The 288,358-nt window shown below is 43.1% G+C and overlaps 4 protein-coding genes and 1 long non-coding RNA gene across 11 annotated transcripts in view; 3 read left to right on the top strand and 2 right to left on the bottom strand.

Annotated features, from left to right (window-relative positions):
* LOC130362689 (heme-binding protein 2-like) overlaps positions 1-2,143 on the top strand; it is a 16,571-nt gene extending 14,428 nt beyond the window's left edge. Inside the window, exons 4-5 of one of the 2 annotated variants that reach the window (XM_056567586.1) lie at positions 565-648; positions 1,583-2,134. In XM_056567586.1, the coding sequence (XP_056423561.1) occupies positions 565-648; positions 1,583-1,757 (259 nt within the window). In that variant the 3' untranslated portion in view covers positions 1,758-2,134. Of the gene's footprint in view, positions 1-564; positions 649-1,582 lie in introns of both variants that reach the window. The other variant, XM_056567587.1, reaches the window with a different exon arrangement.
* Positions 2,144-13,981: 11,838 nt separating this feature from the next.
* On the top strand, positions 13,982-50,096 carry LOC130362687 (heme-binding protein 1-like). 5 transcript variants are annotated; one of them, XM_056567582.1, is made up of 6 exons: positions 13,983-13,999; positions 33,378-33,516; positions 34,378-34,575; positions 36,361-36,484; positions 46,458-46,629; positions 49,013-50,096. In XM_056567582.1, exons 2-6 carry the CDS (start codon positions 33,514-33,516, stop codon positions 49,185-49,187), a joined length of 672 nt encoding a protein of 223 aa, XP_056423557.1. In that variant the 5' UTR covers positions 13,983-13,999; positions 33,378-33,513; the 3' UTR covers positions 49,188-50,096. The 5 variants fall into 5 exon arrangements, with proteins under 5 accessions (XP_056423560.1, XP_056423557.1, XP_056423556.1 ...); XM_056567581.1 differs by lacking the exon at positions 13,983-13,999 and adding an exon at positions 14,931-15,060; XM_056567583.1 differs by lacking the exon at positions 13,983-13,999 and adding an exon at positions 14,931-15,060 and having other exon boundaries at positions 34,237-34,575.
* Positions 50,097-66,189: 16,093 nt separating this feature from the next.
* ACSS1 (acyl-CoA synthetase short chain family member 1) lies at positions 66,190-167,401 on the bottom strand. The gene is made up of 14 exons (XM_056567580.1): positions 166,633-167,401; positions 145,966-146,062; positions 113,913-114,112; positions 107,829-108,004; positions 105,961-106,113; positions 105,700-105,847; positions 104,061-104,198; positions 101,620-101,712; positions 93,771-93,883; positions 93,297-93,423; positions 90,419-90,546; positions 85,572-85,635; positions 72,612-72,733; positions 66,190-70,158 (listed from the first exon to the last, which is right to left on the bottom strand). The coding sequence occupies exons 1-14, from the start codon at positions 166,997-166,999 to the stop codon at positions 69,982-69,984; spliced, it is 2,103 nt and encodes a 700-aa protein (XP_056423555.1). The 5' UTR covers positions 167,000-167,401; the 3' UTR covers positions 66,190-69,981.
* Positions 167,402-213,045: 45,644 nt separating this feature from the next.
* On the bottom strand, positions 213,046-217,291 carry VSX1 (visual system homeobox 1). The gene is made up of 5 exons (XM_056563378.1): positions 216,910-217,291; positions 216,192-216,270; positions 215,608-215,731; positions 215,302-215,482; positions 213,046-214,784 (listed from the first exon to the last, which is right to left on the bottom strand). The coding sequence occupies exons 1-5, from the start codon at positions 217,289-217,291 to the stop codon at positions 214,516-214,518; spliced, it is 1,035 nt and encodes a 344-aa protein (XP_056419353.1). The 3' UTR covers positions 213,046-214,515.
* Positions 217,292-245,045: 27,754 nt separating this feature from the next.
* LOC130360814 (uncharacterized) lies at positions 245,046-262,820 on the top strand. Of its 2 annotated transcripts, XR_008890808.1 has the most exons (4): positions 245,046-245,221; positions 252,886-253,000; positions 260,419-260,637; positions 262,008-262,820. It is a non-coding gene; the product is annotated as an uncharacterized LOC130360814 (long non-coding RNA). The 2 variants fall into 2 exon arrangements; XR_008890807.1 differs by having other exon boundaries at positions 260,419-262,820.
* Positions 262,821-288,358: the final 25,538 nt, after the last annotated feature.

Genomic DNA, 288,358 nt, shown 5'->3' with positions numbered 1-288,358 from the left:
TGAGGGCACATAGGTAGAAGGAAATGGCAGGACCTACCGGTAACTACAGTGTCATGGCATATACTGTTGAGGGGTCCTATCTTTAATGTGGAGGCACAATGCTGGGGCAACATAAAAATGACCTTACTACAGTATGGGGACACATAAGGGGGTCTAATTGAAATGTGGGCGCTCACAGGGAGATTAATTACAGTATAGGGACACATAGGGGGATTAAACTACAATGTGAGGCATATTGAAAAGATCAAACTATGGTGCTGGGACACATAGTTTAACTAAAGTGTTGGGCACATGGGGGGGGGGGGGGTCCTCCTACTCTGTGAGAGTACATAGGGACATAACAACAACACTGGGGCACCTGGGGGGACTGTTACTGTATGGGGCCTTAATGTTGCACTTTGAATATTTGGTGGGCACTATTACTGTGTAGGGCACAATAACAGGTACTATTATTGTGTGGGACATTTTTACCATTTGGGGCACTATAGAATGGGAGGTTCTCCAGAGCTGAGATAGGTGCTGAAAAACCAAGAAGACTAAAATGTATATCTGTTAATTCTGCAGAGATGAAACATGGGTAGAGGAAGTCATGGGACGCTTTGTTAAAGGAAGAGGAAGGACAGACGTCGATCAGATGCGACTTCGCCTGTGAGTAACTAGATGTAACTGTACGGTAATCACAGTGTGCAGAGCGTCTGTGTAGAACTTTGTATAGTGATTTTTATTCAGTAACAATTTGGTAGCTTTATTCCGTCATTATGGGGATAATATCTGTTCCTTCTATGGTGTTATTATTTGGTTACTGGATGACTAGTATATAAAGCTATACAGTATTAACATACATTAAAATTGTCTTATACATTGTGTTATATGTTACGTTGAGATATATTTATTTTATTAGTGTGGGAGGGAAATGCAATACACATCTATACATTAAAAGGCACTTAAAGGAAAAGTCGGGGGCAGTACCGCTACTACATGTGCAAGCATAGATATAACGATTGCCATAATGGGAGTGATAGTCTGGTTTGCATGTGGGGTGCACAAAGAAATTCACTGTCCAATAAATAAATTATAAATATAGAAAATGTTTGGCATTCACCATAAAATATATCACGTTGTTACAAGCCTTGTTTCATGGTCTTTCTCTGGCCAGAGGAAGCGGGAGACCACAAAACATGGCTTGTAGCTTCGACTGTTGCGTTTCTTTTTTCCCTCCTTGCCGGTGGCCAGCGGTTTTTTAATGATGACAAAATAAAAGTTATATTTTATGGTGAGTATCAAATAATTTTCTATATTCATCCCATATCTATACATATTGTAGTAATGCTGTCATGGGACAATGGGAATCTCCCAGCCCTGTTAGGTAAAATGTAGTATATGCCAAAAATAAATGGCTACCCATGTATTAAGGGCAGCTTGTGTCCACTAGACTAATGTGGATGTCATAAAGGAGGGAGGAGGTGGGATTTAGAGAGAAAGGAATCCAAAGCAAAGTTAAAGCTCTGTAACAGTATACTGTATATGTATGTTTTCGTCTTTTGCTTGTTGTTGATTGTTGTATAATTTTTTAATTTTTTAGGGCTTTTGGAGGATATGCCATAAACAATATATATGCCAATAAGGCTAGGAAACTAGCAGAAAAGCTGAGGGCCCTTGGTCTTCAGTTCGATGATACATATTACGTACGTGCCGGCTACAACGATCTTTTTGCATTATTCAACCGCCACGGTGAAGTGTGGTACATGGCAAAGTAAACTCATTTCAGCAGTGGGGACTCTTTTTGCCGCCTCTTTTTGCCGCCTCTTTTTGGCCCATGCCTTCTGTTGTAATATTTACTAGCGAGGTAGATCCCATGATTTTTTTTCTGCTCAGAAACTAACTGGGGAAAAAGTTCTCTTTTGGCTCCTGGAGAACACCTTTCGGTGAGGGCCAAAGATTGCCATGTCTTATAGGGGTGTGAATCGCCAAGAATTTGGCGATTCGATTCGAATCGCGATACCAGTGTGGCGATTCAATATATCCCGATATATCGCGATACCGTCTAGGCGACGATACATCGCGATATATCCCGATACATCGCCCATCTGGGAGCATTCATAGATCCCAATAGATCTAGTAGTCCGGTGCTCACTTTTCTCATTTTATCCCGTGCGGGCTGCAAAATAAAAGAAAACGCACTTCCTCTTACCTGCCAACGAGCCCCCGGAGCTCCGGTACAGGTGTTCGGTCCCCGGGCTGTATTGTTCTTACTTCCTGTTAGCCCGGCACGTCACATGGAGCTTCAGCCTATCACCAGCAGAGGCGGGACATCGCTGCGGCCAGTGATAGGCTGAAGCTCCGTGTGACGTGCCGGGCTAACAGTAATTAAGAAGAATACAGCCCGGGGACCGAACACCTGTACCGGAGCTTCGGGGGCTCGTTGGCAGGTAAGATAAAGTGCGTTTTCTTTTATTTTGCATAACATGAGAAAAGTGTGCACCGGAGTACTCCTTTAATAGCCAGCCGCGGCGATCGCCGCATGCTGGCTATTAGCGGCGGCCCCCGGCTACTGAAATCAGCCGGGGGTCGCATAGTACGGAGCGGGCACGAGTCGGAGCCCGCTCCATACACCCAGAGCGACGCCGTGTCAGATCCGGCCTGCCCGGCTCCACAAATGTGGAACTTTTATCTCCTGATGCCCAGGACATGCTGTTCCAGGCGTCAGGAGATAAAAATTCCACATCCCTAAAAGAATCGATTCAAAAATATTTTGAATCGATTCAGTATCGGCAAATGAAAAAATCGCGATTATCGCGAGAATCAATTTTTTCTTACATCCCTAGTGTCTTACTGAAGAGTTTGGGCTGCATGGCAGCTAATGTAAGCTGATGAGGTGGCGACCACAACACGAGAGTCACATGAAATCCATTTCTGATCAAGTTTATATGACTGTCAGAGCGCAGTAGTGGCCACTTGTGGGTTGCAACAAGACCCCATTAACTTACATTAGCTGTCATGCAGTGCGATCTCTTCAATGCAATCTTTGGCCTAAGTTGCTATATAGCCCTTGGCTTAAATCTCTGGCACTGTAAGTAGCACACTTTGTAACTAACTGACTTGATAGCATTAAAATTCAATTTGTGTGGATATTTTGGGTCTAAATACCTGACTATATTTTATATTCTGTTAACACTGATCAGCCTAAACATTAAAACCAATGAAGTGACAAACATCTATTTTCTTGTGGCAGTGGCATTTGTTAATAGGTGGGAAATAATAGGCAGCATTTAAATATATGTGGTAAATAAGGTGCAGTTCTTGATGTATAGCTGAGAATTACATATAAATATGCTCATAAAAACAATTAAAAACATAATAATAATTTAAAAAAATTAAGAAATGTTAACTCCACAACCTGGGGTGGGGGTGTTAGGGGGGCATGGACTTCTCCCAAGTGACATTTATCCATTATAATTATAATATATAAACCATCAGTCCTAGGCATATATATGAAATTATCAGGAATATAGTGTAGCAATAATATCAAACCCACGTTTGTACAATAAAATTATTCCTTATCCAAAAATTGCATAAATCAAATAAGGATAATAAAAGATACATACAGTCTCTACCGTCTCTCAGAATTGGCAACTGGTACGCCTTGTGGACAAACGACTAGAAAGAGGAATCAAAGATTGTATACGTGCTAGATGAGTGTCCACTGGAAACCCCATGCGTTACAAGGGCTCCAGAGTGTTTTATCTCTAAATACAGTTCAAGCCTCATAGTTGTGCTGAAGCACAAAGAGAAGGAAAACAGGAGTTCCACAGCGCTGCCGTTGAATGGCAGGACATCACAGGATTTCTCCTTCAGGGAAAACTTTATTAAATGAACCACATGCAGGCCTGATAAAAAAAGTTTTGAAACGCGTTGCATGTGGTTCATTTAATAAAGTTTTCCCTAAAGGAGAAATCCTGTAAAGTCCTATCATTGAACAGCAGCGCAGTGGAACTCCAGTTTTCCTTCTCTTTGTCCTTCAGTTCTACTATTCTACTACACGCTTGCTGGCTGGCGTGAGGAGTCGCAGCAGCCACTGATATCATAAATATGCTACTACTGAGTGTTGTGCCTCTACATTGCACAACCCTATCAGGTGAGTGGATTCTTGTTCTGTGTGAGACCACCATCTGTATTTGGATTACACACAGGGGAGTGCTCCGTGTTTGCTTTATATCAAGCCTCATAGTTGGACTAGTTCTTGTGAGCTTTTCTCCCCAGAGAAAATTCTAGGATAACACAGAAGGCAACAAGTGCCGTCCCCCCGTATGTGCTGGTGTCACAAGAAAGCAGCTACTATGCTCCATGATAGGGGTGAGTGCCCCAGCCAGATCCTAGTTCCTGATACTAATGACATCACTACAGCAGGAACAGAGGACCAAAAAATACAGCACAGGTTGGTGACAAGTTTACAGTTTTTTGCCTTTAGTGTGTAAGGTGTGGGTAACAAGCCCCATAGAAGCTTAGTACAAATATACAGTGATTTTCTAGTAACACTTGAAGCACTTTAGCTGTTGCTTTAGGATACACAGTCCATTTATCTAAACTCTACTAAGAGGGGTGGAAGTTGTGGTTAGTTGCATTGCAATTCCCTATTGCAGGGCATAAGGTGAAAAGGTAGTGGCTTGTAAGACACATGGCACTGACTTTCGGCCCTGACGGCCAGAAGTCCAGTGGTAGCAGAAGAGCCCTTGTACAGCTTTTATCTCTTCTGGCTTAGATAAGATTCTCCCTTTTGGAATAGAAATATGAATGTAGAAGTAGACACCCCTCCAGCATGGACTGGGCACACTTCTTGGGTGTTACAACTCCTTAGCCCCTCATAGTGCCATGGTTTACCAGGAGTGACGCAGAGCTGACTCACGTTGGAATTAACAACTGTAAACATTATTGAAGTTTTCTGGCAGAACCAAGATTTGGGGACTCCTTCCTCAGAACTTTGAAGAGGCTTCTAAGCAGAAGCCTGTCAGTGGGAAGGTCATGTGATGCAATTCTCATACACTTTTACAATATACACTAATGGTGTATTGCACGACTTAATACTTTAGAGCATTCACATGTTAGGCAGTGTGAAAGCAATAAGCAAGAGTATATTAGACATGGTTAACTCCCAATACCCAAACAGGATTAAACTGACAGGAGAAAGTCTACAGTCTACATTCTTTAGCAGCTTGTAGACGGGTACCGGGATACTGCATATCTATCTATCTATCTATCTATCTATCTATTTAGTATCCAAGGAGCAGCAGCACACAAGGAGTAGTGAAAAAATGGTGAAGGTTTATTCCATTAGTCCAGTGTAATACAGAACAACATTTCTGCAACCTCATGTCGCCATTCTCAAGCTCAGCTTGAAATTTATATATCTAGAGGAAGCCCGCACCCTGGTGTCATGACAATCAAGGGTTAATGCTACACCCTGCAACACTACTCTGCAACACCCCTGTTCACCCTACATTCCCCCAAGCTCACCACATAGCTTTTTGGTGTCACGAACAGGATACGGGAGTGTGCCTACAGCTGTTGCCACCATTAAAAAGAACTCCCCCATTAAGAACTGTGATTAATGAACTCTGCAAAGATTTCGCAAGCTGCAAATAATTGTGCGCACACATGTGTAAGGGACTGTGCTTATAATACTGTGTGTGAGAAGTGCGCACGAAAAGTAACATGGGAGGCAAAGATTTATTTGCTGCAAGGATGTGTAAAGTGCGTAGCGAAGACATGTTACAATACTCTGGGCCATTTATCCCTGAAGGGGTTAATTACTCGCCCAAAAAGCGCGCAAAGAAAGCCCGCGCTGCTCCACCCCCCCCCCCCCCCGGGCATGGACATCAAGTGCACGTGTCGCAGTCGAAATGGAACTTAAAGGACAACTGTAGTGGAACACTTTTATATATTCCTGTGCCCAGGCCTCAGAAATAAACAAAATAAACTTATACATACCTTCCTACGAGCCCCCGTTGGTCCGGCACAGGCCGCACAGTCCTGCAGTGCTAACCTCATTCCACTTCCTGGGGACGGGGACGCCGCAGAGCTGTCGGCGTATCACCGGCCGCAGCAATGTCCCACCCCGGCCGGTGATAGGCTGAGCCCACTGTCATGTAGGGAGCTCTGGCCGGCTTCTTACATGACAGTGGGCTCAGCCTATCACCGGCCGGGGCGGGAGATCACTGTGGCCGGTGATACGCCAACCGTTTGCGGCGTCCCGTCCCCAGGAAGTGTTCTGGTGTTCGGGGACCAACCGGAGCTGATCCAATTCATGTGGGACACTGTTCTACCTCTATTTAAGTGATCTTTACGTGTGACATACTGTTCATAATTTAGAACACATGTTTGGTCCATCTGTTTGGTTAACCCCCCTTGATTTTCTTCAAAGGGGTTAATATACTAGGTTTCCATCCTTGTCAATCTAACAGGATATATCCAATTTAGGATATATTTCTTATTTTTCTTTACCCTGGTCTACCACCAGGACTTTATATATCCCTAGGTCCTGTATTGCCATTCATCAAGTTATTGATTATCTGATATTATCAGGTAAAGCTTCATGGATAGTATAATTTCTAATTTATCTCTTCTTTATCAAATAAATCTATACTCTGCCTAAATGTGAGGATTACACTAAGTACACCAATTATCAAGCACATCATTCATTTACCTATTTGAGGCCATTCTGTAATAATACTGTTGCTATTGCCGTCTCTTTTTTCATTTGAAACGCACTTTTGCGTTCCATCATGTATACAATACAGGAACTTTGCGTTCCACAATACTGGATATGAGAGCTCTATGCGCTCCATTGCCCGGAAATCAGTTGCATGTAGGCTGGGTTATAATGTTTACGCAGGCCGGCTCATAATGCAGGATATGCGTTCCAACTCCCGGATGTAGATGGGCGCTTGCGTTCCACTCACCTGAAATGCGCCTTCATCATGCGCCTCTCCGGGCTATTTAAACACCGGAGCGGCGGCACTGACACAGCGGCCTCCATCGGGTCCAGCAGCCACTATTGAGGGCACTACAGTACCATAGGTAAGGCCTTATTGCATCACAGGTGCATTATTTCATCTGTTCTTTGTTGGGGGGCGGCCTTTTCATTATCGCCTCAATTAATTTTACAGCATAAGGTCCACCTGCTTTCAGGGTTCCCTCTATCTACTGGGATTTCCCTCCATTGCGACTGATGCATTGACAGGTCAGTTCTGGTTGTTCCGTTCATGTGTGTATATAGATACCACTTGTGACAATTTCTATCTAAGTTTGGTATATTATTATTCCAGTGTACATCCTCCTTTTTGGACAACTAACTGTTGTAACTTGGTGGCTTATATATCTTGGTTCTTGGACCTCCATCTTCAGTTCACTCTGTACCCATGAATTGGGGTAAGTGGACATGGATACCTTGTATTTAGGTTTTCATGGTTTACATCTTGAGGCATCAGGTCTAAGCCAAGCTTCTAAAAGCCAAGCTTCAGTTCGCACGACATGGATCTTCTGCATAAACCAGGGTCCTACCATGATGTCTTATTAACTTTCCATGTCTGCAAATGTGCCCAGGCCTACTCCCACTGAGGAGGTTTGGCCTAAACTACGGGCACCGACCACTGTGTCTAGGCCTACTCCGTGCCCGGAGGTTTGGCCTGACCACCAGGCACCTACAAAAGTGCCGTGGCCTATTCTGACCAGGGAGGTGAGGCCGGATCAACCGGCACCAACCATTGTTCCAGTGGCCCCAGCAGCGGCTGTTAACTTCATGGTTGATGTGAACCCATCTGTATCCCAGCCAGGCTCACGAATGTTGCTTGGGATACAAACCTTAACCCTGTAAAGGGGTCCTCACCTCGCTCTGAGTCCCAAAGTGGTAAAAATCCAATCAGGCGAGGGTGGGGCATCCGAAGAGATTTCAAGTAGAGCCTTATTAACTTTCTTGGTTTTGTATCTACAGACTGTTATGGATGCAACATGTTCAAGAAAGTGCCTGGCAGGACTGTGCCACAAAATGTTACTGTTATGTAACGTAACCATCCATCTTTTGTCCGGCCCATGGCCAAGAGACTCCTAGTGGTGGTAGATTCGTAAGTGTGTGCCCGGCGTATATGGTAGCCGTGTTTTTCCATGGACTCTTAGCACAGGTGGACTGTAGATCCTTGTGTGACTGTTCTATTGTATATACCTCTAGAGTAATATATTTTCCTTTTAGTGCAGAAAATCTGCACTTACATCAGGTGAATACACCTAAAAATTTCCGTGTCTAAAATAAAATTTATGGTAAAAAATGGTTAAGACCATGTAAATGGATATTGTACAGGGATTTCAATTTCTGTACACAAGTACACAATTTTCTTGTAGGTGTTACAGTAGCTGTCTCTAGGTGGCTCTCCCAGCTCCTCTGGGAGTAACATTTGTGTCACCACTCACTAGCACCTTAAAAAAAAAAAAAACATTCCCTTAAGATACCAAGACTAATCTCATGTAGTTTCATGTACACATAGTACATCTCATAATTCTACTAGTGTACCTACCTCGTGCTAAATTTCAATACACATAACACAAATATCTCACACTTCCTAAATTCAAGCTTTAGGGACTGTAACAATCCATTTTTAAGTTCCATACCACTGTTTGTATACTACGTGTTCTGATCTTCCTGGCCAGAAGATGCTCCGTAAGTAATAGCACGTAACCAGAAAGGTAACCCTCAGTAAGTGTTATCTAGGAAGAGTTCTAGGGATAAGAGCGTATAGCCAATAGACCCTAGTAGCTAGGAATTGGTCAGAGAGCCACAGGCAAGCCAATACAAAACCAGTGTATAAAACAGGTAATCAAATGTGGTATAAATAAAATAAAAGTGAGATTATTGTTGTTCTTGTATGTAGAAGCATTCAATTCATTATACATACTTCTGGTGATAGTCAATTGTCAGTGAAAAAAAATATCATAATAAATAAATAAACAATACAGTGTTAATCAGCATTCAAACTCATGCATAGACAATAGATGCATAATAAGATAAATAGTGATAATAAAAGTAAAGGGATTTCTAAAAACAGTCTAGAGTTATCCTGCTAGGAAAATCCAGGTGGGGATTGAGAATTCATCATTATCTTGGTTATCCTATTCAAGAATTCATAGTCTCATATTATCCTGGTCATGAATTCATGGTCATAGACTATCTTGTTTGAGTATTCATAACCCTCTACAATCCTGTTCATGGAATCCTGTTTGTGAATTCATGGGTACTACAACCCTACTCGTGAGTTCACTAGTACTTCCAATCCTGTTAATTAATGTAATATAATTCTGTTGTTATATCTATATATAGAAAGAAAATTTTGGAGCTTGCAAGGACATTTTATTATGCGCAAGGACTCTTTGCTATTGTGTGTTTTCTACAGCCTGACTAAAGGACATTATAATTATGCTCAGGACTGTTCATGGACTCTCAGCATTTCATCCCTGTCTTTGGGGACCATCATCGAGGCCGACTCATGTTAATTAAGGAGGTTTGTGGTGTCCCTATACTGGACTTGGTCCCGTACCTTTGTCGTAAGTCCCCACAGTCAGAGTTCCTCCATGCTGGTGGAGCTTTCCTGATAGGTTAACCCCTTGTAACCTCATAGTGCTATTTTAAAGTGTATACATTTAATATATTTTATTATAATGTAACTTATGTACAGGACCTTTGGTCTCGTGATTTATGGAGAATTGTGTTATGCTAAGGTTCAAGGATCTTTAGGTCATGTGATGTAACCATAATGCCTTGGTTTAGAACTGACAGGTCTGGGAACCAATAAACTTTGATCCTGCCCCTTCAGTATATAAGGGCGCTGTATCCAATAATCTTTCTCTTTCCCTTGGGATCTCAGAGAAAGCAGATATGTGATCACAGCTACAAGACAAGCTAGGCCTGAAGCCTTCCCCTTCAGCACATTCTAAACCGTGAGTTAATCCGACTCAAATCTCACCAATCCTACGTGACTACTGAACCTAAACATACCCCTAAATTCAGTGGAACAGCGTACAGCAAAAATCAAAGCTTATTTTACCTCAAAGTCCCAGTCAACCCGTGAGGAGCCTAAGTCCCGGTCCTCTTGCAAAAGACTGTTTGTTATCATCATCTGCATAAAATCTGCAGTAAAGTTATTTCCAGTTTATTACTACTTCTGCTGTGGACAATCCTTTATTCCTCCCTATCGTTCTTGGGATGGGTGGTGGTAGGACATTTATATATCTAGAGGAAGCCCGCACCCTGGCGTCACGACAATCAAGGGTTAATGCTACCCCCTGCAACACTACTCTGCAACACCCCTGTTCACCCTACATCCCGCCCAAGCTCACCACACATGTTTTTATGACAGTAACATTTTACAAGAATGGGAAATTTAACTTCACTAACAATAAAAGATGTATGTCTATTTGAATTCACATTGTGTTTTCTATCTCTCTTTTTTGTTTTGTTTTTACTTGGTCAGCACTCTGCTCCTCCCCCTCAGCCCAGCACTTATATAAATTAGCAGGAAGCTGCATAGGGCCCCTTTCTTTCTGTCAGCCTCCCAGTCTCTGACTGGGAGCACATGGTAAGTAAACTTTTACACCTGTTCACACTGGTGTGGTGCTGTGCGGCGTCCATTGTTGCCCCGGCGCCGTGTCTGTGGGTAGGCGCGGCCCTGGGACTAGTTTGAATGGCATTGGGGCTGCTCTGCCAGCGGGTTGTTCCACCTGTGGGCACTGGTGTTGCAGCAGTGGTGGTCGCTGCTCAGTGCTACGCCATTTTATGCTAGGGATGTTAGGGAACTGGTACTTACAGGCGGCCGTGACGTGGCTAGCGGGCTTGCACTTCATAATCATGTCACATGTGGGTGTTTTTTTTTTTTGTGTTTATGTCAGAACCGCTGTAAAGATCAGCCACCTCTGTGCAAATCACCTCAAATGGTGCACTCTCACTCCTGAGCCTTGTTGTGCGCCCGCAGAGCATTTTTTTTTAATTACCTTTCACCTTTTGTGAAAATAAAAAGTATGGGGCAACACAAGTTAGTGTTAAAAATTTCAAATTTTTACAATAACATGCTGGAGTAGACCCCAACTTTACCTTTTCATAAGGGGTAAAAGCCTCCCAAAATTTGTTAGGCAATTTCTCCCGAGTACGGAAATGCCCCATATGCACCCTAAACTGTTGCCTTGAAATACAACAGGACTCCAAAGTGAGAGAGCACCATGCATATTTGAGGCCTAAATTAGGGATTTGCATGGGGTGGACATAGGGGTATTCTACACCAGTGATTCCCAAACAGGGTGCCTCCAGCTGTTGCAAAACTCCCAGCATGCCTGGACAGTCAATGGCTGTACTGGGAGTTGTTGTTTTGCAACAGCTGGAGGCTCCGTTTTGGAAACAGTGCCGTACCTGATGTTTTTCATTTTTATTGGGGGAGGGGGGGAACTGTGTAGGGGTATGTGCATATGTAGTGTTTTAGTCTTTATTTTGTGTTAGCGTAGTGTAGTGTTTTTAGGGTACAGTCACAGGGGCGGGGGCTGACAGTGAGTTTCCCACTGGGAGTTTGAGCTGCAGCAGAAAATTTGCTGCATCTCAAACTTGCAGTGAGAAACTTGCTGTAAACCCCTGCCCATGTGAATGTACCCTGTACATTGACATGGGGGGGGGCGGCAAACCTTCAGCTTTTGCAAAACAAAAAAATCCTAGCATGTCCTTTGGCTGTCCGTGCATGCTGGGGGTTGTAGTTATGCAACAGCTGGAGGCACACTGGTTGCAAAACAGTGAGAGTTTGTTACTTAACTCAGAGTTTCCCAAACCTTGTGCCTCCACCTGTGGCAAAACTCCAACTCCCAGCATGCATGGTCTGTCAGTGCATGCTGGGAGTTATAGTTTTGCAACAGCTGGAGGCACACGGGTTGGGAAACACTGAGTTAGGAAGCAGACAATGTTTCCACACCAGTGTGCCTCCAGTTGTTGCAAAACTACAACTCCCAGTATGTCCAGACAGCCAAAGGGCATGCTGGGAGTTGTAGTTTTGCAACATCTGAAGGGCCAGATGTTACAGAACTACAACTCCCAGAATGCCTGGACTGTCTGGGCATGCTGAGAGTTGTAGTTTTGCAACATCTGGAACAGCACAGATTGGAGACCACTGCACGGTGATCTCCAAACTATGGCCCTCATGATGTTGCAAAACTACAACTCCCAGCATGCCTGGACAGCCAAAGGCTGTCTGGGCATGTTTGGAGCTGTAGTTTTGAAACTCCTAGAAGCAGCAGTGAAGATCACTTTACAGCAATCTTTACTGCTGCCTCTAATGCCAACGCCATCTCCACTTGCCTTCCGCTGCTGCCTCTTACACTTCTGCCTGCCGCCGATCCCCGGTTCCCACTGCTGCGCCAGTCCCAGGTATGTGCCACAGCCACCCCTACAGCTCTCGGGATCCTCTTCCCCCACTCTGCCTGACTTCTAGAGGCGGGAAGAGCGGGGGAAATGAACTTTAACCCCCCAGTCAGCTGAGACACTGTGATTGGTCCACAAGGACCAATCACAGTGATCGCTGACCAGGACCATCAACAGATGGTCCTGGGGGGCTTGCAGAAGTTGTCTCCTGCTGGTAACAGCTGGACTTCTGCAAGTTAACCTGTGAGATGCCGCACATCGCCGGGTTAACTGAATAACTTATATAAACGTCATGATGCGCAAACTACCAGCATAACATGACATTCATATAAGTAATTTTGCAGGAAGGGGTTAATAAATGTTGTGAATTCGAGTAGAATACAGACATAGCGCACATCTACAATCTTGTATAATGATCTGATTGCTTCTCAGCATAATATCAAAAACTAACAGGTTGTTAGTATACATTTTTGATCAAAAAGTACAAGCCCACTCGCCACGTCAAGGCCACCTATTCAGAGTGGGTCCCTAACGTCCCTAGCATAAAATGGCGCAGCAGCGGGCGGCGACCACCACCGCTGCGATACCAATGCCCACAGGGGGGAACGACCCACCGGCAGAGCAGCCCCAATGCCTCTCAAACCAGTCTATGGGCCGCACCCCCCCGCAGACACGGACACCACACAGCACCACACCAGTGTGAACAAGGTGTAATGGCTCACTTACCATGCTCTCCCAGTCAGACTGGGAGGCTGCTAGGAAAGAAATGGCCCTTATGTAGCTAATTACTACTTATATAGGGTTGGGCTGAGGGGGTGGGGAAGAGTGCAGCACATGTTCAAAAAAAAAAAAAAAAAGAGGGGATAGAAATCACAGTGTGAATTCGGGTAGAAAACAGACATGGTGCACATCTACAATCTTGTATAATGATCTGATTGCTTCTCAGCATAATACAGTGGTCCCTCAACATATGATATTAATTGGTTCCAGGAGAACCATCATATGTTGAAACCATCATATGTCGAGTACATATGTCTATGTAAAAATGTTAATTGGTTCTGGGGCCTCGGAACCATTGTATGTTGAATACATATCTCTATGGGAAACTGCTAATTGGTTCTGGGATGACCATTGTTTGTGGAGTGTATGGGGAGTGTTTAACAAACCAGGGTGCCTCCAGCTGTTGCACAACTACAACTCCCAGCATGCATGTACAGCCATTGACTGTCTGGGCATACTGGGAGTTATAGTTTGGCAACAGCTGGAGGCACACTGATAGGGAAACATTGATGTATGGGGTGTATTGTGTGTCTATGTATTGTATGTGATGTGTGACATTGCATACAGTACTGTACAGTTCTTTAAATACCTTCAGGGGGGGACAGAATGTCCTCCATTACGATCCTGCCGACTACAGCTCTATAGGAAAGGAAGGGGAGGGCAGCCAGCAGCTCATTGGATGCCTGCAGCAAGATGCTGCAGGCTATTGGCTATGGCTGCACTGGGGGGTGGGGCTTACACGGAGCTCACAGTGGAAGCCTGTATGAGTTAGCAGGACAGCATGTGAGTAACAGGAGGCAGAACGGGGCACACGGGGCACATTAAACAACTATCTGTCAGTTGCTGAAGTTGTCAGCGCTGTCAGATAGCAGTTTATGCGATGGCCCCGACACACAGCAGCATCATATGTCGATGCTGCCTTCAACATACGATGGGCTCTGAGAGGCCATCATATGTTGAAATGATCATATGTCGGGGCCATCATAAGTCGGGGGATCACTGTATCAAAAACTAACAGGTTGTTAGTATACATTTTTGATCAAAAAGTACAAGCCCACTCGCCACGTCAAGGCCACCTATTTAGAGTGGGTCCCTAACGTCCCTAGCATAAAACCCCCCAACCCTTGTGCCTCCACCTGTGGCAAAACTCCAACTCCCAGCATGCATGTTCTGTCAGTGCATGCTGGGAGTTATAGTTTTGCAACAGCTGGAGGCACACGGGCTGGGAAACACTGAGTTAGGAAGCAGACAATGTTTCCCAACCAGTGTGTCTCCAGTTGTTGAAAAACTACAACTCCCAGTATACCCAGACAGCCAAAGGGCATGCTGGGAGTTGTAGTTTTGCAACAAATGGAGTAGAACAGTTTGGAGATCACTGTGTAGTGGTGTCCAAACTGTACCCCTCCAGATGTTGCAAAACTTCAACTCCAAGCATGTCCAGACTGCCCAGGCATGCTGGGAATTGTAGTTTGGCAACATCTGAAGGGCCAGATGTTACAGAACTACAACTCCCAGAATGCCTGGACTGTCTGGGCATGCTGAGAGTTGTAGTTTTGCAACATCTGGAAGAGCACAGATTGGAGACCACTGCACGGTGATCTCCAAACTATGGCCCTCATGATGTTGCAAAACTACAACTCCCAGCATGCCTGGACAGCCAAAGGCTGTCTGGGCATGTTTGGAGCTGTAGTTTTGAAACTCCTAGAAGCAGCAGTGAAGATCACTTTACAGCAATCTTTACTGCTGCCTCTAATGCCAACGCCATCTCCACTTGCCTTCCGCTGCTGCCTCTTACACTTCTGCCTGCCGCCGATCCCCGGTTCCCACTGCTGCGCCAGTCCCAGGTATGTGCCACAGCCACCCCTACAGCTCTCGGGATCCTCTTCCCCCACTCTGCCTGACTTCTAGAGGCGGGAAGAGCGGGGGAAATTAGCTTTAACCCCCCAGTCAGCTGAGACACTGTGATTGGTCCACAAGGACCAATCACAGTGATCGCTGACCAGGACCATCAACAGATGGTCCTGGGGGGCTTGCAGAAGTTGTCTCCTGCTGGTAACAGCTGGACTTCTGCAAGTTAACCTGTGAGATGCCGCACATCGCCGGGTTAACTGAATAACTTATATAAACGTCATGATGCGCAAACTACCAGCATAACATGACGTTCATATAAGTAATTTTGCAGGAAGGGGTTAATAAATGTTGCTGAGAAGCCTTAGATCATTGTGCATGTTGTGGATGTGCGACCATGTCTGTTTTCTCTATTTGAATTCACATTAGGGGAGATTTATCAAAACCTGTGCAAAGGAAAAGTTGCCCAGTTGCCCATAGCAACCAATCAGATTGCTTGTTTCATTTTGCAGAGGCCCTGTTAAAAATGAAAGAAGCAAGATGATTGGTTGCTATGGGCAACTGGACAACTTTTCCTCTGCACATGTTTTGATAAATCTCTCCCATTGTGTTTTCTCTCCCCCTCTTTTTTTTTTTTACTTGGTCAGCACTCTGCTCCTCCCCCTCAGCCCAGGCCTATATAAATTAGCAGGAAGCTGCATAGGGCCCCTTTCTTTCTGGCAGCCTCCCAGTCTATGACTGGTAGCACATGGGAAGTGAACTTTTACACCTGTTTATACTGGTGTGGTGCTGTGCGGCATCCATTTCTGCCATGGCGCTGTGTCTGTGGAGAGGCGCTGCCCCGGGACTGGTTTGAGTGGCATTGGGGCTGCTCTGACAGTGGCTCATTCCCCCTGTGGTCACTGGTGTTAGGGCGGTGGTGGCCGCCGCTCAGTGCTACGCCATTTTATGCTAGGGATCCACTACTTACAGGTGGCCGTGACATGGCTAGTGGGCTTGCACTTCATGATCATAAAGTACACTAAGGACTGACGACCTGTTAGTTTAATAAATGTTGCTGAGAAGCATTAGATCATTGTGCATGTTGTGGATGTGCGACCGTGTCTGTTTTGTCTATTGAATTAACATTCACTGAAAGACTCATTTAAGTGGTACTGTCATTATAAAAAATTTTACATGTCATGCAGACATGTGAGAAATTTTTACCGGTCGGGGTCTTAGTGCTGAGAACCCCGACAGCTAAATACAGACGAGTGACGCAGCATGCTTTACTTCTCGACTCTGTAGTCATTGCAGAAGAAGGCCTTTATTATAGTCTATGAAGCCGATCACTTGCAACATGACTGACTTTAGCTGCCAGTGTGTTAACCTCCTGCGCGGTAATCCCGAGCGTGACTCGGGGGTTAATTTTCCCTGCCAGGATCGGTAACCCTGAGTCACGCTCGGGGTAGAATTGCAGAGTTCCCGGCCGGGCTGCACGATATATATCGCAAAAGCAATGCGATATAGCCATGCGGCCCCCGGGAAAACATGCGATTATCTGCTCGGGTCGGCTCCTGTTGCGGGGGCCGGCCAGAGCAGGTAAAGAAAAATACTAAAAGTCAGTGTTTCCCTACCAGGGGGCCTCCAGCTGTTGCAAAACTACAACTCTCAGCATGCCCGAACAGCCAAAGGCTGTCTGGGCATGCTGGGAGTCGTAGTTTCACTGGTCTATTGCATTGAAAGGATCACGGGTGTGTTTCAATGGGGGAGGTGGCTTATGTGTGGGAGGGAGGAAAGTGACCTCACACTTACAAACATGGAATCATGGGATTTGTAGTTTAAGGGAACGAACTCCAACAGGAAATAGCCAGTTCACAAAAAGATAGCCCCTGTGTTACGGTTGACTTAAAGCATAGCCACTTAGCTCCAAGACAAGCACGTGTCCTTCCTAAGCATGTCCATTACTGTCTGGCACATACGTACTAAAATCACCTTAAATCACTATAAAGTTGCTATAGGTGTAGTAAAGTGTAAATCCTTTTATCCCTTTATGCATTGCCTGTGCAAATTAAAGGTATAGCACCCATGCAGTGCAAGTGTATGGGAGGGGGCATAACGGGACCCGGTGGACTGGCAACGCTCAGTGCAGCTCCCACAGGCGGGTGCTGCATGCGAGATTACGGGGGTCCCCAGCGGCGGGACCCCTGCGATCAGACATCTTATCCCCTATTTGATAGGGGAGAAGATGTCTTAGGGCCGTAGTACCCCTTTATGGGACATATGTTTTTTTTGTAATGTATTGCATTTTCTCATATTGACAGAAATTTTGATAACTGGAAAATGTAAATAAAGCTCTCTCTCCCTCCCTCTCTCTCTCTCTCTCTCTCTCTCTCTATATATATACGTATGCAAAAGTATAGTGTTACAGCATAAAACCTTTTACATTGTAAGTTCTCTAAGCAATAGAAGGTCAGCTCCATTACAAGATCCATTTACCACCATTTTTTTTTCAACCCACCAATAAAGAAGAAAAGGTTAACCTTTCCCAAGTAATGATTATACAGTGATATAGAATTGCATTCCTCCTTCCGGTAAAAATACATAATTACACAATGAAAATATTTTTTTGTGATATTATGATTTATATTTTGGATTACTAACTCTTCATTGGACAAGAAATAAATTAAATTTCATTGGTGACTTTCCTTGTCATTAAAAAATTTGCCATTTATACTTTTTATACATTTATAATAAATAAATAAAACAAGGGTAGACAATTTTCTATGTTACATAATATTATATAACTGTATAATAGTCATACAGTAACAGTTATAACAATCATACAGTTACCATATTATGCCACTATACAAGGAAAATACATAATCACCATACATATTGCCATCATACTGTTACTGACCAAATTCAGCATACTTAGACCAACTTGATCAAGATACAAGGGAAAAATAATGCCGCCAAACAACGATCACATATCACTACCACATAATGACTGAATAATAAATTGTTACCATTGTTAGCCAAGTTGGTGGCTGGAGGTCCCCTTGCCCGTCTTCTGCCGTCATCATGGGGTCTTCCTCTCTGGTCTGACTTTAAGCAGACCAGAGAAGAAGAATGCAGGTAACACTGATCAGTGCTATGCATATACTGATCAATCTAAAGTTTTATCTGGGGACTAAAAAAAAGTATAAAAAAAAAGTTATAATAAAAGTGAATAAGCCCCTCCCCCCAAAAAATGTAATTCCCCTCTTTTCCCATATAAGAAAAAAATAAATTAAAAAATCAACATATTTGGTTGCCACATGCAGAAATGTCCGATATATTAAAATATTATGTTAAAGGGGTGTTCCGGGGAACTTAAGAAAAATAAAAATGCCTCAAAGCCACCACAATACCTGTTCTACGTCAACTGGAGTTATCCATGTGATTTTACCAACTCCCGGACTACAACTTCCAGCAGTCAGTGTGGCTCTGTGTAATGGCTGCCAGCCAATAGCTTTTACTATGTGCATGCTGTGTTGTTGTAAGTGAGCAGCACATACTGTACATGTCTTTTCTTTCAAACTATCCCTCCTCAGTAATAAATCATGCTCTGAATGGCAGCATTCAGTGATTAGATCTACAGCAGGCATAGAGCAGCTTTATGTGCTGAGTTGTGACTGAGAATCTTCACAGGAGACTCTGTGCTGTTTCTCTGCTGACAAGATCCTCACACAGGGAAGGGAGGGAGAGGGGAGGTGTGGCTGTGAACCAGACCCCTAAACAGAACAGAAATCACGTGGTCTTTGTCTTCCAGGAGGTTAGGGGCTACTCTCAATGAGGGCTTTGCACGAAGACAGGGTGGATCTGATAATTACGTCTTTCTCTCACTTCCTGCATGTATGTGAAAGCTGAAAGAAGGTATCTGCTCTATATAGCTAATGAATGATATTTAGACAAACAAATAGGTTAATAAGAGGGAAAGGCTGGGCTATGGTTTTAGTTCCCCAGAGTACCCTTTTAATGATCCCATATGGTAAATGGTGTAAACAAAAAAAAAAAAAAAAAAAAAAATATATATATATATATATATATATATATATATATTGAGATCATATCACATACCAGAAAAAAAATAATAAAAAGTTATCAAAAAGTCACATATACACAAAAGTCGTACCGATGAAAACTAAAGATCACTGTGCTAAAAATGAACCCTCATATAGCCCCGTATCCAGAAAAATAAAAAGTTATAGGGGTCAGAATAGGATAATCTTAAACGTACTCATTTTTTTAAAGTTTTTTTTAGCAGTACAATAATAGAAAAGTGTGTAAAGTCCTATTGACTCACAGAATAAAGGGAACATGTCAGTTTTACTATAAAGTGCACTGCGTACAAACAAAACAGAACTCCGTCTGTTAACCTCTTGGGGACGCAGGGCATATGGTATATTTACTTCCTGCGCCGGCCCCCGCGATATGAAGCGGGGTCGCGCTGCGACCCCGCATCACATCGCATCAGTCACGGCGCTCATCAACGGCCGGGACCCGTGGCTAATACCACACATCGCCGATCGCGGCAATGTGCGGGATTAACCCTTTAAAAGCGGCGATCAAAGCTGACCGCCGCTTCTAAAGTGAAAGTGAAACTATCCCGGCTAGTCATTTCACCGCGGCGTCCTGAACAGCTTACAGGACCCCGGGAGGGCCCTTACCTGCCTCCTTGGTGTCCGACGAATGACTGCTCCGTGCCTGAGATCCAGACAGGAGCAGTCAAGCGCCGATAACACTGATCACAGGCATGTTAATATACGCCAGTGATCAGCATGAGAGATCAGTGTGTGCAGTGTTATAAGTCCCTATGGGACCTATAACACTGCAAAAAAAAAAAGTTAAAAAAAAGTGTTAATAAAGGTCATTTAACCCCTTCCCTAATAAAAGTTTGAATCACCCCCCTTTTCCCATAAAAAAAATTAAACAGTGTAAATAAAAAAACAAAAAAACATATGTGGTATCGCCGCGTGCGTAAATGTCCGAACTATAAAAATATATCATTAATTAAACCGCACGGTCAATAGCGTACACGCAAAAAAAATCCAAATTACAAAAAAGTGTATTTTTGGTCACTTTTTATACCATTAAAAAATGAATAAAAAATGATCAAAAAGTCCGATCAAAACAAAAATCATACCGATAAAAACTTCAGATCACGGCACAAAAAATGAGCCCTCATACCGCCGTCTACATGGAAAAATAAAAAAGTTATAGGGGTCAGAAAATGACATTTTTAAACGTATACATTTTCCTGCATGTAGTTATGATTTTTTCCAGAAGTACGACAAAATCAAACCTATATGAGTAGGGGATCATTTTAACCGTATGGACCTACAGAATAAAGATAAGGTGTCATTTTTACCGAAATATGCACTGCGTAGAAACGGAAGCCCCCAAAATTACAAAATGGGTTTTTTTCTTCGATTTTGTCGCACAATGATTTTTTTCCCATTTCGCCGTGAGTTTTTGGGTAAAGTGACTAATTTCACTGCAAAGTAGAATTGGTGACACAAAAATAAGCCATAATATGGATTTTTAGGTGGAAAATTGAAAGGGTTATGATTTTTAAAAGGTAAGGAGGAAAAAACGAAAGTGCAAAAACTGAAAAACCCTGAGTCCTTAAGGGGTTAAGGACCTAGGGCGTACCTGTACGCCCGTGGGAATTCCAGTGCCCGGGGACATCATCGAGGCGATCATCGGCGATCAATTCAGACCAGCGATTTGTGGCCATTTCGGGTCATACGGGTCTCTGGTGACCCGGAAAATAAGGGGGATCGGGGCTGTCCGACACAGCCCCGGTCCCCCTGAAGGGATAGGAGTGAGGTGGTAGGGGTGCCAATACTCCTATCCCTGCGATTGATCGGTCAGAAGCGACCAACCAATCGCAGAATGGGGCAGGGGGGGATAAAGTTCAGCTCCCCCGCTCTGCCCACCCATGGGTGTCTGGGCATAGCGGGGGAACGGGGAAGCTCACCCCATCAAGGTCCAGGTGGCGGCAACAATGACGGGATCCGGCAGCGGCGATCCTGATGTCATATCGACGGCGGCGCAGAACTTCAGCGGCTGCGATCTGGGTAAGTGGCAGATCTAGCAAAACTACAAATCCCAGCATGCCCAGACAGCAAATGACTGTGTGGGCATGCTGGGATTTGTAGTTTTGCAACATCTGGAGGGCCACAGTTTGGAGATCACTATGCAGTGCTCTCTAAACTATGGCCCTTCAGATGTTGCAAAACTATAACTCCCAGCATCCCCACACAGTCATTTGCTGTCTTGGCATACTGGGATTTGTAGTTTTGCAACAACTGGAGGGCCACAGTTTTGAGATCACTGTGCAGTGGTCTCTAAACTGTGGCCCTTCAGATGTTGCATAGCTACAACTCCAAGCATGCACGGTCTTTCACTGCATGCTGGGAGTTGTAGTTTTGCCACAGCTGGAGGCACACTGGTGAGGAAACACAGTGTTAGGTAACAGAACCTAATTCAGTGTTTCCCCACCAGTGTGCCTCCAGCTGTTGCAAAACTACAACTCCCAGCATTCTCTGACAGACCATGCATGCTGGGAGTTGTAGTTTTGTAACAGCTGGAGGCACACTGGCAGGGAAGCACTGAGTTTGTCTGCTACCTAACTTGGTGTTTCCTCACCAGTGTGCCTCCAGCTGTGATGCATGGTCTGTCTATGCTGAGAGTTATAGTTTTGCAGTTCTGTGCACCAGCTTTTGCAAAACAACAACTCCCAGCATTGCCGGACAGCCATTGAGTGGAGGCACCCTGTTTGGGAAACACTGCTGTAGGGTATTTGTGGTGGCAGAGGCAATTGTAAGGCTTGCATCTGGGTCCACCCCTGTGCAAATCCCTAATCCAGGCCTTAAATGCACATGGTGCTCTCTCACTTCAGAGAGAACAGTTTAGGGCCACATATGGGGTATTTCTGTACTCAGGAGAACTTGTGTTACAAATTTTGGGGGACTTTTTCTCCTTTTACCCCTTATGAAAAGGTAAAGTTGGGGTCTACACCAGACTGTTAGTGTAAACAAATAAAACATTTTACCCTGACATGCTGGTGTTGCCCCATACTTTTCATTTTCACAAGAGATAAAACTAAAAAAATACCCCCAAAATTTGTAACGCAATTTCTCCTGAGTACGGAAATACCCCATGAGTGGGTGTAAAGTGATCTGCGAAAGCACAACAAGGCTCAGGAGTGAGAGCGCACCATGTACATTTGAGGCCTAAATTGGTGATTTGCACAGAGGTGGCTGATAGTTGCAACGGTTCTGACATAAACACCCCCCAAAAAAAAAAAATTCACATGTGACCCAATTTTGAAAACAACGCGTTTCTAGCTCGGACTGAGCTCTTTATCAAGACAGGCATGCCCAGTCCCAGCTAGAAATGTGTTGAAAGTGCTTTTTATACCAACTTTTTATGTCTTTCCTGACGGAATAAAGATAACTTTTTATTGGGAGAAGCGCCTGGCTTTGGAGAAAATTTCTTCCTTTTTAATTGTCTATTTTACAAGTGCATTTACAAAGCCCCCATGGTGCCAGAACAGTGGACCCCCCTACATGTGACCCCATTTTGGAAACTACACCCCTCATGTAATGTATTAAGGGGTGCAGTGAGCATTTACGCCCCACAGGTGTCTGACAGATTTTTGGAACAGTGGTCCATGAAAATTTTTATTTTTCATTTGCACAGCCCACTGTTCCAAAGATCTGTCAAATGCCAGTGTGGTGTAAATACTCACTGCACCCCTTATTAAATTCGGTGAGGGGTGTAGTTTCGGAAATAGGGTCACATGTGGGGGGGGGGGGGGTCCACTGTTCTGGCAGAGGGGGAAAGAAACGCAAGAGGAACAAAAACAGGGACCAAAAGGAAAACAGTAACTTGGAGAACAAAGACAACAACACAGTTATCAACCTGGCCAATATTCCTCTAGACGAGTCTGGGGGCTCTGTAAACGCATATGGCCCCCGACTTCTATTCCAACCAAATCTCTCTCCAAAAGCTGCAAATCTGTCAAACATCTGTGAGGTGGTAAAGCTCACTATACCCGTTGTTACATTCCTTGAGGGATGTAGTTTCCCAAATAGTATGCCACGTGTTTTTTTTAATTTTTATTATTTGCTGTTCTGGCACCATGGGGTGGTCCATTTGGGGGTCCATTTTCTCCTATTATGCCTTGTGAAAATGAAAAATTTGGAGTAACACCATCATTTTAGTGTTAAAAATCACATTTTTCATTTTCACGTCCAACTTCAAAACAAAGTCGTCAAACACCTGTGTTTAGGTGTTAAGGTTCACCATAACTCTTGTTACCTTCCTTGAGGGGTGTCGTTTCCCAAATAGTGTGCCATGTGTTTTTTTTTTTTTTTTTTTGCTGTTCTGGCACTATGGGGGCTTCCTAAATGCAACATGGCCCCCAAAAACCATTACAGCAAAATTTGCCCTCCAAAATCCCACAGTTGCTCTTTCCCTCTTGAGCAATGTTTACGTCAACATATGAGGTATTTCCTTACTTGAGAGAAATTGGGCTACAAATTTTGTGGGACTTTTTCTCCTTATAACCCTTGTTAAAATGAAAAAAAAAATTGGGCTACATGAACATGTTAGTGTAAAAAATGGAGATTTTTTTTTCCTCCACTTTGCTGCTGTTCCTGTGAAACACCTAAGGGGTTAACAAACTTTCTGAATGTCATTTTGAATATTTTGAGGGGTGCAGTTTATATAATGGGGTTATTTATGGGGTATTTCTCACAGAAAGGCCCCTCAAATCCACTTCAAACTTAACTGGTCCTTGAAAAATTCAGATTTTGAATTTTTCGCAAACATTTCGAAAATTGCTGCTATACTTTGAAGCCCTCTAATGAAATGGAAATTTTGGGATTTTTCACAAAGAAAGGATGCAAGTAACGACAGAAATTTACCACTATGTTAAAGTAGAATATGTCGGGAAAAAACATTCTCGGAATCAGGATGAAAGTTAAAAGCATCCCAGAGTTATTAATGCATAAAGTGACAGTGGTCAGAATTCCAAAAAAGGGCATGGTCATTAAGGTGAAAATGGGCTGTGTCCCTAAGGGGTTAAGAATCCAGCTTGTGTCAGTCATCTGCTGTCATCTCCTGTCAAGTATCACCAGTCAGTGTAAAGTCCTGAGCCAAGTCAGTCAAGATCAGTGTTTCCCAACCTTTTTCGGGTCGGGGCACACCTCGGAAATTTTTTTTTCCACAGGGCACCGCTACCGAGGTTGACGAGCAAGAAAAAAAAATAAAAAAGGAAAAACGGTAAAAAATGCAATGTTTTAAGTGCTGCTTTATACAGTAACTCACCAATGACGTATTCTCTAATTTGCATCATTGCCTTCTCTTCTCCATCTGGTCCGGGCCATCATTACGATTTCTTCCACACAGAATTCTTTACCGTTAAACCTGCAAAACAAACCTATTAGGCGCCGAACTTTTTTTTCTTTTTTTTTACATGGGTGACAGAGGGGTGTAGGAGGGGTGTAGAGGGGTGGACATGGGTACCAGAGGGGTTTAGAGGGGTGTAGAGGAGTGTACAGAGGGGTGTAGAGGAGTGCACAGAGGGGTGTAGAGGAGCGTACATGGGTGACAGAGGGGTGCAGAAGAGCGTACATGGGTGACAGGGGTGTAGAAGAGTGCACATGGGTGACAGAGGGGTGTAGAGGAGCGTACATGGGTGACAGGGGTGTAGAGGAGCGTACATGGGTGACAGGGGTATAGAGGAGCGTACATGGGTGAGAGGGGTGTAGAGGAGCGCACATGGGGGACAGGGGTGTAGAGGAGCGTACATGGGTGACAGGGGTGTAGAGGAGCGTACATGGGTGACAGGGGTATAGAGGAGCGTACATGGGTGACAGGGGTATAGAGGAGCGTACATGGGTGACAGGGGTGTAGAGGGGCGTACATGGGTGACAGGGGTGTAGAGGAGCGTACATGGGTGACAGGGGTGTAGAGGAGCGTATATAGGTGACAGGGGTATAGAGGAGCGTACATGGGTGACAGGGGTAAAGAGGAGCGTACAGAGGGGTTTAGAGGAGTGTACATGAGTGACAGAGGGGTATAGAGGAGTGTACACGGGTGACAGATGGGTGTACATGGGTGACAGAGGGGTGTAGAGGAGTGTACATAGGTGACAGATGGGTGTACATGGGTGACAGAGGGGTATAGAGGAGTGTACATGGGTGACAGAGGGGTGTAGAGGAGTGTACATTGGTGACAGAGGGGTGTAGATGAGTGTACATGGGTGACAGAAGGGTAGAGAGGAGTGTACATGGGTGACAGAGGGGTGTTGAGGAGTGTACATGGGTGACAGAGGAGTGTTGAGGAGTGTACTTGGGTGACAGAGGGGTGTAGAGGAGTGTACATGGGTGATACAGGGGTGTAGAGGAGTGTACATGGGTGACAGAGGGGTATAGAGGAGTGTACATGGGTGACAGATGGGTGTACATGGGTGACAGAGGGGTGTAGAGGAGTGTACATGGGTGACAGATGGGTGTACATGGGTGACAGGAGTGTAGAAGAGTGTACAAAGGGGTGTAGAGGAGTGTACATGGGTGACAGAGGGGTATAGAGGAGTGTACATGGGTGACAGAGGGATGTAGAGGAGTGTACATGGGTGACAGAGGGGTAGAGAGGAGTGTACATGGCTGACAGAGGGGTGTTAAGGAATGTACATGGGTGACAGAGGGTTGTTGAGGAGTGTACTTGGGTGACAGAGGGGTGTAGAGGAGTGTACATGGGTGACAGAGGGGTGTAGAGAAGTGTACATGGGTGACAGATGGGTGTACATGGGTGACAGAGGGGTGTAGAGGAGTGTACATGGGTGACAGATGGGTGTACATGGGTGACAGGGGTGTAGAGGAGTGTACAGAGGGGTGTAGAGGAGTGTACATGGGTGACAGAGGGGTAGAGAGGAGTGTACATGGGTGACAGAGGGGTGTTGAGGAGTGTACATGGGTGACAGATGGGTGTACATGGGTGACAGAGGGGTGTAGAGGAGTGTACATGGGTGACAGATGGGTGTACATGGGTGACAGAGGGGTGTAGAGGAGTGTACATGGGTGACAGAGGGGTATAGAGGAGTGTACATGGGTGACAGATGGGTGTACATGGGTGACAGAGGGGTGCAGAGGACTGTACATGGGTGACAGAGGGGTACAGAGGAGTGTACATGGGTGACAGAGGGCTGTAGAGGAGTGTATATGTGTGACAGAGGGGTATAGAGGAGTGTACATGGGTGAAAGATGGGTGACAGAGGGGTGTAGAGGAGTGTACATGGGTGACAGAGGGGTATAGAGGAGTGTACATGGGTGACAGAGGGGTGTGGAGGAGTGTACATGTGTGACAGATGGGTGTACATGGGTGACAAAGGGGTGTAGAGAAGTGTACATGGGTGACAGAGGGGTGTAGAGAAGTGTACATGGATGACAGAGGGTTGTAGAGGAGTGTACAGAGGGGTGTAGGGAGGTGTACAAGGGTGATAGATGGGTGTAGAAGAGTGAACATGGGTGACGGGGGCATAGAGGTGACAGAGGGGTGGACATGGGTGACAGGAGGGTGGACAGGGGAGACAGGGGGTCAGAGGGGTGGACAAGGGGGTAAAAGAGGGACAGGAGTGACAGAGAGGGGTGGACTGGGGTGACAAAGGGACAGATGGGTGAACAGGAGGGTGGACATGGGTGACAGAGTAGACTACGGGGGTAGAAAGGGGGGTAAACATGAGTGACAGAGATGGACAGGGGAGTGGACAAGGCAGACATGGATGACAGGAGGGTGGATATGGGTGAGGGGGGGGGGTTGGACATGGGTGACGGGGATGATAGGTGGGGGGACATGTGTGAGTGCAGGTGGACATGAGTGATGGGGGGGTGGACATGGGTGACAGGAAGGCGAACATGGGTGACATGGGTGACAGGGGGGGTTGACATGGGTGACAGGGAAGGGTGGACATGAGTGACAGGGAGGGTGGACATGGGTGACAGGGAGGGTGGACATGGGTGACAGGGAGGGTGGACATGGGTGACAGGGGGGTTGGACATGGGTGACAGGGAAGGGTGGACATGAGTGACAGGGAGGGTGGACATGAGTGACAGGGAAGGGTGGACATGAGTGACAGGGAGGGTGGACATGGGTGACAGGGAGGGTGGACATGGGATACAGGGAAGGGTGGACATGAGTGACAGGGAAGGGTGGACATGAGTGACAGGGAGGGTGGACGTGGGTGACAGGGAGGGTGGACATGGGTGACAGGGAGGGTGGACATGGGTGACAGGGAAGGGTGGACATGAGTGACAGGGAAGGGTGGACATGGGTGACAGGGGGGGTGGACATGGGTGACACGGGGGGTGGACATGGGTGACGGGGGGTGGACATGGGTGACAGGGGGGTGCACATGGGTGACAGGGGGGTGGACATGGCTAACGGGGGGGTGGACATGGTTGACAGGGGGTGGAAATGGGTGACAGAGGGGTGAATAGGGGGTGGACATGAGTGACAAGGATGTGGTCAGAGGGGTGGACAATGGAGGGTGTACATGGGTGACAGGGATGGGCAGGGGTGACAGAGGGTTGGATGGGGGGTGGACATGGATGACAGGAGAGTGGACATGGGAGACAGGGGGTCAGAGGGGTGGACAAGGGGGTAAAAGAGGGACAGGAGTGACAGAGGGGTGGACTGGGGTGACAAAGGGACAAATGGGTGAACAGGAGGGTGGACATGGGTGACAGGGTAGACTACGGGGGTAGACGGGGGGGTAAACATGAGTGACAGGGATGGACAGGGGAGTGGACAAGGCAGACATGGATGACAGGAGGGTGGACATGGGTGAGAGGGGGGTGGACATGGGTGACGGGGATGATAGGTGGGGGAACATGTGTGAGAGGGGGTGGACATGAGTGACGGGGGGGTGGACATGGGTGACAGGAAGGTGAACATGGGTGACGGGGGGGTTTTGGACATGAGTGACAGGGAGGGTGGACATGGGTGACAGGGAGGGTGGACATGGGTGACAGGGGAGGGTGGACATGGGTGACAGGGGAGGGTGGACATTGGTGACAGGGAGGGTGGACATGGGTGACAGGGGGGGTGGACATGGGTGACGGGGGGTGGACATGGGTGACGGGGGGGGTGGACATGGGTGACGGGGCGGTGGACATGGGTGACAGGGGGGGTGGACATGGGTGACAGGGGGGGTGGACATGGGTGACAGAGGTGTGGACATGGGTGACAGGGAGGCAGGGAGGGTGGACATGGATGACAGGGGGAGGGTGGACATGGGTGACAGGGAGGGTGGACATGGGTGACAGGGGGGGTGGACATGGGTGACAGGGGGTCAGAGGGGTGGACAAGGGGGCAAAAGAGGGACAGGAGTGACTGAGTGGGGTGGACTGGGGTGACAAAGGGACAGATGGGTGAACAGGAGGGTGGACATGGGTGGCAGGGTAGACTACGGGGGTAGACGGGGGGGGGGTAAACATGAGTGACAGGGATGGACAGGGGAGTGGACAAGGCAGACATGGATGACAGGAGGGTGGACATGGGTGACGGGGATGATAGGTGGGGGGACATGTGTGACAGGGGGGGGGCATGGGTGACAGGAAGGTGAACATGGGTGACATGGGTGACAAGGGGTGTGGACATGGGTGACAGGGAAGGGTAGACATGAGTGACAGGGAGGGTGGACATGGGTGACAGGGAGGGTGGACATGGGTGACAGGGAGGGTTGACATGGGTGACTGGGGGGGTGGACATGGGTGACAGGGGGGACTGGCAGGGTGGACATGGGTGACAGGGGGGGTGGACATGGGTGATAGGGGGGGTGGACATGGGTGACAAGGGGGGTGGACATGGGTGACAGGGAGGGTTGACATGGGTGACTGGGGGTGGACATGGGTGACTGGGGAGGTGGACATGGGTGACATGGGGGGGGGGGTGGACATGGGTGACAGGGAGGGTGGACATGGGTGACATAGTTACATAGTTAGTACGGTCGAAAAAAGACATATGTCCCTCAAGTTCAACCAGGGAATTGAAGGGTAGGGCTGTGGCACGATATTGGGGAAGGGATGGGATTTTATATTTCTTCATAAGCATTAATGTTATTTTGTTCCAGGAATGTATCTAATCCTGTTTTAAAGCTGTAAATTTTTCCTGCTGTGACCAGTTCCTGAGGTAGACTGTTCCATAAGTTCACAGTTCTCATGGTAAAGAAGGCGTGTCGCCCCTTGAGACTAAACTTTTTCTTCTCCAGACGGAGGGAGTGCCCCCTCGTCCTTTGGGGGGGTTTAACCTGGAACAGTCTTTCTCCATATTTTTTGTATGGGCCATTAATATACTTACCGTATTTATCGGGGTATACCACGCACCGGCCTATAACACGCACCCTCATTTTACCAAGGATATTTGGGTAAAAAAAGGTTTTTACCCAAATATCCATGGTAAAATGAGGGTGCGTGTGTGCGCGTGTATTCCCCGATACATCCACAGGAAAGGCAGGGGGAGAGAGGCCGTTGCTGCCGGCTTCTCTCCCCCTGTCTTTCCTGGGGTCTAGAGCCGTGCTGCCGGCCCTTCTCTCCCCCTGGCTATCGGCGCCGCTGCCCGTTCTGTCCCCCTGACTATCGGTACCGGCGCCCCATTGCCGGCGCCGATAGTCAGGGGGAGAGAAGCGGCGCCGACAGCCAGGGGGAGAGAAGGGGCAGCGGCACCCATTGCCGGCGCCGCTGCCCCGTTGCCTCCCCCATCACCGGTGGCATAATTACCTGGGTCGGGTCCGCGCTGCTGCATGCCTCCGGCGTGCGTCCCCTGCGTCGTTGCTATGCACGGCGCGGCGCACTGACATCATGCGCCGCGCCGTGCAGCGCATAGCAACGACGAAGGGGACGCACGCCGGAGGCCTGCAGCAGCACGGACCCTACCCAGGTAATTATGCCACCGGGGATGGGGGGAGGCAACGGGGCAGCCGGTACCGATAGTCAGGGGGACAGAACGGGCAGCGGCGCCGATAGCCAGGGGGTGAGAAGGGCCGGCAGCAGGGCTCTAGACCCCAGGAAAGGCAGGGGGAGAGAAGCAGGCAGCGACGGCCTCTCTCCCCCTGCCTTTCCTGGGGTGTATCGGCATATAACACGCACATAGACTTTAGGATAAAAATTTTAGCCTAAAAAGTGCGTGTTATACACCGATAAATACGGTATATACGTTTATCATATCCCCCCTTAAACGTCTCTTCTCAAGACTAAACAATTGTAACTCCTTTAATCGCTCCTCATAGCTAAGATGTTCCATGCCCCATATTAGTTTAGTCGCACGTCTCTGCACCCTTTCCAGCTCCACAGTGTCCCTTTTATGTACAGGCGAACAAAACTGAACAGCATATTCCAGGTGAGGCCGTACCAATGCTTTATAAAGGGGGAGTATTATGTCCCTGTCCCTTGAGTCCATGCCTCTTTTTATACATGACAATATCCTGCCGGCTTTGGAAGCAGCAGCCTGACATTGCATGCTATTCTGTAGTCTGTGATCTACAAGTACACCCAGATCCTTCTCTACCAGTGACTCTGACAGTTTAATCCCCCCCTAAGACATACGATGCATGCAGGTTATTAGTACCCAGATGCATAACTTTACATTTATCCACATTGAACCTCATTTGCCAAGTGGATGCCCAGACACTTAGTCTATCCAAGTCATCTTGTAACTTATGCACATCCTCTATAGACTGTACTGTGCTACAAAGCTTGGTGTCATCTGCAAAGATAGAAACAGAGCTGTTAATACCATCCTCTATATCATTGATAAATAAATTAAACAGCAGCGGGCCCAGTACTGAACCTTGGGGTACACCACTAATAACCGGGGACCAATCAGAGTACGAATCATTTACCACCACTCTCTGGGTACGATCCATGAGCCAGTGTTCAATCCAGTTACAAACTAAAATTTCCAAACCCAAAGACCTTAACTTACCTGTCAGACGTCTATGAGGGACAGTATCAAATGCTTTAGCAAAATCCAGAAACACTATATCCACAGCCATTCCTCTGTCAAGGCTTCTACTCACCTCTTCATAAAAGCAAATTAGATTGGTTTGACAATTTCTATCCTTAGTAAACCCATGCTGGCTATCACTTATAATACAATTATCCCCTATGTATTGCTGTATGTAATCCCCTATAAGTCCTTCAAACAATTTACCCACAATGCACGTTAGACTTACCGGTGTATAATTGCCTGGCGAAGACCTAGAGCCCTTCTTATAGATTAGCACCACATTAGCCTTGCGCCAGTCCCTTGGCACAATACCAGACACCAGAGAATCTCTAAATATCATGAACAGGGGTACAGATATTACTGAACTTACCTCTCTAAGAACTCTTGGGTGTAGTCCATCCGGCCCTGGAGATTTACTTACATTTACTTTACTTAACTTACCTTGTACCATCTCTACATTAAGCCAGTTCAGTACATTACATGATGTGTTACCAGCACTGACCTGGCCAATGTCAGCTCCTTTTTCCATAGTGTATACAGAACTAAAGAACCCATTCAGTAGCTCCGCCTTCTCTTGATCGCCCGTGACAACCTCCCCATTATCATTATTAAGGGGTCCTACATGCTCTGTCCTTGGTTTTTTTGTATTTATATATCTAAAAAAATATTTAACAAAAAGTCTTCAAACACCAGTGGGGTGTTAAGGCTCACTGTACCCCTTGTTGCGTTCCTTGAGGGGTGTAGTTTCCAAAATAGTATGCCATGTGTTTTTTTTTGCTGTCCTGGCACCATAGGGGCTTCGTAAATGCGACATGCCCCCCAAAAACCATTTTAGCAAAATTCGCTTTTCAAAAGCAAAATGTGACTCCTTCTCTTCTGAGCATTGTAGTGCGCCAGCAGAGCACTTGACGTCCACACATGGTGTATTTCTATACTCAGAAGAGATGGGGTTACAAATTTTGGGGGGCATTTTGTCCAATTATCCCTTGTAAAAATTTAAAATTTGGGGGAAAGGCTAGCATTTTAGTGATAAAAAACAATAAAATCATTTACACATCCAACTTTAATGAAAAGTCGTCAAACACCTGTGGGGTGTTAAGGTTCAGCGGACCCCTTGTTACGTGCATTGAGGGGTGTAGTTTCCAAAATAGTGTGCCATGTGGGATTTTTTTTGCTGTTCTGGCACCATAGGGGCTTCCTAAATGCGACATGCCCCACAAACACCATTTCAGAAAAACCCACTCTCCAAAATCCCACTGTCGCTCCTTCCCTTCTGAGCCCTCTAGTGAACCCGCCGAACACTTGACATACACATATGAGGTATTTCCTTACTCGAGAGAAATTGGGTTACACATTTTAGGAAGATTTATCTCCTTTTACCCCTTTTAAAAATTCAAAAACTGGGTCTACAAGAACATTCCAGTGTAAAAAATGAAGGTTTTGAATTTTCTCCATCAATTTGCTGCTATTCCTGTAAAACACCTAAAGGGTTAACAAACCTTTTGAATGTCATTTTGAAACTTTGAGGGGTGCAGTTTTTATAATGGGGTCATTTATGGGGTATTTCTAATATGAAGGCCCTCCAAATCCACTTCAAAACAGAACTGGTCCCTTAAAAAGTTTCAATTTTGAAAATTTTGTGAAAAATTGGAAAATTTCTGCTATACTTTGAAGCCCTCTGATGTTTTCCAGAAGTAAAAACATGTCAACTTCATGATGCAATCATAAAGTAGACATGTTGCATATGTGAAACAATGTATGATTTATTTGGAATATTCATTTTCCTTATAAGCAGAGAGCTTGAAAGTAAAAAAAAATCTAAATTTTAAATTTTTTCATGAAATTTTGGAATTTTTCACCAAGAAATGATGCAAGTATCGACAAATTTTACCACTAACATAAAGTAGAATATGTCACGAAAAAACAATCTAGGAATCAGAATGAAAGGTAAAAGCATCCCAGAGTTATTAATGCTTAAAGTGACAGTGGTCAGAATTGCAAAAAATGGCCGTGTCCTACACTGAAAATTGGCTGGGTCCTTAAGCGGTTAATCACCATGACCATCTGCTATTACCACCTCCATGGGCCTATTCCTGCCAAGTTCCTGGTTGGCACATGGTCTTTCAGACCAGAGTATCCATAAAAATTCATAATAATGATCCAGTCTCTTGTTTTGTAAAAATGTAAAAGCAAAGGATTCCAATTATATAGGAGGAACACTGCTTCCCATTACTGTGTATGACCAAACTTTTCCATATTTCCTTATTCTTAGATATGAGACAACATATTGATGGTTGAGGGAGCAGCTGCGCATGTACAGTCCATGCGTCACCGAATACTGGCAAAACTGTGCAAAGTATGGGGAAAGAACAACTGCTTATGCATGGCCCCCATAATGGAACCAGAACATGGTAGTTAGATCACATTTGATAGAAGCAGCTTCTCTAATGGATTGTAATTAAAGAACTATAGAACATTTGTTGTGAATTGCATTTAGATACCATCTCTGTGAGACTACCCTTTTAATTTTAAAGGGGTACTCCGGCCCTAAGACATCTTATCCCCTATCCAAAGCATGCCGCACTGCCAGCTCACAAACTGCCGGGTGCCAACCACAGTGCGGAGCGTGACGTCACAATACTCCAGCCCCCTGGTTGGCACCCGGCAGTTTGTGAGCTGGCAGCGTGGCGTGCAGCTCAAAGAGGTGGGTGCCGAATGCAAGATTGCGGGGGTCCCCAGTGGTCAGACATCTTATCCCCTATCCTTTGGATAGAGGTTAAGACGTCTTAGGGCCGGAGTACCCCTTTAAGAACTATTTTTAATTCCCATTTTTTTCCCCCATGTGTTTTACCAGTAACTATTTTACAAAACCTACTGCATAGGACAGAATACCTATGGCAATGGCATTAGTAGACATGCTACGTGGATAAAATGTTGACCTTTCATTCACAGCTATAAACAATGGCGAAGTGAGATTTATTTTAATCCTACTATGAATAGTCAACATTATGTGCAGACGATAAGTCTGTTGTGTATTGTTTACACTAGAAAACTGACTTCTTAGAGAACAAGTACTTAACGTATAATTTTCTCTTGCCATTCCAATATTTTTTGGTCAACCTTCCTTTCAGTATTCTACGTACAAGCTGGTGCGAACGGCTCTACAAAGAAGCAATCATTAAAAAAATGGGCTGTACTTTGTAATATTCTCTCTCTATATATATGAGGAAACAAATGTTCAGTCCCAGCCATACCTTTTCTTGTTATACAAGATGAAGTTTTCTCGATGCGTCATACTGCTGAGCCTCATCGTGGCATATGGGACGGCAAAACCCTCAAAAGTCAATGAGAATCTAGGAAAGGATCAATACCTTGCCAAAGCCAAGCAGCAAATTACCGAGAAGTTCCAGTTTCCATCCTTCTGCAATGGTGTGGAATGTCCTAAATATCATCTGGTGAAAAAATATTCTGTACGACATGGTTTATGTTATTAATATAGTTTACTGTATTCTATTGCATGCTCAATAGATGACTGTTCAGTCAGAAAGTGTCTTAAAGGGGTACGCCGGTGGAAAACTATTTTTTTAAAATCAACTGGTGCCAAAAAGTTAAACAGATTTGTAAGTTACCTCTATTTAAAAATCTTAATTCTTCCAGTAAGTATCAGCTGCTGTATGCTCCAGAGTAAGTTCTTTTCTTTTTTGATTAATTTTCTGTCTGACCACAGTGCTCTCTGCTGACACCTCTGTCCATGTCAGGAACTGTCCAGAGCAGGAAAAAATCCCCATAGCAAACCCATCCTGCTTGGGACAGTTCCTGACATGGGCAGAGAACACTGTGGTCAGACAGAAAATTTATGAAAAAAGAAAATAACTTCCTGTGGGGCATACAGCAGCTGATAAGTACTGGAAGGATTACGATTTTTAAACAGAAGTAATTTACAAATCTGTTTAACTTTTTGGCACCAGTTGATTTAAAAAAAAATGTTTTCCACAGGAGTACCCCTTTAATGCCTAAGATATTGTAAAGTTTGGTTAAGACTCTGTCACTAGGTTTATGCTGCCCTATCTGAGGACCCTGAAGAGAACAGTGTAGTATAGCATAAACCTAGAAACAGATTTCCTTTAAAGTGAACGGATCGACTAGTTTTTCTATTTAGAGCCAGATACTGAAACATATTCTTTTTTTTTCTCACCTGTTTCTTTTTTTGTGATTTTAATTGTTTTTATTTTGTTTTTAGTATGGGAGCAACCTGAGCTTTTTTTTTACAACAAAGCTTTACAACAAGCCCTATGGGTATAGACACAAAAAACTTCCTCAGGCCCTATTTTTTGTATAGAGGGGGTTTGTAAGCATGCTGTGTGACCTATGTGTCCTGTGCGGAGGTCATTCTACAGAGAGGGGGATCTGACCTCCTATTGTCTTATTTTAGGGTGCCATCTTTTACTATTATGCTTTACCGATCACAGACAGAACTGGAAATGTCAGCTAAGTGTTAGGCTTAGAATGATGTGTGCAAGATTTTAGGATTATTTTGCCAAAAATTCTTTAAAACAATATGTTTTACATTTAAAAAAAAAACTTATGACACATTCCCTTTAAAATGTTCTCTTAAAAAAAGTTTAAAAACCAATCTGACATGTTGTTAGGGAAGCACTGAAGGGCGTCTTTTCACCCTATATTAAGAGCAAAGAAGAACCTGCACTTATTTCAATTGAGAACTATGTACGATAAGTTGAGGAAGATGAGTTGTGTTGCTTTACCTTAATGCCAGTTGCCTTTTTTTCTCCTGAATCCTAGATTTACTTTTGTTGTGCCTATCATTTGTTGCCTATTGGAATTCTGATTCCCTCCCCCCCCCCCCCCCCCCCCCGATCTCCCTGCGGTACCCGCATTCTATGTGGGAGCTGCGTCTCTAGATTCGGAAACCTCCGGGTTTCCGGGACTGGGGATGTGACGTCACGCGACGCCCCCTCCATTCATGTCTATGGGAGGGGGCGTGACGGCCGTCACGCCCCCTCCCATAGACATGAATGGAGGGGGCGTCGCGTGACGTTACGTCCTCAGTCCCAGAAACCTGGAGGGCCCCCTGCTATCAGACATCTTATCCCCTATCCTTTGGATAGGGGATAAAATGTTTTTGCCCAGAATACCCCTTTAACTTTTATTTAGGGTCAGGTTACGCAACTAGCCTCCAGACATTGATGCCTCTAAGATGACCGCTTGCTCTGCTTAACCTTTCTCTTGTCCTCCAGGGCTTTGAACATAGACAATATGATGCAACTCAATGGATATCAACTCCAGTGACCTTGGATGGTGAGGGAATAAGTATCCACTATAAACATTTATTACAGTATATCAGTGGATTTAACTCAGCAGGTAAGCTGTGTCCCATTCAGCTCTTTTTTTAATTAAAAACAGATAATGGCCCTGATTTACCATTGTAAACCTGACATGCATTGTCGGGTTTTGCACCAGATTCTGGCGCATTGTGCCAGAAATGCTGTCTGCTCCAAAATTGGAAAAAACCTGACCAACTCTCCGTTTTACCAAGAAAACTCGAAAAAGGGGCGTGGCCATCGGGAAATAGAGGGCATGGTTACCAAAAAGTGGGCGTGTCCCCAACATTTTCACAAAAACCCAACATATTTACTAAGGTTTCCACAGAGAAGGTGGTAAAAAACCCAACAGCTCAGAGCAGGTGTAAAATAAATAAATAAATAAATAAATATATAAAATAAAAAATAAAAAAAATAATAAAAAAAAATTAAAAAAGGGAAAAGTGCAAAATGTAGGGAAACCTCAGTAAATACCGTGAAAAAAAATTGTAGGGAATTGAGACCCACAAGGAAAATGACACTCCACTCTTATGAAATCAGAGCCAATGTTCTTCAGTCTGTTGTTATAAAATTATGATATCATTTGGCATACTGCAATCATTTTTTTTATTTTTAAATAAATCTTTTTGACATTTTAAATGCTAGAATAACATAGACGCTACTTGTCTATAGATTGCATATTGGCAGGAACAAACACTCCAATGTGGTGGGGGCATTGTGAGCATAAATCTTGTCAGCATTATACTCAGGGGTCAAGTCCTGGGAGATTTCAACTTAAGGACTGGTCCTGCAGGACTCTTGATAATGGGAACAGGGTTCCTGTTGTGGAAAAAGTGCAGGAACTCCGTTCCCATGCATTCCTGCAGTACTTGAGCCCTGATTACCTATAGATATAAAACTCAACGTGTGTGTGTGTGTGTGTATGTGTGTGTATGTGTGTATGTTCCAGCATCACGTCCAAACGACTAAAGATATTAATGGGAAACTTGGCACACATGTTACTTATATGTCAACAACAAACATAGGATAGGTGATTTAACCCTTTCCCACCCCCATTTGCCAGAGGCGGGGTTTATGTTTAAAGTCCCATACAAGTCAACGGGAAATATATGTTACTGCATAACTTCCAAACGGCTGGAGATATTTCTATAATACTTGGTCACATGTTACTTATATGTCCACTTAAAATATAGGATAGTTAACTACCCCCATTTGTAAGGGTCGGGGTTTTTGTTTAAAGTCCCATGCAAATCAATGGGAAATGTATATTCTCACATAACTTCCCTACGGCTGGAGATATTTCAATAACTGGTACTAGAGATGAGCCAACTTACAGTAAATTTGATTCATCACAAACTTCTCGGCTCGGCAGTTGATGTCTTTAGTCTGCATAAATTAGTTCAGCTTTCAGGTGCTCCTGTGGGCTGGAAAAGGTGTATACAGTCCTAGGAGACTCTTTCCTAGGAATGTATCCACCTTTTCCAGCCCACCGGAGCACCTGAAAGCTGAACTAATTTATGCAGGATAAGTCAGCAACTGCCAAGTTGAGAAGTTCGTGACGAATCGAATTTACTGTAAGTTCGCTCATCTCTACCTGGTACACATATTACGAGTTGGAATAGGAGGACGGGATAAGAGGACGGGATATGAGGACGGGATAGGAGGTCGTGATAGGAGGACAGGATACGAGGATGGGATATGAGGACGGGATTATGAGGACGGGATAGGAGGACGAGATAGGAGGATGGGATAGGAGGTTGAGATAGGAGGTCAGGATAGGAGGTCGAGATAGGAGGACGAGATAGGAGGTCGGGATAAGAGGTCGAGATAGGAGGTCGGGATAGGAGGTTGAGATAGGAGGTCGAGATAGGAGGATGGGATAGGAGGACAGGATAGGAGGTCGGGATAGGAGGTCGGGATAGGAGGTCAAGATAGGAGGAAGGGATAGGAGGTCGGGATAGGAGGTCAGGATAGATGGACTGGATAGGAGGACAGGATAGGAGGTCGGGATAGGAGGTCGAGATAGGAGGTCGAGATAGGAGGTCATGATAGGAGGACGAGATAGGAGGACGGGATAGGAGGTTGAGATAGGAGGTCGAGATAGGAGGATGGGATAGGAGGACAGGATAGGAGGTCGGGATAGGAGGTCAAGATAGGAGGAAGGGATAGGAGGTCGGGATAGGAGGTCAGGATAGATGGACTGGATAGGAGGACAGGATAGGAGGTCGGGATAGGAGGTCGAGATAGGAGGTCATGATAGGAGGACGAGATAGGAGGATGGGATAGGAGGTTGAAATAGGAGGTCAGGATAGGAGGTCGAGATAGGAGGACGAGATAGGAGGTCGGGATAAGAGGTCGAGATAGGAGGTCGGGATAGATGGACTGGATAGGAGGACGGGATAGGAGGTCGAGATAGGAGGACGGGATAGGAGGTTGAGATAGGAGGTCGAGATAGGAGGATGGGATAGGAGGACAGGATAGGAGGTCGGGATAGGAGGTCAGGATAGGAGGTCAAGATAGGAGGAAGGGATAGGAGGTCGGGATAGGAGGTCAGGATAGATGGACTAGATAGGAGGACAGGATAGGAGGTCGGGATAGGAGGTCGAGATAGGAGGTCGAGATAGGAGCTCAATATAGGAGGACGGGATAGGAGGACAGGATAGGAGGACGGGATAGGAGGTCGAGATAGGAGGTCAAGATAGGAGGTCGAGATAGGAGGTCGGGATAGGAGGACGGGATAGGAGGACGGGCTATGAGGATGGGATAAGAGGTCGGGATATGAGGACAAGATGTGAGGATGGCATATGAGGTCGAGATAGGATGACGGGATAGGAGGTCGGGATAGGAGGTCGGGATATGAGGTTGGGATATGACAACAATATGAAGGACGGGATGTGAAGTCAAAAGCTTCCTCCTTTGTTTATTTTCCTCCTCAACAAGGATTAAGAAGGAAAAACCGGGCAACGCCGGGTATTCAGCTAGTACTCCAATAAAAACGGAACTGCATGGTCTGATATTTATATCATCAACATTAAGGTAGTATTCAGATTTCATTAAAAAGCAAACTGCTATGGCTATAAAATAAAAAATGACACTGTACTCACCCCGCTTGCTCCAACACCAGTGCTCCATGGAGAGCATGTCAACAGGGTAAAGTCAATGGGGGCAGAATAAAGAACAGGTGTTGGAGTGGGCAAGGTGAGTATATCTTTCTTTCATAAAATACACATACCCCTTTTAAGATGTTATAGGAAACGTCCAAATTAGTGTATCTTCTACATGTCACATGAAGAAGACATTAGAAGCCTCTAGTGGCGGTTGGGTAATTTTACTACAGTCTTCCTGAACCTCCACCATTGAAAAAGGGGACGCAGCTCCCTGAAACGCGTCTGATGTTAAGACAACCCTGCACATCATCTGAGACAATCGTCACCGCATTGTCAGTCCTCACCTACCCTCTCACCTGCTCCCCGTGCCGTCGGAGTAGAGAGGATACCTCCAGCGTTGCCATACACTGCTACGACCGCTAGGCTTCACAGCGCTGCCACACGCTGCTTTCCAGCCATCATCTCCGACCCCCAGCATCGGATCCTATCACCCCTCCTACATTTCTCCCGTGCAGCCGGGACAGAGGGACGTGTATCCGGATCGCAAGCACAGCTGCACACATCTGACTGTGCACACTGTAGCCGGTAAGAGGTATAAAGTGCCTGAACTGTATAGCGATTGCCCTCTTGCATTCAGTCCCCGTGCCGCCAGGGTAGAGGGGGCATCGCCTGTATCTCTGCACTTAAAAATGTTTATAGTGGGCCCTAATCTGGGAGGCTCCAGCCCTACTGAAAATTGCCCTATTGGATTATTAACTTTTTGCTATGTACTTTCATCTGGATTAATCCTGGCTCTTATAATATGACTTTACAGTATAACTAAACAGATACTGTTTGCACTGTCCCATTGCCCCACTTTCATTGTCTCATTGCAATATCACTGTTTATATTTTATATTTTTAGCATTTTATACCATTGTAACCATTTTATCTAGTGACCAGTCTGTGACAAGGGCCCTGTCACAGACCTTTACATCATTTCCTAAATAAATGTCATTATTTTATGCTATTTTAGACACATTTTCTCTTTCTCTTCTTTCTTATTTTTGACCATATATCTTTTACCCTACCTAGCCTAGCAGGACTGCCTCCCTTTTTATACTATTAGTAGGTCTGGATACACCCAGCCACGTCAATGCCCATTACTGCTGAAAGGGTAAAGTCTTTTATCTGTCGCCATTGCTGAAAACAACAGCAGTGTTATTGCACTTTAATGAAATCCCATCCTGTAATTACAGTTATGGATGTTGTTAGTTGACAGTGACTTCCCTCTAGGATATGTTCACACGTTGCACATACATTGCAGATTTTATGCAAAGAAATCCTCAGGTAAACTTTATGGCATGTTATCAGTGAGTTTTTTCACTCAATGGGCACAGGATAAAATCTGCATGAAATCAATAGCATTGGGTGCAGATTTTATACAAAGAAATTTACTGATTACTCTGGACTTGCTTTAAAGGGGTACTCCGGTGCTTACACATCTTATCTCCTATCCAAAGGATAGGAGATAAGATGCCTGATCGCGGGAGTCCCGCAGCTGGGGACGCCCGTGATCATGCACGCGGCACCCCGTTTATAATCAGTCCCCGGAGCGTGTTCGCTCCGGGTCTGATTACGGTCGACCGCAGGGCCGGCGGCGTGTGACGTCACGCCTCCGCCCCCCATGTGATGTCACGCTCCACCCCTCAATGCAAGCCTACGGGAGGGGGCGTGATAGCCGGCCCTGCGGGGACTGATTACAAACGGGGTGCCGCGTGCATGATCCCGGGCATCCCCAACTGCGGGACTCCCGTGTTCAGGCAGCTTATCCCCTATCCTTTGGATAGGGGATAAGATGTGTAAGCACCGGAGTACCCCTTTAAATTTGCATCCTTCACGCTATAGTGAATACACTATGGAAAGTACGTCTAAATCTTTCTAGGGTCACTTATATGTTTAAACCATTATTGCCACTGCTATACTCTGTTGTCAGCATTACTGGGGTTTCTGTCTCTTTAAATTTAAATGGGGATGTGTTTCTGCAGGTTTCTACATTAAAGGGGAAATCCGGTACTTTAGTACTTATCCCCTATCCACAGAATACCGTGGATAGGGGATAACTGCGATCAAACAATTTTCTACCTATCAACAGGATTCTGTGGATAGGGGATAAGTACTCATGTGCCAGAGTTCCCCTTTAAAGGGGTATTCCAGTGGAAATCAACTGGTGCCAGAAAGTTAAACAGATTTGTAAATCTCCAAAATGGAGAGGCTCCTGTGGAAAGTGGCACCTGTACCTTAGGTGTCTGCAAAAGGCTACTAAATAGTGAAAATGATTGAGGCTCAAGGTTACATAGTTAGTATGGTTGAAAAAAGACATACGTCCATCAAGTTCAACCAGGGGATTGAAGGGAAGGGTGTAAGGGGATAAGGGAAAGGGATGTAGTTTTATAATTCTGCATAAGCATTAATGTTATTTTGTTCCAGGAATGTATCTAACCCTGTTTTAAAGCTGTTAATTGTTCCTTCTGTGACCAGTTCCTGAGGTAGACCGTTCCATAAATTCACAGTCCTCACGGTAAAGATGGCGTGCCGCCCCTTTAGACTAAACCTTTTCTTCTCCAGACGGAGGGAGTGCCCCCTCGTTCTTTGGGGGGGTTTAACCTGGAACAGTTTTTCTCCATATTTTTTGTATGGGCCATTTATATACTTATATACGTTTATCATATCCCCCCTTAAACGTCTCTTCTCAAGACTAAACTATTGTAACTCCTTTAATCGCTCCTCATAGCTAAGATGATCCATGCCCCATATTAGTTTAGTCGCGCGTCTCTGCACCCTTTCCAACTCCACAGTGTCCCTTTTATGTACAGGCGACCAAAACTGAACAGCATATTCCAGGTGAGGCCGTACCAATGCTTTATAAAGGTGGAGTATTATGTCCCTGTCCCTGTAGATAAAGTACACACTTGTTTATTGATAAATAATGAAAAATGGGATATCAAACTGACACTCCGGGATAACAGGGCCCTTGTGTATCCTCAGAGTCAGAGATATTAAATTAGTATAAAATCAATAAAATTAATAAAATGTATAAGACCACTATAAAATGTAATAAATGATATATCATCAATAGCAGCTTCTTCAGATTGGCAAAATATCAATCAATGTGCCATAAAGCTGTTGTTCAATGTCCATTACAATGCCGTTGCGATTGCAGTCATAAGAAAATCACAGTTATTTTACACTTGTTATCTGTCTTTTGAAATGAAACAATTCTGTAACAATTAGGTATCCAGACTTTAGAGGTCGCAGAGGTAACAATGTTCCTCAATGTAGCGATTACAAACAGTCTCAGAATACTGTAATTGTCCAGTCCACTACCGCTGGTTAAAGTAATTAGTGCTGGGAATTGCTTTAAACTATGCGCATAGTATAATAATGGAAATCTCTCACCGGTCTAGATGCTGGGATATCGATCTTATAGTTACCACTCTGTGCTTGTAGCGATGTATAACAGCCGTCTGTGCCCACTCTCCGGCCGGAAAGCGCTCCGCTGGAGTCTCGGCCGACTCCTAATTCCACTGAGCTTGCTGATGGTGGGCGAAATATTCAGGGGCCACAGGTAGGTATCTTTGGGTGGCGTCCTCGTGGAGGTAGCGTGCGCTTCTGGTCTATGACCGCACGTTCAGAGGGTGATTTCACAAGTCTCTGTAGATAGTCAGTGGTGGTTTCTATAGACTGCAGATAGTAATATGCATATAAGTGGTCTTAGAAGTCTTTTAGGGGGGTCGCTGGATGCGTTTCAGCCCCCACTAGGTGCTTTCTTCAGCGGCTAAAGTATATTTTAGCTATACTTTAGCTGCTGAAGAAAGCACCGCTGGATCCTGTGCTAGGCACAGGGGCAATGAAGACACAGATGCCAAGTTACAGACAATGGTAGCTTTACTGAGGGTAGACAGTTGTTACAGTCTATACAGTACAGCCAGGGCCCAAGGAGGTGACCAGTGACACAGAGACCTTGCAGGCTTGCTGTGATTTGGATCGGAGAATTTATTGCAGGCCACGCTGGGTAGACAGATGACTTGACTGACTTGTGACTGACAGGACGGTGACTTCATCTTACTCGCACTTGACTTGTGGCTGCAGGACTTGACTTGAGGCCTCCACTACGCTGGACACACACACTAGGCATGACTTTAGTGAACCTCAGCAGGAAGCAAGAAAGAAAGAGAGGCTAGCTCCACCCAGGGTTTATATGGGGGAGACTAGCGGGGAGCCCATAGGTCACCCTTGGGGTCAGCTGGTCACTGGTACCTCCTGGGTAACAATCACATGGTACATTTTATTAAAGGCATAACACATCTTTTAATAAACAACATATATACAAATGGGGAAACCACTACAGGGGGCCCTGGGACTCCTGCCTGACAGGGCAGGAAAGCTACAGGGCAACACCATCCCATACTGGACCACCACATACAAATCTGTTTAACTTTCTGGCATCAGTTGACTTTAAAAAAAAAAAAGTTTTCCAGCAGAGTACCCCTTTAAAGGAAAATGGTCACCCGTTCACCCACACTAAACCCAATACACTGGGTTATAGTGCGGGTGAACAGGAGACCAATGCGGGCTCTCTGACTAATATACATACCTGCAGTCTGGCGCCTGGCCCTCTTAAGATCAGCTTCTTTCTGCACTGAATTGCGTGCTGGAGGCGGGCCGGCCAGCTTGATTTGAATAGTCATAGTTACGTGAGCACTTGTGCTTACTGAGCACTCACGTGACCAGTAGTGATGAGCGGCAGGGGTCATATTCGAATTTGCGATAATTCGTGAATATATGGAAGAATATTCATCCTATGTTCGCAAAATTTGCATATTCGCTAGTTTTATTCACTTTTTTCCCATGCGAATATCGTAATGAAATTAGTATAGTGCGCATGCGCAATTTTATCTTTTAACTAACTAACACTATACCCTACACTAGAACCTATCTGCTAAATGAACCTACCCTATCTAAAGCTAAAAGAAGGGAGCGATCAGTGTCCTCTGACAGAGCCAATATTCGCGAATATTGGCATATTCGAAATATTTGTGTCTTCTTTGGACCACAAGCTGGAAGCAGGGAGGGATGATCACTTTTTTTTTTTTTTTACACAGTACACATCATTGTTGTGATGTGTACTGTGAAGAAAAAAACAAAACAAATATTCATCATGACGAATATATGGTGCTCTATTCTAAATATACGCAAAATCGCAAAGTGCCGATATTTGCGGTAAAAAATTGCATTTCGAAAATTTGCGCTCAACACTAGTGTCCAGTGACCATGAATATTCATATCCAGTTGGCAGCCGATCTTCAGAGGGACCAGGCGCCAGACTGCAGGTATGTATATGAGTCAGAGAGCCCGCATTGGTCTCCTGTTCACCCAGTGTATTGGGTTTAGTCTGGGTGAACAGGTGACCGTTTTCCTTTTACATTATGTGGAACCTCCTAGAATTTCCCCCTGATTGGTATGAGCTGCTATCTTCTATCTCTCTGTGGTTGTCGTGACTCTGGGACAACCACAGACCCCCCGTCTCCGTTCTGGTGGGAAGGCACTCTGTTGTACACCTTTCCCGGTAGGGGTGCCCTAGTTAATATACTTGCAAGGAAGAAGTAGAATGTTGCTGATGCTGCTGCAAATGAGATAATTGTCCATCATATTCTTTGTCATGCCCGCACTGAATGTTGTTGTACCTATGAGATCCTCAGCTGTTTCCTGGTACTGTAGTATTGCTCTGCGAAGTGGACCAAAAGCTCGAAGAGACATGCCCGAGTGGCTACATTTGTCTAGGACAGGCCTGTATATGATCACTATCTGATCAATGGAGTGCACCAGAAACCCTCAGATAAGCTGTTTTCCAGCACCATGGCACTTGCTAAACACAACCACTTTTGACCCAATTTACTGTGTATAAGCGGCAACACATGATCAGATATTGATAGCCTACATTGGTTGGGAAGGATCCTAAGCATAGGCCATCAATAATAGTCATTGAAAACCACTTTGATGCTAGCCATACACATAGATATCCACATTTTTGAAGGATAGATGATCTAGTACAGGGATCCCTCAACTTACAATGGCCTCAGCATACAATAGTTTCAACATACAATGGTCTTTTCTGGACCATTGTAAGTTGAAACCAGACTCAACATACAATGTACAGACAGTCCAGATCTGTGAAACATGTCAATGGCTGAAAGATCTGATGAATCAGAATGGGCATTTCACTGGTAAAACCCCTGTATTACTGAAGTGTATGCACTGACTGATGTCTGGGAGCGCCCCCTACAGTACAGGAAGGTATTATATGTTCTGTACTCTTTACCTGTACCAGGGTTACCTGCTCCTCTGAACACCAGGTAAGGGCGGCTCCATGTTACTTTTTTAGGACACTGCGTGTACTGTACAGGACCCCGAAGAAGCTCCTGTCCTCTACATAGACCAGTGTTTCCCAAGCAGGGTGCCCCCAGCTGTTGCAAAACTACTGCTGGGAGTTGTAATTTTGCAACAGCTGGAGGCTCCCTGCTTGGGAAACACTGAAATAGACAGTGATTTACAGCTCCCAGCAGATCTTTATTACTTTTATATATAAGGACTTGATTTATCTATATTAGTTATCTGCTTATTTTTGTTTACTCCTCACTTTTTCCTATTTTTGGATGACATTTTTGGGCTTTAGAACCAATTACCAGGTTTCCATAGAGTTATGGTCTCAACATACAATGGTTTCAACATACAATGGTCGTCCCAGAACCAATTAATATTGTAACTTGAGGGACAACTGTATCTTATTGACTGGGTGTATTGATGAATAACCTCTTTAATTGCAATGAAAAATGTATTGTTGGAGATCTACTTTTCTATCTTTTAGGTGTGCACTTGAGTATAACTGCTCCTGTACTAATAATGATTCAATTGGGTAAAGATAACCCTGAAAACAACACCATGTCAATATTTCTGTCAGCAAATCTGAAGGATCCACCAATGCCTTCAAATCCAATCGTTTCCCTTCAGAGTTATCCTAAAGCATCACTTTATGTTAGGTAAGTATCTGAATGCTGTGTTGTAGTCAATTGGTCCTGCTTCAGATATAGAGCAGGAACTAAGAATAGACATATGTTTAATGGCTCCCTTAAAGGGGTACTCCGCCCCAAAGGATAGGGGATGAGATGTCAGATCGCGGGTGTCCCACCGCTGGGGACCCCCAGGATCTCGGCTGCAGGACCCACCTGTTGCGGTTTCCGGAAATGCTGGAGGCTTTGGCTTCCGACCACGGGGACGTGAGATCGTGATGTCACGACTCCGCCCCTGTGTGACATCACATCCCGCCCCTCAATGCAAGTCTATGGGAGGGGGCGTGACAGCCGTCACGCCCCCTCCCATAGACTTGTGTTGAGGGGGCGGGGCAGGGCGCGACGTCACATGGGGGCGGAGTCGTGACATCACAATCTCACATCACCGTGGTCGTGAGGCGTTAGGATGAGAGCCTCCAGCGCTGCCGGAAGCCGCAACTGGTGGGTCCTGCAGCCGAGATCCCGGGGGTCCCCAGCAGTGGGACACCCGCGATCTGACATCTTATCCCCTATCCTTTGGCTAGGGGATAAGATGTCTAGGGGCGGAGTACCCCTTTAAAGCTGATACACACGTTCTGTAGATTCTACTGTGCATTGCCATTTTGCTGGGGATTTGCTGGGGATAAAACCAGCTTCTGCGCATCTGCAAGATCCCTTTAGCCAGCTGTAGCCCCTGACATGCCACTGCCCACAACTGCCTGTAGCCCTGCTTCCTCCAGCCTCCGGTAGCCTCCTACATGCTGGTCCCTGCTCCATCAGCTTCCTGTAGGCGTCAACATGCTATTTCCCTCAGTTGGAACCTCACTCATTCCTGTTCTTGCCAACATGACTGCCATTTTCTGCTGATTACTTGGTCCCTCAACATACGATGGTAATCCGTTCCAAACGGACCATCGTTTGTTGAAACCATCGTATGTTGAGGGATCCGTGCAATGTAAAGTATAGTACAGTGGTCTACAACCTGCGGACCTCCAGATGTTGCAAAACTACAACACCTAGCATGCCCGGACAGCCGAAGGCATGCTGGGAGTTGTAGTTTTGCAACATCTGGAGGTCCGCAGGTTGAAGACCACTGGTACAGGAAGTTGTACTCACCTGTCCCCGCCGCTCCGGACCGTCACCGCTCATCATCGCTGTCGACGCGTCCCTGGGGTGTCCCCACCGCTCCGGCAAGGCCTCTGCTTCCCCGGGATCCTCGCTCTCCCTCGCCGCCATCACGTCGCTACGCACGCCGCTTCTATTGGATGACGGGACGGCGTGCGCAGCGACGTGATGACGTCGATGGAGAGCGCCGATGATGCAGGGGATCCCGAAAAGGAGGCGCCGGAGCCCCGAGGACAGGTAAGTGATCATCAGCGGTCCACAAGGGGCACCGTAAATGGCTATCTGGTGGCAGCTGAAGAAGTCTGCGCTGCCGGATAGCCGTTTATGCGATGGCCCCGACATACAAAAGCATTGTATGTTGATGCTGCCTTCAACATGCGATGGCCTCTGAGAGTGATCGTATGCTGAAATGATTGTATGTCGGAGCCATTGTAGGTCAGGGGGGTCACTGTATTTGTATTGTAAGCCAAAACAAATGATAAGTCCCCCCCCTACATATTTTAAATGTAAAAGCAGTATAAAAAAAATTTTCATTTCACATAATGCATCAATGTGGACCATTTAAGCTTTGTGAGACAACCCCTTTAACCATACCTTTAGTTTTACTGTTAGCTGCTTGTAAAGTTAAAAGAATGCAGCAGAAACAGGTGGGGCTGGGCTGCAGAAACAGGTGGGGCTGGGCTGCAGAAACAGGTGGGGCTGGGCTGCAGAAACAGGTGGGGCTGGGCTGCAGAAACAGGTGGGGCTGGGCTGCAGAAACAGGTGGGGCTGGGCTGCAGAAACAGGTGGGGCTGGGCTGCAGAAACAGGTGGGGCTGGGCTGCAGAAATTTTGATAATGGGATAAAAGGCTTAAATCCACATTAAGTCCTCTGTTCTTGGAGTCATAAAGAACTATCATTTTGGCTTCAAATGTCTTTCTTTCCTGGGTGTTCTTGAAGTTTCCTTTCAGGATCTTGATTTTGAGGTCCTGTAGGGAGTGACCTGTTTGGGTGAAATGGTGTCCAACTGGGGTGCAATAGTCCTTTTCTCTATGGTTGTTGATGGACAATCTGTGGAGGTTGATCCTTTTATTGAGTTGCTGGCTGGTCTCACCAATGTAAAATCCCAGGTCACACTTGGTGCATTGTATCATGTAGACTACATTCTCTGTGGTGCAGGAGTATTGTCCCTTGATGTTGTATGTCTTGTTGTTGTGGGAGGCCTAGGAAATCCTAATATAACAACCTTTTGTCTTCCATTGTTTCCTAGATCCTTTGATGGGTATGCTTTAGCAGAGGACTATAGGAAACACATTGAAGCCTTGACAGAGCAACTGACTGCGCTGGGCCTTGATTTTAATAAGTCCTTCTTTGCCTGTAACATCTATGATCCTCCCACCAAACTTACCAACCGTCATAATGAAGTATGGGTCGTTGCAGCCTAGGATTAAGAAATAGTTGCATTGGGAGTTGGAAAAAGATTTCTCGGGTGCCTGTGCATGTAGTGGCTCCACCAAGAACTGTGCAGCCAAACAAACCCCTCTTCTTACCAATAACTGCCATGGTTTTAGCCATATCCAAGTACAGGAGAAGCACATGTGATTCAAGGGAATCTGTCATTAGCATCACCCCCCTATGCTATTGGTGTAGGTTTGTAGAGTAGAGGATACTGATAAAAATTATACTTACCAATCCCCAATCCGTGCCTCCATTCCACCAATATTCTTTTTCTTGATATGCTTATCAGGAGCTAGGTGTACAGAGGATGTTCCCAAGCCCACCATGCATGGTGCCATCGGCCTTCCCCTGTGCTGAGGCTCCGATGCTGCAGAAAGGAGCTCCACTCTGCAGCATAACGCCTCTCCTCCGCAGTGAGAATTCACTTCACACAGAGAAGAGGTTTTATGCTGCAGAGTGGAGCTCCTTTCTGCAGCATAAAAGCCCCAGGAGAAGAAAGTGCTTCCTCTGAAGATTTAAGTCGGACATCACCACACAAGAGGGGCTTGGGAACACTCCTCATTAACATATAAAGAAAAAGAAGAATATCACTGAAATGGAGGCACGGACCAGGGATTGGTGAGTATGATTTTCATGAGTATCATCGGCACTGCAAGTCTATACCAGCAGGTTAGTGACAGGTTCCCTTGCTGTCGTACTTTCCCCCCACAATAATCTGCGAGCAAAACTTTGTCAATTCGTGAAAAACCATGTTTTTGCTGCAAGGTTCCTGGTTGTGTGACACAAACATGCATGTATGTATACGGGCACCCAAAAGCTCACTGAATATGTTGTGAATACCTTCATTTGGAAAGATAATTGGATACATATTACAACAACAATAAAATATTTTCTGCTTTACACTGCATCTTGTATGAGCTGTTTTTAACAATATTCTCTACAGCAAGCCCCAGGGACATGGACACAATGTACATCTTCAGACCCTATTCTTTGTATGGGGCAGTGAGTATGCTCTGCCCTGTACAGAGGTCATTCTACAGGGTAGGAGGAGGCTGAGCTCCAAGTGTCTTCTTTATCTACTGATGTCACCTTTTGCAATTCAGATCATTTTTCAGCAGTCTTCTTATCATCCCAAACAGAACAGGAAATCTTAGATAAGTGTTAGGCTTAGTGGTCAGAATGAATACTGCAAGATTTCAGGATTATTAAAAATATTGATAGTAAAAAGGAAATTTAGAAAAAAAACACCAAAAAGACCCCATAAAATATATTTTTAACATAAAAAGGTGATTTAAAGTGATTTAAGGTGATTAAGGTCATTTCTTCCATTCCTTTGATAACACTGGGTTCGGGAGGCCTTGGTCATGACATCACACCACGCCCCCTCGGGATGTCAAGCCACACCCCCTCCATTCGTGTCTATGGGAGGGGGTGTGACATTATGTCACAAGGGGGCGTGGCGTGATGTCACGACCACGGCCTTCTGAGAACAACCGTTCTGAACATAATATTGTCTACATGGAGATCGCGGGGGGGTCCCAGCGGCCAAACCCCTGCGATCAGACATCTTATCCTCTTATATCTTATCCTTTGGATAGGGGATAAAATGTCTAGCAATGGAGTACCCCTTTAAAGAAGCCTAAACAGGGTAAACTATTTCAAAAATCACTCTGATTGTAAAAACATTTAAAACCGTGCCTATTTTTCAAAAAATTTCTGAACAGGGTAAAAAAACAGGAAAACTGAAAGGAAAACATAAATACATAAAAGTTAAATGCCTTTCCCCACTCTTTGAAGCCCTTAATGTTACGGATAACTGCCTTTTACTGAGCAGGTGCAGATGGGATTACACACAGTACATGGCAGAGTAGAAGGGATGCACTGTAACCCTTGGAAGCCCTGTTGCCTTGTTGGGACTATGGTGCTTTTCACCCACTTGAATAATACTGACATGAGATTAGAGACCGAAAGATTTCCCATGCTGGCCAGATTTCTGACAAGGTCCAAGTACTAACACCGTCAGGGCTCTTGCAGAATGGCGGGTACCTCTTGCAGAATGGCGGGGCTGACTTTAGAAGATATTTTCTTAGGCTTCCCTCAGGATTTCTCCACACACAACTTCTACCTCCTTTCCACACTGTACTCAGCTTGAGCTCACACTAAGAACTGGGGCAACTCCTCTCCCCCTACACTATGTACTGACAATTTAGGGGTTCCCATTAGGCAGACAGGGTCACCTGATTATCACTGCTCCTCTCTCCCTTAAAGGTACAGTACATATGTGGTGTCCCAGCACCAGAAGCTGTCCTGTGGTTTTGGACTGTCTCGGGCAGCTTGGCAGCACAAGGACCACTAGAATGCTTAATGACAGATCATATATTTTTCTAAATTAATGTTGTTGTTCTTGAATGTACATATGCTTTTCCTGTTACTGTGCCTTTAATTATGAGCAGTGAACCCCATGTGACCCTGCCTGCCAATGAGAACCCCAAAAGTCTCCCCTACATAGTGAAGTGCAGGGGAGGAGTTAGTCAGTCTAGTTCCAACAAGGCTCCTGAGCAACAGTTTAGCTCAGGTGTGCTGTGCGTCTTGTGCTCTGAGGAGAGGCCTGCTGCAAATCTAATCTCCCAACTGGTCAAGTATTACTCGCAAGGAAGAAATTCATGCCTCTGCAGAACAGTCTTCAGTACCTTGGCAGGACCCTAGCAACCAGGATTTAATCTTCAGTCTCAAGTCAGTATAATTGGGCTCCCAAGGAGTTATGCTACACTCCCACACCAAGGCCAGCTGTTTGTGTACCATCTGCACCAGCTCAGTAAAGACAGTTATCCATAACCTGACGTCGGTGTTCATTTACTTCCCATGTCTGGCCCAGGAGAAGTTGTCTCAAACCTTGGACCGTGTATAGGATAAGGATGCCCTGGCTTCACGAAGTGATCAGGAATTTCCAGCAATACCAGCTGACGCCACACATAGGTTACATAATACACAGTGAATACAGTAAATATTATAAAGTGCTTGAACATATTAAAACATAATAAACATTTTCACAGTTGGCCCAAAACACATACAGCAGGCATGCCATAGGAGATCCGCAGCCCACAGGACAGCTTTTGGTGCTGGGACACCACAATATTTTTTTTCCCCTAAAACTCAACATGTTAAAATGATAGTATAAAAGAAATCATACTACTTCCATAAGCAGATGTTAAGGGCAGTCATTTTTAAGAATAAACACCAGATGGCGTCCATGTACTATTTTATACTAAACCATTAGCTGTGCTAAATACAGAGCTGTAAGTCTAAGAAAAGGTTTATAAGAGTTTTTTTGGATGATAATGGTAAATGTATATTTGAGGGTATTATTACATAATACCATTAAAGGAGAACTCCGGTACTTGTTTTTTCCCCTACCCACAGGTTCAGAACACCTGCTATCCTCGTGCATGGAGTGACAGTGGTTGCTACACCCCTCCATGCATTGTCTATAGGAGAGTTGGAGATACATACCTGAAAACTGCCACTGCATTTTTTTCTTGCATTTTTGCCTATGTGTGGAAATTGCGTTTTTTATCCTTCGCAGTTTTTCCTGTGTCCACATCCTTTTTAGACTAATATGGAAAGAAACACCAACATTTCCTAGAAAAGAATGCCAAAGACAAAAATGCCAAGTGGGTATGGCATTTCATAACTTTTTATTCACTTGCAGCTAACATCTGGCTTCAGCATTCTTAATGGGGTACTCCACCCCTAGACATCTTATTCCCTATCCAAAGGATAGGGAATAAGATGTCTAATCGCAGGGGTCTGGCCGATGGGACCCCCCGCGATCTCCGGGGCGGCAAAACGGGGTTCTGAATGTAGGTCCGGACTACCCCTTTAAAACATGTGACACAGAACACCTTTTTTAGTATATTCACACACACAGATTTGTTGCATAGTATCAGTTTCATTTAATTTAATGGGGTTGTTTCAGTGGCAGGCACATGGATTTCTATAAGCCTCATTCAGGTGAATAGGACAGTTGCAGAAATGCCCGCAGCACATTTGCCATGTGTGAATATACTGTTAAATCAAAGACATTTAGTTTGACTTGCTCAATGTTGTTGAATTGTGAGGTATCACCTTACCCAAATCCAAAGAGCTTTCTAAGACTGGGCTTTTCAAACTGGGAGGTCGGGTCCTGCATCAGCAGCTGTTGCTGGCAACTGTTTTAAAGTGGCTGTGGCCAGAGCTTCTGGTCTTTAACAGGCAGCTGGAGCCACAGCCACTTTAAGAGTGGGGTCACGCGTAACCGATCCGCAGTTTAATTTAATAAAGTTGCGGATCCGTTACGTGTGACCCTATCCTAAAACAGTGAGCTACCGGTACTGACGAGTGATGCCCCTGATGTCGCGCCATGTAGCCGTACAGGAGGATGTCAGTGCCACACTGAGCAGAATGACGTCTCTCAGACCCGCCAAAGCCTGCTGGAGACACTGGCCAAGGCAGACGCAGGCCAGGTAAAATTCTATAACCTATCAACCTCAAAGACCACTCAAAAAAGGACCATGTATAAAAATAGGTATTCTTTATTATGAAAATAATACAAATAAAACAATTTCAAAGCAAGAGACATGGACACAGAAAAAGGTGGGGACTAGTGAAAGGAGTGAAAGGAGGGGTACAAATTCAAATATGATAATCGCTATGTAGCAATAACGAAGACTGATGGCCAGCTATAGAAAATACAGTGATAGTCCAACACAAGTGGGTTGGGCAGAACTAGGTAAAGATGTAAGTATAATGCAATCGTGCAACAAATGCCAAAAATGCGCAGTAACCAATGAATACATATAAGTGCATTATTTATGGTTTGATAGGTTATATAGTTTAGTGGTTTAAGTACCACAGGACCTTATCATTTGGTTCATATTGTATGTATCCCCTCTTTATGTGCGTGGTAATCACGGTAAAATTCTGTAGCACGGTGGCAGGTCTGGGTAATGATGTGGGGAATAAAGAAGGGGGGAATAATGTAGGTGTGGTAGCCACTGGGTGTTAGTAGAAATACCTGATCACTTTGTGACGCCAGGGCACCGTTATCCTATACACGGTCCGAGGTTTGAGACAGCTTCTCCTGGGCCAGACACGCAGAATAAATTAACACACCAACGTCAGGTTACAGATAACTGTGTGGTAGCTGCCTTGGGGTGTAGTGTAGTTGGGGTGTTGCTTCGGTATATGAGGGGTTAATTTAACCCTTGTCACTCGTGACGCCAGGGTGAGGGTTAATACGCTGAGGTAAATCTTCGGCCTATCGCCAACCTTCCCAGAAACGATAGGTGCGTGCTTAAATGAATGAAGGTCCACAATAGAGATGAACTTGAACTTGCATAAACTTTACTGAGGTACTTGCGGTACATCCAATTAACAGCAACAGTCTTAGCAATACAGTCTCTATACAGCACGGCAGTGATTGACAGATGCTGAGGACCATTGACTTATCCAAAGGATTATTAGAAGTAGGATTGGTGCAGAGATCCGTCCGGATTTAGGGGTCTATTTAGGCCCGGTGATCTTGCTGTGTTTACAGGGATTGAGATAACTCACAGTTTTGGAAAGATGGCCGTTGCTGCAAGGCTTGGGCCTAGTCACTGCTGATGACAGCTACGTAGATCCTCCTTCATCAGCAGCCCACGAGGAAAGAGACTGAGTAATGGCAGCCGCTCCCTTATATGGGCAGGGGCAGGGCCGTTTTGGATTGGTCCGTGTCAGCTGCCACTCACCGTTACAATGCATGGTGGCCGATCACCTGACTTCCTCCAAAGGTCCTTGAACCAGAAAACCATAGAGTTTTGGAATGCATCACGTGACCCGCAGGTCCTGCGACGCCACAACAAGGTAAGTACACTATATATATATATTTACACATATTACACATTGAATTTGAATAATTTTAACTATTAAAGGGGTGACAAGGGGCTAATTTTTGATGAGGACCCCACCGGTACCTAGGGACCCTGACTTTGGGGACCTCACCGGGACACCACAACTGTCTTTACTGAGCTGGGTGCAGATAGTATTACACGGACAGCTGATTTTGGGTGAGAAAGTGCAGCGTAACCCCTTGGGAGCCCTGTTGCCTTGCTGGGATTTGTGGTGCTTTCACCAAATGGATTTATACTGACTTGCGAGAGGGATAGATGAATCCTGGTAGGATCTGAAGCCTTCTCTGCCGGGGCATGAACTTCCACCGTACGGGAGATTCTTGCAGGATGACCAGGGATAGTAGATTTGAGCTAGGACTTCCCTTGGAGCACTCAGCACAACACACCTGAATCTCACTGTAGCTCAGGAACAACTAAACTGGAACTACACTATATAGGGGAGATTTTATGGGTTCCCATTGGCAGGCAGGGTTACATAGGGTTCACTGCTATTTCTTAAGGGTACAGTAAGACATTAATAACATATATACAAATAATAATGGAATTAATCAGAAAAATATATCACTTTGCTAAAAAGTGCGAACATATTTGATATAACAGTAGGTCTTTTGATGGGCCCAACACCTTGTGCTGCCAAGTTGCCTGAAGCAGTCCAAAGCAATAGACACCACATAGGGAATTAAATGGTACAAGGAGGGGTCAGAGGAGCGGGGAGATGTGGCACATGGGGAATAAAGAAGGATAATAAATGGCACTGGGGGATCAGAGGGAGGGAATGATGTGGCAAAGGGGGTAATACAGTGGGAATTAAATGGCAAGGAGGGCAGGGAGGAATGAAATTACACAGGTGGGGTTTAAGGGGAAGGAATGAAGTGGCACAGTAGGGATCAAGGGGGGGCCGAAATGTAATGCACAGGGGGTGGTGAAATGGAACAGGGGGTAATGAAAGGGGGTGATGAAATGGCAGACACATTTGTAATGTTAATACTAGATAATGGTATCAGCTTGTGCGGCGTAACACATGCAATTGGTGGTACGGCGAGGGGTGTGTCACCAAACTTTGCATGTCTAAAAAGATTTGGAAAGCTCTGCTCTAAGGCCTTCAGTACTAAGGTTGTATTTACCTATGAGGCTACCTACAAGTCTGGAAAAGAGTTTAAAAAGATTGGCAAATATATGAATATCAATTTTTGAGGTGCCTTGCTGTGCATTGGTTTCTTGATGGCTGTGTATAATACTCACTTATAAAGCTGGCCCTATGCATATGATACACATGAATGCTCAGCTTGGCTAAATGTTCACATGAAATGTGGCATGCCTAATCCTTGTCTACTGGCATGCCCAATTCATTGACAGTAACAGTTGGAGTAGCACTGGTGTGATCCAGTCACTAAACATTAAGGGGGAGATTTATCAAAACCTGTCCAGAGGAAAAAATTGCTGAGTTTTCCCATAGCAACCAATCAGATTGTTTCTTTTTATTTTTGAAAAGGACTCTGAAAATGAAAGAAGTAATCTGATTGGTTGCTGTGGGCAACTCAGCAACTTTTCCTCTGGACAGGTTTTGATTAATCTTTTTTATTTTTGTGCAAACCCCTAAGCCAGTTCTCAAGAAATGGACAGGGCTTAGCTAAAGGGGACGTGGCCTCCTGATTCCGCTAGGTTAATTAGGGTGCGTTCACACATGCATATTTTTGCTGCAGATTTGCTGCTGAAGATTTTGCTGCCCATTGACTTCAATGAGTAGAAAAATCTGCCACAGCAAATCTGCAGCAGAAAATACGCAAGTGTGAACGTACCCATAATCAGAGCATGGCTTGCTCCATGAAAACTGGAAATGGGAACCATGGTGACTGACAACGGGAAGAACATCTTGTCTGCGCTGCGACAAAGAAGGCTGAGCCATGCGCCTGGCATAGCACACGTGTTCAATCTGGTTGTCAAGCGGTTCCTGAAGTGTTCCGCCACTTGCAAGACATCCTAACAATGGGAAGGAAACTGTGCAAGCACTTCAGCCACTTGAACACCGCAAAGCAAACCCTCCTTGAGCTGCAGCGTCAGAACGGTATCCCACAACATAGTCTAATTTACGACGTTGCCACACGTTGAAATTCCACCCTCCATATGTTGGACCAACTATATGAACAGAGAAAAGCCATCACCGATTTCTTGATGATCCAAGCAGATAGGGGGACTCCCCTGTGTAACTTCAATGTCAACCAGTGGCAGGTCATGACCTGCCGTTTGCTGAGGCCCTTTGAGGAAGCCACATTATTAGTCAGTCGCCAGGATTACGGGATGAACAACATCATTCCACTGCTTCATTTCCTACAACATGTGTTGGAGAGGGTTGGGTGGCAGTAGCAGTACCAGCTCCATCAGAAGCAGTCTGAGTCTAGAGTCCCTGATGAGTAGCTTTCTTCACCCGCATAGTGAAGCAACTCATCAGCAGCAGGTAGACATGGAGCAGGACCTGAACCAGCAGGTGGTGGCATACCTTGACATGACCATGCCAAAACACCTTGGAGATCTGCTGGACTTCTGGGAAGACAAACTTGATTTGTGGCCACAACTAGCAGAGTTTGCCCTGGAAAAGCTGTCCTGCCCGGCCAGTATTGTGCCATCAGAGCAGGTGTTTAGTGCGGCAGGGGCCATAGTTACCCCAAGGAGAACTTGTCTGTCCACAAAATATGTAGAGAGACTGACCTTTGTCAAGAAGAATCAGGCATGGATCTGCCAGGATTTCCACCCACCAATGCTTGATGCATCAGAATAGATTGACCTTGGTGCCACACCAACACTTCACAAATATGGATAGTGCCCAACAGATTTAAGGCGCTGCTCCCCAGTTACAAACATTCCTCCGCATCAGACCTTTTTTCACCCACCTTTGTCACTGGGTACTGTTATTGCCACCCACTGCACCACTCTGTCACTGGGTCACTTTCAGGACTCCTGATGCTACTGCTGCCACCTCCAGGCTGTCTCATTCTGCCACCATATGGTCTCCTCATGCTTCCGCCATCTCCAGGCTGTGTCATTCAGTAACTATATAGATCCACAGGAAATTCTTTTGTTTTTTAATTTCTTTTCAGCCTGACCACAATGCTTTCTGCTGACACCTCTGTCCATGTCAGGAACTGTCCAGAGCAGGAGAGGTTTGCTATGGGATTTGCTCCTATTCTGGACAGTTTCTGGCATGGACAGAGGTGTCAGCAGAGAGCACTGTGGTCAGACTGGAAAAAACTATACAACTTCCTCTGTTGTTTACAGCAGCTGATAAGTACTGGAAGAATTAAGATTTATTAATTGAAGCCATTTACAAATCTGTTTAACTTTCTTGAACCAGTTGATTTAAAAAAAAAATAAAATAAATCCACCAGAGTACCCCTTTAACCCCTTAAGGGCCAGGCCATTTTACACCTTAAGGACCAGCGCGTTTTTTGCAAATCTGACCACTGTCACTTTAAACATTAATAACTCTGGAATGCTTTTAGTTATCATTCTGATTCCGAGATTGTTTTTTCGTGACATATTCTACTTTAACTTAGTGGTAAAATTTTATGGTAACTTGCATCCTTTCTTGGTGAAAAATCCCCAAATTTGATGAAAAAATGAAAATTTAGCATTTTTCTAACTTTGAAGCTCTCTGATTGTAAGGAAAATGGATATTCAAAATACATTTTTTTTTTTTTTGGTTCACATATACAATATGTCTACTTTATGATTGCATCATAAAATTGATGAGTTTTTACTTTTGGAAGACACCAGAGGGCTTCAAAGTTCAGCAGCAATTTTGAAATTTCTCACAAAATTTTCAAACTCACTATTTTTCGGGGACCAGTTCAGTTTTGAAGTGGATTTGAAGGGTCTTCATATTAGAAATACCCCATAAAAGACCCCATTATAAAAACTACACCCCCAAAGTATTCAAAATGACATTCAGTAAGTGTATTAACCATTTAGGTGTTTTACAGGAATAGCAACAAAGTGAAGGAGAAAATTCTAAATCTTCATTTTTTACACTCGCATGTTCTTGTAGACCCAATTTTTGAATTTTTGCAAGGGGTAAAAAGGAGAAAATTTTTACTTTTATTTGAAGCCCAATTTCTCTCGAGTAAGTACATACCTCATATGTCTATGTTAATTGTTCGGCGGGCGCAGTAGAGGGCTCAGAAGGGAAGGAGCGACAAATGGTTTTTGGGGGGCATGTCACCTTTAGGAAGCCCCTATGGTGCCAGGACAGCAAAAAAAACACATGGCATACCATTTTGGAAACTAGACCCCTCGGGGAACGTAACAAGGGGTAAAGTGAACCTTAATACCCCACAGGTGATTCACGACTTTTGCATATGTAAAAAAAATATTTTTTTTACCTAAAATACTTGGTTTCCCAAAATTTGTACATTTTTAAAAAGGGTAATAGAAGAAAATACCCCCCAAAATTTGAATCCCAATTTCTCCCGATTCAGAAAACACCCCATTTGGGGGTGAAAAGTGCTCTGCTGGTGCACTACAGGTCTCAGAAGAGAAGGAGTCACATTTGACTTTTTGAAAGCAAATTTTGCTCTGGGGGCATGCCGCATTTAGGAAGCCCCTATGGTGCCAGAGCAGCAAAAAAAAAAAAAACCGCATGGCATACCATTATGGAAACTAGACCCCTCGGGGAACGTAACAAGGGGTAATGTGAACCTTAAGTGTTTCACGACTTTTGTATATGTAAAAAAAAAATTTAATTTTTTTACCTAAAATGCTTGTTTTACCAAAAATTTTACATTTTTAAAAAGGGTAATAGCAGAAAATACCCCCCAAAATTTGTAACACAATTTCCCCTGAGTACGGCAATACGCATGCGCATTTGAGGCCTAAATTAGGGACTTGCATAGGGGTGGACATAGGGGTATTCTACGCCAGTGATTCCCAAACAGGGTGCCTCCAGCTGTTGTAAAACTCCCAGCATGCCTGGACAGTCAGTTGCTATCTGGCAATACTGGGAATAGTTGTTTTGCAACAGCTGGAGGTTCCGTTTTGGAAACAGTGGCGTACCAGACGTTTTTCATTTTTATTGGGGAGGGGAGGGGGGCCGTGTAGGGGTATGTGTATATGTAGTGTTTTTTACTTTTTATTTTATTTTTTGTTAGTGTAGTGTAGTGTTTTTAGGGTACAGTCACATGGGCGGGGGTTCACAGTAGTTTCTCGCTGGCAGTTTGAGCTGCGACAGAAAATTTGACGCAGCTCAAACTTGCAGCCGGATACTTACTGTAAACCTCCGCCCATGTGAGTGTACCCTGTACATTCACATTGGGGGGGAGAAACATCCAGCTGTTGCAAAACTACAACTCCCAGCATGTACGGTCTATCAGTGCATGCTGGAAGTTGTAGTTTTGCAACTGCTGGAGGCTTCGTTTTGGAAACAGTGGCGTACCAGACGTTTTTCCTTTTTATTGGGGAGGGGGGCTGTGTAGGGGTATGTGTATATGTAGTGTTTTTTTTACTTTTTATTTTGTGTTAGTGTAGTGTAGTGTTTTTAGGGCACAGTCGCACGGGCGGGGGTTCACAGTAGTTTCTCGCTGGCAGTTTGAGCTGCCGCAGCTCAAACTTGCAGCCAGATACTTACTGTAAACCTCCGCCCATGTGAGTGTACCCTGTACATTCACATTGGGGGGTGGGGGGGGGGGGGAGAAACATCCAGCTGTTGCAAAACTACAACTCCCAGCATGTACGGAGTTGTAGTTTTGCAACAGATGGAGGCACACTGGTTGTGAAACACCGAGTTTGGTGTTTTGCAACCAGTGTGCCTTCAGCTGTTGCAAAAGCTACAACCCCCAGCATGTACGGACAGCGGAAGGGCATGCTGAGTCTTGTAGTTATGCAACAGCTGGAGGCATACTACTTTGGCTGGGGATGCTGGGGATTGTAGTTATGCAACAGCTGGAGACACACTGGTTTGCTACTTAACTCAGTGTGCCTTCAGCTGTTGCAAAACTACAACTCTCAGCAGTCACCGACAGCCAACGGGCATGCTGGGAGTTGTAGTTATGCAACCAGCAGATGCACCACTACAACTCCCAGCATGCACTTTAGCTGTTTGTGCAATCTGGGAGTTGAAGGTACACTTTTCCATAGAAAAAATGTGCCTCCAGCTGTTGCAAAACTATAAGTCCCAGCATGCCCATAAGGGAATGCTGGGAGTTGTGGTGGTCTGCCTCCTGCTGTTGCATAACTACAGCTCCCAGCATGCCATTTTTGCATGCTGGGAGCTGTTGCTAAGCAACAGCAGGAGGCTGTCACTCACCTCCTACCGCTGCTTCTCCGGGCACAGGTCAGTCCCTCGCCCCGCCGTCGCTCCTGGGGCCCCGATCCCAACAGGGACGCCGGGGATCGGGGTCCCCAGCACCTGGGGTCTTCTTCCCGCACCCGCTCATGTCCTCCGGAAGAGGGGCAGAGCGGGTTGCGGGAGTGACACCCGCAGCAGGCGCCCTGATTGGTCGCCGGGAAACTGGCCGACGAATCAGAGCGTTCGTGAGGTGGCACCAGTGCCACCTCACCCCTGCTGGCTATGGCTGTTCGGGGCCGTCTCCAGCCAGTAATTCCGGGTCACTGGAGACCCGATTGACCTGGAATCCGCCGCAGATCGCTGGACTGAATTGTCCAGCGATCTGCGGCCATCGCCGACATGGGGGGACATAATGACCCCCCTGGGCGATATGCCGGGATGCCTGCTGAACGATTTCAGAAGGCATCCGGCTCCCCTCCGGCTAGCGGCTGGGGCCGGAAATGCGCAGGGCATATCCATACGCCCTGTGTTCTTAAGGACTTGGAAACGGGGGCGTATGGATACGCCCTGTGTCCTTAAGGGGTTAACGGATGCTTTCATTTAAATAAAAAAATGTTTACAGTCTGTTAGGAGTATAAAGTAATAAAATCCCCCATGCTCACCTTGCTGGGTCTAGTGTCAAGGCTTTTGTACATCTCGATGCTTCTGCACTAGCCCTGAATACGCTCTCTCTCTGCTGTTGAAGTTCCAAACCCCCTGCAGCCTCAGTAATTGACTGCAGTTTGTTAAGAAAGTGGGAGCACCGGCACTGTACTTAACAAGGTGAGTTACATTATTACTAACGTTATTTTTTTATTCAAATAGGAAAAAAACCTCTAGAAATTTATTTATTTGACAGCAGGTAACAAGTCTATGTACTGCATATCTGACTTGTTCTATTAGTATGTGTATGTATTCCTTTCCTTAACCCCTTTTTTGACATTGCAAAGCGTGTGTTTATTCTGACATATGATTTAAATATTACACTCAACATTCCAAACATTGTAAAGCAGGGGATATCTATTCTGTGAAACAGTCCCTGGATGACAGTCTCCATTCCTTGTATACTGATTCAAACTTTCCATCCCACTAGCTGGCTCCCATTGCATGTCATGCAGTCTATTTATAGGGACATACAGCTTTCTAGATAATCGCTTCTCAGGGAAAGCGAAAACAAGTTCAGATCTTGCTTTGCTGAAGCTCGAAGTCAATAGGAGTGCAGCATATGTGATAGCTTGGGAATATCAAATCATAATGTGGTGTGGGACAGGATAATGTATAATTGACCTTATCGTGAGGCCAGGGCGTGGTTGACCTAAACACCACCCGAGGTAGGCCAGCTTCACCTATGCCAGGCACAGGGCAAATAATCACTCCGATGCAAGGTTACGGTCAACTGGCTTGCTTAACTGAGGTTGAAAAATGGTACAATCCGTTACATCTCAGATACGCGTGAAGGAGGTGCAGGGTGAACATAGGGAAGCTTATTGACTTATAGTTGATTGTGCTGTATATGACTGAATCAGCCCACGCTATACTTTAGGGACTTGGACTTGATTAACTTGCTGACTTGACTTGTATAATATCCCCAAGACTGTAGGCTTACCGTAAGGTTTTGACTTTCACCTCAGTAGTGGGGTTGACTTGTAGTAGATGCGCGGTTGCTGGGTTTAGGCCTCAGGCCTCCTTTCAGATCCACCTCACAGACAGACTTCACTCCTGAAACTGAATCTCAGCAAAGACTTTTATGAAAGACATACCTGAGCCCGCACACCAACGCCAAGGTTTCTCAAGTGGCATGGGACCTAACACTTCAGTGTGACTGAGCACACATACAATGGGAGGAGGGAGGCAGGCTATAAGCCCCACCCAAGTTAGCTGATGTGTTGCCGGCCTCACAGGTGAGGCTGGCAACACATCGGCCAACTTGGGTGGGGCTTATAGCCTGCCTGCGTTCTCCCATTGTATGTGTCTCCAGTCACACTGAAGGTAACTGGGAGTAGGCTATGAGTTGGACCAAATGCTGTAATTGCCCACTGGCCCCTGGTTTTGCCCATACGGCACAGGTAGGTTTAGTGTTAGGTCCCGTGCCACTTGAGAAACCTTGGCGTTGGTGCGCGGGGTCAGGTATGTCCTTCACATAAGGATGTACTGGCTAATGTCTCAATTCTAACATCAGTTTGAGGGTTAGCTTTATGTCACTGTCTACATCTACCACAGTAGTGCACCTAAATTTATGTATTACTCTATATGTTACACATCCATCAACCTTTCATCTGGTGTAGGATACCATTGTGGCACTTGTAGTCTGCTGCATGCATCCCCCATTGTAGGCATTTTATGCTGGGGATTGCCCCTAGCAACAGACCACAAGGGCAGGATCAACATAAATGAACAACTGCATTTGGGGTTGAGCACCTCCTGCTTTTTGAGACCATGTTTTTTCTTCTTGTTGTTTCAATCTCAGCAAAGACTCAAGAAAGCAAATTGAACTCTGACCTCACTATATAAGGGAGGAACCTAGAGAGATCCCATTGGCTGGATAAGTCACATGTTCACCACTGCATACTCCCCTTAACAACAAGGTCTATGAAATATAGAGAGTTCTGAGGAGAGGGGACCCATGATGGACTTTGAGCAGCATCTGCCACACAGGATGGGCAGGAGTACAGAATAACATGTGATTCTGTCCTGGGTCACCACAATAATAATATGCAAACACATAATGGAATGACTGTATAAGTATTTATTACTGTAAAACTAAAAGAGTTTGAGGTAAATAAAGAGAAGGAATAAAGCATTCCGATGTAGTTGTTCCAGTTTCTCAGCAGTGATTGGTAACATTTTACATCCAAAGGCTCAAAACCTGTGCAGACCTAAAACTCTTCAAAGATAAGGGCGCTACAATTGTATCAAGACATAGCTCAATAATAAACAGCAGGTAAATGTTAAGCCTTGCAATAGGCCACTTTATCTTTGTTTATTTTTATCTTTGTTTTAGAGATCAGTGGGGTCTTAGTGAAGGGATCCCCACAGATCAATACTTCTGACATTTCTTTAGGGTAGGGTCACACATAACGCATACGCAGCGTAATTTTGTGTGAAATCTGCCGGGCAGCTTGAAATACATTGTGCATTTTGCTATGAACAGACACACAGGACTTCCCCGCTGCAGCCCTGTGTGTGCAGTAAGTTTTGTAGGCGGGCATAGGGCATCACAGTCACATCGGCGAACTCTGCCCACCTCCAAACCTCACGGCACACACGGCTACAGCAGGAAGCCCTGTATGTCTGCTCATAGCAAAATGTGCAGCGTATTTCCTGCTGCCCAGTAGCTATGTGTGACCCTACCTTTAAAGGAAACCGGTCACACTTTCATGCAGTCTGAAACATGAGTCATCCAGAAGTCCCCAGTGGCTTTTGCCTTTTTGTCTGCCAGCGTTATTTGGTAAAACTTTCCCTTAATTCAGACAGAGACCTATCTATTAAAAATGGTGAAGCCGCCTGGGACAGCCTGACTTATGGTTCAGGTAGCATGCATGTAATGTTATGTTCACTGTAAACCAAAGCTGGAAAGGGCATCATGAATAATGTTATGTTTTGTAGGGTTTATGTTTGGTTTGTGAGATTGAAGTAAGAAAGACAGTGGGACAGAGGTGTCAGAACTAGTGCAAAGAAGATCAAAGTTGGAGCTGAAAGGGGATTGGTTGAAAAATGCTGAATATTTCTATAATAAACCCCAAAATTTATGTTTGTCATTTCATAAACAGCACTAAGGTAGCTAGAGAAATAACACATGGAAACAGTGAAATAGATTTAATTCCAACATTTATTTTAACTTAATTGGTAGTTTTTTGACTTGTGGAACCAATATGAACCAACAATTGAGCAGAACAGCAAAATCCTATTATACAAATAGATATTGACATGTTTCTTAATAACACAATATTAGGAAGTAAGCTTGAAAAACATGACTCCTTCCACCCCAACCACGTCATCCACCCACGCCAGCAAGAGGATTTGGTCTCTAATTTGGGCTCTAATTCTATACTGTTGCAAACTGCACTTTCTTTAGCATTTTGGTATAACCTCTAGGTAGTCACCTCAATATGTCTCTCAATATGAAACTGTTGGCATTATGGTTTGTTAATTTCTTTTGGTAGCTAATTTTGTTTTACTTACAGAGATATTGGCATTATTTTGTTGCATTCATTCATTTTGCAAGTGGCAATAGGAAGTGCAGCCGTAATGGTTGTTTCTTCTTAAAGAGAAACTGACAGCTAGTTCACCCGCACTAAACCCACTGTACTAGGTTATAGTGTGGGTTAATAACTGTAAAAAGTGGGGTCCTTAACATATTTGGGTAAAGTATTTCCAGAGTTATGCCCATTGCTAATTCTATTCCCTTTCCATTGTGCTCCTGTGTGCAATGGAGGTGGAAAGCCGACTCACCCAGCTCCCCTGCCTCATCAATATTCACCCCCTGGCCAACCCCCTTTCGTGATGTAAGAGCCAGCAGGAGGAGGAGGGGGTGATGAGCGCAGCTGCCTAGCGGATATAGCGAGGAGCAGAGTGCTCATCCCCTGCAGACTCTCAAGGCATGGAAGGGGGCAAGCGAGGGAATGAATATTGATGAGAGAGGTGGAGGTGGAAGTGCCGGCTTCTTGCCTCCGTTGCGCATAGGAGCACAATGGAAAGAGAATTAGTAATGGGCATAACTCCGGAAATAATTTACCTAAGTATGTTAGAATCCCTCATTTTACAGCTATTCACACACACACTATGACCTACTATATTCGGTTTACTGTGGTTGAACAGGCTGTCAGTTTCTCTTTAAACACTGACTGAACTTTCCTATTGCTTTTTGATAAACTACTTTATGGTCATTTTACATTTTTGGTATAAATCCTCTTTGAACTTGGCCCCTAAAAACATCTCAAATTTTTGAGAGAATTACCAACATTTTTAAAAATACTTTCAACAATGCACATGGGGGTATGATAATTGCTCTGTGCATCATAAAAACAAAAATAAATTCATTATGAAACCATTTTAAATGTAAAAAGTGAATAGCTACCATAAGACATTAAATGTGATCTCACATTTTTATCCAGCAATAGGAAAACAGAGTTTATTTGTTCCATTAACAGCACCACGCCTGTCTGTTATTACAACTTGGCTCTATTCACTTCAATGCAAATGAGCTGCAATACCACACCCAGCCTGCAGTCTAATGTGGTGCAGTTTTCTGAAAAATTTGCTGTTTTTCTAATGTTGGATAACCGCTTTAAGCAAGGGTGATATCGTCACATGTGAAATTCCAATAAATTATTCACACATTGAACAGTGAAACCATGGACCTGTACTTTCTGCAGCCTTTTCACAAATTGAACAAAGGCATAGAAGTAATATGTTATTTTAATGATTCCCATATTTTCCAATAGAAACACATGTCTATGGTCAGTCCTGCAGGAAAAAACACCCAGTCCCGAGTGTCAGAGCATGGTCATTATGCTTACAGTGATTGTCGATGTAGTAGTCTCCATTGTATACTTATTGATGTCTTATATGTCATTAGTTGCACTGTACTGGACTGGTAAAAGTTTGGGTATCCTACTAGCCAGAGACAAACATAGAAGACAAAAAGTAGTCAGGATATTTTGCATTATAGAATCTTTCTAATAGAATTTTTTTTTTAACCTTATATGGTTGTGGCTCCTAGACGTCTTCATAGTATGAATGTACTTAAACACATGGAAGCACTTGGAACAAACCATTGCCCAGGTATGTGCTAGATGGAACACTTCCAGGTGAATGCGTTTCCCTATCCACCTAGCTTTACAATGAGACTCTGTACACAGGGGCTCTCCACTTTGTTTATTTTAGTCTCTCATAGAAGACAGTAGCGCCCACCACAAGAATATAACCAGGTCTGCTCTTGGTGCTGGTTCATGTCACCACATTCTTTGGACAATCTGGTGTTTTTTGACCCTACTAACTATATCTTGTGGAATAGGAGGGACTTGTGGTCCTTGAGGTGCATCACCCTTCCCTTATTTGGTAATGAGAAGAGTAATTTTGTGCAAGTTCACAGAACCATAGAAAACAAAGATGGGGCAACATGGTATGGGCCATCTTCCTTCATGCACCCTATAATAGCCATTTTATCCACTTCTTCATGGTACAGTGGGGCAAAAAGGTATTTAGTCAGCCACCAATTGTGCTAGGTAAACCTCAACTATGAGAGACATAATGAGAAAAAAAATCCATAAAATCACATTGTCTGATTTTTAAAGAATTTATTTGCAAATTGTGGTGGAAAATAAGTATTTGGTCACCTACAAACAAGCAAGATTTCTGGCTCTCACAGACCTGTAACTTCTTCTTTAACAGTCTCCTCTGTTCTCCACTCGTTTCCTGCATTAATGGACCCTGTTTGAAATTGTTATCAGTATAAAAGTCACCTGACCACAACCTCAAACAGTCACACTCCAAACTCTGCTATGGCCAACACCAAAGAGCTGTCGAATGACACCAGAAACAAAATTGTAGACCTGCACCAGGCTAGGAAGACTTAATCTGCAGTAAGCAAGCAGCTTGGTGTGAAGAAATCAGCTTAGGAGCAATTCTTAGAAAATGGAAGACATACAAGACCACTGATAATCTCCCTTGATCTGGGGCTCCATGCAAGATCTCACCCTGTGGTGTCAAAATGATGACAAGAATGGTGAGCAAAAATCAGAACCTAGTGAATGACCTGCAGAGAGCTGGGACCAAAGTATTAAAGTCCACAATCAGTAACACACTACGCCGCCAGGGACTCAAATCATGCAGTGCCAGACATGTCCCCCTACTTAAGCCAGTACATGTCCGGACCCGTCTGAAGTTTGCTAGAGAGCATTTGGATGATCCAGAAGAGGACTGGGAGAATGTCATATGGTCAGATGAAACCAAAGTAGAACTTTTTGGTAAAAACTCAACTATTTGTGTTTGGAGGAGAAAAAATGCTGACTTGCATTAAAAGAACACCATACCTAGTGTGAAGCATAGGGGTGGAAACATCATGCTTTGGGGCTGTTTTTCAGCCAAGGGACCAGGACGACTGATCCATGTAAAGGAAAGAATGAATGGGGCCATGTGTTGTGAGATTTTGAGTGAAAACCTCCTTCCATTGGCAAGGGCATTGGAAATGAAAGGTGGCTGGGTCTTTCAGCATGACAATGATCCCAAACACACCGCCTGGGCAACAAAGGAGGGGCTTTGTTAGAATCATTTCAAGGTCCTGGAGTGGTCTAGCCAGTCTCCAGATCTCAACTCCATATAAAATCTTTAGAGGGAGTTGAAAGTCTGTGTTGCCCAGCGACAGCCCTAAAACATCACTGCTCTAGAGGAGATCTGCATGGAGGAATGGGCCAAAATAAGTCTGTAAAGACTTACAGAAAACATTTGACCTCTGTCATTGCCAACAAAGGGTATATAACAAAGTATTGAGAGGAAGTTTTGTTATTGACCAAATACTTATTTTCTACCATAATTTGCAAATAAATTCTTTAAAAATCAGACAAGGTGATTTTATGGATTTTTTTTCTTATTATGTCTCTCATAGTTGAGGTATACCTATGATGAAAATTACAGGCCTCTCATCTTTTTAAGTGGGGGAACTTGCACAATTGGTGGCTGACTAAATACTTTTTTGTCTCACAGTATGTACATCCTTTCTACTAGCCTGTCACTAGCTGATCAGAGTCTTACCAGAGAACATTTGGCTCTGTGTCTCTTTAAGGCTACATTCACATTGCTCTCAGCACATCCATCAATGGAGAGTAAGGTTCATGTTGCCAATGTCACACTGGTATATGTATACCTCATTATTCTGCTGTAGAGAACCAAACAGACTGCTTTGCCAATTATACAAAGGCAAAGAAACTTTGCAGTACATGATTTTTAATATGGGAGCCTATGGGTGACATATTGTACTGTATGGAAATGCAGAGACATATTCTACTATATTGTGAATCAGAGACGTACATTAGTAGCATCTTTCGGAGGTATACATTAAGAAATTCACTTGGTGCATATCCCTAATGTATACTGTAGGCACAGTATAAAATTAAAATGTTCCAAATGCATAAATAGGGTGCACTGGCTCAATGAATGTCAAGTATAACAGTGGATAATTTCATTTCACAACAGATTATGCATTCACTAAGAGTAATAAGATGTATAACAACCATAATGGGGTTGTTCACTGTTAGAAAAATAGGGTTAATTTTTATTTGAGAAACAGTGCCACACCAGTCCATGGGATGTGGTGGCTATTGCAGATCCCTTCCATTAAAGTGAAGCATGCAGCCGTGTTTTATCGAAACCTGCACAACAGTCTAACATGGACATTTTATATTTCTAGGGACAGAAATGTGAATTCGGCACAACACTTTTTTTTCTAGCTGAATTAGAATTTTCTAACCGGTCCTTTAATATGATGGTATTCATCTATGTTTTGCCTTATATCCATTGTTAACAGTTATTGGGTAGTTATTTGGCAGCCTCATCTGTCTTGTACTTCTGATAGTTCTCCAGTATTTCTGTAATGATGCTTGGATCCTCCAGCGTGGTTATGTCTCCAAGATCTTCTGTGTGGCCACTGGCAATTTTCCTTAGCACGCGCCTCATGATTTTTCCTGAACGTGTTTTTGGAAGTCGCTTCACTATCTGAAGGAGAGAGAGGGTGCACATGGCACATTGAATTACTATTTTTAAATGTTTTATTTTATATAAATATATAAAATTGTTCTTTATTGTTCCTATTATGAGTCATTTCCTTACTGAGATGCAGTTAATTCACTTGAATATGCTGCAATGAGCATTGACAGGTTGGCAACCATTGGCGCACTGACTTTCTCTGCACTCAGCATCACCAGGTCTCCGTCTGTGCTCTGCTCTCAACCCCAGCCTCCGCCATGCTGCTTCCTCCTCCAAGGCTACTCCTAATGTAGGGGGTGAGCACCAGCACTTTCTGTTTCCTATACTGGGTGATTGAGCCCCCAAAACCTGTCCCCACCTGACCTGGCTAAGCATCTCTTATTTATGGATGCCCTGCTCCCTCCCTGGTGCCTGAGTGTCATTGTGGTTCATCCATTATAATGGCTGAATCTATTCCATGTATGACCCTTGCCTGCCTTTCATGACTCCACTCCTGTCTGACCTATCTGTACTTTATTGTCTCTCGTGTTGTCAACTCGGATTGCTGGTCTGTCATAATCATCTGCCTGAATTAGGTCTACACCTTTGTCTTATCCCTGTGTATTATATGGATTGTCCAGTGTTCGACCCACTTGCTGACTAGATTAACCTACCTGACTGCTGACACTGGTTCCATCTGGCTTTCCTGGGTAAGCAGCTACCACATCTGGACCACTCTTTAAAAGCAACCTGGCACCTCATGGCAGCTAAGATCAGCTTTTGGATTCAGGAGCAAGATAGTGGAGGTACACCTAGAAGGGGCTTAGACTCCACAATGGGTCCAAATTATTGCTTGTTACAAGCAGCCTGTAGACAAGCATTGTAGTGTTGTTTCTGGAATGAAGTAACCATGTTTTTCTTAGCTCTTAAAATTCAGTTAAAGGGGTACTCCGCCCCTAAGATGTCTGATCGCTGGGGTCCCGCCGCTGAGGACCCCCGCGATCTCCGTGGCAGCACCCCGCTTTCATAACTGCACAGAGCAAACTCGCTCTGTGCGTAATGACGGGTGATACAGGGGCCTGAGCATCCTGGCGCCACGGCTCTGCCCCTGTTGACATCACGGTCCGCCCCCTTAACCCCTTAAGGACATGCGCCGTAAATGTACGGCGCTGCATAGTGTCACTTAGTGCACATCACCGTACATTTACGGCGCGGCTGTGACGCGAGCGCAGGAGATGCGCTCGCTTCATTCCTGGTGGGTTCCGGCGGCTGTCAGCAATCGCGCTGATGTCTGCCATTAACCGCTCAGATGCCGTGATCATTACAGATCACGGCATCTGCGGCAGTGCGGCACTTATAATGGCTGATCTGATCGCCTGCCTCCGTCAGTCTCCCGGGGTCTTCTGCACTGATCTGCCTTTCAGGAGACCAGAGCAGAAGATCGCCGATAATACTGATCAGTGCTATGCCCTATGCATAGCAGTGAACAGTATAAGCAATCTAATGATTGCTAAAAATAGTCCCCTATGGGGACTAAAAAAGTGTAAAATAAATGTAAAAAAAAGTTTAAAATAAAAGTGAAATAAATGTGAAAAAGCCCCCCCCCAATAAAGTTTTAAATGACCCCATTTCCCCATATTACACAAAAGTGTAAAAAAAAACTATAAATAATAAATATATTTAGTATCGTTGCGTGCGTAAATGTCCGAACTATAAATATATAATGTTAATTATCCCGTACGGCAAACGGTGTAAATGTAAAAAAAAAAAAAACTTTCTGCTTTTTTGTCACATCAAACTGCTAATTTTTTTTATAAAAAGCGATCAAAAAGTCACATATAATAGAAATGTATGTAACCATGGGTGTCATTTTAATTGTATTGACCCAGAGAATAAAGAAAACATGTAATTTTTACCACAAAGTGTACAGCGCAAAAACGAAACCCCCCCCCCCAAATGTGCAAAGTTATAATTTTTGTTTAAATTTCATTACACAAAAACTAATTTTTTGAGTTTACCATACATTTAAGGGTAAAATGAGTGATGTTATTACAAAGTACATCTGGTCACGCAAAAAAAACAAGCCCTCCTATGGCTCTGGGAATGGAAATATAAAAGAGTTATGAAGGCGAGGAGGAAAAAACGAAAACGCAAAAATAAAATGGGCTGTGTCCTTAAGGGGTTAATGTAAGTCTATGGGAGGGGTCGTGACGGCCACCACGCCCCCTCCCATAGATTTGTATTGAGGGGGTGGGCCTTGACGTCACAATGCTTGGCCCTTGTATTGCCAGTCATTACGCACAGAGCGAGTTTGCTCTGTGCAGTGATGACAACAGGGTGCTGCAACCGAGATCCTGGGGGGTCCCCAACGACGGGACCCCCGCGATAAGACATCTTATACCCTATCCTTTGGATAAGATGTCTAGGGGTGGAGTACCCCTTTAAGTAACGTGTTTATAGGAAAACTTTCGATGGACACTTACCAGCATATGATCAGGTATGGCATACTTTGCAATTTTTGTGGCAACTATAGCTTTCAGATCCTCTTTTATAGCTTGTTCACTGGCCTTAGCATCATCTTTTAATACAACAAAAGCGAATGCAGCTGAAAGAAGCAGAGAGAACAGAAGCATGAATGGTTTATATAGGTTTATAGCATCTCCTTTATTTAGTATTGTTCTGCATTTTTCATTAGCTTGGGTACACCTGAGGCCTGGGGGGTCTGATCTAGGTAATGTAAGATCCGTTCCCAGTTCATTATCCATATGAGCCCATAGCAGTCATCATTGTTGCTTTATAAATGAAATGTGTCTTTATGAAAAACCTCTGGAAATACAAGCTTCTGTATAAAACTTTAACACTCAAAAATTCCCTAAAAAATTGCATGAGTTTCCATGATAAAGCTTGTCACATTTGCTAAAAATTTTAAGGGCTTGTCTGAGGATACAAAAATAATAATATATATTTGGCTTGGGCTGGCATAAAAAGAAGCTATAGTCACCTACCACGAGCCCCTGCTAATGGTGAATCATTTGTCACACTACTTCCTGATTTTGGGTGATGCATTATCCCCGCAGGTAAAGTCCCTGCTCATTTAATCACTGGCAGAGCCAACACTACTTGAGGAGCTGATGCGTCACCAGGAAACAGGAAGTAGTGGGACAAACTGTGACTATGAGCAATGGGGCTGCAGGGGGCTAGGGGCAGGTGAGTATAGCTTCTTTTCATTTTTACACCTCCTTCAGCCATATATATTATGTTTTTTTAATTTTCAGACAACCCCTCTGCAGGCTAGTCAACACTACTAAAGTAGATTAGGTGACATGCTCTGACATGATTTCTCCATGTCAGATCATGTCCACTACTTTGCCCTTTTACAGAGTGCTTAGTCAGTCCAGGCAGAGGCCTAACTTGTAGCTTCTGGGCCCCAATGCAAAATGTGCAACGGAGCCCCATAAGCCAATTATAATACTGGTGTCTTATGGGGAAGATGTGCTTTGGGAACTCTTAGGCACCAGGGCCCCGGTGGGTCTGCTACCTCTGCTACCTGTATAGCTACAACCCTGAGTCCAAGGCCTCTTCTGTTCATCTATAAGCATCCAATTTTACACAGAGGTATGTGGAGTTTTTTTTAACATTTTTTTTTATTGTGCTTCATTGGCTGCTTGTGTACAGAGATATTCTTTTATAGGGAGAATGTATTTGAACATATTGCACCTGGCAGAGCCTGTACAGCAGCACACGGAGGCTGTATGGCCCCCTATTAGATAGTTGTTCATCTTCCATACCCCTACACATGAGCTTTTACATGCAGCTTGGCGCTGAAGACACCAGCTGTCACTTAATAGTTAAAATTGGAAAGTTGCGCTCCAAAATTCCCCATGAGCCCCAGACTAAGTGTCTTGTGTGATCACAATTTACTGCCACAGTCACTTCTGGTAGACTTTCTAATCACGCAATTAAAAGGTGATTGTGAGACGCTGACTGCCAAGTTCAGCAGTGTCTCGGCAACTGAGATTGCTATGTGGCTGGACTCCAAGACACGGATTAAGGCCGGCTGAGAAAACGTAATCAAACTGAAGTTGAATGACTATCAAACTGATAACCATCTTATAGATAATGTGCCGTCATTCTTATTAAAATGAATAACCTGTAAAAGACTTTGGTCTTCGATGATGCTTATCCTCGCATGATATCACTTATGTACTCAGGAAATTGTAAACGTCAATGTTCAGAAGAACTGGACATGGTTATTGATTATAAAAACTTTATAGGTCATGGACAACTGGGAATACTGCCAGTCTTCTACATGTTGGTATTTATTACATCACATGGTAAAAGATTCCATTTGGGTATGTAAGTTATATCAATATAAAACCTATTAATTATCTAGTTAAAGGGGTATTCTCATCTGGACATTTATGACATATCTTGTGGAAAGGATTTAGTAAAAATTGTACATAAAAAAAAATCTAGATCTCTGTTTATTCTTTGCCTAAGAGACCATTGAGTGGTTTGAATCAGCGATTGGCAGCCTTCCCTAAATGAGAATACATTCAGAAATAACTGTCGACCAGTAGGACCACCCACTGGACCCCTAAACCTAGAAATAGCAGAGATTAAGATAATTAATTTACAAGTTATACTGAATGTTATTATTATATTATTATTATTTTTTAAATACTATGTATAAATCTTCTTAGACCTTTCTCTGGCTGTAACCATGTCTTACATACCTAACTAATTCCGCGCAACTTTCATTGTTATTCTGAACAGCAGCATCCAATCGCTGTGTGGCTCCATACTAGATATCTCTACAGCCTTCAATCCCCTTTTGCATGAGCTGCTGCAATCACTTAATAGTTAAAACTGGAGAAAAATTATAGGAAAAATGTCTTTAATTTGGAAGGAGATTCAACCTGCCTTACGGTTTATGGTTTCTGTCTTCTGCAAAGACAATCTGATTCTGACATATTCTGTGACATTCCTGTTTATAATCTATTCTGTAAGTGTCCAGTGACACTTTACCTGCTGCCTAGCCCCCATGATGGCTTGGTTCCTTTAATGTTCCTCCTGTGTGTTTTCCGTGGCTTCTGGCCTATCCTGCTCCCAGTTGACATCTGACTTCTGGTCCAACTCTTGGCTTTATTTCCTAGATGTTATTTTAGTTCTCTTAAACTGCCCTGATACAGATTCTGGTACCTGCTTTTACTACACCCCTGACTTTTGGGATGTCTCTTAGGATCCCTACCAGGATCCCAGATCATTGCATGCCCTGCTACCTCAGCAAACACCTTCACAGTATTGGCATGAATGCCAAAGGAAATCTTAAAGGGTTACTCCACTCATCAGCATCCGGAACATTGAGTTCCTGAACGCTGTGTCCAGGATTCCGTGTTCACGCCTGCCCCCTCAGGATGTCACGGCCTGACCTCTCAATGAAAGTCTATGGGAAGGGGGCGTGACGGCAGTCACGCCCCCTCCCATAGACTTGCATTGAGGAGGCGGGACGTGATGTCACATGATGGGGCGTGACATCAGGGGGGGGGGGGACGTGAACATGGAAGCCCGCACACAGTTTTCAGGAACTCAATGTTCCAGACACTGGAGAGCGGAGTAACCCTTTAATTATGCTTTTAAAACTTAGAAATTCTTATTCCATGTTCATGCTGATAGAAGGTAGAGGCAGGAAACCCCAGCAAACCTTACCTTTATTCACCCTTCCCCATGGCAGTGTACATTCAAACATTGTCAAGGAAACTATTCTCAGCTAAGGTTTGGCATACTGTTCATAGCTGAGTATATGATCTTACTCAAGTCCTTAGTGCAATTACCTCTGTGTTACTAGTAGAAAACTATGAGCTGTGCCAAGTAAATGGATTGCACTAAATGTGGAATAAATTCTCAAGCATTTGCGTTATTTAAATGAAAGGTTAACTACCTTCTCACCTTAACAGAAGCTGTTTTGTTTGGTGCGCACTTTCTATACTAAACAATCATATTTTAGAAATTTGATGCATTTTATATTTTAAAGAGTACCTGTCATCAAACCATATTTTCTAAACTAACTCAGATTATATTCCCTAACTACTCTTAACACCCCTCCTTTTTTCTGATCTCTAAAAAGCTCAGTATCATAGCTTTCCTCTTGCTCACTTTGTGTGAGCTCCCGGCAGGAGAAGACGGGCGTTCCCCAGCAGGCACGACATCACTGAAGCCTGCGAGAGCTGTGCCTCACCATGCTCCGCACGCACTTTCTGAGTTTGGTCTCCTGCCAGGTCGGGAGGAGACCAAACTAACTGTTTGACTTGCACAGGGACCAGAACAGAACCACCTAGTGCCTGTTTTTTCAATCACATTAAAAACATATAAAGGTTTAGAATTTTAACCGCAAGTAAATAGCAAAGTGTCTTATAATTACATAAAGAACAATATATTAAAGGTTTATTTTGGTGACGGGTACTCTTTAAAGAGATTGTCCAGGATGAGAAAGAAGGGTTTTCTAGTTCATGGACTGCCCCTGTTTTTGCAGTTCCTCCCCATTGAGGTGCATGGGGCTAAACTGCAATATGGACATTAGGGGTGCTGTGTCTGAAAAAATAAAATATCAAGCCATTTTTCTGGTCCTGGATGACCCCGTGTAACAGTACAAATTTGAGTGCCATTTGAAAGGTGGTTTTGTAAGTACCACTATCTTCTGCACTATTGATGTTAAAGGAGTTTTCCAGTATTGGAAAACTTATCCCGTATCCTAAGGATAGGAGATAAGTTTCAGATCGCCGGGGGTTCGACCGGTGTGACCCCCCGTGATCTCCCGCAGGGAAGGGGCGTGTCAACCACCGCACGAAGCGGAGGCTGACACGCCCCATCAATACAACTCTATGAGAGAGCAGGAGCACTGCGGATGATGACCATCATTTTGCGGAAGAGACTTGGATTATGTAACACAGGTACAGTACTTTTATGAGGGTTACTCATTAGCTTAGATAGTCTTGAGTGAGGAGTTTCCATAGATTAGCACCTTGAATAACTCTTTATAGGAGTCATGAAACCTAATGAACTGTCCTTTGAGCTGATTTCTCAGGGCATTAGTATGTGTTTTGACTGGCAGTGTTATGATTTAAAGGGTACCTCTCATCAAAAAAACTTTTGATATATTATAGATTAATGTATGCAGAATAACTTTACAATTGCATGTTATTAAAAAAAATATGCTTCTTTCTATTTAATTTTCCACTTTGAAGAAATGACCACTAGGGGTCTCCCTACCAGTCCAGCATTTCAGACTCATGCTGGAGTCCTAAACACTACGAGCTGCCAGTCTGCTTTGTTCACAAAAGAGAGCACTCAGAGCTGCCAGCCTGCTTTGTTCACAGCCTGTTTGGCTGTGAACAAAGCAGGCTGGCAGCTCTGAGTGTTTAGGACTCCAGCATGAGTCAGAAATGCTTGCTGACAGGACTGATAGGGAAAAATACAATAGAAAGAAGCATATTTTTCATTAACATGCTATTGGAAAGTTATTCAACATTCATTAATCTAAAATATATCAAAAGTTTATTTGATGAGAGGTACCCTTGAAGTGGGGTGTTAAGCTAAGACATTGAGGAACTTATGTTAGTCCTCATTTGTTTTAATGCGTAGCAATAATTTTTCTAACAAACAATAATATAAAATTGTTGACAATTGTTTGATCTACAATACTGCATGCAAGGAAAGAATATTTTATACAATACTGATAATAGAAAATTGGGATTCACTTTTTTTTTGTTAACCCCTTCCCGACCTATGACATACCTGTACGTCATGGGTGGCAAGGTGTTCCCGACCCATGACATACAGGTACGTCATGAATATTTCTGCCGCTGCTCGCGGCATCCCGCAGCGCCCGGAAAGATGGTGGCTATCACTGATAGCCAGCCATCTTACCATGTGACCACGGGGGGTTTCATCCCCCCCCCCCCCCCCCCCCAGCGATCGCTGCTATCAGCTAGTCAAATCTATGAGAATACTTAGCAGCGCGGTGTGTGAGTCCCGATCACGGGGATCGGGACACACACCGCTCTGCTAAGTGTCCCTGACCCGTCCCCCGGCGTCACTTACCCGTCCGAGCGGTGTCCCGAGCGGTCCTGGCGCGAGCGACGTCCTCCAGGCGGTTCCCGTCGGCGCTGCGTCCCGGAGGTGAGTTTCCGGCAGCAGGGCGGCATCTTCATTGGCAGCAGTGAGATCGCTTTACGGCCTCTGGGAGTTTCAAAACTGCAACTCCCAGCATGCCCAGACAGCCTTTGGCTTTCTGGGCATGCTGGGAGTTGTAGTTTGCAACATCTGGAGGTCCACAGTTTGGAGACCACTGTATAATGGTCTCCAATCTGTGCTCTTCCAGATGTTGCAAAACTACAACTCCCAGCATGCTCAGTCTGTCCAGGCATGCTGGGAGTTGTAGTTCTCTAACATCTGGAAGAGCACAGATTGGAGACCATTATACAGTGGTCTCCAAACTGTGGACCTCCAGATGTTGCAAAACTACAACTCCCAGCATGCCCAGACTGCCCAAGCATGCTGGAAGTTGTAGTTCGGCAACATCTGATCCTTCAGATATTGCCGAACTACAACTTCCAGCATGCCTGGGCAGTCTGGGCATGCTGGGAGTTGTAGTTTTGCAACAACTGTAGGCACACTAGTTGGGAAACATTGTCCGTTTCCTACCTCAGTGCCTCCAGCTGTTGCAATTGTTGCAAAACTATAACTCCCAGCATGCACTGACAGACCATGCATGCTGGGAGTTGTAGTTTTGCAACAGCTGGAGGCACACTGGTTTGGAAACACTAAGTTTGGTTGCAAAACACTTGAAAGTTTATTACTTAACTTAGTGTTTCCAAACCAGTGTGCCTCCAGCTGTTGCAAAACTACAACTCCCAGTATGCACGGACAGCCAAAGGGCATGCTCGGAGTTTGCAACAGTTGGATGTTTGCCCCCTCCCCCCCAATGTGAATGTACAGGGTACACTCACATGGGCGGAGGTTTACAGTGAGTGCTGCAAGTTTGAGATGGCGCAAATTTTGCGCTGCAGCTCAAACTCCCAAAGGCAAACTTGCTGTGAACCTCTGCCCATGTGACTGTACCCTAAAAACACTACACTACACTAACACTAACCTAAAGTAAAAAGTAAAAAACACTACATATACACATACCCCTACACAGCCCCCCCTCCCCCCCAAAAAATAAAAAACGTCTGGTACGCTACTGTTTCCAAAACGGAGCCTCCAGCTGTTGCAAAATAATAACTCCCAGTATTGCCGGACAGCCATTGACTGTCCAGGCATGCTGGGAGTTTTGCAACAGCTGGAGGCACCCTGTTTGGGAATCATTGGCATAGAATACCCCTATGTCCACCCCTATGCAAATCCCTAATTCAGGCCTCAAATGCGCATGGCGCTCTCTCACTTTGGAGCCCTGTCGTATTTCAGGGCAACAGTTTTGGGCCACATATGGGGTATCGCCGTACTCGGGAGAAATTGCCTTACAAATTTTGGGGGGCTTTTTCTTCTTTAACCCCTTATGAAAAGGTTAAGTTGGGGTCTACACCAGCATGTTAGTGTAAAAAAATAAATTTTTTACACTGACATGCTGGTGTTGCCCTATACTTTTCATTTTCACAAGAGGTAAAAGGGAAAAAAGACCCTCTAAATTTTTTATGCAATTTCTCCCGAGTACGGAGATACCCCATATGTGGGCGCAAAGTGCTCTGGGGGTGCACAACAAGGCCCAGAAGGGAGAGTGCGCCTTGTACATTTGAGGCGATTTGCACAGGGGTGGCTGATTGTTACAGCAGTTCTGACAAACGCAAAACAATAAATATCCATATGTGACCCCATTTTGGAAACTACACCCCTCACGGAATGTAATAAGGGGTGCAGTGAGAATTTTCACTCCACTGGCGTATGACAGATTTTTGGAACAGTGGTCTGTGAAAATGAAAAATAAAAATTTTCATTTGCACAGTCCACCGTTTCAAATATCTGTCAAACGCCAGTGGGGTGTAAATGCTCACTGCACCCCTTATTAAATTCCATGAGGGGTATAGTTTCCAAAATGGGGTCACATGTGGGGGGGGGGGTCCACTGTTCTGGCACCATAGGGGCTTCCTAAATGGGACATGCCCCCCAAAAACCCTTTCAGAAAAACACACTCTCCAAAATCCCATTGTCGCTCCTTCCCTTCTGAGCCCTCTACTGCGCCCGCCGAACACTTTACATACACATATTAGGTGTTTACTTACTCGAGAGAAATTGGGTTACAAATTTTAGGGTGATTTCTCTCCTTTTACCCCTTGTAAAAATTCAAAAATTGGGTCTACAAGAAAATGCGAGTGTAAAAAATGAAGATTTAGAATTTTCTCCTTCACTTTGCTGCTATTCCTGTGAAACACCTAAAGGGTTAATACACTTACTGAATGTCATTTTGAATACTTTGGGGGGTGCAGTTTTTATAATGGGGTCATTTGTGGGGTATTTCTAATATGAAGACCCTTAAAATCCACTTCCAACCTGAACTGGGCCCTGAAAAATTACGATTTTGAAAATCTTGAGAAAACTTGGAAAATTGCTGCGGAACTTTGAAGCCCTCTGGTGTCTTCCAAAAGTAAAAACTTGTCAATTTTTTTATGCAAATACAAAGTAGACATATTGTATATGTGAATCAATATGTAATTTATTTGGAATATCCATTTTCCTTTCAAGCAGAGACTTTCAAAGTTAGAAAAATGCTAAATTTTCAAAATTTTCATGACATTTTTAGATTTTTTACCAAGAAAGGATACAAATATCAGTGAAATTTTACCGATAACATAAAGTAGAATATGTCACGAAAAAACAATCTCGGAATCAGAATGATAAGTAAAAGCATTGCAGAGCTATTAATGTTTAAAGTGACAGTGGTCAGATTTTCAAACAATTCCCAGGTCCTGAAGGTGAAAATGGGCTGGGTCATGAAGGGGTTAAAAAGAAATAAGATGTTTTTTTACACAAGCCATTAGTATATGACATATCTTCAGGATAGGCCATTAATATCTGATCGATGGGGGTCTGACAACTGGTACCCACCGCCAAGTAGCTGTTTTCTGGAGCTGCAGCACTGGCAGATACAGAGAACATAGATGATTGTAGACAGCGCTGTACATTCTGTAGTGGCCGTGCTGGGTAACTGCAGCTCATTTTTTATTCACGTCTATAGGACGTAACCTAGCACACCACTAAAGTATTTATGAAGCTGTCTGCTTCCGTTTCAAATCACTGTCTATGTTGATGCCATGGCTGTGGCAAAAACCTGCGAAGGTGCCAGATGTTTGTCCCCAAAAGATATTGATACCGCAGCGCCGATCCCAGGGGTCCCCAGCAGTGGGACCCCGGCGACCTGACATCTTATCCCCTATCCTTTTGGTACTCCCCTTTAAGCTAGCTAAATCTAGCACGGTCTACTGGTGAACTCCCTTCTCCGTGTGGTTGACAGATCTCACTATCCACATACATTTAACCCCTGCCACACTGTATAATCCCCCTGTCATGTGCCCCTCCAGTCCTATGCTATCCCTTCCAGGGCTTCCTGGGTGAGGAAAGCCACCCATAAAACCCATCAAAAACACATCATCTTGAGCCTATTATAACATTTACCACCAACTAGTGTCTAAGATACCATTTCTCTTCAATGCCTTTTTGTAAAAACTTAACGGCCTGTGGTGAAGATGTGTCAGCATAGGTTTAAGTTGAGTTCCCACTGGGTTAGAAGTGTCTATCTGAGGAATACATTGGTGGGAGTCCCTGATGTATTTTGTCTGGTGTACATCTATGACAGATGCCACTTAGTGGTAACGCATGGGGCCCCATAGTAAAAATAAAAAGTAAAGTCTGCAGTATAGTGCAGAGGTCCACGCTATTCCATTGAGCAATGTGTACATTCCAGATGGAGGCAAAAAAGAACCACTTTTGGCCTCTTCAGGTGAATGGGGGTATATGGATCTATTTCATGCCAGGACCTAATCAACTACAACTATATATATATATCATTTATAATTACCCAAGTGTGAACCTTCCAGGAACAAACCCACATTTACTCTGCTAACTTAATTTACATATTATCGTACATTCACATTCTATTACACATTTCCTAGTGAGTTACTAATCCATTAAAATGCCTTTTCGCTAGCTATGGAGGTCACATTACCCCATGCGTTCAGCCTCTCTAAATGCAATTGACAGTCTAAAGAATCACTTTATCCAATAAAACAAATAATATTTCACCAGCAAGTGCTTTTTGGTTGTTAATCCATTCGATCAAACACAGGGTATGTTCCTAGTTGTTGCCCTAGGGAACACTATGGATTTTGTATCTACCATTTATAAGCATTTGCTTCACATTTTACCATCAAAAATTCCCCCTGTGTATTAACCCCTTAACGACCAATGACGTATATTTACGTCCTTGGCCGGCTTCCGCGATATAACGCGTGTCATATCGGGTCGGTCCCGGCATGTAACTGAAGCCGGGACCCAGGGCTAATAACACGCGGCAGTGATCGCGGTGCCGTGAGCTATTAACCCTTTAGACGCGGCGTTCAACTTTGAACGCCGCGCCTAAAACGAAAGTAAAAGCTTCCCGGCTGCTCAATGGGGCTGATCGGGACCACCGCAGTGAAAATGCAGTGTCCCGATCAGCTAGGACGCGAGAGAATGGTCCTCTTACCTTCCTCCGATGCGTCCGTTCGGCGATTGATTGCTCCAAGCCTGAGATGCAGGCTTGAGCAATCGCCGATAACACTGATCAATGCAAAGTGATCAGTGTAAAAGATCAGTGTGTGCAGTGTTATAGGTCCCTATGGGAGCTATAACACTGCCCAAAAAAAAAGTGTAAAAAAAAGTTAATAAATGTGATTTAACCCTTTCCCTAATAAAAGTCCAAATCACCCCCCTTTTCCCATAAAAAAAACATGTAAATAAAAATAAATATAAACATATGTGGTATCGCCGTGTGCGTAAATGTCCGAACTATAAAAATATATCATTAATGAAACCACATGGCCAATGGCGTACGTGCAAAAAAATTCCAAAGTCCAAAATAACTTATTTTAGGTCACTTTTTATGTCATGAAAAAATTTATAAAAAGCGATCTAAAAGTCCGATCAATACAAAAATGGTACCGCTAAAAACTTCAGATCATGGCACAAAAAATGAGCCCTCACACTGCACCATACGCGGTAAAATAAAAAAGTTATAGGGGTCAGAATATGACAATTTTAAACATTAAAATTTTCCTGCATGTAGTTATGACTTTTTCTAGAAGTATGACAAAATGAAACCTATATAAGTAGGGGATCATTTTAATCGTATGGACCTACAGAATAAAGATAAGGTTACAAAATGGCGTTTTTTCTTCAATTTCGTCGCAGAATGATTTTTTTTTTCCGTTTTGCTGTAGATTTTTGGGTATAATGACTGATGTCATTGCAAAGTAGAATTGGTGGCACAAAAAATAAGCCATCATATGGATTTTTAGGTGCAAAATTGAAAGAGTTATGAGTTTTAAAAGGTGAGGAGGAAAAAACGAAGGTGCTAAAACAGAAAAACCTGTGGTCCTTAAGGGGTTAAAATCCAAGTGGGAATTGAATCTCGGTCCATTCACTGATGAGCAATAGTTGGAGGTTCTGGACTCGTAGGGAGATTTATCAAAACCTGTGCAGAGGAAAAGTTGACCAGTTGCCCATAGCAACCAATCAGCGCGCTTCTTTCATTTTTAAAAGGACCTCTGAAAAATGAAAGAAACAGTTTGATTGGTTGCCATAAGCAAAGGGTCAACTTTTCCTCTCCCTTTTTGTCTCTGTGAGAATGCCTGAATTATGGTTTGGGCAAGTGTGAATAAAGGTTAGCTTTGCTGATGTTGTCCAATAAGCATTAACATGAAAGTAGCATTCCTAAATTATATATATATACATATTATTATTTTTTTTATTAACATGATCCGATTTAAAAACAAAACAGAGGGTATGTTGACACATTTGCATTCGCCTATGTGTATTTAGACACTCAGATCTCTGCAGCGGATGTTTTGGTAAATCCACATGAGGATTAGCCCCATTCAATAGTATAATCTGCGTGTGGCTAATCCACGGCTTTTCATTGCAGGATGCACAGAAATAATGGGCGCGCTCAACATTTCTGAGGATGATTTTGATTCCGCAGTGCGGCAAAATCCACACACATATTTTTTTCAGTGCATGTGCATGAAGTTAAAGAAATCTATTACACCGCTTCGGATGCAAGGTGTTGTGAGGATTCAACACAGATTCCATTACATAATCCTCATCAAATCCTTAAAGGGGTACTCCGGTGGAAAACTATTTTTTTTTTTAAATCAACTGGTGCCAGAAAGTTAAACAGATTTGTAAATAAATGTTTTCTTTAAAAATCGTAATCCTTCCAGTACTTATCAGCTGCTGTATACTACAGAGAAATGTGTATTTCTTTCTGGAGTTATTTTTTGTCTGACCACAGTGCTCTCTGATGACACCTCTGTCCATGTCAGGAACTGTCCAGAGCAGGAGAGGTTTGCTATGGGGATTTGCTTCTACTCTGGACAGTTCCCGACATGGACAGAGGTGTCATCAGAGAGCACTGTGGTCAGACTGAAAAGATTTCCAGAAAAAAATGCAACTTCCTCTGGAACATACAGCAGCTGATAAGTACTGGAAGGATTAAGAATTTTTAATCAAAGTAATTTACAAATTTGATTAACTTTCTGGAACTAGTTGATTTAAAAAAAAAATAAAAAATAGTTTTCCACCGGAGTACCCCTTTAATGTGTGAATAGAGAACTAATATGTCTGATAAAGGCAATCTGACTAATGCACTGGCAATGGAATTGCAAAATAGTCAGAATATTAATAATAATAAATGCAACATAAAGCTTATGGATGAAGTAATGAAAAGCTATTAAGATACCAATAAAATGATCACGGGATAACCGTAAAAACAATAAGGCTGCATTCACACCTCGTTTTTACGTTACAGGTGCCGCATCAGGCTGGGGGAGGGGCAAACTGCGCTCTCCCGTACCCCAGCCAGACCAGCACTGAAATCCATTTACTTTAATGAGCCGACCGGAGTCAAACGGTTACTCCGGTCGGCTCATTTTTGACCCGTATGCGGTTTCCTGACCGTCCCTAAAACCGGATACGGGTCAAAAATAAGCCGACCGGTTCACCGTTTGACTCCGGTCGGCTCATTAAAGTAAATGGATTTCAGCGCTGGTCTGGCTGGGGTACGGGAGAGCCCAGTTTGCCCCTCCCCCAGCCTGATGCGGCACCTGAAAGTAAAAACGAGGTGTGAATGCAGCCTTACAGTAATGTGTTGTCATTTTTTTTAAATAAAAATTAGAACAGCAAGAATATTCTACCTTCTCCTTTGATGTCATGGGGGAAACCAATAACAGCAGTTTCTGGAACATCTGGATGTTCATCCTGAAAAGTGGAATAGTTGAAAAAAGTCTTTGGCATAAATGTATAAAATAATTTGTAGGCAATTGTATGATGAATTGTTAGATGGTGTTTGAACTATTACCCTTCCTTTCTAGTAGAATAAATGCAATGCTGAAGGCAGAGGCCTTGGGCATATCAGCTGATGTGGCATCCAGCAAAAGGCTCACAAAGTGACCATAAAGATAATGATAAGCTTTTTTATGTTGTTAACCTGTTTGTTGCTGCAGGTGATTGTGGCGGAGTTGGACTTCATACTGCAGAAGACAACTCCTCCTTTGCTATGACATAGCCTATACATGAAGGTGCCATTACTGGGTAGGCATGCCATTGTGCAAAGATGGGCTGTGTGTCCATGAATACCTGTCCCCATCTATCCTATATAGCCAAGATCTTCTTGTCGTATTTTCCTGGGGTAGCTCCATAGATATAATGCCTTGAAAGAAAAAAGGTAGAAGGCGCTCAGTGTGTAGAACCTCGGGGTCAGATAGAGGGGGGGAAGGGAGCCATCCACAACCGCTTACCAGATAAGTTTGTGTGGTATCCCGGTACTGTACACGTACTGTACCTTGTGTTATAAGTCCCCATAGTCAGAGTTCCTCCGTACTGATAGGATGCTCTTAGTGGGATAACCCCTAGTCACCTCTTCCTTCTTTAATTTTGTGTGTATATATTATATATATAATGTATAGTGTAAATGTTGCTTCCAGGACCTTAGGTCACATGATTAATAATTATATTGTTCTGCTAAGGTTAAGGACCTTCCAGGTCATGTGCTCATGTCACATGTCGTACCACAATGCTTTGTATTAGGACTGACTCCTGAATAAGCTTGAAGCCCGCCCCTTTAGGTATAAGGGCGCTGTTATCCAATCCTCGCTCTCTTGTTTCCTGGCTTCAAAGCAAGCAGCAACTCTCTTGGGTTCCGGACTAGCAGAGAGAGAGAAGCTTCGTGTATACCTGCAAGACAAATCTAGGCCTGAAGCCTGCTAACTTCAGCCGAATACAAAACCGTGAGTTCAATCTAACTCAATCCTAATCCTACGTGACTGCTGGACCTAAATAATTCCCCTAAATACAGTGGAACAGCGTAAAGCAATTACTTCAAGATTATTCCCTATACGGTCCCGACCAAACCTGTGAGGAGCCTAAAGTCCAGTCCTTTGTAAAGACTGTTACTACGTTTAACCTGCATAAAATCTGCAGTAAAGTTATCTTCAGTTTACTAGAATTAAGGTTGTGGACAATCCTTTATTCCTCCCTATCGTTCCTGGGACGGGTGGCGGTAGGATATATATTCAGAGAGGAATCCGCACCCTGGCGTCACGACAGTTAAGGGCTAATCCAACACCCTTTCATCACTGCACAGCTACACCCTACCTACCCTACACCCACAAGCTTTTCACAGTTGTATGTAGACATGTGCAATTTGTTTCAGCACGAATGCTAATTTATACAAATTTTACCATTTTCTTGCGTTCGGATTGATCCGAACGCACGAAAACATATTTGGAACATTACCGAATGACCGCGATAATACGAACATCAGATTAACGAATACATTCATAAAATAACGAATGCATTCGTAAGATAACGAATGCATTCGTTAACCGTAAAACGAACGTAAATAATTAATTCGATTTTTTCAATTGGTCCTTGGGAGGTCACATGATCGGAGTTCATTGTTACATGATACCTTTTAGCCAATTAGCTTATTCCAGTCGATCCCTACTGTACCACAGACAGTGAGGCTGTTTAATTAGTTGTGACTTAGTCCTGTGAGAGTTTGCCTGGTGTTACTGGAGTCACTGGATTTGCAGAAATGGACAGTTTACCTGAGGAAAACTTGGCTACTGGCACAGAGACAACTGCAAAACAAGCTAAGGTAACACCTGCTATTTTTTACAAGAGAGGATCAGCAAGGCCTGCGTTAGAAATAAGCATTAAAACGAATAACGAAATCGTCCGAAAACAAAAGTGAAAAGAATTATATATATCGAATAGATCCGAAATAACGAATGCATCCGACAGCCGAACAGTTTTGGAATAGAACCGAAAAAAAAATATATACGAATGCGTCCGAAAACAGAATAAAACGAATTACTGTATCCCGAAGGTTTAAAGGGGTACTCCCGTGGAAATTTTTTTTTTTAAATCAACTGGTGGCAGAAAGTTAAACAGATTTGTAAATCACTTCTATTAAAAAAATCTTAATCCTTCCAGTACTTTTTAGGGGCTGCATACTAAAGAGAAATCCAAAAAAGAAATGCATTTCCTCTGATGTCATGAACACAGTGCTCTCTGCTGACCTCTGCTGTCCATTTTAGGAACTGTCCAGAGTAGGAGAAAATCCCCATAGCAAACATATGCTGCTCTGGACAGTTCCTAAAATAGACAGCAGAGGTCAGCAGAGAGCACTGTGGTCATGACATCAGAGGAAATGCATTTCTTTTTTGGATTTCTCTTTAGTATACAGCCCCTAAAAAGTACTGGAAGGATTAAGATTTTTTAATAGAAGTGATTTAAAAATCTGTTTTACTTTCTGGCACCAGCTGATTTAAAAAAAAAAAATGTTTTCCACGGGAGTACCCCTTTAACAGAACCGAAAAAATGTTTATCCCAAAAAAATGATGCGAAACGAACATTTTGGTTGTGAACGAGTCTAGTGGTGTGAGCTCACACACAACAATGGATAGCGCATGTAGATAGTAAGCAGATCATCCGCAGCCTTCCTGGAAATTAATAGGCAGCAAGGTGACAAAGTGCAGGAACAAATTCTGCACTGGCCGAAAAATTGCAGGGGAGCAGCTGGTATAAAAGCAAGGTGGGTTTATTCAACAAAGATGCAACGTGTTTCGCTGCGCATGCGCAGCGAAACGCGTTGCATCTTTGTTGAATAAACCCACCTGGCTTTTATACCTGCTACTCCCCTGCAATTTTCCGGCCAGTGCACAGTTTGTTCCTGCACTTTCAGTCACCTTACTGACTACTTGATCTTTAGGTGACATATTTATGGTTCTATAGGTCAGGGAACAGGTGTGATTTCTTAGGAAGTCTTTAGGAAAGCATGAGAATGATAAGGCAAAGTTTATCTTATCAATACATTTTCTCTAGGAATAATCTCACTGGATATCTTACTGTTACTTCCTGTTGAATAATGTACATGTCAGTGATTTCATTTTGCTTCCAATCTTTTGGATAGGTGTTCGTTTTCATTACTGAATCTAAAGTCCACCTATAAATGATATTTCTAGCATTTTTACGCCTTATTAGGGGACATAGTGATGGGAGTCCCACCTCTGTATGAGCTGTGTCGGCGGCTATACAGCACTGGAGGGTTTATTCAGCAATGTTGAGTATTGCTAGTTAACCCCTTGTGTCCTATCAGGTCACAACTATCTATATATACAGAGCATCCCTCCTTAAAGGGTAGTCCAGAGGGGAAAAAGGGGTACTTCAGATCCAGAGCCTGACAGGTATTCAGATTTGTAAATTTTTTTTGCTAAGATATCCAGGAAAAAACGTAATTTTTTTTAATATATATATATATCCACTGGCTCCAGAACGATAAACAGATTTGTAAATTACTTCTATTAAAAAATCTTAATCCTTTCAGTACTTATGAGCTTCTGAAGTTGAGGTTGTTCTTTTCTGTCTAAGTGCTCTCTGATGACACGTGTCTCGGGAACCGCCCAGTTTAGAAGCAAATCCCCATAGCAAACCTCTTCTAAACTGGGCGGTTCCCAAGACAGGTGTCATCAGAAAGCACTTAGACAGAAAAGAACAACCTTAACTTCAGAAGCTCATAAGTACTGAAAGGATTAAGATTTTTTTATAGAAGTAATTTACAAATCTGTTTAACTTTCTGTAGCCAGTTGAGATATATATATATATATATATATATATATATATATATATATATATATATATATATATATAAAAATTCCTGGATAACCCATTTAACCCTTGTAGTACTTTGGTCAGACTGACACAATTTCCTCTGAAGCATACTGCAGCTCATAAGTACTGGAAGGATGAAAGGAGAACTCCGGAATAGGAAAATTATCATCCATACTGCCGGCAGTAAAAAAAAAATAAACAGGTACATACCTTCCTTCGCTCCCCCGATGCCTCCAGTAACCGGCTGCGGCCTCTGCCGCGATCCTCTTCCTGGTTGCCAGTGGTCGGCGAGTCTTACTGCGCTCAGCCTATCGCCGGCCAAGTCGGGACTTGGCTGCGGCTGGTGATTGGCTGAGTGCAGTATGACTCGCCGATCACCAGCAACCAGGAAGAGGATCGCGGCAGAGGCCGGAGCCTGTTATCGGAGGCACCGGGGGAGCGAAGGAAGGTATGTACCTGTTTGGTTTTTTAACTGCCAGCAGTATGGACGATAATTTTCCTATTCCGGAGTTCTCCTTTAAGATTTTTAAATAAAAGTAATTTACAAATCTGTATAACTTTCTGACACAAGTTGATCCGAAAACATTTAATTTTTTCCTTCGGAGTATCCCTTTAACTCTTTACTTACTGAGCAGGAGGTATACATTGTAAACCTCCTGCTCAGTCAAGCTGTGACCATGGCTGTATATCTGCTGGCCCAGCTTGTGAAGAGCAGGCACTCCTGTCAGTATACAATGTACAGTAGTGTGCTCTGCCCTGCTCAGAGTAGCACTCCCGTCACTTGCTAATTTACAAAAACATTTCTGTTGTGTATTTACAATAACTATTTAATAAATGAAATATTTTGCCATTAGGAGAATATACATACCAATGCATCTTCAATCTCTGCAGTGCCAAGCCGGTGCCCACTGATGTTTATAACGTCATCCAATCGACCTGTTATCTGGTAGTGACCTTCATTTGACCTATAGGCTCCATCACCGGTAAAATAATAACCTGTTACGGAGAGGTAAAATGTCATGTGATGGCAGATAATGAATTATACAAATTATATCTTAAAAGGGTTATCCAGGAAAAAACTTTTTTTTATATCAATTGGTTCCAGAAAGTTAAACAGATTTGTAAATTACTTCTATTAAAAAAAATCTTAATACTTTCAATAATTATCAGCTGCTAAAGTTGAGTTATTGTTTTCTGTCTGGCAACAGTGCTCTCTGCTGACATCTCTGCTTGTCTCGGGAACTGCACAGAGTAGAAGAGGTTTGCTATGGGGATTTGCTTCTTAACTGGGCAGTTCCCGAGACACGTGTCATCAGAGAGGACTTAGACAGAAAAGAACAACTCAACTTCAGCAGCTTATAAGTACAGAAAGGATTAAGTTTTTTTAATAGAAGTCATTTACAAATCTGTTGAACTTTCTGGAACCAGTTGATATATAAAGTTATTTTTCCTGGATAACCCCTGTAATGAATGCTACTGGATAATATCATTTTTTATATCCTAAAATGAGTCAACATGACAAACTATTAAGTATGGCATGCTGTGCTATTCTTACTTTCAAATGAAAGACCCCACACTGGACCCTGACAGACGAACAAGTACAAGTGAATGGTGTCTATTTAATCACATTTAATGTCCATTGTTCATCCAGCCTGGCACTGGCAGTGTGAACGGAGCCCTGTCCAGAGCATATAAAATTGTTTTGGAATTTACATTTTGAACATTCTGGCTGGCATTCTTTAAGGGGTTGTCCATCCAGAGGATCTGGGAACGCTGCTACATGGGAGACTTGGCACATATGAATGCTGCTACATGGGAGACTTGGCACATATGAACGCTGCTACATGGGAGACTTGGCACATATGAACGCTGCTACATGGGAGACTTGGCACATATGAACGCTGCTACATGGGAGACTTGGCACATATGAACGCTGCTACATGGGCGACTTGGCACATATGAACGCTGCTACATGGGAGACTTGGCACATATGAACGCTGCTACATGGGCGACTTGGCACATATGAACGCTGCTACATGGGAGACTTGGCACATATGAACGCTGCTACATGGGCGACTTGGCACATATGAATGCTGCTACATGGGCGACTTGGCACATATGAACGCTGCTACATGGGCGACTTGGCACATATGAACGCTGCTACATGGGAGACTTGGCACATATGAACGCTGCTACATGGGAGACTTGGCACATATGAACGCTGCTACATGGGAGACTTGGCACATATGAACGCTGCTACATGGGAGACTTGGCACATATGAACGCTGCTACATGGGAGACTTGGCACATATGAACGCTGCTACATGGGCGACTTGGCACATATGAACGCTGCTACATGGGAGACTTGGCACATATGAACGCTGCTACATGGGAGACTTGGCACATATGAACGCTGCTACATGGGCGACTTGGCACATATGAACGCTGCTACATGGGAGACTTGGCACATATGAACGCTGCTACATGGGAGACTTGGCACATATGAACGCTGCTACATGGGCGACTTGGGACCCCTGTTGTTAAGATCGCACAGGGGTGGGTGATCATATATTTATTCCCATACTGTGAATAGGCAATAAGTGTTACAGATCAGGCACTTCTTTAAAGGGGTACTCTCGTGGAAACCTTTTTTTTTTTTTTTTTTAAATCAACTGGTGCCAAAAAGTTAAACAGATTTATAAATCACTTCTATTAAAAAAAATCTTAATCCTTCCAGTACTTTTTAGGGGCTGTATACTAAAGAGAAATCCAAAAAAGAAATTAATTTCCTCTGATGTCATGACTAGAGATGAGCGAACTGACAGTAAATTCGATTCGTCATGAACTTCTCGGCTCGGCAGTTGCTGACTTATCCTGGATAAATTAGTTCAGCTTTCAGGTGCTCCGGTGGGCTGGAAAAGGTGGATACATTCCTAGGAAAGAGTCTCCTAGGACTGTATCCACCTTTTCCAGCCCACCGGAGCACCTGAAAGCTGAACTAATTTATGCAGGATAAGTCATCAACTGCCGAGCCGAGAAGTTTGTGACGAATTGAATTTACTGTAAGTTCGCTCATCTCTAGTCATGACCACAGTGCTCTCTGCTGACCTCTGCTGTCCATTTTAGGAACTGTCCAGAGCTGGAGAAAATCCCCATGGCAAACATATGCTGCTCTGGACAGTACTTAAAATGGACAGCAGAGGTCAGCAGAGAGCACTGTGGTCATGACATCAGAGGAAATGCATTTCTTTTTTGTAATTATCTTTAGTATACAGCCCCTAAAAAGTACTGGAAGGATTACGAAGTGATTTACAAATCTGTTTAACTTTCTAGCACCAGTTGATTTAAAAAAAAAAAAAAAAAAAGTTTTCCACGGGAGTACCCCTTTAAAGACTGCCTGCCATATTGCTGTGTCATTAAATTAGAATATACTAATAATGATGGTGCAGATGGCTGGGTCCTAGCTACTAAGCATGGGTTATCTACAGAACTGATGGGGACTATAAATGCGCAAGAATTGTTTTTTTTCTGAAAGCTAATAAGAAAGCAATGTTTTAGAAATAAATACATCTTTTCAGGGTGGAGGCTTTCTTTCATGAATGACTGTCTTCAGCTTTATCAGTGATTTCTAACTTACATTCTTATCAATTATGACTATGCAATTCTTGTAAGTAATAGACAAGTGAAATGTTGGGTTGGATACAAGATAGTAGTATTGACCTTAGACCATAACAGTACAGATATACCTGGATATGTCTTGAAATATGCATCAATAAATCTTTGATGGTCTCCGTATATTGTTCTGGCCATACCAGGCCAAGGTTGGGCAATACAGAGTGCGCCTGAGACATCCCCACCTTCAATAACTTTGCCCTGGTGACAGAAATACAGGTTATAACAGGAGTACCATGTAGTGGTACTAGAATCATAAATAAAAGATTGGAGAAATCCTTCTTTGGATAAGCATTTATTTATTTATTTATTTATTTATATTTTATCCAAAAACTAACATGACATTGAGCAATATGTCTATGGTGATGGTCCATCTACACTTTTTATTTATGCCCAGGATGGCACGGTGGAGAATGGCAGCCTATAGTCATCTGGTGGATGGCCATTCTGCAGTATTAGGGGACAGGGCCACAGCCGCAGTAAGTAGAAACATAACAGAACGAAAAGATGTTATTTGTTACTGTAGTATTGAAGAGACCATCACTTACCTTTTCATTTAATAGCGTAGGTCTTATCCCAAAGAAAGGTCTCATAGCCATTGCTGGGATGATCTCCGCATCATGCTCTGATGGACGAGGTGAAATACAGATTCCTCCCGTTTCTGTAAAACATGATAAACATCATCATCAACATTGTAATCTACAGATATGGTACAGTGACCCTCCTTGACCTACGATGGCCCCGACATACGATCATTTCAACATACGATGGCCTCTCAGAGGCAGCATCAACGTACGATGCTTTTGTATGTCGGGGCCATCGCATAAACGGCTATCCGGCAGCGCAGACTGCTTCAGCTGCCACCGGATAGCCGTTTACGGTGCCCCGTATGGTCCGCTGACGATCACTTACCTGTCCTCGGGGCTCCGGCGTGTCCTCTTCGGGATCCCCTGCATCGTCGGCGCTCTCCATCGTCGTCATCACGTCGTTGTGCACGCCGTCCCGTCATCCAATAGGAGCGGCGTGCGTAGCGACGTGATGGCGACGACGGAGAGCGAGGATGCCGGGGAAGCAGAGGCCTTGCCGGAGCGTCGGGGACACCTCGGGGACGCGGCAACAGTGATGGAAGGCGACATCCAGGGCAGCGGTGACGGTCCGGAGTGGCGGGGACACTAGAGTATAACCTTCAATACCAGTGGTCTACAACCTGCGGACCTTCAGATGTTGCAAAACTACAACTCCCAGCATGCCCGGACAGCCGTTGGCTGTCCGGGCATGCTGGGTGTTGTAGTTTTGCAACATCTGAAGGTCCACAGGTTGTAGACCACTGTCCTATACTTTACATTGCACGGATCCCTCAACATACGATGGTTTCAACAAACGATGGTCCATTTGGAACGGATTACCATCGTATATTGAGGGAACACTGTATATTATAATCTGGAGATATGGTACATACTGTACAATGCATTGTAAGTACAAAACAGATGAGATCCACTGAGCAATATCATAGAACAATACACCTTTAACCTTGATATTTGTATTGTTATATCATAAGCTACAGTGGACATTTTCAGCGGACTTCCCCTACAGGAAGGGAAACCGAACAGTCGCCACTTACAACTACATGTACGTCTTCAGGGCACACATGCAATTGTAGAGTAAAGAACACTTCCCAGCTGACATCTCCGTCACAAAGTGGAATTGGCGTGATGACGTCATCACAACACCGCCTGCACTGGAGGAAGAGGACACAACAGGGAAGAGGTGAGTAACAGTTTTCTCTATTTTTTTTTTTTTTGTGTGTGCAGGGAGCACTATTAACCCCTTAAGGACCAAGCCCATTTTCACCTTAAGGACCAGGCCAATTTTATTTTAGCGTTTTAGTTTTTTCCTCCTCGCCTTCTAAAATCCATAACGCCTTTATATTCCCATCTACAGACCCATATAAGGGCTTGTTTTTTGCGTGACCAATTGTACTTTGTAATGAAACCTCTCATTTTACCATAAAATGTAGGGCGAACCCCCCAAAAAATTTTTTAGGGAGGAAATGTAAAAAAACACAATTTTGCGCATTTTGGAGGGTTTTGTTTTCACACTATACACTTTACTGTAAAAATGACGTGTTCTTTATTCTGTGGGTCAATATGATTAAAATGATACCCATGGCTAGATACTTTTATATTTTTGTACCGCTTAAATAAAATCTAAAACTTTTTGTACAAAATCAGTAATCTAAAATCGCCCTATTTTGACCACCTATAACTTTTTCATTTTTCCGTATATAGGGCGGTATGAGGGCTCATTTTTTGCGCCGTCATCTGTCCTTTTTATTGATACCACATTTGCATATATAAAACTTTTAGATAATTTTTTATTATTATTTTTTAAATAAAATGTGACAAAAAAGCTGCATTTTTGGACTTTTTTTTTTTTTTTTTTTACATTTACGCCATTCACCGTACGGGAGAATCAACATTATATTTTGATAGTACGGACATTTACACATGCGGCGATACCAAATATGTTTTAAAAAAAACATTTTTATGCTTTTTGGGGGTAAAATGGAAAAAACTGACAATTTTTATTGGGGGAGGGGATTTTTCACTTTTTTTTACTTTTTATTTTTACATTTTTCAACTTTTATTTACACTTCTTATGTCCCCATAGGGGACTATCTATAGCAATTCTTTTATTGATAATACTGTTCAGTGCTATGTATAGGACACAGCACTGATCAGTATTATTGGTGATCTTCTGCTCTGGTCTGCTCGATCTCAGACCAGAGCAGAAGACCCCGGGAGACGGGCAGAGTCAGGTGAGGGGACCTCCGGCCGCCATGCTTGATGATTGGATTGCGGCATCTGAGGGGTTAATGACGCACATCCGTGCGATCGTGGATGTCGGCCATTACGGGCGGGTCTCCTGCTGCTACCGGAACCTGCCGTGTATGACGCGAGCACTGTTCCGATGCTCGTGGTCATACACAGAACGTAAATGTACGTCCTGGCGCGGGAAGTCCCGCCAAACCAGGACACACATTTACGTCCATGGTCGTTAAGGGGTTAAGAAAGAGAAGGAGGGAGGGGGTATTCCTATCTACCCAGTGGGGGGCCATCTAGCTAATGACAAACAGTAGAAAAAATATTTATAGTTTTTATACACCACAAGAATTAGTCCTACAAAACATATTCGGATACACTCATGGTTACACACTGAGTCTCTTGCAGTTCCATGCTACGGGACCACAGGCAATCCATGTGCCTCTGATTCTCCCCTAGGAAAGAATATCTCCAAAATATTGCATTTAATGCAACAAGCCACAATCTTTAATGCATCAATATAAACAAATGGGTATACAGCGTTAAGGCTAGGTCGTCTGAAACTTGCCTAGTTCCGACCATATAACATTGTGATTGTCTCAGTGGAGTCTTTATTAAATAGTTTATTTATACTTCTAAAATGAAATAGTAAAATGGTTGATTTTCCTCTGCAGCATATTCTGTGGTTCAAGGCTTTAGGTTATATATTCAAGACTTTGTCTAAGTCACAAATGAAACCACAAATCGCTGAGCTCTTTCATTAAGACAAAAGTAAAAAAAAAAAAAAAGCAATGTTATACAGTAAGCAGCCATTTTTAACAATTAACTAAGCCTCAGCAAAGTGAACTCATTTATCCAGAGAAAGAATTATCCTCCGCCTTATCAGTAAGAAGTAAAGTGAATATATAAAGAGCTTTAGGGCACCAAATTACTTTTATTACTCAGTATTAGGCTATGCTGCCCATTATCTGCGTCCTGAGATTATGCTGCTGTACTACCACAAATCTTAATCATCCTCATTCTGGTTAGAACAGAATTAGATACATTCGGGGAAATCCTTCTGCAGGATCTAATTTAATTGGACCCTTAAGAATTTACGTTTGCCCAAATAGCCAATATGGCTCCGAGGAATAAAAATGACATAGAAAGTTATAAATAGGAACATGATGTTTACAAACAAAATTCAGGGCTCCACAAAGACCACTTACCAAATTAAAAAGATATTACACAAATCTCTGCAAATTAATTTGACTAAGTACATGCAAATGAGACCCCACTAATTACCGTAACTTAATCGCCTCAAATCTCCTTAAATGAAGCTCAACTGTAATTGGTACAGTAGGTCCCTTGGAAGGCAGCAATGTTTAATACACACAATGCTTATCCCTCCACAATGACAATTAACCCCTTCTGGATAAATGGAGATGACAATGCATTATGGGAGCTAAAAGATATTATCCTTCACAAAATCTCTGTCCTATAGTAATTTCACTAGCAACATAATATTGATGGCAAAATTGTAATAGGGCACTTAACTGCTCGTTGTTGTTTTGGTTACTGTTTTTTTTTACTGAATTTACATCTTCAGATTTAGGATTACAGTTTCTTTGTTTGGATAAGAGTATTGGCTTTCATAATTAGTTTTGCTACATAATTATTAGACATGATTATAAATACTGAAGGTGCATTCACACACACCAGATCCACTGCGTTTTTTCCCCCAATGCAATTCCTTCGTATTTTTGATTGGCATGCCAAATAAGTGATTGCCTTGTTAAATCCGCAGCTTCAAATCCACAGTGGATCCAATGTGTATACACCTAAGTAGAGAATTCATTATTAGCACAGATTAATGCTGACTGCGAGTCCTGCTGCACAAGTGGGATTTTCCCAGTTGGTGCATAAATTGCACAAATGAGAGGAAGTCTTTGGGTAGTCACTGGAGCTGGTCTTCAGAGTACATTTGCACTAAAATAAGTTAATTTAGAGGGCATTAGTGGGAGGTATAGGTAAATGCCAGATCCACTACCTATTCTAAGGCAACTGGTTGGAAAACACCAGCATACCATGTGTCCTGGTTCTTACCAGCATCACAGTGACATTCTCTGTGCCATGCGTCTGCTGTATTTCCTGGTCTTCCTGCTCTGGTGAGTCTGCTGCTGCAGTTTCCACTCTGTCTAGGCGCCGCGAGCGAGCACTGGCTTTCATAAAGACAGCGTGCGCTCCCTAATGGATCCTCCTACAATCCCAGCCAGGCACTGCATATTTAAGTCTGCTGTGCTCCAGTGTTCCTGTATGCTGCACCTGAGCTATTCAGCTCTGCTAGTGTAACAGTCCTGCAAAAAGTCACTTGGCCTGAACTGCTGCATCACCTGTCTGCTTGGCCAGCTGCCACTTGTGGCACAGTGGGTCCACACCCATTGGGGCGTTACATCTATCACTTGCCATTCATAGTATATTAGTCCTATTTCCAGTACCATAGCTTAGGTGAGACTGCCACTACATTCCTTTTGTTACACCACAGTGAGGCCTTCCCATGGCAAATTTTTCAACCAGAAATTTCAATTTTCAATTGTCAATTCTTTCATGAGGATCTGCTCAGAAATGCATTGCTGTCTATAGAGATGGTGCATTTCTGGGTGGTCCTAGCACCAACTGCTAGGACCTAGCACCTTCCACATGCGAAATGTCTGGCTGCAAATTTTCTGGTAGGACATTCTGCAAAAATGATGCTGTGTAAATAAAGCCTTATACTGACAGAATAGGAAGTCTCAGGCCTGAAGCAGGGGCCGCCATGCCGCCTCCATATATCTCTATGGGAGAGCAGAAGATTGTTGACCGGTTCTGCCATATAGGTATATGGAGGGTGCATGGCGGCCCCTGCTTCGGGCGGGGGGCTGTGAGGCACCAACCACTCTGGAGGATAGTCAGGGCTACGTACAGATGATCGCAGGGGGTCCCAGCGGTCAGACCCCCGCAATCTAAAACTTTTCCTGCATATAGGGGATACGTTTTTAGTAACATTGAGCCTAAAGACTTCTACTTTAAAGGATAATCAGGGCACTGCATCACTGGCAGCCATCCTATATGCACTATTGCTACACAGGATTTTATAAAAAGTGCTTATCACCCTAATAGAGGGTCAGACCTTTCTAACATTACATATCATAAGAAGAGCTACATTATAATTTCCAGGAATCAACACTCTGTAATGGAAAATTCCAGAAGATATTTAAATAGGCATGTGAACTTTACAGGCCGGTGATAAAGTAAAAAGATAATTATACATAAGGCTTGTGCATGTTAAACATTATCTACATTGTGGTGTTACAGTATTAGACCAAGGGCAAACACAGCAGAGCACAAGGCCTCCGTGTAAGAAAAGTACAAAAGCCCCTTATAGTCCTACAAAGATTTAAATGATCATCATATCATTCTTCCCTTCCCCAGTGCAACCCCCCAGTAATCCTTATCTATGGAAATGAGTCCCTTGGAGCAATAGAGATTTTTTAGTTATTGAGATAAATGTATAGATATCTATATATGGAGGATTAACTAGAGCAACTTTTTTTTTTTGCAATCAACCCATTTTACAATAGCTAAAGTACCACCATACAGGGGATGCATAGATGCGCCCCACACAATAAGTAACCCATAGCTAGCTATTAGTTACACAGTAATATTTGTCCCTGTGTGCCAAAAACTAACAAAAAAAGTGCAAATAAATGCACATTGAACTACCGTAATACACAAAATACAATTTTTATTAATTCAGACACAGGATAACATCATACAAATACATTAAAATGACAAACATAGCGACTAAAAGAGGGGCTCATGTGGTTAAAGCGGGCAATATCACCTTACACAGATAACAGACAATGGGGGGAGAGTTATCAAAAACTGTGCAGAAGAAGAGTGGTGCAGTTGCCCATGGCATCCAATCAGATTGCTTCTTTCATTTTTAAAGAGACCTGTGAAAAATGAAAGAAGCAATCTGATTGGTTGCCATGGGCAACTGCACCACTCTTCCTCTACACAGGTTTTGATAAATCTCCTCCAATGTATAACACAATGGGGGAGATTTATCAAACCCTGTCCAGAGGAAAAGTTGCCCAGTTGCCCATAGCAACCAATCAGATCGCTTCTTTCATTTTCCAGAGGCCTTGTTAAAAATGAAAGAAGCGATCTGATTGGTTGCTATGGGCAACTCAGCAACTTTTCCTCTGCACAGGTTTTGATAAATCTCCCCCAATGTATACACACCCTCTAGTAGTTAGAAAGTACAATATTTGTGATGGCACTAGACTACAAACCAAGGCTTTAAAGGGTTATTCCAGTTTTTTTTGTTGTTATTTTTTATTTGACTATGCTACAGGGGCTGTAAAGTTAGGGTAGTTCATAATATAGTGTCTGTACCTGTGTGTGATGGTGGTCTCGCAATTCTTATGTGATCTCTGCCACAACATTTATTTTTAACAGCATACAAAAAAATCTTTGGCTGTCCAGGCATGCTGGGAGTTGTAGTTTTGCAACAGATTGAGGCATACTGGTTGGAAAACACTGCTCTGAACTGTTTAAAAGGGTACTCCAGAGAAAAAAACATGAAGGCAGAAGATTATACAGATTTGAAAATAAATTACTTTTATTTAATAATCTTAATCCTTCCAGTACTTATCAGCTGGTGTATGCTCCAGAGAAAGTTGTGTAGCTATTTCCAGTCTGACCAAAGTGCTCTCTGCTGCCACCTCTGTCTGTGCCAGGAACTGTATGGAACAGGAGAGGATTGCTATGGGGATCTGCTCATGTTCTAGGCCAGTGGTCTCCATCCGGCGGACCTCCAGATGTTGCAAAACAACAACTCCCAGCATGCCCGGACAGCGCATGCTGGGAGTTGTAGTTTTGCAACATCTGGAGGTCCGCAGGTTGGAGACCACTGTTCTAGACAGTTCCTGACACAGACAGAGGTGGCAGCAGAGAACACTGTAGTCAGACCGGCAAGAACTACACAATTTGCTCTGCAGCATACAGCAGCTGATAAATACTGGAAGGATTAGGATTTATAAATAGAAGTAATTTACAAATCTGGTTTCTTTTGGACTGAAAGAGCCATTTCAATTAGGAAAAGCTAAAGGTTCCATTAATAGGACACTATTATGGAGTGATCAGTATTAGGGTATGTTCACACTACGGAGTGTGAACGGAATCTCCGCTCGCAGAATTCCGCGAGCGGAGATTCAGCCTGGCAGCCGACGGCGGCGGTAGGACCGCGGGGCACTGCGCCGTCACCATTGACGGCTATGCAGTAGTCACGGACTTCCGCGCAAAGAATGAACATGTTCTTTCTTTGCGCTGAACAATTTCAGCCGCGGAATTGTCTGCCGCTTCAATTCCGCAGTGTGAACGGGTCTCGCGGAGACCCATTCACACTAATGTTAAGTTCACACCGCGGAATTCTGTAGTGTGAACATACCCTAACTGTATATAGGTATTCCATATGTGCTCCTGTAAGTGTTATACTTTTCATGTCCTCCTGTAAGTGTTATAGATATCACTACTTATCGTAATGATTTACCTGTTTGCCACCATGTATCCACAAGATCGCACCTTCCTTCTCCAACCACATGGTAAAACCATTCCCAAGCTTCATGGTTTATTGGTTCACCCACTATACAGACAAAATGAAAGGAAGATTAATGCAGTGGCTGCTTATTGTTGCACAGTTTGGGTTAATGGCAGTGACCTAGCAGAAAAGGACAAGAAGAAACCAAAGTCAGAGAGGACAACTTTTTCCATAGCATGTGACAATATCACACCGCTCATGAGTTCACAGTCATTTCTCTAGTGTGTTGAGAATGACAGCAGGAATTTCTATTCCTTGTTAAATGTGATTTATAACACTACAAACTGTTAGACTCGATTAACCTGGATGTCAAATACAGGTATTCCACAATATCGTGAAGGGGACAATGTTGAATGAACAGCATAAGGCTGAGTTTACACTGTGTTTTTTTGGACCTCATTATGAGGTGTAAAACGTCTGTTCATATGTAGTTAAATTGTATAGCTGCAATTATAAGAGCTGTAAAATTAGCTGCAAAGGACTGGTTTTGGGCTGCTTAAGTATTTTTACGGTAGCACCCCAAAAGAAGGCGGGGGGCTTGCAATTAGGTAGAAGTCTAATTTAAATTAATTGCTGAAAAATGTTCATGTTCATGGCATGCTCCAGAATTTTTGACTTTGCTATGCTACATAAGTGCTAAAAATGCAATAATAAGTTCCCCCAATTCAGACCGACACCAGAAATGGAAATGAACATTTCTGTGTCATGGGAGATCAGAAGCTGTAACTGTGGGCAAAACTTTGTTGACTAGCTTGTTCTATAAGACAGTGGTTCTCAACCTGGGGTACAAGTACCCCAAGGGGTACTTAGCAGTTCTCCAGGGGGTACTTAAAAAAATATCAGTAATGGCAGCCGCAGCCACTGGTTACTGGTCTGGACCACTTTGAAAGAAATGGTAGGCTGATGTCACTGCACTTAGGAGCGGCGCAGGAGGACAGCAAAGGGGAAGCGTGGGCACTGAGCTGCTGTGGGCATTAACTACAATCGGGCTTCACTGCCCCTGCAGACCGGAGACGTCCTGCTATGAGCGATAGCAATAGGTCCCCAGACCAGCGGAGCACCAAAGCGGGACAGTATGGTGGCCTACAAGTATATATGGGGACAGTTTGGGGGCCTACAGCTATATTTGGGGGCACAGAGGGAGCCTAACAACTTTATGAGGACACAAAGCAGGTACTATTACTGTGTGTAACAATAAACATGGGGAGTTTGTAAATAGGTGGGTATTGTACTGCAGAAAGAAGCCTCAATTGTTTGTTTGGCTGGTTCTGTGGAGAAGTCTTGCATGGGATAAATCTTAATGGCGGTCTAGGCCAGATAGTGAAGAAAATAAAAGTAAACAACTCCGGTTAGAGAAGACATCACCAGTAAATCGGGGGGACTGGGGAGATAGGGAGAGGAACAGGGGGCCTGTTATAGAGGAAAGTAAAGCATATGAAAAATAATATAATCATTACAAAATGTCTCTAATATGGGGGTACATTTTTTTAGGGAATGGGCTGTCAAGGGGTACTCAGGCAAAAAAAGGTTGAGAACCACTGCTCTAGGAAGACACAATTGGGCACAATTACGAATAGTGTTTTTGTTGGCACCTGCTATTTTTGGCGTCAAGAAAAACACACAAGGAAGAACTAATGCGGAAAGCAAGGTGCAAACAAATATTCTTAATGGCGCCCAGCTGCATACAGCTGGTAAAAAAAAGTATTGTCACCATTTTTCTCACTAAATATATTTCCAAAGGTGCTATTGACATAACACTTTCACAAAATGTTGGTAACAACCCAAGTGATCCATGCATACAAAGAAACCAAATAACCGAATAATCTCAGAAATTAAGTAAAGTGCAATAATTAGAAATGACAAAGGGAAAAAGTATTGAATACATGAAGAATGGTGCAAAAAGGCACAGAAAGCCAAGACAACAGTTGAAATCTATCAGTATTTATAAGGCAATACAGTCAATTGTCAGTGCAAATTAATGTCAGCTGGTTCAGTCCAAATTGATGGTCTACAAGAAGGTCTCATTGCCAAGGTGTTACACAAGACACATCTCATGATGGATAAAAGTAAAGAGCTGCCGCAAGACCTTCATAACCACTGGGTGGTGGAGGTGAAGGCCCATCGCTGGTGAAAAACTTTTGAATTGAAGCTGGATCATTCAAAAAGTGTGCCACATATTTTTGAAGCTAAGGAATTAATTTTTATTGATTTCAAACATTGCAGTTTTCTTAGCAAATGTTCTTTTGCTATAAATAGCGGATTTATATAATGTTTCGGTTATAAATCGTTCCCATTTTAAAATATCGAATCAAAAGCTCATGGCAGATGGCGCCAGTGTAAACAATCTTACAACATATAGTAATGTAGGTATCAGACTGGAGAACTTCACTTACCTGAGCCCAACATTTTCAAAGATGACCTGTCGTATTTCTTTACCCATTCATCTCCATATCTGAGCAGCAGGCGTATTGCGGTCGGTGCGCCATAAAACTGATTAATCCTTAACCTTTCCACTGTCTCCCAATAGCGACCTAAACAATATTAACAACATTCTATTTAGAAAATGACAATAAAGTCGTCCGTGTGACACAACTCACTCATAACATTCCATCTCTCTTGTAAAGGGGATTCTTTTATCTCAAAGAACAATATACCGTAGTAATAAAAGTCACATGCGTATTTGGAGGAATGTCACCTATGTATTTACAAAACATACAGTAAATTATCTAAGAATGTTCTCTAAAAATGGCAACAATCCGGGGGTAATTTATCAAGGGTGGTGTAGGTGAATGATTTTTCTACACATTACACTTGTACATGCACCAGATCTAATAAATGGTCACATTGGATGCTATAAATATGGTGCTAGTACACATTGATTTTGAAATTACACTTCAGTACACCACTATGTGATTTTTTACCTATTACGCCATAATGTATGACTTTTTACAAATGCCGTCCACAGCCATTTTTGTAAGCCCGGCCTCGTAAGGTGTAAACTTGCAACAAAGGGGGTCATGTTTTAACCCCTGGGCTAACTCTTGATAAAATGTTGGCATATATTTACATGTGACTTTTACTTTAAGATGCTTTATGTCCTGCACGTGTACTAGGGGAAAGTAGTTGTAATGTCCCAGTACAGGATATAACCCTGTGCAGTACTAAGGCCCTGTCAGGTTGAGTCCCCCATTGTCCTAGGGGCTCTCCTGCAGTGTCTCCCCCAGTACTGAAGCTAGTGTTACTGTGTATAGTCAGTATAATGTTATGTACTATGTGTATAAAGGACCTTTGGAGGTATCACATGTTATGTTAAGGACCTTTGAAAGTATCACATGATGTGTTAAGTTACCCAGAGAGCACTAGTTGACCACCTGACCTGCAGCTTGACCTATGGACTCCTTTATAAGAGGGGGAGCAGTAACAATCTCACTCTTTCTGCTGAAGAACAGCAGAGCACAGACATCACATATCTTGTGTCCAGTACACCTGGAGGCCATAAAGCCTGCACACCAGCTACATTGTCAGTAAGTCAACTCATCTATGTCTGCTGTATCTACCAAAGTCAAGTCGCTAGTCAAGTCCATTATAGTCAGAGTGGCTGTATTGGAGTCTGACCCAAAAGTACTGCAAGTCCCAGCAAGCTGCAAGGCTCTTCCCGTGTTACTGGTCAACTCTCTGGGATTCTGGCCTAGCTGTAAAGACTTTAACAACTGTCCAACCTCAGTAAAGCTACCGTTTAACCTTACCTGGTCTTGGACTATTATTGCCCTGCCTAACCTTGGGATAGCAGTGCTACCGTTCAAGTGGTTACCGGAAAAACCACTCTGGCGTCACGAACATTAGGAGTTAATAACACCTTGCCCCTGGGCTATACCGCCTGCCCCATCCACCTACACCCTTCACACCCTGTGGCGTCTCCACATTGTACATTGTATAACTTCTGCCCAGCAGGTAAAAAGTTAAGAAGGGATCTCAGCCAAAGGAACTCTGAACTCATTATCTCTTTGGGGACACTATCCAACAATGCCATACCTGGATCTGGATATGTTGGAGTGCTCTCAAACAGGACCGTGGTGGCTCCATTGCAGAGGGGTCCGTAGACAACATAACTATGCCCAGTAATCCAGCCAATGTCAGCAACACATCCAAACACATCTCCTTGTTTGTAATCAAATACGTACTGACATAAAAACAGACAAAAGTGATATTAAACAATACATGATTGTATAATATAAGTCAAAGCAACTTTTAATATCATCAGTGGGCATCTTCGGCAATATAAGCCACACTTACCTTGTGTGTTAAAGAAGCATATAGCAAATACCCAGCTTGTGTGTGTACGACTCCCTTTGGCTTTCCAGTGCTGCCAGATGTGTACAGCATAAATAACATGTCCTCACTGTCCATAGCTTCTGGAGGGCAGACTGGATCTGCTCGGGACATTTCCTGTCAAAACATGTACAAACTGAGATGCATGACTGCAGAAAAAGTAGCAAAAGTTGTGCTTTATTATAAAAAGTGACTGTGACATATATAAGGGCCTTTCCTGGGATTAAAGGGGTTCTCCGCCCCTAGACATCTTATATCTTATCCAAAGGATAGGGAATAAGATGTCTGATCATGGGGGTCCCGCAGCTGGGACCCCACAATCTCTGTGCAGCACCCGGCATTCGTTTAGAACGCTTGGTGCCGGTGGTGGGGGTCGTGACATCACGGACACGCCCCCTCAATACAAGTCTATGGGACAGTTCCTGACATGGACAGAGGTGTCAGCAGAGAGCACTGTGGTCAGACAGGAAGAAAATTCAAAAAGAAAAGAACTTCCTGTGGTGCATATAGCAGCTGATAAGTACTGGAAGAATTCATATTTTTTAATAGAAGTAATTTACAAATATGTTTAACTTTCTGGAATTGAAAAAAATTCTGCCATTGATTAAAAAAAAATGTTTTCCAGTGGCGTACCCCTTTAACAGTAACCAAGGAGTTCAGTCACCATATACAAGCACGAGTCGGTAGGTCCACTCCAAGCTGACTTCTAATTTTCAGTGCATTATTATTTATAATATGTCTCAGCTGATACACAACCTATTTGGAAAGATTAAGTGGGCATCACTGTCCAAAACTGATCCATATGAAAACCTTCCAATCGTTTGTATGTATTCTTATGTGCTACAGCATCTGGGCCCAGATATACAGAATGCATACTGCAGCTGCTGCAGAACTTTTTACTTGTTAGAGAAAGAGGAAGCTCTATGTCAGTAAAGATGTCCTAAAACTACATAAACATGTTGATTGATGCGTCCCCTGCCACTGTTACTGTCACGTTGCATATTGACAAACACATGGGGGGTATCTGCAGAACATTGCACCCTAGTGTCATCTACAGACACAACACTAGGGTTCAATGTTCTGCACATGTGTATAGTAGGATGCAATGTTCTGCACATACTACTATGTGTATAGCAGTGTGTATGTAGTACACACTTACACTGCTATGTGTATATCGGTGTGTGCACACCGCTTTACCCATGGGGGTATGTGCAGAGCATTGCTCCCTTGTGTCTGTAGCACAGACACAAGGGTGCATTGCATATGGGAAAATGGGGGGGGGAGGTGTTAAATTATCTTTATTCACTTTTTTTTCACATTTTTTTTGCAATGTTATTGTTCCCATAGGGACCTATAACACTGCACACACTCAGGCACTGAGCATCACGCCGTGGCCCCGCGTTATAGATCGGGAGCGGACTCATGACGTACGGGTACGTCATGGGTCCTTAAGGGGTTAACATTTTATTTTAATAGTTTAGATAGTTACCCATGTGGCAATATCAAATTTACGCTGGTTTCTGTACAGAATCATTAATAATGATCCTCTACAGCAATTGGCGTAAACGTAAAAAAAAAAAGTCCAAAATTGCTGCTGTTCTGTCACATCACATGCTGGAAATTTTTAATATGACCATTGTACATCATTTTTCAAGTAGAGTCAGCTGAACCACTTTTATTGGCATTTTGACGTTTTTTCAGATTAATCGATTAGTCGATTAAATAATCGACAACTAATCGATTAGTAAAATAATCGTTAGCCGCAGCCCTATTCAGAATATTTGTTATGTGCACCATATTACATCATACAGGTACACTTGTATAAGACGTACTTCTTCCAGAGGTATGTCAAGATTACCCATGTGGACTTTGTTGTCCGTCCTCTGAGCAACAAAGACATGTTTAATGGACGGACAGCTCTTGACAGCTTCATCCACGGTCTTCTTGAGCTCTGTCACTCGTCCACCCCTCAGTCCTTGGTTGAAAGTGATGACAGCTTTGCAGTTAGCTAATGGAATAGAGTGAACATAAGTCAGGCTGGCACACGTCTTGTAGACGCAAGTGATTCCAAGGTATTACGAGACTAGGATCAAGTCAATTGTGATAATATTTCACCAATTAGACTAAACTGTACAATTCATAAAGCTGTTTTTTAATTATCTACCATTGTTTTAGTAACACTAGTCTGTTATAAAGAAATTTCCAAGAAGCTAGTGAAATCAATTGGAGGCAGCCAAGAACAACGGAATGAATCTGTTGGATAAGAAAAGTCATTCCGATTCTTAAAGGGGTACTCCCACCCTAGACATCTTATCCCCTATCCAAAGGATAAGGAATAAGATGTCTGATCGCTCGGGTCCCGCCGCTGGGGACCCCCGCATTAATGTATGCGGCACCCGCCTGTTTTTTCACCGGAACCGCTGGAGGGTCTGAGTCACGACTACGGGAACGGAAGTCTGTGACGTCAGGACTCCGCCCCCGTGTGATGTCACGCCCGTCCCCTCAATGCAAGTCTATGGGAGGGGGCGTCACACCCCCTCCCATAGACTTGCATTGAGGGGATGGGCGTGACGTCACACGGGGGCGGAGTCCTGACGTCACAGACTTCCGTTCCCGTAGTCGTGACTCAGACCCTCCAGCGGTTCCGGTGAAAAAACAGGCGGGTGCCGCATACATTAATGCGGGGGTCCCCAGCAGCGGGACCCCCGCGATCAGACATATTATCCCCTATCCTTTGGATAGGGGATAAGATGTCTAGGGTGGGAGTACCCCTTTAAGTAAATAATGCATTTCAATTGACATGGTTTTAGGGAAGAAATGGTCATTTCAATTGACATCAATCGTCCAATCAAGTGTTACAAAGGACAAGACATTTAATCTTTAAAAAACTGAGATCCTTCTGTTTCTTTTATCATCTTCTCCACCTAAATGCCACAATCTGTAACACCGTCCTTCCTAGACATCAGTCTTGGAGTTATATCTATACCTGATCTGTCCTTTCATCCGCATATGTTGTATGCACCTAACTTTTTACTTATGCTACTAAAACACTTATCCAGATTCTTATCTTTTCTACTGTGACTTACATCAACTGGCTCCAGAGAGTTAAACAGATATGTAAATTACTTCTATTACATTTTTTTTATCCTTTCAGTACTTATGATCTGCTGAAGTTGAGTTGCTCTTTTCTGTCTAAGTGCTCTCTGATGACACCTGTCTCTGGAACTGTCCGAAGTAGAAGCAAATCCACATAGCAAACCTCTTCCACTCTGTGCAGTTCCCGAAACAAGCAGAGATGTCAGCAGAGAGCACTGTTGCCAGACAGAAAAGAACAACTCAACTTCTGCAGCTGATAATTATTGGACGGAGTAAGATTTTTTAATAGAAGTAATTTACAAATCTGTTTTACTTTCTGGAGCCAGTTGATATACAAAAAATTTTTTTTCCCTGGAATACCCCTTTAATTCAATACTCTGCACCTTAGCACATTATTATAGAATTCTGCTTCATCTTGATACATTCTTTGCTCAGTCAATGACCTGTGACTCTTATCATCCCTTATTACATAATTTTACTCACATATGACTGTGCTGCACCCTTTCTTTAGAAATCAAACCATTACACTTTCTTAGAATGTTCCCAGTTTTAAGAATGAATTGGATTGTTCTGAAGGAGGCTCATGTTACATAGCCATAGTCCACTGCCACTGCTTCCCATACACAATTTCACCTGGTTACAAATATATGTCTGCTGTCCCATCCTCAGCTGTACTTTATATAAGAATGAATAGCGGCACTCACCAATTCCAGCAGACTCTTCTTTATTCAGAGTATTATACTCACATGCAGTACAGGGGGGAGACACAGAATGGGGGGGGGGGGGGTTCACAGAGACAAAAGCTGTTTCGCATTCTTTAGTGCTTCATCGGGCCTCATAGAGGGGGGAAACACATAATAGGGGGATGTATCAATGAGACAACAGCCGTTTCACACTCCTTAGTGCTTCATTAGGTCTCATAAAGGGGAGATGCAGGATAGGGGGGGTGTTACAGAGAGACATCAGCTGTTTCGCACTCTTTAGTGCTTTATCAGGCCTCATAGAGGGGAGAAACACATAATAGGGGGTGTATCAATGAGACAACAGCCGTTTCACACTCCTTAGTGCTTCATTAGGTCTCATAAAGGGGGAGATGCAGGATAGGGGGGTGTTACAAAGAGACCAGCTGTTTTGCACTCTTTAGTGCTTTATCAGGCCTCATAGAGGGAGGAGATGCATGATAGGGGGGTGTATTAAAGAGACAACAGCCGCTTCACACTCGTTAGTGTTGCACTAATGAGTGCAAAAGGGCTGTTGTCTCTTTGGTACGCCACCCTTTTCTGCCTCTACCCTGTACTGTATGTAAGTATCATGCTCAAAGAAGAATCTACTGGAATTGAGTGCCGCTATTCATTCTTTACATGGATTTTCTGGACTGGATCTATTTTAGCAGAGCACTGGTTAATGTGACTTTATTTTCCTAATTTATTACAAGGGACCTATGTATCAAATCAACACTATGTTTTACACCTCCAATTCCATTTAGATTGAAAGTTTTCAGGACAGAGGCTGCAGTGTCTATGACTCTCGAGAAGGAAAACTTGATTTTATAACTTTGCAAACAGCCATCACCCGAGTCAGGTCTGATTTATTTTAGCTTCCTATCTGCTCACGTCTGCAACTCTGAGCGTGATATAGAGCTGTCCCCCAGAGAAAAGTATCAAGCAACTACTTCTTTTTTTAACAAAGCCTTATGGGTAGTATCATTAATACATGAGGCCTAGGTGACAAGCAAGAAATGCAAGATGCACAGTATCTGTAACTCTCTCATTGACTTGAATTACTCTGCATTGCCTGATATGATGACAAAACAATTTCATGAACCTAAATAGAACCATGACTTATCGGCCATGAACGTGTGAAACTATATACGATAGCACAGCCAAGTGTTACACTATCATATTCACAGGACTGAATACATAAATCATATTCATTCACATTTCCTTCAGAAACATAACAACTTAGTTCTGACAATTCCGCCTCCAGTCCTGCATTTCCCTTGAAATAGTATTTCCTTTACCTCAAGTTTTTCAATTTGTCCTTAAAAACTAAAAACATTAACAAAACATGAGTAATATGTGGACTGTAACAATCTTCATTTTACCTTGAACTTGACACCAATGCCCTCCACAAGCACCACTATCCATTTCTACATTCGCTAAGTTTTAAGCCGGCCATGAGCATAAAATAATTGTCAGCCAAATGACGATTTAGGAAAACAATTACATATTCCCCATTAATGAGCAACTTAATTCTGAGGATCAGGGAGGGATGAGCAGCTGCCAGACACATCTGGTGCTGGTTATCAGAAAGACAATAGAACTGGATGGTAAACATCTAATTTATAGTGCAAGCAGGTTTTGGCTGGTTCAGCCCAGTTCCACCAATCATGACAAAATATACTTTTCCTGTAGGCATTTGGACATTATAAGGCACTATTGTTTGGGGACTGTATGATGCTGTTTAACTGGGAACTAAACAGTAGTGTTGAGCGGCATAGGCCATATTCGAATTTGCGAATATTCGCGAATATATGGACGAATATTCCTCATATATTCGCTAAATTCGCATATTCGTAATATTCTCGTTTGATTTTCGCATATGCGAAAATTTGCGTATGCAAAAATTAACATATGCAAAATTTAGCATATACAAAAATTAACATAAGCGAAAATTTGCATATGCAAAAATTAGCGTATGCAAATTTTCGCATATGCAAAATTCGCACGCCAGTCTCACACAGTAGTATTAGAGCCTTCTTTACACCACACAAGCTGGAAGCAGAGAGGGATGATCACTGTGATGTGTACTGTGAAAAAAAAATAATAATAATATTCGTAATTACGAATATATAGTGCTATATTCGCAAATTCGCGAATATGCGATATTCCCGATTAAAATTTGCATTGCGAATATTCGTGAGCAACACTACTAAACAGCGCTTTTAAAATGGGCAATACAGTAATATTATATAACTAAGAACAGGCATGTGGTGTCACGTTCAGACAAGGAGAAGTGCAACCCTGCTCTCACCTAGAACCGCTCTCCCTACCTACTTGCATATTCGCCCTAGACAGCGGATCCACAACTGGACGACAGTCCCTGCGCTAGAATAAAATGCAGGGGCATAAAAGGGCCAAAAACTATTAACAAAACTGTACAGAGGTAAGATAAACAGGTCCGAGGCCAAAGAACAAAACGGGATAAAGAGACAAACAGAAATAGAGTAGTCTAACAAGCCAGGTCAAAACCGAGATAGCAGCATAAGGTACCAAATCACTAAGCAGAGCATAAACGTATAGGAAACCAAGGTCAGAATACACTGAACAGAATAAACCAGGAGCATTGGGAAAGCTAGAGCAGACAAACTGAACACAAGCAAGGCCTGAGCAGACTAGCAAGATATTTATGGGCACTTGGGATGCTGAGAGCAGATGTAGTAGGCTCTAGGTCCAAGCCTGCTGAGATGAACGGGCGTCCTCTCACGATGTTACTATGAACTGAGAAAAATTTACTCTGAACTCATGTGTCTTATAGCTTTAGGAGCACAGGATACATTTATAAAATATTGACAATTATATAGACACATTTGGGGAGATTTATCAAAACCTGTGCAGGGGAAACATGGAACAGTTCCCCATAGCAACCAATTTAGATTGCTTGGGCAACTGGTCAACTTTTCCTCTACACAGGTTTGGATAAATATCCCTAATTATGTTTTTAGGGCCCTATTAATGTATGGTGTATTTCACAAATGTTTAGGATATTACACATTTCATACAAAATAATTATTTGAGGTCTTTAGTGATCTATGTTTGCTATTTTTAGTATATTATTATAATTTATCATGGTAGGTTTTTCATGCTATAATAATACCTTTAAAGCGTACCTGTCAGATCCAACAAGAATTTTTTTTTTAATATATCACTCAGTACCTAATCCTGACCATGTACATCTAATGTTTATGTGTCTATCACCTTTATTTTTTATTACACTTTTAATTTAGCTCACTGGTCTTAATTCCTCTCAAGGGGAGGGGGCGTGTCCTCACTGTGCAGGTCTCCGCCCCCTCCCTCAGTATGCTGTCTGCTACCATCTCCCCTAGCATGAGCAAAACTACAACTCCCAGCTTGTCCTCACGGACAGTAGTGGGACACAAGCTGACAGTGGGAGGATTTTTCCTCCAGCTCTGAGCCCTGCGCTCACAGCTGTCAATCAAGGAAGTGTGTCCATGACATAGGTGATGATGCATGGACACAGCAGGACTAGTATGTGTCCAAACAGGCAGGGGGGGGCAGTTGTTTGACTGGATTTTTTACTATGAAATACTGAAAATTTTCTAATGAAAGCAATTGCAAAGCCTATTGGTTATACATGCTTTAAAACATATCAAAAGTTTTTGTATCTGACAGTGCCCATTTAAATCCTAGTCTGTGATTTATGTCTAGTTGGTCGTTGTCTGTAGTTGCTTTTCTGTTTGTTTTTTTTTTTTTGTTATTTTATTGTAGAATTTCGTATGGTTAAGGGAAATATATTAAAAGTTTGCAAAATGTGTGATGAATTTTGCACAAGAAAACCCTCACACTTCATAAATTTCTGACCACTGCATACACAACAGTAACACAATGTATACCAAATCAATTTCGCAAAAATCCCTTGAGATGTAGGCATATAAAAAATTTGTTACATTTTTGCTTAAAATGACACATTTGAAAAATGTCTCCCTACGTGTTAGCAGATCCTACCAAGAAGATCCAATGGGTATCATTACATGTTTGTTAACGTAGTACAAAAATTAGAGTAAAATACTTACTACTTACAATCATTAATTCGTCCAGTCAAAGATTCAGCACTGAAACCAGCAAAGACAACAGTGTGCACAGCGCCGATCCTTGCACAAGCCAACATGGATGCCACCGCCAGAGGTGAAACAGGCATGTAGATGGCCACTCTGTCACCTTTTTTGATTCCATACTTTTTCAGTGTGTTGGCAATTCGGCATGTGGTGTCAAGGAGCTCCCTGTAAAGGAACAAAGACAGATAACATTTACCCTAAGAACGTCTATCATTGTAATTTACAGGAAAAGAGTAAAATAATGAGCAATCCTGTAAGAATGGAATTGTCTACTTTAGACAACCACATTACAATGCATCTCCCACTCAGGACCCCTACAATTGGTCTAAGATCTACATAGTGTGACTATAGTGGGACCGCCACAAACTAGATTAACGTGACCTGTCCCAGTGATTAGACATGTGCAATGCATTTCGTAACAAATTCATTTTCAGGGTTTTTGTACATTTGGATCCATCCGATAGCACAAAAAAAAATCATATATGTGGACAAAACAGATAATCTGAAAAGACAATATGAATAAGAAAAATGAAATGACAAAATTCTGAATTATGAAGAAGACTAAAATGACAAAAACAAAATGAATAACGCATTTAAATATTTTCGTGACATTTCTGCCGAGCATAATAAAAATGAAGTCGGTTTTAAATGATTTGTTTTTCGAATGGGCAGTGTTTTTGTCATGTGCATCTTCTTTGGCCAATCAGCTTACCCCTTTCCGAGTCAGACTGCAGACAGGAAGGGGGTTGTTTATGTTTTAGGAGGAGGCAGAGCAGTTAAGGGAGATTTATAAAAATCTGTGCAGAGGAAAAGTGAAACAGTTGCCCAAACCAATCAGATTGTATTTTTTTATTTCTCATAGGCCTTTTTTGAAAAGTAATCTCATGAGTTGCTATGGGCAACTGCTCCACTTTTTCTCTGCACAGATTTTGATAAATCTCCCCACATTGTTTACCAAAAGAAACCATAATTTCACTCCAGCATAATGACTAGTTCAGAATAACAAAGACGATGAAACTAAGCTTAAGGTGTACCTGTCATTAGCAAAACTTTGTATATAATGTAGAAAATAGCATTCTATGTTTATTTGTAATATACATTGGTTAAAAAATTTGTATATTTTTGTTCCTGCAGCTATTGTCTGAGTGTCTCTGTGAGGAGTCCAAATACAGGAAGTGAGGGTGGACAAGCAGGGCTCTGTACACTGAGGACAAGCAGGGCTCTGTACACTGAGGACAAGCAGGGCTCTGTACACTGAGGACAAGCAGGGCTCTGTACACTGAGGACAAGAAGGGTTCTGTACACTGAGGACAACCAGGGCTCTGTACACTGAGGACAAGCAGGGCTCTGTACACTGAGGACAAGCAGGGCTCTGTACACTGAGGGCAAGCAGGGCTCTGTGCACTGAGGACAAACAGGGCTCTGCATGGAGGACAAGCAGGGCTCTGCACGGAGGACAAGCCGGGCTCTGTACACTGAGGACAAGCAGGGCTCTGTACACTGAGGACAAGCAGGGCTCTGTACACTGAGGACAAGCAAGGCTCTGTACACTGAGGACAAGCAGGGCTCTGTACACTGAGGACAAGCAGGGCTCTGTGACATGCTTCTGGCTCGCTTTTTTCATTTATAAAAGGGCCTCTTAAAAAAGAAAGAAGCGATTTGACCCCGGAAGAGTGGGGAGACAGAAGAGGGGATCTCCATCCTCCATCTTGGCAAATCTGATCCCTGCAGCCGATGCCGTGATCTGAATTGATCATGGCATCTGAGGGGTTTAATTATGACATCAGTGAGATAGCTGATGTCTGCCATTACCAGCAGGTCCCTGGCTGCTGATAGCCGGGACCTGCTGTGCATGATGCGACCACCGCTCCGATGCTCCCTTCATGTACAGGACATAAATGCACATCCTGGTGCGCTAAGTTCCAGTGCTTCAGGACGTACATTTACGTCCAATGTCCTTAGATGGGTATTCCAGGATTTTTTTTTATTTGACTATGCTACAGCGGCTGTAAAGTTAGTGTAGTTCATAATATACTGTCTGTACCTGTGTGTGACGGTTTTCTCACAATTCTTCTGTGATTATCGCCCCAATATCTATTTTTAACAGCATACAAAATTACTCATGTCTCGGGATTTCTTAGTTGCAGTGCGCCGAGACCTGACATCACTAGTCAGGAGATCAGAGGCAGTCTGTCTCCTGCTTCATTGGGTGGAGCGACCGCTAGGTGGAGAGAGACTATTTTGCAACAGCTGTAGGCACTCTGATTAGGAAACACTGGTGTTTTGCATTGAAGGGATCACAGGTGTTTTTCACTGGGTGGAGTGGCTGATGTGTGGCAGGGAGGAAAGGGAGCTCATACACAAACTATGGAACTATGGGACGTGAAGTTTAGAGAATGAAAACCAACAGGAAATACCCAGTTCTGGTCGGTATGAACTACTAAAATCACTTTATGCTGGATAACCCCTTTAAGGGGTTAAGATAACTCATTTTTTCTGTTGTGTGAATACCGAATGAGGTAAAAAAAAAAAAACAATGGAACAAAAAAAAAAATTTTCTTAACAAAACTAAACTTAATGAACAGAACCAAATTTTTCGGTCATGCACATATCTACTAGTGTTATGCCAAAAATTGTCAGATCGGTATACCCCTTTATCCTAACATGGCAGACTTAACCTGATGGCTGCATGGTACAAGCAATGATCGGTGGTGTACTCTGCCAATAGTTGATAGTGAAAAGCTGTTCAAAGGATCACTGGATGGTTTGGACGGCCATTCTCTTATATCGTTGTTGGCAGCACATCCCCACAGGGTGATGAAGAGCAATGATTTTTAAGCGTAAATAATCCCAATGATCATCCATTTTCAAACATTTCTAATATAGCCATAAGGTCTATCTTATCTCACTTTCAGTAAACACATCATTTCCTCTAGGGCATTGCTGGCTTAGCCGTATTGGTATGTTACTGTATTTGAGTGCACTGTATAGTTTATCTGTACAAATAAGGATGGATCAGCTAGCTGTATAACACCAGTATTACTAGTGTGTAGAGCAACCTGTAACCAGGTACACATTTCACATTATGTAATTGCTATAGGAATGTCTGTTATTTTTAACTGTATGACAGCAAACAGCACCATATTGTCCCAAAATTACAATGGCAAGTCAGTCATAATGGAAGGCTCCATAAAATAACTCAACCTACTGTACCATTACAAGGAAAGTACTATAGGGGGAATAAGAGGAAGAACCCTATGGGTATCATGTACTGTGATTCCCCTTTTAAACATGTAGTGAAACTTTGGTAGTTTCCATTTATTTAACTTCTCTGTCAAAAAGGAAAATGGTGAACAGTGAAAAAGATGGGAAATTACAGGGAAAACATTAATATATAGAGTAAAATACATTCAACCCTACTAAATTGACACAGAGCTCCAACAGTACACAAGGCTCTATATTTCAGCGCTGAATAATGAAATATAAATCTGGTCAACCTTGAAATTCACAATATCAAATTCCCGAACTTATCAAGTAGAACTGTGAACAAGGCCAAACACCTCTGCTTCCTAACATTCCTCATGGCTTTGTGAAATGTGCATTTCCATTTCTTCTGTCTCATATGGACTTGTTATCCTTTTATTCCCCATAAATCTGTATGTGCATTTTAGGATTCTGACCATAAAATGTAAAGGGTGAGGGAGGATCACAGCATGGAAGACCAGATATCAGGGCATAAAAAAATTCTCACTATATGACTGAATGACCAACATTAACCCCTTAAAGGGGTACTCCAGTGGTTAATTTTTTTGACCATATGGCATCTTCTTTGTAAGTTTAGTTTTTTTGCAATATACATGTGTTATATATTTTGGCAGCATGTGTGTGTTTTTCTTACCTGTTTGTTGGGCAGGAAGTTCTGTAGTTCAGAGGATTTTCTTTTACTGTTGTCCACAGTTCTGAGTCTGTTGTGGACAACATGTCACAGCTTTTTATTTTTTCTCTGTCTGCATGAGAGGAATAAGCCACGCCCCCTCATCCAGCTGAGTACACAGCTCCTCCCCCCCCTCCCCCCTGCTCTGTATTCTAAGGACACAGGTCTGCACAGTAGAAAGAACACAGAGAAGATAAGTATTATCTGAAGGGGAGGATGAGAAGGTGCACGGGCTGGGGATGTATGGACTGCAGGGGAATAAATCTCATACTGGGAATGATCTCTATGGGGGAGATTTATCAAAACATGTGCAGAGGAAAACTTGCCCAGTTGCCTATAGCAACCAATCAGATTGCTTCTTTCATTTTTAACAGGCCTTCATAAAAATGAAAGATGCAAGCTGATTGGTTGCTATGGGCAACTGGGCAAGTTTTCCTCTGCACAGGTTTTGATAAATCTTCCCCTATATGTAAAGGGGGAGGGGGGGACTCCTGAATGACACATGCTGGGAGTTGTAGTCCCTGTTGTGTGTTTGTTTGTGTATGCTAGTGTTTACAAACCAGTGTGCCTCCAGCTGTTGCAAAACTACAACTCCCAGCATGCCCTGACAGCCTTTGGGCATGCTGGGAGTTGTAGATTTGCAACAGCTGGAGGTACACTGGTTGGGAAACACTTTTCTAGCCTATTCAGCATACACATCATGTTACACCAGTGTTTACCAACCAGTGTGCCTCCAGAAGTTGCAAAACTACAACTCCTAGCATGCCCAAAGGCTGTCAGGGCATGCTGGGAGTTGTAGTTTTGCAACACCTGGAGGCACCCTGGTTGGGAAACACTGGTGTATGCCCTACAGAGGTATGTTGAACTACAACCCCCAGGAGACTACAGAGGCAGCATGTTGGTTTTATACCACAGACTGAAGACTCCTGAATGACACATGCTGGGAGTTGTAGTCCTTTTTGTGTGTGTATGACAGTGTATCCCAACCAGGGCTGATTATATTAGTGTGCTGTGTATAAGGGGGCTGACCCGGGAAAATAGTAGGATGGGTAAAGGGCGGAACAAAAAAAAAAAAAAAAGGAGCCGTCCCAAACCAGCAAGGCATGTGTCATTCTGGGATTTGTAGTTTTCAGCACAGCAAGAAGCAGGAAATAGAAGCAAAGATAGGAAAACAAAGTGGAGGATAAAAAGACAACAAAGAACGGAAATAGAGTAGGCTAAACAACAAGAATAGAAATGAAACAAAACAAATAGGGTAAGTCAAAAACGGAAAAACACGTTGACCACCGGAGTACCCCTTTAAGGACCAAGGCCATTTTGACCTTAAGGACCAGGCCAATTTTATTTTTGCATTTTCATTTTTTCCTCCTCGTCTCCCTCTAAAAATCGTAACTCTTTTATATTTTCATCTAGGGCTGGGCGGTATGACCAAATATGTGTATCACAGTATTTCTTTAACTTACGGCGGTTCCACGGTATATAACAGTATTTTCTCCCCCCCCCCCCAAATCATGTGACCCGCCAGCGCTGTTCTGACCCCCCCAACCCCCCCCAATCATGTGACCCGTGCATGGTGTTCGGCTCCCCCCCCCCCCCAAATCATCTGACCCGCCAGCACTTTTCTGCTCCCCCCCCATATAATGATCAGACCAGCGGGGTACTACTCACAGATGTCAAGCACTGCCCTCCTCCTCTTTGTTGGGGGCCGCCGGTGCTGGAACTCACTGTACGCCAGTGGTCTCCAACCTGCGGACCTCCAGTTGTTGCAAAACTACAACTCCCAGCATGCCCGGACAGCCAACGGCTGTCCGGGCATGCTGGGAGTTGTAGTTTTGCAACAGCTGGAGGTCCGCAGGTTTGAGACCACTGCTGTACGCTGTATTCCTATGCCCGGGGCTGCAAAAGATACAGAAAATTAACATTTAACTCACCCACCTCGGCCGCACGCTCGGGACGGGGGAGTGGCGTACTGCATCGGGTGACACCCTGACTGGCCAGGTTTCAGAAATGAGCATTGAAATAAGCAAAAATCAAAAAGTCGCAGTATGTATAGAAAAGTCGCACGTGCGCAAGTACATGCCACTTCTTTACACAAAAAAAAAACTACTACGGAGCTTGATAAATCTCCTTCTAGATGAAAACTTGTATGAAATGTCTTCCTTCTGCCTACCTCTGTTGTCATCTTCCTGCACTTATTAGCAATTAGCAACCCTTTCCTATGCCAAAATGGGATGTATCATTGGCCATTGTATATTGAAACCAACATTGAAGGAGTAGCTAACCCTGGCACAGGTAAAGAGTAGTACAGAACATGTAATACCTCCCTGTACTGTAGGGGGCGCTACCAGACACCAATCTGTGCATGCCCTTAAGTAATACAGGGGTTTTACCAGTGAAGTGCACAATCTGATCTGGACTGTCAGTAGCATTACATGTTGAGTTTGGTTCCAAGTTACATTGGTTCAGAAAAATGAATTACTAACGTTATTGAAATTTAAACTATGAATTAAACTATGTATTATGGCACATACACAGGAGATGAGTAAAAGGCAAGAGGGTGAACATCTAGAGAACGCTTAAAGAGTATCTCCCACCATCTGTTTTTTGTTTTTGCATAGCTTGGGGGTGTAGGGTAGATGGGGGTGTAGCTGTGCGGTTAATAAAGGGTGCTTGCTTAACCCTTTCTATTTGTGACACCAGGGTGAGGGCTATTCTCTGTATGCTTGTCCTACCGCCACCCATCCCAAGAGCGATAGGGAGATATTAAATAATTGAATGTCCACAACCAGAGATTTGCAGAAACTTGTCGGAACTTTTACTGAAGATTTTATGCAATAATGAACAGGAACAGTCCATATAACAAAGTCTATTAGAGCTTGACAAGTGGTTGGGACCTTGTGAGTCTATTGAGCTTAGGAAGGTAATTGTTGCGGTGATCCACTGGATTTAGGGGTTTAGATTCGGTCCAGTAATCACGCTAGCTTTAGCGGGGATTGAGATTTTAACTCACGGTTTAGTTTCATGCTGTGGCCGGCAGGCTTCTGGCCTAGCTTGTCTTTGTAAGTTGCGCAGATCCATCCTGATAGTCTGGCATCCACGAGAGCAGCAACCCAAGAGAGTGATCATTGGCTACAGCTCCCTTATATGGGCATGGGCTGGACTTAAGCTCACTGGTCCATAACAACTGTCAATCTTCTGTACAGAGAGTTATGGGTAACATGTGACCCAAGGACCTCCAAAGGTCCTCCAACATACCATAGAGGAATTAACACAGTCATATGACCGAAGGTCCTGCGACGCTACCAAGGTAAGTATACTATACTATACATTATATTAAATATATACACATTGAAATATTACAAGATTAGAAAAGAAAAGAGGCGACTAGGGGCCACCTGAGGGACCCTACCTGAATATAGTAACTCTGACTTTGGGGACCACCATACAAGGTACGGTATGCAATACGGTACCAGGACACCACTTTTTCATCTGTCCCTACCTATTGTTAATTTATCCTTAACCCCCTCCCTGCCTTTAAAAAAAATAAATTCTACTCACAAAGTCATCATCTTCATCTCTTCTTTCTTGCTTCGCTGTCCTCTCCCAGAAGCCGGCTTCCCCCGCATAGATGATCAGCGAATCGCATGGCAGGCTGATCCGGGGTCTCCTCCTCCCTGTTTAGCAGTACATGTGTTATCCAGGGAGGAGGAGTATAGGAGTCTATAAATATACACCTGCCAAGACCCGGGACCGAGATTTTACAAATAATGGTTAGTATTATTTTAGTGTCTCCACTGTACATGCTGGGGTGGGGACAGGCTGCACGCGAATCCAGTCAGCCAATGCGCGCAGCCCCGGTATTCACTGCGCTCGCTCCCGCCTGTCTGATTGACAAGCAGGGAGTGAGCACAGGCTGAATGAAGTAGGACCGATTGCCCGGTCGGCATCGGTCCGAATTCAGGCGTGACGTCAGGCCAGGCTGCAGCCGGCCACTAGGAGGGAGACCCCTAGTGGCCGGTTTTCAAATGTAAAATACACCATGTTAATAATTTAAAAAAAATAAAAAAAATAATGGAACTATATTAGAGATATGTTGTAGTACATAAGTACTACAACATATAAAAAAAAAAGTTAGTGACAGTGCCCATTTAAACTCTAAACCTGAGTATGGGCCAAATCCAAATCGATTGGGTAGCACACCAGCTGTACACTTGTTGCCCTATTACAGTATTGAAGTTTTTTTTGCCCCAAATGCAAAATCTGTAAGAGGGCCCCACCAACCAAATGCCATTTATCTAAGTGTCTTCATATGTGGCAGAGGAGCCTTTGTTCTCCCTTAAACATCAGCCCCTAGGTATGGCTCTTGGTAAGCCACCTTTCTGTACACCGTAGCTTAGTATTATAAAATAAGAGTTAATCTCATTAAAACATGCATACTATTGGCCACCAGTCAAATCACAGCTGCCATTCTCCAAGGAAATGTGTAAAATGAAGTTAATGGCCAGATTGGCTACTGTAGGCCGCATCACCAGATCTTCAGTTTATGAATCCAGCATTGTTCGTAATAATTGACCCTGTAATAAGAGGCCAGTGATAAATACTATAGTCACTTCTGAAGCAAGTTGAACCTCATAAGATAGTTCTCTTCCAAGGCATAAATGACAGAAGACACATACCCTGGCATCTGAAGAAGACTCTGTCTGTAGGTATAATGTATTCAGTGGCGTTGCTAGGGTTGGTGTCACCCGGTGCGGTAGAAAATGGTGTCACCCCCATACCTACCCCCTCCCCCCAGTAAGTTTTTAGCCTGTTGTGACAGACACCACTGGTGTAGCGCATTGTGAGAAATTCCAGTATAATAATCAGATATACCAGCTGCCACAGAATAGGAAAGTGTTAAAGAAGTTTTCACCATTTAAATATACAGCTCCCAGAATTACTTAAAGGGGTACTTCTCTGGGAAACATTTTCTTTTATATCAAATGGTGCCAGAAAGTTAAACAGATTTTTAAATTACTTCTATTTAAAATCTTAATCCTTACAGTACTTATAAGCTGTTGTATTCTCCACAGGAAGTTGTGTAGTTCTTTCCAGTCTGTCCACAGTGCTCTGTCTGTCCATGTTAGGAACTGTCCAGAGCAGGATTGGTTTGCTATGGGTATTTGCTCCTACTATGGACAGTTCTTGACATGGACAGAGGTGTCGGCACAGAGCACTGTGGTCAGACAGAAAAAAAATTAAAAAAGAAAAGAACTTCCTGTGAATCACTTATACAGCAGCTAATAAGTACTGGAAGGATTACAATTTTTAAGTAGAAGTAATTTATAAATCTGTTTAACTTTGTAGCACCAGTTGACTAAAAATTTTTTTTCCAGTAGAGTACTCCTTTATGCAGTGGTGAGGTTATGCTGGGAGTTGTAGTTTCACTCATCATAACTGTAGAACTGACAAGTGACTACAGCTCTGATAGGACACAGAGAGGAGAATGTACAATGATATCAGTGACTACAGGTGACGTCTTCTCTATAGTGAGGAGAATGTACAATGATATCAGTGACTACAGGTGACGTCTTCTCTATAGTGAGGAGAATACACAATGATATCAGTGATTACAGGTGACGTCTTCTATAGTGAGGAGAATACACAATGATATCAGTGACTACAGGTGACGTCTTCTCTACAGTGAGGAGAATACACAATGATATCAGTGACTACAGGTGACGTCTTCTCTATAGTGAGGAGAATGTACAATGATATATGTGACTACAGGTGACGTCTTCTCTATAGTGAGGAGAATACAGAATGATATCAGTGACTACAGGTGACGTCTTCTCTATAGTGAGGAGAATGTACAATGATATCAGTGACTACAGGTGACGTCTTCTCTATAGTGAGGAGAATGTACAATGATATCAGTGATTACAGGTGACGTCTTTTCTATAATGAGGAGAATACACAATGATATCAGTGACTACAGGTGACATCTTCTCTATAGTGAGGAGAATACACAATCACATCAGTGACTACAGGTGATTTATTTTCTATAGTGAGGAGAATACACAATTATATCAGTGATTACAGGTGACGTCTTCTCTATAGTGAGGAGAATACACAATGATATCAGTGACTACAGGTGACGTCTTCTCTATAGTCTTCACTTATCTAATTCAGAAGAAACATACCGCCTGGTCCAGCTAAAACTTCTCTCTGCAGAATGTGACGCCCAGACGTCTCCTCACTAAGTCAGCGCATTCTCATCCTCTATATGAAAACAAGTATTATTATAAACCTGCCAGACACTGTATCCTCTAAATATAATACTACAATACACTATACTCTTTGATTATAAACCTTCCATACACCATACCCACTGAATATAATACTACCACACACTGTACATTCTGAATATAATACCAACACATACTGTACCCTCTGAATATAAATCTGCCACATACGGTACCCTCTGAATATACCGCCACACACTGTACCCTCTGAATATAAATCTGCCACATACTGTACCCTCTGAATATAAATCTGCCACACACTGTACCCTCTGAATATAAATCTGGTGGTGTTGCTAGTGGATGATGGGGGTGCTAGTACTGGGGAGGTGTTGCTGGAGGATGATGAGGGTGCTACTGGCCATCCCCCCTGGCAGTATCACCCCCATCATCCATCAGCAGGATCATCCTCCTGGCAGGAGCACCCCCATCATCCACCATCAGGATCTGCTGATGGAGGTGCTGCTGCTGGGGGGTTTGCTGGTGGATGATGAGGGTGCTACTGCCAGGGGGGAGCATTAGGTAGGCAGCAGTTCCCCCACTTAAGGTAGGTAGCAGTTCCTCCACATTAGGTAGGTAGCAGTTCCCCACATTAGGTAGGTAGCAGTTCCCACACATTAGGTAGGTAGCAGTTTCCCCACATTAGGTAGCATAGATTCCCCACATTTGGTAGTAATTTCCCCACATTAGGTAGCACAGATTCCCCACAATAGGTAGCACAGATTCCACACATTAGGTAGCATAGATTCCACACATTAGGTAGCAGTTTCCCCACATTAGGTAGCACAGATTCTGCACATTAGGTAGCAGTTTTCCCACATTATGTAGCAGCCTTCGCACATTAGGTAGCAGTTTCCCCACATTAGGTAGCATAGATTCCCCACATTTGGTAGTAGTTTCCCCCCATTAGGCCGCAGGTTCCCCACAATAGGTCAAAGTCTCCCCACATTAGATCGCTGGTTCAAACAACCCACCCCCCCTCCCCACACACAAAAAAAAAAAAACACACACACACACAACACAGAGACACACACAGATAGAGAGACACACACACAGTCAGAGAGACACACACTCACAGAGAGACACATCCACACAGTCACACACACACAGTCACACAAAGACAGTCACACAAAGACAGAGAGCCACACACAGACAGAGATAGCGACAGACACACACACAAACACACACATAGAGACACACACTCACCGACACACACACACAGTCACACACAGACCGAGACACACAAACAGAGAGAGTGAGACAGACACACACTCACTTACTCACCCATCCAGTGCAGCGCTCCTTCTCTCTGGGCGCTCTGCGAGTGACGTCACGTCCTCCTGCGCCGGCCCTGCGGAGGGACGTCGGACCGGCGCAACAGAAGACGTGGGGGCGCAGGCCGGTTCACTGTGCAGGTAACGGGGGGGGGGGGGTGCTAGTACGGAGGCGCAACAAGTGAGGACCGGGTGGGGGGGGGGATTTGATGCTATTACAGAGACAGCGCAAGTGGGGGCCGGGGGGGTGCTGCTAGTACGGAGACATGCAGCGCAACTGAGGACCGGCGGCGTACCTGGTGTCACCCCATCAGGATGGTGTCACCCGGTGCGGGCTGCACCCCCCGCACCCCGGTCGCAACGCCACTGAATGTATTCATCCGCTACTTTTGCTGAGATTTCTGCCAACAGTCTCTAGGAATGGACTTTCTATTCTCAAACTAATGACTACCTACATACAGAAGATTACTAGAACTGATATTATTTCAGTATTGTAAATGCCTCTTGATGTTACATATGATACATAACATTATTTTGGCTTTTTCCAACTATAAGGAAACAAAACAAAATGGATCCTGAATTTTAATAATTTGCACAGTCCCTGACAAGCTCACATTAACAACCCGCACTCAGATTTCCAGCACCACAGATGACTGTTCATTCATTTCAATGTTATCAGGTTATATATATCAGGTTATATTTGACTACAGTCTCAAATACAAATATTCGCTTTGTTACCCCTCCATATGCTTTAAAACCATCACAAAGCATCCAGCTGATGTTATCGGTGCCATGATCATCCCTCATCCTTCTCTGTGTTGTGTTTAAATGCACCATAAAATTATTCTGATAACAGTTGCCATTTAGTCTTCTTTCTTCCCAAATCTTCTTATCTTATCTATGGCTCATGCATACTGCAGAATCATGGATCCATGTTACACAGGTTTAATAGCCTGCTGTGGGGCTTTACTGTACCTCCGTGTTCATTTTACGGTACACAAACACATATGAAATGCATATGGAAAAACAATTGTGGCCTGTTTTTTGCATGTTGCATTATGCAGCATTATTTCTTCTAGGGAAGAATACATTGCCTTATTGGGGTTAGAGATTAGTGATGAGCGTCCTATATTCACAAATTTCGCATATTCGTTATATTCGCATATTAGCGTATTCAAGGAAGGAAACAGTGAGGGGGTGGGCAACCTTACTACTGGTATGTTGTTGATAACCTCTGACAAGTGTATTTGCATCATTCTAATTGGACCACAAGTGAAAAGAAGGAATATGCGAATATGTGCATATGCGGAAAAAAAGTGAATATTCGTAATTACAAATATTTAACGAATATATTCGCAACATTTGCAAATTTGTTAATTTGCTATATTCGTGATAGAAATTCGATATGCGAATATTCGCGCCCAACACTATTAGAGATAACTTGATTCCATTCTTACCACACTCTTATAAATACTTTTAGGCTGGGCCTTGTTCAGCATTGGCAATACTGGAGTACGCCACACTGAGGGAGATTTATCAAAACTGTCCTGCATCAATATAGACCAAACTACAGAGGGTTAGGCCGGTCTATTGTTCGCCTAATTTACCAAAGGCGCATGGCTCTTGATAAATTCTGCACACGGACTTCACGATCTATGCTTTAGACTTCATTTAAACCTGCTCCAACATGGTCTGACATTTCAGCGTACTTTCTCCCGATGCAACTTGTCGCTGAAAAGTAGCTTTTGATAAATTCTGCACCCATTCATTTTTTTGTCTAAAATAGACTAGAATGCATCATGTTCTTAAAATCCTCTAAAGGAAAAGTCACAGAAAAGTCGCACATATTTACACTGCAAATTTTCTGTGCGACAAATTTAGACAGGAAAAAACAGTCTAAATCCTTTGATAAATCTCCCCCATTGAGTCATATATTGGGTACAAATGATCAGAAATCTGACTATTTCTTATGTCATATAGGCAATTGTTTATACAGTGACCCCTCGCATGTTGAAGGCAGCATCAACATACGATGCTTTTGTATGTCGGGGCCATCGCATAAACGGCTATCCGGCAGCACAGACTGCTTCAGCTGCCACCGGATAGCCGTTTACGGTGCCCCGTGTGGTCCGCTGACGATCACTTACCTGTCCTCGGGGCTCCGGAGCGTCCTCTTTAGGATCCCCTGCATCGTCGGCGTTCTCCATCGTCGTCATCACGTCGCTGCACACGCCGTCCCGTCATCCAATAGGAGCGGCGTGCGTAGCGACGTGATGGCGGCGACGGAGCACGCAGATGCCGGGGAAGCAGAGGCCTTACCGGAGCGTCGGGGACGCGGCGACAGCGATGGAGGGCGACATCCAGGGCAGCGGTGACGGTCCGGAGCGGCGGGGACATGTGAGTACAACTTCCTCTAACAGTGGTCTTCAACCTGCGGCCCTCCAGATGTTGCAAAACTACAATACCCAGCATGCCCGGACAGCCAACAGCTGTCCGGGCATGCTGGGTGTTGTAGTTTTGCAACATCTGGAGGTCCACAGGTTGTAGACCACTGTCCTATACTTTACATTGCACGGATCCCTCAACATGCGATGGTTTCAACAAACGATGGTCCTTTTGGAACGGATTACCATCGTATGTTGAGGGACCCTTGTAAGGGCTTTAGTTAATATTTGTTGTGCAGTCATGAAATGTGTCTGGCAAAAAAATAAAATAAATAATGAATGACCTATTTGGATGTATTTTGTAAATATTATTGTTAGATATATTGTCTACTGTTTATACTGTACATTCATGTAGCGCTCACAAAACATGACCTTCATTGCTACATTTAGACACACAGTAACTTTTTCCTCCTAGATAGCTACGTAAGACTAGAATAGTGGGTTGAGTCCCGTACAATACATTTGTAACACTGTAATTTAAAATTCAGCTTCTTTATGCCCTTTAGAAATGAGTTACATTCTATCATTCTATATTGGGTCTATGTGGTATTCCCATGTGTTATGTATGTTTCCAGTTATCATAGCTATCTCCTGCTTTACAGTTTTGCTACATCACATCACTACGCACTCAGCTATAGTAAATGAGTTGTAAGAGATTCGAAAAACTTGGCTTCTTTCTTCCAGAAACAATGATTTTCTTGTCTATGGTCTGGGTTTGGCATTACAACTCAGTGAGAACAGCTCTGTACATATGACAACTGATAGAGCACATTAATTGCCATAGCCATAGCAGAGCTTCAACACTGTCACGTACCTGGATGCGGATGTCACGGAGCAGGTAGTGGATCCTCTACCTGTGTGGCTGATGACTCGGACCGTATCGGGGAGCGGAGGCTAAGGTGCCGCTGGTCTTCACCAGAGCCCGCGGCAAGGCAGGATGGATTTGCTGCGGCAGGCGACACCCAGGTCGGTACCCCCGATACGGCTTGACCACACAGGTACTGGGCAAGGCGAGGTACAGGAGGATGAGACAGAGGCGTAGTCAACATAGCAGAAGGTCAAGGCAGGCGGCAAAGGTTCGTAGTCAAAAAACGTAGCAAGTAAGTCTGGTAACACGGGTAGGCAAAACAGGCAATGGGAACGCTTTCTCGTAGGCAAAGTGCACTGAAGATCCGGCAGGGGTGTGTGGGAGGTGCAGGAACTTATAATTTGGTGTCAGGTGCAAGGACTAATTATGGGCACACTGGCCCTTTAAATTTCAGAGCTCCGCCGCTCGCGTGCCCTAGGAGACGGGGACGAGCGTGGCGGAGCCGAGTTATGGACGCAGCAGAACGGGGTAAGTGACGGGCTGGGACTCGCATGCGGGCGCGTCCCGCGATGCGAATCCCAGCCCCGCCGACAGACAGGGACCCCAGGACACTGCGCTCACGGCCGGAGCTTGCGGGCAGCTCCTAACAAACACCAGGTACAGACCATAACCAAGAGCAAAACTCTGGAAGAATGCATTCATGTGGTTTTTTACTTCCATACAAACCCTTTCAGGAACGTCAAGGTAGGTCTACAAGATTCCTACAGATTACAAATAAATGATACAGCATTTGAGTAGTGATGAGACTTATCATATTGACAGTGAATTAGATAACATTAGTTTAAAGGGGTACTCCGGTGGAAAACTGTTCTTTTTTTTTAATTTTTTTTTTTTTTTTTTTATCAACTGGTGCCAGAAAGTTAAACAGATTTGTAAATTACTTCTATTAAAAAAAATCTTAATCCTTCCAGTACTTATTGGCTGCTGAATCCTAGAGAGGAAATTCTTTTCTTTTTGGAACACAGAGCTCTCTGCTGACATCACGAGCACAGTGCTCTCTGCTGGCATCTCTGTCCATTTTAGGAACTGTCCAGAGCAGCATATGTTTGCTATGGGGATTTTCTCCTACTCTGGACAGTTCTTAAAATGGACAGAGATGTCAGCAGAGAGCACTGTGCTCGTGATGTCAGCAGAGAGCTCTGTGTTCCATAAGGAAAATAATTTCTTCTGTAGTATTCAGCAGCTAATAAGTACTGGAAGGATTAGATTTTTTTCATAGAAGTAATTTACAAATCTAATATAGTAGACAAGAAATCCAGTTCACTGTGCAGTTGTCTAATCGCCTGGACTGCTATGGCAGGCACACAATGCAGAGAAACAACAGAGGAAAATAGTCCAGCGAAAAGGGATTGTCCCAAATAAAATTCTTCTTTATTGTAGTAAAAGCCAGCATACAGGAACAAACATGGACAATGTGACGCGTTTCAGGTGTCGTAGTGCACCCTTAAGGGTGCACTACGACACCTGAAACGCATCACATTGTCCATGTTTGTTCCTGTATGCTGGCTTTTACTACAATAAAGAAGAATTTTATTTGGCACAATCCCTTTTCGTTAGACTATTTTCCTTTGTAATTTACAAATCTGTTTAACTTTCTGCCACCATTTGATTAAAAAAAAAAGTTTTCCAACGGAGTACCCCTTTAACATATATAACCTTTATTCATTTGCCACTAAAACCTCTTTCATTGCCACTATTTCTCTAAAAATGTTTCCTAAAACCTGCTGTGCACCGTGTTCTGACATTGTATATGTATCATGCAAAAGCGCCTCTGTTTAGAAATTTGCTCAAGGGCGATGAAAGATAAAGTTGGCAGAACAAGTCTAATCCAGGTTTAAGCTGTATAGACAGAAACCATTGGTTTCAGTCTTTGACATACACAAAACGTGTGCACTTTAAACAGTTTTCTACATATGTCTACAGTGAAACTGTAAAGCACATTTCTTGTGAGCGATTTTCAGCTTTATCACATTCTATGCATATTGGCCATGGTCTTGAAGACCATTGTTCAATGCAACCTTGGCTTGTTGTCAAAGAGGTTTTTATCGTTAAAGTTGTTTTCTGGCACTCAATTTCCTCTCCCTTATCATTTCAGTATACTGTGCCCTGACGAGAGGGGGCAGGTGCTTGTCTTGGTCATTGCATAGGGGCAAAACCATACCCACACACGATGTCCAACAGCTGCATTTCATTGCTGCAACATCAATACCATCTATTGGACATTGCATGTGGCCATGGTTTCGCCTACCTGCTACAAGCACCCACTCCCCTTCTTTCTCGAAAAACAGTATACCTCCAAGGCAACCAGAGAATGAAAGTAGAGTGCCAGCAGGCAGAACAGGTGGGACCTTTTCTGCTCCCTAGACAACTTCTTTAAAGGGGTACTCCATTGCTCACGTTTGTTCCAAACGCTGGAGCCAGCGCTGGGAGCTCGTGACATCATAGTCCCGCCCCCTCATGCCATCACTCCCCACCCCCTCAATGCAAGTCCATCCATGGGAGGGGGCGTGACAGCCATCATGCCCCTCCCATAGACTTACATTGAGGGGGCGGGGCATTACATAATGAGGGGGCGTGGTTATGACATCACAAGCCCCCCGGCGCTGACTCCAGTGTTTGGAACAGTTTGTTCCAAATGATGAGCAGCGGAGTACCCTGTTAAAGGAGTACTTTAAAGGATAGGGCATAACTCTGATTGCAAGGGTCCGACCACTGAGACCCCCCCCCTTTGATCTCTCACATGGGGATCCTCCATTACTGCCGCTCTACAAGGCTAATGCATGTGTCGTCAACCTCACTAAGGTCGACAGACATGCCCCCTCCATACAGCTCTATGGGAGAGGCGGGGATGCACGAATGCTGCATCTCCGCCTCTCCCATAAAGATACATGAATAGGGGTCCCATACAGGAGATCGCGGGGGGTCCCATCAGTCGGACCCCTCTCGATCAGACACTTATCCCCTTTTCTGCAAATAGGGGATAAGTGTCTATGGCTGCAGATCTCCTTTAAGGAAAGTGTATATATTAGGGAGGGACCCAATAAAAAAATGATCAAGTACCAAAGTTGGTGCAGAGGAGCTTGACTGTCAATACTCAATACCAATAATGAGTATAAATAGGGTCAGCTTTAACAATATAGATGGACATTTATCAACCGGTTTAGTCAGGTTTTCTTTACTATAATTGTCGCAAAATTGTCGCAACTGCGACTACTTGTGTTTTCGTGTGACAATTTGCATGAAGAACAAGAAAAGCAAGAAAATTCAAACTTGCTTAAGTGGTAAATTTTTCTAAATGGATTTGCTTTAGTCGGGTATTTATCAACTTCGACAGTCGCAACTGCGCAAAAAAAAGTCGCAACAAGGTTAAAAATTGACTAAATTTACTCCAGCTCAAACATGGAGCAGAAAAAGCTACTACCAAAGTAAAAAAGGAAAAATTGCTTACGTGAAAGAAAATTATCAACAGGCTGAAACCAGTTGATAAATAAGTCACACATAAGCAAAAAAAAAGTAAGGAAAAAAGTACTAAAAAAAATGGAATACATAAGCAAACATTGATAAATGTCCCTATACAGTCTTGTATATGTTGAACTGCATATGTTAGATACTTGCCCATGAAAATAATAATGGGGCCTTTGGGAGAGGTATGAGTCCATCGACTTTACTATATGCCATAATAAATAGTGATGGGGTCCGCAAAGGCCTCCCCTCCTTCACCAACACACCATTGTCAGTGAATAATGGTGTGTATGAAAAGTTCGAGCTATCTCTGCACCATTCACATGCAAAGGATGAAATATGTAGGAGAAGAAATCCAAGACATTCAAGAGGTAGTGGAATCAAGTCCTGTGTCATTCTGTTCCAACGTGAAGAAATATGCCATAAATCAGCAGCAGAAGGGGTTCATTTGGTACATGAAACTATAAAACATGTGCATGGAATGCTGAATTTCCCTGATATATAACAAAACAAAATAAAACGTTACTATATTACATAATATTAGGTACCACCTCATTTCCAACTCGTTTGGTTCTGCGGCTTTTCAAACACACTTGGGTCTAAAACATTATATTCATTATTCAAGTGTCCGGCATTCTTTCCTATACAGCCTCTTGTTGCTAAGAGGAACTCGTTCCCCACCGACACTGGAAACTTGGCACCAACTTCAGCTTTTCAAAATAGCTTCATAGCTTTGTCCTCAATCCCACCAGGCAAAGCTGAATCAGCCATTAAACACAACTTACCATAGTATAAGAGATTGACATCCTTTTACATTACCAGTATGAAAGTTTCAAAGGTTACAACGTCCCCAAGCTATCTCTCCTAGGCTACAAACTACATGTAAGGGTGGACATAGTGTAGTGTCCCAGTACACAATTATTTTGTGTTTGCCAGGAGAAAGAACAGGTTGGGTTGAATTACCGTATTTTTCGCCATATAAGACGCACTTTTTCTTCCCCAAAACTGGGGGGGAAAAGTTGGTGCGTCTTGTATGGCAAATATACCCCTATCGGGTCGGTCCCTGCGGCCATCAACAGCCGGGACCCGCGGCTAATACAGGACATCCCCAATCACGGTGATGCCCTGTATTAACCCTTCAGACGCGGCAATCAAAGCTGACCGCCGCGTCTGAAACGAAAGTGACACTAACCCGGCTGCTCAGTCAGGCTGTTCGGGACCGCCACGGTGAAATCGCGGTGTCCCGAACAGCTTACAGGACACCGGGAGGGACCTTACCTGCCTCCTCTGTGTCTCCTCTGATCCTCTGCATGGCCGGCGCTCTCCTTCAATGTCATCACGTCGTCGCGCATGCCGTCCCGTCATCTAATAGGAGCGGCATGCGTAGCGACGTGATGACGGCGGCGTGATGGCGGCGACGTGATGACGGCGACGGAGAGCGTGGATCCTGGGGAAGAAGACGTCCGGAGCGTCGGGGACACCACGGGGACGCGGCGACAGTGATGGAGGGCGACATCCAGGGCAGCGGTGACGAGCAGTGACGGGTCCGGAGCAGCGGGGACACGTGAGTATTAGCTCCTATACCAGTGGTCTTTAACCTGCGGACCTCCAGATGTTGCAAAACTACAACTCCCAGCATGCCCGGACAGCCAACGGCTGTCCGGGCATGCTTGGAGTTGTAGTTTTGCAACATCAGGAGGTCCGCAGGTTGAAGATCACTGTTGGATTCAGAATCTTTTTTTAGATTTTGCACCTTTAAAATTGGGTGCGTCTTATATGCCGGTGCGTCCTATAGGGTGAAAAATACGGTACATTATTGTCTAATATGATGTCCGGTTAACCTTCTATATGCTTATTATGTTTGATATAGTATTTCTTCATGCTGTTAGAGATAGCTCGAACTTTTCATGCACATACACTTAGCGAGGGACATTTCCTATCTGCATTGTTTTGGCACGACGTGACACATATATTCGGCGCAATTTTCAGTGTCAATCAAGATGGCCTGAATTTTTGAGCGTTTCAGAGTCAAGTGACCTATGTACGGAAAGTTATATATTTGTAAAGACCTCAGAAAGCGCTGGATATCACTTGAAGCAAATACGACTGTATATGACATTCACTTCTTTATTTGCCTTGTTCATTTATTGACATTTCTAACAGGTGGTGGTTACCAAACCGGTTTATAAAAGAAGAGGGCGTTATGCCCAGAAAGTTATGGCACAACATGCCCTGCACTGGATGATGAAGGTATTTGGCTCATGATTATCAATTGTTATTGTCTCAAGCATTGTAGTTGGGACATAAGAGGGAGCTCAAGAAAACTGCATTGAATTGTGGTTTTCAATGGTGGTGGTCTTCTATGGATAGTGTATGGTGGACTGGAAATTCTCACAAAATCTTGCATGCATAAGAGGGTGATTTTCTCAAAAAGCCGGTCTTTTCAAAAAAGCCTTCATTGTCTATAAAATAAGTAGAATAATGTGACTAGACAATGGATAAGACAAGTGCTTCAGACCATGTAACAAGATATGGAATGTCATAAGTGATCCTTGAATGAAAGGAGTTTCTGCTCACTGTTGGGGACTAGGGAGCCCAACGGACTCAATTTACGTCAGGATCTCATACTTACTTATTAATGTTTATCATTGCCATATTATCCCCATGGCTCTTTCTCCGATTTCCCTATTTTTTCCTACACCTCTATATATATATATATATATATATATATATATATATATATATATATATATATATATATAGAAGAAAAAATCTTGTCCACAGCACCAACGTTCATGAAAAAATGTGTGTTTTATTCCATAAAAGCTGTCAATACAACAGCGACGTTTCAGTCAGCTCAACCTGACCTTTCTCAAGCATTGTCAGCATGGTCAGGTTGAGCTGACTGAAACGTCGCTGTTGTATTGACACCTTTTATGGAATAAAACACAAATTTTTTCATGAACGTTGGTGCTGTGGACAAGACTTTTTCTTCTGTTTGAAAGATGATCCCCTAACCAAGGACCCAGCAGCTGCGTGCACCCCCCTACGATATTTTTTCTTCCATTGGCTGTGCTGTTCTTCTTCTACTACTATATATATATATATATATATATATATATATATATATATATATTTCTATATAAAATATATAATATGGCAATGTGCTATTAATATGTATGGATAGTTGAATTTAAACCGTTGAGAAAGTGCTGGAGATTTTCCCTGTACATAACCCTGTGTGTTTATATATGTATATATTCTTCATATCTTTTTTTGTATCCAGGTATTTATATGTAATAGGTGGATTATATGTCTGGACCCATGCCGCTTTTTATACCTATCCTGATTCTTTGTTTGTGTTAATGACCATGTGACTAGATATCTGTGTATATAAGTCCATTATCACACTATATTCTTATGCCATGACTAAGGGCTCAACAGCCCGAAATGCATAGGCGACTGTCTCCTGTACTATTTGCTATTCTGCATATTGAATAAAGCACCGGATTTTACCTGCTACTATTGTGCCGGACCTCATCTATTGTCTTTCTACTCACTGACACTTATTATTTTTTGCTCTTAAAAGTATAAAACGTCAAGTTTTGTAAATTAGATGTAGAATTGAGCAGGTTTTCTACCATACTCTTGGTCAGTAAAGTAGAATTTATCTGATAGTCCAATTATGGTCTAAAAAATAGCTGTAGAATGCTGCCGGATGTCTACCATGCTCATGGTCTGTATACAAGATGAAGAATGCTGCTGGTTGCCCTTCATACTCATTAGCGGTTATTTACTAAAGTGTTTAGGATGTTTTTTTCATGCACCATATTTTGCACCCAAAATATTCAACAAGCCCAACCAACTCCCTACTGTTGTGTCCCTGACAAAAAGGGATGGTCCCAACAAAAGGGGCGTTTTCAGAAATATTGACTAAGGTCTGGTGTGGTGGATTTGAGCTATGGAAACCCTGATAGATCAGAATAGTTGTAAAGAAAAAAACAAAAGAAAAATGTAGGGCAAAATTTGTAAATATAATGGAAAAATACTTGTCGAGAAAAAAAACCACAAAGAAAACTCCACTCCACTCTTAGTAAATCAACCCCACTGTCTTTATATAATGTTGAATGCTGCTTATTTTCCATTATAGTTATGGGGGAGATTTATGAAAATGTTGACCAGTTGCTCATAGCAACCAATCAGATCGTTTCTTTTATTTTTCCAAGGCCTTTTAAAAAATTAAAGCAGCAATCTAATTGGTTTCTATGGGCAACTGCTTCACTTTTCCTCTGTACAGGTTTTGATAAACCTCATAGAGGGAGATTTACAAAACCAGTGTAGAAATCTGCTGCTTGTCCTTTTACCCATGACTGAGCGTGCTTCCTGCAATGCCAAACCTCCAACCAGCGCTGCGTCTGCTCAATTCACACTGATAAGGGGCTGCCTTCTATTCAAACCATTAATGCTGTCTGTTTCAGTCTAAAGACCTACTTCTTTTAGTTATAAATGTATAAGCTTATAATAAAAAAAACACACTTCATATTATTTTTATATATATCATGTCTTTTAGATTACATTCCATTATACTGGGTTTATGGCTAATATTGTTGCACACAGCTTAAAGGGGTACTCCAGTGAAAAACTTTTTTTTTTTCTTTTAAATCAACTGTTGCCAGAAAGTTAAACAGATTTGTTAATTACTTCTATTAAAAAATCTTAATCCTTCCTGTACTTATTAGCAGCTGAATACTATAGCGGAAATTATTTCTTTTTTAAACACAGAGCTGTCTGCTGACATCATGACCACAGTGCTCTCTGCTGACATCTCTGTCCATTTTAGGAAATGTCCAGAACAGCATATGTTTGCTATGGTGATTTCCTTTTACGCTGGACAGTTCCTAAAATGGACAGAGATGTCAGCAGAGAGCTCTGTGTTTCAAACGGAAAATAATTTCTGCTGTAGTATTCAGCAGCTAATAAGTACAGGAAGGATTAAGATTTTTTAATAGAAGTAATTTACAAATCCGTCTAACTTTCAGGCACCAGTTGATTTAAAAAAAAAAAAAAAAAAAAAAAAAAAGTTTTTCACCGGAGTACCCCTTTAACCCCTTAAGGACCAGGCCATTTTACACCTCAGGACCAGAGCGTTTTTTGCACATCTGACCACTGTCACTTTAAACATTAATAACTCTGGAATGCTTTTAGTTATCATTCTGATTCCGAGATTGTTTTTTCGTGACATATTCTACTTTAACATAGCGGTAAAATTTTGTGGTAACTTGCATCCTTTCTTGGTGAAAAATCCCAAAATTTGATGAAAAATTTGAAAAATTTGCATTTTTCTAACTTTGAAGCTCTCTGCTTGTAAGGAAAATGGATATTCCAAATAAAAAAAATTTTGATTCACATATACAATATGTCTACTTTATGTTTGCATCATAAAATTGACGTGTTTTTACTTTTGGAAGACACCAGAGGGCTTCAAAGTTCAGCAGCAATTTTCCAATTTTTCACAAAATTTTCAAACTCACTATTTTTCAGGGACCAGTTCAGGTTTGAAGTGGATTTGAAGGGTCTTCATATTAGAAATACCCCACAAATGACCCCATTATAAAAACTGCACCCCCAAAAGTATTCAAAATGACATTCAGTCAGCGTTTTAACCCTTTAGGTGTTTCACAGGAATAGCAACAAAGTGAAGGAGAAAATTCACAATCTTCATTTTTTACACTTGCATGTTCTTGTAGACCCAATTTTTTTATTTTTACAAGGGGTAAAAGGAGAAAATGTATACTTGTATTTGTAGCCCAATTTCTCTCGAGTAAGCACATACCTCATATGTCTATGTAAATTGTTCGGCGGGCGCAGTAGAGGGCTCAGAAGCGAAGGAGAGACAAGGGGATTTTGGAGAGTACGTTTTTCTGAAATGGTTTTTGGGGGGCATGTTGCATTTAGGAAGCCCCTATGGTGCCAGAACAGCAAAAAACCCTCACATGGCATACCATTTTGGAAACTAGACCACTTGAGGAACATAACAAGAAATTAAGTGAGCCTTAATACCCCACAGGTGTTTCACGACTTTTGCATATGTAAAAAAAAAATTTTTTTTTTCACTAAAATGTGTGTTTCCCCCCAAATTTCACATTTTTGCAAGGGTTAATAGCAGAAAAGACCCCCCAAAATTTGTAACCCCATCTCTTCTGAGTATGGAAATACCCCATGTGTGGACGTCAAGTGCTCTGCTGGCGCACTACAATGCTCAGAAGAGCTTTTGGGAAAAAAAATTGTTTGGAATGGAAGTCAGGGGCCATCTGCGTTTACAAAGCCCCCCGTGGTGCCAGAACAGTGGAACCCCCCACATGTGACCCTATTTTGGAAACTACACCCCTCACAGAATTTAATAAGGGGTGCAGTGAGTATTTACACCCCACTGGCGTTTGACAGATCTTTGGAACAGTGGGCTGTGCAAATGAAAAATAAAATTTTTCATTTTCACGGACCACTGTTCCAAAAATCTGTCAAACACCTGTGGGGCGTAAATGCTCACTGTACCCCTTATTACATTCCGTGAGGGGTGTAGTTTCCAAAATGGGGTCACATGTGGGTATTTTTTGGGGGGGGTTTATGTCAGAACCGCTGTAAAATCAGCCACCCCTGTGCAAATCACCAATTTAGACCTCAAATGTACATGGTGCACTCTCACTCCTGAGCCTTGTTGTGCACCCACAAAGCATTTTACACCCACATATGGGGTATTTCTGTACTCAGGAGAAATTGCGTTACAAATTTTGGGTGTCTTTTTTTTCCTTTTAACGCTTGTGAAAATAAAAAGTAAAGGGCAACACCGGCATGTTAGTGTAATTTTTTTTATTTTTTTACACTAACAAGCTGGTGTAGCCCCAACTTTTCCTTTTCCTAAGGGGTAAAAGGAGAAAAAGCCCCCCAAAATTAGTAGTGCAATTTCTCCCGAGTACGGTGATACCCCATATGTGGCCCTAAACTGTTGCCTTGAAATACGACAGGGCTCCAAAGTGAGAGAGCGCCATGCGCATTTGAGGACTAAATTAGGGATTGCACAGGGGTGGACATAGGGGTATTATACGCCAGTGATTCCCAAACAGGGTGCCTCCAGCTGTTGCTAAATTCCCAGCATGCCTGGACAGTCAGTGGCTGTCCGGAAATGCTGGGAGTTGTTGTTTTGCAACAGCTGGAGGCTCCGTTTTGGAAACACTGCCATACAATACGTTTTTCATTTTTATTGGGGGGACAGTGTAAGGGGGTGTATATGTAGTGTTTTACTCTTTATTAGGTGGTAGTGTAGTGTAGTGTAGTGTTTTTAGGGTACATTCGCACTGGCGGGTTACGGTGAGTTTCTCACTAGAAGTTTGAGATACGGCGAAAAATTTGCCGCAGCCCAAACTTGGAGCAGGAAACTTACTGTAAGCCTGCCCGTGTGAATGTACCCTGTACGTTCACATGGGGGGGGGGCAAACCTCCAGCTGTTCCAAAACTACAACTCCCAGCATGTACTGACAGACCGTGCATGCTGGGAGTTGTACTTTTGCAACAGCTGGAGGCACACTGGTTGGAAAACCTTCAGTTAGGTTCTGTTACCTAACTCAGTATTTTCTAACCAGTGTGCCTCCAGCTGTTGCAAAACTACAACTCCCAGCATGTACTGATCGCCGAAGGGCATGCTGGGAGATGTAGTTATGCAATAGCTGGAGGTACGCAACTACAACTCCCAGCATGCCGAGACAGCTGATTGCTGTTTGGACATGCTGGGATTTGCAGTTTTGCATCTGTTGGGCTACAGTTTTAGAGACCACTGCAAAGTGATCTCCAAACTGTGGACCTCCAGCTGTTGCAAAACTACAATTCCCAGCATGCCCTGACAGCAAACAGTTGTTTGAGCATGCTAGGAGTTGTAGTTTTGCAAGATCTGGAGGGCTACAGTTTAGGGACCACTATATAGTGGTCTCAAACTGTAGCCCTCCAGCTGTTGCAAAACTACATATTCCAGCATGCCCAAACAGCAGTCTGGGCATGCTGGGAGTTGTAGTTTTGCAACATCTGGAGGGCTACAGTTAGAGACCACTGTATAATGGTCTCAAACTGTACCCTCCAGATGTTGCTTGGCAACTCACCGGCTTCCGTCGGATCCAGCCGCACGTCATCGCCGCCCGCCGATCTCCGTCGCCTGCAGCCTCCGTCGCCCGCCCGGATCGGTAAGTGGATCTTCGGCGCCGGTCCCCGTCGTTTCCCCGTCCTGCCCCGCCTATTGTGGGAGGGCAGGACGGGGAAAACGAAAGTAAACCCCCCCGCCCCCGATCTGCTATTGGTGGTCGCGTCTAGACCACCAATAGCAGGGATAGGAGGGGTGGCACCCGTGCCACCTCACTCCTATCGCTTCAGGGGGATCGTGGGTGTCTTAGACACCCGCGATCCCCCTTACATTGCGGGTCACCGGGTCACTATAGACCCGTAATGACCCGGAATCGCGCAAATCGCAAGTGTGAATTCACTTGCGATTTGCCGCGATCGCCGACATGGGGGGGTCTGATGACCCCCCTGGTCATTTGCACGGGATGCCTGCTGAATGATTTCAGCAGCCATCCCGCTCCGATCCCCGCCCGGCGCACGGCGGGGACTAAAACTGACCATGACGTAAATGTACGTCCCTGGTCCTTAAGACCCAGGGTGTCGGGACGTACCGTTACGTCATGGGTCCTGTAGGGGTTAAGCAACAAACTAGACAAGTACCCACATAATGATCAACTTCTATCCTGTTTGAAGGGATAAACCAAAGAGATAAACCAACCTCTGAAGAACATAATATGTTTCCGGGTAAGGTACGAGTTCCATAGACCCCTTTTTTTTTTAAAAATGTATGCCTTTAAAGGGGTACTCCACCACTAGACATCTTATCCCGTATCCAAAGGATAGGGAATAAGATGTCTGATCGCGGGGGTCCCGCCACTGGGGACCCCCGCAATATAGCATGCGGCACCCACCTGTTTCTTGTCCGGAAGCGCTGGAGGGTCTGGGTCGCAACCACGGGAACGGAAGTCCGTGACGTCACGCCCCGTCCCCTCAATGCAAGTCTATGGGAGGGGCATCACGCCCCCTCCCATAGACTTGCATTGAGGGACAGGGCGTGACGATACACGGGGGCGGAGTCATAACGTCACGGACTTCCGTTCCCGTGGTCGCAAACCAGACCCTCCAGCGCTTCCGGACAAGAAACAGGTGGGTGCTGCATGCTATATTGCGGGGGTCTCCAGCGGTGGGACCTCCGTGATCCTTTGGATAGGGGATAAGATGTCTAGGGGTGGAGCACCCCTTTAATGTTTGTTATCCGGACGGGGCACAACGGGGACCGACAGATCCCATTTACTATTATTGGGTCCTGTTTTAACGGGAGTATCGGGAGAAAAAGTCGTCACATGATGTATTTTTTCTCCTGCCATTCTCCCGTTTCCCTGACGGGTGATGCACTTCTGTGTTCAAACGGCAGTGTGAAAGAAGCCTTATCTTGTCTAAACTTTTATATGTAGGCTTTGTTTGATAAGCCAGCACTGAACATCAGATCTACAATGTGGACATAATGATGGAGTCTTTACAGATTAATGGGACATCAATATATGTCCACTGATCCAGAGACCTTTCTTTTTTACATGGTCACACTGAAAAAAAACCTGACTGATAGGTGTAATGCCCATAGGTCCAGCACTGAGCCCCATTTCAGCCAGGTGCAATGTATTCAGCCTTTTGCAGCTAGTGTTTCTATCTAGGGAAGTTTTGTATACGTGATACATGTGAACACAACCTGAGACTATCGTTTTAGGATTGCCTAGCATGAATGTTAGTCCCTTTGATTTGAAAACTGAAACATTTGGTCTCGTGTACTATGAATCTTTTTTCCCCCTAGTTTCTCCTGTGATTTGTATGCGTAAATGGGGATCCACATGTCTTTAAACTTTAATAAACAAATTAAAAAATGCCTTTTCCCTTCTTTTTTTTTTGTTTTGTTACCAGAACTTAAAGGGGTACTCCGGTGAAAACCTTTTTTCTTTTAAATCAACTGGTGGCAGAAAGTTAAACATATTTGTAAATTCATTCTATTAAAAAATCTTAATCCTTCCTGTACTTATTAGCTGCTGAATACTACAGAGGAAATTCTTTTCTTTTTGGAATGCTCTCTGATGACATCACAAGCACAGTTCTCTCTGCTGATGTTATTATAATAATAATTACAATGCTTTATTTATTGTTGTCCTTAGTGGGATTTGAACCCAAGTCCCCAGCGCTGCAAGGCAGCAGTGCTAACCACTGAGCCACGATGCTGCCCTTCTCATATATCTGCTATGCATCTGCTATGCATGGTTGCTAAAATGGACAGAGATGTCAGCAGAGAGCACTGTGCTCGTGATGTCATCAGTGTTCCAAAAGGAAAGGAATTTCCTCTGTAGCATTCAGCAGCTAATAAGTACTGGAAGGATTAAGATTTTTTAATAGAAGTAATTTACAAATATGTTTAACTATCTGCCACCAGTTGATTTAAAAGAAAAAAGGTTTTCACCGGAGTACCCCTTTAAAGAGAAACAATAATACATGAGGCCTATGTGAGTAGAAGTAAAAGTTTTTAAGAAACATTTGAGATCCTCAGGAACCAGTCATAACTGATGAAGACATATGAGGAGAACATTAAAGGGGTTCTCCACCATAAGGTGATTTTAGTACGTACCTGGCAGACAGTAATGGACATGCTTAGGAAGGATCTGCGCTTGTCTTGGGGCTAAATGGCTATGTTGTGAGATTACCATAACGCTGAGGCTCTCTTTTTGTGAACTGGCTATTTCCTGTTTGAGTTTGTTCCCATAGATGAGCGAAGTTACAGTGATTCGATTCGTCACAAACTTCTCGGCTCGGCAGTTGCTGACTTTAGCCTGCATAAATGAGTTCAGATTTCAGGTGCTCCGGTGGGCTGGAGACTCTCTCCTAGGACTGTATCCACCTTTTCCAGCCCACCGGAGCACCTGAAAGCTGAACTAATTTATGCAGGCTAAAGTCAGCAACCGCCAAGCCGAGAAGTTCGTGACAAATCGAATTACTGTAAGTTTGCAAACAATGTTGTTAACTACACTTTTATTTATTTATCTATTTATTTTTCATCTAATATATAAATAAATACATACATAAATAAGTAAATAAAAAAATTAAATAGCTATTAAGCTCTCAGTTTGCTAAAGATAGGGCAATTGGCAAAGATCGTCATTTAGAAGCTTTGTCTATACATTATACAGCCGCAGGGCCTTAGGAGTTTACCCTTTTTGTATGGACACTTTATTTATTTTATATTTCTGCATCATTTTTGTTTTCAGAAACATTTAAGCATCACAGAAGCTGTTTAAATAGCAGAATTTATTATGTAATGAATGATACTAATATAAAAAGTGTATGTATCACCCTCACTTAGTATACACAGAGATGGAGCCTATTCTCTGTATAAAGAACTGATTAGGGTAGAAAAGAAATAAATTAATTGTATAGGCCAAACAGTGAGAGCTCTGTTCTATCTCTGATTTTCTAACCCTATACAACTAGTGATGAGCAGCATAGGCCATATTCGAATTCGCGATATTTTGCGAATATATGGACGAATATTCGTCATATATTCGCGAAATTCACATATTCGCTATATTAGGTTTTTTTTGCGCATATGCGAAAATATATCTGCATATTCGCGAATACTGAGCCCTCCCTTCTTTAATGTTATAGGGAACTGTGATGTAATGTCTCAAGCAGCACTGCAACCTGGGAAAACCGGAGACGTAATTTTGTATGCTGTTAAAAATGAACCTTGGGGCAAAAATCACAGAGGAATTGTGATGAAACACAGGTACAGACACTATATTATGAACTACACTAACTTTACAGCCCCTGTAGCATAGTCAAATAAAAAAAAAACTGGAATACCCCTTTAAGTTACACAGAGATCTAGAACATTCAGCCTGATACAAGCTGAAGTGTTGCAGCAGTACTGAACAGTGACTAGAGTCAGTGCCCACCAGAGTACCAGAGGATCCTCCAGGTCTGGTTCTGACACAGTGCTGGGGCCCAACAGAAGATGTCAACACCATCTAATTTGAAACCAATCACTTACTACTAGTGTAATTTCTTATGGGATGGTTCAAGACCAACTACATAATACTAATTACTTAAAAATGTAACATTAGAAACTAATAATGACATGTGTACAATGGTAACATCATAATTTAAGATGTAACTTATAATTTAAGAGGACATGCACATGTTTTTTTTTATACATGCCTAGGACAAGCCAGTTGGCAAAGTTAGAGTGGTCAAGGAAAAATGAAAAACAAACTACTATATGCGGTGACCACGGTCTTATGGCGGGGACCACGGGGTGTGGCAGTGTAGTCAGCAGGGCCAGATGGTACTATTAACTCCTGGGGCAAGATGTTGTTAACCCCTAGTGTTCGTGACGCCAGGATGTGGTTGTATGGTGTAGGGTACCACCGACAACCAACCCAAAACGGCATATAGTAAAGGAGAGTCCAAAGCAGGTTTTGATGCAACTAGAACTTTACTGAAGAAGGCAGTATAACATTTCTTACAGATAGCCAATTTCCACAGAGGTGACCGGGACACGGAACCTCTCAGGCATGCTTGGACTTGTAATAATGATGATGGAGGCCACAGTACTACTATTATAACTTTGGTAGGGACAGTAGACACTTGACTTGTAGACATAGAAGACTTCCCGATTAGATGTGGCTGCAGGTTTATAGGCTTTGGTCTAGCTATTCTGGACTTGACCTGTACAGGACTTGTGCTTGCCTTGATGTCCAGGTCTAAAGAGTAGTGTTGCTCGCGAATATTCGCAATTCGAATATTATTCGCGAATATCGCATATTCGCGAATTTCGCGAATATAGCGCTATATATTCGTAATTACGAATATTCGTTTTTTTTTTTTTTTTTTTTCTTCACAGTACACATCACAGTGATCATCCCTCTCTGCTTCCAGCTTGTGTGGTGTAAAGAAGGCTGTAATACTACTGTGTGAGACTGACGTGCGAAAATTCGCATATACGGAAATTCGCATATGCGAAAATTAGCATATGCTAATTTTCGCATATGCGAATTTACGCGCGTGTTGATTTTGTATGCCAATATTCACATGTTAATTTTCGCATACGCGAATATCCGCATATGCGAAAATAAAACGAGAATATAACGAATATGCGAATATTCGCGAATATATGACGAATATTCGTCCATATATTCGCGAATATTCGCGAATTCGAATATGGCCTATGCCGCTCAACACTACTAAAGAGCAGGAACAAAGAGAGTGAATGTGGAGACAACAGCCCTTTATATATCAGGGGGCTGGACTAAAGCCCATTGGTAGCTGGTTGTCTGGGGTTACTTGTGTCTCTGGAACTCTGGGTATATCATGTGATCACATATCATATGACATATCACATGACCTTAGAAAGTTCCTATATAGGGTAAATATCCTAATAACCTTTGTATATAGCTTATATCCACTGTACAATACTTATAATAGATGTACATACTTAACATACAACACAATACCATATAATGACTTAGGGAGGAACCCTGCAGGAGAGCCCTGTGGACCTGAGGGACTCTACCTGAGGTGACTTTAGGACTGTACAGAACCATGTTCTGTCCCGGGACACCACATATATATGTGTCCTACCTGTATGTGACCTTTACATGTGTTCCTGGTTCATCTCTTTCCCAGATTAGTGCAACTCTTTCTGGACATTGATGGACATGTTTGTCTAGACAATTCACTAGATGGGGAAAAAAAAGGTTTATTGTTAGAAAATTACAAATTATGCACAAAAAAAAAAAAATATATATATATATATATATATATATATATATTTTTTTTTTTTTTTTCATTAAAATTGCCAAACCTGACTAATTTTAAGGTTTTCTATAATAAATTACTAAGAAATGCTAATTTACCCAAATGTTTGCAACAGAGTCTTTTTGTTCTTATTAAAGGAGAAGTCCCACTTAGAGTTTTTATTTTTTTGTAGCATTATGCCTGGGCTACCACCATCTAAAACAACAAACTGAATTGAACCTCAGTGTCCCAGTATCGCTGTGCAGTCCTCCACTGCTGTCTTCTTCCTGGTTGCCCGTGGTCAACGCATCACACTGCCGCTCAGCCTATCACCGGCCAAGACAGGACATTGCTGTAGCCGGTGATTTGCTGATCAGCAGTGTGACATGTTGACCATGGACAACCGGAAGGAAAATGGCGGAGGAGGACTGGAGCAGAGACACCGGGGCACTGAGGGAGTGGCAGCAGCTGAGTCTAGTTTGTTGTTTCAGATGCTGGCAGCCCAGGCATAATTGTACAAAAAACTTCTGAACAGGACTTCTTTAATTATGATATGAAATTAATTTCTCAATGAATATAAATCCAATTGTATAAATAGCACAATGATCAGTAGTCATTTGCTAGCTGGTATTGTATGGTTTATTTGACCATAACATTGTCCCATGCACAATGGTATCAATCATTCACAGTTCTATGATGTTGTTAAATGTAATACATTTTGTCATATTCCATTATACCTTTTATGCCCCATATGTGCTACAAGCCAGTTCTATGCTTTTGAAATCATGCTACAGAAAGCCAGTAGTAGTAAGGCTGTGTTCACATCTGCATCTAAGCTTTTCACCTGCAGTCATATTCTTGCCATTTGAAATACTTTGGGGTACATTTATCAAAAACTGTGGAGAGGAAAAATTGCCCAGTTGCCCATAACAACCAATCAGATTGCTTCTTTCATTTTTCAGAGGTCTCTTTAATAATAAAAGAAGCAAGCTGACTGGTTGCTATGGTATTATTACAGTAATATTATTATTATTATTATTATTACAGTAAATAATGCTTATAAGAGATCAGGAGATTAGAATACAGGATCAAGTTATGCATATTTTTGAAAGTCTTCTTGAGTCCTAATAGGATTGGCAGATCCCCTCCTGCTCACTCCTGGTTGCTTCCATAAGCTGCTTGTTGTTGGCATTCTGCATTCCACAATGCCTGCTGGGTCTGGAACAGGTCATGTTGTTGTTTGGCAGGAGACCTTTTGAGAAGTGACAAGTGACAACCTAACCATAGACCAATCATGGAATACACTGGAAAGCAGTCCCTGCATGTTTTGCATTTGTAGAACCATCTCTGAAACCATAAATTGAAGGACATTGAATTTGAAAAAACAAAACAAAGCTTCATACTGTTCCGTCCAAAGAATTCTTCAGTGGAATTTCCTTTGACAACAGGAAAGATTAAAGGAAATCTGTCAGTAGTATCACCCGCAGTAAACCTGTCACACAGCCTTGTAGTGCGGGTGATGCTGATTAAAACGGTACTCACATTGTCCAGATTCTCCCAGCCGTTCTGCCGCAAGCGTTTTTCTATTTATGCTAATGAGGGCCTTGGGGCATGGGCAGAGCTCCGATCCGAGCTTGGGGCACGCTGACATCATCTTCTCTGAGTGGCCGCTCCGCCCGGCTCATCAATATTCATAACCCCCATCCCTGCTGCTTTGCCCGTGTTAGTGTACGGCGCATGCGCCGCTTACTGTGTACTCCCAGAAGCAACATTCCCTCCAGCTTCTTATTTATCAAAGATGGCTGCGGCAGTGAAGCTGAGGGGAACGCCACTTCCAGGAGTACACAGTGAGCGGTGCATGGGCCGTACGCTAACACAGGCGAAGGAGCAGGGAGGGGGGTTATGAATATTGATGAGCCGGGCGAAGATGATGTCAGCGTGCCCCAAGCTCGGATCGGAGCTCCGCCCATGCCCCAAGGCCCTCATTAGCATTAATAGAAAAACGTGATTTGCGCCGGAACGGCTGGGCGAATCTGGACAATGTGAGTACCGTTTTACAAGTACCGTACTACAAGATTGTATGACATGTTTAGTGTGGTTGATACTACTAACAGATTTATTATGCAATGATACACTATGGGTAGAAAATCTAAGAATCCATATATGTTTAGAAATCCCAACACTTTTGCTGAACCTTTATTTGTTCCCATAACTAGTTAGATAAATGTGTGTAAACCTTATTCTTATTATAAACTGTAATGCTGAAGCTAACCATAGTGTATAGTTTTACAGCATAATAAACATGGGTGTATCTTCTAAAGTGCCCATACTTTGAGAAGGCTTGCCCCCATTGTTAAAGGGGTTTTCCAACCATTAAGACTTATCAGCTGTCCAAAGTGTATGATCACAGGGGGTACAACAGCTGGTAGACTGCAAGATCTTGAGAACATCATAGAAACATACAATGTGTCAGCAGATAAGTTTGCCCAATATTCTTAATACTATCAATAGTCCTTGGCCCCATCTTATTTAAAGGATAGACTTTTGCCCTATCTCTATCTTACATGAAGGATAGCCTTATGACTATCTTATGCACGCTTAAACTTTGTATTTTGTATTTTTTGTATTCATACGGCTGCGTTAGGTGTAGAAATAAAAAAAAGGGTTTTCGTCCCCAGACATTACTAAGGTCAGTGATCCCTGTGATCCCTAGTGCTACCATAAAAAAATTTAGGCCCAGGCCCAGCAGCATCAGAAAACCATACATTGGCAGAATGACACAGCCTGGAAGTGGCTGAAGCATGAGTAAACACTAGGGCTTCACAATCCCTAAGATTAAAAGATGAATTTTGAAATTTAGATTGAAGATTTATGGTAGCTAGTACGACCATAAAAAAAAAAAAATTTAGGCCCAGGCCCAGCAGCATCACAAAACCATACATTGGCAGAATGACACAGCCTGGAAGTGGCTGAAGCATGAGGAGACCATATAGTGGCTGAATGACACAGCCTGGAGATGGATGAAGCATGAGGAACCAATATAGTTGCTGAATGAAACAGCCTGGAGCTGGCAGCAGCATGGGCAGACACTAGGGCTTCACAATCCCTAAGATTAAAAGAAGAATTATGAAATTTAAATTGAAGATTTATGGTAGCTAGTGCTACCATAAAAAAAATTTAGGCCCAGGCCCAGCAGCATCAGAAAACCATATATTGGCAGAATGACACAGCCTGGAGTTGGCTGAAGCATGAGGAGACCATATAGTGTCTGAAAGGCACAGCCTGGAGCTGGCAGAAGCATGAGGAGACCATTGAAATTTGAGATTTTTAAATTCAAATCTTAACTTCCAAGTTTTAGCGCCCCGAGCCTGGCGTGTGAGTACAAAGGACCAAATTTCACAAGGAGTCACATGGCAGCACAATGACAGAGCCTGGACATTGCATCAGTGTGAGGAGACCATATAGTGGCTGAATGACTGCCTGGAGTTTGTGGCAGCATGAGGAGACCATATAGTGTCTGAATGGCACAGCCTGGACTTGGCAGAAGCATGAGGAGACCATATAGTGGCTGAAGGGCACAGCCTGGAATTTGTGGCAGCATGAAGAGACCATATAGTGGCTGAATGGCACAGCCTGGAGTTTGTGGCAGCATGAGGAGACCATATAGTGGCTGAATTGCACAGCCTCGAGATGGCTGAAGCATGAGGAGACCATATTGTGGCTGAATGAGACAGCCTGGAGGTAGCAGCAGCAGTATCAGGAGTCCTGAAAGTGACCCTAATGCAGAGGAATTTCTGAAACTGGGGATCAGCACCATAATTATGTTTTGCGGTCCATGGCAGCACAATGAGAGAGCCTGTAGGTGGTAGCATCAGCATGAGGAGACCATAGAGCAGCACAATTAGAGAGCCTGGGGGTGGCAGCATCAACATGAGGAGACTATACTGTGGCACAATGACAGTGCCTGGAGGTGGTAGCATAAACATAAGGAGACCATGTGGTGGCACAATGACAGAGAGTGGAGGTGGTAGCATTAGCATGAGGAGACCATAGAGCAGCACAATGAGAAAGACTGGAGGTGGCAGCATCAGCATAAGGAGACCATATGGCAGCACAATGACAAAGCCTGGAGGTGGTAGCATCAGCATAAGGAGACCATATGGCGGCACAATGACAGGGCCTGGAGGTGTTAGCATTAGCATGAGGAGACCATAGAGTAGCACAATGACAGAGCCTGGAGGTGGTAGCATTAGCATGAGGAGACCATAGAGCAGCACAATGACAGAGCCTTGAGGTGGCAGCAGCATGAGGGCCATGCACACTGAGTGTTGAGTCTGAGGAACCCACCGACTGTTGACTGGGGGTGTCGGATGTCACTTGGGATGAAGTGGATGACCGAGTGAACTGATCAATCACGGCTGCTGGGTTGCTGGTCAAGACACGACTGCTAGCTGACACCGGGAGCTCAGACCTCTCGCTGCGACTGTAGCTGTGACACGCCCCTACTCTGCTGTGACCTCTGTCTCCACCTGATGAATTTAGGCCTCTGCCACTCCACTGTGCACGTCCTGGCACTACTCTGCCTGACATACTTATTGCGTGTATGAGGGGAGTACAATACGCTTCACTACGCTTAAAACAGTATTTGTCAAGAACAGAAGCAGGTGTGTACTATTGGCTGTTCTTTCACAGAAAATAGGCCCTTGACAGATTAACAGGTACAAAATAATACACTACTTAGATGTAGGTATGTGGTATGCACATATGAGGGCAGAAAAATGCGCTACAGAACGCTTAAATAAAACGTATTTTAGTAAAACACCAGCCAGTGATTACTTTTGCCTGGACTTTCACAGTATCTAGACCCTTGACAGATTAACAGGTAAAAAATAGTACAGTATTTAAATGTACGTATGTGGTACAGTGGGGATCAAATGTTTGGCACCCCAGTTAAAAATTTGTATTAATGTTTATAAAGAAGCCAAGGAAAGATGGAAAAATCTCCAAAAGGCATCAAATTACAGATTGAACATTCTTATAACATGTCAATAAAAGTTAGACTTTATTTCCATCATTTATACTTTCAAAATAACAGAAAACAAAAAATGGTGTCTGCAAAAGTTTGTGCACCCTGCAGAATTTATAGCATGCACTGCCCCCTTTGCAAAGCTGAGACCTGCCAGTGTCATGGATTGTTCTCAATCATCATCTGGGAAGACCAGGCGATGTCAATCTCAAAGGTTTTAAATGCCCAGGCTCATCTGACCTTGCCCCAACAATCAGCACCATGGGTTCTTCTAAGCAGTTGTCTAGAAATCTAAAACTGAAAATAGTTGACGCTCACAAAACTGGAGAAGGCTATAAGAAGATAGCAAAACATTTTTAGAAGTCAATATCCTCTGTTCGGAATGTAATTAAGAAATGTCAGTCATCAGGAACAGTGGAAGTTAAAGCAAGATCTGGAAGACCAAGAAAATATCAGACAGAACAGCTCTCAGGATTTTGAGAAAAACTATTCAAAACCCATGTTTGACTGCACAATCCCTCCAGAAAGATCTGGCAGACACTGGAGTTGTGGTACACTATTCCAATATAAAGAGATACTTGTACAAATACAGTCTTCATGGAAGAATCATCAGAAGAAAACCTCTTCTACGTCCTCACCACAAAAATCAGCGTTTGAACTTTGCAAATGAACATATAGACAAGCCTGATGCATTTTGGAAACAAGTTCTGTGGACCGATTTGGCTGGAATGAGCAAAGGTACGTGTCACGATCACACCCTATCGCTCCAGCCGAGACGCTAGAGAGAGTGTGATGGTGCAAGGGTTAAAGCCGCCAGACCTCTGGGTAACCACTACTAGTCCCAGCAAGTCACCAAATTAACCCTGAGATAAACGTGTTTCCACCAGAGCTGCCTTCAGAAAGGTGAGGTCATATATTTACAGATCAAAGACCAGAGCTGATTAAACATTTAATCTGATAAAAGGTATCACAGTGCTATGCATAAAAATACAGAAACAAATGACATACAGTTACAAAAATATGAAAGAGTTTAGCAAGGCAAGTTCAGAAAACAAAAGATGAAGTTCTTACAGCATGATGATATAGCAGTTCCAAGAGAGTGAGTTTCAGCTGTTCTTAGGATGGTCTTGTCAGCTTGTTCCACAGCATTGAACACTGAGTCTAGCATTGTTAAATATTATATATCTGCCTGTTTGGAGGGAGACTCCATTCCCCCCTCCCCTCTGATCCCACCAGGGGGGCATCTCTGTTCCTGGCCCTCTTATCTGGTTGATTATATGATGGGACCAGAGTGCCCCTTACATCCTGCTTCAAAAGGCCTCTGACTTCAAAGGAGATGTAAACAAAACAGCCAGACCCCCAATAAAATGCAATACACAAAAGGACACACCGTCTGAATGACCTCTCACCCATGTCTTGGATAATCCATCACACACAGTTATAATTTATAATACACATATAGGATTCTTGGGCCTGACAGTACGTTTGGAGAAGAAGGGGAACAGAATTTAATGAAAAGAACCTCTGTCCAACTGTTAAGCATGGGGGTGGATCAATCATGCTTTGGGGTTGTCTTGCAGCCAGTGGCACAGGGAACATCTCACGAGTAGAAGGAGAATAAATTTAATAAAATTTCAGCAAATTTTGGATGCTAACTTGATGCCATCTGTGAAAAAGCTGAAGTTAAAGAGAGGATGGCTTCTACAAATGGATAATGATCCTAAACACACCTCGAAATCCATGGGGGATTACACCAAGAGGCGTAAACTGAAGGTTTTGCCATGGCCTTCACAATCTCCTGACTTCAACATAATTGAAAATCTATGGATAGACCTCAAAAGAGCAGTGCGTGACAGACAGCCCAGAAATCTCAAAGAACTGGAAGACTTTTGTAAGGAAAAATGGGCAAAGATACCTCATACAAGAATTAAAAGACTCTTGGCTGGCTACAAAAAGCGTTTACAAGCTGTGATACTTGCCAAAGGGGGCAGTACAAGTTATTAACTCTGCAGGGTGACCAAACTTTTGCAGACACCATTTTTTTTTTGTTTTCTGTTATTTTGAAAGTGTAAATTATGGAAATAAAATCTAACTTTTGTTGACATATTATAAGAATGTCTAATCTGTAATTTGATGCCTTTTGGAGACTTTTCCATTCTTTCCTTGGCTTCTTTATGCACATTAATACAAATTTTTACCTGGGGTGCCCAAACTTTTGATCCCCACTGTATGCACTTATGAGGGCAGAAAAATGCGCTACAGTACGCTTAATAAACATATTGGAGTAAAACACCAGCCAGTGATTACTTTTGGCTGTCCTTTCACAGTTTGTAGGCTCTTGACAGACTAACAGGTACAAAATAGTACACTACTTAGATGAAGGTATGTGGTATGCACTTATGAGGGCAGAAAAATGCGGTACAGTAAGCTTACAAAAATTTATTTTAGTAAAACACCACCTACAGCACCAGCAGTACACAACAATGCTGGAGCACACAGTCACTGTGTACTAAGCCCAAAATTGCAAAAAGACTTTCTCTCAAATACTATTAGGAATGGACTGCTGGGTATGGATTATAACATTATAATAGTATAAGCAGCAGACCAGTTGTTGTGGAACAAAGACACAGATTTGCCCTAAAAAAATTATTTCTCCCTCCTGTAAAAACGTTTCTGCAGCTGAGGCAACACACAGCTCTCTGCCCCTCTCTGTAATACAATGCTGTTCACAGTGACTGAGGGGTTAATCGCTGCAGTAAGAATTGATTTCTGTGCAAATACACTGTGCTCTGTGTCCTACAGAAGGCTGAGGTGACTGAGGTAAAACGCTGCTGCAACAAGCTTTTTTGTGTAACACACACACAGCGAGGTCCATCCTATCTCTATGAAATGTAATGAATGAAATGAAGAGCCGCAAAATGGCTGCCGTATATATATGGCTGTGACATCACAGGGGTGACTGGCTGCTAATAGGCTGCATCGTGCATGTGATTCAGGGTCATCCCGCCTACTTCCCTTCCCGCCTAGCCTTCCGGCCTTCCCAGTGTTCCTTGCCCCATGTACTGACATGTGGATCCGACATTTTAGATGCCCTGGAGCCTGGACCGCAGTAAATGGAGTTTAATGAAGCTATATGCGGAATAGAATTGTGGCGATATTCGTATTAGTTGCAAATCGAATATTTCATGAAATTCGTAATGAATTGGGGTTCGTCAGCTTTGATTAGTTCATCTCTACACGTGAACCCTGAATCCCGCCACAATTTGAATTTGTTTTGCAACCTGTATGAATACCTTGTAATTAATCGTTCCTACTGTAAGTAATTTGGACTTAAGAAATAAGGAGATTCCCACATGAAACATGCCCACAGCATGCACCGCTACCTATATGATTGTTAATAAAAGCACGTTGATTAAAAGAATATCGTGTCCTCCCTGGGTGAAGTGCCATGAGCCACAAATCAGATCTTTAAGTGTTGCTGCTACCAATGGGCCCTGCAATCAATGGACCTGCTGCAGATGCATCATTTGTGCCTATTGCTAAAGTGTTTGAGTTTGTTAAATAAGTAGAACCTCAAAAGCCCAATCAAAGAAGAAAAGAACACATAGGGGACAGAAGATCATGATAAGAATGTTATCATAAACTTTCTTTATCTTCAACCAATTGGCTTCAGTGTTTTTGGTAGAATGTAACTTGTTATGCTTCTTTTTGTATAATGTAACAAAACAACCTAAGTTTACTGCAGTAATCTCGGCAAAGTAACTTCATTGCCTAAAACAAACATGCTAGTGTAAAATAGTTTAGGTTAATTCAAAATACATTCTACAGTAGATATTTTATCTGAGGTATGACATATCTATACAGTACAATACAAAAGAATTCACACAGTATCAGGCACTGGTGTCACCAAGACACTCAATGTAAAAAAAAAAAACAGATTCCTTTGTACATTTAAAGGTGTACTCCACTGGCCAGCATTCAGAACATTTAGTTCCGAACTCTGCGGGCATGTTGAAGGGGTCGGCCATGCCCCCTCATCACACCACGCCCTCTCAATGCAAGTCTATGGGAGGGGTTGTGATGGCCACGATGCCCCTTCCATAGACTTGTATTGAGGGTCCGACCCCCCCGGGGCGCACACAGCTTTCAGAACTAAATGTTCTGAAGGCTGGCCAGTTGAGTACCCCTTTAAGGTCATAAGCTTCCATACATTTAGTTTCAGGTACGCAAAACTCTAAGAACAACTAAGAAGTTGACTGTGCCTTTATATAGATTGGAAAATTCTAGAATTCAATGCCATGGCATTGCCAAGTTTTTGATAGCCTGATTGATACCATGTAAATTCACTGGAGGTGACCTGTGGCTGGATTTAAAGCATACCTGTCAGATCCCACAAAAAAATAAAAAAATAAAAAATGTTACGCAGTACCTAATCCTGACTATATACATATAATTTTTATGCCTCTATCACCTATATTTATTATCAAATTACTCTCTTCATTAGCTCACAGTGTTAGCAATCCACTCAGGGGAAGGGGGCGTGTCCCTCCCTTGTGGTGGTGGTGGAAGGTGATCTGCTCATGCAGTCTTTGTCCAGAAGTCAGTACTTGTCCATGACTTATATACAAGGCTGATGCTGCTGCAGGACTGGTTAGTGTCCCAGCAGGAATGGGGACCCCTAGTGGTGGGATTTTCAGGAGCAGTTTTGTTTATTAAATATTCACAAGTTTTTAAACATGTCTTAAATTTTCATCAGTAACAACATATAATTTTTGGATCTGACAGTGCCACTTTAACCCCTTAAGGACCAAACCCATTTTCACCTTAAAGGGGTACTCCGGCGCTTAGACATCTTATCCCCTATCCAAAGGATAGGGAATAAGATACCTGATCGCGGGTGTCCTGCCGCTGGGGACCCCCGTGATCTTGCAGGCAGCACCCCAGTTAAAATCAGTCCCCGAAGCATGTTCGCAACCACGGGGCAGGCGGCGTGTGACGTCACGCCTTCACCCCGTGTGACGTCAAGCTCCGCCTCTCAATGCAAGCCTATGGGAGGAGGCGTGACTTTTTATTGATACCACATTTGCATATATAAAACTTTTATATACATTTTTATAAAAAAAAAATTTTTATAAAATGTGACAAAAAAGCAGCATTTTTGGACTTTGTTTTCTCTTATTTTGAAAGAGTAAATGATGGAAATAAAATCTAACTTTTATTAACATATTATAAGAATGCCTAATCTGTAATTTGATGCCTTTTGGAGATTTTTCCACCTTTCCTTGGCTTCTTTTCGCACATTAATACAAATTTTTACCTGGGGTGCCCAAACTTTTGATCCCCACTGTAGCACTGATCAGTATTATCGGCTATCTCCTGCTCTAGTCTGCTCGATCTCAGACCAGAGCAGAAAACGCCAGGAGACGGACGGAGGCAGGTGAGGGGACCTCCGTCCGCCATTACAGATGATCGGATCACCGCGGCAGCGCTGCAGGTGATTAGTGTTGAGCGGCATAGGCCATATTCGAATTCGCGAATATTCGCGAATATATGGACGAATATTCATCATTTATTCGCGAATATTCGCATATTCGTTATATTCTCGTTTTATTTTCGCATATGCGTAAATTCGCGTATGCGAAAATTAACATATGCGAAAATAAACATACGAAATTAACATACGCGAAAATCCGCATATGCGAAAATTAGCATATGCTAATTTTCGCATATGCGAATTTTTGCGCACCAGTCTCACACAGTAGTATTAGAGCCTTCTTTACACCACACAAGCTGGAAGCAGAGAGGGGTGATCACTGTGATGTGTACTGTGAAGAAAAAAAAAAAAAACGAATATTCGTAATTACGAATATATAGCGCTATATTCGCGAAATTCGCGAATTCACGAATATGCGATATTCGCGAATAATATTCGAATTGCGAATATTCGCGAGCAACACTACAGGTGATCCAATCATCTATTTTATTATGCACATTGCCACAGATGCCATAATCTGTACAGATCACGGCATCAGAGGGGTTAATGGCGGACATCCGCGCGATCGCGGATGTCGGCCATTACCGGCGGGTCCCCGGCTGCTGATAGCAGCCAGAACCTGCCGTGTATGACGCGAGCACTGCTCCGATGCTAGCAGTCATACACAGGACGTAAATGTATGTCCTGGTGCGCGAAGTACCGCCAAACCAGGACGTACATTTACGTCTGTGGTCGTTAAAGGGGTACTCCGGTGCTTACACAGGGGCGGAGCGTGACGTCACACGCCGCCGGCCCTGCGGTCGAGCGTAATCAGACCTGGTGCATGATCACGGGCGTCCCCAGCTGCGGGACTCCCGCGATCAGGCATCTTATCCCCTATTCTTTGGATAGGGGATAAGATGTGTAAGCACCGGAGTACCCCTTTAAGGATTAACGGCTTACAATTTGTGGGTAGTCTCCAGTCAAAACTTTATAACTTATCTGAAGCTTCTACTATGCTGAAATAAGGACACCATTTTATGAGTTATATCCACTATATGTGGGTGCTCTGGGGAAGTAAAGAAAAAGAAAAATGTCCCAAACCCACTACAATACATGTTCTGTGTCCCCTGTAGTGTTGCTCACGAATATTCGCAATACGAATTTTATTCGCGAATATCGCATATTCGCGAATTCGCGAATATTCGCGAATATAGCGCTATATATTCGGAATTACAAATATATATTTTTTTTTTCACAGTACACATCACAGTGATCACCCCTCTCTGCTTCCAGCTTGTGTGGTGTAAAGAAGGCTTTAATACTACTGTGTGAGACTGGTGTGCGAATTTTCGCATATGTTATTTTCGCATACGCGACTTTTCGCATATACGAAAATAAAACGAGAATATGCGAATATTCGCGAATATATGACGAATATTCGTCCATATATTCGCGAATATTCGCGAATTCGAATATGGCCTATGCCACTCAACACTAGTCCCCTGTAGTTATCAATGTGATTTTGACAACTCCTGTGGTCCCTGTTGTCTCCTGAATATTTTCCTTCCTTGCTTGCAGCCCAGACTACAACTCCCAGCAGTCAGTTCAGCTGCCAGCCAATTACTTTTACTATCTGTGTGCATGCTGTGTTGTTCAAAACACAGTGAGCAGCACACACTGTACATGTCCCCCCAGCAATAAATTATGGTATGCTCTGAATGGCAGCAGTAAGTGATTAGATCTACAGCAGGAAAAGAACAGTGTTATGTGCTGAGTAGTGTTGAGCGGCATAGGCCATATTCGAATTCGCGAATATTCGCGAATATATGGACGAATATTCGTCATATATTCGCGAATATTCGCATATTCGTTATATTATCGTTTTATTTTCGCATATGCGAAAATTCCACATGTGTGAATATTATCATATTCAAAATTAACATACGCGAAAATTTGCATATGCGAAGATTCGCATATGCTAATTTTCGCATATGCGAATTTTCGCACGCCAGTCTCACACAGTAGTAATACAGCCTTCTTTACACCACACAAGCTGGAAGCAGAGAGGGGTGATCACTGTGATGTGTACTGTGAAAAAAAAACAAAAAAAAACGAATATTCGTAATTATGAATATATAGCGCTATATTCGCGGAATTCGCGAATATGCGATATTCGCGAATAATATTCGAATTGCGAATATTCGTGAGCAACACTAGTGCTGAGCAGACACTGAGATGTTTCTCTCCTGGCCATATCCTCACACAGGGAGGGGAAGGGGAGGTGTGGCTGTGAACAAGACAGAAATCACATGGACTTTGTCTTCCAGGAGGGTGGGGGCTAGTCTCAGGGAGAGCTTTGCAGAAAAACAAGGTGGATCTGATAATGACATCTTTCTCTCACCCCTGCATGTAAGTGACAGCTGAATGAGGGAAATTGCTCTTAATAGCTAATGAATTATATTTAGACACATAAATAGGTTGGTGAGAGGGAAAGGATGAGCTTTGGGTTTAGTTACCCGGAGTACCCCTTTAACTATAATACCTTTGGCAGGAGGTGCAGTTCCACTGCACCAGATTAGCCTTGAATCTGTTCTGGATTTTGGCATGAATAATATTCTATAGTCTGGAAGTGATCATGCAAATTTCGGCACACAGCTAATTTATATCACAAATACATCAAATTCCTCTTGAGTATTGTATGATGAATCCAAATCCACTCCAATGCTATGTAAACCAGAACAGAGAAGAATTTTCTACTAGGCACAAGAGGAACATTCCTATGGAAGTCCTTTGGGAAAAGCTTTTCATCCTCAGTATTAGGGATTTTATACTTATCATGAAAGTTAGTGCATTGGTGCATTGCATACTCTTCTGTTCTGCACCTCTGTGCTGTTGGCTGTGTTTTCACATTGCAGTTGAATGACATTTTTTGGATACATTATTTGACTGCATTAGTTACTGCACATAATCTTTTGATTATTTAACATATGAACACGTTGTAACACTGAATCAGGTATTAGAATATACTTTGTATTTTCTGGAGCAATTATCCATCAATCAAATGACACTACTAAGTTGTGTTCTTTGAAAAGGATAGGTAGCTATGTGCTTTAGAAAATACACAGATACTGATTCAATGATACAAGTCTGTTTCTATTTTAGGAAAACAAAAAACTGTATGCAGTTACTGAAAACGTATGGAAGAATATTCAATTGTACTATGCTTGTCCGAATTTGGGTCCAGTATATAGCAGAATCAGTCAGTTTATGCCAAGACCCTCCTGAGATGTCAATCCAGTACTGCCCCTATATCTCTTTAATAATGAAATCCATTATCAGATGCCCTATTAGACATACATCAGGAACCAACTCTATAAGCCAGCACATCGAAAAGTAACACTATGAGTTTCAGAGGAGCTAGCCTGTGCAAGGACCTTTTTCAGGACATGCATGATTGTACCAGTCACCTAGGATTGCAATCACCCAGTGCCTTGGTGGGCCCTTGTGGGCACTAGGCAATAGTGTTGCTCGCGAATATTCGCAATTCGAATATTATTCGCGAATATCGCATATTCGCGAATTCGCGAATTTCGCGAATATAGCGCTATATATTCATAATTACGAATATTCGTTTTTTTTATTTTTTTTTCTTTACAGTACACATCACAGTGATCACCCCTCTCTGCTTCCAGCTTGTGTGGTGTAAAGAAGGCTGTAATACTACTGTGTGAGACTGGTGTGCAAACATTCGCATATGCGAACATTAGCATATGCTAATTTTCGCATATGCGAATTTGCGCGTATGTTAATTTTGTATATGCTAATTTTCACATATGTTAATTTTCGCATACGCGAATTTACGCATATGCGAAAATAAAACGAGAATATAACGAATATGCGAATATTCGCGAATATATGATGAATATTCGTCCATATATTCGCGAATATTCGCGAATTCGAATATGGCCTATGCCGCTCAACACTACTAGGCAACAACCTTAACCTTGTTCAGCTGCCACATGCAATGTGCTTGTTATATAGAGTCCACACAACGAGCCTAAGAATGGTCCAGATCAGACAGGGCAATTTCAGTCTAAGTCCAATTTTACCTGGGTACAGGAACTGTCTTGTTAGGGCTATATAGGCACATACTTAGTCCTTAGCAGCTATGGTCTGCTATGGATTTAACTCTTTACTGGATTTTCCCGTATCTTACCCCGCTTTTCCTTGATGGCTTATGCGCCTCATGAAACCTGGTAGCTACAGGTGGACTCTATATAACAAGCACATTGCATGTGTAGCTTTTGGGAAATAAAATGAACCCCAAACACCTTTACTGTCACTGTCACTATGTACAGTAGTTTGTGTGTCACGTATGTATCTCTTACCAATGTAATGCAGCAAGGCTTTGCCCAAAAGAGAATACCAATGACAACGGTGATGCAATTCTTTACAATGCAGTGGCTTAGCAACACCAGTAACAATGCCTCTGGGGACAAAACAGTATGAGTATGTAAATGAGAATAGGGTTATTTTGAGGTTACCGGTGTACAAATTAACCCTTAAATTATACTTAGCCTGCAGTACCACTGTACTATCCTTAGCATGCAGATCTCATCTGGGAAAATAAGTAGGGCCAGAAGAAGCAACTGATACAAGAATGCACATATTATAAAACATATGCAGTTATTTAACTCTACACTGCACACTGAAGCAATAGCCTTTGCTGTGCCGCAGGTCTTCACAATGCTTTTGTATCATTTCACTTTATACCAGTGTATTGTTTGAAGTGCACAGTCCTAAAAATACCAGGGGCCTCCTACTTTGTTTGTTGTATGAGGCTAGGTTTCGAGGTTTTTTTTTTTTTTACACTTTAAAAAGCCCCAGTAAAGACGCCAGAAAAACTGCCACAGGTTTTCCCTATGTTTTGGCAGTTTTTCTAAAAAATAAAAAAAAATTTAAGATGAAGTAAGGATGGGGAAAATGTATTTAACAATTTTTTTTTTATTACGAAATTTTAATAAATTTATAATAAAGTGTGTGTGTTTCACTTTTTTTTCTCTATTGTTTTTTTTTTTTTTTTAGATAGTACTACTACTCCCAGCATGGAACAGACTGTTCCATGATGGGAGTAGTAGTACCTGTACTAATAGAAAGATCGCCCTGGGTGTCACTCCTGACACCCGATGTGATCGTCCTCTCTATTGCAGAGATGCGGAGCGGCTCCATACAGCGCTCGCATCTCTGCTCTGTTCTCCGGCCGGCCAGTGATGTGAATAGAACATCACTCATTCATATTTTCCGCCCATAGTAGGGATTGGCCGAATGGTTGCAGACAATCACCGCTCTCAGCGGGAAATATGAATGAGTGATGTTCTATTCATATCACTAGCCGGCCGGAGTATAGTGCAGAGATGCGAGCGCTGTACATAGAAGCTCCGCATCTCTGCAATAGATAGGACGATCGCATCGGGTGTCAGGAGTGACACCCGCTGTCATCTGTCCTTAACTGCAGGTACTACTACTCCCAACATGAAGCAAACTCTGCTCCATGCTGGGAGCTGTAGTACCTGCATTAATAGACAGATCGCAGATACTGTCACTTATGGCACCTGATGCGATCATCCTGTATAATGTATAGATGCGGGCGGCCGCTCTTCTATGGTCCCCTGCACTGACATAATAGAAAAGTGAAAAACACACACACTACATTTTTATTATTGTCGGCTACATTTTTAGTGCCCTGCCCACACACATAAATTGATCCCTGTTTAAACATTGATAAAAATTTCTTTATAAAAAAGATACATTTTGTTAAATACTATTTTTTCTATCACTACTGTATTTTTTATAATTTTTTTTAATGGTACCCTTCAAAATTTTATTAACAAAAGGTATCTCCATCACTTTTTTGGATCCAGAAAAGAATAAAAAACATCTGCAAAAATGCCAAATTTAGAAGCCACATGGCATTTTTCTTGGCGTTTTTTCACTCCCATAGAGTTCGATGGGAGGAAAAGACCAAGATTTTCCTTAAAAAACGCCAAAGTCTCAACAAGGGGTCGTTATTGAAAAACTGCCAAGGAGCCAAAAAAGCTGAAAAATGCCAAAAGGATTAACAAAACGCCAAACTGAAAAACACCAAGTGGATATGGCATTTTGCAGTTCCCTATTGACTTGCAGCTAACATCTGGCCGCAGCATTTTTTCACAAAAAAAATGCCATGCGGCAGAATGGGTGTTTTTATTGTGTTTTTTTTTTTTTTTTTTTTTTTTTTTAAATAGTGGAAACCTAGCCTTAGAGCAGTTTTTCCCAACCAGGGTGCCTGAATCTGTTACAAAACTACAACTTCCACTGACAGCAATGCATATCTGAGCGGATCCGCCAAAAGAATGAACATGTCCATTATTTCGGTGGAGTCCCCAATTTGAAATTAAGCAGTTTGTATGGTGCATCAGAATCCTATTGAAAACAATTGGAGGCTGCGAATGTGCCAAAAGTGAATTAGGAAAATATGCATGGGATTAAAACAACACCAAGTAATAGCCAACATGGTAAAACTAGTGTGTCAAGTTTTTGGCTACTTTTTACCATGCTCAGAAAATGGCTCTTTGGTCTCCTTAGTCTCAACTACAAACCCCCCTAAACTACAGTAGTCAAGCATTGATTCAGAATCTGTGATTTTATATCTTTTTACTTGCATTCCAATACTGTAAATTGACAACACGGCATGCTGATGCAAGAAGGAGAGGACTACTAAGATTAGCAATATTATGGAAAGGACAGCTATTACTCCTGTGTTTTGGGCTTAAAGCACTGGAAAGCAAGTGAGTAGAAAGATAAAAATGATGGGCCCAGAATCAGTGTCTTTTTTGTTATTTATTGATTACTGCAATTTAGGTTTTTTTTCTGGGGTGACAGAGCCCTGAAGACCTTTACGAGCTGGCTTTGGCTCTCCTATAGAGATACATGGAGGGGGGGTGTTGACCACTGCTTTGTGCGTTTCCTTACATGGAGCAGAGATCGCTCCGTGGGCGAGGTGAGCTGGGTGCCGGGCAGAAGATTGCAGGAGGTCCCAGCGGTCGGACTCTCCGAGATCCAACACTTATTTTAGAGGATAAATTGTCCTACACTGCATTCATCTAAACCCGTCCAGAGGAAAAATTGCTGAGTTGCCCATAGCAACCAATCAGCTTGCTGCTTTCATTTAAAAAAAAGGCTTCTGAAAAATAAAAGAAGCGATCTGATTGGTTGCTATGGGCACCTGGTCCATTTTCCTCTGCACAGGTTTTGATAAATCTTCCCCATTGTACGCAGATTCTCTTATTCCCAAAAACATCCAGTGCTGCTCTATGGATACGGCACTGTTTTCTATGATCTCGGGGATGAGAGATCACTGAAGTTCAGTATACTTGTATTAGTTTTAACAGGTCATCTTGTAACTTTGTTGGGGAGATTTATCAAAACCTGTCCAGAGGAAAAGTTGCCCAGTTGCCCATAGCAACCAATCAGATCGCTTCTTTCATTTTTATCGAGGCCTGTGAAAAATGAAAGAAGCCATCTGATTGGTTGCTATGGGCAACTCAGCAACTTTTCTTCTGGACAGGGTTTGATAAATCTCCCCCGTTTTGCAATCTATTTAGTATATCAAAAGTATACACTGCGGGGGAGATTTATCAAACCCTGTCCAGAGGAAAAGTTGCTGAGTTGCCCATAGCAACCAATCAGATGGCTTCTTTCATTTTTCACAGGCCTCGTTAAAAATGAAAGAAGCAAGCTGATTGGTTGCTATGGGCCACTAGTCCACTTTTCCTCTGCGCAGGTTTTGATAAATCTCCCCCATTGGCCCAAACTGTGTTATAGATTATAGACTGTGTGATAGCCTGGGGGAGTAGGGTATGGGAAGTGTAGCTGTGCGGTGACTAAAGGGTGCTTGTTAACCCTTGCTATTCGTGATGCCAGGGTGAGGGGTCCTCAGTAATGCTTGTCCTACCGCCACCCTTCCCAAGAGCGATAGGGAGGTAGAGAATAATACAATGTCCACAACCGGAGAGTTTTCTGAAACAGTTGTAACTTTTACTGAAGATTTTATGCAAAGGTTGGGACTTTGGCAATTTAGAGTATTTAAGATAACATGCGCTGTTCCACTGGGTTTTGGGGATTAGTTGCGGTCCAGTAGTTACGCTAGCTTTAGCGGAGGTAGTTTAGAACTCACGGTTTAAGTTCCGCTGAGGCCAGTAGGTTTTGAGGCCTAGCGTGTCTTTTGCAAGTTGCGCAGATCCATCCTACTAGTCCGGCATCCACGAGAGCAGCAACCCAAGAGAGCGATAATTGGCTACAGCTCCCTTATATGGGCAGGGGCTGGACTAATGCTAATTGGTCCATACTTGTGTCAGTCACCATTACAAAGGATTATGGGTAACATGTGACCCAAGGACCTCCAAAGGTCCTCCAACATACCATAGAGGACATCAACATGGTCACATGACCGAAGGTCCTGCGACGCCAAACAAGGCAAGCACCACACACTACACCAAATATGCATTATTACCAAATATATACACGTATTAACAGTATAGAATTAGAGTAGAGAAGAGGCGACTAGGGGCTGTCCCACCTGAGGGACCCTACCTGAGCGTAGTTACTCTGACCTTGGGGACCACCACACTAGGTACGGTATGCAATACGGTACCGGGACACCACAACTAGAGTATACACGTGTGCAATTTTAATATAGCTGCAGACACTTAAAAAAAGGGCGCAGCCGACCCAGCTTGTTAACACCCACACCTGGCCGTGCCCCCTCACGTGGACAAATTAGCATGAAGTACAAAAACAGACAACAGCGAGGCACGGCAGACATAAACTGCTCACACACTGTGCCAACAGCTGGTAACCTGCCAACAATGTTTACAGCACTAACGCTTAGATCAGTGTTTCCCAACCAGGGTGCCTCCAGCTGTTGCAAAACTACAACTCCCAGCATGCCCGGACAGCCAAAGGCTGTCCGGGCATGCTGGGAGTTGTAGTTTTGCAACAGCTGGAGGCACCCTGGTTGTTAAACACTCACCTAGATATGCCTGTTGTCCCATTATCATCTACTAGATTTATGATAGAAATGTAGCCACTATTTTGTCTTGTTTTTCACCGTTGCTGTAGGCCTCGCACATACATTATACACCGAACATGTGACACAAACAGAAGTTTCTCAGGAATGAGTTTTTTTTTTTTTTTTTCACGAAAGCAGACACACCCACACTCTTTTATGGTCTTAACCAATCAGCTGCAAGATCTGAGCCCATCCCTATCCTCGGAGTGCAGCACAAGCAGTTTCACTATTATGCAAGCCAAGACATACACAAGGTTCTTTTAACCCTCTCAGCTCCTACAAATATGTGAGATTGCCATCCCTGATATAAGGAAAGTCTCCGACTAAGTGTTTTTTTTTTTCCAGCAATATCTTAAAGGACAGATCACGGATCTGCTCCTCTAATAAAGAAGCGGCACTGCTAGAAAATAATAATACAGGATGCATTGCTGCGCCATAGGGTTAAGGCATAAACCATGCAGAATACAGAACAATGCTGCAGAAAAGTGAAAGTTTGTAGACGTTAACAACTAAGCGCCTGCAGGCACAATGGGCTTTGCGGTTGAATATGACTAAGCCGAACTGTTTCGCGTACTTACATTGTTTTATGCCATATGGGGACACAGTCAGGACTCATACGTAAAGTTACTGCAAGGATCATATCGCTTAATCTAATAGGATCGGATCATAAGAGCTATGAACGTAACTAATAAAACTGAAATGTCCCATGATTATGCTATTTGAACTCTTATGATGCCATTTAACTCTTTAGCTCATAATATAGAGACAACACTGTTACGTTCTGGAACATTCAAAGCCCTATTATGTCGCCTGATGCTTTGCAGGTACCGCATTGCCCAGACTTGATCCTATACATTGGATTATTACTCTTTGTGTCAATAATCTGGATATAATACTTACCGGATACATTCAGCTGTCCACCAAGGAACCATCTTACCCGACCTTGGGTGAAGTCACAATCTTGAACGGTCTGATGGGGCTTTACCCAAATTAGCCTCTCCCTTGCAAGAACCCCCCAAAATGTCTCAGGGTCTTCGTGTGAGAATTGCAGGAGATCTTGAAAGGTCTGTACGCCCGATAGGGCAGTTGATTCTGGCATATACGAATGGACATCCCATTGGGGTCCTGGAGTGTGGTAAGATGCTTGCACCTTCTGTTTCTGGTATGAGGCACAGTATCTCGCCCCAAGTCTTTTCCAGGCACAAATTCTTGCAGGTCCCTGTAGCTTGGTAAGTACAAAAAGTCTGCTTGTTAGATTTGCTGCCATGGTGATTACATGCAAAGCACCGAAACAGCAGAAGTGGAGCGAATAAAAAGTTGCAACAGGTTCCCAGATGGAAAAGTTTCTCTTGCTGATGATAACTGCAACTGCAAAGCCATCTGCTGTAGCAGCGCTGATAGAGTTACACTAGCCAAGAGCTCCTCCTTATTTCATATCCAGGAAATGTAAATGAAACTTTTTATGCATCTCTGTTGCAGTTCATTGCCCCTTGTATAAACCATGTGCAAATGACACGTTGTAGAGAATCTTTTTGGCAGGCTGGTCTCCTCATTCCTAGAGGGTTTCCTTTATCTCTAGACAGAAGGCTCAATGGGAGTTTTCTTTATCACAGTCTCCTGATCTGGAGTCAAAGATCTGCATACTGTCAGCACAGGGCCCAAATGTAGTCTTGTGATAAACTATTTCCATGCCGCAATTTATTATCGACTTATCTATATGAACAAAGCAATGGGCTGGACTATTTTGGCAACAGAGTTAATGTGTACCGGTCATTTCATAAATAAAAAGAAAATAGTCAAAGGGGAATAAGATGCAGGACACCAAGCCAGGGCTCCGTACTCAAAATAACATAAAAAAGTAAACTGACAGCATTAGTAACTGTGGTGCCGGGGTGGAAGGATGCAATGGGAGTGGTAGTGTAGGGTATTGGTATTAACCCTTTGTTGTCGTGATGCCAGGGTGAGGTTTTCTTAGGGTACTGGTCCTATGGCCAACCGTCCCATAAACGGTAGGGAAAATAAAGGAATGTCCACAGCAGATGTTGATGAAAACCAGAATAAACTTCATTGCATATTTTATGCAACTGCAGGTAACAAAACAGTCTTTGTATAGAGGACCGTAGTTCAGGTTCCTCACAGGTTTGCTGGGACTTCTGAGTGCAATGAGCTTTGATTTGCTAGCCACTGTGCTACTGAATTTATGAAAATTGAGTTGCAGTAGTCACACAGGATTTTAGTAGTTTTGAGCTGGATAACTCACGGTTTAGTGGCTGCGGAAGATAAGGCTTCAGGCCTAGCTTGAATTGATGATTTGTACTGAGATTAGTGCTGAGATGAGTCCGGAACTAAGAGATAGAATTTAGTGGCAGCAGCTCCTTATATATTAAGGGGGAGGGACAAAGCTCATTGGATAGCCAAACCTGTCAGTCCTGACCCATGGAACTCTGGGTATATCACATGACCCAAAGGTCCTTAAACCATAGCATAACATAAATTAAAGGCAAGTGACCTCTAAGGTCCTATATAGAGGTATCCTAGATTATTAAATATATAAATATATACATTAAATATTACCATATTAAGAGGCAACTAGGGGTTAGCCCTTCAGGAGAGGCCATTAGCATGGAGGGACTCTGGCTGAGGGGACTCCAGACAAAGGGACAGGACCAAGTCCTGTACTACATAACAATAGTCTTAAAAACTTACATTTTATTCAGTTCTCAGTAGAAAAAGACATCCCAAAAGTGCTTGACATGTTTGATAAAGACCTTTGCCAAGGCCGAAAAATAACACAAGCAATTTTGGGATTTTTTTTTTTTTTTTACCATGAACTGAATGAAAATGTAAGGATCTGAGACTATTTTTGCTTTTTTGGATGTCACAGAGACATATCAAAAGTTTTAATCAGACAGGGTCGTGGTGCTGAGACCCCTACCGATCAGGAGAAAGAGCAGAAAGTGCAGGGTAGAGCACTTCACTTCCCAGCTCATAGAGTTACATTGTAGCTTCAGGATGTAAATCACTGAGAGCCAGGGGATAGGTGATAAGGATAAAGGGATAAGTGTTTGATCACGGGGGGTCCGACCGCTGGGACCCCCCTCGATCTCCCTAATGGGGCGCCGGCATTAGCGCCCATGGTGACGTAGAGTCGACCTAGAGGTCGACGGTGACGCCCCATCTCCTCCCCGTCCCCATACAGTTCTATGGGGGATGCGGGGAGGCACGAATGCTGCCTTCCCGCCTCTCCCATAGAGATGTATGGAGGAGGCGTGCCGGCCGCAACGTCATGCTGTGGCTGGCGTGCCCCCTGCACGGGAGATCGCCAGGGGCCCCAGCGTTCGGACCCCCCACGATCAAACACTTATCCCCTATCTTGAGGATAGGGGATAAGTGTTTGTACCGCTGCAGATGTCCTTTAAGCTTAATATCATAGAGTTCACCTAGTCACATGACCCGCAGGTCCTGCAACGCTATGGAAACAAGTATTTAACCATTTATTTACATATATGTTATTCTTTTTACATTAACCTTTGCATCAAACACTAACCTATACACTGGAATAGAGGCGACTAGGGGCAGACTGGATGACAGGAATCCCTACGTCCTAGGGACTCTGGCTATGGGGGCCCATAAATAAATAGGTACCATATAGAATGCGGTACTGGGACACCACAAAATAAATAAATAAAAGAGCTGCACTTACCTTTCCTGCTCCACCATAGCCTCCATTATCTTGGCACCTGGTCTCCACCACGCTCCACTTCCTAGTGCTGGGGGGGGTGTCAATATGAAGTCTCCTGCCTTAGCCATTGATAGGCTGCATAGCAATGTGACTTACTGACCCCAAGCACTAGGAAGTGGAGTGTAGCAAAGACTAAGTGCTAACGGAGGCTACAGTGGAGCAAGGAAGGTAAGTACATTTTTTGTCCTCTAGCAGAGCAAATAGAAAGAGCCCCAGCACTCCCCCAATATCAGCTTTGACCACACTCCTTTCACACTGGAACAAACTCCTTCAGGCTGGAACTCCACTGAGGTTTTTGCCCTACGATTTTTGTTGTTTAAAAAAGTCAGAAAAAACGCCAGAAAAACTGCCACAGTTTTTCCCTGCGTATCAGCGTTTTTTCTGGCGTTCTTACCTTTATGTGGAATTAGCCATTTTTGGCCCTTTTTGTTTTTTTTTGTTTTTTTTTGCAAAATAGTTGGGTACCAAAAAAAAAAAAAAAAAGGAAGCAGTAGGGATGTCAAAATGTATTTAATTAAATGTTTATTTTTTATAACAATATGTTAATAATTTTTTTTTATAAAATGTGTGTGTGTTTAACAATTTTTGTCTCTTTTTTCCACATTTTTTATGTAGTACTACTACTCCCAGCATGGAACAAGACTGTTCCATGATGGGAGTAGTAGTACCTGTACTATAGACATATCGCCCCGGGTGTCAGTCTGACGCGATCGTCCATAATATAGCAGAGATGTGGCTCTATACAGCGCTCACATCTCTGCTCTATTCACATCACTGATTCATATTTTCCGCCCAGAGCTGTGATTGGCCGGATGGTTGCAGCCAATCACAGCTCTGAGGAAAAGATGAATGAACGAGTGGCCGACCCGGAGTATAGTGCAGAGCACGGATGTGAGCGATGTATACAGCCGCTCCATCTCTGCTATAGACAGGACGGTCACAGCCGGTGTCAGTAGTGACCCCGCTGTGATGTGTCCTTTAGCAGGCACTACTACTCCCAACATGGAGTACACTCTGCTCCATGCTGGGAGCTGTAGTACCTGCATTAATAGACATATTGCAGCGAGTGTAACTTCTGACACCTGTTGCGATCTGTCTATTAATGCAGGTACTACAGCTCCCAGCATGGGGCAGAGTGTACTCCATGTTGGGAGTAGTAGTACTTGTAGTTAAGGAAAGATCACTGTGGCTACATTTTTAGCGCTTTACTCGCTCACATAAAATTTATAAACATTTCGTAATAAAAAAAGATACATTTCGTTAGGTACAAGTTTTTCCATCACTACTGTATATTTTTTATTAATTTTTTTTATGGTACCCTACGAAATTTTTATAAAAAAGGTATCTCCATAATTTGTGCTCAGCAGTACATGAAAAAAGTACAGGCAAACACAGATAATATATGAGATAGGAAAAAACTGGGGAACTTTCTTTTTACCGCAATCTCCAGCTCTTCCATACAGATACGAAGAGCTACTAAACTAGTACATGGGTTGCAGGATAAAACTTACCAGGAAGGTTAAAGGGGTACTCCGGTGCTTACACATCTTATCCCCTATCCAAAGGATAGGGGATAAGATGCCTGATCGCGGGAGTCCCGCAGCTGGGGACGCCTGTGATCATGCACGCGGCACCCCGATCATGCACGCGGCACCCATCACGCCTCCTCCCGTAGGCTTGCATTGAGGGGCGGAGCGTGACGTCACACGGGGGCGGAGGCGTGACGTCACACGCCGCTGGCCCTGTGGTCGAGCGTAATCAGACCCGGTGCGAACACGCTCTGGGGACTGATTACAAACGGGTGCCGCGTGCATGATCACGGGCGTCCCCAGCTGCGGGACTACCGCGATCAGGCATCTTATCCCCCATCCATAAGATGTGTAAGCACCGGAGTACCCCTTTAAATGACCTTAAAATGTATAGAAGAAAGAAGAGACAGAGGAAATATGACAAAAACTTTTTTATACATAAAGGGAATCAACACGGTAAAGAGGAATAGAATATTTAATATAAGAAAGACTACCACAAGAGAACATAGTTTAATATTATAGGGGCAAAGGTTTATGCGGTAATATCAGGAAGTATTACCTTACTGAGAGAGTAGTGGATGCATGGAATAGCCTTCCTGTGGTAACTGCAAATACAGTAAAGGATTTTAGCATGCATGGGATAAGCATAAGGCTATCCTTCATATAAGAGGGCCAGGGACTATTCATAGTATTCAGAATATTGGGCGGATTAGATGGGCCAAATGATTCTTATCTGCTGATACAATTTATGTTTTGTATGTTTCTACTAAACACAGCATATTTACATTTATAGTGATTATTTTAAGGGTGTACTTCCTAGGGGAAAATGCCTAGTATGTGCTGACCCCTCATTGGGACCCTCACATATTGGAAGAATAGAGATTTTATTGAAGTTGCAGAAAACAACAAAACAAGTAAATGCAGTAATTATAACTGTCTATGTGTACTGAGGAAGGAAATACAGGCCTGGAATTCCCATTTGTCTCATGCCTAAGTGAGGCCCTCCAGAAAACTATGCCAGTTCTATGCTCAAGGCTGGATTATTGTTCAGGCAGTGGGAGTTGGTCCACTAGTCTACATTTAAAGTGTATCTTCGTGTGATCTTAGTCCCTTTGTTCTGGGCTATTGTTATGGTCACGGCAGGTGGTGGATCCTCTGGGCCTGTGTGGATGATGACGTGAGCCGTGCCAGGGAGCAGAGTCTAAGGCGCAAAGCGGGATGGTCATGCTGCGTCAGGCAGCACCTAGGTTGCTACCCCTGGCACGACTCATCCACACAGTTAGGTGGGAGATGGCGAGGCACAGAAGGAGACTGGCAGGACATGGCAGTAGGTCAGGGCAGGAACACCGGTGCAGGGTAGGAAGGTAGTAAGGAACAGGTACACAGTAACAGAGACACAGAACTTTGACTATGGCAATAGACAACCACAGATCCGGCAGGGAACCAAGGGAGGAGCTGATATTTAAGGACCAGAGTGCAGGTGTAGACACCTGACTAAAGGAGCACTGGCCCTTTAAGAGTGAGATCTCCGGCGTGCTCACGCCCTAGGAGGTGGGGACATGTGTGAGGACAAGGAGGTGAGTGACGGGCTGGGATTCGCATTCAATGAGAATCCCAGCCCTGCCGGCAGCGGGGACATGACAGATCGCTCACGGCCAACGAGTCTGGCCGGAGCACGGATGTTACAATACCCCCCCTTTGATCTCCCCCTCTTCTTTGGAACTCAAAAAGTTCCCTACTAAAGGAGACCAAGGGGTTTCTGGAATGGGCAAAGGCTGTAAGGGACTTGCAGGCTTCTGTCGTGGAGTCTTCCGTCTTCTAAGGTGACCAACTGGCAAGGAAGAATGTCCCCAATTCAAGACTTTATGTCTGAGTTTAACAGGCACAGAAGATATCACATTGAGAAAAAGACAGTGATCTTGGCAATATTGTCCCCAACAAGTGATTTCACCAGATTTCCAGTCAAGTTGTGGAGAATGACGTTGAAGCCAAGGAATACCAAGAAGAAGCTCCGAAGTACAATGTGGTAGCACATAGAATTAAATTTTTTCCTTATGCAAATTTCCTACTTGCATGACGAGGGGTTCCGTGCAAAATTGCACCTTACAGTTCAGATTTTGTCCATTAACAGAAGAGATGTAGAAGGGCTTGGCAAGACGAGACACTGAAAGACGGTGTTTATGGACCTGGGAGGCACCAATAAAGTTACCAGCAGAACCGGAGTCCAAAAGAGCAGAATCGATAAAAGATGACTTGGCAGAGGAAAATACTTGAACCGAGGTGGTCAAGCGAGGAGAGGTAATATTAACATCTAAGGAAGCCAGTCCTACTTGTCCAAGTTGAGAGCGTTCTTGTTAGGATTCAGCAGGCTGGAGGTGGATCCTCTGTGTCAGAGAGGGATTGGCGTGGATCGTACCGGTGGACCGGTTCTAAGTTGCTACTGGTATTCACCAGAGCCCGCTGCAAAGCGGGATGGTCTTGCTGCGGCGGTAGCAACCAGGTCGTATCCACCGGTAACGGCTCAACCTCTCTGACTGCTGAGACAGGCGCGGTACAGAAGGACAAGGCAAGAGCAGGGTCGGACGTAGCAGAAGGTCAGGGCAGGCAGCAAGGGTCGTAGTCAGGGGCAACAGCAGAAGGTCTGGAACACAGGCTTGGGACATACACAAAACGCTTTCACTAGGCACAAGGCAACAAGATCTGGCAATGCTGGGAAGGGGAAGTGAGGTTATAAAGGCGTGGAGCAGGTGGGAGCTAATTACACTGATTGGGCCAGGCACCAATTAGCTGTGCACTGGCCCTTTAAATCTTAGAGAGCTGGCGCGTGCCAGGACATGACAGCCAGGGACCGGGACAGGTAAGGGGATTGGGATGCGATTCGCGAGCGGGCGCGTCCCGCTATGCGAATCGCATCCCCGCCGACAGTGTCAGTGCAGCGCTCCCGGTCAGCTGGTCTGACCAGGGCGCTGCACAGAGGGGAACGCCGCGAGCGCTCCGGGGACCCCTTAGGTCTCCCCCTCTTTTTGTCTGCTTGTCTGCTTGTCCCTTCATACGAGACGAGACCATTGGGAGCGACTCTTGAGTTTCCTTCCGGAAGAAAGCGAAGTCCTGGGTAACTTCATCAACGGCAGGCAATCCAGAAGAAGTGGGAATGGGGAGGGGGGCAGAGGGTGAAGCTTGCCACGGAGCAGAGTGTTACCAGGAAGGGGGCTATGAGGAGGCAAAATCTCAGCTTGCTTTTTGCCGAAAATATCCTGGTAAGCCTTGGGAGGGGCCGGTATGGGTGGAACCTCAGGAGTTAGACAAGTGGGAGCAGATGTGAGGCATTGTTTGTGACAAGAGGGACCCCAATTTTTGATCTCCCCGGTGGTCCAGTCAAGGGTGGGAGAATGACGTTGGAGGCATGGCAGATTGAGGAGGACTTCAGAGGTGCAGTTGGGCAGAACAAAAAATTCAATTTTTTCGTGATGCAGTCCAATGCTCATAAGCAGGGGTTCTGTGCGGTAAAGCACAGTGCAGTCCAATTTTTCTCCGTTGACAGAAGAAATGTAGAGCGGCTTGACGAGACGGGTTACTGGGATGCTGAACCTATTAACAAAAGAGGCCAAAATAAAATTTCCTGCAGAACCAGAGTCCAAGAAGGCCACAGCTGAGAAGGAGGAGTTGGCAGAAGGAGAAATCCGCATGGGCACAGTGAGACGTGGAGAAGCAGAATTTACACCAAGGAACGCCACTCCCATGTGAACAGGGTGCGTGCGTTTCCCAGACGTGGAGGACGAATAGGGCAGTCCACTAGGAAATGTTCGGTACTAGCGCAGTACAGGCATAAGTTTTTATCTCTGCGACGAGACCTCTCTTCATGGGTCAGGCGAGACCGATCCACTTGCATAGCCTCCTCGGCGGGAGGCACAGGGGTAGATTGCAAAGGATACTGGGAGAGAGGTGCCCAGAGATCAAGGTCCTTTTCCTGGCGGAGCTCCTGGTGTCTTTCAGAAAAACACTTGTCGATGCGGGTGGCCAAAAGGATAAGTTTAGACAGGTTAGCTGGAATTTCTCGTGCGGCCAGTACATCTTTGATGTTGCTGGATAAGCCTTTCTTGAAGGTCGCGCAGAAGGCCTCATTGTTCCAGGCTAGCTCTGAGGCGAGGGTAGGAAACTGGGAGGCGTAGTTCCTTGGACTAGGTTCAGCAAAGCAGTCTCGGCAGAGGAGGCCCGGGCTGGCTCCTCGAAGACACTACGGACTTCAGCGAAGAAGGACTGAACAGTGGCTGCGGCAGGATCATTGCGGTCCCAGAGGGGTGTGGCCCAAGACAAGGCCTTTCCAGACAGAAGACTAACTACGAAAGCCACCTTAGACCGTTCTGTAGGAAATTGGTCCGACAACATCTCCAAATGTAGGGAACATTGAGACAGGAAACCACGGCAGAGTTTAGAGTCCCCATCAAATTTGTCCGGTAGGGACAAGCGGAGGCTAGGAGCGGGCACTCGCTGCGGAGGAGGTGCAGGAGCTGGCGGAGGAGATGGTTGCTGTAGCTGTGGCAGAAGTTGCTGTAGCATGGTGGTCAACTGCGACAGCTGCTGTCCTTGTTGGGCGATTTATTGGGATTGCTGGGCGACCACCATGGGTAGGTCAGCGAGACTTGGCAGCGGCACCTCAGCGGGATCCATGGCCGGATCTACTGTTAGGATTCGGCAGGCTGGAAGTGGATCCTCTATGTCAGAGAGGGATTGGCGTGGACCAGTTCTAAGTTGCTACTGGTATTCACCAGAGCCCGCCGCAAAGCGGGATAGTCTTGCTGCGGCAGCAACCATGTCGTATCCACCGGTAACGGCTCAACCTCTCTGACTGCTGAGACAGGCGCGGTACAGAAGGACAAGGCAAGAGCAGGGTCGGACGTAGCAGAAGGTCAGGGCAGGCAGCAAGGGTCGTAGTCAGGGGCAACAGCAGAAGGTCTGGAACACAGGCTTGGTACATACACAAAACGCTTTCACTAGGCACAAGGCAACAAGATCCGGCAATGCTGGGAAGGGGAAGTGAGGTTATAAAGGCGTGGAGCAGGTGGGAGCTAATTACACTGATTGGGCCAGGCACCAATTAGCGGTGCACTGGCCCTTTAAATCTTAGAGAGCTGGCGCGTGTGTGCCCTAGAGAGCGGAGCCACGCACGCCAGGACGTGACAGCCGGGGACCGGGACAGGTAAGTAGATTGGGATGCGATTCGTGAGCGGGCGCGTCCCGCTATGTGAATCACATCCCCGCCGGCAGTGTGAGTGCAGCGCCCCCGGTCAGCGGGTCTGACAGGGGCGCTGCACAGAGGAGAACGCCGCGAGCGCTCCGGGGAGGAGCAGGGACCCGCAGTGCTTGGCGTAACAGTTCTCCCGGACGCAAAGGACATTTAGAACAGTCTTTAGCAAAGTGCTCCGAACTGGCACAATATAGGCACAAATTCTCATTGCATCGATGGGATTTTTCCTGCTGCGTTAAGTGAAAACTGTCCACTTCCATAGCCTCTTTGGCAAGAGGCAAAGGAGACAGTAGAGGTGGATGTTGGAACACGGGTACCAGATGAGGTCATCGCTGTGTTTAGGCTAAATGAATAAGTTCGCTAAGGTTAGTCAGAGAATCTCGTGCAGCGAGAGCATCCTTGATTCGAGAGAAAAGTCCTTTTTTAAAGGTAGCACACAAGGCCTCGTCGTTCCAAGAAAGTTCAGAGGCAAGAGTGCGAAACTGAACCGCGTAGTCGCCAACGGAGGAGTTCCCTTGGCAAAGGTTCAGTAGAGCCATCGCGGCAGAGGAGGCTCGCGTGGGTTCTTCAAATGCATTGTGGAATTCTGCAAGGAAGGCTGGCAGGTTTAAGGAGAACGGATCTCTAGGATCCCAGAGAGGAGTAGCCCAGGCCAAAGCTTTTCCAGACAGTAGACTGAACACAAACGCCACTTTAGTACGCTCCGTCGGGAATAGATCTGCCAAGATGGAGTTCAAGATGGATAGAACACTGTGTCACAAAACCTCTACACAGCATAGGATCTCCATCATACTTAGAAGGCAAGGACCAACGAAGCTTGGTCCCAGGAGAAGCTGCAGACACAGGAAGAGGTTCAGGAACAAGTGGCTGCTGCTGCTGTTGTTGCTGCTGAGCGGCAAGGAGCTGTTGCAGCATGGCAGTGAGTTGATTCAGCTGTTGCTCCTGATGGCTAACTGCTGCGACTGTTGAGCCACGATGGTGGGGAGATCCGAGAAATCTAGCAAAGGCACCCCAGCGGGATCCATGGCCGGATCTTACTGTTATGGTCACGCCAGGTGGTGGATCCTCTGGGCCTGTGTGGATGATGACGTGAGCCGTGCCAGGGACGGAGTCTAAGGTGCTGCTGGTTTTCACCAGAGCCCGCGGCAAAGTGGGATGGTCATGCTGCGGCAGGCAGCACCCAGGTCGCTACCCCTGTCACGACTCTTCCACACAGGTAGCTGGGAGGTGGCAAGGCACAGAAGGAGACTAGCAGGACGTGGCAAAAAGGCAGTAGGTCAGGGCAGGAACACAGGTGCAGGGTAGGAAGGTAGCAAGGAACAGGTACACAGTAACAGAGACACAGAACTTTCACTATGGCAATAGACAACCAAAGATCCGTCAGGGAACCAAGGGAGGAGCTGATATTTAAGGACCAGGGTGCAGGTGTAGACACTTGACTAAATGAGCACTGGACCTTTAAGAGTGAGAGCTCCGGCCTGCGCACCCCCTAGGAGACGGGGGCACGCGCACCGGGGCTTCAAGGACAGGGAGGTGAGTGACGGACTGGGAATTGCATGCGGGCGCGTCGCGCGATGCGACTCCCGGCCCCGCCTGCAGCCAGGACATGACAAAGCGCTCACGGCTAGCGTGTCTGGCCGGAGCGTGGATGATACAGCTATCACTGAACTATTGTCTTTTTATGCTGTTTGTTTATTAATATCAATGTATTTTGTTATCATGTTTATTTTTAAAGTGGTGTGATTTAAGTGTGACTGTTAGGGTATGTTCAAACTGAGGAATTGGGGCAGAAATCAAGCAGAAATTTTCTGCCTCAAAATATTGTTACTTTTCCACAAGAATTGGAGCGGAATTGGAGCGGAATTGGTGCAGAATTGGTGCGAAATTGGTGCAAAATTGGAGCGGAATTCGAGCGGAATTCCACACGCGGAAATGAACATTTTAAGTGGAGGAGGAGAAGAGTATAATATTTATATTATCCTCTTTTTTTCATGCGGAAATTCTGCACCAATTCCGCGCCAATTCTGCGCGAATTCCGTGCCATTTCCGTGCCAATTCTGCACCAATTCCACGTGGAAATGATTCTGACTGAAATTTTTTTTTTAACATTGATCTCTATAGGAATAAGACGCTGACTTCCTCGTCAGAATTCTGCTTGAGGAAATTCCTCAGTGTGAACTGAGGGGCAGAAATTCTGCACAACTCTATGGGGATTTTCACTGCTGAATGAATTGGAGAGGGAAAAGCGAGCAGAATTACTCGTGGAAATTCCTCTCCAATTCCTCAGTGTGAACATACCCTTAAAGGGACGTGACAATTTATAGGCTCTGGATGTAAATGTATTACTAGGGTACTTTCATAAAGCAGTTGTATAACATACATGTGATAGCCTGAACTTTAATGCTATGTAATGGAAAAGCACAACTAAATGTAAAAAGGTCAAGATGCTGATAATGACAAAGTAAGAAAATGATAACCAAGTAATTGGTAACATAAATCATCATAGCAGGACAGTCTGTATTTAAAGAGACATGAGTGCAACTATAATTACATATTGACACGTAAAAGGTAGTCAGGTGAGTAGAAATAGTAGTAGAATAGAAGTGAATAAGACCCTGCCCATATAAAAAATGTTATAATAAATTTAATAAGACCCTGCCCCAATCCGTTCTCTTCTCCCGTTTCGCAAATAAAAAAAAAGAAAAACATATTGGTATATATGGGTGCAAAAATGCCTGAACTATCCCATAGCTACCAGCACTGTTAACCCCACACTTTAGATGCCCCCTCCTGCAGTTTCATGGTGGCCTCGAACTTCTCAACCAGGTCCACCATCCCAAGGGCATGTCAGGTGTTGCCTGGCCAATCCAGCTTTGGAAAGAATGTGGCATCGGCCAGGAGACGGTCCAGCATAGTGTGGGGACTTAGCACCTCTGGCTGCAGCCATTTTTACAGACAGGGTTTATGGAAAACAGAACTTCTGCATCATGACACATGCTGCGTGTGATTCAGGGTCATTCCGCCTAGTGTTGCTCGCGAATATTCGCAATGCGAATTTTATTTGTGAATATCGCATATTCGCGAATTCGCGAATATTCGCGAACATAGCACTATATATTCGTAATTATATTTCCAGCTTGTGTGGTGTAAAGAAGGCTCTAATACTACTGTGTGAGACAGGTGTGCGAATTTTCGGCTATGCTAATTTCGGTTTATGCTAATTTCCGCATATATTGAATTTTGCATACTCGAATTTTCGCATAGGCTAAAATAAAACGCGAATATTACGAATATGCAAATATTTGCGAATATATGACGAATATTCGTCCATATATTCGCGAATATTCGCGAATTCGAATATGGCCTATGCCGCTCAACACTAATTCCGCCGACCCTTGTTCCTGCCTTCCCAGGATTCCTCTCCCCATGTCCTCACATGGGGATCCACAATGATATGACATCATGACGCCGCCTACCCGATGGCGCAGACATTATTGCACCAGACAGAATGGCTTTGCGTGGGTGCCGTGGAAGGTAAGTTGTTGTTTTGGTTTGTTGCTTTTTTTTACAAATAGTGTAGCACAATGGCGGGGGGGGGGGGGGGGCAGCAGAGGGGGGGGGGGGGGGGGGTTGGTCTACCCTGCTAAATGGTGAGGGGTATTGAAAATAGAATATTTCAGCTCCCTTTCCCTTTGAGCTCAGGTAGACTGTAAAGTCATGATGCTTTCAGTGCATAGTGCTGAATATTGTGCTAAATACGTGAGGGAGGAGGTTCTCTCCAGCAGGGCTCCGGATGATGTTACACCTGCCGGGGGGCGCCCCTTTCCAGTCTGTGGAGCTGACCAAGACTGAGCAGAAAATACAGAACAATATCAAGATAGAAAACTAAAAAATAATAAAAGTCAAGACATGTGGTAGTTTATCATGATGGGAGAAGTGAACTGGGAGGATTAAAAACGTATCAACATCATGACATTTATGTATAGCATTAGCTTGTGTCCTATTTAAAAGATCAAACCCACAAGGATTTTTTTTTACAGGGGTCGACCATGATATATGAGCAGAATCCTTTTCCACTTACTTCATGGACTGTGCTAAGATATGACTCTGTTGGCATATCCAGAAGGAACTCCCCGACTTTGCTACTTGCAAACTGGACCAGGACCAGGAGAAGACAACACCTAGTTTTCTTTTGCAATCGGGCCCCAGAATACGTCTCCCAAATGCTACCCCAGAACTTAATCCATTCTGTAGAAACCGATATCCTTGACTGTAGACAGGACTAAGACGGTTGTGGAGGTTGTGGCCTATTTGTATAAGGTGTGCCTGATTCTACCTATACCTGAGATCCACTTTGAGTCTCCTCAGATTAGCGAAGCTGATGAGCTGTGCTCCTAGCTGTATAAGGGTTTACATTAGACGGACTTTAGTCTCCTCTGGTAGAGTAAGAGGAGCTGACTGACTAATATACTCTCTGACCAGAGGCCAGAAATAGACTAACTAGAAACAGCTTTTTTTTTTTTACCTCCCATCCCAGGATTAAGGGTGGAGCTTAACAACCACTGGACACGACTGTACATGTGATTAGATACTGCTTCTCTTAAAATAGGCAATTGTTAACCCCTATGACTCTGCATTAGACTCGCCACAGTAAAAAATATATAAAGGTAATCAAACCTCAAAGAACAGATAGCTACGTTGAAATGGAAAAAATATATAAAATATATCAAAAGGATAAAGGAGGGCTAGAGATGTAGCTGGTTTAACAAAAACATGCATTGATAAAATAATTTACTAATAATTGTATAGTGTTGAACTGGACCCTGAGTAGGGCCCTTGCTACAGAGCCAGCACACTAATACAGTGACCCCCCGACCTACGATGGCCCCGACATACGATCATTTCAACATATGATGGTCTCTCAGAGGCCATCGCATGTTGAAGGCAGCATCAACATACGATGCTTTTGTATGTCGGGGCCATCGCATAAACGGCTATCCGGCAGCGCAGACTGCTTCAGCTGCCACCGGATAGGCCTTTACGGTGCCCCGTGTGGTCCGCTGACGATCCCCTGCATCATTGGCGCTCTCCATCGTCATCATCACGTCGCTGCGCACGCCGTCACATCATCCAATAGGATATAATAAATAATAATAATAATAATAATAATAATAAAATACCTGGAAATTCTGCCACCTGTGTAAATGCAATGGATTGTCCTGTATAGTGCCCTGTACTGCACTGGTAGTGCCTTGTACTGTATAGTGCCCTGCACTGCACTGGTAGGGCCTTGTACTGTATAGTGCCCTGTACTGCACTGGTACTGCCCTGTACTGTATAGTGCCCTGTACTGCACTGGTAGTGCCCTGTACTGTATAGTGCCCTGTACTGCACTGGTAGTGCCCTGTACTGTATAGTGCCCTGTACTGCACTGGTAGTGCCCTGTACTGTATAGTGCCCTGTACTGCACTGGTAGTGCCCTGTACTGTATAGTGCCCTGTACTGCACTGGTAGTGCCCTGTACTGTATAGTGCCCTGTACTGCACTGGTAGCAGTGTTTGTGCTCAAGATAAATCGTTCAAGTTCTTGGCATTGCCTTGGTAATAATATGTCAGAAGATAACAGTTTATGATGTATATCTGTGGTAGAGGGTGTGATGCAGGGCAGATGGAATTACCCTAGGGGCAGATGGCATTAACCCCTTGTGTCTATGAAGCCAGGGCATGGTTTATCCTCAAGAACACCCAAAGGTATACCGCTGGATCCTGGGCTAGGTACGGGGGCAATAATGACTCTGACCCCAAGTTACGGACAACGGTAGCGTTACTGAGTGACAGATGGAACAGTCTATACAGCTTAGCCAGGGCCGCGGAGGTTACCAGGGACTTCAGGGACCTCAGGGCTTGCTGGGACTTTTCGAGGACTGGGACAATATTGATGCAGGCCACACTAACTGAAGACAGATTACTTGACTGACTTGAATGGGACTGGCTATACCCCGATTGTAGCTTACGTGAAGACTTGTGGCTGCTGGACGGACTTGAGGCCTCCTATGGACTTCAGAAACACTCTTGGACTTGACCTTGCTGCAATTCAGCATAAGCAGAAAGCGAGAGAGCAGAGGCTCCACCCAGGGCTTATATGGGGGAGACATAGGTTACATAGGTAACCCTAAGATCACATGGTTACTGATACCTCACTGGGTTACATTCACATGACAACTGGTAATCACATGTTAACAATTCTTAAAGCTATAACACCTTTTATAAACATTATACAATATAATACAGGCAATAGACATATATACAAGGGGACAGGTGTACAGGGGGCCCAGGGATCACTGTAGGGAGTCAGGGGTATGGGGGTACAACTCCCATGCTGGGCCACCAAATATCTGTGGATAAATGTAAAAGGAAATATAGCTTGGTCGCAGGTTGGCACGAGTTCGCACCTGGCTTGCTGGCAGATGTTACCTGCGGTCCTCGCACTATGCGCAACTAGCAGTTGGAAACAGGTTTGCCGTCCTGGCGGCTGACAACTGGTATCGGGCTTGCCTGTCTGCTGGGTGGCACTGCTTCCAGGTGGTCCAGAACTTGGATGTCCTCTGGATGGCATGGAACAGCGTTCGGCTCAATGTTAGTAGGTCCAGGTAGCGGGGAAAGTGTGAGCGCTCCAGGCAGCGGCGTCCTCGTGCGGCAGTTGCTATTTGGGCGTGTATCACACTGTGTGGTGGTACACTGAATAAAGGGCTGCAAAGCTTGCGAGGATCATGCGTATATTGGTATTACAGGTGGCAGATCATAATCTTAAGATCTGTAAGGATGTCAGACGCGTTTCAGGGGGTCCCCCTTTTTTAATGGCTAAGTCATTGAGAATGGGAGTTCCCCCCAAAACGCGTCTGGCATCCTTACAGATCTTATGGTTATGATCTGCCACCTGTAATACCAATATATGCACGATCCTTGCAAGCACTGCAGTGTACCACCGCACAGTGTGATACACGCCCAAATAGCAACTGCCGCACAAGGACGCCACTGCCCGCTCCTCTCACACTTACCCCACTACCTGGACCTACTAATATTGAGCCGAACGCTGTTCCGTGCCATCCAGAGGACATCCAAGTTCTGGACCACCTGGCAGCAGTGGCACCCAGCAGACAGGCAAGCCCGATACCAGTTGTCAGCCTCCACGCCAAGACGACAAACCTTCTCGCAACTGCTAGTTGGCCATTGCGCGAGGACCGCAGGTAACATCTGCCAGCAGGCCGGGTGCAAACCCGTGCCAACCAGCGAGCAAGCTATGTTTCCTTTTACATTTATCCACGGATATACATGATAAACTGTTATCTTCTGACATATTATTACCAGTGCAAGGCCAAGAACTTGAACTATTTATCTCGATCGAAACACTGCATTGAGGGGGCACTGCTACATTGCCAAAAGGGCACTATACAGGACAGTCCATTGCATTTGCACAGGTGGCAGAATTTCCAGTTATTTTATTATATCTTAACTAATTAATTTTATTCAACCCTGATATTACATTATTTTATTATCTCTATATTAGTGTGCTGGCTCTGTAGCAAGGGCCCTGCTCAGGGTCCAGTTCAACACTATACAATTATTATTAAATTATTTTATTAAAGCATGTTTTTGTTACCCAGCTAGCCCTCCTTTACCCCACTATATATAACATCCAAATCTATGTTTTTGATATCTTTTATATATTTTTTCCATTTAAATGTAGCTATCTGTTCCTTGAGGTTGATTACCTTTTATGTATTTTTTACTGTTATTTGGCACTACAGGTATAATGCAACTCAGTACCTCGGCACAGTTAGCATTTATAATTAACCTCTTTTTAGTGTGCAGCCACCCATTTTCTAAGTTTTTTTCACCACAGAAACACATAATACTTACTTACAATGTATGGAAACAGATAAAAGACAAAGCATTTTAATCAAAGACTTTTGCTGTCCCATAAGACTACGGCCACCTGAGCTAAACCCAGTGTAGCAACTGGTATAGCTGTTCCAGGCCACCACAACTACTCTATTGATGCAATGACCCAAAAGAGTAACTTATAGGTTTATAGGCATAGCAGCTGTTATGATCCCAGCATCTCAGGGGAACTGCCTCCACCTTAAAAGGTGCCTTAAAGGGGTACTCCACCCCTAGACATCTTATTCCCTATCCAAAGGATAGGGGATAAGATGTCTGATCGCGGGGGTCCCGACGATGGGGACCCCCGCATTACAGCATGCGGCACTCACCTGTTACTGCTCCGGAAGCGCTGGAGGGTCTGGGTCCCGACCCTGGGAACGGATGACCATGACATCACGACTCTGCCCCCGTGTGATGTCGTGCCCCGCCCCCTCAATGCAAGTCTATGGGAGGGGGAGTGGCAGCACACGGGGGCAGAGTCGTGATGTCACGATCTTCCGTTCCCGGGGTCGGGACCCGGACCCTCCAGCGCTTCTGGAGCAGTAACATGTGGGTGCTATATTGCGGGGGTCCCCAGCGGCGGGACCACCGTGATCAGAAATCTTATCCCCTATCCTTTGGATAGGGGATAAGATGTCTAGGCGTGGAGTACCCCTTTAAAGGCAAAGAATAGTTAGGAATTATTAGAGAAAATAAAGGGTGTTAAACTAAACTATAAGTTTCTTTGACATGATATTACTAAGTATAAAATATGTTTCTGAACAATAAATATTATTACTCATTGGGTTTTCTATTTTAATGTTACAGTGAGGCTAACATCTTATTTGATCTACATACACTTTGTAAGTGTACAACTTTTCCATTTCAGTAAGTATTTTTTTAATATATAGTATTTTTACATATGTGTTGGTGCACTTACCCGTAACTTATCAAAATTGCTGCCTGCAATCGGACAGCTTAAGTTTTCCTGATTGAATCAACACATAAGGCTTAATTGAAATCCCTTAGGCCGTCATTGAGTGTCTTTGTAGGATATTGGTCAGGAACAGCTGAAAAGAACTGAAAATAGTTCAAGGCATTATTAAGATCAAGGGATGTACGAAGAGATCACGTCCATTAAAGTGAACCCTTCTTCAAGTTTATCTGGGTTAAAGACTTTAGACCACTAAAAGCCTCGATGATCACAGGATTAGCTACAAGCATTTGTTTATTTTCTCACTCCAGTGATTAAAAAACTTACTTTTGCTTATCCGTCTCTTAGAGAGTGATTGTGGATTCCATTAGGATATTTGGGTCTTTAGATAACTCGCAGAAAACTTGAACCTTTCTCAGATTGCCTTGTTTGAGTCATTTGAACCATTTTTAGGTAGAAAGAACTACAGCATTGAAGACTGATTTATAAATATGTTTAACGTATAGTAATTTATATACTTATTAATAACTACAGTTCTGATATGACATGATTGTGACGTGGTCCTCCCACCATGACATCATCTTCCATACATCATCCATCTTGTGTTCATACATAACAAACTTAGTAACTTTGTTAAAGGGGTATTCTGACTTAAAGGGGTACTCTGCCGCTAGACATTGTTACGCTCGCGGCGTTCTTCTGTGTGCAGCGCCCCGGTCGGACCAGCTTACCGGGAGCGCTGCACTGTTATCACCAGCGGGGATGCGATCCGCGTAGCGGGATGCGCCCGCCCGCGGGTCGCATCCCAATAACCGCACCTGCTCCGTTCTCCTGCTGTTCTGTCCCAGCGCGCGCGGCCCCGCTCTTTAGGGCGCGCGCGCGCCAGCTCTCTGAAATTTTGAGGGCCAGTGCACCATTAATTGGTGCCTGGCCCAATCAGTACCTACACCTTCAATACATATAAAAACCCACTTCCCCTTCCTGTCCTTGCTGGATCTTGTTGCCTTGTGCCCTGAGAAAGCGTTTCTGTGTGTTCCATAGCCTGTGTATCCAGACCCTTGCCGTTGCCCCTGACTACGAACCATTGCTGCCTGCCCAGACCTTCTGCTACGTCCGACCTTGCTCTTGCCTTGTCCCTGTGTACCGCGCCTGACTCAGCTGTCAGTGAGGTTGAGTCGCTATCGGGTGGAACGACCTGGGGGTTACCTGCCGCTGCAAGTCCATCCCGCTTTGCGGCAGGCTCTGGTGAAAACCAGTAACCCCTTAGATTCCGTTCCCCTGGTATGGCCCACGCCATCACCTCACTGACACAGAGGATCCACCGCATTCCAGATCGGATCCTGACAGACATCTTATCCCCTATCCAAAGAATAGGGGATAAGATGTCTGATCCCACCGCTGGGGACACTCACGATCACCCTGCTACACCTGGCTTTCGTTTAGAGCATTGGGTGCAGCTCCGGAGACTAGTGACGTCACGGTCACACCCTCCTCGTAACGTCACAGCCATGCCCCCTTAATGCAAGTCTATGGGAGGGGGCGTGACGGCCATCACGCCTCCTCCCATAGACTTGCATTGAGGGGGCATGTCCGTGACGTCATGAGTGGAGCGTGACCGTGACGTCGCGAGCCTCCATTCCACAGCACCTGTCACCCGGCAGGGAGCGAAGTTTACTCCGTGCACTGGAGGTCTGTGGTGCCTCAGCCAAGATCGCGGGGGTTCCCAGTGGCAGGACCCCCATGATCAGACATCTTATCCCCTATCCTTTGGATAGGGGATAAAATGTCTAGGGGCAGAGTACCCCTTTAAATTATCTTAACCCCCTCCGCTGCTGCTCAATTCACTGTCCACCCTTTGATTGGCTGAATGGGCTGTCACTTTCCGAGGGTGGGGGCAACTCTGCTGCGAGAACGGGTAAGTAGCCAGGCCCCATGTCTGAGGCTCTAGCCCCAGTCGGACCCCTCGCGATTAGACACTTATCCCCTATGCTGTAGATAGTGGATATGTCTAGTTCCCCAGATTACTCTTAAAAAAAAATAAAGTTTGCATTACACATTTAACCACAAAGTGTCCTCTTGGTGTCTGCCCAGATTCAACCATTATACATGATGGATACCAGTCGCAATATACCCCACATTACTGACTCTTCACAATGCACATGATGACTTAGACTTGCAAGTGACTGCTTGGTATTAAGTCTCCATCAAAAATCTTTTGTAATGAGGATTGAGGACAATTGTATGCATTACAGGCTTTAGCACTTGGTGGTCGGCTGTTATGAGCATGTGTAGCTTACTGCTCTGTTACCTTCTGCTTTGAATATTTCTTGCACGACAATGATTTCTATTTATGATATAGCTAAGATAAAAAGCAGGAAACCTGCATTTAAGACAGCACCTTGTGTATTTTATCAAGAAAACATATATATTTAAAGTGACTTCAGACTAATGCACAAAAACAAGTTATGAGATACTGCTCAAGCATATACATATATATATATATATATATATATATATATATATATATACCGTATTTTTCGCCGTATAAGACGCATTTTTTCTTTCCCTAAACTGGGGGGGAAAAGTTGGTGCGTCTTATACGGCGAATACACACCTATCGGGTCTGTCTCGGCGGCCATCAACGGCCGGGACCCGCGGCTAATACAGGACATCACCGATCGCGGTGATGCCCTGTATTAACCCTTCAAACGCGGTGATCAAAGCTGACCGCCGCGTCTGAGGCGAAAATAACATTAACCCGGCTGCTCAGTCGGGCTGTTTGGGACCGCCACGGTGAAATTGCGACCTCCCGAACAGCTTACAGGACACCGAGAGGGACCTTACCTGCCTCCTCGGTGTCTGCTCCGTTCCGGGATCCCCTGCTTAGCCAGCGCTCTCCTTCGATGTCATCACGTCGTCGAGCACGCAGTCCCGGCGTGCGTAGCGACGTGATGACGGCGACGGAGAGCGTGGATCCTGGGGAAGAAGACGTCCAGAGAGTCGGGGACACCACGGGGACGTGGCGACAGCGATGGAGCTACATCCAGGGCAGCGGTGATGAGCGGTGACGGGTCCGGAGCGGCAGAGACACGTGAGTATTACCTCCTATACCAGTGGTCTTCAACCTGCGGACCTCCAGATGTTGCAAAACTACAACTCCCAGCATGCCCGGACAGCCGTTGGCTGTCCGGGCATGCTGGGAGTTGTAGTTTTGCAACATCTGGAGGTCCACAGGTTGAAGACCACTGTTGGATTTAGAATCTACATTTTTTTAGAGTTTGCACCTATAAATTGGGTGCGTCTTATATGCCGGTGCATCCTATAGGGCGAAAAATACAGTGTATACATATATATGTATATATATATATATATATATATATATATATATATACATGCTTGAGCAGTATCTCATAACTTGTTTTTGTGCATTGGTCTGAAGTATATATATATACAGTATCAGTCATTGACCCTTGATCTAAGTGGTTAAATACATCGATCTAGTGTAACATAATAGATTCTTAGTGAATAATCAGAGAGAGATAATGCAGAGTCAACCATAATTGTCCTGGAAAAAAAGAAAATATATATAGAATTACACAACTGGATACAGCCCTCTAAGTATGCATATACTACTAAATGTAATACTCAAATAAAAATGAATAAATAACTGATATGGCTAGTTTTACTTAAAATATTTATTAAACTAGTAATTGAAAGTCACGTCTATAGCATGGCCCTAGCCACCGACGAGATACGTACATATGAATTAGCAATAAATAATGAGAATAAAAAGATGATACAAATTATTATTTCCCCTTAAGGACTCTAAGGCCTATTTTCACCTTAAGGGGTACTCCGCTGCCCAGTGTTTGGAGCAAAATGTTGCTCCAAATGCTGAGCAGCGGAGTACCCCTTTAAGGACTCAAAATCATTTTCATTTTTGCACTTTCGTTACTTCCTCCTCGTCTTCTAAAAATCATAACGGGTTCAATTTTGCACCTACAGACCCATATAAGGGCTTTTTTTTTTGCATCACCAATTGTACATTACTTATTTGAAAACATAATCTGCGGCGAAACAAAAAAAATTTGTGGAGTGAAATGAAAAGAAACAAACGCCATTTAGCAAATTTTAAGGGCTTCCGTTTCTATGCAGTGCACTTTTCAGTATAAATGACACCTTATCTTTATTCGGTAGGTCCATACGGTTACAGGGATACCGAATTTATGTAGGTTTTATTTATTTTACTACTTTGAAAAAAATCACAACTACATGCACCAAAATTAGTATGTTTAAAATTGTCAAATTCTGACCCCTATAACTTTTTTATTTTTCTGCATACGGGGCTATATGAGGGCTCATTTTTTGCGCTGTGGTCCGTAGTTTTTATCAGTACCATTTTTGTTTTGATGGGACTTTTTGATCGCTTTTTATTAATATTTTTATGGTATATAAAGTGACCAAATATGCACAATTTTGGACATTGGTATTATATTTAATGTGTACGCCATCGACCGTGCAGTTTAGCTAACCTTATATTTTAATAGATCGAACATTTACGCACAGTACCACATATAGCCATAGCATAGCATTGATCAGTGTTATCGGCGCTCTGCTGCTCCAGCCTGCTGAGCAGGCATGGAGCAGTAGATTATCATCCAGTAAGCTGATCGGGACATTGCGATTCTGTTGCGATAGTCCCGATCAGCTCCGCTGAGCTGCCGGGATAGTTTTACTTTCACTTTAGACACCGCAATCAACTTTGATCGCAGCGTCTAAATGGTTAATGCCGGGCATCAGCCCAATCGGTAGTGCCTGGCATTAGCCACGGGTCCTGGCTGCCCGTAGCAACTGGGACCCACGGGATGTAACCCGTTCTCTGCTCGTGAGAATGATTTAAACCCTGTTAGCGGGACTTAGGACATACAGGTACTCCCTGAGTCCTTAAGGACTCGGGAACGGGGGGTGTATCTGTACACCCTGCGTTCTTAAGTGGTTAAGTCCAATGAAAGACTGCCTGCATAAAACTGTATATATAGTCACTCGTTTGCATAATGAAAGAATGATTCAGATTTTTATCATGTTTTTACTCTCATCATTTATTGCTAATTCATATGTATGTATCTTTCAATTCATAGTTTAATAAATATTTTAAGTAAAACTAGCCATATCAGTTATTTATTTATTTATTTTAATTTTAGTAGTACATCTAGTAAGTATACATACTTAGAGGGCTGTATCCAGTTGGGTAAATTCTCTGTTTGTTTTTTGGCATGAAGGGTATGGTGCAACACAGCGACTTCGGTATACATTGTCTTTTTATAGAGTGAGCCACCCACAACCCTTTGTATTATTTACCAAATTATATGTAGAATTAACAAATATAAATTTCATATGACAAACCTTGTCCATTGAAGATACCAGGGAAGGCAAAATTCCTGGTGCGTGCCACTCACTCCCACATCAGATATTGCTTCCTGCGTGGTTCTTCCTGCGTGGTTCTTCCTGCGTGGTTCTTCCTGCGTGGTTCTTCCTGCGTGGTTCTTCCCTCCACAATATAGCACTATTGGGTCTGAAATCTGCTCTCTTAATCTTTTGGTAGAAAACTATACTATTGCATCTAACATTTTAATTGCTATGCATTTTATTGGCCAAGTGCTGTACATAAAACAGAACTGTCAGTCCCTCACAGTCGCTGGGTGTTTCTCATACTCAAACTCATCGGCCCTTATTTACTAAGAGTGTTATGTAGGTTTCTTTGTGGGTTTTAATTCCCTACAATTTATTTTCCATGGTATTTACTAAGGTTTCCCTACATTTTCCACTTTCCCTACATTTTCCTTTTTTTTACACATGCTCTGATCTGTCGGGTTTTCCTCAACTCAAATCCACCACATTTTATGTGGAAACCTTAGTAAATATGTTGGGTTTTTGTGAAAATGTCAGGAACACGCCCCTTTTCAGAGACCATGCCCCCTTCCCCAGTGGCCACGCCCCTTTTTGGGTTTTCTTAGCAAGTTGGAGAGTTAGTCTGGGTTTTTTCAATTCTGGCGCAAATTCTGGCACAAAATCTGGCAAAACATGTCAGGTTTGCAATAGTAAATGAAGGCCAATATTCTGTTCAGTTTTATATTCACCTAAAAACAACTATGAACCTATTGACCTGATAGAAACGGTTAAGCTTACTATTTACAATGGTTGTCCTGGGTGCCGTGGCAGTCTGGTGGCTGACCTAGTGCGTCCTAAGTGTTAAAGGGGTACTCCGCCCCTAGACATCTTATCCCCTATCCAAAGGACCAGAACCGCTGGAGGTCCTCAGGCTGAGTCCATCTCGACCAACGGGACGGTAGATCGGGATGTCACGACTCCGCCCCCGTGTGCATCACACTCCGCCCCTCAATGCAAGTCTATAGGAGGGAGCGTGACAGCCGTCCCGGTGGTCGAGATGGACTCAGCCTGAGGACCTCCAGCAGTTCCGGAAGCCGCTAAAGGTGGGTTCCGCATGGTAGATCCCGGGGGTCCCCATCAGTGGGACCCCTGCGATCTGACATCTTATTCCCTATCCTTTGGATAGGGGATAAGATGTCTAGGGGCAGAGTACCCCTTTAAACTCTTCTAGGCCACAGGCATGATGCTACCTGCGGCCACTAGAGGCTGGTACGCTACTTCCTCTGGGACGTGCACAGTGGCAACATTGTGTATATCCCAAAGCTAGAGATTCTCTTGACTACTAGTGGCTGCAGAAAGAAGCAGACTGCAGCCTAGAAGGTGGGCAGAAGAGGACTGTGACTGCAGGAGAGATGACAAGGTATGTTTTGTTTTATTTTCAGATTTTCTTTTTCAATCTTCTGGGGAAGTCCTACCCACAGGTGGGAAGCTAGCAAGCTACCTTTTTAACTTTCTGCCACCAGTTGATTAAAAAAAAAATGCTTTCCAGTGGAGTACCCCTTTAAGTAGGATCCTACCTGTAGGAGGGCAAATTACTTTAAGGCGGTCCTTCCTACAGGCGGCAAACAAGCTTAAGGGGGTTCTAACTACAGGTGGAAAGCAACATACTGAGGATCCTACCTACAGAGAGCAAACTACACACAACTACTGGAGGAAACAACATACTGGGGAAACTACCTACATGGGACACCAGCATGCTAGGGAAAACTACTGGGGACCAGCTTACTAAGGGAAACTACATACTGGGTACACCTACTTACAAAGTGACACTCTCCTAATGGGGAACTTCTACCTACTGGAGCAGCCTATCTACCTAATGGGGAAGACCTACCTACTCCTCCACAATCGACCTACCCATCCCCACCAACCACTTACATACTCACTTTTCTTTGAATGACACTAAACAGCAGAGTTATTATTGTTTGGAACCCTAAAATGTAAGGGGGGGGGGGGGGGTCTGGAAAATGCCGAGCCTAAGATGTTTGTATGGCAGGTTCTGCGGAGATAAGTTGTGGCTGGAAGAAATCCTAATGGCAAGTAGTGTTGAGCGGCATAGGCCATATTCGAATTTGTGATATTTCGCGAATATATGGACGAATATTCATCATATATTCGTTAAATTCGCATATTCGTAATATTCGCGTTATATTTTGGCAAATGCGGAAATTCGCATATGTGAAAATTACCATATGCAAATTTTCGCATATCCGAAAATGTGCACGCCAGTCTCACACAGTAGTATTAGAGCCTTCTTTGCACCACACAAGCTGGAAGCAGAGAGGGATGATCACTGTGATGTGTACTGTGATAAAAAAAAAAAAAAAAAAAACAATATTCGTAATTACGAATATATATTACTATATTCGCGAATATTCGCGAATTCGCAAATATGCGATATTCACGAATATTCGCGAGCAACACTAATGGCAAGGGGTACCCCAAGGATAAAAGGTTGGAAACACTGAGCCAAGGTGTGAATATTACGTAAACATTATATATTACCCTTGTACTGTGATATTACTGCATTGACTAATCCTGTTTTGTGACATCATCCCTATAGGGTGATGCATTTTAACCATTACCACTGTGTGCATAATCCCTGACATCACTGAGAACATTATTCATGTGTTGTTACTTCACTCATGGTCATTACCATTGTGCTGTGATATCACTATATTCACCAGTGTTTCCCAACCAGGCTACCTCCAGCTGTTGCAAAACTACAACTCCCAGCATGCCCGGTGGGCATGCTGGGAGTTGTAGTTTTACAACAGCTGGATGCACCCTGGTTGTAAAATTGAATCCATGTGAAAAGTAGTAGATAAGTAAAGTATGGTCCGTGGGGAAAAAATGGTTAAATTGCAGATAACACTGAAACATTAGTTACGAATGTTCCGGGTGTTATAACTCCTATAGTTTCAGCTCCCCCTAGTGAATTAAAGGGGTACTCCCGTGGAAACCTTATTTTTTTTTTTTATTAACTGGTGCCAGAAAGTTAAACAGATTTTTAAATTACTTCTATTAAAAAATCTTAAAGGGGTTATCCAGGAAAAAACTTTTTTTTATATATCAACTGGCTCCAGAAAGTTGAACAGATTTGTAAATTACTTCTATTAAAAAATCTTAATCCTTTCAGTACTTATGAGCTTCTGAAGTTAAGGTTGTTCTTTTCTGTCTAAGTGCTCTCTGATGACACGTGTCTCGGGAACTGCCCTGTTAAGAAGCAAATCCCCATAGCAAACATCTTCTAAACTGGGCGTTTCCCGAGACAGGTGTCATCAGAGAGCACTTAGACAGAAAAGAACATCCTTAACTTCAGAAGCTCATAAGTACTGAAAGGATTAAAAAATTTTAATAGAAGTAATTTACAAATCTGTTTAACTTTCTGGAACCAGTTGATATATTTAAAAAAGTATTTTCCTGGATAACCCCTTTAATCTTTTCAGTACATTTTAGGGTCTGAATACTACAGAGGTGATGGTTTTCTTTTTGGAACACAGTGCTCTCTGCTGACATCATGACCACAGTGTTCTCTGCTGACATCTCTGTCCATTTTAGGAACTGTCCAGAGCAGCATATGTTTGCTATGGGGATTTTCTCCTACTTTGGACAGTTCTTAAAATGGACAGAGGTGTCAGCAGAGAGCACTGTGTTCCAAAAAGAAAAGAATTTCCTCTGTAGTATTCAGCAGCTAATAAGTACTGGAAGGATTAAGATTTTTTTTATAGAAGTCATTTACAAATCTGTTTAACTTTCTGGCACCAGTTGATTTAAAAAAAAAAAAAAAAGAAGTTTTCCACGGGAGTACCCCTTTAAATAACCCAACACTCAAGGAGAATACCCCGATTCATAAGCCCATATAGCTTTATTTATAATAGTGAGTTTGTCATTTGGCAACCTTGATGATATTGCAATGTGTTATCTGTAGATATACCTAATGCATTGACTGCTATCTCAATCCACTAAGGATACAGATCGCTCCATCTGTATCTCTTATGTTAAACAGGAATTACACATGAGACAATTTGCTGATTTGTCCGAAAGCAATTTAGTCATTCAACTCTGCCATGAAAATAAAGGCTTAGCTGGACGGGCATGATTTCTATTACATCCCTCCCATAGTCCTAAAATATACCTGGACTTCACCAAAGATTTCTAGAAGAAGGGGACGACACCTGTACGGGCCCATGGAGACATAGGAATATCGGCGGATATACTGTATATTCCATCAGTCAGCATTAGGACCGCCTCCATAGAATGCAATCAGGGTCGGCTCTGTCTGTAGGCAAAATAGGCAGCCATTTTTCATGGGGTACCGCTCTGCCCGCAGCAATACATTTAGCCAGCATCCAATACACCTGCCCCTCCAGCTAAACCCTGCCACCCCAGTAGTAAGGAAATTACATGATGAGGAGGTTTGTTACAGTGTGTCACCCCAGTAGTAAGGAGATTACATGAGGAGGAGGTTTGTTACAGTGTGTCACCCCAGTAGTAAGGAGATTACATGAGGAGGAGGTTTGTTACAGTGTGTCACCCCAGTAGTAAGGTGATTACATGAGGAGGAGATTTGTTACAGTGTGTCACCCCAGTAGTAAGGAGATTACATGAGGAAAGGGTTGTTACAGTGTGTCATCCCAGTAGTAAGGAGATTACATGAGGATGGGGTTTGTTACAGTGTGTTACCTTAGTAGTAAGGAGATTACATGAGGAGGAGGTTTGTTACAGTGTGTCACCCCAGTAGTAAGGTGATTACATGAGGAGGAGATTTGTTACAGTGTGTCACCCCAGTAGTAAGGAGATAACATAAGGAGGAGGTTTGTTACAGTGTGTCACTCCAGTAGGAAGGAGATTAGATGAGGAAAGGGTTGTTACAGTGTGTCACCCCAGTAGTAAGGAGATTACATAAGGAGGAGGCTTGTTACAGTGTGTCACCCCAGTAGTAAGGAGATTGCATAAGGAGGAGGCTTGTTACAGTGTGTCACTCCAGTAGTAAGGAGATTACATGAGGAGGAGGTTTGTTACAGTGTGTCACCCCAGTAGTAAGGAGATTACATGAGGAGGAGGTTTGTTACAGTGTGTCACCCCAGTAGTAAGGAGATTACATGAGGAGGAGATTTGTTACAGTGTGTCACCCCAGTAGTAAGGAGATTACATGAGGAGGAGGTTTGTTACAGTGTGTCACCCCAGTAGTAAGGAGATTACATGAGGAGGAGGTTTGTTACAGTGTGTCACCCCAGTAGTAAGGAGATTACATGAGGAGGAGATTTGTTACAGTGTGTCACCCCTGTAGAAAGGTGGGGCGTGTCAAAGGGTGGAGTCAAAGGGCGGGGTCAAGGAATGGCAAAATTAACTTTCACCTAGGGTGGCAAAAATCCTTGCACCAGGCCTGAATGCAATACATGATTATGAAGATGGCTGAAATGCATGTTCATTCATTCAGCAGAGAAATATATGTACATTTCTGTGGCAGATTTTCATGATGCAGCAGAATCCCATTGAAAATAATGGGAGACTGCTGCACCGGAACTTCCAAACAGAATTCTTCTGTTAGATTGTGCTCGAAAATCCCGCCTTGTGAATGGCCCCTTATAAATTAGGATATGTGCACACTGAGAAACATCCGTTTAACAGCCCTAAAATTCCCATGGAGTTCTACTTAGGGTGCGTTACCAATTGGCGTATACGCAGCATATTTCACGCTGCGCAAAATTTACGGCAGCAGCGGGAAATACGCTGCGTATTCCTTGCTCACTATATAACACAGGGCTTTCCGATGTGTGCAGTGAGTTTTTTGGTGAAGCCGCTCGTCACAGTTACGCAGGCACACGGCCCCGCCTCCAAAACTCACTGCACACATAGGGCTGCCACCGGAAAGCCCTGTGTGTATAGTGAGCAAGGAATACGCTGCGTATATCCCGTCGCGTCAAATACGCTGCGTACACGCCCACCAGCAACCAGGAAGAGGATCGCTACAGAGGCCTGAGTGGGATACTGGAGGCGGCGAAAGGGACCAGAAATATGGCCAGAAAAAGTAGTGTGAAAAAAAAATGTTGAAAATACAAGTATGATTGAAAATACGTTGCCAATTTTAAGCAATTTTTGGTAAAAAAAAAAAAAAAAACATCCGCAAAGTCATGGCCGTAAATGCTGGTACCTCTGAAATTTTTCTAGAAAATGAAGTATTTCTCACAGAAAAGGATTGTAGTAACACACGTTTTGCTATACACATGTTTATTACCTTTGTGTGTATTGGAACTAAACCGAAAAATGGAGGAAAAAAAAGCAAATTGGACATAATGTCACCAAACTCCAAAAATGGGCTGGACAACATTATTGGCACCCTTTCAAAATTGTGGATGAATTAGATTGTTTCAAGCATGTGATGCTCCTTTAAACTCACCTTTGGCAAGTAATAGGTGTGGGCAATATAAAATCACACCTGAAAGCAGATAAAAAGGAGAGAAGTTCACTTAGTCTTTGCATTGTGTGTCTGTGTGTGCCACACTAAGCATGGACAACAGAAAGAGGAGAAGAGAACTGTCTGAGGACTTGAGAACCATAATTGTGGAAAATATCAACAATCTCAATGTTACAAGTCCATCTCCAGAGATCAAGATTTGCCTTTGTCCACAGTGCGCAACATTATCAAGAAGTGTGCAACCCATGGTACTGTAGCTAATCTCCCTGGGCGTGGATGGAATCGAAAATTTGATGAAAGGTGTCAACACAGGATAGTCCGGATGGTGTATAAGCAGCCCCAAACAAGTTCCAAAGATATTCAAGCTGTCCTGCAGACTCAGGGAGCATCAGTGTCAGCGCGAACTATCCGTCGACATTTAAATGAAATGAAATGCTATGACAGGAGACCCAGGAGGACCCCACTGCTGACACAGAGACATAAAAAAGCAAGACTGCATTTTGCCGAAATGAACTTGAGTAAGCCAAATTTTACGCTATGTGCTCCGACTGCACACGCTGGCTGTGCGCACATGGTACAGTTACCAGCTGCTGCCGGCAGGGCTGGGATTCGCATCGTGGGACGCGCCCACATGCGAATCCCAGTCCGTCACTCACCAGGTGATTCTCCTGCCCCTCTGCCTCTCTGCTCCGGCGCGCATGTCCCCGTTCGCGCCAGAGCTTTATGATTTAAAGGGCCAGTGCGCCCATTAGTGTAGTACACCTGTGGCTCATTGATAAATTACTCCTCCTCTCATACTTCCCTGCCAGATCTTTGTTGCCTTGTGCATGAGAGAAAGCATACCTGAGAGTTGCCTTGCCGTGTATCTAATTCTTTGCTCTGTGACCTGACCTTGTTTCTCTGCCGCCTGCCTACTGACCTCTAGTGTTGCTCGCGAATATTCGCAATTCGAATATTATTCGCGAATATCGCATATTCGCGAATTCGCGAATTTCGCGAATATAGCGCTATATATTCGTAATTACGAATATTCGTTTTTTTTTTTTTTTTTATTTATTTTTTTTTTCTTCACAGTACACATCACAGTGATCATCCCTCTCTGCTTCCAGCTTATGTGGTGTAAAGAAGGCTGTAATACTACTGTGTAAGACTGACGTGCGGAAATTCGCATATGCGAATATTAGTACATGCGAATTTTCGCATATGCGAATTTTCGCATGCGTTAATTTTGTATATGCAACTTTTCACATATGTTAATTTTCGCATACGCGAATATTCGCATATGCGAAAATAAAACGAGGGTATAACGAATATGCGAATATTCGCGAATATATGACGAATATTCGTCCATATATTCGCGAATATTCGCGAATTCGAATATGGCCTATGCCGCTCAACACTACTGACCTCCTGCTATGTTCTGACTACTAGTGTTGAGTGGCCTTAAGCCATATTCGAATTTGTGATATTTCGTGAATATATGGACGAATGTTCGTCATATATTCGCTAAATCAGCATATTTGTAATTTTCGCATTTTATTTTCGCATATGCGAAAATTTGCATATGCGAAAATTTACATTTGCAAAATATAGCATAAACGAAAAATCGCATATGCGAAAATTAGCATATGCAAAAATTAGCATATGCAAATTTTTACATATGTGAAAATTCGTACGCCAGTCTCACACAGTACTATTAGAGCCTTCTTTACACCACACAAGCTGGAAGCAGAGAGGGATGATCACTGTGATGTGTACTATGAAAAAAAAAAAAACATTGCGAATATTCACGAACAACACTACTGACTACGCTACTGTGCCGCCTGCCCTGACCTATCTGCGAAAAAAAAAATAAAGAATGCATTACTGAGGCTATTGCTGAAAAAGCAAAATTGTACTGAAAAAAACTATCCTACACATTACAAAGAAAATGCAGTAGACAGGTACAGCTGCCTGTGGACCTGTTCACACCATCCGAATGTTTTTTTTAACTCTTTTTGGCACTCAGATCTTAGCAATAACACTGCTCACCTCGTCCCCTGTCATGCTCATGTCAGGCATACAGCGGTACATTGTGGACCCATAGACTACATATATCACCACTTTACCCAAATCCATGCATAAAGCCTTATGCCAGTGTTTCCCAACCAGGGTGTCTCCAGCTGTTGCAAAACTACAACTCCCAGCATGCCCGGACAGCCTTTGGCTGTCTGGGCATGCTGGGAGTTGTAGTTTTGCAACAGCTGGAGACACCCTGGTTGGGAAACACTGCCTTATATTATACTGAAGCATATTTTCAGCTGGCTGAATAAAAACTACCCCTAGAGGGCGCACTGCACCATCTATTGGAAATCTATCCAAGCATGTTATAGTAATCTTACCATCTAAAGCAGCTTATCAAGATGAGATCAAATGCTTGTACAAAATAGTACAGAGCTATTCAATAAAGAAGAAAGCAAATAACTCTTAAAGTGACCTCTTCTTTAAGGGGACTGTTTTCCAATGCCTCATCTATTGTAACGTCAGCATATGATGCAGGTACATAGTTCCTTTTTTGTGTGTGAATGAATTGGTGTAAGATAAAAGCAACATTATACATATGATACATATGTCATCAGGATTTTCTCCATCGCTGCACAACCATATAAAGGTAAAATACAGACCTGTATTATAAGGGTGCGTTCACACGGAGTAAATCAAGAGTAATTCACGCCGAAAAATTTACGGGCGGAAAAAAAGAATTTTATTTTCGCACAAAATTTGCGTGGACTTTGCGCGGAATTGCACGCGGAAATGGGGGAGAGAGAAGTGAAGGGTTTTTGAGCCATTTCCGCGCAAATTCTGCGTTAAAGCGATGTCGGGCGGAATTTTTTTTTTTACCATTGACTTCTATTGATTTCTGCTAGCGGATTCCGCTTGAAGAATGAACATGCTCATTCTTCAAGCGGAACGGAATTCAGCGTCCGAAAGATCGGCGTGGAAAGATCACATCATGGGTCAGGTGTGCAGAAGCACTGGTACTATAACCGGGAGGTGCTGGCTGCTATCTGCAGCTAACACCTGCCGGTAATGATTGACTTTGTAGATTAGTCATTAGTGGCAGATAGTGATCATGGCATTTAAACAGTTTTTGCCATGCATCCCTGGTGTCTAGTGTCCCAATCGGCACCCCTGCAATTACATGTAATCGACGGGTGCCAACCAGTTTTATAGATTCCAAAACCACTCCAAATTCCATGGAGGATAATAGGCGCTGCCGGTAAGGTAATCCAGGGGTGATAATAAAAACGTATTTTATTGAAGCATGCTACGCGTTGCAAACCGGACCGGTCTCTTCTGTAGGCATGACAAAAATGCTTAATGCTCAGAATAAATACCCACAATTCCAATCACATGACGCTGTGTTGCATAAAGAAATCCAGTATATTGAATTCCAATATACTGGATTCCTTTATGAAACAAAGCGTCTCTCGCCATGTTTGCCCCAATTGGCCATCATTGAAACTATACCTCTTGATATTAACAACCCCTAATCAAGCCCTAATCAATAGGAAATCTTACTGGATCTTTATGTGTAACACATTGGCCCCGAAAGGGCTTAATGAAGTTATAGAACGGACTACTTTTTGATCTAATACTATTAGCACATTTTCAATGTTTTAAAATGTTTTTTTGATGTCCCTTTTCTCATATTCTCGTATATATATATATATATATATATATATATATATATATATATGTAAAATTATTGTTAATGTTAATGTATTGTTGATGTCATTTCCTGTCAAGGAGGAATGTGCAGCAGCCTTAAATGGGCACTGCCACCAAACTTTTTGGGGATATGTTGTAGTACTTATGTACTACAACATATCTCTAATATATATCCATTATTTATTTTTTGTTTAAAATATTTTCTTTTACATTTGAAAGCCGGCCACTAGGGGTCTCCCTCCTAGTAGCCGGCTGCAGCCTGACGTGACGTCACGATTGAATTAGGACCGATGCCGGCCGGGCAATCGGTCCTAATTCAGTCAGCCAGTCAGCCTGCGCTCGCTCCCTGCCTGTCAATCAGACAGGCAGGAGCTAGCGCTGTGAATGCCGGGGCTGCGCGCATTGGCTCACTGGCCTCATGCGCAGCCCGTCCCTGCCCCCGACACGGCAGGACGGCGATGCTCCTATACTCCTCCTCCCTGGGTAGCACATGATCTGCTCAACAGGGAGGAGGAGACCCCAGAGCAGCCTGCCATGCTTATTGGCCGCTCACGAGCACAGCATAGATGAGGTGAGGGTGGAAGTCAGCGTCCAGCAGGTGTCAGTGACGTCGCGCCTGCTGGGGAAGTCGGCTTCCAGCAGAGCTACAGCTGGCAGCAGAAGAAAATACATTTATAGGTAGGAAACTATTTTTAAAAGGCAGGGAGGGGGTTAGGGATAGATTAGCAATAGGTAGGGACAGAATTTTTTTTTTAAGATGGTGGGAGCTACTCTTTAAATGACCAAGTGCATATACGTGTTGTGCCGGAATTTGCACAACCGTTTTAGGTGAGTTAATCCTTGGCTCACCTATTTTAAATTCTTATGCTGAAGGTGTCACATGAGGGAGCGCTTTTGTCTATTGTATTTTAACCAGTTTTTTAGGGCAGTCTGCCCTGACTTAGTAAATGATACAGAGCACCTGTCTGATATTAATGAAATGTGTTATAATGATCTATATAAGCAATGAAATGATGCTTAAAAATGCTTATAAAGGCCCCAAGAGGGGCAGAAAAGTGTTTAAAAATGTGGAAATAAATATATATAGGACGAAAGCTGCAGGTAAAAACTGAAAGCCAGAAGATGCGCGACTAGCGTGAAACACGTGTTGCTCTTACACGCACCTGCACATTTACCTGTAACCCTGCATTGTTCAGAGATGAAAAATTAAAGCACTGCAAAGAAAAGTTGGTGAGTGCAGCTTCATTTCTACTCTTTCATGAACACAGTTTTTTGTGAACTCCATGCGGCAATGCACAACCACCTAGTGCGAACACAGCACACACACTAGCATCCAATTGGTTAACAGGACAGATAGTCTCTGGTACCAGCCCATTCTTTCTTGTTGTGAATATATATATATATATATATGTGTGTAATATATATCTACAGTCATGGCCGTAAATGTTGGCACCCCTGAAATTTTTCTAGAAAATGAAGTATTTCTCACAGAAAAGTATTGCAGTAACACATGTTTTGCTATACCCATGTTTATTCCCTTTGTGTGTATTGGAACTAAACCAAAAAAGGGAGGAAAAAAAGCGAATTGGACATAATGTCACATCAAACTCCAAAAATGGGCTGGACAATATTATTGGCACCCTTTCAAAATTTTGGATACATAAGATTGTTTCAAGCATGTGATGCTCCTTTAAACTCACCCTGGGCAAGTAACAGGTGTAGGCAATATAAAAATCACACCTGAAAGCAGATAAAAAGGAGAGAAGTTCACTTAGTCTTTGCATTGTGTGTCTGTGTGTGCCACACTAAGCATTGACAACAGAAAGAGGAGAAGAGAACTGTCTGAGGACTTGAGAACTAAAATCATGGAAAAATATCAACAATCTCAAGGTTACAAGTCCATCTCCAGAGATCAAGATTTGCCTTTGCCCACAGTGCGCAACATTATCAAGAAGTGTGCAACCCATGGTACTGTAGCTAATCTCACTGGGCGAGGACGGAAGAGAAAAATTTGTGAAAACAGGATAGTCCGGATGGTGGATAAGCAGCCTCATACAAGTTCCAAAGATATTCAAGCTGTCCTGCAGGCTCAGGGAGCATCAGTGTCAGCGCGAACTATCCGTCGACATTTAAATGAAATGAAACGCTATGGCAGGAGACCCAGGAGGACCCCACTGCTGACACAGAGACATAAAAGAGCAAGACTTAATTTTGCCAAAATGAACTTGAGTAAGCCAAAATCCTTCTGGGAAAACATCTTGTGGACAGATGAGACCAAGATGGAGCTTTTTGGTAAAGTACATCATTCCACTGTTTACCGAAAACAGAATGAGGCCTACAAAGAAAAGAACACAGTACCTACACGGATTTTGGGTCGCATTGTACAGCCCAGTGTCAGAAAGCTGGGTTTGCATCCAAGATCTTAGGTCTTCCAGCAGGACAATGACCCCAAACATATGTCAAAAAGCACCAGAAATGGATGGCAACAAAGCGCTGGAGAGTTCTGAAGTGGCAACAATGAGTCCAGATCTAAATCCCATTGAAGACCTGTGGAGAGATCTTAAAATTACTGTTGGGAAAAGGCGCCTTCCAATAAGAGAGACCTGGAGCAGTTTGCAAAGGAAGAGTGGTCCAACATTCCGGTTGAGAGGTGTAAGAAGCTTATTGATGGTTATAGGAAGCCACTGATTTCAGTTATTTTTTCTAAAGGGTGTGCAACCAAATATTAAGTTAAGGGTGACAATTTTGTCCAGCTACTTTTTGGAGTTTGGTGACATTATGTCCAATTAGCTTTTCCTCCCTTTTTTGGTTTAGTTCCAATACACACAAAGGGAATAAACATGTGTATAGCAAAACATATGTTACTGCAATCCTTTTCTGTGAGAAATACTTCATTTTCTAGAAAAATTTCAGGGGTGCCAACATTTACGGCCATGACTGTAGGTATATTCTAATCATCCTATTTTACGATAAAAAAATATTTGATATTACCATGTCCGATCACATTCCTTATCCTGTATAGTCAATGGCGTAAAATCTCAAAAAAATTCTGATAACCAAAATTGCTGATATTTGCTCACACCATATTGAACCATATTGAGTAAAAAGTGATAAAAAAATCAAAAGTACGCAAAAGTTCACAGCTCATGACATAAAATTAGCCCTCACGCAGCTCAATAGGTGGAAAATTAAAATTGTAGGGGTCAGAACATGGCGATTCACACTAATTTAGATTTTTGTCACTTTTTTAAAGGGAAATGAAAGAAAAATCATTTAAATTTGGTATCATAGGAAACGTACTGGCCCACAGAATAAATTTAGCTAGTATGTTTTACCATATAGTGAACTCCCCCCAAAAAAATTGCCCTGCAAAATTGCAGAATCCCTTTTTTTTTTTTACATTTTGACCCATAAGTTTCCTTTTCTTGCCTCGTAATATGTTATATGCTAAATTATAGGGTGCGAGTAATTGTTTATGGTTGGGTTCACTTATGTCCGGCATCCGGCATAGGTGAACTCAGCCTAAATCTAGACGCAACTGATGCCACAACTGATAAAAAAAATTGTCATCAGTTGTATTGCATCTGACATCCATTGTTTTTGCGCAGATTACTTCGTTCCCCCGTCCGCTGTGCAAAAACCATGGATGCCGGATGCAATACAACTGATGACAACTTTTTTATCAGTTGTGGCATCAGTTGCGTCTAGATTTAGGCTGAGTTCACCTATGCCGGATGCCGGACATTAGTGAACCCCAGCCATAAACAATTATTTGCACCCTATAACCCCCGGTTAGAGACGCTAGATGACTGGGAATTTACCCATTCAAATGAACAGGATCAGTTCTAGCATCAGTTTCCCTCCAGTGCACGCTGGAGCAGTGGCGTTGCTAGGGTTGGTGTCACCCGGTGCGGTAGAAAATGGTGTCACCCCCATACCTCCCCCCTCCCCCCAGTAAGTTTTTAGCCTGTTGTGACAGACACCACTGTTGTAGCGCATTGGGAGAAATTCCAGTATAATAATCAGATATACCAGTTGCCACAGAATGGGAAAGTGTTAAAGAAGTTTTCACCATTTAAATATACAGCTCCCAGAATTACTTAAAGGGGTACTCCACTGGAAAACATTTACTTTTATATCAACTGGTGCCAGAAAGTTAAACAGATTTTTAAATTACTTCTATTTAAAATCTTAATACTTACAGTACTTATAAGCTGGTGTATGCTCCACAGGAAGTTGCGTAGTTCTTTCCAATCTGACCACAGTGCTATTTGCTGACACCTCTGTCCATGTCAGGAACTGTCCAGAGCAGGATAGGTTTGCTATGGGGATTTGCTCCTACTATGGACAGTTCTTGACATGGACAGAGGTGTCAGCACAGAGCACTGTGGTCAGACAGAAAATAAATTAAAAAAGAAAATAACTTCCTGTGAATCACTTATACAGCAGCTAACAAGTACTGGAAGGATTAAGATTTTTAAATAGAAGTAATTTACAAATCTGTTTAACTTTGTAGCACCAGTTGATTAAAAAATTTTTTTTCCAGTAGAGTACCCCTTTATGCAGTGGTGAGGTTATGCTGGGAGTTGTAGTTTCACTGACCATAACTGTAGAACTGACAAGCAACTACAGCTCTGATAGGACATAGAGAGGAGAATACACAATGATATCAGTGACTACAGGTGACGTCTTCTCTATAGTGAGGAGAATGTACAATGATATCAGTGACTACAGGTGACGTCTTCTCTATAGTGAGGAGAATACACAATGATATCAGTGACTACAGGTGACGTCTTCTCTATAGTGAGGAGAATACACAATGATATCAGTGATTACAGGTGACGTCTTCTCTATAGTGAGGAGAATACACAATAATATCAGTGACTACAGGTGACGTCTTCTCTATAGTCTTCCCTTATCTAATTCAGATGGTACATACCGCCTGGTCCAGCTAAAACTTCTCTCTGCAGAATGTGACGCCCAGACGTCTCCTCACTATGTCAGCGCATTCTCATCCTCTATATGAAAACAAGTATTATTATAAACCTGCCAGACACTGTATCCTCTAAATATAATACTACTATACACTATACTCTTTGATTATAAACCTTCCATACACCATACCCACTGAATATAATAATACCACACACTGTACATTCTGAAAATCCCATCACATACTGTACCCTCTGAATATAAATCTGCCACATACTGTACCCCTGAATATAATACTATCACATACTGTACCCTCTGAATATAATACTACCATATACTGTACCCTCTGAATATAAATCTGCCACATACTGTACCCCTGAATATAATACTATCACATACTGTACCCCTGAATATAATACTATCACATACTGTACCCCTGAATATAATACTATCACATACTGTACCCTCTGAATACAATACCAACACATACTGTACACTCTGAATATATTACTACCACCCACTGCGCCCTCTGAATATAATACTTAGAGATGAGCAAACTACAGTAAATTCAACTCGTCACAAACTTCTCGGCTCGGCAGTTGATGGCTTTTCCTGCATAAATTAGTTCAGCTTTCAAGTGCTCCCGTGGGCTGGAAAAGGTGGATATTGTCCTAGGAGAATCTTTCCTATGAATGTATCCACCTTTTCCAGCCCACCGGAGCACCTGAAGGCTGAACTAATTTACGCAGGATAAGTCATCAACTGCTGAGCCGACAAGTTCGTGACGAATCAAATTTACTGTAAGTTCGCTCATCTCTAATAATACTACCACAAACTGTGCCCTCTGAATATAATACTACCACCCACTGTGCCCTCTGAATATAACACTACCACAAACTGCGCCCTCTGAATATAACGTTGCCATACAGTGTACAGTGCACCCTCTGATTATAATACCACAACCGCAGTAACACCCCTCAACATCCGTTAGCTGATGCTATTACCACGGGAGGGGGGTATTGGTGGTGTTGCTAGTGGATGATCGGGGTGCTACTACTGGGGGGGGGGGTGTTGCTGAAGGATGATGAGGGTGCTACTGGCCATCCCCCCTGGCAGTATCACCCCCATCATCCATCGGCAGGATCATCTGATGGAGGTGCCGCTGGGGGGGGGGGGGGGGGGGATAGTTGCTGGCGGATGATGAGGGTGCTACTGCCAGGGGGGGGGAGCATTAGGTAGGCAGCAGTTCCCCCACATTAGGTAGGTAGCAGTTTCCCCACATTAGGTAGCATCTTTTCCCCACATTAGGCAGCATAGATTCCCCACATTTGGTACCAGTTTCCCCACATTAGGTAGGTACCAGTTACCCCACATTAAGTAGCAATTTCCCCATATTAGGTAGCACAGATTCCCCACATCAGGTAGCAGTTTCCCCACATTCGGTAGCACAGATTCCCCACATTAGCTAGCATAGACCCCCCACATTAGGTAGCATAGACTCCGCACATTAGGTAGCATAGACTCCGCACATTAGGTAGCATATACTCCGCACATTAGGTAGCATAGACTCCCCACATTAGGTAGCATAGACTCCCCACATTAGGTAGCATAGACTCCCCACATTAGGCCACAGGTTCCCTTGTAGGTTCCCCACAATGCGTCAAAGTCTCCCACACACACACACACACACAAAAAAAAAAAACACATACAACACAACACAGAGAGACACACACACAAACACACACAGTCAGAGAGACACACACTCACAGACAGACACACAGAGTCACACACACAGAGTCACACACACACACACACACAGTCACACAGTCACACACAGAGTCACACAAATACACAGAGTCACACACACACACACAGTCACACAGTCACACACAGAGTCACACAAATACACAGAGTCACACACACACACACAAACATAGATAGATAGAGACAGACACACACACTCACCCATCCAGCGCAGCGATCCTTCTCACCGGGCGCAATGCGAGTGACGTAACTGACGTCCCCCTGCGCGGCCATGCGGTATGACGTCAGGCCGGCGCAGACGTGGGAGCGGAGGCCGGGCACAGTACTGGTGAAGGTGAGAGGGGGGGGGGGCGTGATGACGGACGGGCGCACTGAAAGGGGGGGGGGGTTGCTAATGGACGGGCGCACCGCACACACAGCACAGGGGGGGGGGGGGTGTGTGCTGACGGATGGGAGGCCGGTCGGGCACATAGGGGGGTGTCAGTGTAGCTGAGGAGGGGGTGTGGGTGCTGCAGAGCGTCTTGGTGTCACCCCATTAGGTTGGTGTCACCCGGTGCGGGCCGCACCCCCCGCACCCGGGTCGCAACGCCACTGCGCTGGAGGGAATGTGAACCCAGTCTAACTTGTCATGCAAAACATAAACACTGATATAACTCTGTCAGTGGAAAAATAAAAAAATGAAAGATACATAAACAGCTTGGCACTACATTGATTTGGTCATGGAGCCAGTGGTAAGGCCATTGCTCCGTGTGTCCCAGGAGCCATTTTTTTAATCACTCTAACTATTAGTACCATCATTGATCACATGCCAAGGTGTGTAATTGTGTGTGTTTTTGCACATGACGCTCATGCACGACACTGAATAAATTGAGATGTTTTGAATATTTTGTCTAATTATTTTTAATCTTTTATGTGTAATGAACATGTCTATCCATTCTGTGCTTTCCATAATGCCATGACTTTTTATTGTTGGTGTTGCAATTTCATTGTTGTGGAGTGTATATTGTTCCGAATAGCACCAAGGTTTGAAGCTTTCCAAATTTCTTTCCTTAAAAATGTCACCTTATGAGAAAAAAGAAATAAAGAAAAACATATTCTAAATCACGCAGTCCTCTAATATGTAAGTGATGGAGCACAACTGTACCATGGGCAACACAATGTAAACACAATTAGTGCCCATAAATTCTGGCTGTAAGTGAAGAAAGCTACAGGCAGATGGGTCAGCTTATTAACATGCAGGTCATGTTTGGAGCTGTTTTGGGATCCATTCCAAATGGGAATTACCCAGATTTCAATTAATAAATCTTTTGTCCTTTATTCATTTACAAGTTGGCCAGCGGATTCTGTTGGAAATGTTTCAGGGCTCCTGTATTGTACTGTCAGTCTAATTACACATTGCTTTCCCTAGGATAACAGGGCACTGTGTGACTGATTTCATGGAACTTTTTTACTAATAATCTCACAGATAAACTTAAAGGGGCTTTATACTAATATGCACTGCTGTTACACGGGCAGGAATGAGGGAGGGATGACACTTTCTTGTATACTCTACACCCTGTCCTGATTTTGCCTCGGAGCAGTGGTTGTTGTGCCTGTGGCGGCTGCGTAATGCAGAAACTGTGCTATAATCTTGCTAGCATACACATCCTGGCCTACCATCACTCCTCCCCCTGTGTGACATCACGCTCCGCCCCCTCAATGCAAGCCTATAGGCTTGCATTGAGGGGGCGGAGCGTGACGTCACACGGGGGCGGAGCCGTGACGTCACTATGCTCCATCCCCGTGAGCGCTAGTAATCAGACCCGGAGCGAGCACGCTCCAGGGACTGATTCTAACGGGGTGCGGCATGGAAGATCACGGGGGTCCCCAGCGGCGGGACCCCCGCGATCAGGCATCTTATCCCCTATCCAAAGGATAGGGGATAAGATGTCTTAGCGCCGGAGTACCCCTTTAAATCACTCTAGAACACAGGCAGTAAGACTGAACAAATGGATATCTACTATAACTAAACATAATAGGCAGAGGTTCTGATAAGTGAATCCAAATAACACCAGGAAGTGCCATAGCTGGTATGTAACAACAGAGTATTACTTAGTTACATACATAATAAGGTTCAAAAAAGACAAATGTCTATCAAGTTATAGGGGTACTCGGTTGGAATTATTATTATTTTTTTTTTTAAATCAACATGTGTCAGAAAGTTAAGCAGATTAAACAGATTGTAAATTACTTCTATTTAAAAATCTTAATCCTTCCAGTATTTATCAGCTGCTGTGTGCTTCACAGGAAGTTCTTTTCTTTTTGAATTTTTTTTTCTGTCAGACTACAAGTGCTCTCTGCTGACACCTCTGTTCATGTCAGGAACTGTCCAGAGCAGGATAGGTTTGCTAAGGGGATTTGCTCCTACTTTGGACAGTTCCTGGCATGGACAGAGGTGTCAGCAGAGAGCACAGAAATCAATGTTCTGGTATCTATAACCTGTAACAATATTTTTCTCCAGAATTGTATCCAGACCCCTTTGAACCTTTTTACTGAGTTCCCCATGACCACTTCCTGTGTCAGAGAATTCCACAGTCTCACTGCTCTTACAGTAAAGAACCCCTGTCTGTGCTGTTGCAGAAACCTTCTTTCCTCTAGACGTAGAGGATGCCCCCTTGTTATAGATGCAGTCCTGGGTATTAATAGATCATGGGAGAGATCTCTGTACTGTCCCCTGATATATTTATACATAGTTATTAGGTCTCCCCTAAGTCTTCTTTTTTCTAAACTAAATAACCCTAATTCTGATAATCTTTCTGGGTACTGTAGTCCTCCCATTCCCCGTATTACTCTGGTTTCCTGTCTTTGAACCCTCTCCAGCTCCACTATAACTTTCTTGTACACTGGTGCCCAGTACTGTACACAGTATTCCATGTGTGGTAATGCACCCAATGATTTATTTGCCTTAGCAGCAGCTGCTTGACACTGGTTCCTGCAGTTACATTTACTGTTGACTACAATAATAAGAAATATATATATATATACATATATTAAATCATATGGAGCAAAAGCAAGTCTCTTATGTGTCTCAATTAGTTTATATATCCTATTTCCTTTATAGAAGAACTACAGGGAAAATTAACACTTTTTGCCAGGTTACAGCATCCAGGACCTTGATATCCTTCATTTCAATATATTTATATATTTAAAGGGGTACTCCGGTGCTTACACATCTTATCTCCTATAGCTATCACGCCCCATCCCGTAGGCTTGCATTGAGGGGCGGAGCGTGACATCACACGGGGGGCGGGGGCGTGACATCACACGCCGCCGGCCCTGCGGTTGACCGTAATCAGACCCGGAGCGAACACGCTCCGGGGACTGATTACAAACGGGGTGCCGCGTGCATGATCACGGGGGTCCCCAGCGGCGGGACTCCCGCGATCAGGCATCTTATCCCCTATCCTTTGGATAGGGGATAAGATGTGTAAGCACCGGAGAACCCCTTTAATAACGAAGAAAGGATTGTCCAAAGTTTGGACAATCCCCTTATGTGGACCCTGTGGACATATGTACTGCAAATAAATAGTGAATACATTTGATCATGGATCATTGTGGTATGAAATAGTTATAAGTATATAGGGCCTACTGCCTAAATGCAATAGTAGTTACTGGTTATATAAAATATTCTAAAACCAAAATCAAAAAAGCCACGTATAAGGCTCAAGGACTTGTATAAGGTTCAGCACACATGCTTGATCCCACTCCATGCAAACTCCTCATCATGTGGTGTGTTGGTTAGGAAGAATGGGGACCTGGAGACCACCATACTAGTGATAATAGGGGTCCAAGCTGTGTGGCCCTCAGCAATCAAATACTTATCCCCTATCAGGTGGATAGATGATACATATATTTATTGAGGGAAAATTCCCTTCAAGCTGTCAAAAAGTGGCAGCATCTCTTGACATAATTTTATATATATATATATATATATATATATATATATATATATATATATATTTTTTTTTTTTTTTGTGTGTGTGTGTGTAGTCCCCTTAGTAATGAACACTAGTGAATATTTTTAGTTAATCATGCTCACTACACTAAGAAAGGACTAAGGGCATCAATAAATGGGCCATCAGCACCAATGGCCTAGAGAAGGAATATAATTGTCCATATGATTGTAGAGGAGGAGGAATATGATTGTGGCATAGAAGTGTCAATATTCGGTAATAATATGTGGACTTATAGGCAAGCCACTGAAATGTGTTTAAAAGGGGGTTGTATATAGTGTTGCTCACGAATATTCAAAATTTTAATCGCAAATATCGCATATTCGCGAATTCGCGAATACAGTGGTCCCTCAACATACGATGGTAATCCGTTCCAAATGGACCATCGTTTGTTGAAACCATCGTGCAATGTAAAGTATAGGACAGTGGTCTGCAACCTGCAGACCTCCAGATGTTGCAAAACTACAACACCCAGCATGCCCGGACAGCCAACGGCTGTCCGGGCATGCTGGGAGTTGTAGTCTTGCAACATCTGGAGGTCCGCAGGTTGGAGACCACTGCACTAGCCCATTAGTTCCCTATACCATTAAAGAAGGGAGGGCTCAATATTCGCGAATATATTTTCGCATATACATATATTTCCGCATATGCACAAAAAAACGAATATAACGAATATGCGAATTTCGCGAATATATGACAAATACTCGTCCATATATTCGCGAAATATCGCGAATTCGAATATGGCCTATGCCGCTCATCACTAGTTGTATAGGGTTAGAAAATCAGAGATAGAACAGAGCTGTTACTGTTTGGCCTATACAATTAATTTATTTCTTTTCTACCCTAATCAGTTCTTTATACGGAGAATAGGCTCCATCTCTGTGTATACTAAGTGAGGGTGATACATACACTTTTTATATTAGTATCATTCATTACATAGTAATTTCTGCTATTTAAACAGCTTCTGTGATGCTTAAATGTTTCTGAAAACAAAAATGATGCAGAAATATAAAATATATAAAATAAATATTATAAAATATATAAATAAAGTGTCCATACAAAAAGGGTAAACTCCTAAGGCCCTGCGGCTGTATAATATATAGACAAAGCTTCTAAATGACGATCTTTGCCAATTGCCCGATCTTTAGCAAACTGAGAGCTTAATTGCTATTTTATTTTTTTATTTACTTATTTATTTATGTATTTATTTATATATTAGATGAAAAATAAATAGATAAATAAAGAAAGAAAGAAAGAAAGAAAGAAAAGTGTAGTTAATCCCAACATTGTTTGCATGGTCAGTTCTAGAGATGAGTGAAGTTACAGAGATTCGATTCGTCACGAACTTCTCGGCTCGGCAGTTGATAACTTTAGTGTGCATAAATTAGTTTGGCTTTCAGGTGCTCCGGTGGGCTGGAAAAGATGGATACAGTCCTAGGAGAGTGTCTCCAGCCCACCGGAGCACCTGAAAGCTGAACTAATTCATGAAGGCTAAAGTCAGCAACCGTCGAGCCGAGAAGTTCGTGACGAATCGAATCTCTGTAACTTCGCTCATCTCTAGTCAGTTTGTCTATGATTAAGCTCTCATTTTATGTGTATCCTTTCACAGTCACACACAATTGTTTCCCTTATAATCACATGTCCGTCACACACAATTCGTTTCTGCAAATAAAAGATACAGAAAGCTTTATTGGTTTATATATAATAAATATATGATAAAATATAACCAAACAAATGTAAAAACCCCTGGCTACCAAAGTGCTTCAATACATAAATATAAAATGGCCATGAATGACAAAGCCGGACGTAAGAACACAGATTTACAGACAATTCAAATAATTACAAAACGTTTACTATCCTCTTTTTCCCAAAATATAGAGTATTTTCTTGTTAGAAGCAATCGTCTTCTGTTCCGATTTTCCCGCATCCTTTCTCATATTCTATGCATAGATAAGTAAGGAACACGCTCATTTTATCTATCTGAGCTTATAAAAGTTTATATTTATATACAAATGTACAGTGATTCTGTATAAGGCTGTTGAATTCTTAGATTTTCCCAACTGAAATGCTAGACCGCCACATCCAAATGCTTAACATATGCTGACCTATCCAGAGATGGTGACAGATCAACCCCTGATTCTAATGAACAAAAAATATTACTGACATTTTTGGGCTAATAAGCGTACATTAAAAAATAGCTCAATAAAAATATCAGCAAAACCTAAAAAAATTTCCGAACACAATGCAACAATATGGTATCCAGCCGATAGTTTACCTCGCATCAAAAATAATGTAATCTTAACCGTTCTAGGTTGCTTCAAATTTACATTCTGTTGAGAAAAAAATATTTTCCAATCTTTGCATATCTATAAATATGATTTATCAAAAAATATTTGAACTGAATGCTTATTTTTGTTTTTAGAATTTTTTTTTAAAAACTGTAAGTTTTTTGTATACTTCATTTGTTTTTATAAATGTAGGTTTACATTCTAAAAATATACCTGTGTTCAATTTTTATTAACGTGTCTTCTTTTTACCATAAAATCCACATATCATATAATCAGTAAAATATTTTTCCTTTCTATGTATGTTTAATATAGAAACATTAATTTGATTAAGTGAAATTACTGGGCCTTTCATTTTTCGTTGAATAATTATAAAATATTTACAGTGTTTTCCGATATACGGATTTAGTTAATGAATGCATTCCATAAATAAATGTATTTTGAGGTTCAGGGCTTCTTTAGTGTACTACGGTATTTTCACGAAACAAATCTTTTTCCACCAAAGTGACATAGATTTTTTTTAGGATTTATATGGTATTGGACTATTGCTTTGTAGACAGCTTAAATTTTTTTTAAAAAATGTTGGTTTGTACAAGAGAATTCCAAAAGCCCTAATAACTATTCTTGTATACATATAAAAAGCTAAAACATTTTAAATAATTTACACAAATTAAACAATTAGCTTATGCTCTGATGATGAGGAAAAAAACCTCAATAAAAAACTGCAATAAAGTTTTTAGGAATTGCTGGTTGAAATACATGTGCAATAAGGAACGTCTGTGATTGTATTTGGCCCTACCATCTTGTTTTACCCCCCCCCCCCCCCCCAAACTACCTGCCTCTTATATGAAAACATTCGGCTCAATGTTCACTGTCTGTGGTGTCATTTTGACTGTCTCTGTTGGATCCATGCCTTATATTGCATGGTGTCTCTTGTTTTGCTGTACTTGAGAGGTCAATGGCTCTCTCTTCTGAAGTGTCCGTACTATTGCTTCTGTCCTGCATGTTCCTATGGGATTCTGATGGCCTGGATAATAGGTTTTCGATATGATGTTCCCTCCTGTAATTATCTATTTCTTGTTCGTCCATATCTGGCTTTCTGGTGATGTCTACAGACTTTTTGTGCATACCTAAAAAGTGAAAAAAGAAATGTATTTTAGTTCATAAATTGAAAAACATTGCACAGGCTTACAATTGGTATAATATATATTTTATATAAATAATCAGTAATTGTATATTTTTTTATTTGTAAAAAACCTTATTAGGCGTCTCAACTTTAAAAAAGTGTAGAAAATTTTGGAATATAAAACCTTAGAATATAAACTATAAATGAATAAATATATATATATATATATATATATATATATATATATATATCCTTTTTCAAAAAGACCCCCTAAAATTGCACAAAAAGTAGTCTTCTAGGGGTGGTATTTTCAAAGAATGCATAATAAAGGGTGGAACTCACAAAAACCCTTAAAGGAAATCTGGTCTGGGTAAGGAGGTTGTCTTTTTAAAGGGGTGGTCTTTTGGGGACAGTTAAAAAAGTGTTTCATAAAGCCATAGTACAGCTGCTTGTAAATGCTACTTTTATTATGGTTTTCTAAATATAGATTTGAAGGTATCAACAGCAAAATGCTTCCTTACCCAATAGCCAAGGAGCACAGGAGCCAACAAGACCATTTTTTGCGGAGTTGATGATGGACTCAGGGAGTGGGATGGAGTGCCTCACCATGGCACCATAGAGCCCATACTCTGCCATAACACTGCTTCTGCCCCAACACTTCTCACGCTTTCTCCACTTAGCCCTTCTGTTCTGGAACCAGACCTTTAATAAACAATAGCAAAATGTCATGAATTGTACAAAACATGGTGGTCAAAGTAGCCACTTTTCTACTGCGACTCGCATTTGGGTTGTAGCTGAGGCAGTAGGTAAAAATGTTCATATGTTACCTGTATCCGGTCCTCAGGCAGTTCTGTCTTGAGAGCCAACATTTCCCTGGCATACACATCAGGATAATGAGCTTCATTGAAGGCTTTCTCTAATTCCTCCAGCTGATGAGCAGTAAATACAGTCCTGCAAAATAGACATATGATTATGGAATGTTGCCACCAGTTGCCAAAAATATATACGCCCCCCCTCAGTCCAGACTAGTATCCTACTGGTAAAAACATTAAGCATAAAAAAAAAATGTGTTTAGTGTGAGGCTCATGAGTTTGTAGTTTTTTATCTCATATATATATATATATATATATATATATATATATATATATATTATCTTGGCTCGTAGGTCCGAATTTGGAATTATTATGTAGTATATATGAGCTACAAAATAAGAAAAAATTGTGTTGCTAATATAAATATTACAGGTTATACATAGATAAAAAACAAAGTGTCCTGTACAAATTGTTGGAAATATTGTGCTTCAGTGTCAATACACATAAACTTATCCATAGAATCCTTATTTTCTCTCCTGATCTACGGGCCTACTGAATACTAAGCATGGCTAGTCAAAACATAAAGATCTCCAGGTTACCTGTGTCTTCTTTTCTTCCTTTTTGTTTGGGAGCCAGATGCCTTCAAATCACTCTTATCTCCTAGGAGACTATCATCATCTAGAAATGCAAACACGAAGAATTATAACATGAACTTCGCTATTGCTCACTAAATATTATAGAATAGTACAAATCGTACACAATAAAATACTATTAGATTTTGGTGTGAAAAATTGTAAATTGAAATCCTAAGTTTAATGATTAACATAGCAATAGTACGTGTATTGTGTTTAACATAAGGACATAGCAGTGCATTAGCTGGTAACATACGCTCAGTTCAGACTAAAGGGGAAAGTTGTGTGATGTATTTACAACCGACCATTCAGCACCACAGAGAGGTCATACAAGCTGGACAGCTCTCTGATCCAGGGCTCAAGCTATAGCAATCACTTTCTCAAGCTGCTGTCACCCAAGGAAACAGCACACACCAGCATTAACTACATGCCCAATACACTAAAAGTGACCACACAAAATTGATACAACATGGAACTTTAAATATGCAAATGTTTATATTTTGAAGAATAATGTATTTTTGGGGACAATTTACTATTTTTCGACCCACTAAAATGAATTTTCCCATTATACAACTATAAAGGCCAATATCCCCCCGTTTTCAGACATTACATATTAAAGCCTTCTATTGATATTTTTTAGTACGATAGAAGTATATATTTTATATGCAAATATATTGTTAGTTACCCGAGATATTTTCTTTGTGCTTGTCTGAGCTGTGGAGGTATTGATGATCTGCTCTAGGCTGAAGAAATGGTATGTGAGTTGGAAGAAGACATGTAGTCCCAGTGGGTTGTTGAGAGGCAAAACCACACAGAAACCCCAACCCAAGGGGCAATGAGCCATTAGTCAAGGACACCCCGCCAAGACCTCCTCCTGGACCTTCACAGCTGGGAAGAGAAACTGATGGTGGCTGTAGCTCCGCTTCTAGACCAAGCAGGTCTGTGATGGCAAAGCCTTTGGATCTCATTGCAGGTCCATGAAAACGCCCCGATTTCTCATTTCCCATACTTGGGGCCAAGATCTTCACTTTTGATTTGCCTTCTGAGATGTCATCTCGCCCAGTCATGACTGTATAAAGATGGGATAAGTTTACTTTCTCTTTTCCTACTACCAGGAAGATCTGAAGGATATAAGAGGTCAGTGCCAGGCAGGGGGTTTTTATGTTGCTCCCCAGCTCCAATAAGCTCCCGGACATGCCCCTTGCCGTGTTTAGAGAGGGTTCCACCTCCTTCTCAATCCCACAGGATTAATTGGCACCAATTCACCCCATCTCCCCCCCCCCCCTCCTCCATCCTCCTCAATCCGATAAATTCCCTGGCTCTAACCTCCTGTTTCCTTCTCCCTCCTGCTCGTGGTCATTTTTTTCTATGCAGGATGACAGATTTCACTTAACTTTACATCTGTTGAGGAGACCCTTTGTCTATTAGTGAATGGCACATAGCGACCTAACATAGTGAGTTAAAACCCCTCCCTTTCATTGCCCACTGATTGATTCTGACACATAACTACCAGACCACAACAGGGGGTACTGATATTACCAACACTAGGAGAAAACAGGGAGGAAGGACAAGGCTAAACCTCCTGACATTCAAGTGACCAGTGATCCTGTATATCTGGGGTTAATCCTTACAAGGGAAAACTTATTTTAGGCAACTTTCTTTGCTAGTAGTTTTTTTCTGTATTACAAACAACTTCTCTATTGTGTTTCCATAAAGATGATCCTCACGATAGCATTATTATACTGATATTACAATGTTACTGACAATTATTCTGCATGCTGTAATATACTGGGACTTAATTTGGTCTTCAACACGTTAAACCCCCAGATTAAAACTATGATCGGCACTGTGAACTTGATAATCGGTGCACGCTGAAAGATGTTGCAATCCCCTTAATATTCTATTCTGCAAACATTTATGAAGAAGTACAACGGCAATGGCAATACTTTCGCTCAGACATTTCAGTCCTAACATACTATCGTCTTGTTTCCACACTGTAGTATTTTGGTCAGTATTTTACTCAAAACCAAAAGTAACAATGTCAGTTCCACTCCTGTTTTTAGCTAAACTAAGACTGATAAAAAAAAAACTGTGAACCCAGCCTAAAAGGGGTACTCTGATGGAAAACTTTTATTTATTTATTTTTATCAACTGGTGCCAGAAAGTTAAACAGATTTGTAAATTATTCGTAATCCTTCCAGTACTTATTAGCTTCTGAATACTACAGAGGAAATTCTTTTCTTTTTGAAACACAGAGCTCTCTGCTGACACCGTGAGCACAGTGCTCTCTGCTGACATCTCTGTCCATTTTAGGAACTGTCCAGAGCAGCATATGTTTGCTATGGGGATTTTCCACTACTCTGGACAGTTCTTAAAATGGACAGAGATGTCAGCAGAGAGCACTGTGCTCCTGATGTCAGCAGAAAGCTCTGTGTTTGAAAAGAATTTCCTCTGTAGTATTCATAAGCTAATAAGTACTGAAAGGGTTAATAATTTTTTTAATAGAAGTAATTTACAAATCTGGTTAACTTTCTGGCACCAGTTGATAAAAAAAAAAAAAAGTTTCCCACCGGAGTATCCCTTTAATGTTTGTTTAGTTCCGTGTGAATGTTCGGAGCACATAATAAATATTTTGATAGCATTTTGAATCTCTTCTAAAACACCCACAGATACATGAAGCCCCATTGAACTAATTAAATTTAGGAATATATAATAATTACCTAACTGGCCTATATATTAATACAGTGACCCCTCGACCTACGATGGCCCCGACATACGATAATTTCAGCATACTCCTCTCAGAGGCCATCGCATGTTGAAGGCAGCATCAACATACGATGCTTTTGTATGTTGGGGCCATCGCATAAACGGCTATCCGGCAGCGCAGACTGCTTCAGCTGCCACCGGATAGCCGTTTACGGTGCACCGTGAGCTCCGGTGATGATCACTTACCTGTCCTCGGGGCTCCGGCACGTCTTCTTCGGGATCCCCTGCATCGTCGGCGCTCTCCATCATAGTCATCACGTTGCTGCACACGCCGTCCCGTCATCCAATAGGAGCGGTGTGCGTAGCAAAGTGATGGCGGCGACGGAGAGCGAGGATGCCGGGGAAGCAGAGGCCTTGCCGGAGCGTCAGGGACACCTCGGGGACACGGCGACAGCGATGGAAGGCGACATCCCGGGCAGCGGTGACGAGCGGTGACGGTCCGGAGCGGCAGGGACAAGTGAGTACAACTTCCTCTAACAGTGGTCTACAACCTGCGGACCTACAGATGTTGCAAAACTACAACACCCAGCATGCCCGGACAGCCTTGGCTGTCTGGGCATGCTGGGAGTTGTAGTTTTGCAACATCTGGAGGTCCGCAGGTTGTAGACCACTGTCCTATACTTTACATTGCACGGATCCCTCAACATACGATGGTTTCAACAAACGATGGTCCATTTGGAACGGATTCCCATAGTATGTTGAGGGACCACTGTATATATTTGATTTAACAGATATAAGTATAGATACCATAGGCAATTGCGAATACTGCCTAATAATTAAGCAGTGAAAAATGTTACTTTGACCATCTGTTTGATAAATCTGGTGCATCTTTATACTGTTTAAGTTGAGATGACATTATTTGGCTTAGTGTGGGCCACAAATATTGGTCACAATTTTGGAGCACTTTTTGTTATCTGCAAGGCTTTTTCCTCAGCCACACGTCCTTTTATTAAGTCACACATCCCTGTCAGCCGAGACACACAAGTATCTAAAATAAATAAAAAATGTGGTGCAAGTCATGTAAAACAGATTTTTGTCTCAAACTGCACTAGAATTCTGTCACATTTGCAATCAATCTGCTCCTTTGTTCAGTAAAACTTCTCCCTACTTATTTACTAGTAGACCTTCATAAAAGGTGCAGTGTTTACTCCTCTATTCATAAAATAAAATAAGGCAAAAAGAAAATAGAATGTGCACTCACCTGTTTAACTCCTTAAGGACCAGGCCCATGTTGACCTTAAATGGGCACTGTCATGAAAATTATTTTTTGATATGTTGTAGTACTCAAGTACTACAACATATCTCTAATATACTTTTATTAAAAAACAAATGCTTTTAAAACATTTTAAAAGCAATTTGAAATTCGGCCACTAGGGGGCGCCCCCCTAGTGGCCGAATGCAGTGCGGAGTGACGTCACTGCAAAATTCCGACTGATTCCGGCAGGGCATTAGTCGAAATTTTGCGCAGGCGCAGTAACAGCCAGGGCTCCGCATCGGCTTCCCGCACTCGCCGACGGCCCTGCTGCAAGGTGCGGGCGGCGCGGGGGGTTGGCTGCTACAGCAAGGTGCGGGAAGTGCTGCTCCAAGGTACGGGGGGGATGGGGGGAGCTGCTGCAAGGTGCGGGGCGCTGCTGCAAGGTACGAGCGGGATGGGGGGCGCTGCTGCAAGGTACGGGGGGGGGGGGGGATGGGGGTTGTTTGGGTTTACTTACCGAGCGGCAGGAAGAGTCTCCCCCGCACCCGTCCCTCCCGCATCGGCTCCTGGCGCATTCCTTCCCCCATGAATCTCCTGTCCTGGGTGCCTCCAGTTGTTTTACCACTACAACTCCCAGCATGCCCTGACAGCCAATAGATGTCAGGGCATGCTGGGAGTTGTAGTGGTGAAACAGCTGGAGGCACCCTGTTGGGAGAACTAAGGGCGGAAGTCCCCCCCAGCAGGCATCAGTGACGTGGTGCCTGCTGGGGAAGTCTGCCTGGTAGTGAGCACACTACCAGGCAGACAAAATGCCATTTTAAAAATAGTAAAAAAAATAAATAAAGGCAGGGAGGGTGTTAGGGATAGAAGTGCAATAGGCAGGGACAGAAAAAAAAATCATGATGGTGGGAGCTACCCTTTAAGGACCAGGCCAATTTTATTTTTGCATTTTCGTTTTTTCCTCCTTACCTTCTAAAAATCCTAACTCTTTTATAATTCCATTCACAGACCCATATTAGGGCTTGTTTTTTGCATCATCAATTTTACTTTGTAATGACATCACTCATTTTACCATTAATTGTACGGCACAACCAAAAAAAAACAACATTATTTATGTGGGTAAATTGAAAAGTAAACAGCAATTTATGACATTTTGGAAGGTTTTGTTTTCATGCTGTACACTTTACGGTAAAAATTACATGTTCTCTTTATTCTGTGGGTCAGTACGATTAAAATGATACCCATGATATATGCTTTTCTATAATTGTAACGCTTAAAAAAAATCTCAAACTATTTTAACAAAATTAGTATGTTTAAAATTGCCCTATTTTCACCACCTATAACTTTCTAATTGTTCCATATACGGGGCAGTATGAGGGCTCATTTTTTGTGCCATGATCTGTAATTTTTATTGGTACCACTTTTGCTTATATTTTACTTTTTAATTACTTTTTATTATGTGATATAATAAAATGTGATTGAAAAAAAAAAAGCTCACCGTTCACCATACGGTGTAATTAGCATTATATTTTGATAGTTCGGACATTTACACATGCGTCAATACCAAATATGTTTATTAATAAAAAATGTTTAAGCTTTTTGGGGGTAAAATGGGAAAAAGGGATGATTTACCTTTTTACACTTTTTATGTCCCCATCGGGGACAATTTATAGCTTGATATATCACTTAATTGCTAATACTGTTCAGTGCTATACATAGGACATAGCACCGATCAGTATTATCGGTCATCTTCTGCTCTGGTCGGCTCTATCTCAGACCAGAGTAGAAGACCCCAGGAGACGGCCGGAGGCAGTTAAGGGGACCTCTGGCCGCCATGCTGGATGGTCAGATCCCGCTGCAGCAGCATCCATTTTAAGTGCCGCACTGCCACAGATGCCGTGATCTGTATTGATCACGGCATCTGAGGGGTTAATTGTGGACATAAGCGATCGCTGATGTCTGCCATTACCGGTGGGTCCCTGGATGCTGAGAGCAGCCGGGTCCTGCCGTGCATGACGCAAGCACCAATCCGGTGTTCGCGGTCATCACGGAGCATATATGTACGTCATGGTGCGGAAAGTACCACGGCACCATGACATACATTTACGTTCAATGTCATTAAGGGGTTAAAATGTAACATTTATTCGGCCAAGAAAATGTCCACCGTGGACACCGTGAACGTGGAAACAACCTCAGCCGAAGCTTCTTTTTCCCTTATTTAATTTTTGGATTTAGTTAATTTTTGTCATGTTGCACCCCCAATGATTTAACATGAGCACCTAGCAGAATGCTTTCATGCGCACATTAGGTGTAGTACTTTTTCAGTTACAATGGAGCTGTCTAGTCAAAAAATGTAGAGTTTCATGAAAATCTAATTCTTCCAATTAACCTTTAACCTTCCCTCATATCTGTTATTAAGGAGAAGTGCTCATCATGTAGATGCCTTTAGTTATTTATATATTATATCAGTGTGTGGTGAGTGACCCGCAGTGTATGGCGGGACCACAGGGTGTAGCAGTGTAGGTGGATGGGCAAGATGGTATTAACTCCCGGGGCAAGGTGTGATTAACCCAAATGTTTGTGACGCCAGAGCTGTTTTTGGGTACCAGAACCACATGAACGGTATCTCCGCTATTCCAATGGCTAGGTAGTGAAAGGAGAGTCCACAACCAGTTATGGTTTAACGGAGGCTTTACTGAGTTTAGGTGGTATCTAAATAGCTGGGTACATTAGTTGGTGCCTGATGGTCAGGCAAAATCTTCTCGCTCATAGGAGTAGGCCTGGGTACATCTGTACTGGAACGGTGAGATAGGTACTTGGGATCCATCTCTGGTGGATCAGGATACTCCTCCTGGATGACTGCTCCTTTGGCACATGGAGGAAGAAGACCGAAGGGATCTGCATCCCAATCTTCAGAGGAGAAATAGGCAAATGGAATCTGGGTAGAATTCTTGGGTCTGGTGACAGCAGCTGCCCATTCCCCTCGCAAGCTTTGCACTGGAGTATACTCAACAATCTCCCCGCTCTTTAGAGAATGCTTTTCTGAGGGGAGATAGTCCCTCTGTACAGCTCTCCTGTTGACTAGGAGAATGCCTCCATGGTGACAGTCCATGAGGGTGCCGAATCCCCGTACACGATCAAACTTTACTACTGTGGCACGTCGGTGCTCCAGGGGTGGCTCACCCTCCCGGGGATGCTTTAGTTTACGGATATACAGAGCCTCTAACTGCTTAGTGTCCTGTTGCTGCTTTACTTCAAAGGGCAGTTGTTTAGGCCCATATCGCTGTAGCCTTTGGGCTCCGAGTTCCTTCATGATGGCGGCCACTTCTGCATCTCTCTTAGCCCTTTTGGACTGGGCCAGAGGAACTGGGTGCAGGGGCTTCCCGGGAAAGGAAAGTCGGTGCTCCCACATGTACCGGATGAGACTCGACTTGTCGCCGAACAGCCACTTAGGGAGCAGTGGTGACCTGGGACGTGCTGGGGGCTGTTGGGCCTGGGTGCTGGCTCAGGGCTGGAAGTGGAGGAAAGTGTAGAGAAATTGGCCTTAGCCGGGGTACTCACATCAGAATTCTGTGTCGGGATCTCAGCCCAGGAACCCCAGCTGCAGTGGTGAGGCGACGGCCCTCTGGAATCTTCCGGTGTCTCCTTCTCCTGAGTTGCGGCCCACTTTCCGTCATCCTCGGGTAGAGGAACTTTCAGGCAGCAAGTGGTGCAGACCCTCCGATAACTCTTGGAACATCTTCGCTGCATCTTCGCAATCATCTGATCCTCCAGCTCCATCTTGGGGCTCCCGGTGCACGTGGATCGCTGCTACTTCGCCATGTTACTGCTCACTGTCAGCACTTCCTGTAGACTGAAGAGGTCGGGCTCCGCTTTGCCTTTTATATTGGTCTCCAATAAGATGGCCATCGGCCGGAAGGACATCATCAACGGGGCCTGGGACCGGAAGAAACTCAGCGGTGCATCCTCTTCAGCAGCCCCCCTGGCAGCAAGGTACAGATCTTTCAAGTTCCATTTTGGGCTGGACACCACGACATGATCTCCATGCCCGGGGGCGGGATGCTGGCTCTGGTGGGAACCTTTGGCTTGCTTCTCGACCATCAAGTTAACCATTGCAGGTACAGCAGACATTTTGGCGTGCAACATGGCCTCCGGCCTGACTTTTCACATTGTAAATCCAACTTTTGCAGACTTCTTTGTCACCAACAATACTGTAATTTTCACCTCCTCCTCTACTTCTTCAGTGCCAGTACAGAAACATATTTCAATGACACAGTCCCGTACACTTTGCTGGTGTACACTTTTTTGCAACCGCATGCGACTTTCCATTGGACACAGTTCAGACTTGGGGGGGAAAAGACTTGCAGCAACTTGCATATGGCAAACACCCGCATACTGTTAATGGGTGGCCTGACTTGACTTGGTGGTTAAGGCACACACCCATATCCTGTTTGTGACACCAAGATTGTGGTGACCCATGGTGTATGGCGGGACCACAGGGTGTAGCGGTGTAGGTGGAGGGGCAAGATGGTATTAACCCCCTGGGGCATGGTGTTGTTAACCCCTAATGTTCGTGATGCCAGAGTGGTTTTTGGGTACCGGAACCACACAAACGGTATCTCCACTATTCCAATGGCTAGGTAGTGAAAGGAGAGTCCACTACCAGTTATGGTTTAATGGAGGCTTTACTGAGTTTAGATAGATGGTATTATCTTCACAGCTATGCCAGATTCCCAGAGAGGTGGCCAGGAACACAGAAGGACTTCGCAGCTTTCTGGGACCAATTAGATTTGTAATAGGCTTTAGAGATTTGACTTCAGGCTTGACTATAGGCTGGACTTGACTATTTGTAGTGACAGCAGACATAGACTTTGACTTACTGAAACGACTGAAGCTTTGCGGCCTTCCAGGTGCTGGTCACTAGCACTGTGGTATCTGATATTTGCTGATCTCAGTAAAGAAGAGTCTGCGAGAATTGTAATGGCCACCCCCTTATATAGAGGGGGGCTGAGCCAAAGCCCATTGGTAAAGCTACGGGGTCAAGTGTTAAACTAGTGCCCTCTGGGTAACATGTGACAACATAAACATAACATGTGGCATTTCCGGGCAGTATATCTGCACACATTCACTTATTTATTTCTTTTTGTCTCACTGTGTCACTTTTTGCGTGTTGTGTGTTCGCAGGATTTGTCAGGATGCGGTAGCCCTTCTGGGTGTCCCTCCTGGCGGTCTAGGGGAGGTGTGTGTGGCCATTAGGTTCCGCACCTCCCTGCAAACACCCCGGGTACTCCTGCTTTGGCAGGGTACCTACCGTTATCAGCTCTGCGGGCAGATACCTTGGCTAACACCAAGGGGGATGCCGGGAGCATTTGTGATCCCCTAGTAGCTTCGGCGAAAAGGGACATCGAACCTGGAACCTCGCAGGTACCTTTTGGTCCGGAGGCGAAGGGTAAGGTTTGTTGGGGGGCCTCTCTCCTATCAGAGAAGGGCTTGCGATAGACCGCATCCTTTGTGCACGTTTTTTTTAGTGTAACACGTTTGCACTTTTTCTTGCACTTTGGGTGAATCGAGAGCACGTTCCTCGGCTTAAAAAATAAAAATAAATAACATGTGGCATTTCACAGGCCCTGTATACAACTGCTGGAGTCCTCCAAAAGTCCTTTATACTAACTATACATTAGGACACTGACTATCCATAAAATTAAATAGATAACAGTACAGTAACACTGCAGGAGAACCCCCAGGTCACCGAGGGACTCAACCTGACAGGACCTAAGGGTAGTACAGAACCATGTTCTGTACTGGGACATTACAAGTGTTATAGCTTTACAGGTATGTGCACCCATCTGGTGTCCCTTGGGAAGTTGGAGTCTCAATGCAGACACCTCCACCGAGAATGCATGGATAAAAGCATGCACTTAAGGGTGTTTAGGGTGCACAGTATATGGCAATATATTGGTCCTTAACGCCAAAGGACGTATATTTACGTCCTCCGCCGAACTCCCGCAATATGCCGCGGGGTCACGCGGTGTCCCCGCATCATATCGGGTCGGTCAATGGCCGGGACCCACGGCTAATACAGGACATCACTGTGATGCCCTGTATTAACCCTTCAGACGCGGCGATCAAAGCTGACCGCCGCATCTGAAGTGAAAGTGAAAGTAACCCGGCTGCTCAGTCGGGCTGTTCAGGACCGCCGCGGTGAAATCGCGGCATCCCGAACAGCATACAGGACACCAGGAGGGCCCTTACCTGCCTCCTCGGTGTCCGATCGACGAATGACTGCTCCGTGCCTGAGATCCAGGCAGGAGCAGTCAAGCGCCAATAACACTGATCACAGGCGTGTTAATACACGCCTGTGATCAGGATGAGAGATCAGTGTGTGCAGTGTTATAGGTCCCTATGGGACCTATAACACTGCAAAAAAAAGTAAAACAAAGGTGTTAATAAAGGTCATTTAACCCCTTCCCTAATAAGAGTTTGAATCACCCCCCTTTTCCCATAAAAAAATAAATAAAACAGTGTAAATAAAAATAAACATATGTGGTATCGCCGCGTGCGTAAATGTCCGAACTATAAAAATATATAATTAATTAAACCACACGGTCAATGGCGTATGCGCAAAAAAATTCCAAAGTCCAAAAAAGCATATTTACCATTAAAAAATGAATAAAAAGTGATCAAAAAGTCTGATTAAAACAAAAATGGTACCAATAAAAACTTCAGATCACGACGCAAAAAATGAGTCCTCATACCGCCCTGTACGTGGAAAAATAAAAAAGTTATAGGGGTCAGAATATTACATTTTTAAACATATACATTTTCCTGCATGTAGTTATGATTTTTTCCAGAAGTGCGACAAAATCAAACCTATATAAGTAGGGTATCAATTTAACCGTATGGACCTACAGAATAATGATAAGGTGTCATTTTTACCGAAATATGCACTGCGTAGAAACGGAAGCCCCCAAAATTACAAAATAGCATTTTTTCTTCGATTTTGTCGCACAATGATTTTTTTTCCCGTTTCGCCGTGGATTTTTGGGTAAAATGACTGATGTCACTGCAAAGTAGAATTGGTGACACAAAAAATAAGCCATAATATGGATTTTTAGGTGGAAAATTGAAAGGGTTATGATTTTTAAAAGGTAAGGAGGAAAAACGAAAGTGCAAAAACTGAAAAACCCTGCGTCCTTAAGGGGTTAAGGTCACCAATTTATACATACATGAAGAGATTAATTTATTTAGACAACTTTAATGTGTAAAAAAGTTTCTCCAGTGATACTAGAAATTGGTTGATACCTAAACGTAGATAAGATAAAATGAAATGAAATATAGAGTAAAATCCAAGTATCAACTAATATGATATAAATATAATATAATTAAATTACATAAAACATCCATAGAGAAGTTTACCTGGATGGCCCCCCCTTTTTTTTTTTTTTTTTTTTAGAAAGGTATAATACAGTAGTTCATGAGAGACAAACACAAATCCATATTTCAGAAGAAAAAAATGTGTATAGTCACAGAATGAGGCACATATATGAATTTGTAGGGGTTTAAAGTTATATTTGTTGCTGATGGTCAGGCTTATAGATGTCCAAGTAATTAAAATCAGCTCAAGACACCTGGATCTTTATAGCTGGAAGAACCTTTCAGGGTCCTCAGAAAGCTAACAAATTGATGATAGCATACCATTTTTTGTTTATTATAAAATCTTTTCCTGATTTATATGAGATGATTATGAATGAAATAGGTTTAACATACCTTTAAAAAATGTTACTAGGTGTGGGTTTTAATCTAGTCTGCTATATGTACAGTCATATGCAAAAGTTTAGGCACCCCTGACAATTTCCATGATTTTATGTATAAATAATTAGGTGTTTGTATCAGTAATTTAATTTTGAGGTATCAGTTATCTAAAAGACACATTCATATTTCAATAATAAAATTAGGTTTATTGGATGGACAGAAAATATGCAATCTGCATCAAAAGTAGACAGGTGCATAAATATGGGCATCCTTGTCATTTTGTTTATTTGAATACTTCTAACTACTGAGCACTGATTAATTGGAACACACAATAGGTTTGGTGGGATCATTAAGCCTTGAACTTCATAGACAGGTATTTAAGGTGGCCAATTGTAAGTTGTTGTTCTCTTTGACTCTCCCTTGTAGAGTGGTAACATGGGGCCTCAAAACAACTCTTAAATGACCTGAAAACAAAGATTGTTCAACATAATGGTTTAGGGGAAGGCTACAAAAAGCTATCACAGAGATTTAAGCTGTCAGTGTCCACTGTGAGGAACATGGTAAGGAAATGGAAAACCACAGGTACAGCTCTTGTTAAGGCCAGAAGTGGCAGGCCAAGGAAACTATCGAAGAGGCAAAGGCGATAGATAGCAAGAACGGCCAAAAACAGCCCACAGACCACCTTCAAAGATCTACAACATCATCTTGCTGTAGATAGTATCACTGTGCATCATTCAACAATTCAGCACACTTTTCACAAGGAGAAGCTGTATGGGAGAGTGATGCTGAAGAAGCCTTTTCTGCACCCACGCCACAAACAGAGTCGACTGAGGTATGCAAACGCACATTTGGACAAGCCAGCTTCATTTTGGAGTTATTTAGTCATAACAAGTGCGTTATGCATGACGTTAAAAGAACACAGTAAAATTTGGTGGAGGTCCCATCTGTGCTGTGATTTAAAGCGGGATGCCCATGCTCGGCAACCATCATACCTAACTGAACTGGAGATGATCACACATCCCTTCATCCAGATTCCAGACACTCATTACAGGCTATAGGAAGCATCTAGAGGCCGTTATTCTGCTAAAGGAAGCTCAACTAAATATTGATATGATATTTCTGTTGGGGTGCCCAAATTTATGCACCTTTCTACTTTTGTTATGATGCAGATTGTACATCTTCAGTTCATCCATTAAACCTCATTTTGATACTGAAATATGACCGTGTCAAATTTAAATTGCTGATCCAAACACCCAAATATTTATAAATAAAAAGTCATGGGAATTGTCAGGGGTGCCTAATCTTTTGCACACAACTGTATGTATTTGGTTTCCCTGCATTTTGACACTGTGGGCACACTTTGTTTAAGCAGAGCCTAAGCAGTCAAGCACTGCACTCCTATCAGTAGTGTGTTCTATTTTATTAATTCGCCGTTAGACTAGATGAGTTTTGAAACTTCCTTTCTCCTTCCTCTGCAGTCCAATGGTTCAATAGGTATTTCCATTTGTTTATGTAGGATTCTTAGGTTTATTAAGTTCTAAACAGGATTTTTCAGGATTGGGTCCATTCTCACATCTCATAAATTCCATTCTTTTTATCCACTCTCCTGTAAATAAGTACCGTACATTTATGCATAAATGGATTTCAATAAATTGACAAATTACTACTTGATAAATAGATAAATAGGTAAGCAAATAAATAAATACATAAGTAAAAAGATAACATTACAAATAAAAACAAAATAAGTAATAGAAATAAAAAAAAAAATAATTGAAAATCAAAAATATGGAAATAAAATGAATTCCCACATTATACTCTCAGATTTGTGAACCAAGTTTTAGATTGTTGTTTCTGTTCGAATTGTTGAGGTTGTTTTGTGGTGGGTGCCAGCTTTAATACTTGGATTAAGTTCCTGCATATACTATAGAAGTTAATGTTTTGTTACAACACAAGATACCTAAAAAAAATAAGGTTTGTGGAACCTATACCATTCATAACCAACCCATATAAAGCATCAAAGAACAAATTTATGAACAATCTTATCTTTTGTTATTACTCAGCTTTCTGAATATTCTGAAAGGTTGTGCCAGCTCTAAAGAACCAGAAAAGGCGTTTAAAAAGATTTGAATTACTTGTTGACATCTATAAGACAAATATCCGTTTAAACAACTAAACAATAATATATGTGTGACGCAATTTGTGAATATACACATATTTATTGCTTCTGAAGAGAGATTTACAAGCAGAGCCCGGAAAACTTATAAAATCACCTCGCATAGCTCTCGATCTTTGCCGAGCTCGGCTCGCGGAAACCTGGAAAGGGCACTATTATTAGCAAAAGGAATGAGTAACACATGGTGTTTTGGCACCTGAATGGACGAAGGAAGTGCTAGGAACACTGAGATGATATCGGGTAGCCCAGCATACCTTGCAGCTAGCGGCAAGATCACATGATCATTGATTGCATTATGTGACATACAGATCCCAGGCCAAACAGGAGGCAGCATAGGGTTGCGTTTAAAGGGGTACTCCGGTGCTTAGACATCTTATCCCCTATCCAAAGGGTCCGAGCGTGATGTCACATGGGGGCGGAGGCGTGACGTCACACGCCGCCCGCCCTGTGGTCGCCGGTAATCAGACCTGGAGCGAACATGCTCCGGGGACTGATTACAAACAGGTTGCCGCGTGCAAGATCACGGGGGTCCCCAGCGGCAGGACTCCCACGATCAGGCATCTTATACCCTGTCCTTTGGATAGGGGATAAGATGTCTAAGCACCGGAGTACCCCTTTAAGAGGCGGATAAAACTATATGCACTGCATTGCAGGCAGTGCACAGGAACTGCTGATCCTGGAAATCCTTCACAAATCCAATAGTAAGCAAGATGTGTAAAGCATTGAGCAGTGGGCTGACCTGCATTACTGTTTCCAACTGTTGCACAGATCCCAGCAGTGTTACTGCAGGAGCTCATAAAAGCTATCACACTACAATGCAAAGCAAGCTAAGCAGAGCAGTGGGCTGACATGTATTTTAACATAAATACGCATTAAAAGCATTAGAATACAAAGTATGCATCTAAGGTCCAGCTTGTCATACATCATACACTTCATTAATTCTTTACTATTTTGGGACACCAGTCCTGCTGCAACTTCCAAAAAGGGAGTTGCAACAGGTCTACAACCTGCCATGATCCAAAAAAGGGGTGCTGTGATCCAGCCTTCCGTTGACCACCCCCCCACACTGAGTTGTCTCCACTGAGCGGTGAGTGCACGTACGTGCTTTTGTTGTTATAGTTATTGATACTTCATACTTTTCGAGACTTACTATGGGCCACTGACATCTCGCAGTACCTCCGTTACAGGTGCAGTAACCCTTTAGTGTGCTCTCTCCTTTCTTGTTCTTTTGTATTGTATTAGATTTGTAAATTACTTCTATTAAAAAATCTTAATCCTTCCAGTACTTATGAGCTTCTGAATATTAGAGGAAATTCTTTCTTTTTTGGAACACAGAGTTGTCTGCTGACATCATGACCACAGTGCTCTCTGCTGACATCTCTGTCCATTTTAAGAACTGTCCAGAGTAGTAGAAAATCCCCATAGAAAACATATGCTGCTCTGGACAGTTCCTAAAATGGACAGAGATGTCAGCAGAGAGCACTGTGGTCATGATGTCAGCAGAGAGCACTGTGTTCCAAAAAGAAAATAATTTCCTCTGTTGTATTCAGCAGCTAAATAGTACTGGAAGGATTAAGATTTTTTAATAGAAGTAATTTACAAATCTGTTTAACTTTCTGGCACCAGTTGATTTAAATAATAAAAAAAAAAATTCCACCGGAGTACCCCTTTAATTCAATGTTGCTTTGTGGAGAACCTGTTCGCTGTGAACTGAACTTTTTCACAAAGTTCACTTACCTCTACTTCTGAAATAAATGTGGTCATCCAGATGAGCTTCTGTATGAATGTTTCATGTAGTTTATGACATTTATTTTTATGGATTCTAATATCATATTGGTGGATACTTGGGGTTTTATTCTATATTTCATTTAATTTTACCTTATTTTATCTATTTTAAGTTTAGCCGACTTTTTAAGTTTATTTCTAGTATTCAAGAAGGAACTTTTTTTTACACATTAACCCCTTCCCGCTATAGGACGTATGCATACGTCCAATCATCCGACACGTTCGCGCAATTGGACGTATGCATACGTCATAGCAATTTCCTGCACTGCCATGGGCAGCGCAGGAGATCGGCAACAGGAACCGGCTGTCAATCACAGCCGGAGTCCCGCCGCAGCTGCTGGAGCCGCGATCGTGCCAGTCCCGGCAGCATTAACCCCATAGATGCCGTGATCAATCCTGATCCTGTTGTTCTCAAAGGATACAATCGTGGGTCGCTGTTGGTTGCTATGGCAGCAGGAGGTCAGATCAAGACCTCCTGTCTGCCTGCTACAGAAGCCTGTGAGATCCAGCAAGAGACTGGATCACACAGGCTGTAGTGTCTGCAGCTCATCAGGCTATACTGCGCTGCAGTACAAATGTATTGCAGCATAGTATAACCTGTAAAAAATTAAATAAAAAGTTCTTCAATAAAAGTATGAAGTGTAAAAAAAATTAAGAAATAAAAATGCCCTTTTCCCAATAAAAGCCCTGTATTATCACCAAAAAAGATCAAAAACACAAATCATACATAATAGGTATTGCCACATCCGTAATGATGTGTACTATAAAACTATGATGTAAATTATCCCGCACAGTGAACGTCGTAAAAAAAAAACATTAAAAAAGCGTGAAATTTGTCAATTTTGGTACAAATAGCGGAATAAAAGAGATCAAACGGTAGCGCATAGCACAAAAATGATACCAATAAAAAGTACAGCTCATCCTGCAAAAAATAAGCTCTTACTCAATGGCGTCGGCCGTAAAATAAAAAAGTTACGGCTGTTGGGAAATGAATGGCAGAAAAAGAATTTTGCTCAGAAAAGGTAAAAGAACATAGAAAGCGATAAAAAATGGGTATCGCCATAATCGTACTGACCCACAGAATAAATATAACATCACATTTACCGCACAGTGTACACCATAAAACTTTTTTTTTTTAAACACCAGAAATTTTCCAGTTTTTCACAATATTTTGAAGTTTTTCACAAAAATGCTTCATGTGTCAACAAAAATGCACCAGTTATATAAAGTACAATATATCACGAAAAAACTATCTCAGAATCGCTCTGCTCAGAAAAAGCGTTCTACAGTTATTATAATTTAAAGAGATACATGTCAAAATAAAAAGAGCCTGGTCATAGAGGTAAAAAAAAATGGGTTGGTCCTTGAGGGGTTAAATAATCTGTTCATGTTTTTATAAATTGATGACCTTAAAGGGGTATTCTGGTGAAAAAAATTTTCTTTTAAATCAACTGATGCCAGAACGTTAAACAGATTTGCCTTGATTTTCTTTTCTGTCTGACCACAGTGCTCTCTGCTGACACCTCTGTCTGTTTTAGGAACTGTCAAGAGCAGGATAGGTTTGCTATCAGGATTTGCTCCCGCTCTTGACAGTTCCTGAGACAGACAGAGGTAAGCAGAGAGCACTGAGGTCAGACAGAAAAGACATTTTAAAAGAAAATAACAGCAGCTGATAAGCACAAGAAGGATTAAGATTTTTAAATAGAAGTAATTTTCATCTGTTTAATATTCCGGCACCAGTTGATTTAAAAAAAAAATTGTTTTCCACCGGAGTACCCCTTTAAGGACTACCTTCTGTGAACAGGGTACACACAGGACTAGCGAACTCTGCCACCCTGCCAGATAGAACCAAACAACGAATCGTCCATACATGGCTGCCTATGGAGGAGCATGTGACGATACACATCACTGTGCTTTCTCCACTGCACTTATGGTCCTTGTTTAAGCGCATGCCTGTACCCTGCAGGAAGCACAGGCACAAGAGAGGAGGTATGATTACGTGTAAAGTTTATAATAATTGTATAAGTTTTTTTTTTTAATCCTTTCCACAACCTCTGGGGACTCCTGCAGCATCCCCTAGCTGCGGTAGTCTTGGGCGTCTGTAGGGACTCAGCGGGAAAGCTTTAACTACTACTCCCTTTATGGAAAAGTGTTTGTTCCAAGTTGGGAGTAGTAGTACAGGGACTGAGGGACTACTTGCATCGGGTCTAAATCCTGAGACCTGCTGTGATCCTACCTATATAAACCAGGGAAGCAGCAGCATGCACTACTCCCCAGCCAGCCAGTGATGTGAAGGGATTTATTAAAAACCGATTTAAAAGTGGCCAACCCTGTTAATTCCCTCAGTCTCCCTCCTCTGCACCCACTCCAGTTCAGCCATGTTTTTTTTTTATACAGTATTTATGCCTCTTTTGAAGAAAAAATTCTTATGATCAGAATATGGCTAGGGTTATACAGTATTTATAGTTGCACAACACAAAAATCACATCATTGTATTGCGATATCGCATGTAATGTTAGTGAATTGTGTTGGATAGCAATATAGCTGGACTGCAATGCAACAGCCACAAAAAATCTATAGATATTTGATCGCAGGTCAAGTCACATTCTGTTTTGCCACTATAAGGTTATGTTCACACTGCAGAATCTCCGCTCGCGGAATTCCGTGAGTGGAGATTGTGTCAGGCGGCCGCCACCGAAAATACGGCAGCAGGACCACGGAGCACTGCGCCGTCACCATTGACGGCTATGCAGTACCCGCGGAATTACACACAAAGAATGAACATGTTTTTTTCTTCGCAATGAACTATTTCAGTGCTGATTGTCTGCCGCTGAAATTCCACAGTGTGAATGGGTCTTACGGAAGACCCATTCACACTGATGATAATGTTCACAGCGCGGAATTCTACTCATGGAATTCTGCTTGCAACAGCCAAAACGCAACTGTAAAAAGCAAGTCGCAGACAGCTTAGGCTACATTCACATCACAATTTTAACATACAGTTTTGTAACAGTTTCCTTCAAAGGGAAACAAAAAATGGAAAAAACCATATGTAATTTTATGTTTATAAAAACTGTATACGGTTTTTATAATCCTGTACGTGCATTAAATGTATTAAATGGTTGTGTGGTAAGTGATAATTTACATATGGTACTAGGATTTTTGGGGGGAAATTACACTTCAATGCATCACTTTGTATAGTTCCTCCTCTGCAACTTTTACAGCGACTTTTGAACCCATTGCAAATGCTGATGTATGCAAATGTATTTTTGTTAGCCAGGTCTGGGCTGGTGTAGATTTGCTTCAAAAAGAGGGCTGTGCAACATATTGTGCGACAAGTCGCACATACTATATTTATGGCCACTGCAAAACAGTTTACCAGGCTATGGCATAGCTACACAATTTTAGAGAAAGTATCTAAAGCAAAAGTCGCAATGAAAAGTCTCTAAACAGCAACTACAACAAATTGTGCAACAGACCAATAATAAATTCCCCCCACAAAGTACAAAACTTCATGTGTAGACAGGGCCATTTCTAGCTTTTCTGCGGCCTCTGAAATGCTTACCCACCCCATTGAAGATCATAAGTAAGAATGATTGACACTTAGAAATCTACAGTATATATATATATATATATATATATATATCACTGTGATAAGCCGGGCTACAATGGCATATGGTGGTGGTGTATGGTGTGGCAATAACAATCTACAGTTCGTAACACCAAGGTAGAGGTGACCTCCACGCTCCAAGGTTAAACAGTTCTCCTGGGCCAAGCACAAGACAACTAACGCAAGCTAGAGTTCTGCAAAATGTCCATTTGACACTATACCGCAAGAGTATGAACTAGATCTTGGGACCCCAGCTGTCTGAGGCTTTCTCCTGACATTATCCTGGACTGAGTGGCCTGTTGACTCACAAACTCCTGCTGCCCAAAGCTAGGAATTACTGGTTTTCTTTAGGCCTCCTCTGGTTCACCACAACAACTTTCCTATTCCTCTGCACACTGTACCTCATCTTATACTAAACTGACTAGCTCCTCCCCCTAGACTATTTAGGCTTTGGCTAGGGGGCCTCCCATTGGGGCATCAGGATCACATGATTTACTCTGCATTAGCTCCCTTAAAGGCACAATAACACTGTTAACCATTTACATAACATAGGGAGTCTGCTGTGAAATAATACTGTTATTCAGTATGACATGCAGATTAGAGGCGTCGCTATTAGATATCGCTATATAGTGCCTGAATTACACAGCTTGGAGGTGGCGGCAGCATGAGGAGACCATATAGTGGCTGAATGACCATAAGGCCTCACAATTGAAAAGATTAAAGATATTTTTTTTTACATTTAAATTGAAGATTTCAAATAGATGAACCTAAAAAGTTTTATTTAATGTGCATCCAGCATTAAGAGACCACACAGCTGCACAGTGACACAGCCTGGGAGAAGCATGAGGAGACCATAATCTGGCAGAATGACACAGCCTGGAGTTGGTGGCAGCAAAAGGAGAGCATACAGTGGCTGAATGACACAGCCAGGAGTTGGCGGCAGCAAGAGGAGACCATCAAGTGGCTGATGGACACAGCCTGGTGGTGGCAGCAGCATGAGGAGACCATAATCTGGCAGAATAAAACAACATGGAGTTGGCGGCAGAAAGAGGAGACCATATAATGGCTGAATGACACAGCCTGGAGGAGGCGGCAGCAAGAGGAGACCATATGGTGGCTGAATGACACAGTATGGAGTTGGCGTCAGCAAGAGGAGACCATATAGTGGCTGAATAGCACCGCCTGGAGGAGGCGGAAGCATGAGTAGACCATATGGTGGCAGGATGAGACAGCCTGGAGCAGGCATCAGCATGAGGAGAACATATGGTGGCAGAATAAGACAGCCTGGAGCTGGCATCAGTATGAGGAGAACATATGGTGGCAGAATGAGACAGCCTGGAGGTGACATCAGCATGAGGAGAACATATGGTGTCAGTATGAGACAGCCTGGAGCTGGCATCAGCATGACGAGAACATATGGTAGCAGTATGAGACAGCCTGAAGCTGGCATCAGCATGAGGAGAATATATGGTGGAAGAATGAGACAGCCTGGAGCTGGCACACGCATGAGGAGAACATGTGGTGGCAGTATGAGACCATTCAATAATGAGAAATATGGCACTCTCCTAATTTAATGGTGCACAAGTAGGCTCCCAAGCCATAAATACTAGGTAGAAAAACGTGGTACTTCAATAGAATTAGGTATAACTTGAAATTTATTTTGCAATCTTTAGAATCTGATGTTTCGGTCCAATCCCTGGACCTTCCTCAGAGTTTCTAAAATTAATATATACAGGAAAATAATGAATATGACAAAATAATGTAAGATAGACAATGTAAATCCAGACACAGCTATCAAATAATGGATTTTTCAATCCTAATTAACAATGGATTATAACAAATAAAACATAATAGTGATAAGAGAATATATATGAAAATATATATATATATATATCATGTGGATGACATCATAAGCCAGGGTTACCAGGGAAATAAATAGATCATGCTTGGAGAAAGATTGCTTACAGGTCATAGGATTAGTGTATGGTATAACTTCGTACATGTAAATAATGAATATAATCATCCTGGAACACCGGCAAAGTAATGAGAGAACATCAATTGTTATATACATGTAACATTACATAAGAGTTCCGCTTGGGGGCAAGGAGAGCACGGCCACAGGAGAAATATCTAATGGTTATACATATAAGGAAAATAGCGTACTGGATCCAGAGTAGATGGTCATAGGAAATGCAGTATATGTATTATAAAACAAAGAAGGGAGTTCATACTTACAGATTGCTGCGGAGGTGTGAATATACAGAGGTAAACGGCTTCATGCCGGGAGAAAGGTATAAAGAGCGCAGTCTATGGCTGCTGGTGGGTGACTAGATGACTAGCGTGGTTCCATTTTATACAGGATCCCGGCCGGAAGTGCGGGAATCCCCTTTCCGGTATGCCGCGGCATTCGGCAGGGGACATTCTAAATAGTATAAGAGTAAACAGAGTAAGATAGAAGATAAGAATGTAAGAGGAGCAAGTAGAAAAGAGAATAGTAGAAAAGTAAAAAGATAAAGAAGTACGAAAGATGAGGGGAACAGGATGTAAGACGATACCTGTGTCAGGAATGAGGTGTGAAACGCAGTATGCGTTCCAGCTGGTAAAAGGCTGTATGTGACAGGAAGTAATGGTCTGATGAGAATCTGAATGGAGGTGTGGAGCGCATAGTGCATGTAGGGAAAGGTCCTGGGACATAAGAGTGTATGAAAAAAAGGGGTGAAACAGATATAAGGAAAGAGATATGAAAGTAATCAGGATAAAGTGGATAAAAAAGACTGAAAAAATGATAAAAATGATAAAAAAAAATACTATAAGAAAATATTATAAAAAGATGGAAGAATGTAATATATGAGGACTAATAGATAGTAAAGCAAAGAAAAAGGAGAATTGAATAAAGAAGAACAAGAGATGAGGGAAGGAAAAGGGGAAAAAATGGAAAGAAAAGTTTTTTTTAAAGAAAAGTATTTTTAAAGAAAAGAGGGGCAAAAAATTTGAAAATAGTAGATAGAGGAGAAAAATAGTAGATAGAAGAAAAAATAAGGACGAAAAAGGGGGAAAAATGGGGGAAAAAAGATATATGAAAGAGGGAAACTGGAAAAGGATACATGTGCTCATATGGTGACCTCCACAGCAAATCAGGATGGATTGTCTTTGTTGAGAACTACTGCCAACGTCTGCCCGAACGAGCTGATCACGGATGTTAGTGGGGCGCATAAAACAGGGCATGAATGGTTGTTGAAATTCGGGTACATTTGGATGTGCTGAGTTTAGTAATGACCAATGTTTACGTATAATGCCGTGTATACGGTATGCAAATGGGTGATATGTATGTACGAATGGTAGTCGTTTGTCATTGGAGTTTTTATTTTTAGGTATTCGGGGTTGTAAACATTTTTTCAAAACTTGCTCTGGAAAGCCTCTGTGAGCAAACTTATTTTTAATTTCATTCAGACGTATTTGTCTTGTTTCATCATCTGTTACAATCCATCTGACTCGTTCAAATTGGGATATGGGCAAAGAGGTGAGAGTAGATTTGGGGTGGCAGCTTGAGAAATGTAATAAATGGTTCCGGTCAGTGGGTTTATTGTAAAGGTCTGTGCTCAATCTGCCTTCGCTATCCACCTGTACTAAAGTATCTAGGAAACTGATGGATTGTGTGCTGTGGTGAATTGTAAATTGGAGTTTGGGCCAAACGTTGTTTATGTGATTGTGAAATACTGCCAGTGAGTCCGAGGGTCCCTCCCATATGCAAAATACGTCATCGATATAACGTTTCCAAATTTTGGCATGTTGGAAAAATAAGTAATTGGTGTAAATCTTTCCTCGAAGAAAGCCATATGTGCATTTGCATATGGGGGGCCACATTAGACCCCATGGCAGTACCTTGTGTTTGCAAATAAAAGGTGCCCTAAAAAATAAAGTAATTGTTCTGTAACACAATATCCAATAGTGAGTTGCAAAAGTCAATGGTGGGTCCGTCCATGTCAGATTTTTGAAGTAATGTAGAAACTGCGTGTAAAACCTTTTCATGCTTGATAGAAGTGTACAGGGAATTCACGTTGAATGTAACTAATAATGTGTCAGGGGGAACTGATCCAATATCCTTAATGAGGTTTAAAAACTGTCCAGTATCTAGCAGAAAGGAAGGGGTCTGTTTGATCAAGGGAGTAAGAATTTTTTCAAGGCAAATAGATAGAGGGGAGGTAATGGACTCTGTAGAAGCAACAATGGGTCGACCTGGTGGCTTTCGGGGATCCTTGTGTATTTTGGGAAGAGTGCATTAAACCGAAATAATGGGATTATGTTTGATCAAGAAACTACGGGATTTGATGTCAATTACTCCTGATTCCAAAAATTGGTCTAAACTCTGAATGATTTTGTCTGCTATTAGTTTAGTGGGGTCTTTGTCCAAGACTCTATAGACTGTACGGTCTGCTAATTGAGTTTGTATTTCTTGGATGTAGTCAGTTTTGTTCTGAATGACTATGGCTCCACCTTTATCGGCCAGTTTTATGATAATTGTATTGTTATTCTTGAGAGACTGAAGTGCCTGTCTGTCAGAGATGCTCAGATTATGTGGGTGATGCAAGAGTCCTTTTTCAATGTCTGTCCGTAAGTGTGATATGTCCTTTTTAACTAGATTAATAAATGTCTCTACTGGGGGTGATCCCTCAGGGGGATTGAACTTGCTCGGAGTTTTTAGTCCCAGTTTCTCAAGGTCAATGGGGTAAATGTCTCTTGGATTAGTGGGAAAAGTATTGGTGTCAAAAAAAGCCTTGAGTCTAATATTACGGTAACATTTCTGAAGATCTAAGTCAAGCTGAAATAGGTCATAACCGTAAGTGGGGCAAAATGAGAGTCCCTTCTGTAGCACTTGAATTTCCGCTGGACTGAGGCTTCTTGATGAAATATTAACTACCAATGTGGGTGTGGCCATGCTCTCCTTACTTGGGATCTGGTCTGGATCGGATCTCTGTTGGTATCGACGGTTCTGCCCCCCCCCCCCTCCCCCCTCGGTATCTTCTTCGGAGGGGTCTCCTTTGTCCTTAAAAAGGAGCCTGGAATCGATTGTAGTATCCCCCTTCTGAACCGGAAGACATTGAATCTTGTGAATTGGCACGGCTGCCATAGTGCTCTTGTTGATAGGGATAGAATTCTTGCCATTTATATACGCGGTTGTGTATGTAGTCTTCAGCGTCTAGGACAAACTTATCTCACTTCTTTTTTTCAGATTCTTTACAGTGAGTTAATAGGATATTGTTAACTTTCTCTTTCAAGGAATTAAGTTCTTCAAGGTTCAGACCGTCCTTGAGTTTCAATGCTGGTGATTTTTTCTTGTGTGGTTATTATTTCTTTCTGTAGAAATTCGACTGTAAGGGTGATAATGTCCAAGGAGCACTTATTTAATATTTTTTCAAAGATCTCGCAATATTGCTTATTATCATGAAAGATCATTGGACGTAGACGGACTCTTAAGCCTCTAGGAATTCTTTCAACTTTTAGATATTCTGTTAAAGTAGCGCAGTGAAATTCCAGGTTCACTAAATGCTTGGATTCTTTCTCATAATCACGTGTGCGGAACTCAAATGTTGGTACTTAAAGAAAGTCTCTTGGGAGACTGGTTTTGGAAATGATGGTAGCCGTATCTTCGGCAGTATAGCAGAAGGTGTTGGTTGTCATCTAGGAGGTGCCCATATAGGGAAACACATTCAATAATGAGAAATATGGCACTCTCCTAATTTAATGGTGCACAAGTAGGCTCCCAAGCCATAAATACTAGGTAGAAAAACTCGGCACTCCAATAGAATTAGGTATAACTTGAAATTTATTTTGCAATCTTTAGAATCTTTTGGTCCAATCCCTGGACCTTCCTCAGAGTTTCTAAAATTAATATATACAGGAAAATAATGAATATGACAAAATAATGTAAGATAGACAATGTAAATCCAGACACAGCTATCAAATAATAGATTTTTCAGTCCTAATTAACAATGGATCATAACAAATAAAACATAATAGTGATAAGAGAATATATATGAAAAAAAAATATATATATATATATACATATATATATATATATATATATATATATATATATATATATGTCATGTGGATCACATCATAAGCCAGGGTTACCAGGGAAATAAATAGATCATGCTTGGAGAAAGATTACTTACAGGTCATAGGATTAGTGTATGGTATAACTTTGTAGATGTAAATAATGAATATAATCATTCTGGAACACCGGCAAAGTAATGAGAGAACATCAATTGTTATATACATGTAACATTACATAAGAGTTCCACTTGGGGGCAAGGAGAGCACGGCCACAGGAGAAATATCTAATGGTTATACATATAAGGAAAATAGCGTACTGGATCCAGAGTAGATGGTCATAGGTAATGCAGTATATGTATTATAAAACAAAGAAGGGAGTTCATACTTACAGATTGCTGCGGAGGTGTGAATATACAGAGGTAAACGGCTTCATGCCGGGAGAAAGGTATAAAGAGCGCAGTCTATGGCTGCTGGTGGGTGACTAGATGACTAGCATGGTTCCGTCTTATACAGGATCCCGGCCGGAAGTGCGGGAATCCCCTTTCCGGTATGCCGCGGCATTCGGCAGGGGACATTCTAAATAGTATAGGAGTAAACAGAGTAAGATAGAAGATACGAATGTAAGAGGAGCAAGTAGAAAAGAGAATAGTAGAAAAGTAAAAAGATAAAGAAGTATGAAAGATGAGGGGAACAGGATGTAAGACGATACCTGTGTCGGGAATGAGGTGTGAAACGCAGTATGCGTTCCAGCTGGTAAAAGGCTGTATGTGACAGGAAGTAATGGTCTGATGAGAATCTGAATGGAGGTGTGGAGCGCATAGTGCATGTAGGGAAAGGTCCTGGGACATAAGAGTGTATGAAAAAAAGGGGTGTAACAGATATAAAGAAAGAGATATGAAAGTAATCAGGATAAGGTGGATAAAAAAGACTGTAAAAATGATAAAAAATGATTAAAAAAAATACTATAAGAAAATATTTCAAAAAGATGGAAGAATGTAATGTATGAGGACTAATAGATAGTAAAGCAAAGAAAAAGGAGAATTGAATAAAGAAGAAGAAGAGACGAGGGAAGGAAAAGTGGAAAAAAATGGAAAGAAAAGTTTTTTTTAAAGAAAAGTAATGTTACATGTATATAACAATTGATGTTCTCTCATTACTTTGCCGGTGTTCTAGGATGGTTATATTCATTATTTACATGTACAAAGTTATACCATACACTAATCCTATGACCTGTAAGTACTCTTTCTCCAAGCATGATCTATTTATTTCCCTGGTAACCCTGGCTTATGATGTCATCCACATGACATTATATATATATATATATATATATATATATATATTTTTTTTTTTTTTTTTTTTTTTTCATATACATTCTTTTATCCCTATTATGTTTTATTTGTTATGATCCATTGTTAATTAGGATTGAAAAATCCATTATTTGATAGCTGTGTCTGGATTTACATTGTCTATCTTACATTATTTTGTCATATTCATTATTTTCCTGTATATATTAATTTTAGAAACTCTGAGGAAGGTCCAGGGATTGGACCGAAACGTCAGATTCTAAAGATTGCAAAATAAATTTCAAGTTATACCTAATTCTATTGGAGTACCGAGTTTTTCTACCTAGTATTTATGGCTTGGGAGCCTACTTGTGCACCATTAAATTAGGAGAGTGCCATATTTCTCATTATTGAATGTGTTTCCCTATATGGGCACCTCCTAGATGACAACCAACACCTTCTGCTATACTGCCGAAGATACGGCTACCATCATTTCCAAAACCAGTCTCCCAAGAGACTTTCTTCAAGTACCAACATTTGAGTTCCGCACACGTGATTATGAGAAAGAATCCAAGCATTTAGTGAACCTGGAATTTCACTGCGCTACTTTAACAGAATATCTAAAAGTTGAAAGAATTCCTAGAGGCTTAAGAGTCCGTCTATGTCCAATGATCTTTCATGATAATAAGCAATATTGCGGGATCTTTGAAAAAATATTAAATAAGTGCTCCTTGGACATTATCACCCTTACAGTCGAATTCCTACAGAAAGAAATAATAACCACACAAGAAAAAATCACCAGCATTGAAACCCAACTCAAGGACCTTGAAGAACTTAATTCTTTGAAAGAGAAAGTTAACAATATCCTATTAACTCACCGTAAAGATTCTGAAAAAAAGAAGCGAGATAAGTTCGTCCGAGACACTGAAGACTACATACACAACCGTGTAGATAAACGGCAAGAATTCTATCCCTATCAACAAGGGTACTATGGCAGCCGTGCCAATTCACAAGATTCAATGTCTTCCGGTTCAGAAGGGGGATACTACAATCGATTCCAGTCTCCTTTTTTAGTACAAAGGAGACCCCTCCGAAGAAGATACAGAGGGGGGGGGGGTCAGAACCGTCGATACCAACAGAGATCCGATCCAGACCAGATCCCAGGTAAGGAGAGCATGGCCACACCCACATTGGTAGTTAATATTTCATCAAGAAGCCTCAGTCCAGCTGAAATTAAATAACCCCTTAATTGTACTGTCGTCGTGTTCTGGTACAGAACGTGCTTCTGTACAATTCCTAAAGTCCCCTCAGGCAGAGTCCCTCAAGTCCACAGGGCTCTCCTGCAGGATCCCCCTAGGCCATTATTATGACTTCTATTGTACATTAATTCTGTATGTTTATTTCAGGTATTATACAGTGAATATGAGCTATGTACAAAGGTTGTTATGGTATTTAAACTGTATAAGACCTTCCTAAGGTCATGTGATATGATCATGTGTTATGTGATCACCTGATACCCAGAGTTCCAGAGGCACAGGTAACCACAGGCAACCAGCTACCAATGGACTTTAGTCCTGCCCCCTGATATATAAAGGGCTGTAGTCTCCACACTAGGTCTCTTGATTCCTGGACAGTAAAGCACAAGTCCTGTACAAGTTCAGCCCAGTACAGCTAGGCCAAAGCCTACAAGTCTGCAGCCACTTCTAATCTGTAAGTCTCATCTATGTCTACAAGTCAAGTCTCTACTGTCCCTACCAAAGTCATAACAGTAACACAGTGGCCTGCATCATCATCATTACCACTACAAGTCCAAGCAAGCCTGAGAGGTTCCCAGTGTCCCGGTCACCTCTGTGGAAGAAACGTTATACTGCCTTCTTCAGTAAAGTTCCAGTTGCATCAAAACCTGCATTGGACTCTTTTAATATATGCCGTTTCTGGGTTGGTTGTAGGCGGTGTCCTACACCAAACAACCACATCCTGGTGTCACGAACACTAGGGGTTAACAAAATTTTGTCCCAGGGGTTAATACCATCTGGCCCCACCACCTACACCGCTACATCCCATGGTCCCACCATACACCGTGGGCCACCACACTGTAATCATAATGAAAATGAACCCTATATGTAAATATATTCAAAATCAGTATATCTGTAAATATTAGATGTGTAGATAAATATAAATTATATATATATAGAGCCAAGGCAAGTGCTCTCTATCACCCAAAGTGCAAGAAAAAGTGAAAACGTGTCACACTAAAAAAAGTGCACAAAGATGCGGTCTATCGCTAAGCCCTTCTCCAACAGGAGAGAGGCCCCCCAACAAACCTACCCTTCACCTCCGGGCCAAAAGGCACCTGCAAGGATCCAGGTCCGATGGGTATGTTGATGATTTACATTGAAATATTCTAACTAACATATAATACATTTATATACAAGAGCTTCCAATCCGCAGGCCACAGTTTCCAATAGGCTGCTTTAGGCTAAGCCAGTGGTTTTATCACAAGTGGACTGACTTTGAGAGATAGACTTTGCAGCTTCCTATACAAAGGTGTTTTCATTGCTCTTTCTTTTTATGCCAATGCATTGCTTTCTTCCGCTAGTAACAATATTAGCTGTAGTCTGAAGTGAACATGTTGTATATCCTATAGGCAGTGCCTGATCTTCGTCCTTACATGCAGATTTAAGCTTACTCTACTTGCACTGAAATCACCCGAGATGAAATCATTATGGTCGGCAGCAGAGAGCAGCAGTCTTGTGCCATGTGTTCTCACTCGGAGAAGAAATAGGAAGAATTTCTTCCCTGACCTTAGATGTGTCCTAACCACATCAGTTTATGTGATTTCCATTTCTGCACCTGGATTGCAATTCTATGCTTCATCTGTTTATGCAAACGACTTACAAACAGCTTACATCCACTGCTTTAGAGCAGATCTCTTTTTGATTTGGTCCTTTTCTGCTAAACATGCAGATTAAACAAGGGCCTTCTGATAAAGATAATTACAAGAGGACTACGTATTAACTTTACATTATTAAAGAAAGACCCAAATCTCCCTTTGCAAGCTGTTCCTGGGATTAGCAAATAATAACTTTCATTTAGGATAATTGTCATTTGAATTGCTTGGGTTTATGCTTTGCTTTTGATAATTACAATGTATTCTTGGCTCTGGAGGATGCCGAAATCTAATTAATCAGGTATTTTGTCAGGTACCAATAAGAGATATCAATTTCAAGGGAATGAACGGGATTGTAACGCTGCCATGTGGACTCAACTCTGGGAAAGACATTTTCTTTCTAGATGATATTAGTAAAACACTGGCTCGTGTGCTCTGGATACATAGTGACATCGCCATTCGCATTAATGGGGTCTCAGTCTGAAGTCCTGTAGTGGCCTATACAACGCTTATTCTGTAATTACCCATCATTGCCCAAATTGAAATACATTGATTAGCAATCATTTTGTCTCAATTCCCAAAGGCTACATTGTAATTGGTTTTACTGGTCTATGGACATGAGTAATGGTTAGTAATCGAAATTAATTCATTTGCAATGAATATATTAATTCATTACAAGGGTGCATATGGTACCATCTAGGAAAAAGCCTGCATCATAAAACTGAATTAAACAGAATAGACCTGACTGTGTCAAGTAATCAACCTTTAAGACAGTCTCCAAGGATGGTGGCTTATATTGGAAAGAGATCAGAGGCTGTTAATAAGCAAAGATCTGTACTGAGATACCGGAGCAGAAAAACATCAACCAATTGTCCACATAAAAAAGCTACTCACAGAATACCCAGATCTCTAGATACAAAGTTCTTCAGAAGATAGGCCATGGTTGACTGCACAAAGGGTCAAGTGAGATCAGAAGCCAATGGTCAAGAAACATGTATGAAACTAACAAGGAATAGGACATGGCATGCCCTGGGGACTTTGGAAAAAATGTAATAAAAGGGATCAACAAGCCACGTGTACGAAAATATCAGGTTCATAGACGGAAAAATGTAAAAAAACATATGCGTTTCAGGAGACAGATATAAAAATGGTTCTTACTTTGTAAAAGTAATAAGGAAAAAAAATAAAAAATATATATATATATATATATATATATATATATATATATATATATATTTGGAATTGGACATTTGTACCCTGCAGTGAACAATGTAAAAAACAAAATGCACAATTGCAATTTTAATGCATTATATTGTACATAATATTTTACCATTAAAAATCCTGGTAAGATCTTAAACATTAACTAATTACTTATAATGAAAATACATCTGTTGATTATACTTTTGTTATCCGTTATTTTATTGTTTTGTCTTTCGTGAAGTAAAATAAAAAGACATTTTAAAACAAAAAAATAAAACTTATCCTGCAAAAACAAGTCATCATATGGCTCGGTTCATGTGGTGTCCCAGCACCAAAGGCTGTCCTGTGGGTTGCGGATCTGCGGCACAGAGGTTGGGCCCGCTAAATGACTGACTGCTGTGTTTCAATTGTTCAAGCACTTTATCAAATGTTTATTATATTTTCCGTATGCACTGTTATATGTTATTTATCTGTGTTGTGCCTTTAAGAACTGAGGAGCAGTGTAAGCCATGTGACCCTGCCTGCCCAATGGGAACCCCTAAATTGTTAGCTACAGTATATAGTGTAGTGAGGGAGAAGTTGCCGCAGTTCAGTGCTAGTCACTGTTGAGAGCAGAGCTCCAGTGTGGTAAAGGAGTGAGTTGTGTGTGGAGAAGCTCTGAGGGAAGTCCAAAACAAATCTCTTCTCAAGTCTTATCCAGCCATTCTGCAAGAGATCCCCCATACAGAGGAAATTCAAGCCCTGGCGGAGAAAGTCACAGGACCTTGTCAGAACCCTAGCGGCCTGAAAAATCTTCAGTCTCATATCAAGTCAGAATTAATTGCATGGGTGAAAAGCACCATAAGTCCCAGCAAGGCAACAGGGCTCCCAAGAGGTTACACTGCATCCTCTCCACTCAGCACCATACTGTTGGCGTGTAATAACATCTGCACCCTGCTCAGCAAAAGGCAGTTATCTGTAACTAGACGTCTGTGTTTTTCTTTACTGCCTGTGTCTTGCCCAGGAGAAACTGTCTCCAACCTCGGACCGCGTATAGGCTAACGGTGCCCTGGCGTCACAAAGTGATCAGGTATTCCTTACACCCCTGTGGCACAAGATTGATAGAAAAATAAATAAGTAATGGCTTAAAAAGTGTGTGAAGAACAGACATACTTGTGACACAAGGGGGGTTTGCTCCTGAAGACTGCTGTCAGTGGCATAAAAGCTCAGGACGTTCAAAGAGGTGGGTGACAGGTTGGTCCACATGAATTGGCCTGGTCGTTAAGGTCAAAATGGGCTTGGTCCTTAACCCCTTAAGGACCACGGGCATATGGGTACGCCCTTGCTCGCTGGTACTTAAGGAACAAGGGGCGTACCATATACGCCTGTGGGAATTTCCGTCCCCGCCGCATGTTGGGCGGGGACCGGACAGGGATGACTGCTGATATCTATCAGGAGGCATCCCGTGCCAATGCCCAGGGGGGTCCTGAGACCCCCCATGGTGGTTAATTCACACCGGCGATTTGCGGTGATTCCGGGTCATACGGGTCTCCGCTGACCCAGTGACCCAGAAAATAAGGGTGATTGGGGGTGTCCAAGACACCCCTGGTCCCCCTGAAGGGATATGATTTAGGTGGCAGGGGTGATCAGAAGCGACGACCAATAGAAGATTGGGGGTGGGGGTTAACGTTCGGTTCCCCCGCTCTGCCCACCCACTGTTGTCCGGGCAGAGCAGGGGAACCGACGGTGACCGCCTCCGGAGGTCACTTACCCTCGGCGACGATCCTCGGCGGTGGCGATCCTCTGCGGCGGCGATGACGTGCGGCAGGCTCCATGGATCTTACGGAAGCTGGTGAGTAGTTGCCTAGCAACATCTGGAGGGCTACAGTTTGAGACCACTATACAGGGGTCTCTAAACTGTAGCCCTCCAGTTGTTTCAAAACAACAACTCCCAGCATGCCCACACAGCAGTTTTCTGTCTGGGCATGCTTGGATTTGTAGTTTTGCAACATCTGGAAGGCCACAGTTTGGAGATCACTGTGCAGTGGTCTCTAAACTGTAGCCCTCCAGATGTTGCCAAACTGCAAATCCCAGCATGCCCAAACAGCAAACAGCTGTCTCGGCATGCTGAGAGTTTTAGTTGCGTACCTCCAGCTGTTGCATAACTACATCTCCCAGCATGAACTTTGGCGATCAGTACATGCTGGGAGTTGTAGTTTTGCAACAGCTGGAGGCACACTGGATGGAAAATACTGAGCTAGGTAACAGAACCTAACTGAAGGTTTTCCAACCAATGTGCCTCCAGCTGTTGCAAAAGTGCAACTCCCAGCATGCACAGTCTGTCAGTGCATACTGGGAGTTGTAGTTTTGCAACAGCCGGAGGTTGCCTCCCCCCCCCCCCCCATGTGAATGCACAGGGTACATTCACACAGACGGGTTTACAGTGAGTTTCCTGCTTCAAGTTTGAGCTGCTGCAAATTTTCTGCCACAGCACAGACTATTAGCGGGAAACTCACCGTAAACCCGCTCGTGTGAATGTACCCTAAAAACACTACACTACACTAACACAAAATAAAGGGTAAAACACTACATATATACCCCCTTACACTGTCCCCCCCCCCCCAATAAAAATTAAAAACTTATCGTACAGCAGTGTTTCCAAAACGGAGCCTCCAGCTGTTGCAAAACAACAACTCCCAGCATTTTCGGACAGCCACTGACTGTCCAGACATGCTGGGAATTTAGAAACAGCTGGAGGCACCCTGTTTGGGAATCACTGTCGTAGAATACCCCTATGTCCACCCCTATGTAATCCCTAATTTAGTCCTCAAATGCGCATGGTGCTCTCTCACTTCAGAGCCCTGTCGTATTTCAAGGAAACAGTTTAGGGCCACATATGGTGTATTACCGTACTCAGGAGAAATTGCACTACAAATTTTGGGGGCTTTTTCTCCTTATACCCCTTATGAAAAGGAAAAGTTGGGGTCTACACCAGCCTGTTAGTGTAAAAAAATTAAAAAACAATTACACTAACATGCTGGTGTTGCCTCATACTTTTTATTTTCACAAGAGGTAAAAGGAAACAAAGACCCCCAAAATTTGTAACGCAATTTCTCCTGAGTATGGGAATACCCCATATGTGGGCGTAAAATGCTCTACGGATGCACAAAAAGGCTCAGGAGTGAGAGCGCACTATGTACATTTGATGCCTAAATTGGTGATTTGCACAAGGGTGGCTGATTTTACAGCGGTTCTGACATAAACGCAAAAAAATAAATACCCACATGTGACCCAATTTTGGAAACTACACCTCTCATGGAACATAGAAGGGGTATAGTGAGCCTTAACACCCCACAAGTGTTTGATGAATTTTCATTAAAGTATGATGGGAATATGAAAAAAAAAAAGTTTTCACTAAAATGCTGGTGTTACCCCATATATGGATGTAAAGTGCTCTGTGGGCAAACTACAATGCTCAGAAGAGAAAGAGCGCCATTGGGCTTTTGGAGAGAAAATTTGTCCAGAATTGAAGGCCACGTGTGTTTACAAAGCCCCCATATTGCCAGCACAATGGACTTCCCCCACATGTGACCCCATTTTGGAAACTACACCTCTCACAGAATTTAATGAGGGGTGCAATGAGCATTTATGCCCCACAGGTGTCTGACAGATTTTTGGAACAGTGGTCCGTGAAAATGAAAAATTTTATTTTTCATTTGCACGGCCCACTGTTCTAAAGATCTGTCAAACGCAAGTGGGGTGTAAATGCTCACTGCACCCCTTATTAAATTCTGTGGTGGGGTGTAGTTTCCAAAATGGGGCCACATGTGGGGGGGGTCCACTGTTCTGGCAACACGGAGGGCTTTGTAAACGCACATGGCCCCTGACTGATATTCTCTCTCCAAAAGCTCAATGACGCTCCTCCTCTTCTGAGCATTGTAGTGCGCCAGCAGAGCACTGGACATCCACACATGGGGTATTTCCATACTCACAAATTTTGGGGGGGAATTTTCTCCTATTACCCCTTGTAAAAATATAAACAAAAATTTTCATTTACACATCTGACTTTAACAAAAAGCCGTCAAACACCTGTGGGGTGTTGAGGCTAACTGTACCCCTTGTTACGTTCCTTGAGGGGTGTAGTTTCCAAAATAGTATGCATGTGGGTTTTTTATTGCTGTTCTGGCACCATATGTGCTTCCTAAATGTGACATGCCCCCAAAAACCATTTCAGCAAAAAAAAATTCCAAAAGCCAAATGTGACTCCTTCTCTTCTGAGCAATGTAGTTCACTCCGCAGACCATTTTACATCCTAACATGGGGTATCTCCATACTCAGAAGAGATAGGTATACAAATTTGGGGGGGGGGGACATTTTCTCCCATTACCCTTTGTAAAAATTTGATTTGTGAATTTGGGGGAAAAACTGCACTTTGGTAAAAAAAGAAATACATTTTCATTTACACATCCGACTTTAACGAAAAGTTGTCAAACACCTGTGGGGTGTTAAGGCTCACTGGACCCCTTGTTACGTGCCTTGAGGGGTGTAGTTTTCAAAATAGTATGCCATGTGGTGTTTTTCTTTTGCTGTACTGGTACAATAGCGGCTTCCTAAATGTGACATTCCCCCCAAAAACCATTTCAGCAAAATTCACTCTCCAAAATCCCATTATCGCTCCTTCCCTTCTGAGCCCTCTACTGTGCCTGCCGAACACTTGACATACACATATGAGGTATTTCTTTACTCGAGAGAAATTTGGTTAGAAATTTTTGGGGGGCTTTTTCTCCTATGACCCCTTGTAAAAATTCAAAAACTCGGTCTACAAGAACATGCGAGTGTACAAAATGAAGATTTTGAATTTTCTCCTTCATTTTGCTGCTATTCCTGTGAAAAACCTAAAGAGTTAACACACTTACTGAATGTCATTTTGAATACTTTGAGGGCTGCAGTTTCTATAACAGGGTCATTTGTGGGGTATTTCTAATATGAAGGCCCTTCAAATCCACTTCAAACTGGACTGGTCCCTGAAAAATTCCAATTTTGAAAATTTTGTGAAAAATTAGAAAATTGCTGCTGAACTTTGAAGCCCTCTGCTGTCTTCCAAAAGTAAAAACATGTCAACTTTATGATGACAACATAAAGTAGACATATTGTATATGTGAATCAATATATAATTAATTTGAAATGTGTATTTTCCTTGCAAGCAGAGAGCTTCAAAATTAGAAAAATGCAAAATTTAGAAAATTTTCATAAAATTTTGGCATTTTTCAAGAAATGATGCAAGTATCAACGAAAATTTACCACTAACATAAAGTAGAATATGTCACGAAGAAACAATCTCTGAATCAGAATGAAAAGTAAAAGCATCCCAGAGTTATTAATGCAGAAAGTGACAGTGGTCAGATGTGCAAAAAACACTCTGGTCCTTAACGTGAAAATGGGCTTGGTCCTTAAGGGGTTAAGGAATTAAAGTGTACCTATCAGATCCCACAAAAAAAAATCTATATGTTACTCAGTACCTAATCCTCAAGTACATGCAATTTTTATGCCTTTATCACCTATATTTATTATAAAAATCCCTCTTTTTATTAGCTCACAGTGTTAGAAATCCTCTCAGGGGAAGGGGGGGTGTCCCTCCTTGTGGCAGTGGGAAGTGATTGGTGTGTCTGCTCATGCAGCCTTGTCTATGCGTCATCTCTTGTCCATGACTCATGGACAAGCTGATGCTGCTGCAGGACTGGTTAGTGTCCCAGTAGGTATGGGGACCCCTAGTGGCAGAATTTTCAGGGTCTGTTTTCTTTTTTTAAATATTAAAAGTTTTTTAAACAATCATATTAAAGAAATGTCTTTAATTTTCTTCATTAACAATATATAACATTTTTGGATCTGACAGTGCCCATTTAATGCATATAAGATAAAAGACAAATATTATAAATATCCTGGATAAAAATGTATTCTACCATTTTTACAGCTCCTGTGCAGACTGATCTGTTGCCATAGTTATATGCTACAATCAAAACCTATACAGACTGATCCTACAGTCATACCCCCTCTAGCTCCTCCTACTTCTTACTAATATACTATAGGTAAGTTAACAAGATGTAGGGGACAGTTGGAAAGAATTATGATCTTTTTATTTATTCATGTATTTATTTATATAAGATGTGTTAGAGAAACAGAAAAATGCTGGACTTCAAAGTAGATTGTGGTGCATTGGCAATATATTGCCAATGCACCACAATCTACTTTGAAGTCCAGCATTTTTCTGCATCGATAATGTCCAGCATTGATAACATTCTTCACTTTCCGACATGTTTTCTAGTACTGATAAGACAACGTGGCCACTATATGTGAATGTGTTGTAAGAAAGTATCCTGCCAATGTTATAAAATGCACGCGGTCAGCAATCCCTTTATTCGGGGTGGTCCTTTCCTTTTTGGGTGCCTGTTTTCTTAGTTTGCTGCCTTTTGTTGACACTAGATGTTGTCCAGAAGACTTTCACTTCTACAACTAAGAGTAAATCTCCTGTCATAATTAGAAGTGGTAATCCGGCCTCACTCCCCCCCGAAAATTTCCTGTCTGACCAGATATTAGTGGATAAAACCCTAATTTTTTATGTTACAGTAGAATCAGCTTAATTTCAGCAGTTCACATTTAAAGCTCAGCTACAGGGGATGATGAAGCCTTAAATATGCATATGGGCAAGTCATTTGTAGTCATAAAGCATAGACTTTATATCAGCTTTCAGTCCGTTTATAAGGCTTGCATTTGTTTTATAGCTCACTAGCTTGCATGTATTAGGCTTACACTAATAGCCTACTTTTACACTAAAATCTTCTGTATATTAGAGTAGAATGCAAGTGAAGGTTTTTTTTATTTTTATATATATCTCATATACAAGACTGAAGCTTTGCAATATTATATTGACCTAAGTGACACATAGGCCTTCTAAATATACAAATGCATTTATAGTGTGTGAACTCAATTTTAATATACTGTATCTACAGAATCAATCTGTCAATAGTATCATGTTACCTGTTGGAGCCAACATTGGCCACACTAATATCATTTTGATGTGTTTTTATTATGGACTCAAATATAATGGAATGCAGTGGAATGTCATGGATGGAATGGGTGTTCCAGGAATGATCGTATATACTCGAGTATAAGCCGACCCGAATTTTACCCCAAAAACCGAGGAAAAGTTATTGACTCGACTATAAGCCTAGGGTGGGAAATACATCATCCCCCCATGTCATCATCCAGACCCCCGTCATTAACACCCCCTCATCATCATCACCCTGTCATTAACACCCCCATCATCATCCCCCCTTCATCATCACCACCTGTCAATCCCATCATCAGTGGTCTTCAACCTGCAGACCTCCAGATGTTGCAAAACTACAACTCCCAGCATGCCCGGACAGCCATCGGCTGTCCGGGCATGCTGGGTGTTGTAGTTTTGAAACTTCTGGAGGTCCGCAGGTTGAAGACCACTGCGGCCTTTGTCATCATCCAGACCCCCCCTCAGTTAGGGTGAGCTGGTCCAGACCATCTATGCTGCAGTGACGTTGCCTTGACGACGACGCACAGGGACGTTCATGCGCAACGTCCCTGTGCGTTGTCAAGGCAACGTCACTAGTCCTGGGCCGGGCCCAAAGCACGGAGGAGAGGCCCCCCCGGTGAAAATGGACAGCCAACAACGACTAATCCTCCCCATTGGACGGTCCCTGCAGCATAGATGTCCCGGACTAGCTCACCCTAACTTCCCGCCGAGGAGAGGAGAGTACAAAACAAAAGGGGGGGGGGGGGTGCTGGATGATGACGAAGGCCCGCGCAGTGGTCTTCAACCTGCGGACCTCCAGAGGTTTCAAAACTACAACACCCAGCATGCTGGGAGTTGTAGTTTTGCAACCTCTGGAGGTCCGCAGGTTGAAGACCACTGATGAAGGGATTGACAGGCGGAGAGTTCACTCGAGTATAAGCCGAGGGGGGCGTTTTCAGCACGAAAAATAGTGCTGAAAAACTCGGCTTATACTTGAGTATATACAGTAGTTCTTGTATGCGTATCATAGTCTCTACTTCAATGCATTGCTGAATATGTTCTTTTTACTATCTGCACAACCAGCTGGTGCTAGCAAATGTTGAGGATCTTAGGAGCATCTTAGGAGTCACTTAAATGGTTTCTCCCGGGAGCTTTTCCAGGATCCTGTACAGCAGGCATAGTGTACTGAGGATACAAAATGGAACCACTCTCACCTGTGGTCTAAAGGAGCAGTTAGTTCTGGCAAAGATAAAGAGTAGTACTGTACCACTCAATACTGTAGGGAGGCACAAAAGGGAAGAGCAGGGGGGTACACTGGCAACAAGCTCCGTTTCGCACACTTAAGTGCTTCGTCCGGCCATATGGCCGGACGAAGCACTTTGTGCGAAACGGAGCTTGTTGCCACTGTACCCCCCTGCTCTTCCCTTTTGTGGCCCCCAGGTATGTGAGTATGACTACTGGCATGAAATAAAGCCTGAAGTAAGAATTTACTGAGTACAGAGCCCTGGTCCTGTAATCCCCAGCAGGGGAATAGCCGCAGTGCCAAACGGACAAATTCTGTGTTTTTTGACTGTAGGGAGGCACTACTAGACAGCAAATCAGTACATGCGCTTCAATAATACAGGGGTTTTACCAGTGAAATACTCACTCTAATTGGTCAGATCTTGGTCAGATTTTCCTGCCACTCACATGAGCCACGGTTCTAGACCGTTTCTGGCATTGTATGTTGAGTATGGTTTCAAGTTATATTGGTTGGGAAGAGTCCACTGTAGGGAAAACTGGTGGTGGCTTTGTGTAATATTTTTACATGCTTTCTATTTATGATAAATATTTGTCACATATTTGAAAATACTCCCACTTTTTCATAACAAATGTATCTGTATTTCCTATCTATGTTGAAAGGGCAAGTCAACACAATAGATTTGCTGCAAGTAATTTCTTCAGCAAATCTGCAAAATGCAGCCATGAAATCCACACCAAGAAATCAGCATCACATAATGCAGATGTAGAAAAAAAACGTCAAAGAATGTGAAATCCACAATTGTAGATTTGTTGTGAATACATGAAACTCCAGAAGCTCTTAAAACATTCTAAAAAGCGGCATGGTTGTATGAATTGTCCAATTCCAAATCACAGACTATTTACTATATAATTCACAGAAAAATGTGTGATAATTTAGATAGGTCCTACATTTTGGATGTATTAATAAATGCTAAATATATAGGTTAGTTTTTTTTTAAACATTATTAGGAAATTAAATAATTTTAAATGTAATAATTTTATCAGGGTAAATATAATCTTTGCTCTAATAATAATAGTAATAATATTAATTATTATTATTAATTATTATTTTCAATATTATTTTTTTCACATTGAAAAATTCTCTTTTTTTTGCTCTTTTAGTTATATTATACAGTTGTCACAGTACAATTCTAAACAAGCATCATAGACTGTTGTTCTTTTTTCAAAAAAACAAAAAGTGCCCCCAAAATAATAAATATCCTGAAAAAACTGTCACAGAACCTGATTAAGGCCATGATTAAACGGCGGTATATCCACTCAGAAAATTTAGGGGTAGACATTCTGCAGACAGCAGGTGCTGGCAAAACATACTGGCACTAGGACCATTTGTCTCTGTCTCCATAGACAGCAATGCATTTCCGAGTGGATTCTGCAGAAAGAATTAAAATGTAAATTCTTTTTGTGGAGGATGGAATCGGAATTTCCATGGCAGATGTTACCGCTGTGGAAATTCTGCCATGTGAACATAGGCAAATACCGAATTTATCGGCGTATAACACGCATATTTTAGACTAAAATTTTTTGCTTAAAGTCTATCCGCGTTTTATACGCCGATAGACTGTTTCTGGCCCCGCAGAAGCCACTTTAGTTCAATTATTTAAAGTGGGCACGCACCGGCCTATAACACGCACCCTAATTTTTCCAAGGAAATTTGGGTAAAAAAGTTTTTTTTTACCCAATTATCCTAGTTAAAATGAGGGTGCGTGTGTGAGTGGGTATACCTCAATAAAACAGTTTCTGGCCCCGCAGAAGCCCCTTTAAATCATTGAACTGTGGGGCCAGAGTCCTGCCGCCGCCACCCAATTCCATCCCCAACCCCCGTTTTATAGTTACATGTCACTGTCCCTGTCACTGCCCGATTCCCTCCCCGTCCTTGGGTTGCATGTCCCGCCGATGCCCGATTCCCTCACCATCCTCGGGTTGCATGTCCCACCGATGCCCGATTCCCTCACCGTTCTCGGGTTGCATGTCCCGCCGATGCCCGATTCCATCCGGGTGACCGCACTCTTTATGATCCTGCAGCATTCTTATCTGTCACTGTGCGTCACGCACTGACTGACGAGTGATGTCGCGTTGAGGACGTCACTTGTGTGCAGCGCACAGTGACAGATAAGGGTGCTGCAGGACAATAAAGAGCGCGGTCACCAGGATAGAATCGGGCATCGGCCGGACATGCAACCCGAGGACAGTGAGGGAATCGGGCATCGGCGGGACATGCAACCAGAGGACGGTGAGGGAATCGGGCAGCGGCGGGACATGCAACCCAAGGACGGGGAGGGAATCGGGCAGTGACAGGGACAGTGACATGTAACTATAAAACGGGGGATAGGGGATGGAATCGTGTGGCGGCGGCAGGACTCTGGCCCCACAGTTCAATGATTTAAAGGGGCTTCTGCGGGGCCAGAAACTGTTTTATTGAGGTATACCCACTCACACACGCACCCTCATTTTAACAAGGATATTTGGGTAAAAAAAAACTTTTTTACCCAAATTTCCTTGGAAAAATGAGGGTGCGTGTTATAGACCGGTGCGTGGTATACCCTGATAAATACGGTAGTTACAAACCCCCATTATTAGCGCATCAGGGACAATTATTTTTATACAGATAGTTAAGCCCCCTTCCTAAATACTGTGAAAAACAGCAAGTTGGAAAGGAATTCAACTAAACAGAGACCCCACCTATAAGGCTATGTTCACACAGTAGAATTTCTGTGCAGAATTCTGCAGGAAAATTCAGCTCAGAAAGTCCATAAATTTTACTACACATTGAATTGAATGAGGATTCCGATGTCCCAATCAGACAGCAGAATTTCCACTGCGGAAAATCCACATCAGAAATTCTGCTTTCCAGATTAAATTTTGCAGAATTCCAGGTGGAATCCCATTGATCTCAATGGGGCTTTGAATTTTGTCAGAATTCTGTGTTTTGAGCACACAGAAATTCTGCTCAAATTCTACAGAAATTCTAAATTAGTAATTTGAGGCAGATCCAAGCAGAATTTCCATATGAAAATTCTGACAGGAATCCTTGTGGAATCAAAGTAAAGTCAATGGATTTTCCTGATGAGGATTATTTTCAGTAAGGAAATTCAGCAATGTGAACACAATCTTAGGCCATGTTCCCACTGCGGAATCTCTGGCTGGATTTCGTCTGGCCAGACATTCCGAGTGCGGCCAGCGCCAGCCAGTTGGCGCTAGGACCATGCAGACATTGCAGTCTCCATAGACAGCAATGTCTGCAGAGCAGAGATCCACCAGAACATTGAGAGAGTTCAGTGTTCTGGCAGAATTTTTCCAGAAGATTTTCCGGGTGGAAAGTCCGCCTGAAAAAATCCACAGTGTGCTCTGTGCAGCGGAATCCTATTGCAAGCAATGGAACTCTGCTGCACCAGAATTTCCCAGCGGAATTTCAAACTGGGATTCCACACCGAAATTCTGCAGTGTGAATCCGGCCTAGTCAGGGCCATTATGTACATCTTTGCTCCAAATCTGATGTTATTTATCATAACCAATATATTTAAAGAAATTATGACAAAATCACATATAAAATTAATTTCAATAAAATATAATAAATCATCCTATTTTCTAAACAAGCCCCATAAAAACGATAATTTACTCTGCTTAAAACACAACCTAATATATCTATGTTGACACAAAAATAAAGTAAGTGATGGCTGCTAGAAGTTTCTTTAATGCTGCTCAGCATTTGAAACAAACTGTTCTGAACACTGGAGTCGGCACTGGGAGCACGTGATGTCATAGCCACGCCCCCATTACATCATGCCCCACCCCCTCAATGCAAGTTTATGGGAGGGGGCGTGGCAGCTGTCACGCCCCCTCCCATAGACTTGCATTGAGGGGGCGGGGTGTGACATCGCTGAGCAGCGGAGTACCCCTTTAAGTCAAGGCAAGCAAACAAAAACTTCAGTTAAGCTTTTTTCTACTAAATGTTCCAACATATGCTCCCTATTACTAAATATCATGAATTTTGGGATTTACCCCTAAGAATGTTGTTTTTCCTGAATAGACCAGTTGTTGAAGCTTTCACCCCTGTTTTGTTAGGTTGTTCTGTATCTGTTCTCTTTTACATACCGTATTTTTCGCCATATACGACGCTCCGGCATATAAGACGCACCCAATTTTAAAGGAGGAAAATCTAGAATACAATGTAAAGTATAGGTCAGTGATGTTCAACCAGCGGACCTCCAGATGTTTCAAAACTACAACTCCCAGCATGCCCGGACAGCCGTTGGCTGTCCGGGCATGCCAGGAGTTGTAGTTTTGCAACATCTGGAGATCCGCAGGTTGAAGACCACTGGAATACTCACGTGTCCCCGCCGCTCCTGACCCGTCACCGCTCATCACCACTGCCCTGGATGTCACCCTCCATCGCTGTCGCTGCGTCCCCGTCGCTCCGGAACGTCTCTGCTGCCTGGTATCCTCGCTCTCCATCGCCGCCATCACGTCGCTACGCATGCTGCTCCTATTGGATGACGGGACGGCGTGCGCAACGACGTGATGACGACGAAGGAGATCGCCGGCCATGCAAGGGATCACGGCACGGAGCAGACACCGAGGAGGCAGGTAAGATCCCACCCGGTGTCCTGTAAACTGTTAGGGACGCCGCGATTTCACCGCGGCGGTCCCGAACATCCCAACTGAGCAGCCGGGTTAGTGTCACTTTCGCTTCAGACGCGGTGGTCAGCTTTGATCGCCGCGTCTGAAGGGTTAATACAGGGCATCACCGCGATCGGTGATGTCCTGTATTAGCCGCGGGTCCCGGCCGTTGATGGCCGCAGGGAGCACCGCGATAGGACAGGGTTTTAATGTGTATTTGCCGTATAAAAATACGGTACTTTAGATGACATACAATATGGAAGTAGTCATAAGCCAAGCCTATGAAGAATGAATACATACAGAGACATCCTGTGGATATTTTATTACAAGTTATTTTGAGGCTATTATGTACAGTAAAGCGTTCTCCTCTATAATAAATCTGGCACACTTCTTGCCTTTGCTCTGTGCGTATCAAACAATTCTGTTCATGTCTTGCTTGGAGCATAAATCATTTAAGGGATATCTTGATATCTGCTCATCAGATAAGATTATCTGGGATTAGACTAATCAGTAAATGTTTCTCTGCTCATTATTTTCCAGGGAAGATTTTAAGTCGATTCTCCAGCTGAAAGATTATTAATCTCCTAAAGAGCATAAACATAAAAAAAAAAAAAAATCACTTTTTGCTCTAATTTTCTACCCACGACCCTCATTAATGGCACACGCATGCAGCCCTGCTCCCTGGAGGGTTGGATGACACTTTTGCTGTGCTTGTTGACCCACCAGATGGTCCATGATCATAAATGATGTAGACGCTTTGTAAGTATGAGCAGTTGTTACAACACCTTTTTATTAGTTCCTCGTGGCTTTCCTTTAGGTTGGTAAGTAATCTCCAGTGGCCGAGTAGCCATCAATGATATGCACCCCAGCTTTTGATCCCATTTTTTTTTTCTTTTTATCTACAGACCTCAATTGAATCTGTAAACAGACATTGATTTGTCCCTAATGACCTCATCCTGTGATTATTATCATGATCTGATTTCATTACCAAAAAAAGAGGGAAAGAGTCTTGAGCCTATTGGCACTTTAATTTAATTTATAGCTGATACTTTGTCTTCTTATTAAGATGACCCCGAATAGTCAGAATGTAAAGAATTCATATAATTTATTCTCCTTATCTATTGCCTTGAGATCTTAATCTTAACATCTCACTACAAAATCTAATTATAAAACTCTAATAAAAATCCATCCAAGTGATAGCTTCCATTATTAAAGGTACGTATCACTAAGCATACAGCAGTGCTTCAAATTTTATAGGGGGGAATTTATCATTGATGTAGTACCTATATTTTAGTTTCTTTTTTGCCATTTGAAACTTTTTTTTACATATTTATTATATATTTGGGCCATTTTTGAGTACATTTGCACCATGCTCAACAGTTTTGATTTCTTATAGCTGTTGGGGTCATGGCTTAAAGTTTTTAAGACATATTCATTAGTGGCTTTTTGGAAAGCTGCAAAAGTTTTGCACAACCCCACTCCACTCAATGGCAAAAAAGTGACGTGAAAAAATTTGCTAAATTTATAAAATATTTCGCGACAATATGCATAAAAAAAATTCCCTACATAGTATATACACTGCTCTATTTACTGAGTTTTCAGTTGATTTACAATATACTATAGTATATTCTGTTTATTTATGTTTATTTTATATTCTAAATACTCTTGTTCAGTGATATAGTAAGAAAAAAGAGTGGTAGAGAGGCTCCTATTGACCTGGCAACCTGAGACTCGAGCTGCCTAAATAACACCTATACCCCGGTGCCAAAAAATGTGATATAGAATACAGAAATTGGGGCTCAGAGTCGTGAATGTTAGGAGAACGTATGTTTATTTCAGTATATAATGTATAAAGTTAGTATACTTGTGAACTGTGAATCACAGGGCCCTTGTGAATCAACAGAAACACAAAATGGTTGTTCAATGGTTAATACAATAAAATTAAATTCATGGCAAATAAAAAGGGTTAATACAATAAAATGTGGCTTTTAAAATACATAAAATAATCCTTTAAATAAGTGTCCACACATCTACCTATAGATTTCTGTAATAAACATACTTGTTATTTGATGCTTTTAGGTTGGTAATTCTAACGTGTGATGGTTTTTCTTCATAAACTATTCTTGTAGAGTGGCGTTAGTCTATGCATGACCAAACCGGGCTGTTAGAGGACAAATAAATATGAAAACCGATGGAGAAAAACAATGGATAAAAAGACGCGTATGATTAAACGGTTAAGGACACTAATTAAAAACCTGATTTGAAAAAGGCAATTTTCTGCATAGGGTCTGGGTTGCCAATTGACCCAGTTTATGAAATAAGACTTTAGGCCAGGACAGCATTACATCCATCACCAGGCACGCTGGTGCTTAATTGTAAACCTGTTTTTTATGCTAAGTATTTGTACTCCCTAATTTGCTCATATAAATACTTGCATGTCTATTGCTCATTAAGCAAATTGGGGCAAAACGAGACATCTTAAAACAGCTTAATTTGCATAAGCTGATCTAGGTCCTGCAAATAGAGAGGCTTATGCAAATTAATTTTTGCTGTAAATGTAAATGCCCTATTTTTGGTTTACTTGGTGTATTTTCCTTTATTATGTCATGGTGAACGGTAAATAATAGTTTTTAGGCAGAGTACATTTTATGTTGATATTTACCATTAGTGAACGCTACAGTTATTCTTTAGTCATTTTATGATAATAAATTCTTTGCTGACGCTGGGATTTGAGTCATAATCATTAACAGATGATGAATGTTGGCACTTGGAAGCAATGTAAAACAGGCATGCCAATGATTTATTGTTGCCTACTACAGTATTTAGCTATTATTTTCTTTAAGTAATAAATGCATACTGTTGCTAGTGGATTTAATGGAATCTTTATTTTCACACTATTTGAAGGAACAAAACCAACATTTCATGGGACAAATTATTGATACCGCTAGATGTGTATTCAGTGCTGTAGTGTCTGTAACATTGCATAATTGTACATTACTGTATTGAACCTGCTATATAGAATTTTTAAATAGTAGTACATAAAGTCCATTGTACTTTTCATGAATTAACTGAATTTATGAATGGGGATTTAGAAAGAATGACAAAAATTCATTTAGGGTCATCAACAATCATCAGTCTGTTAAATTCACAGGTTTAAAAGGAGAGCTGAAGAGCAGTGACATGGCACGACTACTACACAATAAGCAGGTGTTATCACATACAGGTCTAAGTATTCCCTTGGTTTTCACCCAGTTTAAGTATTCCACTGGTTTTTACCCTTTATCCCACTCCAGGATGCAGAAGCTTAACTGCAGGGAAGATACCAGGTCGCTACTACAAGAGTGGTCCCGGTTAAGTGGCTGCTGGCCAGGAAGGAAGGCCAGAACACCCTGGTGCCGAGAACCGGGGATACAGCAAGAGGGGTGAGCTGATGCTGTAGATAGTGATAGCGCAGCAAACAGAGACTGATGAACCAGAGTTGAGTAGGCATTAAAAGCACAGGTTAGTAGCTCAGAAGCAGCCAGGTGGTATTAGTTAGCTCAGAATACAGGGGAATGGTCGACAGTCCAGATCATACACAGGAGGGCAAAAAGGTAGAAGAGGATCAGGCAGAGAAGTAATCAGGAAACAGGCTTATGTCAGGTACACTGGAACACGGGAACAATGCAGACAAGCACCTTTGCTTTAGAAAGCTACAATTTTGCTCAGGCATCAGGGAACGGGTGGAGCAGAAGTTTATAGGCCTTTCACAAAAATGGACCTATGGGTGGAGGATTAACTTTGACAATATGCACATTTGATTTGTAAGTAATTACAGGAATCTTTGTTTTCCCACCCACTAATAATATAAAATGAATCTTTTATTTCATGCCTTTGAAAATTATTATGAACATCAACCCACTTGTCTCATCAGTATGTAACCAACAAATGAGAATGTATAAAGTGCCACTGCAACACTGCAAACATGAACGTAAAGGGATGGTGTGGCTGCAGTCCACACCTATCACTGAACACACAAACACATTGGTCTAACACATTATACAGTGATGTCACAGTACACGGATAATATACAATGTGTTGTCACAGTACTGGGATAATATACACAGAGATGTCACAGTACAGGAATAATATACACTGTGATGCCACAGTACAGGGATAATATACACAGTGATGTCTCAGTACAAGGATAATACACACAGTGATGTCACAGTACAGGGATAATATATACGGTGATGTCACAGTACAGGCATAATACACACAGTGATGTCCTAGTACAGGGATAATATACACAGTGATGTCACAGTACAGGGATAATACACAGTGATGTCACAGTACAGGCATAATATACACAGTGATGTCACAGTACAGGGATAATATACACAGTGATGTCACAGTACATGGACAATGTACACACAGTGATGTCACAGTACAGGGATAATACACACAGTGATGTCGCAGTACAGGGATAATACACAGTGATGTCACAGTACAGGGATAATATATACTGTGATGCCACAGTACAGGGATAATATACACGGTGATGTCACAGTACAGGGATAATATACACAGTGATGTCCCAGTACAGGGATAATATACACAGTGATGTCACAGTACAGGGATAATACACAGTGATGTCACAGTACAGGCATAATATACACGGTGATGTCACAGTACAGGGATAATATACACAGTGATGTCACAGTACAGGGATGATATACACAGTGATGTCCCAGTACAGGGATAATATACACAGTGATGTCACAGTACAGGGATAATATACACAGTGATGTCACAGTACAGGGATAATACACACAGTGATGTCACAGTACAGGGATAATACACAGTGATGTCACAGTACAGGGATAATATACACTGTGATGCCACAGTACAGGGATAATATACATGGTGATGTCACAGTACAGAGATAATGTACACAGTGATGTCCCAGTACAGGGATAATATACACAGTGATGTCACAGTACAGGGATAATACACAGTGATGTCACAGTATAGGCATAATATACACGGTGATGTCACAGTACAGGGATAATATACACAGTGATGTCACAGTACAGGGATAATATACACAGTGATGTCCCAGTACAGGGATAATATACACAGTGATGTCACAGTACAGGGATAATATACACAGTGATGTCACAGTATGGGGATAATACACAGTGATGTCACAGTACAGGCATAATATACATGGTGATGTCACAGTACAGGGATAATATACAGAGTGATGTCACAGTACAGGGATAATATACACAGTGATGTCCCAGTACAGGGATAATATACACAGAGATGTCACAGTACAGGGATAATATACACAGTGATGTCACAGTACAGGGAAAATATACATAGTGGTGTCACAGTACAGGGATAATACACACAGTGATGTCACAGTACAGGGATAACACACACAGTGATGTCACAGTACAGGGATAATATACACAGTAATGTCACAGTACATGGACAATGTACACACAGTGATGTCACAGTACAGGGATAATACACACAGTGATGTCACAGTACAGGGATAATATACATAGTGATGTCACAGTATAGGGATAATGTGCACAGTGATGTCACAGTACATGGACAATGTACACACAGTGATGTCACAGTACATGGACAATGTACACACAGTGATGTCACAGTACAGGGATAATATGCACAGTGATGTCACAGTACATGGACAATGTACACAGTGATGTCACAATACAGAGGTAATACACAGTGATGTCACAGTACAGGAGTAATACACAATGATGGCACAGTACAGGGTTACAATTCACAGAGGGTGAGGGGGTAGTGAGGAATTGGGGTTGAGCACCTCCTATCACCTTAGACCACGTTAATGTAATTGTTTAATGTCTAAATCATGTATTACGCAACCACATACACATTTATCTGGTGTAGGATGCCACTGTGGTACTTTTGACCGTCTGCAGGCATCCTCCATTGTATACATATTATGCTGGGGATCGCCCATAGCAACGGATCACAAGTGCAGGACCTCCACCCCAGCGAGGGTGCACAACTGCACTTGGGGTTGAGAGTTTCCTGCCGTTTTCTATGTTTAAGGCTTATACTAATGCACCCTTTTATATTTGCTGGGTAGCATTAAGGTTTCACCTGTGAGGCCGGCTATATATGAACCAACCAGGGTGGGGCTTGTAGCCTGTCTCCCCCCTCCCATTGTATGTGTGCTTAGCCCACACTGGAGGTAACCGGGGAGCAATCTACAAGTCAGACCTAAGGCTGCAGTAATTTGGTTCCTGGTTTTATTTATCCGGCCAGGTAGGCTAGTGTTAGGTCCCGTACCACTTGAGAAACCTTGGCGTGGTGTGCGGGCTCAGGTTTGTCCTTCATATAAGGATATACTGGCTAATGTCTCAATTTTACATCAGTGTTGAGGGTTAGCCAATGTCATTGTTTACATTTACCACAGGAGTGAAACCATATTGTGGTCCACAAGTGCAGGTCCTCCACTCCAACGTAGGTGCACAACTGCACTTGGGGTTGAGCACCTTGTATCACCTTAGACCATGTTAATGTAATTGGTAGTGAGGAATGGCAAGGGTCAGGGCACAGTATTTATAGTGTTACCAGTGTAACATGCCAGTCATGCCATCATCCTCTGTTCTCCTGCACTCTGATCCTTACTCTGACCCCAGCAAGCCTCCGTATGAGTCCGTGATCATATGACCAGCATGGGATGGGGCTGAGCAGGCAGGCAGAGATGACTCAGTGTATATCAGTGTTTCCCAAGCAGGGTGCCCACAGGTATTGCAAAACTACAGCCCCCAGCATTCCTTTGGCTGCCTGTACAAGCTGGGAGTTTTGCAACAGCTGGATGCACACTACTTGGGAAACACTGCTGTATGCAGATTGGGGTGACACCATTGCAGGATTACTTCCCGCTTGGTAGTGTCACCAGGGGCGGATCCAGAGTCTAGTCTCTGGAGGGGCACTATCAGAATATCATGCGTTGGTCGACACGGCCCCTCCCATAGACTTGCATTGAGAGGGCATGTTGTGACATCACAAGGGGCGTGGCTATGATGTCACAACCCCCGCAGCCCGCACCCAGGGTTCGGAACAAAATCTTCAGAACGCTGGGGCAGTGGAGTACCCCTTTATGAATGCAGCATAGTTCCCCCACACTAGGTAAGCAGCATAGCTCCAATTTCCCCCACACTAATTTGGCAGCATAGTTCCCCCACATTAAGTTGGCAGCATAGTTCCCCCCACATAAGGTTGGCGGCATAGTTCTCCCCACATAAGGTTGGAGTACAAAAAGGGAACAGGAATGCTTTCATGTGTGGGATCACCAGGTAGGCAGAATCTGAAGGGGGTGAGAGATCACACCGAAGTGTAGCAGGGCTGCTGCGGATTTCCCACGCCAGATGGCGTGCAATGGATACTCAAACAAGCACACGTGGAAATTTTGGAAGATGTCCCGCACTGCCAATCTCTGGGAGATACTCGAGTATCTCCCAGAGATTGGCTGCGAGGGACATCTTCCAAAATTTCCCTTTGTGCTTGTTTGAGTACCCCACATAAGGTTGGCAGTATAGTTCCCTCACATTAGGTTGGCAGTATAGTTCCCCCACATTAAGTTGGCAGTATAGTTGCCCCACATTAGGTTGTAGTCCCCCCCCCCCCATTAGGTTGGCAGTATAGTTCCCCCACATTAGGTTGGCAGTATGTTCCCCCACATTAGGTTGTCGTTCCCCCCCCCCCCCCATTAGGTTGGCAGTATAGTTTCCCCCACATTAGGTTGCCAGTATAGTTTCCCCCACATTAGGTTGCCAGTATAGTTTCCCCCACATTAGTTTGGCAGTATAGTTCCCCCACATTAGGTTGGCAGCATAGTTCCCCCCACATTAGGTTGGCAGTATAGTTCCCCCACATTAGGTTGGCAGTATAGTTCTCCCACATTAGGTAGGCAGTATAGTTCCCCCATATTAGGTTGTAGTTCCCCCACATTAGGTTGGCAGTAAAGTTACCCCACATTAGTTTGTCAGCATAGTTCCCCCACATTATGTTGTAGTTCCACCACATTTAGTTGGCAGTATAGCTCCCCCATATTAGGTTGTAGTTCCCCCACATTAGGTTGGCAGTATAGTTCCCCCACATTAGGTTGTAGTTCCCCCACAGTAGGTAGGCAGTATAGTTCCCCCACATTAGGTTGGCAGTATAGTTCCCCCACAGATATACAGCCTTCAGCCATATACAGTGTATGGCTGGAGGCTGTTTTCCTGTGTACTGCCCCACTTCATTGCTCCGACCACCACTCCTCTGGTACAGGGTCACGATCTACTGCTATGGCCTATAGGCCATAGCATTTATGGCAGTAGATCCCGGGACCGAAGGAGCGGTGGTCGGAGGACACAAAAGATGACGTGCCGCTGGTAAATTACCATGCGCGCGTCCTCGCTGCTCCGCTCTGCTCTGTTCTGTTTCTATGGGCAAACGCATGGGACGTCAGTGATGTCCCTGCGTGCGCTACCTCCTGGCGTCCCCTGCTTTTTTTTATGTTAACACAGGGCCGCAGAAAGGTAACCGCGACATCCTTGTGTCCCGAAAAGATGGGATGTCCTGAATGTGAGGGGGGAAAATTTATCTAGTTCCCCCATAGTGGGTGTAGGCAGCAGAGTTCCCCCACAGTGGGTGTAGGCAGCAGAGTTCCCCCACAGTGGGTGTAGGCAGCAGAGTTCCCCCACAGTAGATGTGGGCAGCAGAGTTCCCCCACAGTAGGTGTAGGCAGCAGAGTTCCCCCACAGTAGGTGTAGGCAGCAGAGTTCCCCCCACAGTAGGTGTAGGCAGAAGAGTTCCCCCACAGTAGGTGTAGGCAGCAAGGTCCCCCCACAGTAGGTGTAGGCAGCAGGGTCCCCCCACAGGAGGTGTAGGCAGCAGGGCCCCCCCACAGTAGGTGTAGGCAGCAGCCCCCCCCCCCCCCCCCCCACAGTAGGTGTAGGCAGTAGGGTCCCCCACACAGTAGGTGTAGACATCAGGGTCCCCCCACAGTAGGTGTAGGCATCAGGGTCCCCCCACAGTAGGTGTAGGCAGCAGAGTTTTCCCCCCTCCCCCAGTAGGTGTAGGCAGCAGAGTTAGAGTCCCCCCAGTAGGTGTAGACAGCAGAGTTAGAGTCCCCCCCAGTTAGTGTAGACAGCAGAGTTAGAGTTCCTGTCCCAGTAGGTGTAGGCAGCAGAGATAGAGTAACCCCACACAGTAGATATAGGCAGCAGATTTAGTGCCCCCCCCCCATAGGTGTAGGCAGCAGAGTTAGAGGTCCCCCCCCCAGTAGGTGTAAGTAATAGAGTATTTCCCCTCCCCAGGTTGAAAAAAAAAAAAAAAAAGATGATGCTCACCTGTATGTTTCCCACACAGCGATCTTCTCCAGAGCACAGCAGGGGCCCGAGCCTTCTTTCCTCCACAGTGCAGGCTCGGATGAGTGACATCATCGGCGCCTGCGCTGCATGGAGGCGGAGGTCACGTCTCCTCTGTGTAAGTCACAGATACAGCTCCCATAGAGGGGATGCCTTCTCCTGTATCTGCGTGTATCGCATATACAGGAGAAGGCAGCGCTGTCTGCTGGGGATCCGGGACAAGTGTCCTGGATCCTCAGAAGTGGCGGGCCCTGTACCCGGCTGGGCCCACAGACCACGTCCGATCAGTCCAGCCGGTCAGTTCGCCCCTAAGCATCTCAGCTGAGATAAGCAGCGGGATGCACTGCATCGCATTACACTGAGATTTCCAGCTTTGCTCACCGTGAACACCCAAGTCCATCTGGTCAGCAGTGGTGCCGAGTGTAGGTACGTTACCAATCAGATATTGATGGCACATCCAGAAGAAAAGCCATTAGCTAGAAAGTCTTGAAAAAACCTTTAGGCCAATTTCACACACAATAAAAGTGGCAGTTTTGCTAGGCAAGGTTCACATAGCCGTAGGGCTCCGCTAAAGGGAACCCGTAGGCAAGTCCGTCGTAACAACGGGAGTTTAGCAGAGAAAAAAATTGTGCATGCAACATATTCCTCTCTGCTAAACTCAGGTAAGCTACAAGATCCCCGACAGGCCCTATTTAAGTCCATAGTATCTATTGGGACCTGGTGGTGACCTGATGGAATCAGTTGTGCTCCTGAACCTAGCCTTAGCTGTAAAACATCCGTAAAATGGCTATTTTATGGTTAAAGAAAACATAACAAAATTTACAGATTTCCCTTTACACACAAGGGAAAAAAATCACCCATTATTTTAACAGCTGTTAAATTAATGAACAAGGTCTTTATTTATTTATTTTTTGCTGAATTTTGGTTTAAAAAATCAGCAAACAGAAAAATTCAGCTGTAAACCAGTAAAAAAAAGTGTTCTAAAGAAAGTAAAAAAGTGGCATATTTTTTAATAATTTTGTATAAAAATAGTATTTTTTACAAGAACACGATTTTTATGGCTCCAAAAACTGACTGAAAAAGCAGTTGTAGTTTTGCAACATCTGGAGGTCCGCAGATTGAAGACCACTGCATAGGAGGTAATACTCACGTGTCCCCGCCGCTCTGGACCCGTCACCGCTGCCCTGGATGTCGCTCCATAGCTGTCGCTGTGTCCCCGTCGCTCCGGAACGTCTCTGCTGCCAGCTGGGTATCCTCGCTCTCCGTCGCCGTCATCACGTCGTTACACACGCCGACGCACGTACGCGACGACGAGGAAGGTGAGCGCCGGCCATACAGGGGATTCCTGAACAGAGAAGACACCGAGGAGGCAGGTAAGGTCCCTCCCGGTGTCCTGTAAGCACTAACCCGGCTATTCAGTTGGGCTGTTCGGGACCGCCGACTGAACAGCCGGGTTAGTGTCACTTTCGCTTCAGACGCGGTGGTCAGCTTTGATCGCCGCGTCTGAAGGGTTAATACAGAGAATCACCGCGATCGGTGATGTCCTGTATTAGCCGTGGGTCCCGGCCGTTGATGGCCGCAGGGACTGCCGCGATAGGGGTGTATTCGCCGCATAAGACGCACCGACTTTTTCCCCCCAGTTTTGGGGAAGAAAAAGTGTGTTTTATACGGCGAAAAATACGGTAAATATAGACCTTTGTATAAAAATATTTATGTACTACATGTTAATGATTTGTGATAGTAGTAAAAGGACTTTTAGGGTAGGGTCACACATGCCTTTTTTTGCTGCATATTTACTGTTGCGTGTTTTTCTACCAATTAAAGTCAATGGATAGCAAAATATGCAGCTGATTTTGCTACCCATTGACTTCAATGGGTAAGAAAATATGCAGCAGCAAATACAGCACGTTTGACCCTACCCTTAGTCTGTATTCATGTGTTGCTGTTTTGTTGCTGTAGTATGTTTTATGCTGTGGTTTTCTGAAATGATGACAAAACCACAGTATGTCTGACATGATTTTATAACACCATAAAACTAATAGGTGGTAATTATTCAACCCCGACCAATCCCCTGAACAAAAGGTAAATGTACCCCAGCATGAGAGGAACACACTGTGCATGTGCAGCCGGCATTTCAATCATTCTTCATGGGGCTTCCAAGATCAGTAATCGGCAATATTCGTACACCCCAAAGAGAATGAATAAAGGTGTGCATGAGCTGTGCGCTCTACTCATTCCAGGGTGCATTTCCCCATCATCCTGGGGGTCCCAACAATCAGCCTTCACCAATCAGCATGTTTAGCATATCTGGCGGTTAAAAAATAACTACTTTAGATGGAAATTCTCCTTTAAGAATAGTAAAAAGATTTCAGACGCTCGACCCCAGAAGGTTAAAAGACTAATTTTCAAGTTTCATTTATTAACCTCTTAAGGACCCAGGATGTATGGGTACGTCCTGTGTCCCGGTCCTGCTATATAACGCGGGGTCACACGGTGAGCCTGCATCATATCGCGGCGGGCCCGGCGTTATAGTGAACCCTGGGACCCGCGGCTAATATCACGCAATTAACCCTTTAGCCGCGCGCTCAAAGCTGAATCGCACGGCTAAAAACTAAAGTAAAAGTGCCCGGCTAGCTCAGGGAGCTGTTCGGGATCGCTGCGGTATAATCGCGGCATCCCGAACAGCTGTAGCATAGGAGGAGGTCTCTTACCTTCTCCTGCGCTGTCCGAACGCCGAATGAATGCTTCAAGCCTGAGATCCAGACTTGAGCATTCAATGGCCGAAAACACTGATTGATCCATTCCTATGGAGATGGATCAATCAGTGTAAAAGATCAGTACATGCAATGTTATAGCCCCTTATGGGGGCTATAATGTTGCATAAGAAAAGTGTAAAAAAATCATTAACCCTTTCAATTATCCCTTCCCCTAATAAAAGTTTGAATCACCCGGCATTTCCAAGAATAAAAAAAAACACAGTGTAAATAAAAATAAACATATGTGGTATCGCCGCGTGCGGAAATGTCCGAATTATAAAAATACACAGCTTTTTAAACCGCTCGTTCAATGGCGTACGCGCAAAAAAATTCCAAAGTCCAAAATAACACATTTTTGATCACTTTTTAAAAAGTGATCAAAAAGTCTGATCACGGTGCAAAAAATGAGCCCTCATAGCGCCCTGAACACAGAAAAATAAAAAAGTTATAGAGGTCAGAGAATGACCATTTTAAACGTATAAACTTTCCTGCATGTATTCATGATTTTTTTCTGAAGTGATACAAAATCAAACCTATATAAGTAGGGTATCATTTTAACCATATGGACCTACAGAATAAAGATAAGGTGTCATTTTTGCCAAAAAATTTACTGCGTAAAAACGGAAGCCCCCAAAACTTACAAAATAGTGTTTTTTCATCAATTTTGTCGCACATTGATTTCTTCCCGTTTCATCGTAGATTTTTGGGTAAAATGACTAATGTCATTACAAAGTAGAATTAGTGATGCAAAAAAAAAGCCATCATATAGAATTTTAGGTTAAAATTTTAAAGAGTTATGATTTTTTAAAGTTAAGGAGGAAAAATTGAAAATTAAAAACGGAAAAAGTCCGGGTCCTTAAGGGGTTAACTGCTTGTTTTAAAAAGTTTTAATTATCTTGTAAATCAAGAAGACAATAAGAAAGTTAAATATATATATGATTAAGACATATTTTATGTTAACAATTAACTTACAGTACAAAAGTTTTAATTGTTACATAGTTACATAGTTAGTATGGTTAAAAAAAGACATACGTCCATCAAGTCCAACCAGGGAATTGAAGGGGAGGGTGTAAGGGGATAAGGGGAAGGGATGTAGTTTTATATTTCTTCATAAGCATTAATGTTATTTTGTTCCAGGAATTTATCTAACCCTGTTTTAAAGCTATTAATTTTTCCTGCTGTGACCAGTTCCTGAGGTAGACTGTTCCATAAATTCACAGTCCTCACGGTAAAGAAGGAGTGTCGCCCCTTTAGACTAAACCTTTTCTTCTCCAGACGGAGGGAGTGCCCCCTCGTCCCTTGGGGGGGTTTAACCTGGAACAGTTTTTCTCCATATTTTTTGTATGGGCCATTTATATACTTATATAAGTTTATCATATCCCCCCTTAAACGTCTCTTCTCAAGACTAAACAATTGTAACTCCTTTAATCGCTCCTCATAGCTAAGATGTTCCATTCCCCATATTAGTTTAGTCGCGCGTCTCTGCACCCTTTCCAACTCCGCAGTGTCCCTTTTATGGACAGGTGCCCAAAACTGAACAGCATATTCCAGGTGAGGCCGTACCAATGATTTATAAAGGGGGAGTATTATGTCCCTGTCCCTCGAGTCCATGCCTCTTTTTATACATGACAATATCCTGCCGGCTTTGGAAGCAGCAGCCTGACATTGCATGCTATTCTGTAGTCTGTGATCTACAAGTACACTCAGATCCTTCTCTACCAGTGACTCTGCCAGTTTAAAATCATCAGTTCAAAATCTACGTGAGATCTATTCTAAACTTCAGCAAACAACATCGTCTTCTTTATTCAAAAATCCTACATTTGTAGAATGACGATTACACTCCTTATGGAGGCTACTAAATACCCAGGGGAACATATACAATGCTGGAATCTTGTAAAAAGAAAGACAAATTGGCTTGAGCGTCGCGGTTTATTAGTTAGGCTGGCTTAAAGCTCATTAAGGCTAATTGATATGACTGTATGAGCTATGTCTGTGGAACTGCCTGCCTGGAAAAGTTTGGGCACTAGACAGAGTTGGGTAGAAGAACTCCAACTGTGACCAGCCATAAACTAGCAGAAAGACTGTCCACTCTGATTATCCCCCACAATAGCTCTAATATTTTATTGCAGAATGCTTGTCTGGTTACCTTAGCTTATTATGTTGTGATCTGGCCTCCAAAATGTGCTAATTAAACAGAAATCATCAAGTCAATTAGAGAGAAGCTCTCATTAAAACCAAATAAAAACTCAAATAAGGGGAATATCTCCATGTGAATGCTGCAGCCTGCTGCAATGGTCTGACCAGGAAAGATTACAATTACTACTATGCTACAAAATACATTTTACTAGTATGATTTAGAAAACAATGCCACCATTAAAAGCAGAATCTTCATGAGTATAAAGACGCATATATTCATTTATCAACATGAAATGTGAGCAAAATAAATAACAAACAATAACCTAAAAGTGCAGCAATAAAAGATGAAAAAAATAAAGAAAGAAAAACATGATCAAATATATTACAACATAAGTTTCCACGAAGTGATAATAATACACTGCTCAAAAAAATAAAGGGAACACTTAAACAACACAATGTAACTCCAAGTCAATCCCACTTCTGTGAAATCACACTGTCCACTCAGGAAACAACACTGATTGACAATCAATTTCACATGCTGTTGTGCAAATGGAACAGACAACAGGTGGAAATTATAGGCAATTAGCAAGACACCCCGCAATAAAGGAGTGGTTCTGCAGGTGGTGACCACAGACCACTTCTCAGTTCCTATTCTTTCTGGCTGATGTTTTGGTCACTTTTCAATGCTGGCGGTGCTTTCACTCGTTACCAGGAGACAGGCCAGTGCATCAGGAGACATGGAGGAGGCCATAGGAGGGCAACAACCCAGCAGCAGGACCGCTACCTCCACCTTTGTGCAAGGAGGAGCACTGCCAGAGCCCTGCAAAATGACCTCAAGCAGGCCACAAATGTGCATGTGTCCACTCAAATGGTCAGAAACAGACTCCATGAGGGTGGTATGAGGGCCCCACGCCCACAGGTGGGGGTTGTGCTTACAGCCCAACACCGTGCAGGACGTTTGGCATTTGCCAGAGAGCACCAAGATTGGCAAATTCGCCACTGGCGTCCTGTGCTCTTCACAAATGAAATCAGGTTCACACTGAGCACCTGTGACAGACTGGACAGAGTCTGGAGATACCATGGAGAACGTTCTGCTGCCTGCAACATCCTCCAGCATGACGGGTTTGACGGTGGGTCAGTAATGGTGTGGGGTGGCATTTCTTTGAAGGGGCCGCACAGCCCTCCATGTGCTTGCCAGAGGTAGCCTGACTGCCATTAGGTACCATGATGAGATCCTCAGACCCCTTGTGAGACCATATGCTTGTCACGATGCCGGCTGGCAGGAGGTGGATCCTCTGTGCCAGAGAGGGATTGGCGTGGACCGTGCTAGTGGACCGGTTCTAAGTCACTACTGGTATTCACCAGAGCCCGCCGCAAAGCGGGATGGTCTTGCTGCGGCGGTAGTGACCAGGTCGTATCCACTAGCAACGGCTCAACCTCTCTGACTGCTGAAGATAGGCGCGGTACAAGGGAGTAGACAGAAGCAAGGTCGGACGTAGCAGAAGGTCGGGGCAGGCAGCAAGGATCGTAGTCAGGGGCAACGGCAGGAGGTCTGGAACACAGGCTAGGAACACACAAGGGAACGCTTTCACTAGGCACAAGGGCAACAAGATCCGGCGAGGGAGTGCAGGGGAAGTGAGGTATACATAGGGAGTGCACAGGTGAAGACACTAATTGGAACCACTGCGCCAATCAGTGGCGCAGTGGCCCTTTAAATCGCAGAGACCTGGCGCGCGCGCGCCCTAGGGAGCGGGGCCGCGCGCGCCGGGACAGGACCGAGAGAGAGCGAGTCAGGTACGGAAGCCGGGGTGCGCATCGCGAGCGGGAGCCACCCGCATCGCGAATCGCATCCCGGCTGGAGGCGGTATCGCAGCGCACCCGGTCAGTGGGTCTGACCGGGGCGCTGCCGTAGCGAGGATGTTGCGAGCGCTCCGGGGAGGAGCGGGGACCCGGAGCGCTCGGCGTAACAATGCTGGTGCGGTTGGCCCTGGGTTCCTCTTAATGCAAGACAATGCTAGACCTCATGTGGCTGGTGTGTGTCAGCAGTTCCTGCAAGAGGAAGGCATTGATGCTATGGACTGGCCCGCCCGTTCCCCAGACCTGAATCCGATTGAGCAGATCTGAGACATCATGTCTCGCTCCATCCACCAACGCCACTTTGCACCACAGACTGTCCAGGAGTTGGCGAATGCTTTAGTCCAGGTCTGGGAGGACATCCCTCAGGAGACCATCCGCCACCCCATCAGGAGCATGCCCAGGCATTGTAGGGAGGTCATACAGGCACGTAGAGGCCACACACACTACTGAGACTCATTGTGACTTGTTTTAAGGACATCACATAAAAATTGGATCAGCCTGTAGTGTGGTTTTCCACTTTGATTTTGAGTGTGACTCCATATCCAGACCTCCATGGGTTGATAAATTTGATTTCCATTGATAATTTTTGTGTGATTTTGTTGTCAGCACATTCAACTATGTAAAGACGAAAGTATTTCATACGATTAGTTCATTCAGATTTAGGATATGTTATCTTATTGTTCCCTTTATTTATTTTTTGAGCAGCGTATTTTAAGTATCTTAGTCCCTGCAGGACAGGGTCATTTTTTTTTCCTAACCCCATTCCATCAGGCAGGTTTGCTTTTTACTTTTTATTTTTAGTCAGGTATGCTGTATACATAGCCGTTATAGGCCCATTTTTATTGTGGGATGAGTTGTATTTTACACCACTGATTGTTCAACTTTAATTTTGTATAGTCCATACTATTATTATTAACCCCACCAGGACCAAGGGCGTACAGGTACGCGCTTGCGTCCTGGGACTTAAGGACTAAGGGCATGCCTGTACGCCCTCTGCATTTCCGTTCACTGACGGTAACCGGGCGGTGAACGGAACGGGATGCCTGCTGAAATCGATCAGCAGGCATCCCGTGCCAATGCCTGGGTGGGTCCTGAGACACCCCCCCCCCCCCCCATGTCGCAATCATCATTTCAGCAATCATCAATTCAGACTGGCGATCCGCGGCGATTCCGGTCATACGGGTCCCATGTGACCCGTTGACCCAGAATCAGAAGGTGATCGGTGGTGTACGCCAATCACCTCCTGTTGCTGGGGGGAGGTGGCGATCACGTCACCACCCCAGCAGCGCTGTTATTGGTTGGACAGAGCGTCCGATGATTAGCCGTCAGCAGGGGAGGGGTTAATGGCCCCCTTTCTCTGCTCTACTCGCTAGCCCACTTCAGTTGGCGAGCAGAGCAGAGAAAGTGTGCCAGGGACCCCTCTAAGAGCCTTCTGTGCCCCTCCAGGCACTGGTAAGTGGCCTCCTGCCACAGTCTTTAGACCAGGGACAGCAGAGTAAAAGGGACAGGTAGGAGTTGTCAAGGGTCCACTAAACATTTTTCAGCGTGACCCGGGTCCTATTAGGGTTTCAGGGTGCTGCGTTTTGCCCTCTACTTTCTTGGGCTGCAGCTGTTTTTTTTTTTTTTTGGAGGGGGGGGGGAATAATATGACGGTGTGTGATTTCTAATCACACACCGTTATTACAGTTCGCACCTAGCACACACACATACACACTTCCCCCGCCCCCCCCCCCCCCCCCCCCGCACACATTGCTAACCGGCACACATAGTCCACTTTAGCCCTATACCCATCCACACATGGGGTATTTCCATACTCAGAAGAAATGGGTTTACAAATTGTGGGGGGCACTTTCTCCTATTACTCCTTGTAAAAATTTTACATTTGGGGAAAAAAACTGCATTTTTGTGGAAAAAAAAATTAATCTGACTTTAACAAAAAGTCGTCAAACATCTGTGGGGTGTTAAGGTTTGAGGGCTGTAGTTTCTAAGCTAGTATGCCATGTGTTTTTTTTTTGTTGTTGTTGTTTTTTGCTGTTCTGGCATCATAGGGGCTTCCTAAATGCGATATGCCCCCCAAAAACCATTTCAGCAAAATTTGCTTTCCAAAAGCAAAATGTGACTCCTTCTCTTCTGAGCATTGAAGTGCACCAGCAGAGCACCTGACGTCCACACATGGGGTATTTCCATACTCAGAAGACATGGAGTTTCAAATGGGGGGCAATTTCTCCTATTACCCCTTGTAAAAATGTAAAATTTGGGGGGGGGAAATGCATTTTTGTGGAAAAAAAATTTCATTTACACATTCAATTTTAACAATAAGTTTTGACAACTTGTAGGGTGTTAAGGCTCACTGTACACCTTGTTACGTTCCCTGAGGGGTGTAGTTTCCAAAATAGTATGCCATGTGGGTTTTTTTCTGTTCTGACACCATAGGGGCTTCCTAAATGTGACATGTACCCAAAAAAACATGGTGTCATTTGTGGGGTATTTCTAATATGAAGGCCTCTCAAATCTATTTCCAAACTGAACTAGTCCCTGAAAATTCTGAATTTGAAAATTTTGAGAAAAATTGAAAAATTGCTGCTGAAATTTGAAGCCCTCTGATGTCTTCCAAAGGTAAAAACACGTCAACTTCATGAAGCAAACATAAAGTAGACATATTGTATATATGAATCAATATATAATTTATTTGAGATGTCCATTTTCCTAAGAAGCAGAGAGTGTCAAAGTAAATTTTGTTTATTTTATTTTTTCAAATTTTTCATTACATTTTGGAATTTTTTTTTTACCAAGAAATTATGCAAGTAACAGTGGTCAGATTTGCAAAAAATGCTCTGGTCCTTAAGGTGAAAATGGGCTTGTTCCTTAAGTGGTTAATATTAATAATTATTATTATGATTATTATCATTGTTGTTATTAACTATTACCTAATTACATTGCCCCACATAGAAGACTTATCAGTAAACTGCCGTCTTTGAGCTTGGACTCCCATATTGTTGAGTGGATTAGGCAGTGGCTGAGTAACAGACAACAGAGGCTGTAGTTAATGGAGAATATTCAGAACAAGGTCTTGTCACCAGTGGGGACCTCAGGGAACTGTAACAGGACACATTCTGTTTAATATTTTTATTAGTGATATTGCAGAAGGTCTCGATGGTAAAGTTTGGTCTTTTTGCTGATGAAAGATATGTAATAGGGTTAATGTTCCTGGAGCGATACGCCAAATGGAAAAGGACTTTGGTAAATTAGAGGAATGGTCAGAAATCTGGACACTGACATTTAATGTGGATAAGTGCAAGATAATGCACCTGGGGCGAAAAAACACAAGGGCAGAATATAGAATATGTGATACAGTCCTAACCTCAGTATCTGAGGAGAGTGATTTAGGGGTCATTATTTCAGAAAACTTAAAGGTAGGAAGACAATGTAATAGAGCAGCGGGAAATGCTAGCAGAATGCTTGGGTGTATAGGGAGAGGTATAAGCAGTAGAAAGAGAGAAGTGCTCATGCCGCTGCACAGAACACTGGTGAGACCTCCCTTGGAGTATTGTGCGCAGTACTGGAGACTCTCCAGAAGGATATAGATACATTGGAGAGAGTTCAGAGAAGAGCTACTAAACCATGGACTGGAGCATGAAACTTGCCAGGAAAGTTTAAAGGACCTTAACATGTATAGCTTGGAAGAAAGAAGAGACAGAGGGGATATGATAGAAAATGAATACATAAAGGGCATCAACACGGTACAGGAAGAGAAGTTATTTAACCTTGCGTCCGAGTCCTTAAGGATACAGGGTGTACATGTACCCCCTGGTCCTGTTGCCGGCGTAGAAAACATGCTCACGGGCTGCTATCAGCAGCCAGGACCCAGGGTTAATGCCGGGCATCACCGATCGGGCCGATACCTGGCATTAACCATTTTGACACCATGATCAAAGTTGTTTGCGGCGACTAAAATGAAACTGAAAGCATCCCGGCAGTTCAGCAGAGCTAATCAGGACAGGTAATGTTCAGATCAACTGGGAGGACGGCTGGAAGGCCCTTATCTGCCCCTCACCATCTGATCGTATTCTATTGCTCCAAGCCTACCATGCAGGCCGGAGCAGCAGAGCATCAATAACACTGATCAATACTATGCTATGGCATAGCATTGATCAGTAAATGCAATCAAAATATTGCATGGTATAGCCTCCTATGGGGGTTAAAAAAAAAAGTAAAAAGTGTAAAAAAAAGTTAATGAATGTGAATAAGCCCCTCCCTTAATAAAAGTTTGAATCACTCCACATTTTCCTTTTTTTAAATTAAATTATGTAATAAAAGATAAAAATAATCATATGTGGTACCGCTGCATGCGTAAATGTCCAAACTAATAAAATATAAAGTTAGCTAAACCACATGGTCAATGGCATACACGGAAAAAAAATATCAAAAAAATCCAAAGTTGTGCATTTTTGGTCACTTCATAAAAAAATTTATAAAAGGCGATCAAAACGTCCCATCAAAACAAAAATGGTACCAAAAAAAACTACAGACCACAGCGCAAAAAATGAACCCTCATAGAGCCCCGTATGCGGAAAAATAAAAAGTTATAGGGGTCAGAAGATGACAATTTTAAACATACTAATGTTAGTGCATGTAGTTATAAATTTTTTAAGAAGTAAAATAAAATAAAACCTACATAAAGAAGAAGAAAAACTACCACAAGAGGACATAGTTTTAAATTAGAGGAACAACATTTTCTGCAGTAATATCTGGAAATATTACGTGAGACATGCAGGTTTACGGTGTTTGTTGAAAATACAGCCGCCATCCGGCACAGTTGTCTGCCATTTTTGTGTGTATGGCTGTTGCAGTTGTAAACAAGACCTAATTGCTTAGTCACTCCAGCCCAGTAATATTATGAGGTCATAAGAATGAATGGCATTGTCAAGATAAAAACAACTAGTGATATATGTATAAATGCTTGTAAAAAATAAGTTAAGAATTGAATTGAAACTCTGCTCAGTGTCTTTTTAACTTGAGATAGTAATGGAGTTGCTACCAATTACATCTGCAAGCCCATAATGCCATTTTATTATAACTGTTGGAGTTCATCCTTATGAGGAAGTATTTTCTGTTCAATGGCCACTGCTGCTGTGGCGCCCTCATGAGGGCTGAGGGTACAGGGTGTATAGATAGGTTTGTGACGCCATGACACCATTAACCTACACGGTCCAAGTTTGAGATAGCTGGAGGTAGCAGATCTTAAATAATACAGTCTATTTTGCAGAGGGATGGGCAGAGTGGAACCTCGGGAGCCTGTTGCATTGCTGGGAGTTGTAGTTGTTGTTGAACGCAGCTTTAAGATTATTAGCAGCACACGCTGGCTTGAAAGACTGAATTTGACTGACTGACTGACTGAAGAAGAGATTTCCCCCAAGAGCTTTGCTTACCGCCAGGCTTTAAAATAAAACTGTGTGCCTGGGTTTTCCTGAGATTGGCGTGGCTGAGGAATTTTGCAGTCTTCTTCTCCCTTTGCTTCTCCTCAGCTTACTAGCTGGAACACACTCTCCTCACTCTGGCTCTGACTGGACTCACACTCCAACTGAACTCTCCTCCTCTGCCAACTCACAACTGAACTCTCCTCCCCCTACACAAATTAAGGGCTAGGTTTGGGGGTCCCACATTGGAGCATCAGGGTCACATGGTCACTTTACCCTTTGGTGGGCCAGTAGGAAAATTTCTGCACAAGATACCAAGTTCCCTAACAGATTGCAGCTGAACAAAGCCTATTGTCCAAAGTCTCTTCTTTAAAAAAAATGTATTTTTAAAGTAACCAATGTACGGTATATACGTATATACTGACTGTATACATCTAACGGCACTTTTCCTACATTTCTGTACCATCAGTTGTCGACTGAAATACAATTAGCCATTTTCTATGTATCCTACTTAATTAGATAGCGTTAACCCCTTCTAGATTCACCTCTGTGGGTAGGCTACCTGAGAGTTTCTCATGAGCAATGGTTGATCTTTTATCAGTTCTAACAGGAAGGGAAAAGAGAGTAAATCTCCAGCTGTTCGAATGGCAAACTTCCAGCTAAGAGGCCAAAGAAGACTGACAGGCTTGTGAATGATGAGGAAATAAAGGTCAATTGGGCATGCAGAAGAAAAATGCTGTGGGAGAATGTGGGCAGTGAAAATGATTGGAAATGATGGCAGAAATGTGTATAGTCATCGGTCACAGCAAAAAGTTTTTACCTTACATTTTATTTGAAAGAGGATAAAAATTACAGATATTTATCATCTGAAGACAACGACTCAACGTTTCAAAGCAAACATGGCTCCACCATGAAGTGGTGTCCTCTCCCTGAGGAAAGTACTGACCCCGTTTAAAGCCTCAGGCCTCTCACCTCAGCCAAGCTAGAAAACCCTGCTCTGTACTGACGAGGGGCAATAACCCTGAAACCGCTGTCTGCAGATGGGTCCTCTTTCCTTCTGGAGAGAGTTCTGGCTTGGCATAAATCCCAATCAGTTCTGAGACTTCTTAACCGGAGCCTGAGCTGCTTGCAGGACACACTACCTGTGAAGGTGGTGTGATGAGCTGATTTGCATATATATATATATATATATATATATATATATATATTTATATACTGCCCATGAACTGTCAGTTGCTTTAAAAATTATGTACAAAAGCATAGGAGAAAATAAAGCAATTAGGCACTGCTGTGTTCCGCACGCCAACGAACTCTACTCGGACTAGCTACTGGGGATCCTATCGAGGGTGCTAACTTCTTATAATACAGGTAGTATTCCATACAAAGGCAAAAAAGGAACAAAAGTCGCACTTACCCAGAAGAATTGTGAATCTAATAGTTGAAACTTTATTCCAAGAAAGAAAGTGCAGCACACAAAGAACCGTAAGTTTCACAAGCGGGGAGTGAGAGCAGCCGTTCTTAGACGCGGGGGGCACACCACTGAATGGCAACTAGTTTCACGTCATCAAAGGACACTTCTTCCAGCCAATGTGTACACCTTCCCTAAGTGTTGAGTACACTTATATACACAATTAACAAGGGGTAACAATGATAAAAAGATAATAGTGTTAAAGGTGCAATAAAATATAAACAACATGTATATTAAAACCACTTAGATAAAAAATAGACTCACAAAAAGGATGAGAGATTGTTACGTTCGTTTAATCCCAAAAGACCAGTAGCGTTAAGCTTAATGATGCATAAAGCTTCTCTCCAAAGCAAATACGTATGTCGATCTTCTCCAAGGGGGATACTGTCTATCCGTTCAAGGCTAGCAAATTTCAAACCCGCTGGGCTGTTCCCATGGTATTCAGACATATGGGAAACAAAGCTTTCAAACTTATGTAACTATTTATAAAAAACAATAGTTCCTATATAAAGTATTTACCAACTTTTTTTTACATTTAACCATTATATCATGTAAAAATAACCCTTAACACTTATCTCCTTTCCACAGAATAGGGAAAGTGTATGATAGCAGAGTACCCAACCACTGTAACGGGGTCCTGTCCCATCAAAATAAAGCTGTGATAGAGTTTGTGTACTGCTGCTTTTTTAAGGATTTCTGCAATAATATTGCATTTATTGACCAAATACTCTGTATGTGCATGGAATTCTGTCTCAAAACTCCCTAATAAGCTAGATAACAGAAAACATAGACGAAAGCTGAAAATGACCATCTACATCTAGTCTGCATGTGTTCAAACGTTTCGGCAGTTGGGAGGAACGCTGTCCTGCTCTCAGTGGAAATGGGCACAGCCCGTTCAAAGCTGTGGATTGCATGAAGCATGGACCGCTCAACCTGTGGACTGCAGAAACGTGACTTGTTATTTTGGAGACTTCTATATTGCCCAAGGGGTATGACCCTTTTTTATTTTCCCCATTTGTTTGGATGAATTTTGTAACTGCAGATTGAAATGCATCTTTAAAGTCTATTCTGATATGTTTCATGTATAAGGCATTCTATCATATTTGTAACCATCTTCTGACTTGTTCTATTTGCTCAATGGATTTATTTTTATTGGTGGGTCACCTAAACTGGAAACAGTATTCCAGATGTAGTCCCACTAAAGCTCTATACAGTGGGATCCCAATCTCCCTCTCCCTATGGGTTATACCTCTAGCTATGTCGCCAAGCATCCAATTTGTTTTAAAGGGGTATTCTGGCCAAATAAATCCTATGGATAGGGGATAAGATGTCTGGTCACAGGAGGCTGGGACCCCCCGCGATCTCCGTGCAGCACCTGCATTCTATGCAGGGCTGCGTCTCCAGTCTCGGAAACCTCTTTGTTTCCGGAACTGGAGATGTGACATCACGTCACACCCCCTCCATTCATGTCTATGGGAGGGAGCATGACGGCTATCACGCCTCCTCCCATAGACATGAATGGAGGGGGCATGGCGTGACCTCACATCTCCAATCTCGGAAACAAAGAGGTTTCAGAGACTGGAGACGTAGCCCCGCATTGAATGCGGATGCTGCACGAGATCGTGGGGGGTCTCAGTGGTGGGGATAAGATGTATTTGCCCGGAATACTCCTTTATCTACTGCCTTACTACACTTGTTGACTCTTTTTTTTTATGGCTGTCAAAAGTCCCTACCCCTAAATCCTTCTCTTCTGATGTTTTTGCTAGCATGGAACTGCTGGTGCAGTACTCAGACAGGTGATTTAGTCTCCCCAAGATCTATCCAGTAAATCTATCTGTTCATTTATCAAGAATTATTTTTAATGTATTTTTCTAAGATTTTTTATATTTTATTAATCATTTCAATGTTACATTTTTCAGAAAGGCTATAAATCTATTTAATACAGCTATGTTACATTATGCCTGGTTATATGTCGGATAAAAGATGTAGTAGAATTGTGCTCTGTGGTTCTTAGATACCGTACACATGCACGCATGCTCAGTACCACTGGTTGCTAAGTGGGTCACATTGCTATTGTGTTTCAGCTTGTAAGTAATCTCATTGTTTATACTAATGACTTCAATAAAAGGAAAGTATTAAAAAAGATTAGTGAGTCACATTGCAAATGTACACATGTATACACAACTTATAGCCCTGGAGGCTTCAGGACATTTCTAGTGGCTTCTAAATTGCATTTTCAGTACAAACAGTAACTTATTTGACTACTATTAGTCATTACTGACAACAAGATGTTTAGTATATAACCATATAGTACTGTGTTTACATCCAGTGCACTGATGTGTAAAATAAATTGGCAATATTTGTGGTCTTTATAATGTATATATATTCAGTATACAATGTAGTTATCATATTATTGTGCTAAACCTAACCGGAAATCCTTCCTCTCTGACTATGCGGTTTGTGTGTGGCCCCAAAGAGAGGAGGCGAATCCCTTCATGGGCATGTGCTCTCCATTGTTATTGCAATAGTCACAAACATACTTAAAGTGTAGCTCCCACCATCCATTTTATTTATTTTTTTTCCCTGCCTATTGCCCATCTATCCCTAACCCCCTCCCTACTTTTACATTTTTTTTTTACTATATTAAAAATGGCTTTTTGTCTGCCTGGTAGTGTGTTTACTACCAGGCAGACTTCCCCAGCAGGCGCGACGTCACTGATGCCTGCTGGGGCCGACACTTCAGCCCTTAGTTCACTATACAGGGTGCCTCCAGCTGTTTCACCACTACAACACCCAGCTTGCCCTGACATCTATTGGCTGTCAGGGCTTGCTGGGAGTTGTAGTGGTGAAACAACTGGAGGCACCCTGTGTTGAAAACAATAACTTTGTTAGCGCCGCGGCGCTACCCCGAGCCCCGCTCTCTCCCCCCCCCCCCTGTTGAAATCAATAGTTTCCGCAGCGCTACCCGAATCCCGCTCCCCCCCCCCAGCCCTAACCGAATGCAGAGCAGCAGCAGCGACGGCGTGTAGATGCCGGGAGGCAGGGCCGGCGTGTGAAGCTAGGGAGCCAATGCGCTCTCAGCGCTCGCTCCCGTCTGTCTAATTGACAGGCAGGGAGCGAGCGCAGGCTAAATGAATTAGAACCGATGCCCGTCCGGCATCTGTCCGAATTTATGCGTGACGTCACGCCAGCCTGCAGCCGGCCACTAGGAGGGAGACCCCTAGTGTCCGGTTTTCAACATTAAAATGAACTATTTTAATGAAAATAAAATTAATAGATTTATATTAGAGATATGTTGTAGTACATAAGTACTACAACATATTTTAAAAAAAAGTTTGGTGACAGTGCCCATTTAAAGGGTACCTGAAAATTTTACAAATGACTATGCATGCAGAAATGTATGCATTTTCAAATTTGGTGCCTAAATATAGGTACAAGATGCGGTTCTTCCCGCTGAATATTGCTATTCATGATATGGAGCTTCCTGCTATGTCACCAAGGCAGCCATCTCAAGTCGGACACCCATCATAATGCTATAATGCTATTCCATGGCCCTGGGTTTCACACAAGAGCTGACTGCTATAGAGATAAAGGGGGAGGTCCATCTCATAATGAAAGCGGGAAGTTTCACAGTGCTGCACAATGGAAATTTTCCAGAAGATTAACCACCATTAGAGGTACACTTTAAAGGAAGAAAACTTCGGAGGGAAAATAAAAATTCTAATTAGCTGGTGACAGAAAATTATACAAAATTGTAAATTATGTCTATTTAAAAATCTTAAAGGAGAACTCCGGTCAAAATTAATTGTGGTAGCCCTTGGGGGGTGTATAGTAGTGGGGATGTTGTATCGGTATATGAGGGGTTAATGTTAACCCTATAGTTCGTGACGCCAGGCTGAGGGCTAGTATGCTGAGGTAATTATCTGGCCTATCGCCGCCCTTCCCAGTAACGATAGGTGCATGAAATGACTGAAGGTCCACAAGGAAATTTAACTTGAACTTGAACAACTTTACTTAAGTGCTTACGGTACATCCAAGGCACAGTAACAGTCTAATATAACAGTCCTTATATTGCTTAGTGACTGACAGTTGTTGCGGACCTCGAGGTATTTAGAAAGTCTCTGAATTTAGGGTAGATATTGCAGATCCGTCCGGATTTAGGGGTTAGATCAGGTCCGGTGATGCTGCAGAGTGTCTGGGGATTGATACACTCAAGGCTCAGGCCTAACTCACTGCGAGAATACCTGCGCAGGTCCCTCTCGGTTGACAGCCCAGGAACAAGAGAGATGCTTACTGCTTGGCTGCGCAGGAACAAGAGTGAGAATAATGGCCGCCGCTCCCTTATATGGGCAGGGGCTGGGTGAATCTGATTGGTCCGAATACCTGTCATTCACTCGTACACAGAATGATGGGATTGCATACGTCATAGGGACCTCCACAGGTCCTCAAGCAGAAATACCATAGAGTTCACCTAGTCACGTGACCCGCAGGTCCTGGTACGCTACGAGCAGGTAGTCAACTATTCATTTACATTTATATAACTATATTTACATAAACCTTGCATAAGTTACTGGTTTACTAGATGGAATAGAGGGGACAAGGGGTAGACTATACAACATGAACCCTTACGTCCTAGGGACTCTGGTTATGGGGACCCATACACATAAAGGGACCGCATAGGATGCGGTATCGGGACACCACATAATTTATCCGCTATCCACAGGTTAGGGGATAAGAAGCTGATCGTGGGGGGGGGAGTCCTATCGCTGGGACTCCCTGTGATCTCTGGAACAGGACCTGGCTCTCAGTTAGGAGTGCATGCGGTAGACAGCTCTCGCTTCATTCATTTCTATGAGAGCACCGAAGAGATCCGAGTACAGCACTTGGGCATCATTGGCGCTCCCATAGAAATGAATGGAGCGCGTGCCGTCTACCCGTAGATGACACACACTCCTCACTGATAGAGTTGGAGTCCTGTTCCAGAGATTGCAAGGTGTTCCAGAGGTCGGACCACCTGCATTCAGCAACTTATCCTCTATCCTGTTCTCTTTGAAGCCTTCCAGTACTTATCAGCTGCTGTATGCTTCAGAGGAAGTTGTGTACTGTTTGCTGCCACCTCTCTCTGTTTCAGGATCTGTCCAGAGCAGAATCAAATTCCCATAGCAAACCCCTCGATGTTCTAGACAGTTCCCTAGTATTTGGCAGTATCAATAATTGACTGGTAATGGATAGGTATTTATGAAACTTAGCATCAGAATTTATAGGCAAAAGAGATGTCATGATTGGTAGAATTAATGCAACACAGGAAACAGGTATAGGTCAGGAAAGGCACCATTTATAAACAGAAAAAAACATATAGCAAACATAAATACAAAACAATTACAGGACCTGGTATCTGCTGGCCCTTTAAAAAGTCATGTGCTGTAATGGAGGGTTGGCAAACAT

This window comes from Hyla sarda, chromosome 3 (assembly GCF_029499605.1).
Source record: "Hyla sarda isolate aHylSar1 chromosome 3, aHylSar1.hap1, whole genome shotgun sequence".
Lineage (NCBI taxonomy): Eukaryota > Metazoa > Chordata > Amphibia > Anura > Hylidae > Hyla > Hyla sarda.
This window is presented reverse-complemented; position numbering and strand designations above follow the sequence as displayed.

What these genes read in the sequence shown, in the direction of transcription:
- LOC130362687 (XM_056567582.1), top strand. An exon ending in CAGTGGATTTAACTCAGCAG is followed by an intron (nt 36,485 to 46,457) that starts GTAAGCTGTGTC and finishes TCTATCTTTTAG; the next exon opens with GTGTGCACTTGAGTATAACT. An exon ending in AAAGCATCACTTTATGTTAG is followed by an intron (nt 46,630 to 49,012) that starts GTAAGTATCTGA and finishes ATTGTTTCCTAG; the next exon opens with ATCCTTTGATGGGTATGCTT.
- ACSS1 (XM_056567580.1), bottom strand. Translation starts at nt 166,999, where the DNA reads ATGGCAGCAAATCTAACAAGCAGACTTTTTGTACTTACCAAGCTACAG. An exon ending in GACTGGACGAATTAATGATT is followed by an intron (nt 108,005 to 113,912) that starts GTAAGTAGTAAG and finishes CTATTCCATTAG; the next exon opens with CTAACTGCAAAGCTGTCATC. An exon ending in CCATGACATCAAAGGAGAAG is followed by an intron (nt 72,734 to 85,571) that starts GTAGAATATTCT and finishes TGCTTCTTTCAG; the next exon opens with CTGCATTCGCTTTTGTTGTA.
- VSX1 (XM_056563378.1), bottom strand. Translation starts at nt 217,291, where the DNA reads ATGACTGGGCGAGATGACATCTCAGAAGGCAAATCAAAAGTGAAGATC. An exon ending in AGGAAGAAAAGAAGACACAG is followed by an intron (nt 215,732 to 216,191) that starts GTAACCTGGAGA and finishes TCTATTTTGCAG; the next exon opens with GACTGTATTTACTGCTCATC. An exon ending in TGCCTGAGGACCGGATACAG is followed by an intron (nt 215,483 to 215,607) that starts GTAACATATGAA and finishes TGTTTATTAAAG; the next exon opens with GTCTGGTTCCAGAACAGAAG.